This window comes from Podarcis muralis, chromosome 5, assembly GCF_964188315.1.
Source record: "Podarcis muralis chromosome 5, rPodMur119.hap1.1, whole genome shotgun sequence".
In the NCBI taxonomy this organism is placed as follows: domain Eukaryota; kingdom Metazoa; phylum Chordata; class Lepidosauria; order Squamata; family Lacertidae; genus Podarcis; species Podarcis muralis.
In genome coordinates, this window is record NC_135659.1 from 33,111,592 (window position 1) to 33,399,949 (window position 288,358).

General features: G+C 43.5%; 5 protein-coding genes across 16 annotated transcripts in view; 2 read left to right on the forward strand and 3 right to left on the reverse strand.

Annotated features, from left to right (window-relative positions):
- Positions 1-6,487, reverse strand: part of DNASE2B (deoxyribonuclease 2 beta) — a 21,297-nt gene extending 14,810 nt beyond the window's left edge. Inside the window, exons 1-2 of one of the 2 annotated variants that reach the window (XM_028732952.2) lie at positions 6,317-6,487; positions 2,302-2,479 (exon numbers count right to left, since the gene is read on the reverse strand). In XM_028732952.2, coding sequence (XP_028588785.2) covers positions 2,302-2,479; positions 6,317-6,426 — 288 coding nt within the window. In that variant the 5' untranslated portion in view covers positions 6,427-6,487. Of the gene's footprint in view, positions 1-2,301; positions 2,480-6,303 lie in introns of both variants that reach the window. The other variant, XM_077928529.1, reaches the window with a different exon arrangement.
- A 3,780-nt stretch (positions 6,488-10,267) lies between these two features.
- Positions 10,268-22,198, forward strand: LOC114598436 (uricase-like). Its single transcript, XM_077928116.1, has 9 exons — positions 10,268-10,333; positions 12,595-12,789; positions 14,570-14,788; positions 15,801-15,917; positions 16,172-16,250; positions 16,589-16,778; positions 17,588-17,711; positions 18,991-19,074; positions 20,525-22,198. The coding sequence occupies exons 1-9, from the start codon at positions 10,268-10,270 to the stop codon at positions 20,669-20,671; spliced, it is 1,221 nt and encodes a 406-aa protein (XP_077784242.1). The 3' UTR covers positions 20,672-22,198.
- Positions 22,199-27,357: 5,159 nt separating this feature from the next.
- Positions 27,358-56,502, reverse strand: SAMD13 (sterile alpha motif domain containing 13). 5 transcript variants are annotated; one of them, XR_013392879.1, is made up of 5 exons: positions 55,357-55,465; positions 38,653-38,764; positions 33,026-34,632; positions 31,914-32,014; positions 28,957-29,054 (listed from the first exon to the last, which is right to left on the reverse strand). XR_013392879.1 is itself a non-coding variant. In XM_028732959.2 (4 exons), the coding sequence occupies exons 1-4, from the start codon at positions 56,296-56,298 to the stop codon at positions 28,911-28,913; spliced, it is 351 nt and encodes a 116-aa protein (XP_028588792.1). In that variant the 5' UTR covers positions 56,299-56,397; the 3' UTR covers positions 27,358-28,910. The 5 variants fall into 5 exon arrangements, 4 of the variants coding, with proteins under 4 accessions (XP_028588792.1, XP_028588793.1, XP_028588789.2 ...); XM_028732959.2 differs by lacking the exons at positions 31,914-32,014; positions 33,026-34,632; positions 55,357-55,465 and adding exons at positions 47,429-47,513; positions 56,289-56,397 and having other exon boundaries at positions 27,358-29,054; XM_028732960.2 differs by lacking the exons at positions 31,914-32,014; positions 33,026-34,632 and adding an exon at positions 47,429-47,513 and having other exon boundaries at positions 27,358-29,054; positions 55,357-55,475.
- A 10,035-nt stretch (positions 56,503-66,537) lies between these two features.
- Positions 66,538-123,361, reverse strand: PRKACB (protein kinase cAMP-activated catalytic subunit beta). Of its 3 annotated transcripts, none has more exons than XM_028732970.2 (10): positions 123,047-123,361; positions 82,764-82,825; positions 81,184-81,312; positions 77,293-77,391; positions 76,630-76,712; positions 75,907-76,033; positions 75,326-75,421; positions 74,271-74,393; positions 71,971-72,135; positions 66,538-69,480 (listed from the first exon to the last, which is right to left on the reverse strand). In XM_028732970.2, exons 1-10 carry the CDS (start codon positions 123,090-123,092, stop codon positions 69,355-69,357), a joined length of 1,056 nt encoding a protein of 351 aa, XP_028588803.1. In that variant the 5' UTR covers positions 123,093-123,361; the 3' UTR covers positions 66,538-69,354. The 3 variants fall into 3 exon arrangements, with proteins under 3 accessions (XP_028588803.1, XP_028588801.1, XP_028588805.1); XM_028732968.2 differs by lacking the exon at positions 123,047-123,361 and adding an exon at positions 101,919-102,222; XM_028732972.2 differs by lacking the exon at positions 123,047-123,361 and adding an exon at positions 93,365-93,637.
- A 214-nt stretch (positions 123,362-123,575) lies between these two features.
- On the forward strand, positions 123,576-213,420 carry TTLL7 (tubulin tyrosine ligase like 7). 5 transcript variants are annotated; one of them, XM_077928530.1, is made up of 21 exons: positions 123,576-124,038; positions 157,356-157,533; positions 158,706-158,837; positions 160,703-160,824; positions 162,727-162,794; positions 168,273-168,431; positions 169,850-170,066; positions 171,812-171,976; positions 172,456-172,614; positions 176,174-176,268; positions 180,984-181,131; positions 181,232-181,305; positions 184,221-184,356; positions 185,420-185,506; positions 187,367-187,556; positions 188,806-189,080; positions 192,684-192,812; positions 195,796-195,876; positions 201,583-201,743; positions 203,546-203,719; positions 213,111-213,420. In XM_077928530.1, the coding sequence occupies exons 2-21, from the start codon at positions 157,509-157,511 to the stop codon at positions 213,223-213,225; spliced, it is 2,712 nt and encodes a 903-aa protein (XP_077784656.1). In that variant the 5' UTR covers positions 123,576-124,038; positions 157,356-157,508; the 3' UTR covers positions 213,226-213,420. The 5 variants fall into 5 exon arrangements, with proteins under 5 accessions (XP_077784656.1, XP_028588807.1, XP_028588806.1 ...); XM_028732974.2 differs by lacking the exon at positions 123,576-124,038 and adding an exon at positions 134,116-134,198; XM_028732973.2 differs by lacking the exon at positions 123,576-124,038 and adding an exon at positions 140,331-140,575.
- The last annotated feature ends 74,938 nt before the right edge of the window (positions 213,421-288,358 follow it).

Consider the following 288,358-nt stretch of genomic DNA (forward strand, 5'->3'; position numbering starts at 1 on the left):
GAGGGTGTTCCACAGGGTGGGTGCCACTACTGAGAAGGCCCTCTGCTTGGTTCCCTGTAACTTCACTTCTTGCAGTGAGGGAACCCCCAGAAGGCCCTCAGTGCTGGATCTCAGTGTCCGGGTTGAACGATGGGGGTGGAGACGCTCCTTCAGGTATACTGGGCCGAGGCCATTCTGGATTAGTTGTAGTTTCCAGGTCACCTTCAAAGGTAGCCCCATGTAGAGTGCATTGCAGTAGTCCAAGCAGGAGATAACTAGAGCATGCACCACTCTGGCGAGACAGTCTGCAGGCAGGTAGGGTCTCAGCCTGCGTACCAGATGGAGCTGGTGGACAGCTGCCCTGGACACAGAATTGATCTGTGCCTCCCTGGAGAGTTGTGAGTCCAAAATGACTCCCAGGCTGTGCACCTGGTCCTTCAGGTAAAGAGGTAAAGAGTTGATTGTAACTCCCTATGGGGGCCAAGCAGTAAAAAACAGTCTAGCCCAGGTGGATTGTGAATACAAAGATTTTAAAGGGTCCTTGCCAGTTTTAGTACATGAAAATGGTATGTTTACACCTTGCCTTATAGACAATGATCTCATTTTAGACAGCATTTAGCTCAGCAGGCTAGGAATCGTCTAGCCCAGTGGTTCTCAACTTGTGGGTCGCCAGATGTTGTTGGACTACAACTCCCATCATCTCTGAACTCTGGCCTTGCTAGCTAGGGGTGATGGGAGTTGTAGTTCAACAACATCTGGGGACCCACAGGTTTAGAAAGGCTGGCTAGCCAATCCGTTGAGGAGCCTGTCACTGGAAATGCAAATCAGTTTGATGAAGGTTGTGAGTCAACAGAAATTTCTTTGGCAAAGTCTGGTGAGAATACCATAACTTCCCCTTCACCCCTTCATGATCATGACTTTAAGAAAGAACTGCGTAAGGACCCAACTTTGGAAGTATGGAGAAGTGCGGGAGAAAAGAGTTGCTTTATAGACAGTTCTTGCCAAAGAAATACGCCCCAGAGTGTGAGCCGAGAAGACAGTTGATAGTGCCACAGACTACGGCAAGGATATTGGCAAATTAATATGGACCATGATACACCTATCCAATCAGCAGTTATTATACATATGGGCTTATATGAGTTCATTAATATGCCTTTTGGATTATGGAATGCTTCTGGGCCTTGATTAATTCTCTGCTCAATGGCATGTCTAACTTTGCTTGTGCCTATGGGTCATGAAGAGTCGGACACGACTAAACGACTAAACAACAACAACAACATTTAGATGATATTGCAGTCTTTAGTGACTTCTGGGGTGACCATTTGAAGCATGCACAGAGTGTTTTGGTCAAGATTCAACATGCCGGTCTAATTTCGAATGTTCTGAAGTGCCAATCTGCCCTAGGAGAGGTGGAATATCTTGGACACCTCGTGGGGAGAGGTCATATTAAGACTTTAGAGGCTAAAGCCCAAAGTATTCAGGATTAGCCAGTACCTAAGGCCAAACGTCAAATGCTGTCTTTCCTAGGCTTAATTGGGTTTTATAGGTGATTCATTCCTGACTTTGCAATACCACTTGCTGATTTGTGTTAAAAATATCAACCTGACAACTGTATGGAACGATATCTGTCAAAATGCTTTTAATGCCTTAAAGCAAGCTTTGCTGCAGTCTCAGTTGTTAATGGCACCAGATCACAAGAAGCCTTTCATAGTTCAGACTGACGCTTCAGAAGCTGGTCTTGGTGCCATCCTGCTTCAACAAGATGTTGAAGGTGAACTACGTCCTGTTGCATTTACCAGTAAGATGTTATTGCCCAGAGAACGCAATTACGCTGCGGTTGAGAAAGAGTGTTTGGCTGTAGTATGGGCCCTTGATAAATTATGCTCTTACCTCTGGGGTCAATGGTTTACGATCGAAACAGATCATTCCCCGTTATATTGGTTCGACAGAGTAAAAAATTCTAACCAAGAGCTTTTAAGGTGGAGTCTCACTCTTCAGGATTTTGATTTTGACATAATTCATATAAAAGGAAGTGCTAATAAAGTTACTGGCTGTTTATCTAGAATCTATGCGGATTATGAGGATTCAAGTTAATTTTAACTGGTGTATTTTAATGTTGCAGTATGTATTATGGATATTTTTTATGCGTGTTTCCTGTTTTGTAACTTATTTGCTCGGTTCTCGTTGGTTGTTGAATGGTTATAGTAAATATATTGCTTGTGGTCCACACCCCTGCCCTAAATACTCTTACTGAGATTTCCCTCAGTACTTTTTTTAAGGGCCTTTCTGTCTGCTTCATTTGCTTTTGTAGTTATCACTTGCCTCGGACTTGTACGTTTGGTAGAGCTGCTGCAACGTTTGCCCCAGAGCACTTTCTGTCATGTTGACGAAATATTTGCTTGGTTTCCAAATCGGAGCCAAAGAATCCATAAACATGTATTCCAGCCCAGTTCCAGCCACATCGTGATTCATGTGCTTAGGGAATTTGTAAAGAACATACCTAGGGAAAAAATGTGTAGGGTTAAATTGGGAGTGCTTTAAGAAAAGGTTTGTTATGCATCAAAATTATACCTTAAAAACAAATTGTAGCTAATGATGCAAACATGGTCAGCTTTGGAAATTGTCAGTAGCTAATTATGTAAACGCGCCAGCTTGAAATGAGTTTTTCAGATACACCTCGCTTGAACTTCAGGTATATCACTGCATTTGAAAGGGAATGGCTAAAATTCAGATGACAAGTTAATGGTCTGAATGCCTGTTGTACAGCCAGTTCTTACAATATTTCCTATTTTTCGATTAATTATATTTTCCCTGGAAGTTTTGACTTATATTTTGACATCCTGGTTTGCATGCTGTTACATTAAAATTGCATTGTGCTCTGGCCATTATAGCTATGTTGTGCCTTCATTACATGCTATTATATATAGTTGATTCCAATTATGACCTTGAAGGAACCACAGAGGGCTTGTGTGGGATGCTTTAACTGTGGCAGAAGTCTCAGACACTCCTGAATTACTCCAAGAAAGGTCAGAAGTGCCGGCTGCCACCAGAAAGCAAGGGAAATGCAGTTCCAAATGCCCCTCTGCTTAATTAAATGACCTGGGATCCACTGGGAATAACATTGCCCTGTGGGTGGAATTCGATGCAAATTCTACTCAAAGTAGACCCATTGAAATGAACCAACATGACTAATTTAGCCATGATGAATAAATTGCATTAGCTGAATACAACCCAAACACCTGAACATTCTTAGAAGAATCAGGGAACACTTGGTGCTGAAAAGGTGTGGTCTTTGTTAAACATCTCCCCACCATGTGCTGCTGTCTCTCCAGCTAAGTATGGGGGAAGTGGGGGGCGGTGGAGAGGGCTGGCAGCAAGCACCCTATCTTTCCAAACTTAATACTTGCCTAAATAAAAGTTGTCTTTGTTTCTATATAATATGAAGTACAGTGGTACCTCAGGTTAAGTACTTAATTCGTTCCGGAGGTCCGTACTTAACCTGAAACTGTTCTTAACCTGAAGCACCACTTTAGCTAATGGGGCCTCCTCCTGCTGCCGCGCCGCCGAAGCCTGATTTCTGTTCTCATCCTGAAGCAAAGTTCTTAACCTGAAGCACTATTTCTGGGTTAGCGGAATCTGTAACCTGAAGCGTATGTAACCTGAAGCGTATGTAATCTGAGTTACCACTGTACAAGCAAACTTTAATAAAATATTGGGGTGGGGCAGGTAAGCCCCACCCCACATAATCCATCACAAGACATGGCACACACCAATTGAATGGCAATGCCCATCAAGTTTGTGGGAGCCTGGTCCCCTTAAATATTTTTGGGGGGCGGGGCTGAAGAGACCTCAGCCCCTAGGAGTTGGCTCCTATGAGTACAAGTAAGCTCTGTCAGCTCCTTCATAATATTCACTAGACTGGTCACCTATGGAAAATGAGAAATTCATCCAAGCTACCAGGTTGCTTTTGTAAAGCAGAGATACCTTCTTTTAAAGGCTACATCAGAAATACCTAATGCAGATGCGTATGAGCAAATAGTCTAGTAAACCTTTTCTAGGCCAGAACTGGCCTATATATAGCGGCTTGTTTGTTCTGTGGCAAGTAAGTGTCATCTCCAGGTTGACCAGAGAGAAACTCTTTACAGTAGCTGTTAAAAAAAAATTATATACCACGGGCATTTAGGCATGTTAGGAGAGTTAAACGTTTGTGTAGGCTAGTATATAGTATACTTATTCGCAAGGCTGTTTTTGAACGCAAACTAAAAACCACCAAGATCACATTGTGCATTAAATATTTCTGAGATTTTTAAAGAACCCATTTCCTATACAGTATATAAAAATGAGCTCATGTCAATTCACCTTGTAATTTTCATGGGTCTCAGAGAAACATTTTTTTTTTTTTTAATCTACCGTACCAGATCACAACAATGCCCCATCACAATAGTTCGTGCTTTAAATGAGGATGCAAGCAGATGAATAATTAGTGCAGTTATGAAATGCACCTGCTGAAACTTATTTCACCTTTCTGCTAAGAGTTGTCATTAGAAATGAATGCACCCTTTGCTTTTCTGCAAGGAGCGGTAGTTTTGCATGCAACAGTTTCACTTCTGCTCTGCCCCTCGTTACTTCAAACCACACAAATGTGGAGGCCATAAATACTGTCAGTTTAAAACAGCTGGCTTAGGATTTTTAATTGCGTTTTGTTTTGCAAGGTGGTGGTGGTGGGTTGTTCTTGTTTTTACAAAACTTGAAAGTCACACTGAAAGAAAATTTGGCCGTTTCTTCCTCCTACTTTGCATAGATGTACACAAAGTCAATGGAGCTTAGCTGAGAACCTAACTACAATGCCTGACTAGCAATGAGATTGTGAGCTCTAAAATACTAAATATTAGGCCGGGGGTGGTGCAGGGAGCATAGTGTTAAGGCTTCCAGCCCCAGCAGCAGTCCTGGTACTCCCACCCCCTGCATATTTCAATTAGTGCAGTGGTACCTTGGTTCTCAAAATTAATCTGTTCCAGAAGTCAGTTCCAAAACCAAAGCGTTCCAAAGCCAAGGCGGCTTTCCCATAGAAAGTAATGCAAAATGGATTAATCCGTTCCAGACTTTTAAAAACAACCCCTATAACAGCCATTTAACATGAATTTTACTATCTAACGAGACCATTGATCCATAAAATGAAAGCAATAAACAATGTACTGCAGTCACACAATCAATCAATAAGTAGCTGAACTGGGTTCTACACAATCACAAAAACAAAACAAAAAGAGCCACAAAAGCAAAAACGCAAAATAAATAGCAAAAACAGACAGACCTCCGTGTAACACTCAAAACGGAAGTGTGGCACTCACATCAGAAGCATAACACTCAAAATGGAGCAAGTTTGGCTTCTGAAAAAGTTTGCAAACACTTCTGGGTTTGCAGTGTTTGGGTTCCAAGTTCTTTGAGTACCAAGGAGTTTGAGAACCAAGGTACCACTGTATTGGGGGGGGGGGAACCCCATTGACAGTTGGGCTCTGTATGGGTAACAACATGATGTCTTTTTTTTTTTTTAAAAAAGGCTCTGCAAATGTGGACTTAGAGTCAGCAGATTTAAATGAACGTTGGAGACTGAATTTCAATAGCACATGCAATCACCGCCAAAAGACTTTCTGCAACAGTTGACAGTCCCATCTCCACAGGTGTAAAACAAGCAACTCGTTTCTCCTATCTGTCAGCTTTCACATACTGATATGCCTAGCTGCAAAATGAGCCTTGATTAACAAAGCAGATGATGAGCTCCAGGGATCCAGATTGTGTCACCGTGCTAAGGCTGTCATACGAGGAGACAGCTCACTCCCCAAGATAGTTATGCGAGAGGTATTTCTGAAGAACAAGATTGCAATGGAGACATTATGAAATAGCTGCCTGCTGCCTCCTCCCTCGTCAGCCCTGCACTGCCGGATAAGAGAGGGAGGGAGAAGGAAGAGAAACACTTCCACGATGAGATGCAAGTTTGGCATACGTGCTATTCTTACTGCTCTTGTTTCCCTGAGGCTTGGAATTGTAATGCATAATCATTTTCTCTCTTGATCAAAAGGAACAAGCCCTCTGTGAATCAATGGCTGTTTTGCAATTAGTCATAATGCGATGATGTGCATAAATTGCGCAGAAAACTAATCAGATTTCAGTAGCTTACATTTCATTTTCTGGAGGTATAGTTCAAAGGCAACTTTAACAGCCTCTGATATTAATTTGCAAATTATTTTCTCTTAGAGTTGAGTGTTGGAGCTTCATGTTGGTCCATATATATATATATGGACTTGCCTCAGCTTCCTTCAAACCCACCTGTTTTACCTACCAGTCCACTGGCTTGCCGTCATCATTTATGCAGGAAATTTGAGATGCCCACAGGGGCAGGGCAGTGCCAAAGAACAGCAAAGATATGCTCCATAAAATTCTGACAGTCATCTTGGCTCCATCAGCAGATCGCAAAAGGGGAAGCTGGCAAGACGATTTAAGCTTATCTGAAGCTCGCTGGTCTCCTTCCATTCCATTCAGTTTCGTTTTACAGTCAGCCGCCAGAGCTGTGAAACTACCACAGCAAAAACTGGCACGCTGTCACTCGCTGTATAGTATACAGTATGAGTGGGCAGATGGCAGGCTTGTGAGAACGATCTACCTTTTCGTTTGTTTTTTAACTAGATCTCTAAGATCCACCCAATGGGACCAAGTGTTTGTATATAGAGATATACACTTAGAATTAAAGAAGGGTCATGCTTAGTCCAGGATTTTTCCCCCATTACCAGAAATGAGTGCTCTCAGCCTTTTCACACAAAACTCTAATCCTTGTTTTCCAATCCCTGAGTTTTTGTCTGAAAAAAATAAAGAGATGTAGGGCACAACTCAGACCATCCATTTAATGCATATCCAACACATGTTTAAAGTACATTATGTCCCCCATGTAATCCCAGGAACTGTTGCTTAAGGCTGCTGGGAATTATAGTTCTGCAACAGAAAACTGCAGTTCCCAGACTTCTTTGGGAGAAGTGTGCAGTTAATAGTAATAATGTTGTTGTTGTTTAGTCGTTCAGTCGTCTCTGACTCTTCGTGACCCCATGGACCAGAGCACGCCAGGCACTCCTGTCTTCCACTGCCTCCCGCAGTTTGGTCAAACTCATGCTGGTAGCTTCGAGAACACTATCCAACCATCTCATCCTCTGTCGTCCCCTTCTCCTTGTGCCCTCCATCTTTCCCAGCATCAGTGTCTTCTCCAGGGAGTCTTCTCTTCTCATGAGGTGGCCAAAGTATTGGAGCCTCAGCTTCAGGATCTGTCCTTCCAGTGAGCACTCAGGGCTGATTTCCTTCAGAATGGATAGCTTTGATCTTCTTGCAGTCCATGGGACTCTCAAGACTCTCCTCCAGCACTAACAACAACAACAACAACAACAACAACAACAACAACAACATAGTGAGACCCGTGACAAATTTAACATTCAACATTGGCCAAGCAGACCAAACTGAGTACAGTACTTTAAATAAACAAGCCAGTGCCATGCTACTTATAGCTGATTAACCAGTTATCTGAGTTGTAACTAATGTTAAAGAGTTGGAAGAGAGGTGGTCTTGTTGATCCACTGCAAGTCATTCTGAGATCAACTGGGCAAACCCGTTTCCCTATCCCTGATTTAGAGCATAGAAGCAGAAAGGGAAAAGCAAAAATGCATTGAAAATTATTTTATTTATTTCCATTAATAACCCGACTTTCACCCTAGGAGCTGGGAATCTTAGCCACATCTGTTTATCCTTGCACAAGCCCTGTGAGGAAGACTTGGCTGAGAGATAGTGACTAGCCTCCAAGGTCACTCAGTAAGCTTTGTACCTGACAGAGGGATGCGGGTGGCGCTGTGGTCTAACCCACTGAGTCTCCTGAGCTTGCTGATCATAAGGTCAGAAGTTTGAATCCCCGTGACGGAGTGAGCTCCCATTGCTCTGTCCCAGCTCCTGCTAACCTAGCAGTTTGAAAGCATACCAGCGTGAGTAGATAAATAGGTACCACTGCTGCGGGAAGGTAAATGGCATTTCTATGTGCTCTGGCTTTCGTCATGGTGTCCTGTTGCTCCAGAAGCTGTTTAGTCATGCTGGCCAGATGACCTGGAAAGCTGTCTGAAGACAAACGCTGGCTCCCTTGGCCTGAAAGCAGGGATGAGCACCGCACCCCATAGTCAGATTCGACTGGACCTAACTGTCCAGGGGTCCTTTACCTTTTTACCCTTTTTGTGCTCACAAAGTAGTCAATGTGACACGTTTTATTAAACCACCTTATTGTATTTTATTTTTAAAGGGCATGTTTGGTTTTGAAATTCCTAGAGCTCACCTTCCAGTAGAGTTAATTCTATGCTTGCATACAGAACAAAGCATGGCTGACTGTGCTAGGAAGTTGGCAATCTCTTCAGTCTGAGACTCCTGGAAAGAAAAACAAACATTAGCATATCAAGGCGTCATTGCTGACAATAGTGCACATAGCATGGGTGACAGGACCTCATGGTGTTGCTGGAGAGCCCAATCCATCCTTTGATATCTCATTATTTCGATATTCAACGCTCGATGACTCGTATTTGAATGTGCAAACTCATTCTACCAAAAGGCACTGTAGTTTTGGGGGTGTGAGGTAATATGTGACTTCTGTGTTGGATCACACGTAGTTGCTGCCACTTAGCATTGAGTGATAGATTTGGGTGCGTGAATCAGCCTAGAGATTTCAGCCGTGATTGCAAGCAACACTGAGCCAAAGATCTTGGATGAACAAGCCCAGATGCATAAGGGATGCAACCCCTTTTGCAGACGCTTCATTCTTCCCTTTTTGGGAGAACCAGGATGAAGCCCGTAACCTTAGCTTCCCATTACATGAAAAGCCAGAAACTATGGTTCCTGTCTTCCAAAAAGCCAGGATACAAAGCCATATGGTTTAGAGGCTGCTTAATGTCCTGGCTTGGTTGGAAGACATTGACCATACTTTCCAGTCGAGTGCAGCTTTCTCCCAACTGAAGTGTAGAGTGTTTGAGAACTGGGACATTTGCAGGAAAACCAAAATGCTTGTTTACAAAGCTATTGTTCTACCAACCTTACTCTATGCTTGTGAAACATGGACCACTTATAAACGCCAACTCCTCAAAAGAGTCCATCAACTGTGTCTCTGAAAAATTGTACATATCACTTGGGAAGACAGGCGAACTAATGCCAGTGTATAGGAAGAAGCAAAGATCACCAGTGTCAAAGCAATGATTCTTCAACATCAACTTCGTTGGACTGGTCACGTTGTTTGGATGCCTGATTATTGTCTTCCAAAGCAACTACTCTATTCCAAACTTAAGCACGGAAAGTGTAATGCTGGTGGACAACAAAAGAGGTTTAAATATGCTCTCAAGGCAAATCTTTAAAAATGTAGTATAAACACCAGCAACTGGGAATCACTGGCCTGTGAGTGCTCCAGTTGGAGAATAGCCGCTATAATAGGTGTCATGGACTTTGAAGAAGCACAAACTCAGGACAAAAGGGAGAAATGAGCTAAAAGAAAGGGATGCTTGGCAAACCCTCCCATGATCAACTCCTGCCCAGAAACCTATGTCCCCACTGTGGAAGGATGTGCGGATCCAGAATTGGCCTCCACAGTCATTTACGGACTCACTGTTAAGACCATATTCATGTAAGACAATCTTATTTGGCTATGAGTGATCTCTGAAGAAGACTTCTCAATCTGCATGTAATGAGAAGCTATGGGCTGAATCCTGGCTTGTTCAGCTGCTCAGACAAATCGAGAAGCAAAGTGGCTACAATGGAGCCCCAGCAAGGATTTTTGGCTGACCACTGTATGCAAATGTGTTTCTGTTTCACCTCCTACTTTTGCAGTGAAAAAGTTTTATATGGTTTTATATTTGAGATCTCAACCACATATTGTAATGGTATTGTACTAAGTCCCTTGTAGGACTTGCTGATGCACCAACAGACAAATGCTAGGAGATTCATCTTGAGAGAAGTGAGAGGTCATTCTGTTTCAGGCTATTTTTTCTTCACACCTGCTTTTAAGTCTTTGTTGTAATGCATTTGGAAGGCTTGATTATACGGTATGATGGCCACATGTCAGTTTCATGCATTTCAAATGGTTGCTATATGTGCATTTTAATAGTTATTATGGAGGTGATGTGTCGGCAGGTTTTGCACCTGCTATTCTGGGAAGATCCTATTCTGCAGAAGGCTACCGTGTGCTAGTTCTGAAAATAGCTCTGAGAAGCTTTGAGAAATAAGTGAATGAATGAATGAAGAATCTCAGGTGCATGAAAAGAAAGCTGAGAAGCAGCCCAGTGGATTTCTATTGCCAGTGAGTTCTATAGGTAGACCCAGCTGTGGAAAAGGCTCTTCACCCACACTTTACATACACCCTGATGGTAAATATGGCATTTCATGCTAAAGGATAATTAATCCAAATATGATTTTGAGCTTGAGCTTAGTGAAGGCTAGCAAGGAATCAAACCACCATTTTTGTTGGTTGTTATAAATACAGGATATTCCTTCCTTCCTTCCTTCCTTCCTTCCTTCCTTCCTTCCTTCCTTCCTTCCTTCCTTATATAAAAGCATTTATAAACTGCACAATCTGTAAGTGGTGCACAACATAAAAAGACAATATCATCATGTCGAATGTTGCTGACCTGTAGAAAAGGCTCTATGAATGGAAAGCAGAGATGTTGTAGGTGCCCTTGTTATCCATGAAATCTTTCACTAAAAATAAATGGAAAAAATGAAAACACAATATAAAGGCGGTAAAGTATAGGCACATATAAAAATTGGTTAAAACAGGAATTAGGGGGATTCAATTACATAAAGCGGGGACTGGAGAAGACATGGGCCAGGGATATGTCTTTACACGATGTCTGAAGCAATTGATGGTTGCAGCTTCGCAAAGGGGGAGGGAAGGGCATTCCATAGTAAACGGCCAAGAGACCATTGTTGGCCTTTGACATTGCGTAGGGTGTGGTGCTACAAGTAGAATTTCCCCAGCTGACTTCCATGAACCCTGCCTCCTTCAGTTTTAAGTGGTACAGCCCAATCATAGATTTCCAACAAGAACGGGGAACCTCAGACCCAGAGCCTAAATGTGACCCTCCAGGTTCCTGCAACTGGCCCTCAGAAGTCTTCCACAGGCCACACACCCTTCCATCACACCCCTCAAATGGCCATGCTTTGCACCCTCCTGGACTGTTTTTGTTCTGCTGGAACATGTCCTTGGACCCAGATGAACTGGAAAGTGTGGCATATATTTTGTATACCAATCATGTTTCTTGCTGACGTAGATGGGGGATAGAGAGGGATGGACAAGTGTGTGGAAACTAGATTACCGTACAAAAGTAACATTCACCTTAGTGGCTGTGCCTACTTTGACTGCCACTGGCATGTGGTCCTGGAAACCTACCCAGGAATGTGGCCCCCGGGATGAAAAAGGTTCCTTGTCCCTGAATTACAACCTCCATGAGAATTTGGCTGCTGTCACAGGAGAGAGTTGTAACATTTAATGTCACCTCAGAGGCTGCATCCCAAGAAATCCAGCTTACTTGAAGGTGAGGTGTTAGCCCCGTCCAGCCTCCTCGGGAGGTAAGTCGCCTTTGGGAAGCTGCTAAACCGGCAGGTGAGGCACAATGTAATTTTCAAAGAGAAACCTGTAGTACAAGAGATGATGATTCTTGCCTGGAGACCTTTATGCGCATCGTCAGCACTCTATAAGAAACTCAGCTGACATATATAGGACTTAACGACAAAGCTAAAGGAGCTCTCGTGTAACCTCTTCAAAGTGTGCCACCAACAAATGCAGCTACTCATGTAAACAAAACACACATTTACACATACAGTCATACCACGGGTTACAGATGCTTCAGGTTGCACATTTTCGGGTTGCGCACCACACTGAACCCGGAAGTACCGGAACTGGTTACTTCCAGGTTTCGGTGCTTGCGCATGCGCAGAAGCTCTAAATCGCGGTTTGTGCATGCGCAGAAGCACCGAATCGCGACCTGTGCATGTGCAGATGCGGCGCTGCAGGTTGCGAATACTGCAGGTTGTGAACATGCCTCCCGCACGGATCACGTTCGCAACCTGAGCATCCACTGTATTGTGTAAAACTTCACTAAGATGGGTAATTAAATTAAGTTGGGCAGAAGTGTTCAATACTGATGCACATGGTTTCTGATTTTATTGGAGTGTATACACAATGGGAAAGGAAGGCATCTATAAAACATAAAGCAGACTTTTATTTTATTTTTCCCTAGTTGGTTATCTTAGTAATAGCATCGCTTTATATTTCAGGTTATAAATAGGCACAAATTACACCCTGTTTCTCTCAGCAGAGGGAAGATCCAGCTTTCTTTTGCAAGGAGATCACTGGAGGCAAAGGTCACAACCCGCACATGGCTTCCCCTCAAGCACCCTGGGAACTGTACTTTAAGGGTTCTGGGAATTGTAGTTCTGTGAGGGTGTAAACTACAGTTTCCTCCCAACAATGTTTACAGAGCCCAAACACAAATCTCTACCTCTTCTTCTGCTTCCCACTCAAAAATGGTGGCCTGCCGGGTCTTTCATTTCCTTTTGCAGGTAGCCATAGAGTGCATAGCTGAGGGGCGGAGAGGAGGTTTGCGCCCTTCAGAAGACTTAAGGGAGGTCCAGCCAGAAATCTCCCTGACTAAAGATTTCCTGGCAGCTTTGCTACCAACCATTCAAGGGGTCTCCAATTGTAGTTCTGATGCCATCCACCCATCCTCTCCTGTCCAAATTACTCTAACAGTGGAGGTAGAATATACGGTAGCTATCGTGGCAAGTAGCCATTTATGGCCTTGTCGTCCATTAATTTGCCTCTAAAGTCACTCACTAAAGTAAGATAACTCCAGTGCTCATGAGGATGAAGCACCTTTTCAAGTGACAAAAATAAAATAAAATAGTTCTAATGAAGCAGAAGTGTTTTTAAAACGAGCCTAAATTCACATCAGTAAAGAATCTCCAAGTGGTCCATTGTTTATTCTTGGTAATCAGAAGATAATAACAATATATTTCCTCTAAACTTCTTGGGTTATTTAATTTGATCCATTCATTTGATTTTTAATCCTATCCTAGAGACTCAGGGTAATCTCTAATCGGTACACTTTAGTTGTTTGCTTGGGCTACAAACAAACTAAATCAAATATTTCCTCTGGGTGAAGGTAAATTCATTCAAGGCTTCAAGAGAAATTTTATATTATGGAGGTTTGTGGAAAAATAATTTTCCCTCAGGAATTTCTCATCAAGGAAAAAAAAAAAGATCCCCCAGAATCCCCATTGAACTTTCCCAGCATTCTCTTTGTCAATAGATGCAAAAAACGATGAGTAATGAAAATCTCCCTTTGAAATGCTCCTGTCAGACAAGATCTGGCATTTTCAAGAGTTGTTGAAAAGGAAGAAAGGGCTCCGTTTTTGCATGAGGTTGATGCTTCGTGTCACTCCTCAACATTTGATGCTGCGGGTTGTTGTTTTTTAAACTATGATTCTGCCTTGAGGCCAGGCAACATTCAATTGTGCAAAAATGTATTAGGAGGCAAGCTACCTTTGTGCATAGATCATTAATGCATTAACTGTGTTGTTGTTGTGTCTGATGCTTATCTCTTTGAGCACTGCAGCTGAAAAACAATTAACAACTGAAAGAAAAGCATTAATAGCGATGACGGACAGTGGAAAAATGACTTATGGAAATTTGATTCTTATCACTGATAGATGTTCCACTCCTTCCTGGGCATTTGATTTAGTAAAAGTTTCATCTGGATGTAGCTTTCGTGTGGTTTTTTTGGGGGGGTAGGTTGTCTCACCAAGAAACAAGTTCAGTGAGGTGCTATAAACACTGTGAGCCACTGTTTCCCAGGGAGCTGACCTACTAAGAATATTCAGGAAACCTGTATGCATTGAGTGGTTTTCCTGCAGTGCCACATGCCTAACTCAAGGTGCGAGACAGATGAGAGTAAATTCTGAATGTGTAGGTAAAGTGCACTCAAGGTGCTGACATACAGAACACTATGCTATAGATGTCTATAGATCTGGTGCATTTTGCATGCAAGGTAAAGGTAAAGGGACTCCTGATCGTTAGGTCCAGTTGTTACCGACTCTGGGGTTGCGGTGCTCATCTTGCTTTACTGGCCAAGGGAGCCGGCGGACAGCTTCTGGGTCATGTGGCCAGCATGGCTAAGCTGCTTCTAGCGAACGAGAGCAGCGCACAGAAACGCCATTTTCCTTCCTGCCAGAGTGGTACCTATTTATCTACTTGCACTTTGATGTGCTTTCGAACTGCTAGGTTGGCAGGAGCAGGGACCAAGCAACGGGAGCTCACCCTGTCGTGGGGATTTGAACCGCCGACCTTCTGATCGGCAAGTCCTAGGCTCTGTGGTTTAACCCACAGCGCCACCCGCATCCCATGCAAACATTAAAGCAATATGATAATTCTAACCAGGTTTGGATACACACGAAAGCATTTGTACCAACCAGCACATCCTCAGACTTCAAGCCATGACTTATTCTGTGCAAAATTGCTTTTCTCCTCCCGTTACAGAATAAGGATGTGGAATATGTGAATTCTGAATATGGGAAGAATGCCGTGAGACTGCTGTACATTAGACGAGAGGGCACGACTCACTGCATCAAAGAACTGGAAGTCTCTGTGCATATAAGGCTGAACACCGTCAATGAATTCTTGAATTCTGACAACAGTCAAGTGATCCCCACAGACACCATAAAGAATACAATCCAAGCTTTGGCCAAATGCCGAGGGGTATGTTTTGCAAAGCACTCTTGCAACCGTTTTTTATTTAATCTTTGTGTAGCTAGATATTGTCTTAATGAATTGCATTTTTATGAATTGCATTCCTATTGCAAAATCAGTCCTCGGGCAAAAATAATAATGAAAGTCCGTGACAATTCAAAGAGCAAGGAACAGAGAGAGAGAGAGATTTGGCCACAGATGGATCGTATCATGTGATACAACCCATCTGTGGCCAAATCTCTTTCTCTTTCCTTTCCTTTTTGGTATTATAACTCTTACAGAGAGCTAGGAGTGTCAGCCAGCAACGACTGGCAGATTTATCCGGATGCATAGGTAAATGTAGACACCTTTCCAAAGGAAAAGAACCAGAAAATTCTTAAGAAAAGCTTTCTCCAAAGAGGAAACACAAGATTGCTAGTTTTATTGTGGTAAGTGTGCAGTCTTACAAGCCTTTCAGTCAATGAAGCTTGGCACAGCTATTACTCATGTACAGCAGGGATAGCGAAGCTGTGGTCCTCCAGATTTGTTGGCTCCAAATCCCATCAGCCCCAGCCAGCATGGTCCATGGTCAGGGATGATGGGAACTGTAGTCCAGCAGATTCCACTAAGCTTCCACTGAGTGGAAGCATCTTGCACAAGCCAGAAGAGATCTATTTCACAGAATCATAGACTTACAGAATTGTAGAGATGGAAGGGAACATGAAGGTCATCAGTGCAGGAATCTTCTGCCGAATGTCATGAGCTAACCCAGGGATTTGTTTTGTCTTTAATTTTTGCTAGCAGTTGGAAGAATCACAGGTCTCCTTATTCCAGAGTATTACGGGCAATTGGCTCAATAAAGACATTTATTTTATAAACTATACATTTCATAATGCCTGCTCGACTGCTTCACCCATTTAATCAAGAGGTTTGCAATGACATGAACGTATTGCAAAAAATAAAATAAAATACAGTGTTGTGTCTCAATATTTATCTAAGGGCAGAAACTGATGGTGTCTGATGACCCTGTTTGTCTTACTAGATCAGAACAATAGAGGAGTTTGGCCTTGACATCTGTGAACACTTCCTTACATCGTTTTGCCACGTGATATACTGCAATGCCTTCATCCAAGAAGTACCATGGCAACGCCTAGAAAAGGTATACTGAGCTTATACACCCCACCCACCTGACTAGGTTGCTCCCTGCACACAGGTGGAAACAAGTGAAAAGTGGGGTTGTCAGAAGGAGGGAGGGAGGAGGGACCAAATGTGGGCGGGGTTCATAGGGCACTGAATCACCTTAACATTTATAAGACTTTGCCGCTGCCCCCCGAAACCAGCTCTGTTACTTCCCCAATTGTTTTAAAATCACCTACATTTATTTGCACATTTTCCATATTCTTCAATCTCTAGGATGGTGTCCCCCATGTCCATGCTTTTCTCTATAGCTCAGAAGGGGTTCGGTTTTGTGAAGTGGAACGGACTCTGGAAGGTAAGAAACAAAATTTCATTCTTTTGACAGAAATCCTCAGAAACGTAACACCTTTTATTATTCTCTGTTGGAGAGAAGTAGGAGCAGTCAAGGCCATTGAAGTGTTTGTGGGTGTTAGAAAGAGAGGTGGGATTTCTCGTGTTTCTGTTTACCCTGCCCGGGAAGGCAAGAGAAATACGGTATTCATACTGAGTCCCCACTCGATTGCCCTGTTAAAAAGTGCTTTTTAATTTATCCGCATATATCAATTTTCTCATTTTAAATTATTTCATTGTAAAAAGAACTGACTTTTTCTCTCTTCCATTCTCTCTCTCTCTCTCTCTCTCTCTCTCTTGCAGGTAGTCCGATTGTTTTTTCTGGCATTAAGGATCTGAAGCTTATGAAAACAACCCAGTCTGGATTTCAAGGCTTCTTCAAGGATAAATACACCACACTTCCAGAAAGAAGAGATCGAGTGCTGTCAATAGAAACACTCATCAAGTGGTGTTATGGAGAAGGCGCAGACTGTCTTGACTACGACTGCATATGGTACTGTAAAAAACAAAACAAACCAACCCCATTTTTGTCTAACGACGCATGTCCACAGTAGAAGAGATGGCTGATATTGAGTATGATTACAGCCCTGTGATGGATGAAAAAAAGGAAATATTTCGATGAGAAATATCCGAATTGGGGAAGGGCGTGTGCATTGTCAATTTACAGTGGAAACAAGCTCCTGTTTCCTCACAGTGAGAAGTGAAGTTACAGGGAACCAGGTAGGGGGCCTTATCAGTAGTGATGCCCTCCCACCAGATGTGAAGGAGATAACCTTTATAAGAAGTTTAGGGAAGTTTTTAATGTTCAAAGTTTTATTATGTTTCTGTATATGCTGGAAGCCGCCTACAGTCACTGGGGAAGCGCAGCCAGATGGATGGGGTATTATTATTATTTATTGGGGGGGGGGATATTTATTTTGCTTCTGTCTCACTCTTAATCCACTGATCCAAGGAATTGATCAGATGCACCCATGTGTCTCTTTAGCAGTGTCGCAGCATCACACAGTTCCAGACCATTCTCTGGGTACCACCTGTGCCAGGCTTAATGCGACCACATGGCAAGCCCTTCATTCCTAGACACACACCCCACATTGGAACTCTCTCTCTCTCTCTCTCTCTCTCTCTCTCTCTCTCTCTCTCTCTCCTTTTCCTGACTGCACTGTTAAAATTCATGACCTGACCCCTAACAAGGGACAGAGCTAAGCAAGCTGAACACAGGACGTTAGTCTTGCAAGTTCACACATGAGCTGAATTATGGAGAGAGTACAGATTTGATTCTAATGGCTACACGTTGCTTTGAAGGAGAACTGCCCACGAGTGTGCCCTCGATGCCTTTGCCGGCCCGCCTGAAACAGGCCACTACTCGCCATCTTACCAGAAGACGGTCAACTGCATCCAGACCTACATCTTGGATAGACTCCCCCAGGTCAGTCTTGTCGTCGTAGCTCTTTGTCCTCATGACATGCGATATGCTTCAAATAACCGTAGTCTTACAAAACCGAGGTTTACATCAAAAGCACAAATCCAATCCATTTCGGACGCCCGTGACTCACACTTGAGGGGCAATGTACGGATCATTGTGTAAGCTTAGATTTTGCTTTCTTTCGGGCTATTGTAAATAGAAGGTGGGTAGATAAAGAAATTAAAAGCATAGGAATCTGCCTTACACCAAGCCAGTATTGTCTACAAGGACTGGCAGGGTGGCTGTCTAGATTTCAGACAGCGTTCTCTCCTGGCTTTACCTGCAGTTGCTAAGGATGGAATCTGGAAATTCTGGCTTCAGGGAGATGTGTTTTCTAGCCCTGCTACTTCAGATCCGGTATGACTGGAGATGCCCTGGATGTAAACTCGTGTGTGTGTGTGTGTGTGTGTGTGTGCGCGCGCGTGTGTGTGTCTGTTCTATATGGAATGCACAGGGCTTTCTACCACTCAGCAATAACCCCTCTCCATATTCCCGCTGTTAGGGAATGACGAAACAAATGTATGGTTCTCCGTGTGAAAACAGTACCTTTTTTTGGTACTTGTAAACCCAACACGTGATGTGACATGACCATGCAGTGCCTTGCTCTGCTCTTGTAGCCAAGGGCCATGATGCATAGTAAAGCTAAAAGGTAAAGGACCCCGGGCAGTTAAGTCCAGTCACAGGCGACTATGGGGTTGCGGCACTCATCTCGCTTTCAGGCCGAGAGAGCCGGCGTTTGTCCACAGACAGCTTTCTGGGTCATGTGGCCAGCATGACTAAACCACTTCTGGTGCAATGGAACACCGTGATGGAAACCAGAGCGCACAGAAATGCCGTTTACCTTCCCGCCACAGCGGTACCTATTTATCTACTTGCACTGGCGTGCTTTCAAACTGCTAGGTTGGTAGGAGCTGGGACAGAGCAATGGGAGCTCATCCTGTCACGGGGATTCGAACTGCCGAACTTCTGATCGGCAAGTCAAAGAGGCTCAGTGGTTTAGACCACAGTGCCACCCGTGTCCCATGCAGATGCATAGTTTAGACAGGGAGACGTCGCTGTTATGCATTGTTTACAACACTATGAATGCCTGTGGCCCACAACCTCAATTCAAATCCCTTTTGTGTAATCAATCTGTTCAGATTTCCGGCACAGCCAAGAACAGGGGAAGGAGACTTGAGTGAATGCAGTTGTAGTGCACAGGGTCATCCTGTGGTCTAATATGCGTATGTTTTTATGCTTTCAGATTGAGGAAGTGGAAGTGATCATGTCCAACATCCACTATTCTGTGGCGGATCTAGAAAAATTGGGACTGTGCAATGACAAGGAGGTGAGGAAATGTGTTTTTCTTCTTTTCAGGATAAATTGCTGTGGAGCTGTATGGGAGTGAGGTGGGGCAAGGAAGGGTAATTTAACAGAGTCTTCGAGCATATCCGCCCTGGAGATTGAAGCCATTTACAAAGACATCCCCTCTCCACAAAGAGAGGAAAGGCTGGGCTTAGGGATCTCCAACGGAGGATTCTTAGAAACTTAGGAAGCTGCCTTATAAGAAGTCAGATCATTGGTCCAACGAGCTCAGTATTGTCCTCAGTGATTGGCAGCTGCTCTCCTGGGTTTTCAGAAGGGGAACATTCCCCATCCCACCTGGAGATGCTGAGAATTGAACCTGGGACCCTCTGTACATAAGGCAGATGCTCTACCCCTGAGCTATGGCATGATAGCTGTGACTTACTGGGAGAGGAAGGGGCAAGGTGGTGTACAAATGTACCTCCAGCAGTGGTCCCGCTTGTGTTTGCACCACACCAAGCTCCCCACCCCCACCCCCTCTTCCTCCTAGTCAGCAAAAGCAACACCAGTAGCTGGTCAGGTGAGCGCCTCCACCTGTCAGGCTTGAGGAATTCTCTCCCTCCCTTGAAAACTTCAAGGAGCAGGGAGGAAACATGAAAGGTTTTGGTTATGCTTTTATTTAGTCCTCGTGGTGAGAGACAAAGAATCCAGACATCCCTCAAGGATGGAGTTGCTCACTCTGGGCTCCTCCCCTCTCCTGGCAACAACATCCGACTCTACGGTGGTCCCCCGTGAACAAATGCCTCTGCGTCCCTGCGTTGAGAGCCAGTGTGGTGTAGTGGTTAAGAGCGGTAGATTCGTAATCTGGGGAACCGGGTTCGCGTCTCCGCTCCTCCACATGCAGCTGCTGGGTGACCTTGGGCTAGTCACACTTCTCTGAAGTCTCTCAGCTTCACTCACCTCACAGAGTGTTTGTTGTGGGGGAGGAAGGGAAAGGAGATTGTTAGCTGCTTTGAGACTCCTTCGGGTAGTGATAAAGCAGGATATCAAATCCAAACTCTTCTTCTTCTTCTTCTTCCCATTGCTCTTGCACTCTTAACGAATGTCGAATTTTAGGGGTGGTGGTGGTTCATCGATGCTGTCCAGAGATGTTTCAGCTGGCTGCTCTGCCTCCCCTCGTTCCTCTTCAAACACCTCATAACTCATCTGTTTGCCTGTCTCTGATCTGCTATCTCCTTCCAAGTTCGGCTGTAATTCAATACTGTATCCCCCTTCTCTGGAAGCTACAGGAGAAGGGGAGGTGATCTTCACCACTCCTGCTCCTCTTCAGTCCAGTCCCTGACACCACCCCACCAACCACTAATGGTTGTTATTAGTAGAAGCAATTTCTTTGCTGAAAACTCCTATGAACATGTGGTGTATAGACTCTCAAGCGAGTAGTAGGTACCCCTGCTGGAGGCAAACCCATTAACACAAGTGTCTTCCATGTACAGATCTTGACACCTCAGGATACACCCTTTGGGGCTTGTGCATCTACGCTGCGCAGGAAGAAGGACTGCCCAGGGACATACCAGCAACGCCCCGTCGCATGTAAACCTCGTTACTCCGTTGGATTTAAGTCCTGCATTGGGATGAACTAAGCAGCCGGCGGCTTCCTAGATCATCACATCCGCCAAAATTGATCTCCTATCAGCTTGCTTAATTTACTCCACACTTTCCATAGCTTTGTGTGTGTACACGCAATCAACATTTTCAAGGTGGCCTAAAGGAAATTGAATGCTGACACCACCATGATTTTCTTTTTTGCTTCTTTTGAAAATCAAATCAAAACAAAACAAAAAATTTCAAAGCAGCCCCCTAGAGTTCAAGGAATTTTCAGGCCTCCCATATGAATTAGACAATCTGGGCTTATTTCACAGGTGGGAAGCCTGCCGGTAGATACTTCAAAGCAGTAACTATTAAGATATTCTTTCTTTTCTTTATATTAACAAGACAAGTGCAAGCTTACATACCAGACCCCTTGACTTCCAATGGTGCCACATGACACTAAGTGGCACTAACAGAAGATTTGGACCTCTTTTCCCCAACTTAGCAAAGTTTGCATTCGCCATATAAATTTAGCCCATAAACGCGGCAAATAAAGCAAGAACACTGCATCCGACATATATCGCTTAGTTTGGCCACAGAAGTATCAATGTCAGCGTTGACTAATTGATGCAGTCATGTAACATGTTGTGTCCCCAACTGCTGTATTTTGCTCATCTGATACACAAAGCCTGGGACATGTGTGAGTAGGAAAATAACTATGTCTATTTATATAATCCTAAGACATGCTTGAGCTACCTTTATAGAGTTATGTAGATCTTTAATAATCCTCAGTCTTCGGGTTTCTTCTCCTAATAGTGCTTTGATTTCTGAGCAAGCAGATTGCACGCATGGGGAAAGGAGTGGTCAAAGAACGCTTACCCTGATCAGCGGCAGACTTTGGCAATGTGGTACCCAAAGAGAGGACCAAATTTGCTCCCCCCCCCCCCATATTTATTATTTCACAATAATTCCTTCTGGTTCAGTTTACCCATGTATTTGCCCTTATAAAAATTGGTTTTAAAACATTATTATTATTATTATTATTATTATTATTATTATTATTATTATTATTATTTTGTGCCCTCTTGGCTTGGCACCCTGTGGGGGGACGGGACCGGATGCACCAGCCTAAATCTAGCGCTGCCCTGATGTTACTACCTCAGCAGCCATTGTTGTGGTCCTTCAAGGAGGCAAGTTTCTCCTGATTTTGCTACGAGTCAAGCTTTATGAAAAACTTGATGGTTGCTTTGCAGCCTTGGACATTTCCGATGTGCGGGGAAATTTGACATACTGGTGGAAAAAGTTTGAAAACAGCCTTGGCTCCCACCCGCAAAAAAGTATAGTGGGACTCTACGCTTGTCCTGCCTTGGGAATACTATACCTAGAGATGGATTTCTTCACATCACCTGGTGTTACTTACCTTTATGTTAGCCAAAAGTTGACTAAGTAATTTGGACTTCAGCATTTTTTTATTCTTTGTCCCATCCTGTCTTCCATGCAGAAAGCTGCTTGCTAACACTTGAGGGAGTTGTAGATTTCCTGTTTCTTTAAGTATTATGCCTTCATGGGTTGTAAGGTTTCGATATGTATCTCTATTATGGGTGAATAAAGAGCAACAACAAAACAGTTTGAATCTGTTTATTGAACAAAACATGAAACCTTGTTGGTGTCAAAATATAAAAACTTATATTATTATACCTTACTTTGGACCTGTGTATTTCATTACGTGTGTTGTAAAGGTGAAAACAACAACCAATGGAGGTTGAGCTGATGCACTCAATTGGTTCTAAAAACGCAAAAGATACCACAGGGTAGTGCCCAATTGATCTGAGCTGCAAGCATTTAAGGTCAGCTCAAAGGTTTGAGGGATCCTCAGTCAAAAAGTAGTAAAAGTAAAGGGACCCCTGACCATTAGGTCCAGCCGTGACCGACTCTGGGGTTGCGGCGCTCATCTCGCTTTATTGGCCGAGGGAGCCAGCATACAGCTTCCGGGTCATGTGGCCAGCATGACTAAGCCGCTTCTGGCGAACCAGAACAGCGCACGGAAACGCCGTTTACCTTCCCGCCGGAGCGGTACCTATTTAGCTACTTGCACTTTGACGTGTTTTCGAACTGCTGGGTTGGCAGGAGCAGGGACTGAGCAACGGGAGCTCACCCTGTCACGGGGATTCAAACCGCCGACCTTCTGATCGGCAAGCCCTAGACTCTGTGGTTTAACCCACAGTGCCACCCATGTCCCAAAAAGTAGGGAGGGACAAATGAGAGGAGACATGGAGTACCCAGGGAAAGCTGCCATGCTGGGACACTTCTAGATGTTGTGGACTGCAACTCCCTTCAGCCACAGCCAGCATGGTCAATTGTTAGGGATTATGGGAGTTGTAGTGAGCATTTAGAGGGATGCAGTGGGACATCTGGGCCTGTACTGAAGTTCCAGCCATGGTCTAGAGAGATAAAAGGTAAAGGTCATCTGGACAGTTAAGTCCAGTGAAAGGCTGAGGGAGCCGGCATTTGTCCACAGCCAGCTTTCTGGGTCACGTGGCCAGCAGGACTAAATCGCTTCTAGCACAACAGAACACCATGATGGAAACCAGAGCGCGCAGAAATGCCGTTTACTTTCCCGCCGCCGCAGTACCTATTTACTCATACTGGTGTGCTTTTGAACTGCTAGGTTGGCAGGAGCAGGGACTGAGCAATGGGAGCTCACCCAGTCATGGGGATTCGAACTGCCGACCTTCTGATCAGCAAGCCCTGAGCTCTGTGGTTCAGCGCCACCCGCATCCCACTAACTCTGAAGGGCAAGACGGTGTTATTAGTACAAGTCACGACATCAATCCAATAATATGAGTTCAAGACCATTTACTTCAACGGAAGGAAGTGCACTTCATAGAATGCAGGGTGGCAGGCATTATATTTACCAGTGACAAAGTGAGGTGATGGGATTCAACTTAATACAAGTTAAGCTGGTGCCATTCATTCCTTTGAACTCTGCCCTTTTGAGAGGCACACACCCCAACTCCAGCCTCAAATGAAAGCCCTCTACGCACGTACTCTCTCACACAGATACTATTAATAATAACGAGGGCATTACTTAACCACTGTGTAGTGTTTTTAAATGATCAAAGAAGTTCACATGCCTTGTATTATTGTAATCCTTGCAACAACCCTGTAAGTCAGTATAATTATCCCCCATTTTACAGATTTCAGTGGGTGGGCAGGTGCTGAGGCTGATAGAAAGTAGCTTGCTTAAGGCCAGGGCTGAGGTGAGAATCAAGCCTGGGGCTCTCTGATCTTAGGCCCTGCGCTGCATCAGCTCCTGTCATCGTGTTGTGCATTTTACGAGTCATAATAGCATTCAGATTCCAAATTTGTCATCCGACTCTTCCATGACCAGCAAATGGAATCCAAGATAGGTGCAGGCTTGGTTCTCAGTGACACCCATTGAATTGTGTGGCCTTGAGTGAACTGAGCTGCAGTCTGGGTTACACGTCTCCGAGGGGCAAAAGCCTACAGCTTCTCACTTCAGTCTCCAGGGTTACCAAGAGCTTGAACCAGTCCAAGCCCCCCAACATCGTGTGCTGACCCAAGAACTGCACATGTGGTTTTCGAAGTCTGTGTGCACCTAAGAACACTTCCTGTTGAACTGAATCTGTGGCAGCCAAGACACAGCCCTGGTGCTCCTATCAACCTTACTCTGTATGCTAATAGCAAAGTCGTTATCCAAGCAAGGGTCCTTATGTACTCAAAGCAGTACTGTTGCAGGGCCAGGCTCAGGTGCGCTACCAATAAAGGAGACCAACACAGTGGAATGGGGTCAAATCAGGCCACAACTTTATTGGCTACAGATGAAGTGGTTTGGCGTAGGCATTGGGTAAGCATTTATATCCGGGCTGACCTGAGGGAAGCCTGATTGTTCCCTCAAGCCCAGCTCTCCGCGCCAGCCTGCCATTGGCCAATTCGGCAGGCTGACGCAGAGCAGGATTTCAAGCTGAAGCTCGCGCTCCAGCAAGGATCAGACCCTGACACCCAGCCCTGCATCGCCGGCAGGAGGAGAGGCGCTGGCCATCCCGCAAAGCTGCCGCGCCCCTAAAAGGGGCTAAGCGGACTTTGCACACAAGAGGAAGGCATCAGCAGGCTTAGGGAAACCCCAAGGTTTGCAGAACGACCCAAAATTAAGAGCCATAAAGGGAACTTCCTCCCCAAACATCCCAACGAAGACCAAATAGGCTCAGTGGGTACAAAACACTGCCTGATTTTTGCAGGTGGGGAGAAAAACAAGGTTAGGGTTACCAGAATCCTGGAACAAGGCCCGTGCTCCACGCTGCGGCATTTTGTTGCAGTCCCACTTATGTATCCTAACCCTTAGCTTATATACCGGTTAATCAAAAATAAATAAATCTCTAAGCGGTTTACACAAAATGGTAAATTCATTTTAAAAATAGCAATGAAAACCACCTTTAAAACAGTAAGCATATGGACGAAAATCAACAGGAAAAAACAGAAGAAGGTACATAATAAAATCACATGTCTAGGCAGGTTTGCCTGAAGTAGGCATCAAAAACTGTACAATGAAGGTATCTGTGGAATATATCAACACGAGTACCTGCTGCTATCTAAGGGGAAACGCCAGACACATGGTACTTTCTCTCTCTGTACTGGTGTTATGCAAACACAAATCTGTAATGGAGTAGGCTTGCCATATGTCCGGAAAATTTCAGACATGTATGGAAATCAGATGCCCAAAATGCTGTTGGAGTTGGGCAGTTGCCATCCAGATGTGCTTGGCAGCGATTGCCCTGCGGTGTCAGGGTCCTGCGACGGGAAAGCCAGTGGGTCTCCTCCACCAGGGGTGGTGGTTATTCATAAAACCCTCCGGCAGAAAAAAACTTCTGCATTTTCTGTCTTCCTCCTTGAAATCTACAGCCCCCTCCTGCAACGGAATGAGTGCAGCCGGAAGGGACACAGAGCTGGAGCTGAACATCAATAAAATTTAGGCTCTGTGCAGAGACTGGGTCCCTTTAAGAAATAACATGCCAAACCATTTGGTTGCCAAACATCCAGCTTTTCAGGAAGATGGTCTTGCAGCATTCCTCTGCAACATGGCTCCTCCACACAGACACCCTCAGCTTTGGTGGACAATCCTAGATTGACAGGGCCGGAAATGGATCTGCAGCCCATAAAGGCTGCTGCCTTCGGGTAACTACTGTGTTACTTCGAAGCCGGTTAATTGCCCATTTAAACATCACAACAAGCGTAGTTAAATCAGTATCTCTCTATTAAGGAAATTCAATCCCATTCTTGAAATGTGGTTTGCTCGTTCCAAAGGGAACCTTTTAAATTCTGGAAATGTGACGCAGTGCTGCTATGTAGCATGTGGCAACCGATTAATTTATAAAAGATGCAGCAACACCCTTAATCAATCAGCGAGGAACATGTCATATCTGAATTGCTCCATCTCAGCCAGGCACGTTTCTGCAATTCATCAAAGTACGGTAGACATCCAAATGTCAACCGCCCTCCTTCCTTTATGTTGTATGGACACTCCTGAAGAAACAGGAATAGATAAATTACTGATATGGTGCTGCAATTACAAATCTATTCACCTCCCTTGTGAGTGAACCTGAATACATTTCGGAATGATGCAATTTTGCTCAAAGTCTTAGGCTGAGTGGAATCTGATCTTCCAATCATTGCATCTGCGCATTTCAGCTTGCTAGATAGAATGGTACCCCTTTCCCCTACCCTACACACTGTTCTGGGAGTTTTCTCCCTGCCAATTTCCAGGGCGGGCATGGAAGGAGGGAGGAAGGCCCTGTTGGGCAAGGAGAAGTTCATCTATAGGGCTTCTGCTGGTGGGGCAGGCTGGATGAATCCCTTCAGTTACCTCAAGCAGCAGAGTTGTTTGAGAGCCATTGTCTCATAGGCAGAACCATAGACTAGAACCAATGGATAGATTCCGCCCCCCACTACACAAAAACAAAACCAGAAATCCATTGCCCTCCTCAGTTCATAAAAAAAGGTAAAGGGACCCCGACCATTAGGTCCAGTCGTGGCCGACTCTGGGGTTGTGGCGCTCATCTTGCTTTACTGGCTGAGAGAGCCGGCGTACAGCTTCCGGGTCATGTGGCCAGCATGACTAAGCCGCTTCTGGCAAACCAGAGCAGCACACGGAAGTGCCGTTTACCTTCCCGCCGGAGCGGTACCTATTTAGCTACTTGCACTTTGATGTGTTTTCGAACTGCTAGGTTGGCAGGAGCAGGGACCGAGCAACAGGAGCTCACCCCATCGCGGGGATTCGAACTGCCAACCTTCTGATCAGCAAGCCCTAGGCTCTGTGGTTTAACCCACAGTGCCACCCACAGTTCATAGCTCTGCGCAATTTGAATGCTGGCAACTGTAAGCAGTTGGGGCTTCAGGTAATACTCTGAAGGTCCTCAATGATTCATTGATCAAACTTTTTGGGAAATCTGCATGATGGATCAAGATGCAGCACTTTCACTTTTTTGTTGTTATCGGGAGTTCCTATGCTAAGTAGAAGAAATCCCAATATGGATTTCACAGAAGCGGAAGTTTCTCCCAGCATGGAAGAACAGCAGATAGAAAATCTTCATTTGCTGAAGTGAGGTTGGTTGCAGTTCTGAAAGTTGCAGTATTAAGGTTTCTTTCAATATGGAGCCAGGGATTGTGGTGGTTCACAATGAGAGATAAACACTTTGAAATAAAAGAAAGCTCAACACCAAACTGAATCAAAACACAAGCAACATCTTTGTTGACTTAACAAGTCTGCAGTTAAAATAAGGAACTGATCAAAACAGATTGAACTACAGTGTTGTCCTTCAACAGAAATTCACAATAATAAGACAGCATCCTTTTGCTTTTCGGAAATAGAGGTGTTCAGCTCATAAATCCAGTCATGTTGCCAAATTATTATTTTTTTACAGCACCATCAGAATACAATATTTAAAAATATGAAAGAGATGTCGCTTTTAACACTTTCCCAGCAGAACTGTTAATAAGTTATAAATTAGAACAAGAACGAAACAAAATATGTCTTACAGAGCAACACAAACTGTTGTTATTTCTTTTGAAAAAAAACAACCCTGCTTTTCACAAAACATCTTTTAAAATTCAAAGAACATTAGCACAAACGAGAAACAACAGAGGAAATTTTACAACCCAGTTTCACCTCTGTGCAGCTGCTTCTGCTCTCAAAAGGTGCTAGGCTACTGGTATGCACAGCGTTAAACATTACAATATGCTATGAACAAACCTTAATAAGGTCAAAAATAGGACCCCTCTGCAAAAAAAGGGTGATTTTGGCAAATTTGGAACCTCTTGCTAGTGTTACAAAGGAGCTGTGACTCTAAAAAGAAATGTCAACTTCCGCTGATCCACACCCTCCCGATCCACTTTCAAATCCGAGCACAATCCATTGTGAAATAATTTTGTGCAAGCACCACTCAAGCAAGAGGGAATTGTGCAACAGCACGACTGAGGTTCAGTGGCTATGTTTTGATGCCACAGCAAACTAGAGCTTAACAGGACCCCAAGCATCAAACTTTCTCCAACCCTCTCCTGTTCTGGTGCAGCCACAAGGCGTTGGAAAGCTTCTTCTTCCATTTTTTTCCACAGCAGCCTATTGCATACTCCTAACTGAGAAACTGTGGTTAATCTTAACTATGGTTGGATCAAGCTGGCACAAACCATAGTCAACATTAACCAAAGTTTGTCAGCTGGGAAAACAGAACAGGCTGTGGTTAAAGCAAAGGTAGAAGATTCCCAGCTTCTTCTTGTGGGTGCACTAGAGAAGAAGGAAGAGTAGAAGCTCGAGGTTCACCTAGGATTGCTCCATCCCTCTAAGCTATGCCCAATGAGTCACGTGCAAGAGATATTTATGGTGAATAGCATCCTTACCTTTCAAACAGTAATTCTAAGAATCAAGTGTTTTTTGTCTAGCTTTCACATTAACAAGTACCTTTCTGTTTTTACTTACCTTTTATCTCACTGAAGAAAAACTATTGAGCTGGTCGTATACTTGATGGAACAGTGAGAAACTCATCCCTCCCATCAGTTCAATAACCACCATACAGCATATTGCTAAAGCTATCCAATAGGATATATCTATAAATATATATTTATATATATTTATATCAGTGCCATTTTGGTTTAAACTCTTTATGTACACATACAGTCTTTTTTCTTTTCTTTTTTTACAAAGTTCCATCAACAAGAAACCAAAGTTGCTTATTTATTCTGAATACCAGAGACACAACATGGTCCCCATCTGACAGTCCACTATAGGGAAGTGTTCTTGAGATGCTGTGTCTGTAGAGGCTTTACGTGATATTCATAGATCTTCAGTGCAGGTCCCAGTTTTAATGAAAGTCCAGTTAGCACATCATTCCTCGTCATCAACAGTAAAGATTTCCCATCAATTTCCTAAGGGTGGAAATCAATAAATATGTCAGACAATTTATGAAAGCAAGAGGGTGTCAAAAACCTCAAGAAAGTAATGAACCCAGGAACTGGAACAGCTTGCAGAGTCATCACCAGGTGCCCAGGTCTGTACTGTGGCCAAAGGGGCCAGCATGGTCTTCAGATCCAGAAAATGCTACTTCCCTTTCCTCTGAACAGGCTAGGACAGGCTTCCTCAAACTCGGCCCTCTAGATGTTTTGAGACTACAATTCCCATCATCCCTGACCACTGGTCCTGCTAGCTAGGGATCATGGGAGTTGCAGGCCAAAAACACCTGGAGGGCCGAGTTTGAGGAAGCCTGGGCTAGGTCTAAACCAAGACTAAGGTTCCATGCCAGCCAGAGGAGTTATGTGAGAATGAGTGTGGTCCCTGAGAAACAGTTCCACTTCCTGTCCAAATACGTCCAGGTCATTCCTGGGCTTACGTCACACTGAGGAACCATCGTGGGTCTGGTGGTTCTCAGAGAGGACCAGAAAGTGTAAAGTAAGGGAGAAATCAAATAAAGGAAGAGCTTCCTGTGAGTGGGCAATTCATGTTTAACAGTAGCTTCTGGTCTTTCACCTGCCAGCTTCTTTCTTTTGGTATAGTCTGCCTTAGTGGATGGGAACTCCAAGAAAACACAAAACCTTCCACTGGTCTCCAACCACCATTCTCCCTCACATTCCACACAACTCCCCCAAAGTCCTCACCCCCCCCCCCCATTCTTATATGCCCATTTCCTGAAAGCTCCTTTCTGGTAGCTTTTTTAATAAAAAAAAAATCTTGTCTCTTGTGCACCTCCAGTTGGTGTAGAAGCAGCTCTAGTGAACCGGGAGCAGGTGATGCCACGTGCAGGAAACCTGGATTGACCCAAATTTACTCTTATGGTACAGCAGCTGTCAGAAAGCAGCCAAACACGTGACCGTTAAGAGCAGTTATTGGATCGGGTATAGTTTTCTTACCTGCCTCAAACCTCAAACTGCCACAGTGTCTTTACTTACAACACTTACCCCTGGTGAGCCTGTATAGTATATAAGTATAGGGGCAGTGTTATGAGCAAGAACCATATATAAGTGCTTTTTTAAAAAAAATGAGGTTGCAATACTCATATCTTGGTGAAAGTGTGGTCTCTGTGCAAGCACTGCCGTGGGCAGTCAAAAACCAGCAAGGGTACTGGATACCAGTGAGTACTGTCACACCAAAAGCTGTTGCACCAAAAAGCTGTGTGTATAGCTTGTTTGAGGAAGGCACACCACAGTATTCTGTGTGGAGTGGCAGTATACTGACTGGCCAATTTGTACCAATCTGAGATTCCTTAAACTTGTGATTTACATCTTATATTGGCCTGCTAATTAAAAGGCCGTGCTGTTATTTGTTCCCAATCCCCAACCCCTGCAACTGAAAGTGTGGCATCAGCTAATATTAAAATAAAACTTAATCTTGATAAGAGTTTAGCATTCAAAATGTAACTAATGACACATACCTGACTATATTTTCAATTAACTTTAATAGACTATGCTTTGCATAAATCACACATGGCAAAAATGATGTTGACAAGCTAAACTTGCATCTATGAATTCAGTATTTTATGAGTCTAACATGCCAATTAGGATCCCGCCCCTGCCTGTTCTGCTGCGGTCAGATTCTTGTGATTGAATAAAATTTATTGTTCAAGCTCTCAGGCCATTACAAACAAAATACATGAAGATGTAACAAGTATTAGTAAAGCCACAGGCATGTCCACATTTGTAATTACAATAACCCACAAAAATTCTATACGCAGAACCCTTTTCAATTATAAATATGTATGGCTTTTAGCTATAGAGGTCACAAACGCTGCCACTCAATGAGAATGAAAGATCTCTGGGTCCATTCAATCAATGCTTGTTGACTGGAGATGCAAAAACATTGTAGGAAGAATAAGGTAAAGGTAAAGGTACCCCTGCCTGTACGGGCCTGTCGTGTCCGACTCTAGGGTTGTGCGCCCATCTCACTTAAGAGGCCGGGGGCCAGCGCTGTCCGGAGACACTTCCGGGTCATGTGGTCAGCATGATGAAGCTGCTCTGGCGAGCCAGCACCAGCGCAGCACACGGAAACGCCGTTTACCTTCCCGCTATAAAGCGGTACCTATTTATCTACTTGCACTTAGGGGTGCTTTCGAACTGCTAGGTGGGCAGAAGAATAAAAGGTAAAGGTAAAGGTACCCCTGCCCGTACGGGCCAGTCTTGCCAGACTCTAGGGTTGTGCGCCCATCTCACTCTATAGGCCGGGGGCCAGCGCTGTCCGCAGACACTTCCGGGTCACGTGGCCAGCGTGACAAACTGCATCTGGCGAGCCAGCGCAGCACACGGAACGCCATTTACCTTCCCGCTAGTAAGCGGTCCCTATTTATCTACTTGCACCCGGAGGTGCTTTCGAACTGCTAGGTTGGCAGGCGCTGGGACCGAGCAACGGGAGCGCACCCCGCCGCAGGGATTCGAACCGCCGACCTTTCGATCGGCAAGTCCTAGGCGCTGAGGCTTTAACCCACAGCGCCACCCGCGTCCCTGGGCAGAAGAATAGGTATTCACAATTTGTTTCTGCGGAGAATGCAGGTTGAATAAGGTCCTTTAACAACTTACTGCCACAGAAGCTGCTGCCCAAATACTTATTCAGGGGAAAATGCTGACTGTACCAATAACATAATATGAGGTACCACTTTTGAGCTGGGAAGCAAGCACTTCATCTTCCCAGCACTTAGTGGACAGACACCTGCAACGTTTCTCTCCCTTCTGACCCTGCTGGCTAGTCCACAAGCAGCACACAGCTTTCAACTTTTAGCATAAGCTAATCCTCATACATACCCTTTTGGTTTGGGCAGAAGCGACACAACAGAGTGATGTGCCTCTTTATGATGCTGAGTCAACATCATATGCCTGATCTCGTGCAGGTGCCTGTGTTTGATCTCAGAAAAACAAAAGGATGCAGACTTAGGGAACCGAGTGGCGTATTCACCAGGAGACATCATTAATAATCCTTGGCGCTTTGTTGTTTTTCTCAGCCAGAGCGTGCCGGAGCGCAGTTCCAGCACCTCTCAGGTGGGCACCATTGCACTATATAGACACCTTCACTTCTCTACCTGGACACCTGAGCTTTCATTGGCTGAGATTCTCAGGCCTCAGATTGCATTCAGCAAAAAGGGGCTGTAGACATCCATTGTTGTGAGGCTGAGTGTCCAGACTGCATTTAAACACAGTGGTACCTCAGGTTACATATGCTTAGGTTACAGACTCTGCTAACCCAGAAATATTACCTTGGCTTAAGAACTTTGCTTCAGGATGAGAACAGAAATCGTGCAGCGGCGGCACAGCAGCAGCAGGAGGCCCCATTAGCTAAAGTGGTGCTTCAGGTTAAGAACAGTTTCAGGTTAAGAACAGACCTCCAGAACGAATTAAGTTCTTAACGCGAGGTACCACTGTATATACAAATGGGATCTACAACAAAATGTTGCAGCCCGGGTAGTACCGTTCAGGATTCCAGCCAACTCCATTCCACTTCCTCCTCCCTCCCCAGTTTTCAGTTCCCTGGCCAACAGTCAGTCAGCATTCTCTTGCCACTGAGAACGTTCAGTTCTCATTGCGTAGTAGGGATCCCCCAACCCTGAATTTTATTTTATTTTTGGTACTTCTGCAACCGTTGGGGTTCATATGATGTCATGAGCGGGGCCAATGTACATGGCTAGAGAAAAAGAGCTTTGCAGGCCAAGTGTGACTTGTGGGCTGAAGTCTCCTCACGCATGCTTAAATAAAGCTCATGATGAGACTGGAGGAAGTTTTTCTAATAAGCTATTGCCCGCCCAAAGGTTTGCCCGAACCGCCAAGCACCACAAAGCATTTCCACCAGCCCATTGCACAATGTGAAACACAGCACAAGTTCCTAATAGGCTCAGTACACAAGCGTAGCAGCCTCCCCTTACCAATTTACAGCCGGGAGCCCTTCAGTAACAGATGGGCTGCTCCTCAACTTCAACGCGTTCCTTGCCGTCCACCACAATTCTCTTGGTTACAACCTTTTTGCCGTCCACAACCTTGCTGGTGGTAATGATGGACTTGAACCTTCCTTTCCTGCCACTGTGGAGAGCAGTGCAGGAACAGCTGCCGGTGATCTCAGAGCCAAAGGAAGTGAAGCCGGTTCCTGCAATGGGGGACACCCCACTGATAGAGACGGAGAAGCTGCTGTCGCTTCTGGTTCTTCTTCTTCCGTGGTGGCCTCGCTGGTCGCCAGAAATGTCGTCAAGCAGGTCATCAAAGATATTCAGGGAAAAGGTGTCCACCCCCTTGCGCACATCCAGGGGGGTTCTGTGGAAACTCGGTTCGGTGTCGAGGTGCCCTTTGTCTCTCTCCTTGTCTCCAGACCCACCATGTCTGCATGTACCTCTGCCTCTTTCATGCCACCCTCTCTCACGTCCGTCTCCTTTGCGGGATCGGTCATAGGCATCCCTCTTTTTAGTATCAGACAAGACCTCGTACGCTTTAGAGAGCTCTATAAATTTCTTTTCTGCTGCTTCCCTGTTCCCTGGGTTTTTATCTGGGTGCACTTTTAAGGCCAACTGCCGGTAGGCTTTCTTAATGTTATCCGCAGACGCGGTTTTTTGCACTCCCAGAACCTCGTAATAATTCACCATCTTCTTCCAACAGTCTTAAGCATAAATATCTGCTTCCTCTGTTCCTGGCAAATATCCGAACAATATCCCGATTACGTCCTGGCACCTGGTCAGTCTCACAGTTGAAAGGTTATTAGTACATTTTCCAAAAGAAGGCAGGCCTGAAATAACGTGAGGCGCTACATGTCTTTGTGTGCACCACCGTTGCTTAGGGTTTTAACAGCGATATCTGGGGCACTGACAAACAGGTTGGGGGCAGGGGGAAAGCTGTTTCAACATCCAACGACTGATTTCAAAATGGTTCAAACAGTCCACTGTCGGGGAGAAATTGTGACATCGCTATGACATCAGCCAACTGCTAGGTTTCAGCCATTTTCATTTGCATACGGCAATTTCATTGGCTATGAGGGTGGGATGCTCGCCCTTCAGAATTCGATGACATCAGAGAATAAGAAGATAAGGATGAGCACAGATGTAAGGCACTTTGATTTTGGAAAGTTGCCAGGGGGATTATACTTTCTGCTAAAGTACAAGATATGAAAAGATCTGCATTTACTCATATACCCACGTAGCCAGCTGCATTGCCAAGATATATGTTTTTCATAGGCAGACATAATAGCAAAGCTGTAGACACAGCATGCTAGCAACTTGTTGGGATAATTTAAATGAAAGAACTATCTTCAGATAATGAAAATTAAAACTGTATAATTTCCTTTGAGGTTGTTGGGGTGTTTTTAGAAGCATGCAGAGCAGATGGTATCTGAAAGGATCGTTTCAAGTATGAATAGCTCCTGCATTTGTATCTGGCTGGCTTCTGCTCCTGATTAGTAAAGTTTTTGACATCTTCTGGTTTGCTGATTTTCACTTTGGTTATTAACAGGGAACTTTTCTTGCCTGCATATTCAGAATCCCAACAGCATCTTGAGATTAAGTGGACAGCTCAGGGTTAGAAGTGCTTACACTCATCCACAATAAACAAGCATCCTGAATTGCGTTCCTCTTTATTCTCCTCCCTACAGGACCTCCCTTTAGCAACATGGATTCCACTCCCACCGAATCTGTTCACCAACTACTAGTGGAAGGTGCAATCTTCCACCCACGGTTTTTCTACAGCTGTGGTGACTATACACTGCTTGCAAACCAGCCATATATAGGGAGAAGACTTCACACCCCACGAGCATTGTGGGAGAAGCCGATTTCTGTTTACTCCTTCAGACAGATGTTAAAAATCATTATTTATCACCAAGTGTTCCTTGATAGCCGGGCTCATTGCTTTTGCTCTTGGTGTTGCATATATCCCCTCTAGCCTTTAAAAAAAACAACCTTGTTGATATTTTGCCGTTTTGAAATTAATTCTCTATTAAACTGTGCTGTGTTGTTTCAGTTTTGTTTACTTATTAAGAATATTCTTGTACCGCTGTATCATAAAAATATCAGGGCGGTGGGATGAAGACAACTGAAAATGCAAGTAACCATTAAAGTGACTGGCTAATTGAACAGCTGCAAAGTTTTGTAGGACTAAGTTTTGTACGACTAAGAGTAGGGAGACTCAGGTTCAAACCCCTGGTTACGAGGTTTTCACCTCCATTTCATTTTCAGGAGTGAAGCAAGGCTAAGTTTGGCTAAAGCTAAGGATCATGGGAAATTGCTCTCCTGCCTCAACCTCATGTATAGTCTTGCAGCTGATTTCCCTATGTTTGACCTCCTTGCCAGCGAGGTCACGAGGATCCAGAAAGTTCATTGACTGACTCAGCAGGGTTGCTAGGTTGCAGTGATGGCAATAAGGCAAAGCGATTGGTAAACAAAAGGTCAGCAAATAAATGTAATAAAAGAACAGACCTTCCCATCTAATTAGTGCCCAGCCGGAAAGGGAGGGAAGCAACTGGGCGGAATGAGCCAACACCATCAACCCAGCCATGTTTGTGCCAGTCTTGTAAAGATATTACTGCAGCAAAGTAAGATGAAGCTGTAGAAAAGCAACTCTTACACTGTTGTGGTAATGAATGAAGGGCCCCTGAAGGAAAAGGCAGGAGTACAAGTATGCCCTGAGAGAGTCAGCAAAGGGTGTGTGGCTGGAATGGTGTGGGTTATGTTTTGTCTTTGTAAGGCTGCTGTTACAGGCTGGCAACCTCAACTGGGAGTTCTGGATTGCTAAAAGCTGCCTTCCTACCAGCAATTCCTGAAGATGCCATATTTTCCCCACCTCTGCACCAGAGGGAGGAATTTCTGGGCACCTTGCCAAAGCTCAAAATTCTGCTAGGGCCCTCCCGCCCCCAAGCCCCTCACCTCTTGGGCTCCTGCTCCTTCTGTGCTCCAATTGCCCGTTCCCCCTGTCCTCTTGGAACATGCAAGCAGCAAGGAGGCAAAGCACTGCCTTTCCCATTGCTTGCCCCCTCTCCCTCTAGGTAGCTGTGCACTTTTGGCGCAGAGGAAGTTAATGGGCTTCAGGGCAGAGGACATGGATCTAAACAGGGATGGGCCCCAACGCTCTCTCTGGCCTCATCACTGTGGCATCCTCAGGTCACCTGCATCATTGCTGCTGCCAAAACATCCTCCCTTGCCAAGGCAGTGCTCTCTCAAGGAACTGCACACACCACCAATCAAGCACTAGCTCCCTCCAGGGTCTCTGCGATTTCAAGGCTAGCAGTTGATGCCAGTCTAATTGCTGGTCCTGCTGTGCCTTCCCAGCCAAGCTTCCTTGGCAGAAGAACCTGGAAGATGCCTTACATAAGAGGTCCGGATGAGTAAATAAACCCTGCTGGGTAAGCAGGGTTTTCATCACCTGGCCATGGCAGCTAATCCATACACGGCAATTAACCAACTTACAACTGAAGTACTACGGTTACACAAAACCTATCAGCAGTGCCCGCCTCAAGTTATTACTTAATGTTAGCTGCATCACAGAGTCGGTCTGAAAGCAGGTCTGTGGATCGACCCCAGCCATCATGCTGGCAGCACGGTTTAGGTTGGCCCCAAACAATTTTTGGGTACCAGGACTTAAGCCCCAGGAGATTCCAAGTGCACTGCTGAGCGCGGGCAGAACACATTTCAGGTAACAACATCCTCATCCATCCAGCATCAGGGGTCGGAGGATGTGATTTCAAATCAACACCCCATCCCCTCTCTTTTTTTAGAAACTGAGGATAGGGGATAGAGCAGGGGTCTGCAACCCGCGGCTCCGGAGCCGCATGTGGCTCTTTTACACCTTTGCCGTGGCTCCGGGACGGATACTAGTGAGGGGAGGAGGCGCATTGTGCGCCCCGACACTCCCACTGTGGCGGTCGCTGTACTGGCTGTGATGTCGCATGGGGGCGGTGCGTGCGTTAGTCACGCACTGTCCCAACGTCACCTTCCCGCCCGCTGTCAGATCGGAGGGCAGCGTCGTGCATGCTTTAAATGTTGCAATGGTTTTGTGGCTCCCAGGTTTTTTTTTCTTCGGAAACGGGTCCAAGTGGCTCTTTTTGTCTTAAAGGTTGCAGACCCCTGGGATAGAGTTAGCCAGACTTTCTGATGTCCCCAGCTACAGCTTGAAGCAATCTCCTTTTGGGCCAGCGAACAGGAGGGAGGAGAGTGGTTGTCTTGACGCAGCTTCCCCTAACCAGGTATCCTCCACTTGTTTTCGAACAACCACAGTTCACATCAGCCCCGCCAGTTTGGCTTGGGGGTCAGTTTGGCTGGGAAAGGCTAGTCTCCTGCCTACGAGAAGATCTTCATTCCTTTCTAAATCTCCATTTCGGGTAAAAGGCTCAGCACTCTCACCTACCCACACCTGGGTGCTGGAGAAATCCAGCCACCCATCGTTTTCTTCCACACAGAAACAAACACATGCATAAATCCATACTACAACTGAGAGTGAAGACGAAAAGGATGTGCGGAGGTTGAACTGCTAACAGAGCGGCAGTGCAGCAAATGAAGCTTGCTGGGTTTCTTCCACAAACCAGAAGTCACACATGGGTTGGATTTGGCAAATGCAAGGACTGCACAAAATAAATAATAAAAAAAATAGTAATAATAATAATAATGTGATTCAGCTCACATTTAAAGGTAAGTCTACGTAATTTGTGCTTGCTTGACAAAACAGTACACGAACTGAAACACAGTCATCCTTGGGGAGGTACACCAGTGAAAGATTTGCTACCTGAGCCCTGAGCCCTGGCTAAGCCAGCACAGCTTCACCTCAGCCAGGATGAAGGACTTATGATAGCATATCCCTGGCTGAACCAGAAGGAGGGAACTAGACCAGCTCAGCTAGGACAGCTCACGACCCACTTATTACTAACTCGCTTAGTAATATCTGGGTGGATCTTGGGTTTGGATTATACTGTAAATGCATCCATTTCATTTTTGTTGGCATTCCGTTCCATCCCATTTGGTGTAATTTTTTCTTCTAAAAAAATAACGCCCAAAATATTTGCATTTATATTGTATGCATTTCCCTCAAAATATACATTTTCCCATGCTTTCCCATGCATTTTATGAGCATCCAGACGGTAAAACACATATTTTCCTGCACCCAATACTTTTGCGCACCTAAACTGCATTGCAAAATGAGTAATCAGATTGGGAGCTGTGTTTTGATCTGCCAGCAAGTTTGAGACTGTTAAATTGGGCGGAATTGCAGCCTTAAGCGTTATGCCCAAGTTCACAAATGTGGTAGAGCCAGGCAGTTTTGCCAATAAGCAATCCTAGACATGCCTGCTCAGAGGTTAAGTCCAGCTAAGTTTACTGGGCCTTACTCTTAGAAACAGTGTGCATAGCCTTGCAGGCGTAATCATACAAACACGCCCCTCCCCTCCAACTATGCCATGTTGGTCTTTTAGAACAGAAGCAAAGAATTCAACTATTTAATCCTTCTGTGACAACTGCCTACACTGCTTCTTAGGAGTGTCCCCAGGCGCATAGGCAAACAGTTACAAGGTGGATTGTCCAAACAGATTTACCTGCTCTTGAAAAGCATGAGCCTGTTCTTCAAAGCCCACTGTTCTGAAATAATTCACCACATCTGTAACCGCCCAGTCAGCAGGATCAGGTGGTCTTCCATTCTCTACCAAGCTATGAAATTTTAAAAAATGCAAGCAAATGTTAATATTTGTGCATCGCACGCATGTACCAGGTGCTGAGTAACTTATTGCTCCCTAAGAGAGAAGGGAAACTCACCATAAGGAAGGAAAGGCAAGCTCACCTGCGTTCTAACCCTCACAAATGCCTTGCTGAGTCAAGAGACCCAGTCTGATTTTAAGCCTGCGCTCTTCTTGGGTTAAACCAACAAACTGATTTCTTTCTTGTGCTTCCAAGGCCCAAAGTCAGGGGATTTTCCACCAAAGACCCAAAGTCAGCTGGGCTTACTTTACAAGTGGGGTAGAGAGTATTTCTCTTTGCGAAGGAGATCCATGTGAAAAAAATCAACTGCTTGCCCCTCCACAAACAAAAGCAAACACAATGTTGACCAGGCATAGGCAAACTCGGCCCTCCAGATGTTTTGGGACTACAACTCCCATCATCCCTGACCACTGGTCCTGTTAGCTAGGAATGATGGGGGTTGTAGTCCCAAAACAGCTGGAGGGCCAAGTTTGGCCATGCCCATCTTTGTAAGCCACATGAAATTTGGGCTGCATGAAATTAGGCCCAGGACCACATGGGCCGCAGGTTTCCCACTACAGAGCTGCCACACCCAGCACACGTAAATTGCATTCAGAAGTAGTATGGGAGACATGTGGTCAAATTTCCTGTGAATATTCGTTCTCGCTACGTAGCTGCCCCTACAGCCACTTTGCAGAATGCAAGCACAGCGTCTTGGTCTTCCTTCAAGAACGGTTTACAATAACAGTTAAAAGCTTGTGGAATTTGTGGAACTCTATTCCAGTTCAGGTCAGACAGGCGCTTTCATCCCGTTGAACTTCCAGCACCTAATGAAGACTTTTTAAAAAAGAAATTCCAGCAGCTATTTCAATTGATGCCTGATGTTATAGTTTTAAATGACACACACACACACACACACACACACACACACACACACACACACAGTATCTTTGTTAAACCACTTAGACTCATTGTAGTGAAGTGGTATATAAATTATTATTATTATTTCTTATTTATTGAATTTATATACCGCCCTATACCTGGAGATCTCAGGGTGCTTCACAGAATAAAATCAAAATATAAAACCACAAAATACGTAACCAAAATAAAAACAACAACCCAATAACCCCCTCCCCCCAAAAATCCACCTTTTAAAAGGGCATAGGATGTCAATCAAATCAATCAAAGGCCTAGTTAAAAATGAACGTTTTTGCCTGGCGCCTAAAGCTGTATAATGAATTATATAATTGTTTAAATAAACAATAAACAAGCTTGTGTACGTGGGGTCTTATCTTGGGGCAGGTGTCCCTGAACATGCATCAACCTTGGGCTTGTTTACATTATCCAGGAGCCATCTTGAGGTTCTAGGGAGAATATCAGCTGGGCAAAATATGGGGCTTCTTAGTGTTTTTCCCAAGTAAGCGGCTCAAGGGGCTTAACTAAGGCATTTCCTGCATAACTTCATGATGAAAATAGCCATTTTCTGTGCATGGTTCTTGCAATTGCAGAAACAGTGTCGCTTACAGTGGTGTTTTTTGTTTCTTTTTTTAAAGACAGATGTTTTACGCCAAGCTAACCCACCCAAACTGTGCACCTCAAAAAGCTGAATTATATACCCAACCAAATATTTGTGTGTGTGTTAATTTGCATGCTTTGTTGTGCAATGTTTATTATTCTGAATAATTTAATCTGCTTCACTAAGGAGATGTGTGGATCAATGAGCTCCTGCTCCTTGGAAATTTTAATCCATCATTCCTTTGCCCTCCAAGATTCACCACACCCTTTCAAGTATTGTCACAGTCATAAGGACTAGAAACCCATTTGTTTCTTTTAAGGCAAGACTCTAATCCAAGGGTCAGCAAACTTTTTCAACAGGGGGCCGGTCCACTGTCGCTCAGACCTTGTGGGGGGCCGGATTATATTTTGAAAAAAAAAAATGAATTAATTCCTATGCCCCACAAATAACCCAGAGATGCATTTTAAATAAAAGCACACATTTTACTCATGTAAAAACACCAGGCATGCCCCACAAATAACCCAGAGATGCATTTAAAATAAAAGGGCACATTCTACTCATGTAAAAACACGCTGGCCGGATTTAGAAGGTGATTGGGCGGGTTCGGTCCCCGGGCCTTAGTTTGCCTACCCATGCTCTAATCACTACGCCTCACTAGCTCTCCATGAAGTAATAGTACATTAGCATTTCTATAGTACTTTTCAGTATTTAAAACACTTGGCGTACATGACCTCAGTCGCAGGCACTGTTAAGGAAAGGCAATATTGCCAGCCTGCTCCCTTGACCTAGATGAACAGAAGGGCATGACAGAGTTCTGGAGGCTCTGGCTACGCAAGTGTAGCATGTTCAGTGCAATTTGGAAAAGCGTAACAAAGATTACTACACAAACCTGTTGACTCCACTGTTGTGTATATGCTTATATCTGAAATGCAGTCCTTTATGTACATGAGCCAGCTGCTACAGGAATGCAATAAGGCTGGTCTGCTGAGTTACCCATCCTCAGCCTTGTCATTTTGCACTGGGAATGGCATGCAACAGGAAACAAACAGAACCGGAACCATAAACTGGCAAGCTGTACAGTATCTTCTTTTCCTGCTGCAGGGACCTGGGGGGAAGAGCTCAGAAGCGCACTGCACACCCATGAAAGCAGAAATGTGTCAACCCCATGGAGCAGCTGCAATCCTAAATAGATGCCAGCCTACCATGGGATTGGTGGCTGCACCATTCCATGCTCCATATCCTATGGGCTGGTTGCACATTAAATACAGTAGACTATCAATACTGAACTGGTCCCTGTAGACGGAACGGGCAAGCTAACTATCAATTTCCTGACGTGCTAAACTGGCCCACACATTCATGCTTCTGTGGATGCAGGGCAGTTTATAAAGGTTTTTTTCATAAAATATCCTGCTTCTATACGGCCGTTTTACTGGTTTTATATTGCATTTTTTTGTTTTAATGGAATTATTTATTGTTTTTATGTTGTGCAGCACTTAGGGGGATTTTCTAAACCATTAAATGGTTTGCAGAGGCATTTAAATAAAATAAAACAAACCAAAGAAGGCGAGGCTTGAGGGAGACTGGAAACTTTTCACACATGCAGCAAATTGGACACTTGGGGACAGACACACACGTTGTTCACACCCCCAGTATAGGCTATACTTGCAGTAGATGTGAGAGTGCTCACAAAGCTGAGAATCAGCCCAGAGATCAAACTGCCCAGTCAAAACTGCCTGGGAAAACAGCAGCAGCAGCAGCCAAAGAGAGGGACTTTGTTCCAGCTCAGTGGTTCTTGTGCCTTGAATGATGGTCAGGGGTGCTATGGGCCAACATTGGCCTCTGTCCCTCTTTCCTTCCCTCCCTTCCCTCTGATACCCTCTCACGTCTCTGCCTCACAAAGCCTTGCACAGCTGTTTGTTGCAGCAGCCCTGCTACAAGCTCTGCAAGTGAATGGTGCCTCTGGGGCTGGCCAGGGGTGCTGGCTGCCAGGAGCTGAGGCAGCCTTGGAGTAAGCAAGCAAGCAAGCAAGCAAGCAAGGGAGCCCAGCAGGCCAGTCCACCAGCCCTTGCTGTTGGGAATGGACAGACAATTGGGAGGCCAGGCAAGCAGACACCAGTGCTCAGTGCAGAAGGGGAGCCTATCCTCGCCCGCTGCGGCCACCCAAGATGAGTAAGATGCTGGCCTCACATTTACCTTTGGCCAGTCTCCATTTGGCCATTCAAACTGGGGGCATCCTCTTTCCAGGCCCCTGTGGGGCAGTGTGAGGAAGCACCTCTCTGTGGGGCAGGTCAGAGACCAGGGGTGGCAGCAGCGGCTGCCTGCAGGACTCCCAAGGAGAGGGGAGAGGAGGCTGAGGGAACACTCCACAAAGGAGGGTGTTCGAAAAAGGGTGAGAAGCTGCCAGCTCTGCAGGCAAGGGGTGGCATACCTGGGCTCCTGAGCCCCACAGGGGTGCCGCAGAAAGAATGTAGTTGGTCATGGGAGCTGTGGACTCAAAAAGGTTGAAAACCTCTGTTCTAGCACAGTTGAAAGCCACAGCCCAATCTTTGCACTGAGCACCAGCCATGGGATTGAGAAGGGAACCCTGAACTGCTGACTTCTCCTCAGGGCTTTATGCCTGTTCTGTTGAATAGGTTTGCAATCACTGGTGGGATTCGTTCCTTCAGAAGCAGCAGAAGCCACCTCAGCAAAACCCTGGCAAGGAGGAGGTTCAAGTACATTAACTTTATGCAATGCTGCTGCTATGCTGGTTGGAACTGCAATCATTAGGTGGGGGGTAACCCTGCTAGTTTCTTCTCCCTCTGTCTCATCTATTGCCATCATGTTGCAGTAGTAAATAGTCTTGCTTAGGCTGCATTCACATGACAGTTTATTCAAGTTTCACATTATATTTGAGCTTTCACAGGATGTAAAAAGCCACTTCCGGAACTACAGTGGAATACAGTGGTACCTTGGGTTAAGTACCGGTACTTAATTCATTCTGGAGGTCTGTTCTTAACCTGAAACTGTTCTTAACCTGAAGCACCACTTTAGATAATGGGGCCTCCCGCTGCCGCCGGAGCACGATTTCTGTTCTCATCCTGAAGCAAAGTTCTTAACCCGAGGTACTATTTCTGGGTTAGCGGAGTCTGTAACCTAAAGCGTATGTAACCTGAAGCGTATGTAACCCGAGGTACCACTGTATAGCACAAGTTTAGCAGTTGATTCCACATGGATCCCCCCCCCCCGAAGCAAATAACACATAGATGAGCACTGAACTTGGCACTCTAGTTCCAGAAGTGGCTTCTATGTCGTGTGAAAGCTCAAATATAATGCAGAGCTTAACAAAGGGAGGGGGGGAGGGAAATGGAATAAGATGGGATGTGAATGCAGCGTTCAAACAACAACAGCCCAATCTGCCCCACCATGGACTGAAAACAGTTTAAAATCCTACTTGTAATCCATGCTGCAAAGTGACAAATACTTAATAGAGGAAGACATACATCACATGTAGACATCTAAAACTCAGTTTCTGCACTAGCTAATTATGCTTGCCCATAGTTTCTTTTTAAAAAATAAAAATAAAGAAATGACTCCATTAGCATCCAACTCCTAATCATAAGAGCCGAAGGGCAAAGGATTTAATCTAAGCTGGTCTGGTTTTGATTTCCTCTGCTGTGAACCTGATACAAGGCTACTAATTGAAAGGGATTTATAAGAGGGTGTTTAGAATTGTAATACATGGATACTTATTGCATATTAGCAGATTGCATTGGTTATCTCCAAGCAGGAGTTAAAAATTAATGGAAGATGCTTGCCAAGACTGGAGCCTACGAAACAACGTGGTGGAATGAGAACATGCTCTTTCACCATCTTGTGGTAACTACATGAAGTAAGTGGCTTCCCCCCACCCTTTTCATCTATGTAGATATGTACTTAGGTATTACAACATAGCTTCATCAACATAATGCCTAGAGAGCTAAGACAGAAAAATATGTGCATCTAAACTGGCACCCTAAGCGTCAGGATCACAGCCAACAAAGGTTATGTCCATACATTATGTTATGCATTTATCAACCTTAAGGGGTGGGTCCCAATCTTAGAATCATAGGATTGTAGAGTTGGAAGGGACCCTGAAGATCATCTTGTCCAGCCCCCTGCAATGCAGGAATATGCAGCTGTCCCATGCGGGGATCAGACCTGCAACCCTGGCATTATTTCAGCACTATGCTGTAACCAGCTGAGCTGTTGAACTACAATTCCCTTCAGCCCCACGGAGCATGGCCAGTGGTCAAGGATTATGGGAGTTGTAGTCCAAGAACATACGTAGGGCCACAGGTTCCCCTTCCCCAAGGTTGATGGATGCTTAAATTATGCAACATGTAATTTCCACCTCTGCTATCGTATTATAAACTAATATCTAAAAAAATTAGTCCAGCAAATAGAAATAATGTTGATGTGCAAATACGAGGTCTGTAGGGATATCTCGGAGTGGGGTCCGGAGGGAGCACACTTCCCTGCCAGCAGGCAGCCACAGTCTGCCTGCACATGTGACCTTGGGGTGCAGGGAACCCCCCCCCCCAGACAAGCCACAGCTGTCTGGTACATCGTTCCACCTATGTCTGACCTTTTGCGGTCTCAGAAGTCAGCGGTGTCCTGTCTGTAAGTTTCCCCCCCGAGACCTTTTGTCTCCTACATCATACACTGTGCAAGGGGAAAATGACGCTGTGGAACAGGTGCCAAAATAGTTTTGTATCACCCCACAATCGCGGGACGGAAGATGTGTAAAGGTCACAGCCCAAAATGTATTTGCCTAGCTTGCATGTTTGTCTCAATAAAAGGAGGCTCCACAGGAATGGTGGTAGCTCGCTTCAGACCACCTGTGTGCAGCTCACATGATGATCAACACCTGTCTTGGGCCTTCACTTCAAGGTGTGTTCAGATAGGAATAAGACCAGCTCCCCCAATGTGTGTATGCACCCCCCTTGTTTCTCCGATGTGGCTGTAAAGAGTTTGGAAGTTTGTCTTCTGTTTTTGATTAACCACAGCCTATCTAGGCACCTGGACCTCACAAACTGTTAATTGTAACTATAGTTGGTTTGATACAAAGCAACTTCGCAAGTTGCGGTTTAGGGAGCTAGCTTCTTTCAACAAACCATAGTTAAGATTAAGTTTGGATGCAACCTCAAACAGTGTTTAATTGAATTAAGCATTTTCACATGACCTTTCGTATGGCAGCAAAAGGCAGTGCAAAATACAAAGGGGGAAAACGTTAAAATATCAACAGCCTCTACAGCAATAGAGGACATAAGGCAGCAATGATCAAGACAATGCAAAACATTGACGTCGAATTCTGGAACTAATCACTGGCCAAAGTCTCGGTATGTCTTCAACAGGTGCTGAAATATTAATAATGTTGGCACCTATCTGAGCTCAAGGTGGAGATGTTTTGACTGAGAGGGTGCCACCACAGAGAAGGCTCTTTTTTCTGGTTGCCCCAAAATGCAGCACACTAGGGCAGCCTCCTCAGCTAATTACAATGGGTGAGTAGAGCAGTAAAGGAGAGGTGCTCTTTCAAGTAACCTGCTCCTAAGCTTTTCAGGGTTTTATAGGTCAGATCCAAAAAACCTGGTTTGACAGCTAATTAGTAGCCAGTGTAATTCTGTTGGGAGTGTGTGTGCAGCATGACTATCCAGTAAGCAGCTTGCAAACTCCTCCTCCTGGCTATGCCAGAGATTGTGAAAAGCTTCAGCTGCCACTTTCAAAGAACATTAGAACGCTTACGAAATATTATATATCAACCCTTTAGCACCAAGTGCAACCGACTGGATTATTTCAAGGTATGGACTCCACCACTGAACTACAGCTCAGTGGTCTTAATATCAGCAGGTTGTGGGAGTCGGCAAAGGAATACCATCTACTGTATCCTTGTTGACGAACTCTCAACTGTTTACTATAGGACAAAAATATTTTGTCTCTGTCTAGTATGAACCTATTGGTTCTAGGTCCACGATGCAAAAGAAACTTCTCATTTACCAACAGAAGTGGCATCCTGATAAACTACCAACAAGGATTACAAGATGCAATCTGATGTCCCTTTCAGGAATCTGCTCATGAAGCTGCAGATGGGACTTCCACCCTGAGACTGTTGCTACAGTGCCACCTACCGGCAGGCAGTTCCAAATGCACTCAAAGGAGCCAATTCCTTATTCGAAATTTCATCCTCCAATGGCTTCTCAAACCAAGGAGGATGGAGAAGAGAAGAGGAATAAATGAATCCCCACCATCCTCTTGATATATATGTCATGTCTTCCACAGTTAAGACTATGAGTTACTGTTGATCTGCACTGCAGAATGCCTTAAAATAACAACACTATTGCATTGAAGCATTTAAGACATCAAAGGAAAGAACAGGCAATCACTATGGCATGTGCTTTGCTAGTAAGATATGGATAAACGACACAACACACAAACCACAGAGGGCAAATACTGGCATTTTAATGCCAAGTGGGTTGCTAGGCGCAATTTTGGACCAGGTTCATGAACTGAGAAACTGTGTGTGTGTGTGTGTGTGTGTGTGTGTGTGTGTGTGACCCTATTAATTCTCCTCTGTGACTTTCAATAACCACAAACATGGTGTCCTTTCAGACACCTGATTGAGGTGGCTCTGCTCCTGCCAGGAGAGTTGATTCCTGCAGTCCCACAGCTGTGGGGCTATGCATTTCTGCAGGGGTCATATTTCCTACCCCATGCTATCTAAACATCTACATGAAGCCACTTAATGAGGTCATCCAGGTAATTTGGCATGAGATGCCGTCAGTTGAACAGATTACACCAAACTATACTTCTCATTTTCATCCAGTTCAGCTGGTGGTGGGTAGAAATACTGAATCAAGTGCCTGGAGATTACTGACAGACTACATGAGGGGCCAATACACTGACCTCAATCCCGACAAAACAGGGATGCTATATTGATGGATGTTTTCTCTAACTAGAGCACCTTTCAGGTGGGTTCTGGCACCTCTCAGATGGGCACCATTGCCACTCTTAAGAGAACGAGGAAGGTGTTTTCCGGCACCTCTTTTCTCGAAAGAAATGGCACTGACTGTTCTCAAAATGACTGTCCCAAGGAAACCACTTACTTTTCTGTGTCGAGAGATCCATTTTCCTTGTTCTCCATGTCAATGGACAGCATGGGGAGGCCGGGAGTGTCTTTTATGTCAGGAGCTAGATTAATAAAGATGAGAAAGAAGAAAGCTACACTGACTTGGAAGCTATAGCTAAAGAGTACCTCAACCAAGGAGATCAAACCTTGATTTTTCCCTTGAAAAAAAAATCAGATAAAATAAGATAAAAGTGGTGGGAAAGCATCACCCACCCATGAGTCTTCAAATTACATTATCTCTAAAAGAAAACTTGGTAAATTCTGTTTGGAGCTTCAACAAATGAGATTGCCATATTGTCAATCGGCATGAAGTGTGCTCCTCTGGCCATGGACTGTGCACTAAGACTTTTCAGTGTGGGTCCCCTTGCTCAGAAGGGCACTTGGCAGCCTTTGGGTAAGACGTTTCCCCTCAGACACAGTTCCCCATCTACAAAGACCCAGTACGGTATAGTGGTTAGAGCATCGGAATAGGACCTGGGAGACCAGAGTTCAAATTCCCATTTGGCTCATTGGGTGATCTTGGGCCAGTTGATGCCTCTCAGCCTAATGTACCTCATAGGGTCATTGGAATTAAATGAGGAGGGGAAGAATCACGTACACCACCTTGAGCTCCTGGGGGTGGGGGGAAGGTGGGATATTATTGCAGTAATAAATAATGTGGAAATACAAACAATATCATAGTTGTGCAGAGAGGAATGAAATGTGCGATACAATCTACCAAATTGCTAGAGGAAAAATGATACTCAGCTACACTATTTCTTCTCCCCTACACCAGTCAAGTTACTTGCCACCCTCACATTTTAAAAAAAGTGTAACATCAACATCCTCTGTATTTTTTTCATTCTACAGGTGAAGCACAAATAAACGGACTCCCAAACATCATAGAGTTCTTTATGCAACAAGTGAAGCATCAATATAGTGTACTGAGTCTAATTTCAATTGCCTCAACCCAGCTGGGTAACTCTTGTGAGAAGAGTACCACATTTTTCCGTCTCTAAGACGCCCCCATGTATAAGACGCCCCCTATTTTTGGGGAATCAGATTTAAGAAAATGGGGGGAGATATATTTGTGTATAAGATGCCCCCCTAATTTTTGACATTATTTTTTAGTCTTATAAATGGAAAAATACGGTAGGTTTCTCACAGTTGGCATCAGCAACACATATGACAATATACATCCCTATCAGTATGGCGATACTCATCCGCGCCCCACGAAATTGGCTGGGTTTGCATGGGAATATTCATCTCACCTCCACACAGTGATGTTATTACGTACAACTGAACCAGGACCAATACCTTTTCCATAAACACTCTTTGGGATCTCCCGGAGTTCTAGGGCAATTATTTTTTTTTAATCAGCAATGAATAGAATATCAATTAAGTTATTTCTCTTGGGCTCCAGTTAGTGAGGTAATTTTAATTTATTCATGTGTATATTTCTATCCACGTCAACATTTGTGGAAAAGAAATACACACACAAGCTGCAGCAACTGTCTTCAGGGCTATAGCTGACTTTTTAAAGATGTTCTCTCTGCCCATGCCTGCTGAAATGATTTTGGTAGCAATGATTGCAAGCTAGAAGACCTTTCGTGCCATTGAACACCATCCTTGCTAAATTTTTAAAAAGCAGGGGGTGGACTTAAGAACTGACTTAATTTATGGGCTCTGGTATAACTGCCTTTTACTTTTTTTTAAAAAAAAAAGTGGTTTGAATTTGGTATGTTTACATTAACAATACTTAAGGTTAACCCACAGTTTCTTGGGTTCAGACAGAACACTAAGCGGTGGTTAATGAAAAATATAAGCAATCACTTCCAGTTCCTCTTTGTGGCAATGCCAGAGGAGGAGACGGCTGGTAGGGAAGGACACTAAGTTGAAACAGACACAAAAATGGAGATTCACAGCTGACTTCTTCTTTGCCTCAAGGCAGCAGTAGTGAGGGGCTCATCTGAGGGGGAAGTGAAGCTGGGGCAATTTCATCAGGGAATCAATTCCCTCAACACTGGCTGCCTTCCCAGAAATTGCTATCCTTTATTCACTCAGGGCTCCTTCAAATGTCTTTTTTCATTGAGCTTTCACGATGATTTCTCCTCATGATGGTATCGGGGCAATTAGTTCTAAGGTGAGGGAGAAGCATGTACATGGACTGCTTCTTGGCGGCTCTGCAGAAACAAGACACTTTTTCCGCCATTTTAGCAAGCCTGGAGAAGTCAGGGTAAGGGGGACCTTCTAGCTTGCTCAGAGCTGTAGCAAAGCAAGGCTGATTTGCAAGTTTTGCAGCTGGGTTTTCTAGCCTTTCTAGGTGGAAGGTCAGCAAAAGGCAAGAGAAGGCAGCTGAGGAAAGAAGAAATAGCTACTCCACTCCTGTGATGTAAAAAAAAAAGGGGGGGGGGCAAAGGAAACTTTTTCCTGGCAAGTGGGGAGGTCAAGTAATGCTATCCATCGTTAACCTGACTGAAAAAAGCAGAGAGAGAAATTCAAACCTGCGAGTTTGTTTTGAGTTGCTAATTTTATGACAAAGGCAGAAATATTAGTTAGGGATATTGTTAACTTATTGTGAGTGTATGTTGGATTTTTCTTAAGGATTATTTGTTGTTTCTTGATTGCTTTTAAGTCTCTTTGAAGAGAGAGGTGGGGATGGATTTATCTTGAAAACAACATTTAAAAATATTTGCCGTGACCAAAACAAAACATACTACTACTACTACTACTACTACTACTACTACTACTACTACTACTACTACCACTCTTGTGAACAGAATAAAATGTTTTCATAGAAGTGAGAAAACTCAAGATACCATTTTTCATGGTTCTCTACATCTGTATTTTCAAAGTAGGCATGAAGCCCCAGGTATTTAAGATTTGCATATGTTTATGCAACTCAGGAGAGACGTCTAATCCCAAACCAGCTTATTTGGATAGATCTCTCATTTAAGGATATAACCAAACGTTTGCTGTTGTGGGCATGAAATAAAACCAAATGATTACTTTTCCCTCATGAAGGCAGTGCAGAATTCCATTAGTACTCCCATCCAGCCAGTCATGGCCAGATGCAAAATAATAAAAAAGGCAATTATGAATTGTTAGTTTATAAAGAGGTACGGGGTAATTGTCCCTCGGTACAGATTTGCCTCCCTGCCACAAGATTTGAAATCCAGTCATGTCCAGGCATCCCTATGGGCCGTTAGCCATGACTGTATACACATTCCTCATACGGTTTAACATCAAATGTTTCTTTTCTCTTATTCATTTATTGCACCAAAATTACATATTAAGAATGAGCGAGGTTACATATTAAGAAGTAGCAAGGTGTCCGGCAGGGGAAGCAGGTCACTACTGACCAAGCCAGGTCACACTCTGTAACATAAGCATGCCTAAATAACCAGGTTAGACAGTGCTTTGGGTACTTATGAGATGTTATTTGCCACCCACCCAACTCACCACAGCTGGTCAGGATATGTTTGTATTTACAGGATGCATGAGACTCTAGATGAGGTTCTACCCAGCTCTCTGTACGCTCAAACACATTGCTGGACATAGGGCCCCAAATTAGCAAGAATCCGGGCCAGCCCTTTTTATAGTTTTGCAGATTTATATACGTAGCTGTAGCCTAGGGAAAGGTAACATTTTTAGCTTGTTCAAAACATGGCTTAGCATGACCGACACCTGTTTAAATGCCACTTGCGACTTTATTGAAGCGCAGCCTGTTATGGCGGGTGTGTGAATTGGAAAGCAGAGGTTTCTTGGTGGCGATTCCAAAGCTTTGAAAGTGCTGTCTGCTCCTGCAGGGGAGTGTCGGTTTGTTAGGATCATTCATCAGAGGTCCTTCTTACAGGTAATCTCACCATTAGAGGTAACCAGATCTTTACCATGGTAACACCCAAACTCTGGAATGTTCTGCCCAGAGCTCCCTACCGGGCACCAAATTTAACACTGGTTTAAGGTGCAGGGTTAAAAATGGTTTTTAATTTGCCCAAGCCTTTTCGCCTTAGTAAATTTGATGCTGCTTGGAGTTTTCAAAGGTTTTTTTCTTCTTTTTTAAACTGCTTTCCTGCTGGTTATCAATGTGCAGTCATACCTCAGATTACACACGTGATCCGTGTGGGAGGCACGTTCGCAACCCGCAGCATTCGCAGCCTGAAGCACCGTGTCTGCGCACGTGCATGGTGTCATTTTGCACTTCTGCGCATGTGCCGAAACCCGGAAGTAACCTGGGACTTCCAGGTTCGGCGCAGTCCGCAGCCCGAAAATGCGCAACCCAAAATATTCGTAAGTTGAGATATGACTGTATTTTTTCAGTGTCTGCTTCTTGTTATTTGTTTTGATTAGCAGGAACCACCCTAAGAAATCTCTCAACCAGCTTTATAAATAAGCAGGTAGGTAACTCTGCCTTTGCCCAAACTGCTCACCTCCTGACACACACACACAGGCACATATAAACACACGCCACATTTCCCCTTGCTCCCGTGCACCAATAGTTGTGATTTGTTCTTGAGAGCAATCCCGGGGTCAATTCTGGCTGTACTATGTTAAATTTAGAGAAGTAAGCACTGGGTTTTTTGGGTTTCTTTTTAACAGAGTAATATGGAAAAGAGGGTTCAAAAGGCTGAGGAACGGAAAGGACTATGAATTTAGAAAATGGGAGACAAGGAACACAGAATTATATGGATATGCATATACTGATGAAATGGGAGAAGACCCCAAGTCTACTTCTGTCTGAGAAATTCATTTTGCCAGCATCTTGAAGCACAGATTTATTTGTATTTCATAAAATGTATATACCACTTGAATGAGGGAGAAAACAACCTTCAAGGCAGTTTACGAAATGATAAAACAAGAAAACCAAAATTACAACAGTACTTTAAAACATACAAAAGTGAAAATATTAAAACAGATTAAAATTACCTCGGCTTTCTCAGCATCTGGGCAGGCTTGTCTAAACATTAGCGTTTAAGAAGGTGCCAAAAAGAGTACGGTGAACGCACCTGCTCGATCTCAATAGGAAGGGGGTTCCTAAGTGTAAGTGCTACCAAACTAAAATGAACAAGTTCTCACAAATGTGGAATGGGTATTATGCAGCACCTGTAAGCAGCGCCAATTCCGTCAATTGGCACAGTCAAGTGGACACATGTGGGGCAAGGTGGTTAGGCAAAAGATTCCTGCACTGTAGAGGGCTGGACTAGATGACTCTTATGGTCCCCTTCCAATTCTGTGATTCTATGATCGCGTAGGTAAACTGGTCCTGACTTCTTAAGGGCTTTATATACTAATAGGTTTTATATCCTCAAGGGAACTGGCAAGATATCACAGCTTCCTCCGAGGAGTTCCAAGGTGGCACACATGGTTCTCCACACAAACACCTCCATCTCATCTTCACAACAACCCTGACTGTTGTGTTAGGATTGACAGGTGGTGACATGCCTAAGGTCACCTAGAGTTTGTGACTGAGTAGGGATTTGAACCTGTGTTTTCCCAAGTCCTGGTCTGAGATTCTAACCACTACACCATTCTGGCTCTCATCTTTGGGTGTGATCCCATGCATACATCTAAAAACCAGACAGTCCAGCAGCCTTAAGTCCCCTGGTCAATGGATGGGGCCAGTTTGCGCTTCCCTGCAGTCCAGAGTCTTGCTGGCTAGAGTGATGGGGAGAGGGGGAACTGTGATGCCCCAGAGAACAATCTGATTTAGCACACTTACGGTATCTTAAAAACCTCGGAACTGTCAAGTTTGCCCGATACTGTATTTGCAATTGGCACCCATTCATTCTTCCTAAACATTTTCCACACAAATAATAAATTAGCACTGGAAAACCTTTTACCCTGAGTGAGGAGCAAGCTGTGTGCAGCTGCTCCTTCTCTAGCTGGTGGATGGGGATAGGATCAGTGCTTCCCCCCCAGGGGGTATTCAAGGATACGCAGTACCAGCACCTCTTTTGTTGTTGTTAAAAGGTGTGGCACTTATAGTAATAAATTCATGGTGAATACCGGCACCTATTTTTCTAGGAAAAAAGCACTGGATAGGATGGTTTCCCCCTTGCCATGGCATTCTTCCTGAGAGGCATGAAGTGAAACCTTGGTGTCCTGGTCAAAGGCTTTCAGCTCTGGAGTCCCAGGGTTGGTTGGTTGGGGTGGGTGTGTGCCTGTGTGCATGTTATTACAATATGTTGTAAGCCACCTTGAGGTTCATTTAATCAAATAGTGGGCTATAACCCTTCTAAACACGTATCTAAAGAAACACGTATCTACTTAAGAGCAACGGAAGATACCTACAGGAAGAGAATGGTCAGTGAACACAACGATTGGCTTCAAGCTCTTAACCTAACTACACTTTCCTGGAATTCACAGGGAAGTTCCTAAAAAGTATTTTTTTAAAAATAAACTTTTTTAGTATAGAAAGAACACTGAAATACCATGACCCGTGTTCCAAAGTGGTCATAACCTCAAGCAAGCTTAACACAATCCTCATTCTTAACTGCCACAAAGAAGAGTTCAGAGTTTTAAAACAGGATCTCAGAAGTTTTCCATATTAGGTGCATCTAATGTGTTTGTTTTGGATATAAAGAGAACTCATCTTTTTTTACTCACACCCCCTCATTCTTTCCATTCTGAAGCTGCTCAATTATCCTCCGTGAATTTCCTTCCAGTAAGTTCCCTGACTGCCTGGGTGTTCTACCTTTAAAGCAACAACAACTGCTTAAAAGCAGCAATATGAATGTACATAGTAGGCACCAGTGGCGTAGCGTGGGTTGTCAGCACCTGGGGCAAGGCAAGTAATTTGCGCCCCCTAACCCGTGGATTTGCGCCCCCTAACCCTAATCCCCAGATGTTGCGCCCAGTGTGGCCGGCCCCCCCTGCACCCCCCATGCTACGCCACTGGTAGGCACAGGGAGAATTTAGTGTCAGTTTCCTTGTTTTATATTGTGCACCTGAACATAGGCTGTTTAATTTATACTTTTGAAAAACACAGCTGAGTGGGAAGGGAGTAAAGTTTGGGCATGATGCTTTTGTAGGTGTGTCATAACTTTTAGTGCCAAAAAAGCTTTCTGTCTCTAGTCTATCCTCAGAAATGTTGTGAGAATTGGAAGTGAAATCAAGCAAAACAATGTTTTTATTTTATTCTTTAAAAAAACAAACACCCCGCACAGATAGAGAAGTAAGCCTGCTAAGAAGTCGTTCATCTAATGTGTAGTCCTAAATCCCTAAACACCTTTTAACCAAGAAGCTACAAAGCTTTTAACATCCTTCAAAGTGCCAACACCATGTTATGATGAGAGGAAGAAAAGGAAGCTTCCCACACACCATGCAAAACAAACTTTAAAAATAATGCAGCAATGCAACTAGAATTCAAAAGGGATTTGGAATAAACCAAACGCTAACATTTCTTTCTTTCTCCCTGCAATGATTTTGGAGGGGATCAGTTGCCTGAAGGGAAACATTTAATGAAAGATTGAAATTAAATATATATATATATATATATATATCGCACATCAGGGCTCCTCCACTTCTCTGCTCGACTACATCAAAGCTTCTCAAGGAGGAACAGAAATAGCTGGTGTTTCCATAAAACGGGAGGGGGTAGAAATCACTACAGTACTTGTGTTTTCACAGCTCTCGAGTGTGTAGTAATCCTCCCTGAACATATTTTCTTTATCCCTTCGGGATCATACTCAGTGCATCCCCAAGTCTTGCTTTTCCAGTTTTCGATTGGCTAAATCTTCCTAAACACACATTCCAATATCAAACATGCCTTTTTGAAAAGCAGCTGCTTTTAGGGAAGCGCTCACCATTAACTGGGTCAGGAACAAAGAACTGGGGGTAGAGGGGGAGGCAATAATTAAAAGGAGTGGGCCAAACAACAACAACGACACCCCATTGCAAACGGAGCACACAGCAGAGCTCACTTACCTTTTTTCATTTATACATGCATACATAGCCAGCAAAAGGCTGCCTTCCTCCCAGCACAGCGGCAGCCACATGCAGAGTTCCAACTAGAACACGGGGCAGCCAATCAGAAAGAAGCTGTCATGGAGGGAGGCATGCTGGGAACCGTAGTTCAGAACTCCAGAAACCTGCCGCTTTGGGAGAATGAATCGTATTTATAGACCCGATGCGAAGGTTCTTGAGCTATATAAGGAGAGGGAGCCCTTGGAGCTGCTGAGCATGCTTCCTCGGGAGTAAGCTCCACTGAAATCAGTGGAAGCGGCTTCCAAATAAACGTGCTGAGAGCGAGGACGTTAAAAAGAAAAGAAAAAGTCTGCAAACCCGTTGCTTGTGATCCAACATATACAAACCACGCATTTATAAATACGCTAAACGCTGGAATGAGGCGGGTGGGTGGAAAAGGTGAAATGGGTGGGGTGGGGCGCTGAATGAAAGCAAGTTTGGGCTTGAGCGAGGAACTTAAAAAGTATTTATCCTGAAGCAACTTTTCCTACTCTTAACATTGCTGGCCTGCTTATCAGGACTTCTGAAAACATGATTTTAATGACCTACTTAATTGGAGGACAAAACATTGTAAATGTCTTAAAAAGAGGCTTTGCTTTTGCTGCAATGGGGGGCCGCTCAAAGCTCATTGAAGTAGGAGTGAGAAATAAAGCAGAGCTCTATCTAAACACTTGAAAGCAATTAAGTTAAGGAACCATTGCTTTTTTGGAACGTAAAAGGAAGGAAGAAAAATGCTGTGGTTATGCATTACTCGCCCTTTACCCCTAAGGTCCCCATGGAAGGCAAATCCCAGGGAAACCCGGGAGAAGTCGTGAGAAACCAAACCTAAACTGGAGAAGTCGTTTTCTCCTCGTCCACTTGCCTCCTAAGGCCAGCACAAGCCTGCTCCTTACCTGGCTCCATGGATTACACGAAGCTTCAGCTTCAAGCAGCTCAAGACATAAGGAATTTCGTCGCCCGGAATTACAATCAGCCACCTGCCTCTCTCAAACCAGGTAGGCCGCTGTCCTTCTGCCCCCAAATCAGAGCTGCTCTTCCTATAGTGGCCAAGAGGGGTCATAAGAATCGAAGGAGATGCCTGATGGTTGTGCCTCGCCTAGCATTGTGCCACAACAGTCGCCAGCCAATTAATTGCCTCCTGTCTGGGAGCCAAAAAGGAGAAATTACAGATCTTGCCCACTGGGTGCAGCCCCCACTACGATCTTTTATTAGGAGGGCGTGCTGGGCTACCCTGACTTAAAAAAACACTAACTTCACTACCTAATTTGGCCATTTTGAAAAGGTGCGTTAATAAAACCTGTATTTTATATGCCTTGATTAAATTGATTTGCCTTGAGCCAATCGATTTAACTGGGTGAGCTGGGTTTCTCGTATTATCAGAGAAAGAAATACTCATTTTTCTCCACCGTTAATAATCTTACAAACCTTTATTATGCCCACTACCCATCAGAGAAGAGTCACATATTTCCTCTTAGTTTGAAATGATTTTTTGAGCCACAAGAACACCTTTTGTGGGTTTTTTAATCAGATGTAAATATCCAACTTTGTTCCAACTCCAGGTTAACACATGACTTGAATGGTGGTACTGTATCAACCAATTCTAATAATTTATGGTAGGTTACTGAGCTGGCACAAGTCTTCATGAGTCTCCTCCCCCCATGTATGCTACCACTATATATCAGTGTTTATTACTGTTTTATAGAATCAAAGAGGCCTAAAATGCTGAGCTAGTGCGTTGGGTCCATATGAATTTGTACTTGAATCCCACTGAAATCAGTTCAGAATGTTTGTAGTGATGAACTTTAGCCCTATTGACTTCAATAGGAACGAAGTGTAACTAACCCGGCTAACATCCAACTCATGGATTCAAACAATAATGTTATCTTTACAATGGTACCTTGGTTCTCAAATTTAATCTGTTCCAGAAGTCCATTCCAAAACCAAGGTGTGCGTTTCCATAAGAAGTAATACAAAATAGAATAATCCGTTCCAGACTTTTAAAAACAAGCCCTAAAACAGCAATTTAACATGGATTTTACTATATAACAAGACTATTAATCCATAAAATGAAAGCAATAATCAATGTACTGTACTATAAAATAAATAAAACAGTATTGTAGATGATAAAAATTAAAATTATTATTTTTTCTTAACCTGCACTGATGATAGTCATTGTTTGGATGGGGGGCATTTATCCATTTCCGCAGTCACTCACTCACTCAATCAATCAGTAGCTGAACTGGGTTCCACACAGTCACAAAAACAAATTAAGCAAAAAAGCCTCAAAAACAAAAAATACAAAATAAATAGCAAAAACAAAAGCACCAAATATAAGCTCCAAATATCATCTCAGAGCACTGCAATCAGAAATGGAAGGCTTGAATTACAATGTGGGGACACAGATTAGCAGCACAACACTAAAAAATGGAAGCTCAGGACTCAAAATGGAGCATGTTCTGCTTTTGAAGCAAAGTTTGCAAACCGGAACACTGACTTCCAGGTTTGCAGCGTTCAAGTTCCAAGCTGTTCGGGAACTAAACTGTTTGAAAACCGAGGTACCATTGTATTGCTAAATGGGGATTTGGTCCAGGTATCTTTAGCTGAATCATAACACTATTATCCAAAGGAGACTGCTCCATTAGGGCAAATGGGACACTGCCTCACCAGCCTCAGCCTCCCCTGGCCCAGTTAATAATAATAATAATAATAATAATAATAATAATAATAATAATAATAATTAATAATAATTTTTATTTATATCCCACCCTCCCCAGCCGAAGCCGGGCTCAGGGCCGCTAACAATAAAACAGTACAAAAGTACAGCATAAACAACACTCTAAAATCATTCATTATAAGTTGCCTTTTTATTTAGAACCATTCCCCGGGGCTGTCAGAGTTCTCCTCCTTAGACAGTGTACACGTTTCTTCTTACTCCAGCTTCACTGCACTCCCACCACTGGCTTGCCACAATTCATCTGCATCCTGCAGTTTCTTGAGAAATACTGCTGTTTGGGGCGTTTTCTCCCAAACCAGTTTCTATCCCATTTGAAAATGTAAGCTGCTGCTAAGCTGAGGTTGTGTACGTATGAGACAGCCATTGCACATGTGCAGATGACAACTTCATTGGATCGTAGTTCAAGGGAGCAGCATAGGTGGGGGCAGAGAATCGGGTAATGTGCATTGAGTAAAGACATCCCCATTTCCTCTACTGTGTACACCGGAAACGTAAAAATGTGACTTGAAACACAGCAGGAGGAACCTCATGTGTTAGTTAGGGTTGCTATATTTCAATTCTGCCTTTGAAATCCGAGTAATGGGATCTGGATGTATGGCAGCCCTATGCTGCTAACTGTTGTTGTTGTTGTTGCTGCTGCAGCTGCTACTATTTAACATTGTATACTGCCCTAGACCTGCAGGTCTCAGGGTAGTACACAAGATAAAACCACAAGATACATAACAAAAATAAAAACAAGAACCACCCAATAATCCCCCAACACATTTTAAAAGGGCATTAGCTGCCAATCAGCCAAAGGCCTAGCTAAAGAAGAATGTTTTGGTCTGGTGCCTAAAGGTGCATAACGAAGGCACTAGCCCAGGCATGTACAAAGTCCCTTTTGGGGGCATAATTTTGCCTGCTGATCGATTTAATTCAGCCCCCGTGGCAGTACAGTAGTACCGCTGGATGCAAACAGGATCTGTTCCAGAGCCCCGTTCACATCCTGAAGTGAACACAACCCGCGTCTGCGCGTGCACAGGTCATGATTTGCCGTTTCCGCGCATGCGTGTGATGTCATTTTGAGCATCTGTGCATGTGTAAGCGGCGAAACCTGGAAGTAACGCATTCCGTTACTTCTGGATCGCCGTGGAGTGCAACCCGAAAACGCTCAACCCGAAAACGCTCAACCCGAAGCTACTTCAACCTGAGGTATGACTATATATGTCTTGGGGTAAAATCCTAAAAAAAGCTCAGCAACTCAGCAACTCCAAACCTGAAAAAAGCTCAACCACTTCGGTTGGCCCTCACGCATGTTCACTTCATCAAATCTGGCCCTCTTTGAAAAAAGTTTTGGCACCCCTGCACTAGCCGAACCTCCCTGGGGAGAGCTTTCCACAAAACTGTACATAGCTGAAGTCTCAGCGTTGCCTTTGTAGAACTCATCAAGGAAGGGCCCTAGGGCTGCCATACATCCAGATTTTTCTTTGGGATTTCAAAGGCAGAATTGACGTCTGGAGGGAATTTCTGAAAGGCGGTGCTTTGTCCTGGATCTTAGGCAAGTCAATAAAAAAATCGTGGGTGTTTTTTTTTTTTTTTTTTTTGCTTTTTTAAAAAAAGCAAAAACAAAAAATTCAACAACAATTTTGGGGTGTCCTGGTTTTTACTTTTTGAAATATGGTAACCCTAGCCTAGGGTGCCCAGGTAAGCCCTACATGATGCGGTGCACACACCCCATTTGAATGGCAATGCCCATCAACTTTGCCCCCCCTCAAATATTTTAGTGGGGGGAGGAGAAGACCCCTTGGCCCCTAGGAGTTGGCTCCTGTGGAAGCGGCAAAACTAGAATTAGACCGTCATTGGTTGTGGCGCCATTTACTGTTGGCCTCCCTGCTTTCTGCCCTACCAGTCCCAATGAGCACTAGACACCCTGCTGTCAACTGTATCACAGAGGTTTTCTTTGCCCAAAGGAAGGACTGCAATGCCCAGATATCTCTCTCCCGAGCTCCCTTCTCCCCCAACCTTATACTGTCTGTCTACAGCATTAATGTCTCATGTTGAATGTAACTGACCTGTTGAAATAACTTTATTATCTGAAAACAAAGTGTACTGTATGTATGTTTGTAACCCAAGAAAATATTTAATTAAAACAGTTTTTAAAAAAGATACACTTATGCACCTATGCATACACCTATGCAGTCTAGATCAGAATGAGTGTCATAATTGGAAAGCTGTTTGTATTTCAAAGAGTGAGTACAGGCAAGAAATCTTGCCCCATGTCAAGGTTTTCTATCCTGTGGTTCCTTGGTGGTCTTCATTATTGCAGTCATGGCATTATTTCCTTCTCCCTGCCACAGATTCTAATGTGCCGTGGCAAAAACAGGAGTCTTATCAAATAGTAATGCTTCCTAACACTTCCCCAGTGATAAAATTGGTCATTGGTATTCAGCCAGAGTCTCTGCAGATTAGTTCCAAATGTCTCACGGAAGTGAGAAAAAGCTGCTATGGAACCCCAGGCGCTACTGACTTCAGTAAAGATTCTTTCCAAAACCCAAATAGATGGCCAATCAGATTCAGACCCATGACACAGTACTAATAGCATCATGTTCATGTAATAAATGAGAAACCTCCAGTTGTTCTTTCTGTGTTGTCCAAGGGGGTTCAGTTTGGCTTATGAGATCATTTCCCCCAAACCACAACTACCTGTCAATCAGCTGGTGTCACTCTGTTGGGTTTCATCAGCTGATGGGCATGGGGTTCGATTTTGCAGGGAACTTGTGCATGCATCCAAAGCAACACAGTTTAACTCCTGGTTCAACTGATGAGCATGGGGTTTAAATCCTGGTCAGCCCTCTCTAGAGAGGATTAAATTCTCTGCTCATCAGCCGATGATTGGAGAGTTCAGTCCCCACTTGCCGTACCCCCACAGGTCAACTTTGACAGGGGAGTGGGACACAACATCATTTTGATGTTAGATCTGGACTGCCATGCCAGAAAAGGCCCCCCGGCCCTGTTGCAGTCCATGTTTAAAGGTAAAGGTACCCCTGCCCGTACGGGCCAGTCTTGACAGACTCTAGGGTTGTGAGCCCATCTCACTCTATAGGCCGGGGGCCAGCGCTGTCCGCAGACACTTCTGGGTCACGTGGCCAGCGTGACAAGCTGCATCTGGTGAGCCAGCGCAGCACACGGAACGCCGTTTACCTTCCCGCTAGTAAGCGGTCCCTATTTATCTATTTGCACCTGGGGGTGCTTTCGAACTGCTAGGTTGGCAGGCGCTGGGACCAAGCAGCGGGAGCGCACCCTGCCGCGGGGATTCGAACCGCCGACCTTTCGATCGGCAAGCCCTAGGCGCTGAGGCTTTTACCCACAGCGCCACCCGCGTCCCATACAGTCCATGTTTAGAAAGTGCTAATAGTATACTGTTCATGGGTTGGGAGAAGCAACCAATGGTTTTCTATGCAAGCTCTTTACCCTTTGAAAACTCCACCCTAAGCAAAAGTATTGGTGACTATCCCACGTCTTTTATATTCCTAATGATAGTAGGTAATTGTTATCCACTGCAGTGCCTTAACCCTAGGCAGAATCTAAAGAAATTGGAAATCACAGCCAACAGGAAATGGAACCGGAAGATACGGAACTGGGTTGTGAATGAAGGACTACATAATAAGCAAGTAACTACAGAATATTGTTTTATAATATATGACTGCAGTAGAGAGACTCTTGTCTGAACAAAGATTAAAGGATTTAATATTCTTCAACATGGAGGAATGGTTGTTGAAGTTATTGGAGGTAAAGTTGTTATGTTGGACTGGAGGAAGATTATTGCAGACATTTATTGATAATGATAATTGGAGAACTCCTTTTGGACTTTTTGTGTGGAAGAGAAAATGAATGAATTTGGAGACGTTTGGGTCTGAAGTTTGGGGAAAATATTGCTTAGCAGGAGGAGGAAAAGTTGGAGTGAATACTTGGAACAATCTTTTTTTAAGTGTAACTGATAGATGGAGAATCAGAAGTCCCTTTTATTTCTCTTGATCTTTTTTCACCTCTTTTTTAATTCTCTTATTATTTTTATCTTCTTTCTTTGCTTATGTGTGTGTCTCCTTTACTCTGGGTCACTCTTGGGATTATACAGACATGAAGGTGATGATGGCTCCATCCCTTTCTGTGCGAGACGAAGGGTTTAAGATCTACCTTTGAGAGAGGACTTTGCATTTTCTTTTTTTCCTTTCCTTTGTTATTGGTTTCCTTTGAATTAGTTTTTTTTTTATTGTACTGTTTTAGGGAAAAGCTTCAGTAGAATCTTCTTATGACAAAGAGATGCACTATGCACAGAAGTTCTGTGTGCCTGGCCAAAGCATGAGCTTCCTCTCTCCCTTCCATCCACTTCCAGGCTACTGTACCTGACAAACTGACCTGGAAGTCAGGGACCGTGCTGGAGTAACCTCTCATATAATTGTGGGAAAACCTCCCCTACCTCCTCAATCAGCACATTAGAAGGACTTTCATTGTAGTGTGTAGTTTTAATATAACAATCAGCGTCAAACGTGCTTCTGAAAAACAGCTTCGGATCAGAGCGCCAGAGGAAGACAGAAGCATCCTTGGTGTTTTTGCTCAATGCTGTACAACAGCCACAAGGTGGAACTACAAGCCTGGGTTCCTTCCATGCATCAGATGTTCAGACCATAATTACAAGTAATGTTAAACAACAGCATGGCAGACAAAGGTAAGAGTTGAAAGGCAGAGAAGCTTAAGGGCATAAAGTTCAAGCATAAAGCAAAAGCCAAACAGAATTCCATTCTGAATGTGGGGGAAAAAAGTTAGTGGAGCAATATTTTGGCTTGGATTCAGGGGTTACAGCTGCAGTTCTACTCAGTTTTACTAGGGAGTAAGCCCTAGTAAAACTCAGATATGCAGATGACACGACCTTGATGGCAGAAAGTGAGGAGGAATTAAAGAACCTTTTAATGAGGGTGAAAGAGGAAAGCGCAAAATATGGTCTGAAGCTCAACATCAAATAAACTAAGATCATGGCCACTGGTCCCATCACCTCCTGGGGAAAAGAAGGGGAAGAAATGGAGGCAGTGAGAGATTTTACTTTCTTGGGCTCCATGATCACTGCAGATGGTGACAGCAGTCACGAAATTAAAAGACACCTGCTTCTTGGGAGAAAAGCGATGATAACCCTAGACAGCATCTTAAAAAGCAGAGACATCACCTTGCCAACAAAGGCCCGTATAGTTAAAGCTATGGTTTTCCCAGTAGTGATGTATGGAAGCGAGAGCTGGACCATAAAGAAGGCTGATCGCCGAAGAATTGATGCTTTTGAATTATGGTGCTGGAGGAGACTCTTGAGAGTCCCATGGACTGCAAGATCAAACCTATCCATTCTTAAGGAAATCAGCCCTGAGTGCTCACTGGAAGGACAGATCCTGAAGCTGAGGCTCCAATGCTTTGGCCACATCATGAGAAGAGAAGACTCCCTGGAAAAGACCCTGATGTTGGGAAAGATGGAGGGCACAAGGAGAAGGAGACAACAGAGGACAAGATGGTTGGATAGTGTTCTCGAAGATACGAACATGAGTTTGACCAAACTGGGGGAGGCAGTGGAAGACAGGAGTGCCTGGCATGCTCTGGTCCATGAGGTCACGAAGAGTCGGACATGACTAAAAGACTAAACAACAACAAGAAGCCCTAGTGATGTCAGTGTAAGCTCCTTGCAAGCAAGTTTGCATAGGATTGAGGGACAAGGCCAGGATCGTGAACCCACTGATACTTCTAAGTAAAAAGGTAAAGGTACCCCTGCCCGTACGGGCCAGTCTTGACAGACTAGGGTTGTGCGCCCATCTCACTTAAGAGGCCGGGGGCCAGTGCTGTCCGGAGACACTTCCGGGTCACGTGGCCAGCGTGACAAAGCTGCATCTGGTGAGCCAGCGCAGCACACGGAAACGCCGTTTACCTTCCTGCCAGTAAGCGGTCCCTATTTATCTACTTGCACCCGGAGGTGCTTTTGAGCTGCTAGGTTGGCAGGCGCTGGGACCGAGCAACGGGAACGCACCCCGCCGCGGGGATTCGAACTGCCGACCTTTCGATCGGCAAGCCCTAGGCGCTGAGGCTTTTACCCACAGCACCACCCGCGTCCCCCGATACTTCTAAGTAGATGCACTTAAAATTGAAGCAGTCACACTCCAGTCTTGTGCATACTTACTTAGATGTAAATACCTGTGTTAAATAAGACCTATTAAGTGGTTATAACCCTCCAAGTTCAAACCCTCCAAGTGTCCCTATTTTCTAGGGAGAGTCCCAGATTTACAGAAGCCATCCCAGTTTCCGATTTGATCCTGGAATGTCCCACTTTTCCTTAAAAAGGTAAAGGGACCCCTGACCATTAGGTCGAGTCGTGGCCGACTCTGGGGTTGCGGCGCTCATCTCGCTTTACTGGCTGAGGGAGCCGGCATACAGCTTCCGGGTCATGTGGCCAGCATGACTAAGCCACTTTTGGTGAACCAGAGTAGCGCACGGAAACGCTGTTTACCTTTCCGCCGGAGCGGTTACCTATTTATCTACTTGCACTTTGACGTGCTTTCGAACTGCTAGGTTGGCAGGAGCAGGGACCGAGCAACGGGAGCTCATCCCGTTGCAGGGATTTGAACCGCCGACCTTCTGATTGGCAAGCCCTAGGCTCTGTGGTTTAGACCACAGCGCCACCCTTTTCCTTAGGACATCCCTATTTTCATTGGAGAAATGTTGAAATGATGTGTACCTAGGAGCTTGCAAGCTACAATGGCCTGAGGGGCAATATTGTCTGGCTTTCTATGGCCATAGTGGAGCAGGAGATGGAAGGTAGCTCAACAGCTCTCTCCTAGAGCTATGTTGATCCATAGGAATAGCTACAGGAGGAAAACCTGCTTCTGTCCTGTGGCAGGAAATCTCCTTAGGAATCCTATTTTCTTCGTGGCAAAAACATGTGGTGACAATGATTCAGCTTGTGATAGTTTAACCCACCTGGCAAAATCCAAGCTGAAGACTGTCCCCCTTTGTAGTATCTGGTGCACCTGCTTCTATTCCCTTTCTAAAGGAAGAATGCTTACTGCACCCTTTGTAGCAACACATTTCTGGAATGGCTGGGTGGCCACATGCTCTGTGATATGGTGATGTGAGCTTCGCTGTCCCCTAGTGCTAGGGAGAAGTGACAGAGGATGAGGGAGAAATACCTCTTCTCTACTCTCCGTCTTGAGAAAGGTCTTTGCTTGCTCTCTCTCTCTCTCTCTCTTGCCTACAAGAGCTCTGCTGGTGTCCACCTGTCCGCAATAAAGACAAGATGTCATCTGGGGCTGACAAGAAAGGGCCCTTCGCCATCTGCAAAAAGTATCAGCAAACTGCTTTTCCAGCTTCAGAGGAGGGGCCTACCCCCCATGCTAGCTGTATCTTCCACTTAGGAAGAAACTAAAAATGCAGTCCTGAACATGTCTACTTAAATAAATAAAAAAAATCTGTTGAATTCAATGGGGCTTAATCCCACAGTGGCTAGGATTGTAGCCTAAAGTGACCAACTTTATATATATCAAGGCTAATCTTTTGGAAGGTGCCAGTTTCTTTTACATAACTACACACCTACCCACTCTGTGTCTACATAGACCCAATTCTCACAAATATCAGAAGTGGTAAACCTTGGTCTGTACTATTATCACCTGAGGCTGCATGCTATTCCATGCAAGTAAACAACACGAATTCATTTTTAAAGGAAGATGCAAATAGAAACTTTATGGTCAGGAAGACGGGCACAATCTAGCCTAATTTACAGCCTGAAATGGCCCACTGCACAAATGTACTTTGCTATATAGTCTCTGGGACCACAGTTGTTGCCTATTAGTGGTCTCTCTCCATGTCAAATGCCCTCCCTTCCAAAAATGCACATGGCATTCCAAGGTTTAAGTGTGATGCAAATTTTGTTGTGTTTTGTTAGTGTAGAGGTTCTGTAACAAAACAGAATTGTGACTCTGGAGAATTTCAGAGTTCACAATTTGGGGTGCATTTTTTCATTCCAGTACAAGTTTGTTTGTTTTTTAGAGTGGTGATTGCACTGACTGAACTGAATTGGGAAGTTACTTAGACACCAAACACACCACACCACTGGATTTTCAAGCAGTTTACCATCACCAGTGATATAATGAAGAATCATGCCTAAACCAGCCTATTATAGCGCTTGTGTGGGTTGCTCTTCAAAACCTTCCTTCTACATAGAGCATGTATCTGGGTCCTGTGGCAAAGCAGAATTGCATGGGAACCTCCTGGGTCAGAAAAAAGCAGCACAGTCTTTATGCAGTGTTGTACATAATTTAATTTGCAGTTTTGTATATAAACTTTTACTGTATTGCACACTATTGTAGCAAACTATTTGCAAAGAAATCAATAAAATACTTACAGGATTTAAAAATAAGGGTTTTAATGCAGCTGACAAGAAAATAAAAGAAGCAATTTACTTAATGAGATACAATCCTTTATGTTGAAAATGAGAGTTACATACAACTAGAGTACAGTTAAAAGATACCATACAGTCCAACACTTAAATTCCTCAAATTGTGTAAAATTAACAAATCTCTACTGTCAAATATACAGCATTTGAGTGATGGAAAGGATTTTTGAAATTAAATACAGGCATCATGATCTTGTGGCTCTCATTTTGTGTTTTTTAAAATGACAGGGCCATGTAACATATTGCCAAGTTTGTACTCTTCGTAAAGGACCTCCTCCTTATCTTTTGTCCTAACCCCTTTTATTTCCAGTCTATTATTCTGCTTTAGGATTTATTTTTACTGTTTGTTTCTGACACATGTTAAATAGTTAAATAAGCTTAAATCAAAGAAATTAAGAGGGTACTTCAAAAATATGTCCACCTAGAGTTGATTTTTTGGACATGCTGGAATCGGTCCCTTGCATTCCTTAAGAGACAGCCAGAGTGAAGTCTCGCTACCTATGTTAGAGAAGACACGTGTCTCGTGTGTTATCCAATTATGCTACTGGCTAAAATCCACAACAGAATTGAAAAGGTGATCTCCAGCATTTATTAAAATTTTCAAAGTCCATAAACAACAAAGTCACTGTAGAATTTATCGCATACAGCTAGCATACAACAGCATGTCCTCAGCCTAGATGAAATACAAAAGATTGTTTTTTTCATACAAATAATTTCTTTTAATTTATTAATGTGACAATATAGTTATTACATAAAATTTGCTACCGCAAAGTATCGTATCCTTGTCTTGCACATACATAGACGGGGGGGTGGGGGGGGTGGGGTGGACAAAGATGGCAAACAGACTCCTAACGATGAATATGTGCAAAACTGCTTGACAACTTAAAGAGACGTACATAACGTTGCATGGTACATTTTATTTCCCAAAAATGTCTACGGAGACTTTTATTTTCTTAAAGGAGTGTCATAAAGATTAAAAGGAAGCAATGCCAATGGTCTCATCTGCCCTGGCATTCTACAGAACACCGTGACTACGTAAGCGATCTAGATCAGTTTAATAAAAACACTTCATCCTCGTATGCATGTAAATTGATCATAAAACATGAGCCTAAGTTTATTTTAAACATAACTGATGTGCCATCATCATCTTCGGACAGGCCACCGAGACATTGAGCGCCTGACTTAAAAAGTTGTATACGGACAAATTTAAAAGCACAAAGAAGATTGTGCTGAGCCACTGATTGTTAACAAACACTGAAACAAGTGCGTGTAAAAGTGCTGGGAGCTAGCACATGGCGGCAATACCCTTTTTTAAGTCAGTTGGTGAGATTATAAAAACTTAACGCAACTCAAACAATTCTCCGTGTGACCGTACATTCCATTTCACTGAAAGAAAAAAAGGATGTTAGAAATGAAGACACCACATCACAGATGGTGGCACTTTGAAAACTTTTTTGCCTCTTTTTCCATGCGAATGAAGAGCCGCTGGTAGGAACCATGATTGGAGCAGCACTCCACCCGTGATTTACTAATATAGTATACCAGAATAAAAACTTGGCATTTACTTCTTTTATTCTTCACAGCTAACAGAAATACCAGGTTTATCTAGCAACGCATCAATATTGTAACACTAATTTTTCAATTCGCTAAACCATTCATTCTCATAACCTAAAGAGGTTTTTTTTTCTTTTTCTTTAAAAAAAAAAAGATGCTTTCCCCCCCTTTGATAAAAAAGGGTTGAAATGTGAAATACTTCAGGAGCCCCAACCTTGACATTACTTAAAAAAAAAAAAAAATCAGTCTTAAGTCTCTGACAATACTGACCAAATCTTTTAAATGTTTTGGGTTTTAAGGTGTTAAAACAAAACCCCATTTAAATAGCTACTTAAGCATGGTTAAATATGGTCCAAAGCCCAGGCTGGATGGAACTGATCCTGCTTATTGAGACTGCTTCTCATGGCACAGGATGCTTATGGCATATTTACCTACTGCCTAGGAAAGGGGGGGGGGGGAATGAGGCAGGGAGAAGGACTGCCAGCATGTAGAAAACCAAGGCACGGGGTCTAGCTACTGAACCCTACACAAACTGTCCAATTTTGATACTAAATTTGGTCAGTCTCCAGGAAGATGTGTTTTAAGTCAATTAGCATACACTCGTATGGCGATAAATACTATCTTCAAAAATGCTAACGGTGTTGGCTAGATTTAGTCTGAGCTACTTGGGAGGGGGGGAATACAAACCTATGAACTGTAGCCTCAGACACAAAGACAGATACGGAAGGATTGGCTGGCACAGACTAGAAGCAACACTTATCTTTCACTTCGGTCTAAGTCACACTAGCCAGAAACACCTTCAGTTTCATTCGCACAAATGCATTATTCAAAATAAAACGGAGCATTGTTGGGTAAAAGGCTACTTCATTTTAAAAGGGGAGGGGAAGAGGGAGAAAGAGAAAGAGAAAGAGGAAGGGGAAATGAACAATACACAGAAACCAAAGGAAAACGACAGAAACCAAAAAGGTAATTAGGAAAAAGTGGTCTATATTCTGTGTTACAGCACAAACAGTGCTTTGCTTAATTGTGCCTAGTTATATGGGTTGGTGCAAACTGCACACATGGAAGATGGCAATAAAGACCTCAGTCAACTTTGTGGAATGAAGTAACTAGGTAATTGTTTTGACATATGATGGTCTCCGCTCCACCCTCATGAGTTAACAGAGTGCAAAGATCCCAATGTAAGCCCTGATGTCCTCTGATCATCCAGCAAGTACTAAAAATCAGCAAATTCCTTTGCACATTTCTCTGTTAGAGACACACGGATATCTTCTTCTTCATAGTCATCAAAGTTGCTGGTATCTCCAGGGCCTCTACATTTTGGTATGAATGGAGCTTCTACCTGCATGGGGAAATAAAAGCACAGATTATTGCATTTGCCAGTCTGAAAGAATTAACTAGTAAAAATAAGACAACAAAAGACAGAAAATAACAATGCTGATATTAATAACTACAACAATCATAATTCACTGATATATTCCAAGCATGAATGTAAAAAGCTTAAATATTCTCCATTATGGAATGGATGCATTCAGGAGAGATATAATATTGTTATTTTTCGGTGAAGTATCCCTTTAAGTTAGCTATAACAAATACAACCTCACGTGTGGCACTCCCTCAACACAAAACTTACTTATAGTGCCATTTTAAAGGCAAACAGATCTACATAAAATGCAATTCCTGAGGAGATGATTTTACAAAACAAGCCCTAAGCACAAGAGGCTGACCACATAAGTGTTGCTGCACATAGACCCTGTTCACATGTAATGCTGATGATGGTCTAGTGTTGTAAGGACAAGTGTCAGCGAGCCTTTGGCTCATGTATGCCTCCCCTCATGTATGCCGGCACAAGGAGTTCAGAAGCTTTTTCTTCCCTTTTAGATTAATTCCAGCTTGTCATGACAGCCAAACCTGCACGAGCTGAAGTTAATTTTAACTATGGTTTGTTGAAACCACGGTTTAGGCTTTCGACCTAATCTGTGGTGTGGTAACCTCCTATCTCCTCTGGAAGAGGAAGGGAGAAAGAAAGCGCAACCTCATAATGCTAATTTGTGTTTTAGTATTACGTCTGAACGCAGCCACACTGTGGTTCAAACGCTTCCTGTATCCTAAAAATCAGAAAGGTGGGAAAAACCAATAGCCTCTGCTTTGTGGGCTGCTGTAAAAGGGGCTTGGTGGGCCCTATCAGTCCTCCCCAAATACTGTACCAACATACATAAAATCAAACTGATCTTGAAGAAAATAAGCTATTATTCATTATCATCACGCCAAGAAATTTTAAATAAGAGCCTAGAGCAGAATAGTGAAGAATTAGAACACCTCCAATAAAAACTGAAATATTTATTTAGAAGTAAAGAATTACAAAAAGGCAGAAAATCTCACTTCACACAAACTGCATGCTAAATGGTATATTTTAGAGTGCAGATGAGAAGATTACCATTCTGCGGCGAACATTTGCTGAAGAGGTCTTGCTTCAAAATAAAAGACTATGCTGAGGTGTTAATCACGTCCTGTCTTGTGATAATTAATACTTTACTGATTATTAACTACTACTGTACTGTCACATCGTGTAGCTAAACAGCTAGTTTCTTTTTATAAACTATTGCTGGGTTTCAGATCTGGCTTTTTAAAATGTTTTTGTATGGGAATATGCCTCCGTTACTCCAAAACATACTTTTTTAAATAAGGAGAACACATCATAGTACCACAAAGGACTGACTTGAGTCCCAAACAGAAACGTATTGAAATATAAATGTTCAAATTTTTGAGGCAATTACACTTAAGTGTCATGGTAAAAGTTGAAAAAGTTAGGGATCATAATTTTTAGGCATCATTAATCACAGAAAATACAGATAGGTCTCTCACAAGGGCTCCAGTGGGAGTTAGCAACAGTTTAGGAAGATGCCTATACACATTTCTTGCTTGGTTGCCCTTCTTTGTGCACGGAAAATTACACCGTGGTCACTTACTTGGAACTGTATTTCAGAAATGGTGATGATAATAATTATAATAGTTAAAGGTAAGGTAAAGGACCCCTGGATGGTTAAGTCCAGTGAAATTGGACTGGCCACGTTGTTCAGATGTCTGATTATCGTTTTCCAAAGCAGATACTCTATTCTCAACTTAAGAATGGAAAGTGCAATACTGGTGGACAACAAAAGAGGTTAAAAGATGCTCTCAAATCTGAAAACAAATTATAAGCACTGACAATTGGGAAACCCTGGCTTGTGAGCGCTCCAATTGGAGAATAGCCTCTGGCATCATGGATTTTGAAGAAGTGCCAATTCATGACAAAAGGGAGAAATGAGTAAAGAGGAAGGCAGGACTGGCAAATCCTCATTGTGACCAACTCCTGCTTAGAAATCTATGTACCCACTGTGGAAGGATGTGCGGATCCAGAATTGGCCTGCACAGTCATTTATGGACACGCCACTAAGACATGGAAAACAATCTTACTCGGCCGCGAGTGATCACCAAGAGGGAGAGAGAATAGTTAAATACATCTGTGCTGAAAATCAAGTTTGTCTTCCAAAAATAGGCATCTAGAGAGTTCAAATGTTTAGACAGGAAGGGAAAGAAAAGGCAAAGGAGACACTCTGAAGACAAAAAAGGGGAACAATTCAGAAACCAGCACACAGGACAGTAAGGTTTCAAGAAAACGTTTTTCTTTGAGGAATACTTCCCATTACCCCAAGACTGTACATCCAAAAAGTCTTTCATTTAAAAAATATAAAGCCACCCCATGTGCTAGCCTCAAACAGTGGGAAAAGATCAGGAACTTTTTGTGTGCGTGCACTAATACATAACTTATCCTAAGAGAAAGAATGATTACCTTTCTTTGATAAATGGCAATCCAATCTGTAGTGGCAAACCATTTGTGGTTTTTAATATCATTCACCCCATTCTTGAGATTTCCGTATCGTTTGGTCAAATCTACCTGGAGTAAATTTCTTAGTAGATCCTTAAGGTCTGAACTGAAGTGTGATGGGAATCGTACCTACAAAACACACCAGATATATATTTAATATTGCTATATAGACACCTCTTTTCCCTTCTTCTTCTAGAAAGAAAAGGAGAAACAAGATTATGAATTATGTTTTGGTATTATAAAGAAGACCAAACCTAAATACAAAATTGCATTGGAGCTATACATTAATATATATGCCTGGCTGTTGCTTGAAGCACCAGATCATGCCTCATTCTCCTCTCTTCTGCAGCAGCAACTAACATACAGAACAACTGGCGTAATGTTAATTGTAGGGATGAGAAACTTGCAAAGCGAGTGGCAGCCAATGAGCAGAAGGGGGGTGGGATGGGAAAAGTTTAAACATGATCCCATCATATGATTTATAGGATGAGAGAGATGTGGGATTGCTGTCTTCAACAGCAGTCAGCCATGTGCTGCAACAGCCAGATCCTGCATCATGTATAAGCCACCATTAATATTATTATTATGATGGTTTTTTAAAAAAAATATAAAGTATTAGAAAATAATTGAACACCACAAATCCTCTGTTTTACTCAAAATAAAGAATCATGAGAAACCACAGACAATACTTGTTGCCACTCCTCTTCCCCTTCTATGGCTGTGAAAAGTTACAAGAACTGGCTGCAGTGGTGGACTTGGGTACCATGGTGCCCTGTGCAAGGCCAATGCCGCCCTGCCCTCACACTGCCTTCCCAAAGGCAGGTATGGAGGCACTCACCTTTGGGAAGAAGGCGCGAGGGCTCTGGCAGGGTCCTGGAGCTGCCCTACCTCCTTCCCAAAGCTGGAAGCGCACTCTCTAGGCTTTGGAAAGGAGGTGGGAAGGCTCTGGGACCTTGTCAGTACCCTTAATGCCTCCTTCCCAGAGCCTTGCTTACTGTGTTCTGAGATGGTGCCTCCTTCACTCAGCGCCCAGTGCATGCACACCGCTTGCACAACGACAAATCCGCTCCTGCTGGCTGCTCTCTCTCTCTCTCCTGCTTTAACTTTAGCTAAAACTCATTTCCTTCTCTCATTCCCTTGTTTCTGAAGCTCATTCTGCTATTTTGCCTTATGTTGACTAGTCAGGGGGGCTTGGCAGGCAGCACCTGAAAGTGTCTAAGACAACATTTCTGTTTTGACTTCATTTTTGGTGGGTTCAGAAGGAATCTAGACACCAGTGGTTGTGGAGAGGGGAATTCAATTGTGGGGTTGAATAACGGGGCACCCCAGCTGTAGATTACAAACCATTAGTGCTGTTAACTAACCACAACTGCACCTGGTGCAAACCATATATAATTGATCTAACTTTTCATTATCCAAAACTCTTTTTTCTTCTAATTAAAAGAACAAAATAATCCAACCACTAAATAATAATAATAATAATAATAATAATAATAATACTGAATTTGATCCAGGGCACATCAGAGCACAGCAGTACATATTTACAGTGCGTGACTCCATCCTGAAGTAATAATTTCAGCTCATGTGCAGAGTACATAAAACCAGAGCGACTATGATCAGCCTCTTATGTCTGAGATTAGGGATGAGATCTTCCAGGTTTAGGGAAGGATGGGGAGTCATATCCAGGTAGACAAAGAGCCCAAACTTTTCATTTTAGAAATTCACTCACATACTCACAAAAAAAGAAAGACTGCAATAAGAACAAAAAACATTTTCTTCTTTTCTGCATTCAAAGTATTCTAAACTTAGAACTTTGGTGGATCCAGAGATTTTTTTCTGGAAATATTCTGGAATTGCCTGTGGCTTAGACCAACATGCCCTGCTCCACCCAGTAGCTGCTGCAGATTTTAATAAGTGAGCACAGTTAATAGTTTGTTGCAAGCCATCCACTACTTTGCTTCCCAATTCAATTCACACGCACACAAAAATGCTAAATGATTAAGGAAAAAAATAAAGATAGGTTATTCACACAGTGTCCAGTGTTTCTTCCTTGACTGCTCTCCTCTCCTCCCTATCTCTTTGTTACAAAACAAATATTGAAGTAACCAAAACAAAGCAAAAGCTCCTTGAAGGAGGAAAAACGCCTTGTAAACAGAAACATGAGCAAACCTGTTCATGAAAATTAAAATAAGAACACACAAGTAACAGAAAAGTTAATGGACATAACACGGATCATTTGCAGGATCCCAGCAACTCTCGCTTACCTTTCCAGAAACAATTTTTTCATAAATCTGGATTGGTTGATCTGCAAAGAATGGAGGATATCCAGCTGCCATTTCATAAATTAAAACTCCTAAGGCCCACCAATCCACTGCTTTGTTGTAGCCCTGGCAAAACAAAGATATAGTAGTTAGTGATATCCAACCAAATATAATATACTAATATAAACACACTTAAGTTTTAGGTGATATTCTAAAACTTTTACCAGCTTCAGCTCATCCAACAGCTGCAGTGATTCCTGGACCAGGACAGCTTGATCACAGTAATACAGGCACTAATATCTTCAGGGTTGGATTACTGCAATGTATGATGTGGGGCTTTTAGGGATGCGGGTGGCACTGTGGGTTAAACCACAGAGCCTAGGGCTTGCCGATTAGGTCGGCGGTTCGAATCCCCGTGACGGGGTGAGCTCCCATTGCTCGGTCCCTGCTCCTGCCAACCTAGCAGTTCGAAAGCATGTCAAAGTGCAAGTAGATAAATAGGTACCGCTCCGGCGGGAAGGTAAACGGCGTTTCCGTGCGCTGCTCTGGTTCGCAAGAAGCGGCTTAGACATGCTGGCCACATGACCCGGAAGCTGTACGCCGGCTCCCTCGGCCAATAAAGCGAGATGAGCGCCGCAACCCCAGAGTCGGCCACGACTGGACCTAATGGTCAGGGGTCCCTTTACCTTTATGATGTGGGGCTTACCTTGCTTTTGGGTCTAAAAACTAGTTTGTGCAGAATGCTGCAGCACAATTGCTCACAGAGATAAGGCCCTGCCAATATATTAAACCTGTGCAGAGAGACCTGCACAGGCTGCCAATTTGTTAATAGGGTCAAATTCAATGTGTTAATCTTAGTAAATAATAGCCTTTAACAGCCTACTCAACTTACTAAGACAGATTCCACAAGAATCAATATCTCTGACAAATCCTATCGCCATACTGACTTGGAAGTTAAGCTCCATTCAAATTCAGTTAAAACTTCTTCCAAATGTGCCTGTTTAAGACTGTCGTCTTCCTCTTTTAACTAGTTAACACCGTGAAGCATTATGAAATACCTTGCTGAGAATTATTTCTGGCGCCAAGTATTCTGGAGTCCCACATAACGTCCAGGTTCTGCCTTTTACTCTTTTTGCAAACCCAAAATCTGTGACCTAGTAGCACAGAAAAAAGAGTTACCACATTATCCAAGCTTTAGTTTTTTCTTAGTAATAACCTGAACGTTACATATAGCTTTCAAAAGCATTCAACCACAGAAGTGGTTCCATGTCCTATGGTTGATTCAAAATTCAGATATTTTCAAATCAAGGCATGACATATGTTTTGCTTTTGATTCGAAGCTATACAAAATGCCAAAAGAAGAATCACCAGGAAGCACAAGCTTTAGACATGCTATATGTAACATTAGGCAATAAAAAGTTTTTCTCAATTAACATTAAGCATTTCGTTAGTATCACTTGCAGATATGATACATCTTGGATCAAGTTTCAGAATTCCCTTTGGTTGATAACCTGCAAAACCAACCAATCAAGGTATTTAATTTATCACCACCCGTTTCCTTACAATGCAAACATTTAAACGTTCTGTATTTCTTGCTATGGAATGAAGCTGAGCTTGAAAACGTTTGTCTTCATCATACCTGGATATATCCTTGCTGGTCAATTAAAAGATTTTCGGGTTTCAGATCTCTGTAGATGAGGTCTAGTGAATGGAGGTACTCAAATGTTAGCACTATCTGAGCTGCATAAAATCGTGCATGTGGTTCACTGTAAACAAATGAAAATTATTAGGCTATTAAACCATGGTCAACATTTGCAGACATAGCATACTCATATGTGATAACAGAAATGTTAAACTCTAAGGAAATAAAGAAAACTACAAACGGGTTGTATCCAACACTGCTGTTCCACTTAAGCAAGAGACTCCCGCTTGCCCAATGGAACTCTGCTCTCATCTCCAGGCCCCTGTGGGCCTTTAAAAGTTGCTCCACAGGGTTGGGGGACCCTTTGGAGCAAATTTTGGGTGTACGAAGGGAAAGGAGAAGAAAAGGATGTCCTGTTGTACAAGCAGAATTTTTTTAAAATAATTTTAAATAATGAAATGTCTATTTTTATCTTATAAAGGAACTGCACAACCTAATGTTATTGCTATGTTCTTATCTATCATTCTCTACTACCTATTTGAAGGCAAAACTGTTTTTCAAAGGTACTTCTGAAAGCCTTAATGGTCATAATGGATAAGAATAAAGTAAGGATCCCCTTGCAAATATTTCCTAAACATCTGAAAGCTAAGAGCTATCACCTCTTTCTCATTCCCTTCCTCACATCATTTTTCATAAATTATAATTCATTTATTATCTTACCTGAATCTTCCAATTCTTCTTAGATGTGAGAACATTTCACCCCCAGGAACATATTCCATAACCATGTATAAATTAGAATTGTCCTAAGGGAAAGTGAAGTATGTTCAGTTGTAAACCTGGGGTACTTAGGACAACACAAGTAAATTGCATTTTTTTCTGACAAGCAAACATAAAATAATACCAATAATACATTTTAAGTACTTTTATTATTGAAGGCTGAACATAAAATAAGACAGGAAACATTCAAGTGGCCCATGAATTCAAACTGACCATACTTTTTCTATTTTTCTCAGTGTTTAAGAGGCTCCCTAAAAGTCAGTACAGCAAGTTGCTGGGGGGGGGGGGAGGATTGGCAACTTAAACAAACCCAGGGTGATGAGGCGATTTGAAATTTTTGCTTTGGGCTTTTTGCTTTGTTGGGATCACTCCTTCAAGTCCTTAAAGCTTATCAAGTCCTTAAAGATATCATGCATATCTCCTTTTGATCAGACTGTGATCAGGATGACGGCCAAGCATTTAGCTTCATTTTTATTTTTTTTACAGTTGGAGAGTCTAAAATCACCTTTGTTTTGACCTGTGGGTCAGGAATCACTAGACTCTAAAAAGACAGAAAGCTGTGCAAGAAAAATGTAATAACAGTTTACCTTCTTGCTTGGTATTTACCTTAAAAGAATACTCCAGTCTTACAAGGAAAGGGAAGTTCACTGCTTGTAATATTCTCTTTTCATTAAGTGTGTGTTCTATTTGCTTCAGCTTAACCACCTAGGAACAAAGCATTTTTTATTAAACGCTTGAGTCTAAACATTAAGAGAATTCAAACAAGTCCACGTCTTCTTAGTGGAAAGAGGAAAAAATAATAACTTAAGAACAGCACTTCTAAAAGACGGTGGCGAGTGCTACATATAGCTCTCAAAGCACGGATTGCTACACCCACGTTAATACAGCAAAGTTAGGTAGCAAGGCAGTTATCCTCTTTTACCTTTTAGAAGATGCTACATCTGAAGAAGAATGGCATGGCACACTATACCTTTTTCAACTCTGGCCTTTCTGCTGACACTGTCAAAGGAGTATCGAGAGGAATTCTAACAAATATGGTCTGTGTGCACATGCAGTTCAAATACTACAAGAGTCTAGAAGCTCAGTTCACTTGGCGCACAAAGTGGGGTTTTCAGGGCATAAAGCTTATCTACACACAGATATCTGGGGGTCCATTTTTTTTACTTTCATATAGCCTATTAAAAACGTTTGCTGCTTAGAAGCGTTCTCATATACTCTGTAGCTTCCTTCCTGACTAGGCATGATTTCCTTCTGTGAAAACTGCTTAATCACTGCAAAACAAAAAAAGGAGCTCTCCTACTTTTGTCTGTTTGCATAGTAAGCTAGTTTTTTTAAAAAATTATAATAATGCTTGTGCTCAACAGAGCCTGTCAGAAGTCTGCTAATACCCAATATTCCACCTGTTCTTAACAGCCACAGACCACTATAATTTCCTTACTTCCCTATTCTGAATGCATTTTGAGAGCTACAGAAGGAGAGAGTGAAAGCAGCAAACTGGCAACTGGCGAGATGTCAGGAAGTTCAAACATTTCTCCAGGAACCAGGAAAAGGAGACTCACTCTCTTACACGTTACTATGGGTAGCAGAATAACCAACTGACGAAGAATACAACAGCTTAAAAACTTCAGAAGCCACAGCACCCTTTAGATGTTTTCCAGCTGAGTGAGCAGTTCCCATGCAGCTGGTTGAAATGGCTATGTGGCTAGCGCCTGATCAGTGTCTTTCCGAAGGAATGCCTTTTTTCCTCGCAGATGTACAAGATCTCCCCATGGATAAGCAGCTGCCACAGGCTCGGAGAACATCCACGCCAAGCCCTAACACAAACAGCCTTATGAAAGCTTTTATATAATCAGATGTCACCTCTCTGCACGTTACTGAAGAATGTCCAACGTCTATAAATTTTGGGAACCATTTTCTTGCACATGCATGGCTACAAATGATGGTCCTGGGGCAAAGTCTTATGTGTGCATAAGATAACTGATAGACATTCAAACTTGTGGCAAACTGGCGCATAGTAATTTTCATGACAGATCTGTAAACTGCAGCAAAGGACGGGCAGCAAGGACGTAGTGAGAAGTGTCACAACTGTGTGGAGAAAGGGCTCATAGGCCGCCTCATTCCTCCCCTTATGTAGCCTTCCTTCTCCAGCTGTTCAAAATCAATGTCAATATGCAAGGAGTAGGTGTGGGATAACAGCCTCTTGTCACCATTCGGAATGCCATCTGCAAGCTAGAGGGCAATCTTCCATAGGAAACCAGGTTTCTAAAATGCCCAGGCAGCTTCCACAAGAGCAGCAGTTTCCCTGCTTCACAAGGAGCATTTTACAGCTCCTTGGGGGCGAAAGGAAAAGTGACGGGTGGCGGCAATGGAGCTTAGTGCAGACCGTAAACACTGTGTGTTACTCGGCACTAATATTAACCACCGGCAAGGGGCTCAAGAGAACTGTGCCTGGAAAAGTAAGGACATGGCTTGCTTGCACATAAGATCGCTTTCCAATTAAAGATTAACTTGATCCATGGCAAGCAGGCAGCAATGGAAAAGAGGAGGGGCCATGGGGGAAAGGAGGAGAGGCAAGCATAGCACAGGAGATACCAGCAAGGCTCTACTGTTATCAGGCGCCTTAGCAGAAGAACATGGGACACACACAGTTGTGCATTCACTCTACACATGCCACTGTTAGAAGCGCAGAGGTGTGGGCATTGATCTGAAATCACTGTAAGCCAGAGGTTTTCGTGCTTTTTGAGTCCACGGCTCCCTTGACCAACTACATTCTTTCTGCGGCACCCCCTGAGGGGTTCTTGCCTGCAGAACCAGCAGCCTATCACCCTTTTTCAAACACCCTCCCTTGTGGAGTGTTCCCACAGCCTCCTCTCCCATCTCCCTGGGAGTCCTCTGGGCAGCTGCAGCTTCCACCCTTAGTCTCTGAGCTGCCCCACCCCCACATCCCCAAAGAGAGGTGCCTCCTTACATTGCCCCACGGGGGCCTGGGAAGCACCCCCTAGCCAGCTCCTGAGGCACCATTCACCTGGGGAGCTTGTAGCCAGGGCTGCTGCAACGAACAGCTGTGCAAGCCTTTGGGAGGCAGAGACCCAAAAAGACATCAGGGGGGAGGGAGGGAAGGAAAGAGGAACAGGAGCCATTGTTGCCTATGGCACCCCTGCCCATCATTCAAGGCACCCCAAGGTGCCATGGCATACTGGTTGAAAACCACTACTGTAAGCCCAAATGGGCACCCAAAATGTCTGAAAGGACCTGGATCTCCCCAAAGGCTGGGCAAGCTGCCTGCAACATGGATTACAAAAGTATAGCTCTGATGAATAATTATTCCACTGCATATGGAAATGTGAATGTTAGCTGAGGTTTTTAATTTTGAGAACCCAGTTCTTAACTTTGGGCAAAATGAAACTCAAAACAGATGGGTCTATTTTTGAATCATAAAAGTACAATAAAAATAACAATCTGGTACGGAAAACATGTACATTGCTTGAGATTCATGCTGGTATTCATAATTTGTGTATTAATGTCTGTCTATATTATTGAAACTAGCCTGTGGGGTGTTGATTTGCCACATGCCAACTCCCTTCCAAATTTGCAGCTGCTAGACTATATTAAAACACCAAACTAAAAATACTCCCTTCTTATCTAGTACTGCTCCCTGATACAAGATAACTGGAGAAATGCAAGATGCTTGTGAATAGAACGTAAGCTATCAATGTAGTCAAATGAGTAGCAATGGCTAGCTTAAAAAGTGGATCACGCTGTATCAGCCAGCTATTTTCCAATGCTCATTTAAGAGAATTGCTTACTTCTTTTAAAAGATTTTAGGTAGGCCCATGCAAATATTAAGCAGCAAAAAAGCAAGAATCCCCTTCATATTTAGTAAGTAGGAAGACGGCTTCACTGCCCAATATTACAGAAAGGTAGAAAATATATACATTTGCATAATCTTTATTCCTGGGAGAGAATGAAGGATCAAGCATTTTACTGTGAGAGTACAAAAGATAGTAGAATATATCCAGTTGAAATTGAGTAATCTGCATGAGCAAAAGATTCATATGCATAACAGGATATGCATGCTAAGATTAAGGACACTAAAATACTGCATTCTATTTTTGTATCACTTTTGTATCTATTTTGTATCACTTTGTATCACTTTGAGTGTAAAAATCTTAACTTAGAAATAATGTTCTTTAAAATTAATTGCCAATAAAAAACTTCACAGGCAATTTGCAATTATAGTATCCATTAAGTATTTCAAAACAAAACAAAAACGTAAAGTGCCCAAATTGGCTTCCACTGTCAGTAAATGACTATTACTTCCGTAAGGCAAACTTCAGGAAAACTCTTGAGCAGCAATCCAACTATTTTTTCACCAGGGTCATAACTAGCACACAACAGTATTAATAGATGTTGCAAGTACTCCACCCTAATGAAACAGAACACAAATATTAGTGTTCAACAAACACAGTAGATTATTATAATAAAAAATATACCAACTTTTTGTTTATCCAGTATCTTCATGGCATAATACTGCTCTGTGGATTTGTGTTTCACCAGCATGACTCTGCCAAATGATCCGGTTCCAAGTGTTTTTAGCCTCTCAAAGTCATCTAAACCAGCAGTATTCTACATGAACACAAAACAAGATACTGAGATATTCCAAGTATAAAAAGATAAACGTTTTTGTAACTTCAATTATAAATATAACAGCAGCCATAAAAGGTCATATGATCTTTCTGTTCTCCATCTCTCTCCTTTCTCCCTTCTTGAGAAATATTATCCAAAAAGTCAGGAAGCCCTGTAGCCCCCCCAGTGGAAGGAGGCTACAGGAGGAGAAAAGAAAGATCACTGTGCAAGCCACCTTCTGTTCATACTCCCTCTGGACACAAAGTGTGTTAATTCATCAAGAAGGATGTCAACCATCTTCTGTTGTAATCATAAATGAAAAATGTGAAATAGCTACTAGCTGGATTTCATGTAATTCACCATATATTTGTTAATAGTATTAGTACTAGAGGGGAAAAATACAATGTATTTTGTAAAGTGGAAAATACCCTTTACAAAATAGGAATATTAATTCTTACTAGGCAGCAGCAGAGGCTGGTTGCACACAATTAAGTATTTAACTATTTTTTAAAAATGCACCAACTTGGCCTTTTTCTAGGTCAAAACCATGTTTCTGAGGGCAAGCACCCTTATTTCCTGTTAGGGACAAGTACACACTACAGTTCCAGTATGACTGGGGAGGAATGGAGTGTACAGAGATGAGCTGGCTTCCCTCCACCTCAGTTCTGACCTGATATGTTTTCTCCTCGCACAGAATTAAATACCTCCCATTGACTTCAGACATTTAAGGGGCTAGAATCTGCAGCCTGTTACAGTTGAAAGACGTCTTGACACTTCCCCAATCACGGTTAAGATAACAGAGTTTTAATATATTAAACTTTTCTCAAAGAGCTGATGGATCTAGGAGACACAAAAACTCTCATGCAGCCTATAACAAGTGGTAGACAAGAGTCATGTTGGATTGAAGTCCAAGCAATACAGTTGAACAGAAGTTAAGAGCTATGGTGATAGAGGGTTTATTAGTATTAGGCCCCAATCTGAACAGGCCTCCTGTTCCACCTATGACAATGCAACAAACAGAGCTCCACAAGAAAGCTCAAATATCACCACTAGGTTACCTGTGGCCATGTTCTGACGTCATAAGCCATGTTTTGTTGTTGTTAGGAAATAACCAACCAGTGTTTAACATAAATTGTGATGAATCAGAAAGCCCAGCTTATTGTCACATGAAAACATAGCTAGTAAGGTCTCTGTGAGGAAACTAAGTAACCAATGAAGACCATTTATTTGGTTAAACAGTCACTCTCCACATTCACTACTGAACAACTGTTTGCCACTTTTAAGTACACCCAAAAACAGGTGCATGGGATGAAGACATCATTAAAAGTTTCCTGCACAGAACCTAATTATTTTTTTCCAGGAATTATCACAACTGTATCACATATAAGAGTGATTCCCAAACATGAAAGACTAAATTGCAAGAAAATGGTAGTTAAATTGGGTTTTGTTACCTGAGGGGGGCTTTCCCATTTTCTTAAAAAGTCTTCTTTGGCTTTGGCTAGGAACTCTTTCACTGTAAGCAAAAACGAAAATGTGATGTTTAGAACAATTCACTAAAGTATCGAAAGCGATCTGAAATTATTTTAAGGCTGCTTTACGAAGTGCCAGTGAAAACTCATAACTCTTCAACTCACACGCTAAATAAGAAGCAAGGTTTCTACAGTAGATCTAACAGCTCTCTAAAGCTTATGAATTACAATTTCAGCACAAGTCTGCTTAAACTAGTTTAAAATCTAACAGGCCACACCACTGGACACGCGAGCAGGCTTTAAGGTGATGCAGATCCCTCTTAGATGAACTGGCGGCAGATTGTAAAGTTAACAAAAGTCCCCTGTTGGTATTTGGAGAGCAAACAGTTCTCCTTAATAGAATGCATCACTTTTGCTTAAAGGCTGTTTGCAAGCTGAAGAATCAAGTGCACAGCATTACTGCAAGCAAAGGCAAAACATAGGGTTACAAAATTGCACATTAGAGCTGCCCACAGTCAGAGACTATCTTAAAGTACTAATTTTGCATTTCAGGTGATATTCGGTACACTCCATGTAAAATGTGCACAAAAATAAAAAGTCAATTACTTCTACATTTTAAGCATTTGAACATTATTATTAGCCAAACCACAGCAGGCTATTCTGTAAAAATTCTGCATTCCTAAGTGAGGGTTACTTATCTCAGGGCAGAACAGTTAGGGAATCCTGGTCTGAGGTGGCCAGAACAGGAGTAACCTTATCCTATGTTTTGGAAGATTATTGCCTGGTTAGATCCACCTGCAGTGGACACATTGTAGTGTGGCGCTGGTGGGGAAAGGAGATTAATGAACTAGTTGTGCAATGCATTAGATCCTGGCCTACATCACAATTTAAGTAAATTGCTTCCTTTGAAATTCCACTCCAAGTCAAGTGAAAGAAAGTTAAATGTTGCATAGTATTAGGGATCTAAATGAGTTTGAGTGTGTGAAAAGAAACAAATTGTGTAAAATATATGAAGACTTTTCAAATGTGAAGATGACCTTCCACCCCAAGTGCACATTTTAGTAATATCTTAGTTTTATAATTGGATTGTCCTCCTTTTCCTAATTGTATAGTATAGTCAATGACTTTGGGCTCTAATGAAAGAATGAGCATACCAAAGGTTTCTAAAGGTTTCACCAAGGATTTGTAGGAACATTCACCCGCATAGATGTGATGAAAAGAAAGAAAGAAAGAAAGAAAGAGAAAAAGGGTTTACGTATTTTCCATATGAGGCACACAGAAATCAAATTCATCCCAACCCAGCTCCCTTCCCACCCTTCTCTTCCCTAGGAAATGGCCATCAGTATACATCATACCTCCCACGTTGTCAAAGCAGACTACACCACAAATTTTAACTGTATAAAAAGCAACCAAATGATCACACACACATTTTCACTTAGAGAACCAACAGGTAAGAATTGTAAAGTATTGTACTGTACACTGGAAAAAAGGGTACATAAGTTATCTTGGGAAGAGGACTTCAGTAATAATTTAAAGCAACAGGTGCCCAGCGATACCAATACAGATATAAATATATTATATGCTAAAATCTTAGAAGAAACCAAGTATGCCATTTATATAGCAGTTATGCTGATTTAAAAGACTTACCACTTGCCCCCCAAACTGCATATTCAGTAATGCATATTAAGATGAAATTTCATCGGCTGCAAACCAACAAAGCTATATGTAATTGGGGGGGGGGGGAGAGAGACTGCATGTGCAGCCCAAGATTTGACATCTCCACAGCAACCAAGCACACTTTTGAGCTGGCATGCCATATTCTGAACAGAAAAGCAACTTGCTTGTTCAGCAACGTAAGTGGCAGAAGAGGAAATACACAAAAAAACTATATGTGCAGTTGTGTCCATGCGCCCCCCCCCATACACTTATAACCAGACTACATCATGGCCTTGAACTTCACACCCACATTCCATCACTTGGTTAGCACACCCACAAATGTTAAACCTATCCAAAAATCAGAGCCATCTTTACACAGAATCATTATGGAAAATAACACTAACTGCTCAAGATTCCAATTCCAATTGCAGTTTTCTGGAGTGTCTGAAACTGTAATATAGTCATCTTGGATGATTTTAAAGTAGCTACTTCCTTTTCCAACACTTCTATTTGTCCACACTGTCCATAACACACTTCAAAACATTCAACTGAATAAATTTAAAATACAACACACACAGCCAAAATATAATGAACCCATTGTTTTTGGTCTTGGTTCAGATGACCATCTAAACCACAATTTGATATCCTGGTTTGATAACTGTCTAGTAACTATAGCTCCTTCAGTTCATGTGAAATCGGAAATAGTGTTTCAATCAAAAGTGAAAGCAGAAGTATTCACTCTCCTCCTTTTGCATGAGAAGGAAGAGGATGCTTGCCACAGCTTGTTTGCTATACAGTAATCCAAATAATATGATGGTCTGAACTGGATCATAGTGGGATAGGATGGAAGATATAATTTGCTTTGCCACATTACTCAATTATGAGATCGCACTGTTTAGTAAAAAAATATCGCAAGATAGGAACAAATATTTTTGGGTGAATATCTCCTTCATCCTCTATGAATCACACACTTTTTCCCCCATGTAAAATTTGAGATAAAAAAAGAAGCTAGTTCATATACATATTTCTGGGAACTCTCATTGTAACCATATTGTTTGTTGTTTGTTTATTAATCATATCAGACAACTGTATATGTGGAAAAGGGCTAATTTAACATAGTTTCTATCCTCCAGCTACAAAGTCTAAGAGCAGATTGCAAGTCAAAGTGGCACAAGAAAGTAAGTACATGGGAAATGTGCAATATTCAAATAAATAATGAAAACAAGTTTTTTAGCAGGGTTCTAAATAATTCTCCTGTGAAAAGCTTTTTAAGAAAAATCTGTACAGTTAACTTATTTCAATTAGAATTTTTAAGAATGAAGCTAGTACTGTACTGGTGAATATTTGACATGTGAACTCATAACGTGGATGTAATTCCTAGATAGTAGATATGTCTTAAAGATTTCTGGAAAGAGCTTCTTAATGTTTCCTTACAAGTTATAGGTAAAATCATTCCACAGCTGCCCTCTTTATGCTTATTATGTATGGCGAATTTAGCCCAACTCAAATGAGTGAATAATTTGATCATAATGGAAATAAAACCTTTAGCTCTACAAATATTTAAAACTTAGAAGAGCATTTACTTTAAAAACAAAAACTAAGTTTAGACATATCTGGGACATATTTTCTAAATTCTGAAAGTATATGGCAATAATTTAGATTTCTGGAATTTTAAATATAGAAACATGCACCAGCTAATCATATACTGGCAGTGGTTTGACATACTCCCTTGTTACTGTGAAAATAATTTCATACTGAAGAGTCAACCCCAATAAGGCAATAAAGAAGTAAAAAAATCCATGAGAAAAAGACACACCCATATTTGCACAAGCCCGAGGTAAGAGCTATGAAGTAATTACCTGGACTCTTCCTCCTTTTGGCTCTCATGTACACACAGAATTCAGAGTTTTATGCAAAAGTCCTTAAGGACCATGTCAGCATGCCAGCTCCTGGAGTCCACACATGGTGGGCACCTCTGTCTCCACTAGAAGCAGAATACCCAACACAGACGACGTGAAAAACACAGCTGGACTCGAATTTAATAGCAATGAAAGCACCTGTATTGTTTTAGGTATTTATGTTACTGGCTTCCCTCACTCCTGCTACCTGGGCAGATGGTGAGGACAGAAACCTTGCTTCTTGTTCTCTTACTTGTTTTCCACACACCCACACCCACACACCCCTACCTGCCCTTGTATTTTCAAAGTCTAAGATAACTAAGTATGTGAGCTTAATGAAATTGTCCTCTCCCAGCTTCTCCTGTGGCAAACCAGCAATACGAAACCTTCATGGGTCTGAAAACATACTGTAATATGAAAGGACCCCTTTCCCTCCCCCCCTTCCTTCGCCCTGGGAATAAAGCTACTTCAACAATTGCAGGCTGCTGCATGTGTGAGAACACAGAGAGAACATGTGTTCTGGAGCTATGGACTTTGCTTTCCACCTTACGCATGACCCTAATGTGTGCTAGCAAAACATGCACCGTGGTGTATGAGAGTAATCCCCCAAAAGTCACAGAAGTAAAGGGCAGACATCTTGCAGTTTGTGAACGTGCCTTCATTCTATCTTTGGCTCAGATGCTATTTAGGCTCAGAAGTTATTTTGAGACTTGAGACTCCAAAAATTCCAGTGACCTCATGGGCAACAGACCCCAAGCCCTACAGGACTGCTGCAGGACAGGAAAGCCCAATAGTATCTGGCCTGGTCAGACTGGTTAGCAGCAAGTAGAATCGAGAGCAATAAAGACCTATGGGCTTAACACATTGCAGCTGCAGGATTAACAGCTACTGTCAAACATCCATGAGAAATGCTTATTCTCCAGCAGCTTTTACAACCCTCACACATTATTATTGGGGGGGGGGGGCGAGAAACCAACCTTTTATGTTATCACAAATATTCTATTTTTCCAAAGCAAGCGTTTCCACAGTAACCACATTACTGTAAAAGGGATAACAATCAGGAAGTCATTGAAACAAGCCTGGGCACAAAACAGACAGCAATCCTACCTAAACAGAGGTCATTTCTGAACAGAGAACACCCTGTCTACTTCAGTTTATTTATACACAAACACAATACAGCCATCAAAATTTTACTAAAGGTGTGGCAGTGTCCACGCCTAGAGCTACGTTTCCATAACACATTTTGGATCTTGCTATTTGCTTCTAACTAGGGCTGTGCGTCTTTTTATAGTAAGCCTTCATTTAACAGCAACCTCCCCCCACCCCACCTTTCATTTACAGCACATATATTTCACAGCTAGAATGCAGTCAACGGGGCTCAAGAGATTAAAAGGAAATTCGGGATCATCAAAACAAATGATACAGTTGAGTATAACTGAGACGCTAGCAGTTTACGGGTCAGATTAACAATACTTGCTCATGAGCATATTTCTCCAGCGTGCCAATTCTGGAACTTCTTTTCAAGAGGGATATTGTAGACAAAAGCATCTTATGTGAACATTAGAGTCTATATTTACAATGTACAAACTTTACTACCATGGAAATAAATGAGTCAGACTCGAGATGAGGGGCGGGAGGAGAAGCGGGCAGCTTCAGGTTAAAACCCGGCAGACATGTTTTCAGTTTCTGTATGTCAGAAGCGTGCTTTAAAACCGCCTTATGAAATACCTCAAAGTTATCAGCCTCCTAACAATTTGTTCACACTCCGGAAGAGCAGCTAAAGTTTAATGAAAACCCTTTAAGATTCCATCTACATACAGCTCTGGGCAGGCAAACTACCTTAATTTCCCCTTTGTTGCACCTTGTCCCTGCTCTTAATCTGAAGCTAGCCTTACAGTTTAGATTCTCTGTGGTGGTGAACAGCAATTCCTTCCCAGCAACCATGGGGCCCACTCACTACTCAGTGAGTGGGCCTAAGCAGAGACAGAGCTGCCCGTGATATTCTGCTGTGTTTTTGAGGCAGCTGTGGAGATTACCACTCCCTCCACCCACCTCCTCACCACCAGAGTGTGTTGCAGAATGCAAAGGAACTGGCAATCACACAGCTGGTCTCTATGAAACAGGAATGAGGAAAACAGTAGTGACAGGAAATTGGTCCTTGTGTTCCCCAGTCCACATAGTGATTGAGTGCTGCTGGTGCGTTACCTTGGCTCTGGGTGCCTCTGGGTTAAAGGCAAGAGAGCAGGGTGAAAAGTGACGGGGCAGAGGAGAGACAAATTATCCCCTCAATTCCAAGGATTGCATATCACATTCAAATATGCCTTGGTAGGGCTTATAAGCCCTTAGGAGGGAACTTTATAGTAAAAGTATATGAAAAAAACTAGTCTTGGCAGACTCTAGGGTTGTGCGCTCATCTCACTCTAGATGCCGGGAGCCAGCGCTGTCCGCAGGCACTTCCGGGTCACGTGGCCAGCGTGACAAAGCTGCTCTGGCGAGCCAGTGCTGAACACAGGGAAACGCCGTTTACCTTCCCGCTAGTAAGCTGTCCCTATTTATCTACTTGCACCCGGGGGGTGCTTTCGAACTGCTAGGTTGGCAGGCGCTGGGACCGAGCAGCGGGGGCGCATCCCGCCGCGGGGATTCGAACCGCCGACCATGCGATCGGCAAGTCCTAGGTGCTGAGGTTGTACCCACAGCGCCACCCGCGAGACTGCTCTGCTATTCCTTTAAGAGCTGAAAACACCTGTCTAGAGGGAAGTTCCACAGTAACTACATAGGACAGTCTTCACCAACCTGGTACTGTCCAGCTGTTTTCGACCATAACGGGAATGGCAAGAGTTGCAGAACAAAACAGCTGAAGGGTATCAGGTTGGAATCAAAGATCCAATGTAGTCATTTCTGAATAAATAAAGACCCACAGTGTGCAAATATGACTGTCAGTATAGATCCAGGTGACAGAAAGTCAAGTGATTAATTTGGTTGCCATGTATCAGGTATTAAGAAACATCAAAAGGATTTATTATGTAGATAGACTGCAATAAAATATTATAGTCTTCCCTTTTCCAGGAAAATGGTCCCCCCTCCCCCACTCTTGTTTATCACCATAGTTTAGCTTAGCTTCTGGGGAAACAGGAGAGGAGGAGATTTAGAAGCATGGGTTTTGAATTTGACACATCCATAAAGTGTTCAAATTAAAATTACGTTTTCAGGTATTTAAACAATTCTGGTGTGCACGCCTGCCTGAGAGCATGCAGAAGGAGAAGAGGTGAAGCATCATTCACCCGCCCCAAATCATCACCTTATAAAGTAGCATTTGTTCAGCTTTAAAACAATCAGGACTCTTGGAAGTACATCACTTAATTTGAAAATCTCAAACTAATAAGCCCAAGGTCTTTCATTAACAGAGTTGTTATCGCATTAGCTTTCAAATCAAGGGAAACTTCAATGTTTACATTTGTCAGGAGTTATTTTATTCATTGCAGTACTGAGGTCAATTAGCTGCTGTGACCAACCTTAGTTTCTAGGGTGGTTTTATCTAACCTGAAGAATTCTTTATATGAAAGATCTGTAATGAAAACAGATGCATTTAAGTAATTAACATATGTTAAACAAATAACATTAAGTCTAATATTGCATGTATAGACAGCTAGAGGCATAGTTTAAGAAAACCACATTTTTACTTTTGCATATCACTTGGATATGTCACTAAATTGCTAAACTACATGAAATGTGTGTTCATGTGTGTGTGTGCTTGGATCGAAAGGGTGTATTGTGAGAATGAAAAGGCACTTTAAGTTGTGTAAGACAGCCTCCCTCGGAATTTTGACAATTTCTCCAGTGAGAAGGAGCCAAGAGACCCTCTTGTGCAAGTGCGTACCACTCACACGTCTCAAGTTTTCATCTATTATATTATATCTATTATATATATCATCTATTATATTTCATCTATTATATATGTTATATTTTCATCTAACACACACACATGTATGAGCTCCTGCACATTCACTTCCACATTGTTTTCAGCTGATCACCAGTGTTTCCGCAGACTATACAGAGCTTCTTCATTTGAATGTTGTCATAAAATCTGGAGTAACTGCACAACTACAACAGCTCTAGTGATACTAATTCCAATGATGTGCTTCAACTTATGTAGGAGAAATTAAGAGCTATGTAAGTGTACCCCAAAGATGCACTCAGGTATTCCATTTCTGAACCCTCAAACCATTGTTTGCATATTGGAATATTGCCTGCTTGCAAGCTCCCGCCACTCCAATGCACCCAGGAGGTTGGCCATTACACCCAGCCCCAGCAGAATGTGGTTCAGAGAAAGCCCTCCAAACCAGAAATGCAAGCCTCCCTGAGTTCCTCATTTGGGGGACTTGCTCTAAACCACAGTGTGCAGAGTTTAGGCAGAATGGCAAACTATGGTTTGATCAAACTAAGCAGTTTAAGTGCATAGCATGAAAGGAAGAAGAGAACAGACTGGCATATGGCCTGTTCCCAGTTGATTGGAAACATGACATCTGAAGGCAGCCCACGAGGGGTGGGGGATGGGATTGAATAAGTACACAGCCTGTAAACACAGCCAGAGAACTTTAATAATAAAAAAATGTGCACATGCTCTTCAGTTTGTCTTAGATAAGAATGCACAGGAAGCTGCCTTGCAGCAAGAAAGACCACTGGCCCATCAGTATTGTCAACACTGTTAAACAGTGGCTCTCCCGGGTTGCAGGCAGGAGTTTCCCCACTTCTTGGAGATGTCTGGGATTGAACCTGGGTTCTTTTGTGTTCAAAGCATGTGCTCTGTTCACAATGAGCTACGGTCCTTTACTCAGAATGAAAGGAGCAAGTCCCCAGCACCTACTATGCTGAAGTTCTTTCTGTCCTGCAGGGAGATGCCATAAGTGCAAGTGGAAGCAAAGGAAGTTACGGTATGCTCTTCAAAGGAATATGCCAAAAGATTTCTTCTAAGCTAGATACACAGGGACTGGGTGAGGTGGGATGTCAGTCGGATGCTGGATATCTAAACCAGCTTACCTCTCCCAATCATGGCCCTGGTCAACAAATTTGGACATGCAAGCCCACCAAGGCATTTGTCTGTGTGGACTGCTGATCCGGTGGCAAGTCCACACCCTTCTAAAGATAGCATTGGATTCAGCATTCCTATCCTGCCCCTGATGTCCATGACGGGGCATCACATTTCCATAGAGCATACAGCAGGGCAGCTAACACAATAGCCTTCAGCAACCTCTGGAGGACACCATGTTGGTTAGCTTGACATACACATGTAACATAAAATATGCAAGTGTCCCTGGACTGTGATAATTTCCCGACTTTATCTGGGATATCAACCATGCAGTTTAAACCTAAACGTGCTGGGGTAAGCATGCATATGCAGAACAGGACATACTGTCTCTCCCACATGAGATAAGTTAATCATGCTATCTGATCTGGCTATCGATTAAAGCTGACTCCACCAAATAGCCATTAGGGGCTATACAAAAGATTGCATGTATATGTGTGGATGCAATTCCAAGTGCCAAATGCAGTTTTATACCCAGTAAGACACGCTTTATATGCAAATGATCTGAACCAGCATGGAGATCACTGTATAGAAATCTGATTCTGGATGTTATTTGCTTTGCTCATAATATGGAAAATTCTACTAAAGACTACATGTACACTGTGTCAGTATATAGTTCACAAACAGAAAAAGAACCAGACTTCTTCCATCTATTTTTTGCAATAAAAGCGGGGGGGGGGGGCGCGAATATCAAGGGAAGATAAATCTATTGGCCTACATTTCCTATGGGTCAGATTTTACTTATGCACCTGAATAAGTAGTTACCATGTCTGAAATAGGCCACTGCCTGAATCAGATTCTGTTTTTGCATATACACTAGCCTCCCCAAAAGTCAGGTCACACATCATGTTTCTTCCATGATTATGAGACTGGAGCATTAGAAAGGCAATTTATTTTTTGCTGTATTCTTAAAAAACCAAAACCAAAACCAAAAAAAACCCATGATTGCAGCCCTGCAGATAAGCATCCTTTTTTATTATCCTCTGTACTGATCTTGCCTTTTATTTAAGTTATTTCAACACATTAAAAGCAGCATTGCTATTTAAATTGCATTTTTCACACTAGTGAAATGCTTGCAATATTTATTTTGGAAAAAAATTTTTTTGGAAGCTCAGGAAGCATGATGCCATTCGACAAAACCTTTTTCTGAAAATAAGCTTAAATACAAAACTATATGCTTAAAACAAAATGGTATGTACAGTTATTTGGTCCTTTGCCTATTTCATTGAAGTTTGGGGCAGATAATCTATATTCTGCTTCTGCCTGCTATATAAGTGATCTCAAAATCAAATTTGTTTGACAGAAATGTTGACAAAAATCAATTTGGTAATCTGATCACAGCAACTGCCTTAATACCTCACCAGATCAGCTTCAATTTAAAATGCCAGCACCTTAATTTAAATGTATTCTCCACCACACACACAAAATTCTCTTTCTCCATAATTCCTTGAGATTAATAAATGTAGCAAAATCTACCACACACAGAAAGCTAAAAAAATTCCTCATCTGCAAATGATGAGACAAACATTTGACTCAGATATTTATGTAAATTTCTACAAATGGTGACATGAAAGATGCTAAAAGAAAACTAATTAAAATAAAAGCTAGGATGCTTCTAGCTTTTAGGATGCTTCTACAAGTCTTCACTTACAATTGTTAAACTTTAATTATACATAGCAAAAAATATAAACTTACAAAGAAAGCATTAGCTCTGTTATAATTTATATTCTATTAAATGCTGCATCCAGATACATTATAGAATACTAAACAATTTACTACTGGTCTTTTTTTCTTTTTAGAGCAACTCTATAATAACTAGATGAAAAAGAAAACAGCTCACAATAAATTAACGTAACACAGGGGATAATTCTGTATACTTCCTTTAAAAGCAGATAAATTTATCGTTCCAACGAAACTATAACATTAGAAACATGGAAGTGACTTACCATTCATGTTGAAAGGCTGGTTTTTGGAAACATATTGCTAGTAATGTTTGCCCAGTAAATGAGTTATTTAATCTCTAAAGTAAAAGCATTGATGCTCTCACATATGGCCACTAGAACTGGAAGACAAACAAATCCAGAGAGCTTGTATTCATCCAGCCAGCTTGAGATATGCAAACTATCCAATAAAAATACCAGCAGTTGATAGCAGATCCATATTCAAATAGCGATGCTCATTAATGACTTGTTTTTGAGCCAGGATTACCTATACACAGATAAAGCGACTCAAAATGGCAGAGGGGGGAAAAGCAAAAACGCCAGGATGTTTTAAGATGTTCTCAATTATATCAAGCACTGCTTGTTTCCATAGCAACCTTAGAGGAGAATTATCGGTCTGCTTGTACCCAGCCAGTAGTTTCTCCTAAAGCTTTAATTTATCCACATAAGCAACATATTTCTATGTTTTTTATTAATATGACTTTTTTTAAAAAAATAGTGTTTCTTCACAGGCACAAAACTCAAGATAGTCTAGCAGATGCTCTATAGGATATTAGGAAATACCTGGAAAGTGCTCAAAGCATAACTCCCCCCCCCCCCCGCCTATTATAATCTACTGTCATGCTACATCATGCAGCACAACCAACCAACTTCCTTGGAATTAACTCATTCCACACACAGTACAACCTATACGGTACCATCTAGATTGCTGGTCTACCATTATTACCATCACTACTGTATTGTGATTTATAGCAAACAGAGTATTACATAAATGTGCTTCAAACTAAAAGCAATCATACACCATTCCCAACAATAAATACATCAACAAGATCACCACTAAAACAGCTATTTAAAAAAATGTAAAACCATCAAGCCACAGAGAAATACAATTAACAACCATATGCCAGACGTAGAGGAAAGTCTGAACCTGGCACTGAAAAATGGTGGGTCTTGGTGCAAGATACGCTTCCATTGGAAAAGCATTCCAACCGAGGGTCTTTACAGTGAAGGGCCTCTCTCTTGTAACCACCCATCACATTTCTGTTGGAAGGACACTTGGACAAGGGCCCATGATCATGATTTAAGTGTCTGGGTAGGTTGATAATGAGAGAGATGTTCTGTAAGGCAACAGGTTCCCAACTATATAAGACTTCATAGTCAAAACCATCACTGTGATTGACCCCAGAAATTTATCAGAAGCCAGGGCAAAACAGGTGTTACATGTAAAGGTTAATTTGTACACTGTGCTTTATATTTTTATGCAGTTCTCTTTAATAATCCTATAATATATGGTGCTATGTCCATCCCATACACACAAAACCAGAGCAGAATGATTTCTCCAAAGTCGCCCACAATAAAATCACAGTTGATCCGGAACTCAAATTTGTAGCATTCAAGGTGTTAACTCCCTGGCCTGGTCAAACAAGAAAACCAGAGACACCTAATAATCTGTGACTGGACTCCAGCTCCCATCACCCCCAATCAGCATGTCCAATGGCTAGATATGATGGAACTTGTTGTCCAGCAAAATCTGGAGAGCTAAATGCTAAACTCACACAAGAAAAACCAGTGTTTCATGTATTGACTGTTTAGAATCCCAAACACAAAGCCATGGTATAAGCTTACCAAGTGTATATAGGTAGACACTTGAAAACCTAGTTCAACCATAATGATATTCAGAAATGCTTTACCACAATTAAGGAAAACAAACAATGGCTAAACATTATACATAATGTCTCCATGGTATTTAGAAGCTTAAATAAAGAATCAACGGGGGTCTTTGAAACTATGTAAAATACTGTATTTTCTAAAAATGGAGAACAAAAGTAACAATCCTTGTCAGTATTAAAAAGCCATTGGAAACAGATAAGTGCTTTTAAGCCAAAAAATGCAGCCAGAAGATCAGTGTGTAACTTAAAACACTTCATAGTATGCGCTTCACACACTAATGTCCATCTGATCCCCGAAAACCTGAATGGAGGCAATACAGCTTCCCAATAACCTGTCGCAGCAGTGAGCAGCTTAACTCAGGGTAGGGAGAGAGAGAACTATTCTGCTCACATTATTAAACCACAAGAAGCTAACAACCCACAGAGATACAGCTTCCTCTTTGAGGACTATAACTGCATAACAAGATGTTTTGCAAAGAGGATATGTCGAAGCAATAGACCAGGGCCCAGCAAACTTTTTCAGCAGGGGGCCGGTCCACTGTCCCTCAGACCTTGTGCGCGGCTGGACTATTTTTTTTTTTTGGGGGGGGGGGAATGAATGAATTCCTATGCCCCACAAATAACCCAGAGATGCATTTTAAATAAAAGCACACATTCTACTCATGTAAAAACACCAGGCAGGCCCCACAAATAACTCAGAGATGTAGTTTTAAAAAAGGACACATTCTGCTCATGTAAAAACACGCTGATTCCTGGACCGTTCGCTGGCCGGATTTAGAAGGCAATTGGGCTGGATCCGGCCCCTGGGCCTTAGTTTGCCTACCCATGCAATAGACCTATAGGGCTGCAATAGAATTTTTACCATTCTAGTTTTCATCCCTCCTTTCCAGTGCTACAATTACATGGTTTTAAATGAGATTTGCTCTCTTTTTTGAACATCTAAGTGCATCTATGCACCTTAAAGATTAAGGCACTGTGTTGCTCACATCCTCCTCTCCCCTTTATGTTTCCCTCCGATATTCCACACTGGGGTGTAGAGGGTGTTAGGGGAGGGGTAGTACCTCTGATGGGGGACACATTATAATCATTCTGGGATAGTTTGTCCACTTTTGGTTCCCACCCTGCACTCAACTCTTACCAACTCCTAGAAACTGTCACCCCAAGAAATGGCTTCCACTGGTTGGCTAAACCAGGTGAGGGTCTCAAACCTTTGGTGATTTAGGGTCTTCCCCTGCATGCAAAGACAGGCTCCGGCAGATTGAGCAGAGAAAAGAAATAGTGGGTCCGACAGTCAAGAAGACACGTGCTGTAGAGGGAAATGAGGGGCGGGAGGGGGGGAGCATCAACCTGGGAAGGTAGCCCATCTAGGAGAAAGAAAACTCTGATCCTAAACCACTGTTGCCTTATGGCTATACACTTTTGTGATAAAGGCTTTGGGAGTAATCTCTGAGGAAAAATCTGTACCTGCTGCCATGCAGAACATCTTCAGGAGAAGAAAAATGGCTGAGGAGTAAGTCCTATACAATCTGAAGTGGAATCCCTAAGATGTCCTGCAGCCAAGGGGAATCTTGTTGTCTGGGCACCCCAGGACCTCCACACATACTACCCAGGCACACATACTGCCCAAAGGTCACTTTGATGATGCTAATGCAGCAAAATCAATGTGGGAGTCAGCAGTTCTAAGTTACCATGGGATACCTTGGACTGGGAAAGTGACATAGATATACCATAAATCACATCAAATCAAAATATTAAAAGAATGGACAGCGCCTTGTTTCTAAAATAATGACCTGGCAGCTTTACATTTATTGTTGGGTTTGTTCACCAAAATAAAGAATATAACAAGAGCTCTACTGGATGAAACCAAGGCCTGTCTAGTCTAGCAATTATTTTCTCACTGTAGCCAACCAGATGCCTATGGGAAGTCCACACACAAGACAAATGCCCAACAGTATTACTGTTTCCAATCACAGTCCAAAGCCTTTTTAATATACTGTTTTGGTGCTTTTGTATTCATTTACACTATGTGGGTTTTTTCTATTTGATGTTTAAAATGACTATGAAATGGCAAAATAATTCTTTTTTTGATGCAGATGGCATATAAATGTTAAATTAACTAAGAAACCTGAACCGCAAGACAGTAGAAATATGGCTACATGTTCTGCCAGCAGTTTGCTATTTAAGCAACATTCTAGTCAAGGTTCAAGAAGAAATAGAAGATCACAGGCACAATGCATTTTATAGGCGGAAGATTTACAGTGCACCTATTAAGTTCTCACATAATATAATACAATCTTTTTTCCTAGAAAAAAAAATACAATTTTCCAGCAATACGTAGCATACATAATGAATTTGCCTTCTTTCAAAAATATGTTCAGATAGTTATAAAATTCAGTTGGCTAACTGGTTTCAGCTTCAACGCAGTGGGTTGGATCCAGACTTGGGAGTAAATCAATGGCTAACTTAAGTCCTATTTATTTCAGTGGTTCTACTCTCACCATGGCTGTCTGGATCTAATCCATTGCATTGTTCAAAAAGCCAGTTTAGAAGACACATTGCAAGTAATATAGATTGTTTATAAAAATGGTCTCCGGCTGCAAAAATGTAATGGAAAATGTATCTAGAGAAGAGTATTTGTTTATTTGTTTTATTCAGGAGATGTTTCAAATCAATAGTATCTAAAAAGAAATAAAGCACGCGTAACTTCTACATGTCTAGATAGGCTTGTCTGAACAAAAATGTTTCAAACAGATGCCCAAAAGAGAACCGTGAAGGTGCTTGCCTGGTGTCAAAAAACTGCCAAACTAAAAGAATGATTTTTTATGAGATCCTTGGAAGATAAAAGGTGGTAAAGGTAAAGGGACCCCTGACCATTAGGTCCAGTCGTAGACAACTCTGGGGTTGCGGCACTCATCTCACTTTACTGGCCAAGGGAGCCAGCATACAGCATGTGGCCAGCATGACTAAGCTGCTTCTGGTGAACCAGAGCAGCGCATGGAAACACCGTTTACCTTCCCGCCAGAGCGGTACCTACTTATCAACTTGCACTTCGTGCTTTTGAACTGCTAGGTTGGCAGAAGGGGCTGAGCAACCGGAGCTCACCCCATCACAGGGATTCGAACCATTGACCTTCTGATCGGCAAGCCCTAGGCTCTGTGGTTTAACCCACAGCACCACCCATAAAAGGTGGTGTGTGTGTGGGGGGGGTGTATATGTAATAAATGAATGTGGAATTAATGTATGTAACACTAGCACAGTGCTAGTTCTGCAGATCAGAGAAGTTGAGTGGGCACATGTGGGTTACGGTGATCGTGCAAGATAAACTGGTCTCAAGCTGTTAAGGGTTTTATATACTAATAGTAAAGAAATGAACATGGCCTGGTAGAAAATGAGCAACCAGTGTAGATTTGCAAGCTGAGGTGCTTTATGCTGACAGGAGTTGACTCCTGCCAGCAACCAGGCTGCAGCATTCTGCACTAACTACAGCTTCCGGATCGGTTGCAAGGGAAGTCAGACATAAAGAGTGGATTGCTTTAAAGCACTCTGATTCACCCAAACCTGAACTACTGTAATTGATCTCTCTCAGTCCAGGTACGGCTGCAGTTGTTTCACCAGTCACAGCTGCTAAAAGTATATACATCTGGCCACTGAGGCTACCTGAGCCTCCAGTGACACAGCTGGATCCAGAAGAACCCTCAAGCTGGGTACCAACATCTTCAGAGGGAGTGCAACCCCATTCAGGGCAGACCATTGACCCATTCAATAAATGGACACAGGAACCACTCATCCACAATGCCTCCATCTTCCCAGGATTCAAGCTCATGTTATTTTCTCTCATCCATCCCACCACTGCATCCAAGGACTGTTTGAGGGCCTGCATGGCTTCTCCTGATACATATATTATGGAGAAATACAGCTGATGGCACCTGACCACAAAACTCCTAATGACTGCTCCCAGTGGCTTCATAGCATTGAGTATGGAATAGTAGCCTGCAGCACTCCAGTGAACCAAGAAGCACCTCCCGATGCTTCTCTCTGGACACGGTCATGTAGGTGGGGGCTGAAACAGCTGTAACACAGTGACTCCAGCTCCCATTTCATGGATCTGGTCCGGGTGGTTACCATGGTGAATGGCATCAAAAGTCTCAAAGAGACTTGAGAAGCAGGAGCAAGGTTGCGCTCCCCTTGTCCCATTCTCTGCATAGGCCATCTATCAGGGAGACAATGCACTATTACATTAAGAGTTTCAACCCTGATTAAAATTATGGTATAGCATTTAGCTAATACTTGCTGTTTCCAATAAACTTAGGGATCAGTTTCCACAACATGAGATTAATGTAAATTAGTAAATAATCAAGACCATGATTTAAAACTGTGAGTTTCGATATACATATTTATCTATTATTCCCCTTAAAATAAGTATGAATGCTATTTTGAACACCAGACTCAATAGTCTCCACTCCAAGAGGCAAATAAAGAAAATATCCTGAATTTTCTATGCCTTTGCCCAGAGAAGTGGGAGCCCTATTGATTATACAAAATTAATGAAATGTATGAAAATGTACTAGAATACATATAGCTGCTTAGTAAATATGAAAGTATTTATACTCTCATATTTGAACTCCCAATAGGCTAACTGCATATTTGTCAGTATCTTGTTAAATAACTAGCATGGTCAGCTATGGCGCTCATTGGCAAACTCCCCACCCACTAGGCAACCTAAGCTACACCAACCACATGGTTACTACTGAAGTGAAAATGCTGCTTCGTTCGAACTATGAAGAAGAATGATTTACAACCACCATGATCTGATATACATGCAGTATTTTACCTTCTTCCAGGAAGCTTATACTACTTATATTTCCAACTTTGCTTGACAAGAGGGTGGTAGCCCCATCCATTTTAAAGTATCAGGGTCCCCCACTTAATGCTATATACAGTAACAGTTAAAAGAGTTCAGTCTATAGATTTTAATGTGCGACTACAGGTTGTGTACACAAGATCTTCTCATACAATAGAAGATTTCCCAGCTCTGATGCAGCTGGAGGCACTGCACATGCTGATGTGTCTGTCACTCTCTTCACCACACTGCACCAGTCCTGTGTCCATGGGGCCCAAACTGCAAGAGAGTCTCCATACTGCAGCCTGTTTTGGTGTGTAAATCACCTTTGCGGCACCCTTGCATGCCCTTCTCTTCAATCATTCAAGCTTAAGGACAGCCAATAATAATAATAATAATAATAATAATAATAATAATAATAATAATAAAATTTATTTATATCCCGCCCTCCCCAGCCAAAGCCGGGCTCAGGGCGGCTAACAACAATCAAATAATCCCACATTCTAAAAGCATTTCATTATAAAAATTAATTAAAATCAAATTGATGGCAACCGTTAAGCAAAATTCTGTGCAGATTGCCAGAGGAGGGAGTCAGGCTGCGCCCTGACCAAAGGCCTGGTGGAACAGCTCTGTCTTGCAGGCCCTGCGGAAGGATGTCAGGTCCCGCAGGGCCCTTGTCTCTTGTGACAGAGCGTTCCACCAGATTGGAGCCGCAGCCGAGAAAGCCCTGGCTCTAGTTGAGGCCAGCCTAACCTCTCTGTGGCCTGGGACCTTCAGGATGTTTTTATTTGCAGACCGTAGGTTCCTCTGTGGGACATACCAGGAGAGGCGGTCCTGTAGGTACGAGGGTCCTAGGCCGTATAGGGCTTTAAAGGTTAAAACCAGCACCTTAAACCTGATCCTGTACTCCACCGGGAGCCAGTGCAGCTGGTATAGTACCGGATGAATGTGATCTCGCAGCGAAGACCCCATAAGGAGTCTCGCTGCGGCATTCTGCACCCGCTGGAGTTTCTGGGTCAGTCTCAAGGGCAGCCCCACGTAGAGCGAGTTACAATAATCCAGTCTGGAGGTGACTGTCGCGTGGATCACAGTGGCTAGGTCAGGGCAAGAGAGATAAGGAGCCAACTGCTTAGCTTGGCGGAGATGAAAAAATGCTGTAATCTGCGCCTCCATAGAGAGGGAGGTATCGAAGATTACACCCAAACTCTTAACGGACGGTGCTGGCACTAATTGCACCCCCGCAAGAGATGGGAGTTGCTCCCTCAATCCCATATCGTCCCGTCCCAGCCAGAGGACCTGTCTTCGAAGGATTTAACTTCAACCGGCTCCCACGAAACCATCCAGCCACAGCTTCCAGACATCTGGTCAGTGTGTCTGGGGCCGAGTCAGGATGGCCATCCATCAACAGATAGAGTTGGGTGTCATCGGCATACTGATGGCAACCCAGCCCAAAACTCCGGACAAGCTGTGCGAGGGGGTGCATAAAGATGTTAAAAAGCATCGGGGAGAGTATCGCACCCTGAAGCACTCCACACACCAAGGAGTGGCGCGATGACAATTCCCCCCCAAGCGCCACCCTCTGTCCCCAACCAGAGAGAAACGAGCGCAGCCATTGAAGGACTGTGCCCTGGATCCCCACGTCGGCAAGGCGGTGGTCCAGGAGTTCGTGATCGACCATGTCAAAGGCTGCTGACAGGTCTAGAAGAATCAGCAGCCCCGGTCCGCCTCGATCCAGCTGCCTCGATCCAGCCAACAATTAATAGTCAGCCTTAGCGCTTCAAAAACACAACTTCAAATAATGAAGAAGTAGACATTTAACGCAGGCAGGAAAATATGCAAGGCAATGAAATGACTATAGTAAGCTGACTGATAATAATACTCTGTGACCTGATCACATATGCTTTAAGAAACAAAACTACAGATTTGAATCCACTTGCTGATCATTTAATTCACCAGTTTGGCTGTCAGCATTTTTCTATATTTAGTATGCAACATGCTACAGTTTGCCATTACATACCAAGTAATACCCCTCCCCAACACACACACTTACTTGATCTGTCCCACAGTGCAGCGGGTTCAGAGAAATGAGAAGACTCATTTTCCAGAGCCACTTTCAGTTCACTTGTAGAACCTTTGGAGTGCCTGTGAAAAAGTCTGTTGGCAAACCCTTCCAATCTCTGCAAAGCATTAGCAGTCCCCACGCTCTGGCTGCCCTGTAACTCCTTCTGGGCTGCCATCTATGTACATTTAAGGTGTAAGTTAGAGGCAAGAAACAATTCTCAACTTAAGAACTTAGCACAGAAGCCGAGGACTAAGAATGTGTCAGACTTCCTGTATGCAGTGTGCTAAAGCCGCAACTGCTGTTCTGCTTCCTGTTAATATAAAACCAAGCTTCAAGAGCTATTCTCAGCAAAAGGCTCTTGATATCAGCTCAGGGTGGTGACTAGAGGGGAAAAAAAACCCTGTACTGTTTGCATGTTAACTCTCCACTTTGGGGGGGGGGGGGAGAACCACCTCAGGGAGATGAGAACAAGCATGTGTTTTGTTATATTGAAAAGGGATAACAGAAGCCAGGATCCAGAAAGCATAATTTGCTTTTAGTTTATTAGCAGTGTTAGATATTATAGTTTACTACTGCAGATTAAGAGAAAATTTCAAAACATTTCCTGTTTAGAAAACTTGACGATATATCTGTATACTGCACATAGTCATTCAATTCCTATAACGTGCAAGTCATATCCATGCTAAAAAAGAAAATGAGTTTACATGCTGCAGGGCATGTACACACAGTAAATATGTGGTCAGGATCCAAAAACCTTGGCAGGAAGCCTCTTCCCAACTTCTAAAGAACTAATTAAATAGCTGTACTTGCTGCTGAGCTATGCTGTGCAGTGTTACAGGGGTCACCTAAGGTCCTACTCAGTGGCTACGTTCATCGAGGGGCTTTGCAATTACAAGAAAAATAATTGCAAAGAATCTAATAGTGAGAGTCCCCCCCCCCCCCGCAAGACATTTGATTACTTTTGGTTTCATACACCGAGGCAAATAAGTACGACTCCTAAGCCACAAGTGTAAAAATTACACACACACACAAAATAATTTGTGTTTGTATGTGTGGATCAAAACAATAATTTTAAAAAGAGCATCAGAAAAACGTTGGGAAGAGGAAAACCAACAACCCTACAAAAAAACTAGTTAGCAACTTTTACTCGTTTGAAGGAAAACAATTAACATTGGAGATGCCCCTGGAAAAAGTACCTTAGACAGAAGCTGTGCACTCATCCAGATTCAACCCCGCAAGGGCCTGGCTGTTGTCTTTCCCTCAACAAGAGGAAAAGGTCTTTACTGGAATAACCACGGAGGGTCAAGATATTCCACTCAGTTTCTGGGCATATGGTTGAAGAACATCCAGGGTTCTTACCTAGTAGATCTGGCAAGTCTCACAAGGTGTGAAAACCAGGGATAGTGGGGGCCTATTGGTGCTATTACAGTGATACCTCTGGTGATCCGTTCTGGAGGCCCGGCCGTATCCCGAAAATTTCGTAACTGGAGGACTGCTTCTGCGCACGCTGCCGCAGAGTGCTTCTGCGCATGCACAAAGCACTTCTGCACACGCGACAAACTCACTTCCAGGTTTGCCACGTTTGCAACCCGAAGATTACGTTACCCGAAGTTAACGTACTCGAGGGTCCACTGTATAATCACCTGTGCCTGATTACTTCCCATCTTCCTTATCAATGCTAGGGGGAGGCAAAAATGCATAGAGATTGCCTCTTAGGCAAGCAGACCTTAGGACATACACGATATGTTTCCCTTCCCTGACACCTTGCTGTGACCATTCTTAACTTTTTGCTTTCAGACAGGTTTAGGAATATGGCTTCTCTCTTGTGAAAACCTGTGGAGTTGACAAATCATTCTAAGTCTGGTGACTTAGCCAGTCCCTGAAATGTTCCATATCCCCTTGCCTCTCTCCCTGCACTTCTGCAGAGTGCACCTTCCTTCGCCATGCACAACTGGGCGCAGGCCTCCCCTCTCCCTCCCACCTGCACACAAGATGTTTTTGCCTGTTCACTCGCACTCACCCCACCCCATTACAAGGTACTGGCCTAATTATTGTCCATTGCCTTTATTCTTCTCCATTGCCTATCTCAGAAAGACCAGAACAGATGGGAGAAGGCAATGTAGCTAACAGCAAAGGCTACCCCATCTTGCAAAAATATTACTTGCTGTTCATTTTTATTATCTCATTAATCATGAAAACCTTACCTAAAGGACAATACAACAACAACCCTACCACAAATTTCTGAACTTCTACAGTATTGTTGAAGAGTCATTTACAATACTGCCTTGGGCATGAGCATATGCATCCCTTCACAGGATTGCTGCTTATGACACTACAAGCTTGCATAAAACGAACGAAAAGAAAAGCATTTATTTACACTGAAATCTGTTTAAGTGACTGTTAGGTTGCTCTCCTAGTAAATGATAAAAGATGTTGTAAAGGTAATATTAATATTGATTTCCGTATAATTTTAAGAAGAAATTTGTAGAAAGAGGTTGTTGCGGCGCTCATCTCACATTATTGGCCGAGGGAGCCGGCGTACAGTTTCTGGGTCATGTGGCCAGCATGACTAAACCGCTTCTGGTGAACCAGAGCAGCACACGGAAACGCCGTTTACCTTCCCGTCGGAGCAGTACCTATTTATCTACTTGCACTTTGACGTGCTTTCGAACTGCTAGGTTGGCAGGAGCAGGGACTGAGCAACGGGAGCTCACCCCGTCGTGGGGAATTGAACCGCCAACCTTCTGATCGGCAAGTCCTAGACTCTGTGGTTTAACCCACAGCACCACCCGCGTCCCTACATTGTGACATATATGCACCCCTTTAATCAGTACCAACATATTTAAGCATCTCCCAACATAAAACTCCCATTAGTTACTTTCAAAAACTTAAGCAAGAGCCTAATCCATGTATGATAATCTTTTCTGAAAAGGATCACCAGTGTTCAGGGAAGGTGGACTTTCAGGGAAGGGAATCAGACATGGATTGAAAGGGTTATGACTGTTAATTTTACACTGCAAGAACAAACAACTGTCAGGAAAGCACCATTTTTTAGTTTGGCCTGTAAAGGTAAAGGTACCCCTGCCCGTACGGGCCAGTCTTGACAGACTCTGGGGTTGTGCGCCCATCTCACTCAAAAGGCCGGGGGCCAGCGCTGTCCAGAGACACTTCTGGGTCACGTGGCCAGCGTGACATCGCTGCTCTGGCGAGCCAGAGCCGCACACAGAAACGCCGTTTACCTTCCCGCTAGTAAGCGGTCCCTATTTATCTACTTGCACCCGGGGGTGCTTTCGAACTGCTAGGTTGGCAACGGGAGTGCACCCCGCCGCGGGGATTCGAACCGCCGACCTTTCGATCGACAAGCCCTAGGCGCTGAGGCTTTTACCCACAGCGCCACCCGCGTCCCAAGTTTGGCCTGTATAGGGGGTAAAATGTACTCTGCAGCTACGCACACTTACCTGAGAGTAAATCCCACTGAATTCAATGGTACTTACTTATGGAGAAAAATATATTGAACTGCCCTGTAATGTGAATTTCTCCTTGAATTCTGTATCCTAGTATGTATACATACCTAATTAGCTAATATGTTAATCTGTAGTGAGCACTGCCAGAGTCATCCATCAAGCTAAATGAACAAACCTGACTATACCTAGATTCCAAAGAACTGCTCAACTAGTTACATGTGCCCAGAGGGATTTGAATTCATGTTCTGGAAATGCCAGCGCCAGCCTCCACCCCCACTCATGCCAAACACTTTTACAACTGAGGGGTCTCTCAAATCAGTTTGTGATATAGCATAGGGAGGCTTAAAGGCAGAAAAGGGGTGGGGGTGGGGAATCTCACCAAATGTGTCCAAGTCCCTAGGGTGCTTAAAGTAGGTATCTGCTGTATAATGAATATAGCCATTTAAACAGAACAGTTAATATATGGGAGATACAGTATAGATATATATAATCAGTCTAGAACAAACAGATATCCTACATCTTGCCAGCAGAGCTTTTTAAAGCATCTCAGAAAGTCTCTCTTTAGCATGAGAGCAATGTAAAGATGAGGCAGTAGCATTTCTATAAATAACATCGCCAAGAGGAAGTTGTTGCTATGGCAGCTCTCACCACATTTCTATTTTAATTCAAAAGCTATCTACTGGCATCTACTGTCTGAAAGTTAAAAATGCAGCCACTAGTGATACAACGTAAACACATTTATGCCAGAGGAGACAAATGCTGCCCCAAGACATTGTGTCTAGGCATGAATCCAGAAAGTGTTGCACTTCCTTTCATGCAAAGGGGAGGAAAGGCCACCCCAGATTTGGGGGGATTCCTGCTGCAGCTTCCTGGGTTATATGTGCTAGCTCCTGTCCCCAAACTTGCAAACAGAAGCTCTTACTTTTAAGTAAGAACAAGATCTTTATTCTGGCAAGTAACAATATAGGCTCTAACAAACACAGGGCTTGGGACCAGGGTAACACATTCACCACTTGAAGGAAACAATGAAGATGTCCCAACAAGTTTCACCCACCAAGCTTTTAAAGACAAGGTGTGGTGCACTCACTCATGAGACTCACTTGCCTTGCATGAATGTTGGGGTTGCAAAAGCACAATCTATTGGATGGGTGGGTCTCCTCCCATCCACAAAGGCAGCGACTGATTCTAGGCAACAAGACTGCACCCCTCCTTGTCAGACTCCTGTTCAGTCACTGCCACCTTCTGTTCCACCTCCTCCCTCGGCTGCTCAAAGCCCTCTTCGGCCTCCGCCAAGGCCCTGTCCTCTGCAGAAAGGGGGGGGGGGAGGGGAGAGCAAGCATCCTGCTCCTTCTTTTGAAGCAGCTGGAGTCAGGGCAGAAAGGAGAGGTCTCCACTCCTCCAGCCAACATTCAGCTTCCTCCCATTTCTTTCCACTCCTGTACCAAAGCAAGGACTCCAGGACCCAACCAGAACTTAATGCCTCTTTCCCAAAGCCCATGCCTCGCTCACCCAGCTTTGGGAAGCCGGCATGAGGGCTGGGGTCTGGGGGAGAGCGTCATATTTTGGCCTTGCTCTGCACCCTGTTGTGTGAATGGAACACTGCTGGATACAACTGCATACATCTGAACTAAACAATTTTTTAAACTGCCATAACTTCTCAAAATGCACGTGGGGAAGGTTTACTGTTACACAAATTTTAGCAAGTGCAGAAATACCCTAAATTTACTTTGTGTTTACAACAGAGGGTCACAGAGATACTTCAGGTTGTCACTGTTTCACACATTGGAAAACTATGGTTTATAGCTATGAAAATGATGTGCTGAGTCATGGATTTTCACACACATCCCCTTTTATCTTTTGTGGATGCAGCTTTCCATTAGGTCTGTACTGGAACTACGGTTAATCACTTTTCTTTAAAAAGCCACCGTACAAAGCCAAGATTTAAAGTGGATTCAAAGACCATGCCTTATTTCAAAGCCATTACCCCAAGTTCCTAGTTCTGGTGTAACATAAAACTATGGCTAGCTGCTGTTTCCTAGCTTGTTTCATCGCTTACCCAAAGAGAGGAGTGAAGTGGCTGTATGAAGGTGCAGAAGGCACGTGAAAATACTGATTTGATCAGGTGGACATAATCATGGTTCTAAACCTGGCTTGTTCTTAAGCCATGGTCTCCCAACTCTAGAAATATGGCTAGCTTAAAATCAAAAGTGGAAGCTTTCCCTCTCCCTCCTGTAGACAGCTAATTTGAATAGCTCCTTCCTTCCCATATGTTAATTTGTCCTGAGTTTTAACTACAGTTCATGTGCACTGGAATTAATCCTGGTTAACACTAACAAGAGTTCGCAAGGATTGCTAACTAGTTTCAGATCTTGGTATGAAATCCAAGTTTTGTACAAACTCTGGTTAGTACTAACCATGGTTAAGAGCAGTAGTAAGAAGGTGATATAATTTACATAAAAGAGTGCTATAGGAAAGAATGCACAATCTTGCAGTCTGATCTGGCTCTGTTAGCCATGGTTAAAATGTTAGGAATATTACAGCTTCACTGGCCTATATAGTTTTCACAGTCCCCCAGCCAAACAATATTTGAATTATGATGCACACAGTGTTCAGCCATGGTGAAATGGACAAGCCCTAAAACTGACACCTCTACAGCTACAGTGCAAGGCAAGTCGCTACCTTGGAATAAGTAACATTTATGGTTCCAGTATTTAATCTAGTAAAATCAGTCACCTAAGGCTTTCGTCATAAATTAAAAAGTGCTCTGGAAGTCTCTGATGCTATTCTCTGCACCTTACTAGATGAAAGAGAAACAGCCGCTACTTCTACTCTGTATCCACAGCTAGAACACTATTTGCCTTTCGTGGTAAAACTACAATAGGTGTTCGTCTAACAATTAGAATCAAAGGAAATGAAAGCAGACAGTGCGTATGTAAAATCAGTCTGGATCTTCCACAGTACTGACAGATCCTGAAGTTGTTTAATTCTGGTGAACGATTATAATTAGGAGTGTTCTGGTTTTTCAAATTGAGTGACTTTTTTTTTCTTTTTGGAAAACTTCATAGGGACTAGCCCTTTCCTTCAAGAACCTCTTGAGTCCAACTTTTGCTTTGTTTATTTGAGATGACCTCAGGGTCATGAGCAGCATAGTGGTTTCGAGATATTACCTGCAGCACACTTAAGAAAACCTGTATTTCTGCATATTGGAGAGTTATGGGCAAAAAAAACCCCTATGGAAACAACTGAGTATCACATTATGGTTACTCACTAGACATCCAGCACCCTAGTAACAGTTTTAAATCTTTTTTATCAAAGCACAATAAAATGCAAAGCATGTTGTCAATCAGAAGATGATCTGGGGGAAAAAAGATGTAGCTAGACAAAATATATTTTATTAGCCTAGAAGCTCTTCAAAACAGTTGCAAGCATAAAAACATAAGATGATTTTTTTTTTAGGTTAGAGTACCCAGATATTTTTTTAAAAAAACAACCAACCAACCAACCAACCATAAGCAATGTTTGATTTGGACAGATTTTAAGATTGTTTGAATAATATTCAACTATGATGCCGTGAGATGGAAATATAATACTTCTTATGTTCATTAAGTGTTTTCCTTTATCTTGGGCTTCAGAAATTTCTCTTCTTTTGTAGCTAGCTACAGTTGGATTGCACCTGGAACTTTAGACTGTACTATGGCCATGTGTGCCATGGGACGCGGGTGGCGCTGTGGTCTAAACCACTGAGCCTTGGGCTTGCCGAATGGAAGGTCAGCGGATCGAATCCCTGTGACGGGGTGAGCTCACATTGCTCGGTCCCAGCTCCTGCCCATCTAGCAGTTCGAAAGCAGGCAGTGCAAGTAGATAAATAGGTACTGCTCTGGCGGGAAGGTAAATGGCGTTTCCGTGCGCTGCTCTGGTTCACCAGAAGCAGCTTAGTCATGCTGGCCACATGACCCGGAAGCTGTCTGTGGACAAACGCCGGCTCCCTCGGCCTGTAGAACAATATGGGCGCCGCAACCGCAGAGTCGTTTGTGACTGGACTTAAATGTTAGGGGTCCTTTACGTTTTTTACGGTTGGATTGCACCTGGAACTTTAGACTGTACTATGGCCATGTGTGCTTCCCACTATTTTCATCTGGAGAGATACATTTAGACCCTGACAAGACAGCTATCATTCATACCCACCCGCTTAGAAACTGAAAGGTAGAAGTAGCAAAAGATACTTTTTGTATTGCCCTTGAAGGATGCAGCGTGACAGTTACAACATACATCGGTTGGAATCCCCAAAGCCCCCAATAACAATAACTTGAGCTCAACGTTAACCAGAAGGCCATCTCTTAATCATATTAAGATCCAAGAGCAATTATTCCAACTATGTAGCAAGTTTTCAAGTTGAGGGCATGGAGATGCCCTCAAATGTTGCTTAAATACCACAGATTTCTCACACACCCATGAGATTCACCAGGCTCAAGCTGAGCATCTTCTAGAACAGGAGTTCCCAAACTGTGGTCTGCAGACCACCTTCTTGGTCCACAACGTGCCTGTAAAAATACATTTAAAAATCAAACAACAACTAGCACAGCACATTACAATTCTACAACAGGCAGATTAAGTGGGCTGCAAAGACCTCCAGTGCTTTTTAAGTGGTCCGTGGGAAAAAGTTGGGGAACCACTGCTCTAGAAAACACTGAGCTAACATTAACAATACTCCTTCTGAGCAGATGAGCAAAACTATCAGTTGTGAGGTTGCTCATCTCTCTTTGCTTTTCTGTTAAAAGCAGTAAAACTGACCAGATCAGAAGCTGTTTGCAATATGATCTAGTCAGTTCACTACTATTTATTCGTATGAAATATGCAGAAGCATCTGCAGCTAGGATAACAGAGTATGCATAGGATTAGGCTTGTACAATAAGGTACCAATAAGGCACCAATGTTAGAATAGGATAGGGTCATGTTAGCAGTAATGAAATTTTGAAATATGCACACTTATTTTAATTTAACAGCTTACTTTGCTGTTAAAATAAGTGTGCATATTTCACACTCATGCAATAAGCACACTTATATTTTAGTTTAAAACACTGAAGATATGGGGAAGGGAGAAATATGAATGTAAGGAGAAATTTGAATATGCAGTCTTAATAGATAAATGAAACCTGGAAAGGGAGGGGGGAGAAGGAAAGTCAATGTACGGTTATATTTAATGAAATGTGAATCAGTGCAATGGAAAATTATAAATAGAACAAAATAATTAATTTAACAGTTTAAGCAAACAATCAATGATGAGACATATAAATAAAAATTATGTTAAACTAGTTGGCAACCCTGGTAAAAATGAAAATGTAGACAATTCTCACAGCTGTACCTAATGTGTTTGCAATTATTCTGATTATATTAAACCTCTCAGATCTTCCTATTCAAGTTACAGAATGTCTGCTTTCTTGCTTTCAAATACAGATTTGATACAAATCACTTTTAAGATGGGTGCATATCACAGCGGGTGGTGCTGTGGGTAAAACCTCAGCGCCTAGGACTTGCCGATCGTATGGTCGGCGGTTCGAATCCCCGCGGCGGGGTGAGCTCCCGTCATTCGGTCCCAGCTCCTGCCCACCTAGCAGTTCGAAAGCACTCTTAAGTGCAAGTAGATAAATAGGTACTGCTTTATAGCGGGAAGGTAAACGGCGTTTCTGTGTGCTGCGCTGGTGCAGGCTCGCCAGAGCAGCTTCGTCATGCTGGCCACGTGACCCGGAAGTGTCTCCGGACAACGCTGGCCCCCGGCCTCTTAAGCGAGATGGGCGCGCAACCTCAGAATCGGTCACAACTGGCCCGTACGGGCAGGGGTACCTTTACCTTTACCTTTATATCATAGCACAGAAACTCACCCAAGTACAGTAGATTTGTACTCAAGACCAATGGATAATTAATGACCTTTTTCAAACTACTCTAACTTGAAATTTAAAAAGAAAAGCTATTCAACAAGAGAAGCCAATAATTTAGAGAGCACTTCCCACTGTTTCCAGAGTCTATATAATTTAAAAATAGACACTATCATTAGAAAATGGCAATCACATACAGGCAGTTCTATCTATATTGAAAATCAGTAAGCAGTAAAGACAAATAAGAAGTGAACTGGCATACTGTGCAGGCTTTTACAAAGCTACTTTGCCTGATCAGACAGCTAGGAAACTATTTTTGTATAAACAGAAAGCAAGCTGCTTCTTTTTTCTTTCAGGTTGTCAGTGTTCAAAATGCCCAACTCAGGTATCTGAACTTTTCTTTGCCTTATCTGAAAAGTTGATATTGATGTACAAAACAGCATCTTAGAAGAAAGGGTGTAAGTCGCTGGGTACAATATGGCTGACCACTGCACCACGTTAACTGGTAGCCATGTTCATGCAGAACTGAGTTGGTGTGGCCATACCACGCTCTTACATGAACACAGACCCATGTTGTGCATGTAACTAGCTGAGGATAGAGGAATATCACCCCTCTACAAATCATTAAATGATCAACCTGATGACTGGGGTGGGGGAAAATTTAATTTTCACTTCGATCAGGTGCTGCAGTGTGCACAGTGGCTAAACCTCTGCACCCACCCCAAAATATACACACACTCCTAGCTGCTGTTGGGCGTTTTGAGTGGCCAGAAAAATGTGCTTGGAGAGCCAAGGGCTAACAATTCCTGATCTTGATAAATCATTAGCACATGCTTCTTACAAGAGCAACTCACACAGCCAGTTCTAACTATATGATGATTGTTCCTATAGTTAAGCTCACCATATATTGAAATAGTATGGAGTAGGCAAAGCACAAGGACATAAACAGTAGAAGGAAGGCACAAGAACAAACCAAATACCATAAATTCCGGCGTATAAGACGACTTTTTAACCCCGGAAAAGAGGTTAAAAAGTTGGGGGTCGTCTTATATGCTGGGTATCTGCCCCCCTCCCCCCGCTGCCGCGGCGGGCTCCGCTCTGCAGTGGGAGAGAGCTGCCAGGCGTGGAGCCCGCCCACTGCTGCTTCGGAAGCAGCAGCAGGGGCAGCGGGCTCCGCTCCGGGTGGGTTTCTCCCAGCACTGAGTTGCCCAGCGTATTAGGCAACTGGGCTTATAAGATGAACCCCCAAATTGCAGCTGCCAATTTGGGGGGTCGTCTAATATGCCCAGTCGCCGAATACACCAGAATCTATAGTAGCTATCAAGGCAGACTCTCTAGATTTACTGAGGGACTTCTGATCCGTCAGTGGTGTGGGCAGAAAAAATTCTAGAAGATTTTCCACCGCTTTATTTCTTCATTAATTTTTTTATATTTCATAAATTCATTAGTAACAAGGAAAGTATGCCTAGTGCATTTAATTAATTGATTACATACATACATACATACATACATATAGGGAAGCTTGGCAGTTTCCAAATTATTGACTTTGTTTGCTAAATACAAATAAAAGAAACATGCTAAATTAGATTGCTCTCAAGGGAACCAGACACTTTTCTGCTACAAATTGAAAATCTTCTGCTGCAAATTGCCATAATGTGCATAAGAGATTTTTCCAATTCAGAATTTCCTGGAAAAACCACTCCTCTGGTTTTGTAACCTGTCACTCTATTGGACACTAAAGTGAAACAGAACTGCTTAGAACTTTAAAAATCCAGATCACTTTTCTGAGTTTTGTAACTCAGGGGCTACATGATTCCTATCTGCCTTAGACAGAGACCACAGGGGGGCCAAGTATTAAAATCACATGAACTCAAATTCAGCAATAATGCAGCAGGGCATATAACCTCAAGAGATTTGTTCCATTTTAAATTGTCTTTTTGAATCTACAAACCATCTATGATATACAGAATTGTTCAACGTGCCAGAGTTTGAACATGATGGTATTATATTACTTCCAAAGTGAAAGGTACTTGGTTGCACCAGCACACACATGTGCAAAGTATACATCTTTAGAGTAAAGTAAACTAATCAATTACAGTAGTACCATCAGATATCCTAGTTGTTGCTTTCATTCTTTAGTATGCAATGATGAGGTTACTTCAGGACTCATAACAGCTGCAATTTTGTACATTTGCTATAAGGGACGCGGGTGGCGCTGTGGGTTAAACCACAGAGTTTAGGGCTTGCTGATCAGAAGGTTGGCGGTTCGAATGCCCGCGACAGGATGAGCTCCCGTTGCTCAGTCCCTGCTCCTGCCAACCTAGCAGTTCAAAAGTATGTTAAAGTGCAAGTAGATAAATGGGTAGGTACTCCGGCGGGAAGGTACACGGCGTTTCCGTGTGCTGCTCTGGTTCGCCAGAAGGGGCATAGTCATGCTGGCAACATGACCTGGAAGCTGTACGCCGGCTCCCTCGGCCAATAAAGCGAGATGAGTGCCGCAACCCCAGAGTTGGCCACAACTGGACCTAATAGTCAGGGGTCCCTTTACCTTTACCTTATGTAGACTACAGTATAGTTCTCAACACATAATGTCTTGTGCTCAGACAGATTGATTATATTAGTGTGCAAGTTCATATACTATTTCTGATTTCTCAGTATGAATTTTGTGACTGACCATACTGTACATATATCCCAAGGCAAATGTTTGTGCGTAGCTTCTTCCAGAGGCACAAGTTGCTTTCTGCACCCACTGGCTTTATGTTAGACTGACACTGCAATCAAATCTCTGGCCTGTGGCAAAACGGAAAGGTTGTTTTGTTTTTTACAAAATCTTACACCCTAATCTTAAACACTTATGCTTAGAAGACCCGTCCATTTCAAGAAAAGCTCAATGTAAATTTTGTGAATGGAAAATGATAAAATGCTTTCATAATGCTGTGTTTTAATGTTTTAACTATGCTGAAAGCCACCTCGAGTCTGAAAGGTATATGATAACTGTGGAGGTGAAGTTCAAGCAGTCCTAACTAACAGCATTATGTTAGCAGGATGACCATCAAGAGATTTGGGTATGTCAGTCATTAAAATTCTCATGCAATAACATGTTTCACACATTTGCCTTTAGGACACACTTATTCCTATGATATTCACACACAATCACCAGTTATTACAGGATACACACACATACACAGAATGGAAAGCAAACAGATCTTTGTCAGAATTGAGAGGTCCCAGTATAGCAGTCCACTGTGGTTCAGTGGTAGGGTACAGCTTTCATTCCATGCACCCAGTGTTGAACTGCAACTAAAAGTAATGCTTCAACAAAACACTAAAAGAAAGCCTGAAAAACTTCCAGTAGCCTGCACACCAAGTCAATTGCTACCGCAGCTTAGGAATTTGAATCTTATGGACAGTCCAAGGCCTGCACATGGTAACATTTAGGAATCAGCATGTTCCACAGAAGTGGAACAACAGAAGCACGAGCAATATTTCAATCCAAGACACCATTACAAAAGAAGCTTGGAATACATTCAGTGAATACATTCGAAAGCTCACCTAGTATCTGTGGATGCCATCCTTAGGCACTTGGTCCCTGTGTTTTTAGAAAGTTCATAGCTGTTCAGAGTTCACAGATGCACAGAAAAGTTACCAGTGACCACAATTCCAACACAGAAATTCCCTAATCTAGCAGGATGCATGAGCATGGAACCTGGATGTGTCTAACTTCAGTATTGGGTACTATGGTTACTTCCTCTCAGAATTATACACTTAACTTTTAAGGCATTATTTTATAACCCAGCAACTGTCTGCATGGTGAACTGTATCTTTTTATTACTGAAATGTATAGGATACATGCTTAATCTAATGCTCTGATGAACTGAAGTTTTAGATGCATTTCCCGTTTCAAAAATCTGCTGCTGTGTACTGAATACAGTGCAAAGGTTTTCATGTTTTAGAATATTTGTTCTTGCTTACACTACACATGCTTTTTTGTTATTTGTATTCCAAGGGCAGCCTTGGCAATAAGTCTGCCAAAGTTACTATCCCACAGAAGTTGTTGTTATTATTATTTTTAAATTAAAGCCCCACTTTTCCCCACAAAGGAGTTGCTCAGTGACTTGCACATGAAGAGTAAGCAGAAAAGCAACAATGACACAACCAATAAAAACACATATTTTAAACAGAGAAGCAAAACAAAAACACAAAAAGCAGCAACAGCAGCACCAATCAATGCATTAAGTAGCAACAGAATCAAGAGCATGTTTAAAAATAAAAGCTTTCTTAGTGCCAAGATAATATAAAGAGCAAGGGGGCAGAGAGTTCCACACTACCACAGATAAAGCAGTCTCTCTCATCTGTTACCACACACCTAGCCTTAGCCGGCAACACCAAATGCAGGAGCGGTTCAACATCCAATCTTAAAGGATAGGTACATTTACATAAGGGAAGGTGATGCTAATTAACTTGGTACTAAGTTGTCTTGGACTGTACAGTAAGAAGCACTAGCTCCTTTACTCACACATACCATGTTACTTATTTGTGGAACCATCAACAGCTGGAGCAAAAGCAATTTTCCATTTTAAAGCAGTTTCTCTGACTGGTCATCTGAAGGAGATTCTTACCACAGACAAGTGAATATTCACATGCTTATTAACATTTAAAAAACACTATTATTTTTGCAGAGTTGTATACAACATTAGTCATACTCAGAGAAGACCCTTTGAAATTAATGGTCCTGACTAATTTAGGTCCATTAATTTCAATGGGTCAACTGTGAGTATAATTTAGTTGACTACATGCCACAGCATCTTAGGTTATAGCAGCCTGAAAATACAAGCCAGAACTTTCTTTTACTATAGTGTTTAAGTTACATCGTTGTTGTTTTTAAAAAAGTAATGTAATTTTTTGTACAACTTCACAATTTGGTCTAGCCTAATCATGTACTAGCCTACTTTGAAGAAAAAGAAAAAAGGAAACACAGAGGCCTGGTTCAGATATAATGATCCTGGTCTAATAAGCCAGAGTTTGTTAGATGAAGTTGTGTCTGCACATTCTCCCCTCTCACACCATAATACAACACTTCCAGGGTTTGCTAAGCCAGTTTCCCATTACATTCAGCTGGAAAACTTGGTTTAATCTCTGCCTACTGACCATAAGATGAAACCAAGATCTAGTAAAGCCTGGCTTGCAAACAGATCAAACCACAGTTTTAGTGGTTCAGTTGTAACAGAAATAAACCACAGAAGATGTGCCAAAGCTGGGTCATGGCAGAATAGGTCAAAGCCAGAATGTGGGGACTAGATTTGTTCTTTAATAAAACATCATTTATTAGACCAAGGTTATTTCCTCTCTGCCAGGTCATGCACTCACAGATCCTTGTCCCCAAATAAATTATAATCTATATTTTGAGAGTAGGGAGAGTACAGAGGAAGAAACAAGAGTAACAAGGGGCGAAATGTGAGCAAGAGCACAGTTGAGGGATGGAGACGAATGGGTTAAGCAAGGACTTCCCTGAGCTGGTGAGCCCTGGAGAATTACTTGAAAATATTTGTTCTGGAAAGAAATTCCAGGCACAGCAATGGAAAAAATGCAGAGATGTTTAAGGGTTTGGGCTACTGGTGGTGGCAGTGTTGGAGGAAGAACTAGATGTATCAGCAAATAAGGATAGAGAGGTAGGTTAGAACAAGGCAGAAGGTGATATTCAATGTTAGTCATACTCAGAGCAGAGCCACTGAATTAAGACAATTTATTTCAGCGAGTATGGCTTAGCTGGATATCACCCAGTGGTTTTGAAGATAACTATGCTTAAGGCTATCTGTGAGGATATGTATAAAGCTGCTTTCCAGGCTCATTCTTAAAGAACAACAACAAAAATAAAATTTGCTTTAAGCATTTCCCAAATCGTTAGAAGGCTAACAACTAGAATAAGTAAAGTGCAAGCTTTTCCAAATCTATGCAATATTCTAGTTGAGAAATATGGTCCCTGGGTCTGTTTGTGTAGTTCAGGAACATGTGCAACCATTCCTGCCAGAGGTCCTGTATACTGGGGTGGGGAGGTTACAAAAGCAAGTCAATGATTTCTTCCTTTGTGCATGGAGCAATCAGAAAACATTCACTAACCTAAACAGATGAAAATGGTCAAAAACAGGTGAACTTTCTGCCCCACAAAAAAGAGAAAAGGTTACTTGAAAATAGATAACTACTGAGCCAATTCCAAATCAAACCATGAAGAGATCACCACTACGGGTAGTTATGTCCTATTTGCACAAACTTTAGAGTTGTGCCAAAACATGTGATGAGAATAAACTTCCCCACTTTATCCTTCCTCGAAGAGGCCAAAGTTAGCATGCATGTGATGATGAATACACAACAGCTCTAGAGCTATCCCAGCAGCACTAGAAGAATGAGAGAGCAAATAAGAACATAGGCTAGAGAGAAAGCATAATCGGCTACCCACACTTTCCTAGTCCTTCTCTAGTGCCAACACCTTTATTAGGTCCCTTCTCCCCTCCTCTCAAGGTGCATAATAGAATCACAGAATTGGAAGTGACCCTGAGGATCATCTACCCCAACCTTCTGCAATGCAGGAATATGTAGCTGCTCCATACAGGGATCAAGTCTGCAACCTTGGCATTATCAGCACCATGAGCTATCCAGGAGTCTGGCTACTTCCTTTGATGGCACAAGGAAAAATACCTTCTGGATAGTGCAGGATAGGCTTCCTGGAGTAAGTAAAGGTAAAGGTAAAGGTACCCCTGCCCATACGGGCCAGTCTTGACAGACTCTAGGGTTGTGCGCCCATCTCACTTAAGAGGCCGGGGGCCAGCACTGTCCGGAGACACTTTCCGGGTCACGTGGCCAGCGTGACAAAGCTGCATCTGGTGAGCCAGCGCAGCACACGGAAACGCCGTTTACCTTCCCGCCAGTAAGCGGTCCCTATTTATCTACTTGCACCCGGGGGTGCTTTCGAACTGCTAGGTTAGCAGGCGCTGGGACCGAACAACGGAAGCGCACCCTGCCGCGGGGATTCGAACCGCCGACCTTTCAATCGGCAAGCCCTAGGCGCTGAGGCTTTTACCCACAGCACCACCCGCGTCCCCATAGGCTTCCTGGAGTAGTAGGATACAATTCACTCTAGCAATACTGGTTTGTTTTGCAGCACTTTCAATATACTTCCTACTCTGCTCCTAGTTTTCAGAAGGCCAGTGTGGGGTGGGGAAAAGAAAAGTACTGGGAGTGATGAATTCTTCTGGTATTTGATTCACTCCCTTCACCCATCAAGTTTTCTTGCTGTCCTATATAATTTTTATTTTGCGTGAAAAGGTTTGTGACCCAAACTCCATGATATAACAAAATATGTAAGCACTGTGTGCATCAAGAAAGCAATTCTAGAACAGGAAAGGTGCCTTCTGGAATAAGATCTAGTTCATTATCTCAAAACGATAACTCTATATATTCCAATTCATCTATCAATTAAACACTGCAAAGGGTTGGACTAGATTACCCTAAGGGTCCCTTCCAACTCTACAATTCAATTACTCTATGATTCTATCTCATTTTCTTTTAAGAAGCATCCAGTATTTTTAAACAACAGTCTTCTGGTATCTTAAAGACCAACAAAATTATGTTGGTATAAGCTTCTATGGACTACTGTCTACTTCATCAATTGCATGGAGTGGAGTGTAATTCAGAAAAGCTTGTGCTATAATAAATGTGTTACTTTCAAAAGTACCATGTAACCAGCATTTGAAATTCACCAGGTGCTTTCTGCACCTGACTACTGGCCACTTGCGACCAAGAGAGGATGCCCAGGTGCCAGGATGGCCCCTGACGTCTCCACCATCTGGAGGTGCGTGCGTTGGGTCTTGACTGTTTTCACACACTAGCAACACATCCAGTAGAATTCTACCTGCTAGATTTTATCTGCAAAATCAGAATGAATTTCAAGAACTAAAAAGTTGTATTGAAAAATACAAATTTCAAGCTGTCTGGCTCAAAAATGACAACTAGGCATTGTTTTGAAAACTGTACTCCTAGTTTAAGGAGCCATTTGGTATCTAGCTTATATATCTGAGTTTCTAACAATGCATAACTGTGCTTTTTGATGCCACAGACTAATACTGCTACTTATCTGGACAGTATTTTAAAGGCAATGACATTTCTAATTCCAGTTAGGATCCCTTTTTTTAAAAAGTATTCACTGAGTTGCAGAAAGTTTTCCTTTAAATAGTACTTGTAAATGTAGTTTCTGCTCAGACCCAACATCCTAGACCTCAAAGGCAAAGCCCCCTTTTTAGAAGTGCTGAAGCAGGTCCCACCAATATCAATTGAACTTAATTGGAACTTTGTTCAGATGCATAATGGCAATATTGCTTTAAGACTGTTTAGCAAAGAAATACATTGAAATTATTTTTCTATGTTCAAGTACAATATGTAATAGACATTACCTTACACAACATAGAACATGCATCCATATCCAGAACTAAAGTAAAAAAAGGACTGCATTCTTCTACTAATGCTATAAAGTTTGAATAAATAAATAACCACCACTACTAAAAATATTCCAGAGCCATATTAAATGCACCATCGGTGATAAAAGTTCAGCAACACACAATAAGATACCATTATATGAAGCTTTACTACTAAGTGCTACAATTATATTGTTTCCGTTTACATTGACCACAGTTGCGGTAAGAGCTCTCAAATACTTTATGTGCAAATATAAAGTAGACTACAAATCAAGTCACTGTTCATTGTCTTTCGGATACTGTAGCATAGCCTTGATCTTTACAATCACAGCTTTCAGTAGATGTTAATATATAAAGGACATGGATTAAAAGTAATCACTGCCCTCCCCCGCTTCCACTGTCAGTTTACAGAACTTATTCAAAACTTGTAGCTTTTCTAACATGTTGTGTAAACTTATAACAAAAATTTGTAAGATTTGTTTCCTTAGGCAGCTATTTTGACAAGGATGAGTAGTTCTATAACAATGCAAACTGCAACAGTCACTGTATCAGGTAGCAGAAAAACCTCTGTTTCAACGCTTGCAAAGCATTCACAAATCTTCATACTCTGAGAATCCCTCAACCCCTCTCGCTGCAGTGGTACTTCCTTTTGTTCTCAACCCTCTACAAATTCACAATTCTAGAAAGCGTCTTTGAGACAGCACAATATTGCTACCACTGCCTTATTTTGCATTCCTGACAGTTGGTTCGGATCTGACAAGTTAACAAATCTGACATGTGCATTTTTACTACAATTTGACACCGTTAATATGAAAGGGGTGTGTTGTGATGCAGAACAAGTGAAATCCATGCTAGATTTGGGCATGTGTTAGAAAATGTTCCGGAAATCACAGACCTGCACACCACATGCATGGATAGAGTGAGGAGAGAATCCTCATAGGGACCAAGGGTATTTAAAAGGATGCCTAACTCCCTATAGAGTACACATGCAACAGCCTAGAGCTGTCCCAAACATACTGCAATGCTGCAGGTCATTCACTTGAAGGCAAAGTGAATGTCACCCATCCCAGGCACACAGAATACCCTCAGCAGAAGCAGAACTGTGCCCAGAGGGTTGAGCAAGAATATGCTGCTTGATTCACAGATGCAAGGATAGCAAAGATGGTACCCACCAAAGGTATTTGGACTATAATTCCCATCAGCCTCAACCAGCATGATCAATTGTCAGGGAAGTCATAGTCCAACAAAATGACACCACTTTGGCTACCCCTGCTGCCAAAGTAAAATTATGAGCCTGTGGCACCACAGTTCACCAGGACCATCACTGATGCCACATGAAGAGGCAGCATGGCAGGGAAGGTAGGTTAGACTAAAGCCCCAAAGGGAGTCTCTCCTCCCAGGAAACAGGTTTGAAGCCAGAGGCTTTTTCAAATGTCAGGCATGCATTGATTCGGCATACCAGAAACCACCAATCGACAAGAAAACTATTCCTATGCATACTAACAGTTTACACTGCATCAACATGACAGCCCATTCTGAACACAGCCATTACAGTGTGGCATTCTCAGACCATTAGTACACAACAAGCTACTTTTCTCCCACCCCACTTTTGCACAGTATTACAGCTGAACAAGCACCTTCTGGAGATGCTATTAACTGGTGGAGGCAACTTAAATCCCACTGAAATCAAACACAATGAAGGCCTCAAGGCCTCAAAGTTAGGAGGAAAGCTTCAGCACTGTACACACTTAACCAGAAGCTAGTTCAACTGAATTTAATGGTGCATGCACAGGATTCTACTTTTAAAGCATGCATCTGTCTCTCTAGATTTACTTATTTTTAAAATTGGTTTAAGCTTTTGATTATTCAACGGAAAGGATTTTATTTTATTTGACTACATCAGGGTGGGCAACAGTGGCCCTGCAGGTGTTATCCACTACAACTACCATTATCCCTGGCCATTGGTCATGTTGACTGGGGCTGATAGGAGTTTTAGTTCAACACCTGGAGGGTCATAGGTTCCCCATCTCTGGACTAAGTAACCTTTAGGGCTTTATTCTGAGGAACCGTATTTTATGAAACCAAAACAATCTTTATGTAAAATTACTTGTCTAACTACAAAAGGAGACAGATGCTAACGAATAAAAGTTGCCCATCTCAAAAATTGCTGAGGATCAAAAACACTCCAAATCATTTCTACTGCAGACAAGCAAATAGAAATAAACACTCAAAACCTCAAGAGTTCATATTAGTAACCCACCTCATAATCTTAAACACGTGTACTCAAAAGCCTGATTGAATTCAATGGGACTTACTCCCAAGTAAGTGTGTTAGCAAGGCCTTAATCTCCAATGAGAAGTGCCAGCAATTGCTTAAATGCTTTGCTTGTGTTCTTTTACGCTATGTTCTCAATCCCAAACAAAATGCAGCTTACCAAGATCCTGCACGACAAAATAATATTAATAATCGTTTACTAGCGTTAGGTCTCTTTCGCTTTGTGTAGAGAATGGTTTCACAACACATTAACATGCTGCAACAGAAGACTGCTTCTCCTAAGCAAGGAGGAGCTCGGAATAAACTGTTTCCACAACAGTAGAGAACAAAAACTATAAGAGGGAAAGGTTAGGGAGTTTTCTACAGCAGCCTTTTTTTCTGTTGGGGGGGGGGGAGAGGGTAAGGAAGGAAGAGGCGGAGAGAAAAGAGGAGAAAACACACAAGCGCCAAACAAATCACAGTTTGCACCCGAGCTTTGCCCCGACCCCCACCCCAAGGTTGCCGAGAGAAAAGCTTTTCTTCCAACTGCGAGGGCCAAGAGTTTTACCAAGAGCGACTGGGGCGGGAGAAATAGACCCCACCCGCTCCCATTCATTGGCCTCCTCCGGGTTGGGACTAGGCCGGCCTAAGCGGAGAGATGCACCTAGGTGGGGATGCCGGGGACACGCAGCAGCAGCGGCCTCCGGGTGGGGGGCATCCATGGAGCTCCTCTGCACCACCCCCCCGGGGAGGGGGCTCTGCATCTGCCCCTGAGCCTTGCGAGGGGACCGGTTAGCTCGCTTACTCCTAAGCCCCCGGAGCGGGACGTGGCTGCAGCAGTTCCCCCAGAACCCCCGCGCCAAAGGGGCACAGCGAGCGGGCCGGCCTGCCTGCCTGCCGCACGGGTTGCCGCCAGTGCCGCAGCCCGCCAGACTAGGCCGCAGGGCCTTGCTGCTGCCACGGCCCGTCCCGGTGCACCTTGGCGAGAGGAGGAGCGGCGGGGCGGCGGCAGAGAGCCGGCCTGCCTCCCCCCCGGTCTTTGTCGCCCGCTTCCAACTCACCGCTCTCGATCTCGTTGCCCTTCTTGGCGGTGGCGGCGTTCCCCATGGCCGGGAGGCCGGCGGGCTGCTCCGTCCGTCCAGCGGGGGGAAAGAAAGGGAGGGAGGGAGAAGGGCGGGAATCCCGAGCGGCTTCTGTGGAGCCGGCAAGAAGCGAAGGAGGAAGGAGTGTGGCGTCGCCGCTTCGGTCTTTTTTCCCCTCAGCGCTCGGCCTTCGGCTTCTCTCCCCCTCGCTCTAGTAAGGGGGCTCCGGGCGGCCTCTAAGTCGGAGGCGGCGAGGGCTCCTCCGGGTCCTGCCTCCTTTCTTTCCGCTTGTCCGCCTGCCCTCCCCGACTCCACACACACACATACACGGCGGAAATGACGGCCGCTGAAGCGCCTCCTCCTTCTCCTCAGCCGTTCCTCCTCACGCTCGCAAGGGCTCCGGCTTCGCCTGCCCGGCGGCCTGGCAGGGCTACGCTCTTGCAGGAGGAGGAGGAGGAGGAGGCCCCCTGCCGGCCTCGCTTTCCCCCTCAGACTCTTCCTCCTTTTGCCCTCGAGTAAATAATTCACCCGGAGGGACCAGCCTTTTTTTGCCTTCTTCACCCGCACTTGCAAGCAGTAGTCCCAAGTCCGCACTTATTTCAGCAGCGGATCTAACGCGCCCTTCGCGCGCTGCTGCGACTCCTCCTCCCGAGTAGATAAACCCATGGAAGTTTGTGGGAGTTTGGTTTATGGATCATATAAACGCGCCTTGGCTTGGGATGCCTCATCCTGTGCTTGAGTCTTATATCTATACTGTTAATGTGGAAGCCAGTGAGAGATAGGATATGGGGCAAAAGGGAGGTTGGGGAAAGGTATAATCCAGACAAGATACCGGTACTTTGGGACATATTTCTGTTGGACACACTGGGTGCAGTTGTTTTTTGGACTGCTCCTGGATTCAGCTTTGCTCCAGATTCCAAGAAGTGCACCAACTGGCCTTTTTCTCAAGATGGATCTTGCTGCAGTTACAGGTTTCTTGTTTGCCTTTCATATTTAGGTCATGGTATGTGCAGTATGTGGTGGAACGGTTCTGAAAAGTGCCCAGAAGCTTTTTAGTTGATGCAAAATGCAGCAGTCATGCCGTACCAATACTGTGCATTCTTCAACAGTTTTGAATTTCTTCCTGGGCTCTGTTCAAAGTGTGGTTGTTACCCCTTTTCCGGGCCTGAACAGTTTGGAAGTTGGAGGGCTACTGCTTCTGCCCATCTGAATCTGCCCACACACTTTGGTCTTCAGAGGAGGCCTTGCTATGGATGCTATTTTCATCTGGGGGTGCAACAAACAAGATCTTCTTTCTTTTAGTGTACAGGCTTGTGTACCTTGCCACAAAACAATCAGCTAGGGGTAGGGTCTTCCTTGTGGTGGCCCTCATTTGTGGAACTCCCTCCCTATGGAGATGCAGTTGTCTCCCTCACTAACAGTGTTCAAACAATGGCTTTAGACACGCATGTGTGCAGAAGCATTTGTGGGAAGTTGGCAAATTGAATTGTTTTGAATTGCTTGATTAAATGTGATTTTTAAATGAATTTTTACATTGATATATGGATTTTATTATATGTTCCCTGTTTTAGGATCCTATGGAACGAGGGATGGTTTATATAAATGTAAATAAAAAATAAAATAGGCAATTAAACCTTTCTTGTTTAGATATGGGTTGCAATGATGAAAGTCACGATTTACATCTGTGGCTATGAAGGTTGCTACAGTTTTAAAATAATGATTAATGATGCATTTGCTCCTTCTGTCTATTGAGTTTTCATGTTGTTTTATGATTGCTTGTTTTTGAGCTAGGGCCTGAAACCTGAAACACAAACACATGAATACTGTTATGATTATGATAATTATTTATTGCGGTAAAAAAAAGTGGCTTTGAACACATTCAGAGTACATTTTTTAAATTGCTGAGTAACTATACCCTTTTGCTCTCTAGTAATCTGATATTAGAGATCAAGGTTTTATTTTTATGAGGAATTCTATTTTGGTGTGTACATACCATAACTTTTAAGCACACTCTTTTCCTCAAAGAATTATGGGTACTGTAGTTTACCCCTCAGAGTTACTATTTCTAGCAACCCTTAATAAACTACAGTACCCAGAAACAAGTTCAATTAGGCTGCTATCCTAATCACATTTACCCGAGAGAAAACTCCATTCCATAAATAGGACTGACTTTTGAGGAGATATGATTGGAATTGCACTGTTAGTGTATTTGTGATTGGCGCCTCAAATTTGTAGATACACGTGTGAACTTGAGCAGATACACTTCGAATTTTGGAAATTAACAGTATGTGCAATTCTGTAGCTAGAATTAAGTTGCACTGTGTTGAGAGGCCCATGGGTACTGGACTGCAACATAAGTATGGTTTAGTAGCCTTGTAGTTGCACTCATAGCTAGGTGACTTTCATTGCAACTTTCCTCAGTATACTGCCTTTTCTACATCTTTCAAAAAATAATTTTGATGCACACTGCTATACCATCACCTTTAAATTAATAATTGGATGATTGTGAATTTTGTGAAATTATGATATAGTTGGTGAAATTTCAGTTTTTGCTGATCTAAACCACTCAGAAGGAAATGTATGATAGGAGGTAGGCTTTTAAATATTTAATCTGATGTGTTTTTTATTACATTTTCGCAGTTCCACTATAAAATATTGTACCATTATCATTATGCAATCCCTGGCAACCTTTATTGTGTCTCAGGGTTGCTTTTTTCCTCTTTCGCCCTCAAATTGAGAGAGGTTTTGCTTCTTGGGGTTGGGTGGTGCATTCTATTCCAATTTCAGAAGTGTGCTGTTTATCCATGAGCTGCCTGTCATCTATTCTAGAAGATGGTTAAAGACATAAGTGTCAAATTTGAATATGCTCTTTCCTCTATGTTAAGAGCAAACTCATTTTCCGAGTGTGGATCCTTTCAAAGCAAAAGCAGCAGTATCCATGCCCAAGAGGGAGTAAACTCTGATAAACTACAAAAGTTATAGAAGTATAAAAAATATATATTTGGGGGGGGGAATTAGGGGAGGGGAGCAAAAAGCACAATGAAAACTGAGCATGCTCAGTGGTCATGGAATGCTCTCTGTCTCTGTGTGTTTGATGAGAGGGACAGAAAACTAGAAGGGGACATTTGAATGGAGTGGCTTGGAAAAGCTGGCAGGCATTCTGAACAAGAGCACTGTACTCCACAACAGTTTATTGCAGGTCCGTGTTATACTTTCCAAATAGGCACATAGTCCACTCCTGTGTTCACTTGGATGTTAGACAATAGATGTTATAGTGCAGTAGTGGCACTGGAATATTTTAAAAGCAGTTCTCTACCACCTGACTTGTCACATTGTTCTACTCTGATGTTAAAATAGTACTGTATTTTATGATGAAGTCATGGAAAAGTGATTTCTGTATTACTGTCAAAGTATCTAAAGGATGCATTTCTTCCAAATTGGTTAGCCTGGGATTTAGGGATGGGGAGAAGTTTAATTCAATTCTCAGCTGAAGACAAACCTGCCTGATTTGCACTTTTCAAAACAATATGCAAGACAAAATACAGCTTTATAAATTGGTACTTCTCACAATTTTATAGTGCAGTTCTCCAGCCAAGTTATGTGTATAAAGGTCTGCATAAAATTGCATATATTCATGAAAATACAGTGGTACCTCAGGTTACAGACGCTTCAGGTTACTGACACTTCAGGTCACAGACTCCGCTAACCCAAAAGTAGTACCTCCGGTTAATAATAATAATAATAATAATAATTTATTATTTGTAGCCCGCCCATCTGGCTGGGCTTCCACAGTCACTCTGGGCACCTGTCAAAAAGATTAAAAATACATTTGCTTCAGGATGAGAACAGAAATCATGTGGTGGTGGCACGGCGGCAGTGAGAGGCCCCATTAGCTAAAGTGGTACCTCAGGTTAAGAACAGACCTCCAGAATGAATTAAGTTCTTAACCCGAGGTACCACTGTAACATACAAAAATCAATTACGGAAAGAAAAATGGCTTTGCAAAAATGTGCACATTAGGATATATTCAAAATAAAGTGCTGGTGAATTTTCATGAGAACCTTTAAAAGAAAATAGCAAACTTCCGTGGAGAACTGAAGACTGAAACATGAAAAATTGAAATGACAGGTGTGCCTTGCAGGACAATTGTACGAGACATGTTTCAGAAGTAAGTCCTTACTGTGTCTTCGTTCCTATAAAAAGTATAAAAGTAATGTAGTCTCTGTTCTATTGCATATTAAAAATAACAGAACAGGCTAGATTTCTCTGGGTCTCTTCAAGAAAGATGCTTTGTGAAAACACCAGGAGTACAGGTTCTTCTTATCCTATAACATTGGAAGGATAAGATATATATTCTTTTGGACCAATTATTGGTTTTCATATTTTATTAGAAAATTGACTGAGAAATCAGTTGAGGGAGACTAGATATGGGGAAGCAAAACTGAAGACTGTATGTGAACATTCTGTGTCCTTTGATAGCCAGATATGCTGGTTGGAGTTCTTTGGTTTAACTCTTGCAGAAGTATTTAAAATTCACTGACTTCTTAAATCTGGGACCTTTCAGAGGGAAAAGCAACCGGGGGCATTTTTTAAGCAGAAAAAAATCCTTTCTGTTCCACCAGTATTTAGAGGGCGTTTTACTGGTAATTACAGTACTGAAAGAAAATGAAAACTTGGGGCTTCATTATATGCATTTGCATGTAGCATAATTTGCTCCTAGGCCAGTCTAATTAGATAGTTTACAGTTCACTTCTACTTAAGCCAAGCAGTGTAAAGTACATTAAAACGTTCCTTTTTAAAAATATGTGTTTAAGGAAATTAATGGAATAGCCTTAAATGAGGTAGATTAGAGAGACAAGCAAGGGGCACTTGCACAGTCGAAAACTGATTGTTCTTAACACTTTGGCATCAAATCCTGTAACAAAGTGATCTTGGGAGCTCTCTTCCAAATAATGACTCACTCTAAGTAACCCCCCAGAGAAGTATCCAGCCATTCCCTACAGAGCTCGTAATTGTTGGCTTATTTCTTTGGAATTTCTTACAGTCTGATCTTAGACATGTTAATTCAGAAATGATTCCCACTGTGCTGAGTGTGATTTAATTTCAGGGTTGTGGGTTCAAGGCAGCTGCGTAGCTAGCCGCTTAGGTGCCTGGGATGAGATGGGGCAGGGCATGCTGGAATCCCAGTGCCCAAACCGCATTGCGCTCTGGTGGTCTGCAGGTCCACGTTGCTTTTTCGGGCAGCGTGGAGCCAGCCGGGGCCCGAGCCACCACGTCACTCCCAGGAGAGATGTGTGGCTTGGGAGCACTGCAGGCCCCATGGTAAGTGCCACCTCCGCAGTGTGGTGCCCAGTGTGCCTTGCCCCCTCCCCCATTTGAGCCCCATGTTGGGCAAAAAATTTCTGCATTGCAGGGGGTTGGACTAGATGACCCTCGTGGTCGCTTCCAGCTCTACAATTCTGTGGTTCTCAAAATGGTAGCATGATTTAAGCATGCTTAGATCTAAAGTAAGTGCTACTGACTACAATGGGGGTTGTTTCCCAAGTAAGTGTCCATTAGATTACAGCCTCATTTTCTTGGGGGAGGGGGTATTATTTATTTAATCTATTAATGGGATATTATGAGTCATATAAAGGTAAAGGTACCCCTGCCCGTACGGGCCAGTCTTGACAGACTCTAGGGTTGTGCGCCCATCTCACTTAAGAGGCCGGGAGCCAGCGCTGTCCGGAGACACTTCTGGGTCACGTGGCCAGCGTGACAAAGCCGCATCTGGCGAGCCAGCGCAGCACATGGAACGCCGTTTACCTTCCCGCCAGTAAGCGGTCCCTATTTATCTACTTGCACCCGGAGGTGCTTTCGAACTGCTAGGTTGGCAGGCGCTGGGGCCGAGCAACGGGAGCGCACCCCGCCGCGGGGATTCGAACCGCCAACCTTTTGATCGGCAAGCCCTAGGCGCTGAGGCTTTTACCCACAGCGCCACCCGCGTCCCTATGAGTCATATACTTTATTTTTATTTTTCCCCAATAATATTTATTAAGTTTCTTACACATATAGCACATACTATAAAACAAATGAGACAAAAATAAAAAAGAACAAGTAGGAAATGAAACAAATACAACAAATCACAACAAAAAATATAAACAATACAGATTAATTAATTAATTAAAATTCCAACCTCATAAACTTATTGCTTGACTTCCTCTAATCCTTCCCATCTGAATTTCCTTGTAACTGAATGTAGCAGTTTTCCAATATAATTCTACAAAAACAATATTCTAATTATAATCAAATCTATTAACTTTTCTTTATATTTTATAACTTAAACTGGAGACTGAGAATTGTATATGAATGGGCCGGGATTGCCCTTCCTGTTTCGCTGCATCTTCCCCAGAAAAATTCCTTTTGCCAATTCCACTTTCCTTGTACTTCATAATCATAGTCGAAGTAAATCTTCAGTGATTTAGGTACCTCTGAGAGGGTCATCTAGTTCATCCCCTGCAATGCAGGAATCTTTTGCCCATCTGGGGCTCGAACCTGCAACCCAAAGATTTAGCCCAACCCTCATGCTCTACTGATTGAGCTAACCCAGAGATAATAAATTAACGTGTTTTTTTCCTGTATGGCTTCTGTTACAGAGAAAGAGCTGATCTCACCGGATTTGCTCTCTGCTTTGTTTTATTTGCCATGTAGATTACCCTGAGTAATTATTTAAAAAACAAAAACAAAAAACTCACAATTTTCCTTTTAGAGAAACAATGCAGGAGACAAATTGCAGGCATGCCTGTACCTTAAGGGGCAAAGCTGATTCTTCCTGACACGCAATATGGGACAACCTGCTGGAGACGAGAGTCAAAATCGATGGGCTAAGTGTATAAATTATTAATGAATTCTGCCACTTAGTCTCATTTGCTAGGAAAATGGATGCCTGTTTTCGCTTCAAGCCATGGCCTGAGCAAGCGGCATTTAACAGGACTCGCACTGAGGCAATATTTCTTCCTCATTGCCTGGAGTTTCACATTACAAGAGCAGAACTGGGGGACGGTGGCTGTTTTTCAGGGTCATCGTAGTAAGATTTAGGCAACACCTTTAATGCAGATCCTCCAAGTGTCCCTATTTTTCAGGGACAGTCCTAGATTTACAGAAGCCGTCCCGGTTTCTGATTTGATCCCAGAATGTCCTGCTTTTCTTAAGGACATCCCTATTTTCATTGGATACATTTTGGAGGGTATGGAGTTATGTGACCCCTGAGCCAAGAAAATGAGATACAGTACAACCATCAGAACCATCTGCATAGGAATTTTTTTTAATGCTTTTTAAAAATGTTTAATGTTTTATTATGCTTTTATAAATGCTGGAAGCCCAGAGTGGCTGGGGCAACCCAGTCAGATGGGTGGGGTATTATTATTATTATTATTATTATTATTATTATTATTATTATTATTATTATTTGAATAGGACACCTCTATTTTCATCAGAGAAATGTTGGAGGGTGTGTTAATGCATTTAAACAGAAGAGCTGCTCTGAAAACCCAGAAGTAGGGAAACGAACAAATAAACCACAACAAGATCCCAGAAATAATACAAAAAAAATTCCTTCCAGTAGCACCTTAAAGACCAACTAAGTTAGTTCTTGGTATGAGCTTTCGTGTGCATGCACACTTCTTCAGATACACTATGACTATGACTATGGCAGACCAACACGGCTACCCATCTGTAACCAGAAATAATAGTTAGCTGATAAGATTTTTCAATGTTCCCTCAGTGCTCTAAGGGCTTGGCTTCTTTTGAAATACTCAGAAACCATCATCATCTTTAGCATATCATCATCTTTAGCATTTTGATATTAGGCATATCAATCAATCATTTCATCTTTCACATAAGAATGATGGCGAGAGAGAGAGAGAGAGAGAGAGAGAGAGAGAGAGGAATCAACAAATAAGTAGAGGGCTCCAAATGATGGGGGAAATGGAAGAGGGTAAATTATTTAGATTGGAATATGAGAAAGGTTAACCTCTGCTCAAAGCACACAGCAGCTCCCAGAAATCTCCTGGTCTCTGGGGACCGAGAACCAATTATTCAACCTTTATGCCTGTTTTTAGCCTGGGCTCGAGTGAAGCATTCTTACCCATGCATCAAGCCAGGATCAGAGATACGCCACTGCTGTGCTTTCAAATAAGGTGCTGTATCCAAAGCATGCTCAGCCCCAAAGAGGAAGGAAATTTCCCATGGGAAATTCAAAACTATAGTAAAAGTAACAGATGTTCCTCCACCTTCCATGGACACGGAGAGAGGAAATCTGCAGAGGACAGGCTAGGGTTCATTGGTCATTTTGCCATACCGTATACATGCAAGAAATGCAGAAGATTAGGCAGCAGCCACAAACACTTCTAAAGGAGCCTTGTGGTTGTTAATGGACTGAGGAACTCTGAAAGATAAATCTGTTTATGGTCAGAGTTTAGACAGTTCAGCACAACAGAGGGCATCCTTGTACACACATCTCCTCTTGCTTTCCCACTCACTCTTGGTGTTAAGAAGCAGTGCGGGCCATCACATCCTTTGCCTCTACATTGCTGCCTTTTGCTATAATTGAAACAGATATCCAGATATGATTGAAACAGATATCCAGATATCTCAAAAGCCAAACAACAAGCTACTTATTTGCAGATTTATAAACCACTTTGTAAAGAGAGCTGGACCATAAAGAAGGCTGATCGCCGAAGAATTGATGCTCTTGAATTATGGTGCTGGAGGAGACTCTTGAGAGTCCCATGGACTGCAAGAAGATCAAACCTATCCATTTTTAAGGAATTCAGCCCTGAGTGCTCACTAGAAGGACAGATCCTGAAGCTGAGGCTCCAAGACTTTGGCCACCTCATGAGAAGAGAAGACTCCCTGGAAAAGACCCTGATGTTGGGAAAGATGGAGGGCACAAGGAGAAGGGGACGACAGAGGATGAGATGGTTGGACAGTGTTCTCAAAGCTACCAGCATGAGTTTGACCAAACTGCGGGAGGCAGTGGAAGACAGGAGTGCCTGGCGTGCTTTAGTCTGTGGGGTCATGAAGAGTTGGACATGGCTAAACAACAACAAACCACTTTGCAAACAAAATTTATGGAAATGGCGTATATTAGAAGAAAATAAGATAGAATATAAAACAGAAAAAAGCTGCAAACTCCATAAACTGAAGGCAGGGAAACCATTCCTAGAACTGTTAAATTATTATTCCATAAAAAGACTGGATCACAAATCAGGGGACAGTTGCCCAATAGGAGACAATTGAAGGGATAATTGGAGTGGCAGTGCCACTGCTGCATTAGAACATCCAAAGGCTTACTTCCTTCTACAGATCAGAATGGTGGTGGGGAGACTGATCTTTTTGCAGTGGGGTGGGTGTGGGTGTGCTGTACCAGGACCAGGCTGGCGCAGCTTAGAAGCCTAGGTTGAATCACTCTCTGAGAGATGGACTGGTATAGGATCCAGTGGATCAGTGGCTGGCCCAGCTCTGCCCTGCTGAATTGTTGGTCCCTGTGTTGGATCCTTCCAGCAGGGGGGCTGATGTCAATATCGTCCTTCTTGCTTGAGTGAAGTTTGGGCTTCTGCTTGCCATTCTGTGGGGGAAATGAAGCTGATACCCCAGACACCATAGAAGGGGGCTTTCTTGGCTCCAAGCCAATGGCGAGCTGTTTTGTGTGCGCTTGTGTGCCATTTGGAGGGTTCAGCTTGGACACTGCCCTACAAGATAAACAAAACTTCTCTGATGAATCATGTGCCTGGGGATAGGTGCACACAGTTTATTATCATGGTGAAGAACTGGGTTGTCCACTCTTGATTGGAAAAACCCTGATCTTCTGGGTGGGGTTAAAATATATGTGCTTAGGGGCAGAGCCAGGGCAGGATCTGGTGGGGGGGGGGAAGGGTGGACCTAAGATGAAACCCATAGGGTCATAGTTGGAGATCTGCATGGTGGGGTTAACAGGAAACAATTGCTGCTGCTGCTGCTGTTGTTGTTGTTGTTGTTGTTGTTACTATTTAAATTATGCTTTGAAGTTTGTTGACTTTTCAGATCCCAGTACTTGTTACTTTCAAGGACTTGGCTTTAGCAGTACTGTATTTTATATGTAAAATATCAATTTCCACTAGACAATTTCAACTCCGATTAGAAGCAAATGCGTGCAAACTTTTGAGCCGTTGTTCTTATTATTTGCTACTTTTATGGTTTATGTTGGTTAGTTTTGATTAGTTTTTATGTATTTTGTGTTGTGGTTGTGTATTCTACCTCACCTGTAGATCCATTGTGAAATAAAGGGCAGGTTAGAAATAGCTTTGATAAATAAATGCATTAAATGTGTGAGCGTTTGTTTGTTTGCTGTTGCATTGCTTTGAGCCCAGTCGTTGTTTGAGGAGATCATAACGCTGCATTCTTAAGTACGTTTACTGAGAAGCAAGTCCCACGGAGTTTAACTGGGCTTACTTCCCTGTAAGTTGGTATAGGATTGCATTCAAGGAGCTGCAGCACTTTTGCTTTCAGTACCACCTGCCTCTTCTCTGGCAACCTGTTGTTGACATTAATAGTCCTTGGAGCAGGTGGAGGAGTCTGTTCACAAACAGCATACAACCTGTAATTGGTTATGTTATCCTGAAACGACCTCTGTATGGACAAATACATTATATGTTTGTCACTAGAGGGAGCTGATCTTGCTATCTAAATGCAGGTAAAGCATGAAATATATTGTGAAGTACAAAGAGGGAAGGGTGTGACTTTCTAATTATTTCTGAATGATTAAATACCGTCATCGTGCTAAGAAATTCCACATACTCGTTGAAAACGGGGCAACTTTTCTTCCCTTTAAAAGGGGAGGAGATACAGAAAAAATTGTAGTTTGTTTTGTTTCTCTTCACATCAACGGCTTCCCCATAACTCCTTTTTTTCAAGAACGGGACAAGCAGTAAAATAATATTTGGTGAAGATAGTATCTAGTCTGGAAGTTGTCCCTTTAAATCTCTGTGTTCCATTTGGTTGCCCAGGACAACTCTTGTAAACATCAGTGAACCTACATGTGGCCTTTGAAAAAAGCTGGGGCCTGAAGCTGATGGGAAAGTTTAGGTCATTTCAGAGCTGCTTGAATCAGACTGTGAGTACTCCCTTACTGTAGGAGGCAGCAGCTTTGCTTTGTGTGATGTAATTTGCTTTTTGTTTACGAATTTTACTTTCAAAGTACTCAGCAGAGAGAAAAAAAATACCTTTAGAGTACGCTGACTTTTTCTGTATAATATCTGCTAAACAGAGCGTTTAGAGAGCACTGGGAAGAAAGACATTCACCTCAAGAAATATTAGAAAACGTATTGCTGTAGGAAATTACAGCTCCCCAGTCCATTTGAAGTGTGTACACTTCTGAGAAGGATATACAGGGAGAAAAGAGCTTTAGGCGAGACTCTTCACATATTATTGTGGCTTCTGTAGTGACAGCCAAGACAATAAATAAATCACTCCTTTGCTAGGCATTTGTGAACTCATGATAGAATAGGCGTTTGCATTAGGGGATGTTCTGAAGTAGAGGACCTTATGCATTATATCTTGCACTGTCCGTTATATAATGATGCAAGAAAAAGATTTTTGGTACCTATAATGACAGGGTCCCCTGGCCAGAACCCCCTCGATATGATGTTATATCTCCTTGCAGACACAGATAAGTATGTGACCTGGCGGGTAGCACTTTTTGCAACTGCTGCCAGGAAAATTAGAGCAAATTATATAGCCAAGGTAGCCATTAACTGTAAAGGAGATGAATTTATTTGATCCTATCTATCTACCTCAGGCTATGCTCTATCTTTGTCACCAAACTCTGAGTATAAATTGCACACTGTATCAATTGATATTGTTTTTAACATTAGTGACCATGTGATGATTTTAGCTTATGAATTTTATTGTTTAATGTTTTTATTTGTACATTGGGGTACTTTTATAGCTTTGTTTAGAGTATGTAATGTTTTAATAATATAAATGTTTTAAGCCTTTTTTTACCAATTCAGTATATTTACTTTTAACTGTCAAATAATTCTGTGTACATTGCGGCAGCCTTTGGCTATGTGCAATAAAACTGACTGGGACTGAGATAGAATAGGCAGATCTGGTTAGCTGAAGAACAACGGATACTCACTGGGAAGAAGGGTTCAGATGTGATTTGTACTTGAGGAAAAAACCTTTGGGTTCCTCCTCCTGGGTTTATTTTATTTTACAGAGTTAGAAAATGTGACTGCTTCTTTTATTAAAGAGAAAAAGGAAACAAAGAAAACGTTGTGTATCCAAGTGGGTGTGTATTCCTTGAGGTTTCTTCCGCAAAGCAGAAACAAACGCCACCATATCCTTTTATAAGACTCTAGCTTGCCTCCCTTTTTGCATATCACTTCTCTGAGGATGCCATTACGCATCACTGATAACCAGGCATGAATCTTAACTAGTTTTTAGAACAGTTGTAGCAAGTGCTTTATAAATATTAAACAGCAGTCAATGTAGAAGTATCATTCAATAAGAAACATGACCAAATCTCATCTAAACTGTTTGGAGGTTTTGTTACAATCAGTTGGTATATAAATGTTGTTAAATGGATGAATAAATAAATAAATAAATAGAATACATTTATTTATGTAAAGATTTTTTTATCTCACTCTGCAGCCAAAATGGGCTGTCGTGGCAGTGTGCAGATAGTCCCTGCTGTCAGGCATACAATCTAAGGAGGCAAGACACAAACTCAGGAGTATAGGGGACCACCAAAATCCCCCCATCAGAAGATCTCAGTGTTCAAGGTGCTGCAATAAGGAATGAAAGTCTGTAAAGTACTCTGGGCCCATGTTGTTTAGGCTTTTTGTGAGTTAATACAAATTCTTCAGAATGCAAGACAAGTTGGAACCCTGCAGTGAACTGTTCTGCCATATTGCGTTAAAATTTGCAGCTTAAACAGAGTCCTAAAATAAATGAGAATCCTCTACTCTCTGTTTCCATAATCTATTCTGTTATTTTGCTGCTTTTTATTATTTATATCCTGCTCTTTTTACAAGTATTCAGAGCATCTTACAAGAAAGAATAAATAGAAACATTACTATGTAAATTCCTGAACATAACCAATAACTTTTTAAACCAAGCACTAACAAATTCTTGTAATAAGACTATCATAGCCAAATTTCAATTTTACATCAATATTTAGAGTGACGTATAAAAAAATTCCTCCCAGTAGCACCTTAGAGACCAACTAAGTCTGTTATTGGTATGAGCTTTCATGTGCATGCACACTTCTTCAGATATCTGGAGAAGTGTGCATGCACACAAAAGCTCATACCAGTAACAAACTTAGTTGGTCTCTAAGGTGCTACTGGAAGGAATTTTTTAAGTTTGTTTCGGCTAGGGCAGACCAACATGGTTACCTATCTGTAACTAGAGTGATGTATGTCTGTTTTGCAGTTCGCACATCATTCACAAATGTCCCATTTAAACTGCCTAAAACCTTCACCAAGTGTTGCATCAGTAGAGCAGTCATATTTATATTATGGCATACTTGGTGCTTGTTTGGTGCTCTCTAGGTGACTTAAGGTAAAGGTAAAGGGGACCCCTGACCATTAGGTCCAGTTGTGGCCGACTCTGGCGTTGCGGTGTTCATCTCGCTCTATAGGCCAAGGGAGCCGGCGTTTGTCCGCAGACAGCTTCCGGGTCATGTGGCCAGCATGACTCAGCTGCTTCTGGCGAACCAGAGCAGTGCACGGAAACGCCGTTTACCTTCCTGCTGGAGTGGTACCTATTTATCTACTTGCACATTGATGTGCTTTCGGACTGCTAGGTTGGCAGGAACAGGGACTGAGCAACGGGAGCTCACCCCGTTGCGGGGATTCGAACCGCCGACCTTCTGATTGGCAAGTCCTAGGCTCTGTGGTTTAACCCACAGCGCCACCCGCGTCCCCTTCTAGGTGACATATCTAATTTAAAGAAGAAAAACTACATAAAAGTCAAAACAATACAGTATACACAACAACTCTCCCTAACTTGAGGGCTGCTGCGTCCACATGCCTTGCATGCTTCTCATAAGCATCTGACTGGCAACTGTGAAAAAAGGGTTATGGGCTAGTTTACGTACTCTTTCAACAGTTGCCTGCTCAGCGTTTTCCTTCTGATTCAGATGGGTTTGGTGTTAAACTTTCTCATATGTGGTTTTACACTTGCACCATCCACTGTTCAAAATATAGATTAAATAGAAGAGCAGAATAAATATTATTCATGCTGGTGGCACCTGCTTGCCTAAACTATCCATTCCGTATCATTCTAAGCATAGCAGGATGACTGGCAAAGTTATATACTAATAGCTATTTGTGTGATTAGAAGGTTCTAACAGAAGGCCGGCCATAGCACTCAGGTTGCGCTTGGCATACTTTGATCATTGATGGGATCAGGAGCAGGGTTCATTTGGAACCATGGTGGGATGCATTGTGATGCCACAGGGAGCGTGGTGATAACCATAGGATGAAATACAAGGGATGTCCGCTGCCTAGTGCTAAGACGAGTGCTTTACTCTTGTTCCTTGCATGTAAAGGAGGTGGAAGCTGGTGGAGAAAACTCAGTCATCATATATTGCTAGGCATCCATGCAGCGGAAAGGGAAGACATGACAATTTGTCTGTACAAGTTGAGTCATGCATACATTGCTTGCATCACCTACAAAAGGTACTGGTATGAGTTTGTGGGTGCCAGACACCTATAATCCCTGGACCCAGTAAGTGTTTGAATTGAATCAAGGCTTTGGGTGCTAAACTGGGCGCTGGACCTCTTTAATCCCTGGATCCAGCAAGCATTAAAATCTAAATAAACCAGGCTAGCTTCCTGTGTTGCGGTAACTGCCTGGGGTGGTAGGTCGTTAAGAAAAGAAAGGAATGGTGGTGGGACATTAAGAGAGAAAAAGAAAGGGGTCTTTGTGCCGGATAGTAAATGAGTGGGGCCCCTACTCCAGCTCTTAGATAGTTAGACAGACAAAACCCAGAGTTTAGAGTTGAAAAGTGTGTGTATTATGTGATCTAGAAAAGAACAGCAGGTTGGAAAGGCAGAGAGAGAGAGAGCCAGCCAGCCAGCCATGGCTGATTTCTGCTTGAATCTAAAACTGTGGCTATAGGAGAAACACAACCTTTTTGGGATGTTGATGCTGTGAACCCCTCCATTGTAGGCTCATGTTTTACATATAAGTGTAAATAAACCATATATCATAAAGACACCACAGTCTCTGCTGTGCCTCATTTTCAAAAGGAAACATGGAACCTCCTAGAATCTTGCATTACTCGGAGATTGATGGTTGAGAAACACTGGTCTAGGGCTTTGTGAATTAATACAAGTACCTTGAACCTGGTGTGGTAGCAAATCGACAACCAGTGCAGCGCACCACTTACAGATAAAAAAACCCCCAGAACATTAAGTGGTTTTAATAAATAAATAGGGGTGTGCCATTTTAGTCTGGGTGGTGTAAGCCATGATTTCTCAGATGCAAATTAGAATCTTCTGTCTGTCAGGCCTTGGAAAAGAGACGAGCAAGGGATAACATTTTGCCCTCCTTATAATGGCCTGTTAACAATGCAATTCTATATGTGCCCACTCAGAATCCAGTCCCATTGAGTTCAATGGGATGTTCCTAAGTATGTAGAGCAGGGGTAGCCAGCTTCGTGGAAGCTTATTGAACTACAACTCCCATCAGCCCCCAGCCAGCACAGCTAACAGACAAGGTCAATGGGAATTGTAGTCCAAAACATCTGGAAGGAGCTAGGAAGGCTATAGGAAAGCCAGGGCGAGTATGGTGCTTGATTGGGTGCAGCTCTCCAGTGAGGAGGGAGAGAAGGGAATTGGAGAAGTAATATTAGCAAGAGAACAGCAAGGAAAAGCAGCCAATTTGTGCGTGTGAGGCTGCATGATTATAATCGGGAACAGGGCGGTGTTGCGATCCTTATTACATGCACTTACTTTATAAACTGGCAGGCTTTACTTCCAAATCAGGGTTTCCCAAGCTTGGATCTCCAGCTGTTTTTGGACGATAGTTACCTTCACCCCTGACCACTGGTCCTGCTAACTAGGTTATGATGGGAGTTGTAGTCCAAAAACAGCTGGAGACTCAAGCTTGGGAAACCCTGTTCCAAGTAAAGCTATCTCGCACAGGCATAGGCAAACTCCGGCCCTCCAGGTGTTTTGGACTACAATTCCCATCATCCCTAGCTAACAGGACTAGTGGTCAGGGATAATGGGAATTGTAGTCCCAAACATCTGGGGGGCCCGGAGTTTGCCTATGCCATCTGCTCACTGGAGCCCTGATGATGCGGTGCATGAAGCCCAGGAAAGAGCAACCTTTCCCCGATGCACCTCGTTGCTGTTGCTTGCAGGGAAACTGAGTCAGCCCTGCTGCTGCAGCAGCCGAAGAAGATGAGCAGCCGATGCACCGGCTGGAGAGACCAGAATCGCTGCTTCTCCGGTTGCTACATCCCATCTGTTTGCAATTCGGAGGCAGCCGAGGCGGGCCTTTACATTTTCACGGCAGGAGAGGGGTAGGTGGGTGGGATCTTCTGCCGCCTTGGTACCACATATACATATATACTGTATGTACAGTTGTTGTTTAGTCGTTCAGTTGTGTCCAACTCTTCGTGACCCCATGGACCAGAGCACGCCAGGCACTCCTGTCTTCCACTGCCTCCTGCAGTTTGGTCAGACTCATGCTGGTAGCTTTGAGAACACTATCCAACCATCTCGTCCTCTGTCGTCCCCTTCTCCTTGTGCCCTCCATCTTTCCCAACATCAGGGTCTTTTCCAGGGAGTCTTCTCTTCTCATGAGGTGGCCAAAGTATTGGAGCCTCAGCTTCACGATCTGTCCTTCTAGTGAGCACTCAGGGCTGATTTCCTTCAGAATGGAGAGGTTTGATCTTCTTGCAGTCCATGGGACTCTCAAGAGTCTCCTCCAGCACAATGATTCAAAAGCATCAATTCTTCGGCGACCAGCCTTCCTTATGGTCCAGCTCTCACTTCTATACATCACTACTGGGAAAACCATAGCTTTAACTATACGGACCTTTGTTGGCAAGGTGATGTCTCTGCTTTTTAAGATGCTGTCTAGGTATTTGATTTCTCCAGCAATCCGCCTCCCGTCCCCTTTTAGTGCACAGAAGCCCTGCAGTTCCCTGGTCGGGCAGCGGGTGTCGCATGGCTCTCTCCCTCTGCTCCATCTCCCCCGCGCTTGAGGAATGGTTCGCTCCGGCCTCCCCGCTCTGCAGCAACATCCCTCCTCGCGAGCGTGTCCAGCCCTGGCAGGCTCCGGAGCAGATGCTGCCGCCGCTGCTGCCGGGGGAGCGAGCTGGGACGGACGCGAGGCGCACCCGCCAGTCTCCTTGGCCGTTGGCACCGGGCAGCCCCGAGTGAGGAGGAGCCTGCCGGATCTCGGCGCTGCCCGGGACGACAACGGCCCGGGGGGCGGTAGGTTGAAGGGACCCGCCACCCATTGCAGGTAAATGACAGCGAGCCGTTGCATCATTTAGGGATCATAGCCTCCCCGGTCCCTCGCCGCCAGCCAGCCAGCCAACCTGGGCATATTCTAAGCACAATAGCTATATAGCTCCAACGCCCCTTCTCTCCCTATCTGTGCCCTGCAGAAAGGAAAGAAAGAAGAGCTTGGGGGGGGGGGGGAGGTTGCATGGGTGAAACTGATGCTGCAACAAATAGGGGCGGGTGCCAGGGAAGGGGAGAGACGGGGCTGAAACTGTTGATGATTCAGCATCATTTTCTGCAAAGAGGAGCTGAAGAAGGGAGCCCCATGGATAAGGACCCCATCAGAGCCCTTCTCCCCAGCTGCAGGAAAAGCCCCATTGGAAGTGATGCCTATAAGCCATCTGGAAGATCTGCAGTGGTCATTCACCTTGCTTTGTCATGTGCACCCAGAGCTCAGCTGTGCTTTGCTCTTTCCTATTATTACCATTATTATTTTCTTGTTCTCCTTTCCCCTGCTTTTGGGTGAGAGAGGAGTGCTGCTCTGATTTGCACTGGCTTAGCTGTGCCCAAGGGCTTTGTGGCACCGTTGCTGACAAAGATGTTTTGCTGGGGAAAAGACAGAAAGACAAAGAAAGAAAGAAAGAAAGAAAGAAAGGCATAATAATTCCGGAGAGGTTTTCTTTTCCCGTGTCAGGGAAATAGGAGGTTGCAGGGAGGAGAGCCTAAATCAAGAATGTGTTGGGCCTAAATGATGAAATGCATTTGGATAAATGTCGTCTGAATCATTCTGAACGTGTTAAGTCAGATCAGGACATTTCTTATTTTTTATTTTAAACCACAATGACCGGAAGTTTTCAGCTTTGGTACAATATGCTTGCATGTACGATGGTGTCTTCATTTTGATAAGACGGAGGCACCTGTGTGATAGAAACTAGAAAGGAACTGCTTGGCATATGCCTGCAGAAATGGGGTAGGGTAGAAAGAGGGGGCAATTTATTGGCTGTGGACTCCCCACCCCCCACAGTCTTCCGCTAGATAGAAAATGAATGTTTATGGCTTTTTGCTTTCTTTTCTAAAGTATAAGTATGCAAAAAAATTCCCCAGGATAATGTGGCTGTGCTAACTCAGGTTGTTGACAATAATAAACGAGAAGCACCATATATGGAAAAAGCTGCCCGTCATTCAGAAGAAAATATTTGTGATATGGGTGATGATAGCACTGACTGCGGTTGTGGGGATTACAATTAGGTATGCAAATGTTAAGTGTAATATTAGGTTAAGAGAAATACTAAGCTGTTGTACAGGAAAGAAAAAAGATGGTTCAAGTGACCTCCATCGTGCTGAAGCCAAATAATCCTTTAGAGGACAAATGGGTTTGTTACGACTTCCATGTTCTGAGCAAGGATGCTGTCACCCTGATTACACAGCAGAATGTGATGGGATTATTTTAGGAGGTGGAAACTTTAGGGCAATGATGTGCTATTTTAAAAGAGCTGAGAAATACAGTTATTTTGAGAAGATTCTATGGGGCTTTCAGATAAGGGAGAAAAGTGCTAATGGGCTCAATTTCTAGGGGAAGAAATCCATTTTCTTCCTTCCAGAGAAATTGTTGTTGCTGTAGTGCCAGGGCCCAATCTTGTAGGCAAAAAAGGAGCTTACATTGCAGTCCTAAGTCAGTTCTATTGAATTCAGTGGGAAGTGCAGCCCCAACCCTCCTTGCCCCCTGCTGCAGCCCTGCATACACTTACTACCTAGGAGAAAGCACCACTGGGACATAGTTCTGGTTGGACATGTATCCGATTGCACAGCCAGTCTTGGAAAATGCAGAATTCGAGTGCAGAACTGAGAAAGTGAATGTAAATAATGGGAGAGGGACAGAGGACACCCTGTTATCAATTTGTACAACTACGACACAATCCATGATTATTCTCACTTTCTCCATCCTATGCTAATATGCAAAAGTACTTTTTGGTTGACTTCATCCTTACAACAGCCATGTTGTAAGGTCTGTTTTACACTTTTAGGTCTGTTGAATAGTTGAAGATCTAAAGGAGAGAGATGGTATCTTTGTAAAACCCCTGGTGTTGTAGACTGGGTAGAATTTAAAGCATTCTCTCATTGGGCTGCAGGGCTCCCCATCAGCTTTTGTCTAGAACCATTTCCAGTGGCAGAACCCTTCACTTTAAACAGAACTTTGGCAGAACACTTGCCCGAGTAAATTTCTTTTAACATGATTAAAAATAAAATAAAAGCAGGGGAGGGTGTTGGTTATTGGGAGAGCCAGTCAGAGTGGCAACTTTTAAAAGCAGCGACCTTAGTGGTCAGGGGAGCATTGTTTACCCGACTTCCCAGCATTGTACAGCAGTGAGCAGCGGATCGGCTCCACTTCTGCACCTGCACCCCACCAAGCTCCCCACTGCTTGCCTCTCTTCTCTTGGAAACGGGCCACGATGCTCCCTCTGGCTGCCCTGCTGGCCACTACTGAAATTTAAACCCTGGAAAGTGCAATGAGGGGAAAGGATAGGAAGGGATTCCTTCCTAGCACAATTGCTTGAGTAGTTGTATTTAATCCCCACAGCTGCAGCTCAGTAGAAATCATACAAAAATCTGCCTTTGCAGTTTTTTCTTAGCAGAGCTCCTTGAATTGCTTTGCAGAACCCCAGGGTTTTCTGTAGAATACAGTTTGAGAAGCTTATGCTTGGTACCACATCATATGTGATTATAGAGGTTAGCTTCTCCGGATGCAAGATCTTCTAGATACTGATTTCTGTAGTTTTGTTACATCGCTCTGGCCAGGTCCTGATGTTTCTGTTGCACATGCCTCCTTCTTGTCCTACTGTGCTATTCCTTGTGCTGATCTCTTATTTTTGATGCTTCAGGTGTAAGGCTGTCTACCTGCCAAAGAACAGTGCCTTTGTGCAAGAGAAAAGTGTCCTGTCTCCCCTGGTCTCAGCAGCCTATTGCAGCTGCCCCTAACCTAATGTGTCCTCCATATGTTGTTGGGTTCCAACTCCAGCCTGAGTCAAGGATGTTGGGAGTTGTAGTCCATCAGCATCTGATTGGGGAACACTGGCTTGTTGTAACTAAGCCAAAGCCTGCATCATCAAAACAACTGCATAGCCTCCCCTGTTTACTCCTGTCTCTCTTTCCCTTCTTTTCGATTGTAAGCAGTGTTAGAAACTCAGATATATAAGCTAGGTGCCAAAAGGCTCCTTAAACAAAGGTTACAGTAGCCAAAATGGAATGTCTAGTCTGTAAAATACTGTAAAATTAATGAATGTTAGAAGAATGTTGGGATGAAGTTACATGGCTTTAGTGGAAATGCTATAAGGAATTAAGTAAAAATAGATTAATAGAATATTAAAGGGAAAAATAAGGGTAGAATGTGTTAAGATAATTATAGGATAGAAAACAGAGGAAGATGGAAAGGAATTGCTGAAACAATTAACAGAAGTGGAATACAAAAAGGGAGGTGTGAGGAGGTCGTGGAAATAAGTGAATGAAAGATAAGATATTGAAATTGTTTGATGTGTTTTAAATTGTTTTTGTTTGGTTATGTTAGTTTAATGTGTCAGTGTTATGGTAGTGTTTTTATGTAGTGTTTTTGTATTGTATTGTATTGTTTGGTTCTTTTTGTTTTTTGTTTCCCCCCCTCTTTGTAGTGTTGTGTTTAAATTGTTGGAAAAGTAATAAATATCATTTAAAAAAAAAAGGAATGTCTAGTTGCCATTTTGGGGCAAGACGGCTCTAAAGTCTTTTTTTCAATGATGGACTGACTGTGATTCATTCTCAATTAAACATCTGGCAAGTTCAGATGACAACCTCCGGCTAGGTTAAGAGCTTTGTGAACTTAAAGAAGAAAAGTCACTTTATCCAGGGACAGTCCTACCTCTTTTTCTTAATGGTGACACAGACCAGTCATAATGTAAGAATATTCTTCACAACTGTGAGCAGGGCAGTAGGTTGGGGGAAGTGAAGATGAGCGGCAGCAGTTAGCTATAACGTTGTTTATTGCTCTTGCTCAGGCTGCACAGAAAAGGCACTTTGGTTCCTGAAATTCATTCTGATGGTGCAGATGAAACATAAAAGGTAGAATTCTACAGGATGTGGTATTAGCGTGCGAAAAGAGTCAGGAGCCAATGACCCCCCAGGTATGCACCTCCAGGTGATGGAGATGTCAGGCACCACGGTTGCAAGTGGCCGATTGCCAAGTGCAAAATGCGCCTGGCTAATTTCAAACACTGGTTGTACGCCTCTTCTGGGCAAAGACCTAAGAAACCTGTTGTTTGGGTGGCATCATGTCCATTGATGACTTTATAGCTGTCAGGGAACTGCCATCAGCTCAGAGGCGAGAGGTGGAAGGGCAGCTGGGTTACAGGGAGCCTCCAAAGATCGTGAGAAGCAGCACTTCCTCCGTGGAGGAGGGAAGCCCCGCCTCTAGTGGGGAAGAGATGCAGGGCTTGGAGGATGCAAGAGAGAGCCAAGACACCATGCATGAGCAAAGCGGGGGGGGGGGAGGCAGGTTCCCCTTTACCCACGCCCTCTCTGCGCAGTAGGTTTACGCGCAGAGAGGGGAGGCGTCGGATGGGGGTCAAGCGACTACTCTGCTGGGGAAAGTTTAAGGACCTCCCGCTCCCAGATTCTGCTAGTGACTGAGCAAGACATGGAATCGAGACGTTCTGCACTGTAAATGTTTTTGCACCGATAATAAAGCCTTTTGAAAAGACCAGTGGGGATCTTGCCTGTTCGCTCTCGAGCAACCACGCCAGTAGGCATAACAATAGCGATACTAAATGATATCAGCAATAGAAAGCTCCCCCAGTTGTGAAACGGTTCAAGCCACTTGGGGAAGAGGAAGGAAAGGCACTTGTACCAAATTGATAGTAGTAGTAGTAGTAGTAGTAGTAGTAGTAGTAGTAGTAGTAGAAGAAGAAGAAGAAGAAGAAGAAGAAACCTCCAAGGTGAACTAGACATTTGTAGATTCAGGAGATCCAGTGTTTTCTGAGTGAACCCTCTTCATCAAGGTCTTCTGTGCTCTTGGTTGCACAGTAATTTCGAAACAGAAGGTTTCCACTACTGTTGCTTTCAAGCCACTTGGCCTGAGCTCCCCTTGCCTTGCACCAGCCTTCCCCAACCGGGTGCCCTCCAGATGTTGCACTACAGCTCTCCTCACACCTGACCACTGGCCATGCTAGCTGGGGCTAATGGGAGTTGAATTCCAGCAGCATCTGGAGGGCACCAGCCAGTTTGAGAGGAAGGCTGTACGGTGGCAGCAGTACAGATGGCATTTGGTGGAGAAAGAGCTTCATATGCACAGCAGTGTAGGATGCAAACTTATACAGTGGTACCTCGGGTTAAGAACTTAATTCGTTCCTGAGGTCCGTTCTTAACCTGAAACTGTTCTTAACCTGAAGCACCACTTTAGCTAATGGGCCTCCTGCTGCCGCTGCACTGCCGCTGCCACCCGATTTCTGTTCTCATCCTGAAGCAAAAGTTCTTAACCCGAGGTACTATTTCTGGGTTAGCGGAGTCTGTAACCTGAAGCGTCTGTAACCCGAAGCGTATGTAACCCGAGGTACCACTGTACAGGGTCAGTAGTTTCCTGGATAGGAGTGCTAGACTGAAAAAAGGGAGCATGCTTTCCTGTTTTGTCAATTGCCAATTGATTTCTGAATGAATGTCCAAATACATTTCTTTTATCTGCAGAAAAGCCTGCTGCTGTCTAGATCCATGTATTATATACTTGGCAGTCTCTGGCCATGCGTAAAATGATCTCGACAAATTCAGCAGTGTAAATTCAAAAACCAAAACAAACAAACAAAACCAAGCACCACTGCACTGGCATACAATGCATACTTCTTAAAGTTTTGAAATATATGGTATTTCATATGGTTGATGTTTGATTTCTGGATATCCAGGTCATGGTGACCGCCTCTACTTTAACGCTTAAGCATTGCCATCGGAACTGAGAATGTTGGCAAGAAAATGAATTGGCACCGAGAGTTGATCCATTTGTTTCTTTGACACCCATAGCTTTAACTTCGTCAAGAGGCATCTCTTTGTTTCCCCCACTGTACATCCCTGACATCTTTCTGAAGTTCAGCAGCATGAGCAAAACAGCAACCATATTTCTGCAGTTTGCCCAAGGCTAGGGAAACTGGCGTCAGGATAGTCAGCATATGTCCTGCCATTTCTCTTTAATCTACTTTTGGCTGTGCAGTTTCTGCCTTATGTTGTGTCTTTCAACGCGGATTGTCATCAGAATGGGCTGGCGGCACATTAACATGTTGCCCCCCCCCCGAAAAGCCACCTCCTGAATCCAGCAGTACATAATGGGAAAGAAGAGTTCCTTTTGCTTTCTGCAGATATGTTGATGTACGCTTCATAAGAAGTTGGCTACTTGAGCAGCATATTTTTATCACCAGAGTATTGATTTCCATGCAGCGTTTGTACTTGGGTGTGAATACTTGCAGAATGCGAGTTTGAGGTATCAAATGTAACTCACACCTGCCTTCTTGTAACACAGGTGCATGAGATAAAGGTTGATTGCATCCTTTTTAAGGCGGAACAGGCGTAGTAATGCACACATACATTTACACTTGCCGCACCATTTCAGCATGCACAACGGAGTGCAAAAATGCTTTGTATGAACTGACCGTAGGATTCTGGCTAAAAAATAAATCTGGTGGGCCAGTGTAGACCTTATTAGTGCTGAGTTTTCTCCACTTCCAGATCCCCCAGCAGCTCTGTTTGCTGCTTGCAGCATCATCTGGAACAATGGGCATATGAGATGCTGTTCAATTTATAATTCTCCTTTAGTGTTCCTTCTGTTGCTGTGTCTGCATTTCCCAGTACATTTCTCGTTTCTCTACTGTTGGCTATAGTTTGTTTTAACCAGGGTTTGTTTTGTTTTCCAGTTGCGCCAGTTTCAAAGGCCTTTGCAGGCTGGTGAGCGTCTTGGTGTTGGGTGGTCAAAGAAATCATGGGATGAAGAAAGGCTTTAGGCTCGGACATAATAGCTAGTGTATAGATATGGAACAACAAACATTTGTGGCTTGTTGGCAGAAAACAAACCATGGTTATTTTGCTGGACTGCATACACACATTCAAACAAACCATTAGTGGGCTAAACAAGCCATGGCTTATCATTTTGCGTGAACCAGGCCATAGGCATTCAGTCGTGTCAAACAAGGGAGAACTGTACAGGCGACCATTGGGTTATGCATCTCCATCGCCATCTGCAAGAAGCTTTTCTAGGGGAAAGATTTTGGTGGGCTGAGTGCAGCTTATGTGCCCACCCTACCCAATAACCACGGTCTTAGTGATGAACTAAGCACAATTTTTTTAGTTTTGAAAGCATGGAGAACGAATCTGTCTTCATTTCAGACTTTCAATCTGCAGTCATTACGATTAGACTGTTTTGAGGGCGGAGATTTTCGCAATTCGCTAAAATACCCAGAGCTGTGAACAATAATACAGTTGACAACTTTAATACAATGTTTTCAGCCTGCCTCACATCATAGTTGCTTCTGGCTTTTCCTTGCGTATGTATCAGAAGGGGAAATGATTTAAAACAAAAAACAAAAAAAACCCAACAATGTATTTTGAATCATTGTGACCCTTTCTGGGACATTATGGTGAAGGGAAGGCAATAAACCTAATAAATTTAAAGCAACGCCCCACCCCAAATGAAAAACAACCCTTTCTATAAGCATTGGCCTGAGACATCCTTCAGCGCTTCAGCTGCTTACAGCCCAACCTATATGCATGCTTGTTTGAAAACAAATCCGACTGAGTTCAGCGAGAGTTCAGTGGTGCGTAGGATTGCAGCCTTAGGCTTCGATGACATTTTATGTTTTAATGGGTACACACTATAGATCTACTTTGCATATGTTCTAAAACTAGTGTTTGAAGTGGAAGCATACATTTATTTCACCTGCAGATATATGCTGCCGAGAGCTGTGATTGTCAGTCTTTTTTCCTCACAGATGCTCTAAATGTAATTTCCAAGCTTATTTCTCCGTGCAGGGAAGTCTCAACCCCCCCCCCCCCAAATTGGCTCTCATTTCCTGCTTCTTACATTGCTGCCGGTGCTGAGCTTGCTTGGGAGGTGGTACTAAGACAAGGGCAGGATTGTGACCCAGTGGAAACTGCCTCCCCGCGAGAGAGTTCTTAATTGTTTTGGTTTTTTGGGTTGTGTTCTGAGACAATTTGGAATAGACACTTTGGAAAATGAACCAGTCCGGAAGGAAGACATATGTAACACAAATTTAGCCATGTGTCAACAAAGTTACCGTATTTTTACATTTGCTGTGTGTGTGGAGGATACTAGCTATATTTTTCTATGGTCATATTAGTCTGTGTTTACTTCCAAATTTGTCCTTGAACTGACATTTGCTTCTATTTTTAGCTGCTAAGAAGCATAGCTACATGCTTTATTGTGAAGGTTTTCATTTTGTTTTGAAAAGCACCTATGGCCTAGTTTGCTGGTACATGCGCTTATTTTGATCGCAGGGATGGAAAAGGTTTCCCTTTCTCCATGGCCTACAGCTTTTAAATGAGTATGAACCATCAGAGTACAGAGGGGACTTAAAATATGCAAATAGAGCTTATAAAATGGTCTTCAATGGTTATTAGTGACTCGGAGGCCCAACTTTTAATCCCACCTGGAAATACGGGATCCACTTCTAATTTTCCACCTGATGTGTGGCTGATACCAGAAGTATCCACACAAGGATATTGCCTGTCTTGGATGCATTTTGTGAACGTCCCCAAAGGCAGGGGGAAGATGGCAAGTTTCGGTATTAATAGTGGCTTCTCCCACACACGGGAAAACTTGTCAGTTTTCAGACGCCCACAAGATGCATTAGGAACCTGTCAACACTCGTCTGAGTTTCCAACAGTAGCATCATTTCTGTGTGTTCAGAAATCACTTTCTCTCTCTTCCATCTTTCCCCCTCTTTCTCTTTCCACATTTCTGGAGCAATGTTGAAACATGAAAATAGAGAGGGAGGAGGAGGAGGAGGGAGGTAGCAGGGCTGCAGGTGTTGCTGGTGGTTGCAGCACACAATTAGAGCAGACCCTCCAAGTTTCCCTATTTTCCAGGGACAGTCCTGGATTTACATAAGCCGGAATGTCCCGCTCTTCCTTAAAGGTAAAGGGACCCCTGATCATCAGGTCCAGTCGTGCCCGACTCTGGGGTTGCGGCGCTCATCTCGCTTTATTGGTCGAGGGAGCCGGCGTAGAGCTTCTGGGTCATGTGGCCAGCATGACTAAGCCGCTTCTGGCGAACCAGAGCATCACACAGAAACACTGTTTACCTTCCCGCCAGAGCCGTACCTATTTATCTACTTGCACTTTGATGTGCTTTCGAACTGCTAGGTTGGCAGGAGCAGGGACCGAGCAACGGGAGCTCACCCCGTTGCGGGGATTTGAACCGCCAACCTTCTGATCGGCAAGTCCTCGGCTCTGTGGTTTAACCCACAGCGCCACCCGCGTCCCAACTCACTCTTCCTTAGGATGTCCCTATTTTCATCAGAGAAATGTTGGAGGGTATGTTAGAGAAGTGTGCTCTAGTAGCTCATACAATGCCACATGGTGCCCCCCCCTCTTCATCTACCCCGAGGAAGAGTTCTGTGCAACACAAAAGCTGATGTGCTTCATCGTGAGCCTTCTAATAAAAAGGTTTCCTTTTACTGACCCTGCGAACACGGTGCACTACTTCCTTCCAAAGTTGAAAGCAGAATACGACAAAAGCGCAAAACTGGTAGAGGGGTGTGTGTGTGTGTGTGTTAAAGTGACCTAGTTTAAAAGAGAGGGAGGGAGGGGGAGGGAGGGAGAGAAAGAGAGAAGTTATTGCTGATGCTCTTTCTCCTTGATGTATCTGCAGCGCTCTCTTAAGTGCTTGTACCAGTGAGAAGAAGAAATTCTGTTCTTAGAAAAATTGATCCGCTAGACTCTGAAGTAAATGCTGGGGCAGCAGTACAGCCAACACCAGTGAGCACATTTTGAAGATAAAGCACATAAGATGTGCTCACCTTCAGATCTTTCATCCTTTGCCAGTAGAGAGCAAGGCTGTTTGAATAACTCTGTTTTTGACAGCTAAATCCTTCTCAGAGATCTTCTTTATGAATACAGGGATTTTTAAACATGTGACCAAGATTCCTAGGCAGCAGTGATGCGTTACTTCTTCTTCTTCTTCTTCTTCTTCTTCTTCTTCTTCTTCCTCTTCCTCTTCCTCTTCCTCTTCCTCTTCCTCTTCCTCTTCCTCTTCGAAATGCATTTCACTCCCATGGCCTGATTTTGACTATGCCTACATGGTGTGCGATTTACAGATTATAATTTCCAAGGATCCCACATTGGGCTGCCATTATGGCTTTCATTCTGTACAGCGGCCAGTGCTAATCATCATAACTAAGGCTTGATGGAGGGGAGAAGAGGACGTTTCATCTAAAATGTCAATCCAGCCTCCTTGGTTCATGAAAAAGGAGACTTTGGGCACCCATTTATTGTCTTACCAGCACTGCATCTGTTTTACACTGCAGGAAGGCTGCCTTGTGCAGAGTTCAGGCTGAATACTAACAGGGGGCAGAGCTCTGATGTTGCTTCAGCGGCAGTCAAACTTGGACTGAGCAGTTGTGTCCCAATCGCAAGCTGTGCCTTCCCCGAAAGGTGCCTTTTCAGTTAAAAGGGACCAGTCCACACCAGCAGTCTTTTTACTTTGTTGGAGCTGGGGAGAATCTGATCTTCCTGGGGCTTCTGGGCTGGAATCGTCTGAGTTGGAGCATGGTTGAACCCTCACCCTAAATGATTCAATAGTGCCTTTTGACCATGCAGAGTGTTTCACAAAAACTGTGTCAGTAATCCTTGTGACAACCATGTGTTGTTGTTGCCACATTGCCATGCAGATGCCTGTGGCTGATTAGGAGAGGCTTGCCTGAAGGGACCTACCTTCTGTGTAAACATGGTCCAGCTGCGAGTTGAGGCAGGCATTTATGCATTTCCCAGATTGTAATGCTGTGCCAGCCATAGCAAAGCATATGCAAGTTTTTATTTGGAGAATTGTAGAGTTGGAAGGGACCACAAAGGTCATCTAGTCCAACCCTCCACAGTGCAGGAATATTTTGCCCAACGTGGGGCTCGAACTCACGAGCCTGAGATTAAGCGTCTCGTGCCGTACCAACTGAGCCACTCTCACCTTCAGAGAATACATTAGCAATATGGTAAATTCATATTTCTCCTGCCAACCTAGCAGTTCAAAAGCACGTCAAAGTGCAAGTAGATAAATAGGTACCACTCCGACGGGAAGGTAAATGGCATTTCCGTGCGCTGCTCTGGTTTGCCAGAAGCGGCTTAGTCATGCTGGCCTCATGACCCGGAAGCTGTACGCCGGCTCCCTCGGCCAATAAAGTGAGATGAGCGCCGCAACCTCAGAGTCAGTCACGACTGGGACTAACGGTCAGGGGTCCCTTTACCTTTTTAAATGCATATTTAGAAATATATTGTGTTTCTGTGGTGACGTTTTGATTCTAGATTGGATGGAAAGGAGAAGAAAGAAGGGACCCCAAGCCTGGGGTGGGGTTTGGGTGAGAAAGGCACAAAAGTTCCTGAAAGGTTTAGAGAGTATATAAGTGCCATTTTCTGGGTGGTTCCCCCCTCCATCCTGCTTTTTTTCTTTCCTGCAAGTGATAAACAGCAGAGCTCTTTGTGGCAGAGCAAGTCAGGCTACAATACAATTGCTAAATGCTAAGCACCCCTCTAAACTTTGGGGAACTCTTGCAGGTGCTCACACTTTGAAATGGCTTCTCTGAATTTGCCTCCTAATCAGCAGTGGGGAAATTGTGTTGGTGGAAGAGGCATGTTTGGCTCAGCTCTAAATCTTCTGTTGTACAGTGGTACCTCTGGTTAAGTACTTAATTCGTTCTGGAGGTCCATTCTTAACCTGAAACTGTTCTTAACCTGAAGCACCACTTTAGCTAATGGGGCCTCCCGCTGCCGCTGTGCTGCGGAAGCACGATTTTTGTTCTCATCCTGAAGCAAAGTTCTTAACCCGAGGTACTATTTCTGGGTTAGCGGAGTCTGTAACCTAAAGCGTATGTAACCTGAAGCGCATGTAATCCAAGGTACCACTGTACTGCAGTTTCCCATCTATTTAAAATAAAAGTTGTCTGGCAGAGCAGACTTCTCTGAAATGGAAGACGTTTGCGGCATATTGCGAGATACTTCTCTCTCTTCCAAGCATCTGAGAATTCCTCGTGCATAAAAATACACGGTCACCAGATCACATTTGTTCTTAAATGCTGGTTTTAGCACAAAGCTTTCCTGCTAACTTTGCGAGTGGCTCTTCCTGCATGGGGCTGAGCTCTGGCGCCTGCATTTCAAGGCATGACGGAGACTGGGCACCCTGAGGTCAGGGTTTGCAGTGACTTGGAATTACAGATCCAGTGGACCTTGCAATGTCGTCATGCTTGTCGCTTGGAGGCAGCAGAAAGTTAGCTTGTAAATTGAGCTGGGTTTTTCATGGCTTTGCTTCGGGGTAATTGAGGTCGAGAAACACGTGTTTCTGAATGCACAGACCCTCCATTTCCATTAATGCAGGGAAGGGAGTTAATTCCTTGCTTGACCCTCCCATTTGTTTTGCAGTTAAGATGCCATATTATATTTGGAGTCTGGTTTGACAATGTGGGCTTCCAGGTGTGGCCTGTCTGTTTTCAGGTGATTCCAGGTTCAGGGTCTATTATCTCTAGGGAGGGCTAAGAAAGACCACTGTGATCCAGCACAGAACAGGAACCTCCTTAGCTTCATAAATTGAAGCTGACTCCTGAAAAGACAGAGGTGTTATGCTTTCTGAGTTCTCAAATCTGTGAAGTGATGAGATGCCCTGCTCTGGGTGGGGTTGCAGTCCTCTGAAAGGAGCAGGTCCATAGCTTGGGGACTGGATCCAACCTTATCCCCGGAGGCTCAGGTAGCCTTGGTGACTAGGAGTTCCTTTTTCCAGCTCTGGACAGCTACAGCCCTTTTGGACATAGATGATTTGGCTATGGTACTCTATGCTCTGGTTGCTTCCAAATTGGACTATTGTAAAGGTAAGGTAAAGGTACCCCTGCCCGTACAGGCCAGTCTTGCCAGACTCTAGGGTTGTGCGCACATCTCACTCTATAGGCCGGGGGCCAGCGCTGTCCGCAGACACTTCCGGGTCACGTGGCTAGCGTGACAAGCTGCATCTGGCGAGCCAGCACAGCACACGGAACGCCGTTTACCTTCCCGCTAGTAAGCGGTCCCTATTTATCTACTTGCACCCGGAGGTGCTTTCGAACTGCTAGGTTGGCAGGCGCTGGGACTGAGCAACGGGAGCGCACCCCGCCACGGGGATTCGAACCGCCGACCATTCGATCGGCAAGTCCTAGGCGCTGAGGCTTTAACCCACAGCGCCACCCGCGTCCCACACTATTGTAGTGTGCTCTAAATGGGCCTATCATTGAAGACAACTCAGGAGCTTCAACTGATCCATTTTTTTTACATTGGTGTGACGCACCCTAGTACCTTATGGTGAAGGGTGGGTGGTGGTAGTAGTAGTAGTAGTAATAATAATAATAATAATAATAATAATAATAATAATAATATGATGTGTGTGTTCCTGTGTCTCTAAAGTTTACCTCTGATTCTGGACTTGTAAAAGAGTATTGGGAAATGATCCATAATGACTTGAAAAAATGTTTAAAAGCCTGCATTCGCCCCATAGGATGCACACACATTTCCCCTTCATTTTTGGAGGGGAAAAAGTGCGTCCTATGGGGCGAAAAATACGGTACATTTAAAGAAGACTGGAAAATGTTTGTTGAATATTTGGGAAATATTTTTGTACAGCTGAAAACACTGTAAACAAGTTTTGATAGATGCAATAATGGAATAATGAGTGGTATAGTTTTTGTAAAATATGCAGGGATTTATGATATGTAAAATGAACCATGGAAAGAGAAGAAGGGAAGATTGATATCTTAAAGATGCTGGTCTTCAAAGTCCTAGTCCAGCCCTACAACTACTGCACTTTAGGAAAACAATATAAGGGGAAATTATAACCCCACCCCTCCTAGTCCTGCTGTCCCAATCCAATTCACTTGGCTGCATGGGGGGGGGGGGGCTGGGTGGAATTAAAGGAATGGGCCATCTGAAAATGGCTCACCAATATTTTTTCTAGTTAGGACCTTATTGCAGTTGGGTGTGGGAACTATGTCTCCAAGGACAAGGGAAGACTGCTTGTTAGCAGCTGTTCTGATTTTTTTCTTTTGTTACATAATCAACACTTTTTGAACTAATGAGTTGAATCGCAGCGATTATGTTGTTCCTGCTATCTTCTGGCAGCAACTGAAAACATGAAACCCTTTGCAAAAATAGCCAAGGTGATGTTCTAAGAATGGCTAGCTGATTTGCAGTGTGTTCCATTAAAACTAATCAGTTGAAAGGCCAGTGGTTATTGGATTTCCTTCCAAATATGCATTGCTGAAATCCTTTCTCAGATTAGCCTGATATTCCATATGCCGTGTTATTATATTTTGGATGGGCTTGGCCCTGGAAGTGGACAAGTCCAGATCTCAACAATCAAATAATTTGGCCCAGCCCAAGACCTTATCAGAGATGCTCTGGAGAGACATTCTGTGGCCTTTACCTGGTTCTAGCAACTTGTAAAGGGAGGGAAGATAATGTATTGGCCCAAAGTCAGGTTGTCATACCTTTTCTCTCACTCTGTATAAGCCATGGTTTGTTTAACTGGGTTAGTTCATTTGTTTTACTTCTGACTCTGACCCAGCTAACCATGGTTTGTTTGAAGCTGGCCCAGCTTGGAGATCTATCTTTGCCTAGTAAGCCAAGATATCCACCAGCCCTGTGCTTGCATACTCCCTTTTCACGTCACTGCTTTCACCCTCTCTTTTTGGTACTCCGTGGTCGAAGAGTTCCTGGGTTAATTAACCTTGGTTGCCCATTATGTCCAAACTGTTTTGGAGCAAATTGTGCTCTGAAATGATGGTTTCAAATCCTGCTTTCCTTCAGTTCTGGTAACCATAGTGTTCTGGTTTGGACATAATGGGAAGATACGGTAATTTATTCCAGGAAGTATTCAACCATGGCATACTATGGTGGTGGTAAGGAGTGGTACAAGGCTTCTGCACATCTCAGCTTAATAATCAAACATGAATGTCCAGAGACCAAGCCAACATTTCCTACCTTGGCACTGTTGCATTCTGATTAAGACTGGAGGCAGGCGCTATTTTTAAAAGAGAGTTGGAAGTGGCAAGAGAGCAGCATCATGGGTTTCTATGGCAAACAGCACACATGTTACTTATGTCCCTCTATTGTCTGTGGGCTTCTGAAACAATGCAAAAGCCTTTTACCAGAGGCAAAAGTGAGTCAAGTACATGTATCATGAGTGGAAATCTTAAAAGACTCAGTTCTCTTTCTGGAGGGACCCCGGTGGTGCTGTGGGTTAAACCACAGAGCCTAGGACTTGCCAATCAGAAGGTCGGCGGTTCGAATTCCCGCGACGGGGTGAGCTCCCGTTGCTCGGTCCCAGCTCCTGCCAACCTAGCAGTTTGAAAGCACGTCAAAGTGCAAGTAGATAAATAGGTACCGCTCCAGCGGGAAGGTAAACAGCGTTTTCGTGCGCTGCTCTGGTTCGCCAGAAGCGGCTTAGTCATGCTGGCCACATGACCCGGAAGCTGTATGCCGGCTCCCTTGGCCAATAAAGCGAGATCAGCTTCAACCCCAGAGTCACTTACGACTGGACCAAATGGTCAGGGGTCCCTTTACCTTTACTTATACCTTCTCTTTCTGGAAGCTTTTTCAGAGAGCTGAAGATTTAATAGAGAATGGAGCTTTCTGCCCCAGTGCTGATGAGCATTATGTTCATCTATCCGTTGTATATTTTTAATCCTCCTGAATGAACAAAATAGGCTGTGTCGATGGCGTCCCCTGCACTTCAGTGCAAGAGGCCAAGTTTTTCCTGCTCAACATTTACATTAATGCCATTCCGTAGCTGTTCTTCGAGTGCCTGTACTTTGTCATCTGCAAGCTTTTTTGTTTATAGTCCAGATAAGCCATTGGGAGTACAGTATGTGCAGTCAAGTCCATAACTGGCCAGAAAAGCACTGTGGCTTGTAATGCACTCAAGACATGGCATTCCTCCTACCCTTTTAAAACTGTAATATATTATGCATCAGTCGGGAGCATAGTAGAGCTTCTGTCATCAGTATTAATCTGTCATGTTAGCAAAAAAGTGGTTTCTTTCCTGATAGCTATGGGGTTTCCCCTCCCTTCCTGTGACCACGTAGCAAGTTTAAATTGCCCGTGGCCTGAATTTGACAGGTTTGGTACTTTTACATCATAGCTACATTTTGCACAATGCTCCTTGATGTAACTGTGGGATAAAGAGAATGCCCATGGGTGGCAGTCAGCTAAGTTTTACTCAAGAGTAGGACAATGGTCTTCAGCTGGTTCAGACCCACCTCAGACACCCAACCTTCAACTATGCTGGGCAACATCCGGGGAATTTAGTGGCTGTAATGATTATTCTGTATGTCTTTTCTAAAACAGTATGTGAGATCAAATTTAAAGCAATAAACACCGGAACACGTTTTGGAAACTTCCACCTTAAAGTTTATGGGTTGGATCTGAAGGTTCTCTTCCTAGCGATCTGATTCTTAATCTGTACCTTTAAAAAAAAACCCCAAACCACTGCCTTTTAACCTCACATTTTACTTTGTCCATAGTTATTTGTAATGGGTTCATGTCTTTATTAAATGCAGGCACCTGTTTCTTTTTCGGAACTGAGTTTCGCCACAGTCTTGAACTGACATGGTATGACAAGAGCTTTCAGAGAACTGGCTTGGAGGGCCTTTGAAGTTTCCTGAGTGCGTGCAGCAGGATTTGGGCTCGGCTATTGCACCCTACCTGTGACCATGCCATCCTTGCCCAATGAAGGAGGTAGGCTTCCATCTTGCAAAAAGCCTCGTATCTTGGTTATATTTGGTCAAAGACGGACGGTGCAAAATTCCAAGGCCTGCCAATGCCATGTACGGGATTGGGCAGCGCACATGCACCTCCTCTACTGCATATGCCATAATGCATGGCATGAACCAAATTTCTGATCCCTGCCATTCTTTCATATTAAAAGGGGGGGTGGGAGTGGCTAGTTCCAGGGTTACCTGAATTATGTGCTTCCTGATGTACATGCATATACAGTGGTGCCTCACAAGACAAAAAGAATCCGTTCCGCGATTCTCTTCGTCCAGCGGTTTTTTCGTCTTGCGAAGCAACCCTATTAGCGGCTAAGCGGATTAGCGCTATTAGCGGCTTAGCGGCTATTAAAGGCTTAGCGGCTAAGCTGCTAAAAGGCTATTAGCGGCTTAGCGGCTTAGAAAAAGGGGGGGAAGCGGGGGGGGGGGAATCGCAAGACACGCAAGACGTTTTCGTCCTGCGAAGCAAGCCCATAGGGAAAATCGTCTTGCGAAGCAACTCAGAAACGGAAAACCCTTTCGTCTAGCGGGTTTTCCGTCTTGCGAGGCATTCGTCTTGCGGGGCACCACTGTACACCGCGTTCCCATGCTTATGCTGTGTATACAAAGTGGGAGAACCACACACGGTCTCACTGTTCCTTCATATGACCAAGGTGTATTCTAATTTGTATTTTCAGAGATTTTATAAAACGCTCACATTATATTAATTCAGAGAGGTGTGTAGAAAAACGACAGTGCAATATGTTTACCCGAAAGAATAAAATAAAATTAATGGTACAAGACTGGAAGGTGAGCTGCGGACAGTAATTTAAAAATGCCATTCAGAAAAGGCCTGGGCACCTGAAATAGTCTTGGTCATGCACCTAAAAATATAAAATAGCCCTGCGCCTGCATCTCGTTGGAGCAGGACTGAGACTGAGTGAGCTATAAATTGCTCCAAGATGTTAGCAATACCTTCTCGACCTAAACCAAAGGGAAGTCCTCCCTTTTTAATTTGGTTTTTGTACTTTTGTTATGCCTCCTAAGACCAGGCGACAAAGAAACTTACCTGTGTGTTCAGTTCATCTTTTGTAACTACCTGCGAGAACTTTGTGACGGTGATATAACATTTTATCCCCCCCTCTCCTTATTTTTAAACAGATAACCAAGGGACCTCTTCTCTGACTTTGAGCTCGGAGCTGCCTTATCAAAGCACAATAAGGAGGAAAGTCAGAGAGAAGAAAAAACACGGAGCAATCACTGCGAATGTCGCCGGCACCAAATATGAGATCGGTAGCAAGCTACATATTCTGCTTACCTTACAATTAAATTATGTGATAAGAATAAAGAAAAGTGGATGGAGCAAGGACAGTTACATAGCTAAAAAAGCTTCCAGGTCAAAGTATGATAGAGCGTGATACTATTGCTGTTGTGGCTTGTGGGTTGCCATGGGCATCTGGTTGGCTACTGCGAGAAATAAGCGGGCTCCTCGAATTTCTGGTCTGATCTTATTATGTTCTTAGGGAATTGATGAACCACCCTGGGATCTTCAGATGAAATATACAAATTTAAGATAAAAAAACTATTATAATTAGCCACCGAGAGAATAGCTCAGTTGGTTAGACTGAGCATGGTGTTGATAATGCCAAGGTTGTAGGTTTGATCCCCATATGGGGCACTTGAGTATTAACTGAATTGCAGGGGGTTGGACTAGATGATCTCCAGAGTCTCCTTCTAACTCTATGATTCTATAAACCCAGACTGCCTTTATGAAACTCCAAATATTTCCCCACCCAGGCACTGATCAGGCCTACAGCCTGCATCAACCTTTGCTGTACGAGTCGCACTTCCAGATGTTTTGGATGCAGAGTCAGCAGCCAGTCTTAGCGCCCTAAAACTCTGGTTTATTTATGCTTGGTTGAAATGTCACCTGAGAGAGAATAGCTGCTTAAAGGCTTAGTCCCGGTTCTGTAAGAGCTCGCACATTTGCTGGAATGTGTGCGTTTAAGTGCCTTCTATTAAACCATCCCAGCGTCTAACGTTTAGCAGGGCTACTCACAGTGCATTAAGCTCAACGCCTCACCCATTTCCCATTAATTTTACACATGGCTTGCAAAAGAGCAGAGAGCGCATTTCTTGCTGGGCCGGAGGTTGGCTTTTTACCTTCTGAGTTTAGTCACAGGAAATTAGGTCTTGGGGGCTTATGACGAGGGCGCTGTCATTTGAATAGTCTTCCTGTAATTACCATTCAGAACGTCATTCTCTGGAGGGGGTGAATGGCAGGTTTCCAGCTGCCCTTTCCGTAAAAAGATTTCCATACCCGTACAAATGCAACTGGGTCTTCTGATATCCCCTCTGTTTCATAAGACTCAAGCATCGCTCTGTTGCCTTTAGATACATAGGAAGAAAAAACAGGAAGCAGCCAAAGCAGACCTCAGTATTGTCTACCCTGACTTGCAGTGGCCCTCCAGGAGTTCAGGCTTGGCTCTCTCCCAGATCTACCTGGCGATGCTGGGGATTGGATCTGCATGCCACACAGATGTTCTGACCTTGAGCTATGGCTCTTCCAGGTTTGATCCCCATATGGGACTGTTGCATATTCCTGCATTGCAGGGGGGTACATGGCCCTTCCAACTCTACAGTTCTGTGAGTCCCCTTTGCTCGTTTTACAGCTGTGACCTCTCCCCCTGCTTTGGTATGTCAGGCACGAGCAATCGCTCTACCAACCTCTTGTGTGCACACCAACAGATTTCTGTTTGATTATTTATGCCTAGATAAGAAACCACCCTTGCTTGTGAGGTCAACCTTCTCATCCCGTTTCACAGCCAACATATTGCTGCTGATCTCGTGTCAGAGATGCAGCTGAGAACTAAATAGGTTATTCCTCCATCATTTTTGGTTGAGCGACAAGCTCTTGTCGGTTCCTTTAGCAAGCTAATGTTTGCTCCCAGCCCCAGCAGCGCAATGATTAAAACTATGCAATCGGCAGGATTAGATTTGCAAAATTAAATATCGCAAGGTGAGCAGCACAAGTTTTTTTTTTAAAAAAAACCCCAATAATAGCCTGTGTGCTAGTACTGCTGTATGACTAAATTATGTGTACTTTCCCTGGGAGTCTAGTTTGATTTCCCCCCCATGTACCTATTCCTCTCTTGCAGTACGCGTAGTAATTGAAGAAATGGGCTATGTAAAGACTCGGGACGACGATGAGACTGCAAATCTCATCTGGAGTGATTGCGCCGTGCAGCAGGAAAAGATTGCCGAGCTCCGAAACTACCAGGTACAAAGAAGAAATAACCAGGTAGCCTTGGGCACCTTGATCAGGACAGTAGAAGAAATAATAACATTTCTGTATTGCTCAACCTTTGGTGTGTGTGCGCAGAGAAATCTGTATATTTGATTGTTCATTCATGATTATGTACCCATTACCTTCTACTGACATAATGGGAAGCAAGAGCTGACTTTCCTGTTGGCAGAGGTCTGCTGGATTCCATTGGGGGGGGGCGGTGATGTGCAAACTGATTCTGCATTTGGTGGTTGCACATTTCTCTCCACACACACACAAAAATACCTTTTTGCTACTGCTGCACCACCTGAAGCTGATGGACAGCTTTTCTTGTTCCCAAACCAAAAGCTGGTAACATCAGAAAAGCCCTCTCAGCCTTCTGTGCATCGGTTAAATACAGTAAGCAAGCGAAAGTGTTGGCATGCTGATTATATGTCTTCATTCAAATGGGCCCTCGCCCGATCTGCGTGCCTATAAGTCAGTCACTACTTCTCTGTAGATGAGTTTACCCAGATATGCCCACCTGAAGAGCAGCCCACTGATTCACCCTTTCCTCTGTGCTTATCAACGAGCCTTTTCTCTTCTGTTTTTGCTTCATTTTTCCTAAGAGGAAATCTGATTGCCCAGAACTTAGTTAATGGAGTTCCACAAAGAGGTCCCAGTAACTAGTGTGCTTGGATGTAAGTCTGGGAGATCAGGGGTAGTCACCGTGGTTATCCCCAGAAGTTAAGGACTCCAGTTCCCATCCTCCCTGGTCGTTGCCCCCTGGAACTGATGAGAATTGTTTCCCACACCTTGTGGCCCATGTTGGCTACCCCAAGTCTAGATCCTGGCACGGCCGTCAACCCAACATGGTGCCCCTTTGCTTCTCATGCTGCTTCATTTAAAGGGAAAATGTTGATAATCCTCCACGTGTGATTGCTGTAAGATTAAAGGGGGTAGGAACGCTAAGGCCCCATACATTGCTATAAGTAGGAGGGGGGTCACATCACTGCACACTTCAAAAGTTCGTGTGAGGGTGGTTGGGAGCCGTGAAGGCTAGCTGCATCTCCACTACACGCCTAATCTTATTCTTCCTTTTGACACAGCAGTGGAAGGTGGGGATATGGCTCTTGCATGCAGCAGAAGTTAGGAGCAGCTCATGCTGCCCCATAGCTCTCTTATATGGTCTTTCAGTGCTTGGCGGGGGGGGTGGAGACCGAGCACCTGAAACCCAGTATAGTGGTACCTTGGTTCTCAAATGCCTTTGTACTCAAACAACTTGGAACCCAAACACTGCAAACCCGGAAGTGTTCCAGTTTGTGAACTTTTTCCGGATGCCAGAAGTGCTCCGTTTTGAGTGTTACGCTTCCGATTTGAGTGCCACACTTCCGATTTGAGTGTCACGCTGAGGTCAGTCTGTTTTTGCTTTTTATCTTGTGTTGGATTTTTATGCGGCTTTTTTGTTTTGTTTTTGTGAGTGTGTGGAACCCAGTTCAGCTACTGATTGATTGATTGATTGTGTGACTGCAGTACATTATTTATTGCTTTCATTTTATGGATCAGTGGTCTCATTAGATAGTAAAATTCATGTTAAATGGCTGTTTTAGGAGTTGTTTTTAAAAGTCTGGAACAGATTGATCCATTTTGCATTACTTTCTATGGGAAAGCATGCCTTGGTTTTGAAACGCTTTGGTTTTGGAACAGACTTCCGGAACAGATTAAGTTTGAGAACCAAGGTACCACTGTAATAATTAAACAGGTCCATGCTGTCTAACAGATTTCCAGCATCTACCTAGCATAATTAATAGCGGTCTCTTGTAGGTACTGAGTTTGTTACAAGTCTAAAATAAATTCTGGTAAATTCAATTGCTGACCCTTCCCTAACGTACGTCTTTCCCTCTTTTCTCCCACCAGAGAATCAACCACTTTCCAGGAATGGGCGAGATCTGTAGGAAGGATTTCTTAGCAAGAAACATGACCAAGTAATTTCCTTTTTAATTTTTGTGTGTAAAGGAGCGCAGTTTAATAAACTCTCTTTTTTATTTTTGGTAATGTAGCATTGTTTTCTGCCATCTAGGGACCTTGTGGGTCAGTTTTAGCCCCCGAGTTTTATCAAGACCCTGTTGTGAGTGACAGATGGCTGTGTAGTCACAATAGTTATGGGGAACGCTCTGATTCAGAATCAGCAGTTCACTAGAATATCATTTGAATGGGAGATACAGAAAGGGAGGACTGTTTCTTCCATGCCCTACTTGTGAACGTCTCAGAAGTATCTGGTTGCCCACAGTAGGAAACACAATGTTGGAGTAGATGGGCCTTCTTATGGGCTCTTCTTTTGATGAACTTCCCTTATGTTGTTATTAGTGTGGCCCGGTCCTCTGGCTTGACTGGTTAGGAAACTGCTCTGCACACTCTTATTAGGGTGGTAAAAAGCTTCCAATAGCTGGTTAGCCCAAAAATGGAAAACTAGCGAGGTCCCAACTAAAGAAGAATGGCAACTTAAGCTGATGGAATATGTGCAGCTAGCAGACTTAACATATAGAATAAGAGAACTAGAAGAGCATACGTTTAAAGAAGATTGGAAAATGTTTATTGAATATATGGGGGGAAATTGTGTACACATGGAAACGTTGGCAGCATTAAGATAAATTCAACAGTGCAAATAGGTTTTGATGGATGTAATAATGGAATATTGGATATATATATCTTCCAATAGCTTCACCCCAAAGAAGTAGGGAAATCTTTCCAAGCAGCAGACAAGAAATAAAAAGATGGGTTTTGTATGTAACCATTTCCCCAGGTATGTCTTAGTGCATGTGTTCCTCAACTAGGGCAAAATGCCTGTTTGGTTCTTGAACCAATGTCTGGAGCTTTGAGCAGCCCTGGTCCCTGCTGTTGTTGGGATATTGCCAAAAGGCAATTTTCTGCACAGAGTCCTTTGTATGGTCTTGATGAGAGCTCCCTGCATAAAGTGAAGGTTATGAGATCAGGTCCCTTATTGATATCATGTTATTTCTGTGTGTGTGTGTGAAGAATTAGGATCTTGAACAAAGATATAGACCAATGCAGCACCTGCTATCTAGCTCCTTCATGCAGGGATGGTCACCTAAATTGTTTTGTGTGAACTATACGCTTTGGTTAGATTCCCAAGAATCTGAGCTTTTCAAATTAAAGACCATGTAGCTTAATGCAGATCTGCAGAAAGAAAGAAAATTCTTGGGGGGAGAGAGGAAAACAGGCTAGGGGTGTGGAATTATGGCTCCATCCAGTAACCAGATCATTTCTGGTTCTGGAGCCCAACTCAGAGAAAAAGTACTATTGGGGAAAAGAATTGTGAGGAGGGGATATGGCATAGGTTGCTTGCAGGTGGTTAGCATTCCTCAACTGCGTGTTCCTTTTTCTCTTAAAATTGGATCACTCACCCTCATTTCTATGAGGGTGGGGCAGACCTGCGTTTAAAACATGGGTCTGCCACCTTGGCATTTAGCTTAGCCCTAGAACAAATGGAAAAAAAGACTTGGGCAGATTGAACAATTTTGAATCATGGGCTTTCAATCACTCAACAGAGCTCGCCCCCCTTTCCTTGCCTTGTGCCCCTCAAAATAGGGTCAGGCTGGTTGGGCGATCCCCCCCCCCCCAGAACAGCATGCAGCGAGAGGTGGGTGATTGTTCTGTCTGGCAGGCTGAAATGCTCATGCAGCTCCGACGTTTGTGCGACATTGAATCATACCCATTAATTATAGCGTAGCTGGGAGTTCATTTTAAGAAAGCATGCTGTAGAAGTGGCAAAACAAATCTCCTCTCTTTTGTTCTAAAGAGGATGTCTAGAGGCAACTGTGTGAATGGGGGGGGGGGGGGAGGAACAGTGACAGGCATGACAATGTATCTGAGGACACCAGCTGAGAAAATTGGATTCGGCAACAAGCCCCGTTGCCCCATATTTTCATCTCTTATCTTCTCATCCCCGCCTTGGCTTCAAAAAGTTAATACATTTTGATGTGCAATTCAGAGCTATTATAAAATAAGGAAGTAGATGTGCTTAGACTGTTGTCGTCTGTTGCAGTCGGCGTTTGGGTTTATGGTACCTGCTTCCATTTTGCCTTTTGCAGGGATGGAGAGAGACACACAGAGAGAAAGAATGAATGCCTTCTATTGCTATATAGGGCATCCCGTCTAATCTACAAGGCCTTAGAGCAGCTCTCGATAAAGAGTCACTTGCTTTTCCATATCTCTATTATATTAGAAAGGGCTGCCAAGACTCACAAGGCCAGTAATATGGAAGTGTAAGAAGAGAGGACCAGAAGGAGCACCAGAATGGATATAGGAAGTGGCCTTATACTGAGACAAACTATTGGTCTATCTGGTTCCATATCAACTACCTTGGAAGTAGCTTTCCGAAGGATACAGTAGGGATCTTTCCTAACCCTAGATGCTTTAGTTGAGATTCCTGCATTGCAGGGGGTTGGACTAATTCAGTGGTGGCCAATCTCGGCTCTCCAACTGTTTGGGGACTACATTTCCCACCATCCCTGACCACTGGTTCTGTTAGCTAGGGATGATGGGAGTTGTAGTCCCAAAACAGCTGGAGGGCCAGGTTTAGCCACCACTGGACTAGACAAATCATCAGGGTTTCTTCCGACTCTATGATTCTATTAACTCCTTGACGTTCTTTGTTCAAAACATGTGGTCTGCCACAGAGCCCTGGCCTGGTAGGAAATCTGGGCCTAAATTGAACAAAGACCCCCTTCTGAGCACATCTTTATATTTTACACGTGTGCAGCAGCCATCCTCTTGGTGCAAATGGGAATAAGAACAGGATCACATCTTTCCATTTTAGGTGCTCGTAGTTGCTCACCTTGATTTTGAAAGGTATAAGTCCTCTTCTGATGAGTTTTGTCATTCTGTGCAGAGAGGTATCCTGAGTTTAAACTTTGTCCAGAATAGGAGAGGGAAATGTTCACATTCTTGGCAAGAAAGAAAGGTGGAATAGAGGAAAGTTCTCTGGCATGAGCTCCATTAGCTTTCATTCAAAAGGGGCTTACATAAGTGGCCTGAGGCCCAGGCAAAGATTGAAAGCGTCAGTATTTCAGCTCACTAGTGGAAGGAGTTGTTCCTAGGAAAAAGAAAGCTCCCATATGTGGGTTTCTTTCTTTCTGTGGATTATTGTCACTTTTGCTGCTAATGAGATTTCCCCATCTTTTGTCTTGTGGATTAGTAAGTGGGAAAGAGGATCAGCTGTGTGCATCAGCATCCCTGAGCTCTGAATTACTGAAACAACCACCAAGTGTATGTGAGTCTAATCTGTTAGATAGCATACTTTGGAGAATACAATACTGAGCCATTGGCCCCGTTCCTACAACCATGTTTATCACCTGATGACCAGCTTGCACAAAAGACATCACAAATCACGCTCAATCACAAAGAGGGTTCATATCGCCTCATGTGGAATGCCTTTCAATGGATGGAGACCCCAGATTGAGTGAGATGAATTGGCATTTCGTTTGAATGAAAGAATAAGTCCCTTTGTTACTTTTGTAGAAGTACAAACATCAAAAAACCTAGCTGAGCTGCTAAACGAGACTGTAATACAATTTTGTGTGTGGTACCTCGGTTGTAATCTGAGTTACTGCAGTGCCAGTATTTGGATCTATAATGATCCTGAGCACAGCAATAAAAAAAACTACAGTTGCAATTGTGTTTTGTTGCGCCGTTAGCGAGTAGTTTTTGTGACAGGCTATCTATTGTACTGAGGCCTTGATGTTCTTGGCTGCAGTCCTGGTTTTGCAGATGTGCTTGTTAGTTTTTTCAACTTTCGTAACGAGGCAAGAAATCTAAAGCACAGACCTCTTCTTGCCATCAATTTGATTTTAATTAATTTTTATAATGAAATGTTTTTAGAATGTTGGATTATTTGATTGTTGTTAGCCGCCCTGAGCCCGGCTTCGGCTGGGGAGGGCGGGATATAAATAAAATTTCTTCTTCTTCTTCTTCTTCTTCTTCTTCTTCTTCTTCTTCTTCTTCTTCTTCTTCTTCTTCTTTCCAATGGCAGTCCTGCACAATCTCCTTGCGGAATCAATACATTGCATCCAAAGCTCTTAGGTTTTTGTTTGCTGTCTACATGTCGCACAGGGTGGCATAGTGCACATGTTTCTTCTAATGTTTCCCTGCACAAACAACTCTTTAAATACCTCAAACTTTAGGCATATCAAGGTTCCCCTTTACGTCAGAAGTATCAGTGAATAGAATGAGCAATAATTCCCATGAATGTGTCCCTGCCTTACCCCCCTGTAAATGAAGGAATAAACTGCAAATAGTGTAAATGGTACAAATGAAAATTCTATCCCTTAGGGTTTCCCTGTGAGTTGTTGGAGGAAGTTTCAGACTGTGCAGTACATAATTGAACTCGGGAAAAGAGAGAAATCCATGCATCCAAATATTAAATAGCAAATCCCCTTTTGACTGTTCTGTAATCCTGCTGTTAAGTTAATAATGTTCTCTGTTACGTCGGCAAACCTTTGTGGTGATACTACACGTTACAGGTTGTTTTTGTGTCGTTTTGGTACATATCGATGACCTTGAGTGGAATATGATGTTGTGTAAGCGATCCTCCTCTCATACAATGGGACTTCCTCTTCCTCTTCTTTCCCCTGCAGCCTGTGCACCTCCCAGAATCTGCTCTGGAAGGTTCCTAATTCTCTAGAGCAGATTTTGAGGGCGCTGCAGGGAGGAGAGGTAAGTCAAGGCTATTGTGCAAGCAGAAGTCCATTTCACTCTCACGCAGACTGTGTTAAATACAACCCATTTGCTCCAGTGGAACAGTTGGAGGCCCAGTCTGTTAGTATCTGATACTGAAACATAGCAGGCTTAAGCCACAAAATATGAAAACTCTCCTTCCTTCCTTCCTTCCTTCCTTCTTCTTCTTCTTCTTCTTCTTCTTCTTCTTCTTCTTCTTCTATTTAAAAGTTTTACAGACATACAGATCTGATAATTTCCCAACAAACACATATGTTTTGACTTTCTTCCACCCCTTTTGCAGTTTCTTATAGTTTTAATTTTTCAACACTGCATTTCCTACATTGTTCTGTTTATTACCTACTCCCCGATTTATCTTTAGCATTACATTTAACCAGTGCTTTTTTTCTGGGGGGGGGGGGGGACGCAGGGGTATGCATACCCCTAAACATTTTGTGAATCTAAGTTTGGCCTCATTGAGGGGCAGTATTTCAATATGAGTAGGGAAATTAGAGGACCCCTAAACATTTTTTAAATAGAAAAAAAGCACCGCATTTAACTGCTTGTTTTTACATTAATCCTCTAACGAACTTGCATGTTTACAAAAACTTGTCCAGTGTTCCACAGATTCCCCCCCCCATTCTTTAATAAAATTTCTTTCTTTCTTGGTTTCTTATTGTTCCGGTAAGTTTTGCCATTTTGGCAATTCTTCTTCTTCTTTTCCCCAGAATGATCAAATCTCAGCCTCAGGAGTACAGCTTTATTCCTCGAACGTGGATCTTCCCAGCAGAGTACACACAATTCCAGAATTATGTAAAAGAACTCAAGAGAAAACGAAGACAGAAAACATTCATCGTCAAACCAGCTAACGGTGCAATGGGGCATGGGTATGTGCAGGGTTTAAAGAAGCTTCTTTAAGTCAGCCTCCTCCAGCTTGATGCCTACCGGATGTTGCTGGACTACAACTCCCATCGTCCATGATCATTGGATGCCTTGGCTGGGGCTGATGGGAGGTGGAGGCTGGGGCTCATGGGAAGGCTGCTTACAGGTTCTTCAATCTCGTGTCTCGTCTGCTGTTACTATTACTGTGAATTGAACTGAATATAGATTATATTGTTCTTTGTAAATATGACCCATGAATTTAGAAATAACAACAATGATGTCAATCGGATTTTTCATACAATAGTAAAAACGGTGACACACATTCGTTTTTATTTCCCTTTTTCTTTTCTTTCCCCCCCTCTCTTTTCAAATATGACAAATACGCAGCTCAGGTCAATTCTTTATCTTACAAGAGTACCAACATAGTTAAAGTTGTTTGCCCAGGCTTAGCAGCAATAAATGATTTTTAGTCATTTTTTAGTATGAAATGGTGTAATAGGGCGAAATAATTCATGCTCGTTTACAGCATGGTTTCTTTTAAATAAAGCTTCAACCATTTTCCAGGGCAGGATTTTTTTAAAGGTAAATATGTGAGAGGCCATTGAAACGTAATTGATGGCACTCATAACAAAGCAGCTGGATAGACTCTCTGGAGAACCTTATGACTTAAAAAGCTGATTTAATTCCTTAACTTGTTGGTTTTACTTCAGTCAACGAGCACAATCTCCAGTGGTGACAATGAAGCCACACGAAGGGATCACCATAGCACCCTTGGTCCTAAATGTGTTGGAGATCATTTTGCATTGCTTTAGTGTAAAACCAGGCTTCAAAAGCAAGGGGACTTATCTGAGCTCTTGGGAACACCAGAACATATGGCCGACAATTCAAAGTGTTAGTGCTGACCTTTAAATCCCTAAATGGCTTTGGCCCTGTATACCTGAAGAGCGTCTCTCACTGAGAGAAGTGAGGTTACAGGGAACCAAGTTGAGGGCCTTTTCAGTAATGGCACCTGCCCTGTTGAACTCCCTCCCATCAGATGTCAATGAGATAAAGAACTATCTGACTTTTAGAAGACACCTGAAGGCAGCCCTGTATAGGGAAGTTTTGTGTTTGTCGTGTTGTGTTTTAATTTGTTGGAAGCAGCCCAGAGTGGCTGGGGTAGCCCAGTCAGATGGGCAGCATATAAATAAGCTGTTGTTGTTAGTTGTGTATGGCCTTAGACACCCTTTGCTAGCTTAGTGCCCTCTAGACGTTACCGGACTGCAGCATCTGGAGAGCACCAAGTTGATGTCTTGTTAAAGCAAGTTACAAACCTCAGTTTCTGAACTGTTCGGGTCAAATGATCTGTCAGAGCTGTAATTGTATTTCTGAGGGTTTACTTAACTTTCTGTGTTTAAAACCTATCTTTGTGCCTTTTAACCAGGATCTCCCTCACAAGAAATGCAGAGAAGCTTCATTCTCAGGAACACCTCATAGTCCAGGAATATCTTGACAAGCCCTTTCTTATTGAAGGCTACAAATTTGATCTAAGAGTGTACATTCTGGTGACTTCCTGTGATCCCTTAAAAATATTTTTATATCATGACGGGCTAGTGAGGATGGGCACAGAGCTGTATCATCCTCCCAATGATTCAAATCTGGTAAGTGGTTGTTAGGATCAAACGGAACACTTCTGAGTGCAGCACAAAATAGTTTAGGTGCCAGAAGAGGAAAAGGAAATGACATTTTGAGCAAAAAAAAAAAAAACAGTGCACAATTTAGTTAGGCAAATTCTAGTCCTTGTTCACCCGGGCCACCTTGTGTTGGAGCCTGTGATTCACATCAGCTAGCTAATAAGAGACTCAGAAAACACTGTTCACGTGTTCCTTCAGGATCACACGTTTAACATTTTGTTGTGTGTGGAAACAAGGCTGTGCCTGCTGACTCCACCCCCTAACCATCCCTGCTTGCCCCCCAGCTATGTACTGGGAAGGTCTGAAATGGGAGGTGGGGAGCTTTCTCTGAATGTGTAATCTCTACTGTGACTTGGAACCATGCAAGTAGAACAGACTCCCCTCTTCATGCCTTTTTCCAATCCGTGGACAACATGAGTGTGTCGTGACCTTCAGTTCTAACTTTTCACCCTCGTGGCTGTAAATTCAGAGAGAGAATATCAAACTAGAAGAGACACTTGTCCTTGGAAGAAGTTCCAGATGTTCCCGCTGCCCTGGAAACTCCAGCACAAGAGAATCTGATGTTGTTGACATCTCCCTGGCCTTGGGATAATTGCAACGATACAGAAAATACAAATTGTGCCTTGAAAAGGACAGTTAAGCTACATACTTGCATCTTGCAGTGGAAAGGCCTTGCCTCATTTTCTTGTTGCTATCCCAATAGCAATGTTTTCTGAGCGGCTTTCATTATCAGTAAATGTTGAAGTGCAGCTGCTAAGCTTAAAATGATGATGTAGCAGATGTCTACCCAGGATTTCACAGATTAGGGCTGCAGTCCTAATGTGTGTTGGGGGTGAAGGAGAACCAAATGCTCACCTGAGCTGCCTCATCCAGTACACTTCTGGGCTGGAAGTGAGGATGCAGCAGCCATCTTGTATTTAATCATTTTCTGCTTTTTAAAAAACCAGCAACCCAATTTTCCTTTCACCTGGAACAGACATTGAGTGTCCCTCTTTGTGGTCGGAGCTCTCACTCCACCCTCTTAGAGGGAAATCTTCCTATGGAAAGCAAGTATGGTATAGTGATCAGGACAATGGACTTGGACCTGGGCGACCAGAATTCAAATTCCCAGCCGACCATGAAATTCACCAAGTGACTTTGTTCCAGTCATGAACTCTGATTCTCACCTAAGAGGCAGTGCTATTGTTCTAGAGAAAGAGGTGCCAGAACTCGCAACGAACACCTCCCTCATACTCTTTGAATGGCAATGGCGCCTACATATGAGCTACCGGAACTGAGTTTCCGGAGAGTTCCATCTAGAAAATAGCCCTGCTAACAGGTCCAATGTGAGGATAATATTGGGGGGGCGGGGGCGGGATTAATTACACAGTCTTGGGATCCTGTGGGATATAACTGGCATTAATAAGTAAGTACGGTCCTTGGGACACCCTCCTAAGGACCATCATATGACTGTAGAAATGATCTTAAAAGGCCTGGAATAAAAATAAAACGGTGTTTTCCTGTCACCAGATGGAACCCAAAGGAGACAAGCAACTTTGGAGAGAGCTGGGGGGGGGGGGCTAACAGTGAGAAGGATCTTTTCCCAGTAGCCACCTGTGGCATGTCAATTGGTGGCAGCATCCGGAGAAAGGCTTACCTCAGATTAATGTCCATGAACTGTCTTTGTACCTGTAGCTCAGTAGCGACCCTTTCCTATCTTCCCTTCCTTTCAGAGCCAGCTGTTTATGCACCTGACCAACTACTCTGTGAATAAGCATAATGAGCGTTTTGAGCGGGACGAAACAGAAGATAAAGGCAGTAAGCGCTCTATAAAGTGGTTTACTGAGTTTCTGCAAACAAATCACCTTGACGTTTCCAAATTCTGGAATGATATTTCAGTAAGAGAAAACTAATAATGCAATAGCTGTTTTCAATGTTTATGTTGGCCTATTACGAGTGCTCCTCACTTCTTGGCTTGGACTGGGACGCAATCTGGTTTTTGACTCATTGCAGGTTCTTCTTTGGATGCACATTTTTATATCGCTAAATTATTTGGCAGAGTGCAAACTCGATGATGTTTCATACAAAGCCTTCTTTCAAGGCTTGAGGCTGGGAAATTGACACAAGAATCAGATTGTTTCAGCCGAGTGACAAACGCATTAAACAAAATTCAGTTTGTTTATGTGCCCCTGTGATTTAGAGTGAAACCAGCTGTTGATTAGATTCCTTAATTTTGCACAGTCAGTCTTGTCTCTTGTATTTGAATGTGTGTTGCTTAATGCCTTTTGGTGATCTGAAATGAAACAAAACAAAATAACACCTAGATAAATAACGATGCTGCTTCCCCCATCTCTCTCTTCTCTGCACAATCCCCCAGGAACTAGTGGTGAAGACTCTCATAGTAGCAGAGCCCCATGTCCTTCACGCTTACCGTATGTGTAGGCCAGGACAGTCTCCAGGAAGTGACAGTGTTTGCTTTGAAGTTCTGGGGTTTGATATCCTGCTGGACAGAAAACTCAAGCCATGGCTCCTAGAGGTAAGCTGCTTTAAAATAGTAACAATAATAAGACAAGATCAGAAGGTCGGCGGTTCGAATCCCCGCGATGGGGTGAGCTCCCGTTGCTCGGTCCCTCCTCCTGCCAACCTAGCAGTTCGAAAGCACCTCAAAGTGCAAGTAGATAAATAGGTACCACTCCGGCGGGAAGGTAAACGACGTTTCCGTGCACTGCTCTGGTTTGCCAGAAGCAGCTTAGTCATGCTGGCCACATGACCTGGAAGCTGTACGCTGGCTCCCTCGGCCAATAAAGCGAGATGAGCGCCGCAACCCCAGAGTCGGCCACAACTGGACCTTATGGTCAGGGGTCCCTTTACCCTTTACCTTAGACATGTAGGAGAAGACTATCATCAGCCCTAGCCATGATGGCTATGTTCTACCTCCACTGTAGAACACCAGTTGCTAGGAATCACATTTGGAGAAAGCTCTGCTGCACTCAGGTCTTGCTTTGGTTGGCCACAGTGAGATCATTGCGCTGGACTAGATGGACCATTGGTCTGGAGATGCATTGAGGTTGAGGGAACGTTCTTTCATATGTGGTGGACCTGTAAAATGGTAAAGAGTATTGGGAAATAATCCATAATGAATTGGGGGAAAATGTTTAAAAGTATACATTTCCAAAAAAAACCAGAGTCCTTTTTGTTGGGTGATAATTCAGATGGAAATTCCCAGGTGTCAAAAAAGGTTATTTATGTATGCCACTACTGTGGCCCATGTTTTGTTAGCCCAAAAATGGAAAACCGAGCAAGGTCCCGACTAAAGAAGAATGGCAACTTCAGCTGATGGAAAATACGCTGCTTGCAGACTTAACATATAGAATAAGAGAACTAAGAGAACACACGTTTAGAGAAGATTGGAAAACGCTTATTGAATATATGGGGGAAATTGTGTGCACTTGAAAACGTTGGCGGCATTAGGATCAATTCAGCTGTGTAAATAAGTTTTGATGGAATGCCAAATGGTTTAGTTTACGTAAAATCTGCAGGGATTTATGATATGCAAAATGAACCATGGAAAGAGAGGAAGGGAAGTCATTGACATTTTAACAGAATAATATAATAAGAATTACCAAAAATAAAATAAAATAGATAGGCCGTTGGTCTGCTCCATTAGATACCAGACCTTCTTAACAGTTTCCAAGTGTTACAAAAAGGATGCAATGCAAAATCTCTGAACCATGTACGAAAACAGCCAGGTCATTGAGCAAAGCTAACCCAGATCATAATTGATGGATTTTGGCAGCCCTGCATTTTATTTGCTGGGAGCAGGAGAAGAGTGCAGAGGGCTGTTCCTCCAGGCTCTCCATCATTCTCATCTGTTTGGATGCTGGACTAGGTGGATCTTCTTACCTTCTGAAAAGGCTGGCCGTGTCTCAAAGCCAGCATATACCCAGTAGAACTAATCATAGAAGGCCTTTCCTGGACGAGAGCTTTTTCACAGTGCATAAAAGAGCTCAAAAGAGATGGTGATTTAAAATATGAATGGGTTTTATCAATGCTCGGGAAGTCCCTTTTCATGATACACCCCCCACTTTCAGAGAGAGCAAGTGTAGACAAGTCAAATATTTGCTCCCCCTTTGTCCTGGCCTTGTGTCTTGTTTTAAAGATGGAAGTGCTTGCACCATCTAGTGGAAGAAACATGGAAGATTATCCTGCAAGCAGAGCAATAGTGTCTCATCTGGAACATTCATTTTATTAACTAGTTTATTTCTATTAACTAATTTTATTAACCACTGGCTTGGGAAGAAGTTTTCACACATTAGCCACCATCCGTGTCTATCCTGTAGTTTCTTATGAAATACTGTGTTTTGATGCATTTACCCCCAAACCACCTTTGATCCGAAATGAGAAAACCTAGTTTAAAGCTGGTAATATATACAGAGCCTAATACATCAATAGCTGCATTTCTTCAGAGACAGAGTCCTCTTGTTTCCGTGTTGAATGCATCTCAACATGCCTCTTCAGACTCCCTGTTGTTTCTGAACTGAACTTTGGTTCAAGCGTTGATTTATTTTTATTTTTGTGTTTTTGATCGGCCGCAATGTTTTATGCGAACACTGTGTAGTACATAAGAGTGGGACAGAAATGTCCTACATGAAATCAATGAACCGGTCCTCCAGTTTACGCTGTCTAGAGCTTCCTCGCGAGAGCAGTGGTTGCATGATGTCTTCCGCTTGTAAGTGGGAGAGAGAACGCCCTTGTCAACACAAGAAATTGTCCTAGCTGGCTCACACAGGACTAGATTGAAGAGAATGATATGGTGTGCCGTCAAAGGAGGATATGCAAAAGTCGAGGATTTGCAAAATGGCGAGTCCAGAGAGGAAGAAGACAGAGGAGGATAAGGGCAAGAGAAGGAAGAGTGTGCAGCTGAAAACTGGATGATGAACATGGCAGGTTGGAAGCAGATTCTAGATACAGCCTTGATCCTAGATACACAGGTGGAAGTAGTGGCTAGGAGTGCTCATCTATGTCCACCATTCACACATCCTTTCTTCAAGGAGCTTATAATGTATAGTCAAGTCCCAGTGGGACTGTTAACATGCCCTACATAGGTTTGAAAGCTTCTGTTGCTCTGGAATGCAGCTGCCACACTGTTAACTGAAGCTGGAAAAGTTGAACCTACAGTCCTAATATTACATCATATGCACTGGTTTCCACATGGGTGGCGCTGTGGTCTAAACTACTGAGCCTCCTGGACTTGCCGATCAGAAGGTCAGCAGTTTGAATCCCCGTGACAGGGTGAGCTCCCGTTGCTCTGTCCCAGCTAACTTAGCAGTTCAAAAGCACACCAGTGCAAGTAGATAAATAGATGCTGCTGCGGCGGGAAGGTAAATGGCATTTCCGTGCTCTCTGGTTGCTGTCAAGGTGTTCTGTTGCACCAGAAGTGGTTTAGTCATGCTGGCCACATGACCCGGAAAGCTGTCTGTGGACAAACGCCGGCGCCCTTGGCCTGAAAGCGAGATGAGCGCAACCCGCAACCGTCCAGGGGTCCTTTACCTTTTTTTTTTTTACTGGTTTCCACACAAAAAAACCAAAAAACTGAAGGCGTCCCTTTTGACTTCAATGTTCCAGACAGTTTGAATGACACAGTTCAGATCTATCCAAACCTACCCAGATAATCTTCAGATGCCCTTGTGTCCCTGAGTGGACAGACACAAGAGACAGGGCCCTCTTCACAGTGATGCCAAGACAGTGAACTTCCCAAGTTGAGCAGGAAGGCATTATCCATGGGCTAAGAACCTTCAATAATCAAGAAATCTGGTTCCTCAGTGTTTGCACTCATGGGGATGATTCAAAGTGTGTTTTTGGTGAACACATGAAGAATCCCCATTCAGACCTGGGGGCGGGGGCGGGGATGTTGGGGCCTGCATGCATGCACCCCCCCCAATTATTACCAAATAGTTTGAAATAATGCTTGAGAGTGGGGGTGTTTGGCATTTGAAAACTGGGCCCCAGTGTTATGTCTGTGGGAGCGTACCTCACGGTTATTTTGTGAATTAAGACATTCCTGGAGATGTTCTGTCCTCTATAATTTTTTTCAGATTAACCGAGCCCCGAGCTTTGGTACTGACCAAAAAATAGACTATGATGTGAAAAAAGGTGTCCTGCTGAATGCATTAAAGCTGCTCAATATAAGGTAAAATTACATTTCCCCTGTTGTTCTTTTCGTTAGTTGTTGTTTGGTTTTTTTTGGAGGGGGGAGGGAATAGAGATACATTTACATCATGATATACCAAAGTCATTGTAAATGATTCATAGGAAACTTGTGGTTTATGTTAAATTCTTCTGAGCCAAATTTAACATCGTTCCCTCATCAGAAGATATGTTAGTTAAATCTTTTGTTTGATGCGGGAGCTGTAGAAGGCCCAGGCAGCTTCTTCAGGCAGCACTCTGATTTAAATTTGCTACCCACAGTAGGAAGATCTCATGTTGGGGCTAAGGTAAATCATGAGAGGGAATCAAGATGGGTATATAGTGACCATAAAGATGGTAAAGGAAATGCCTTGCTCTTTTCCTGTCATCAAAAGGAGCACACCCTTATCTCCCAAATTCTGCTTCCTTGGCGCACAATACTACAGACTTTTGATGAATTGCGTTCCCCCCTTTTTTCTTTTTAGCTATAGTAATATGAATTTGTCTTCTTTCTTTTCTTTTATTCATTTCAATTTTGTGCTCTTTGGCTGTTTATTGAGACCTCTAAACAACTTCATTTAACAGAAGCTTTCTGGTGCTGTTTGAAATCCAAATTCCTTCAGACGTGCACATTCTGTTGGGTTAGCTCAGTGCAATGGCAGTCTGAGGGGGAGTAATTAATAAATGAGGGAAAACTGCAAACGAGAGGAAAGTTTTTGCAGTTTTCCATCCTACTTTTTAGAATGCTTTCAGCTGTAAATGTTTTATGGGCGCCTCCTCCCATGTGATGCATTTCCCTCGTGTCCTCATTGGTGTGGATTATTTATTTGGTTCTTTAAAAAGAATAATTATATGATTGGCAGCTAGAATCGGAGCGGAAATGTAGTTAGCTTTATTTTCCTTCTGGCATGAATCAATTTTTTGTGTGGTTATTATTTTTTAAGTTGTTGTAATAAAGATGCAATAAAATCCCACAACTTGATAAAATGCCACCACAAAATAGAAAAAGGTAAACACATTCCCGTTCCAAGATCCTTTCTGCTGACTCCATCTTTTACATTCCCCAAACGAAGCTTTCCAGTCCCATGCCTTTAAATTCTCCTCTTCCAGTCAAGCTCCTTTCCCTGTACCCGGCCCTGAATACCTTCCTCCATCTTTTCCTGAACTGCTGCTCACAGAGGAGACGGGCTGAAGAGGCAGCTTCTATTCCTGCCGCTGCTGCTGGCTGCTTGCCTGTTCGTCCCCAAGGGCAGATAGATAAACGCCATTGCTCCCCCCACACCATGCATTCTCCTGGCCTGCAGCTGCTTCTCAGTGTCCTTCCCACTTTCTTGGATGGCGGCCTGCCTTTTCTGGCTGTCCCAGCAATCCGTTGACAGTGGAAAGAGCTGTGCTTCAGGAAAGCAAGGCTGGTCTCCTGCTGATGTATTTCCAGTATGTATCTGAGCTCTCGGGAACACCAGAACATGTGGCCGACAATTCAAAGTGTTGGTGCTGACCTTTAAAGCCCTAAACAGCCTTGACCCTGTATACTTGAAGGAGCGTCTCCACCCTCCACTGTTCGGCCCAGGCACGGATGTCCAGCACATAGAGCCTTCTGGCGGTTCCCTCATTGCAAGAAGTGAAGTTACAGGGAACTAGGCAGAGGGCCTTCTCGGTAGTGGAACCCACCCTGTGGAGCGCCCTTCTATCAGATGTTAAGGAGATAAATAACTGTGCACCTTTTAGAAGACATCTGAAGGCAGCTCAGCATAGGGAGGTTTTTAAGGTTTGATGTTTTATTATGCTTTTATATTTCTTTGGAAGCCGCCCAGAGTGGCTGGGGCAACCCAGCCAGATGGGTGGGGTACAAATTGAAGTGTAGGTGGGTTCCCACAAGACATGACATAGTGATAACAGCAAGGACCTTTATTGAACTACATAACTGAACAACAGGGACAAAGCAACTGCTTATATACATTTCTGAAGGCCTGGGCCACTCCCACTCCCAACGTGATTGGCAGTCTAAACTTCCAAGTTGCGAATCATCACTTGGAGTTTAAGGGCCAATGGCAGAGGCCCAAATCTTGAAATGTTCTGTGATTGGATATCATGTATCGAATCAGAACACAGGAGCTCAGAATCCTTAGTCCAGACTCAAGGTCAGGCAAACACAGACCACTGAATACATAACACAAATAATAGAATTATTATTATTACTATTATTATTTATTAGAGTGTGCAGGCAAGCAGCGAAGAGCGGCTGCTATTGAAAGGGAGGGCAGGCAGCTTCTGCTCACACTGCCAGTCAGTTCCTTGGTACAGCTGCCAGTGCTTCTACTCTTCATTTCTCAGGCAATGGGAGTTGAGGAAAGGAGCTTTCCCTGCTCTGAGGGAGCTCATGGAGGACACCTTTCTCAGAGGCCTCTGAAACCTTGAACCATCCCTGACGGTGATGGTGATGGTGACTTTGGATGTCGGGTGGGGGGGGAGGGGGGAGGGGAAGACACTTCCCTCGCCTCCCAGCAGGTGAGTTGCCACTGCAAACTCACTGACAGGCCCCTATGCCATGAATTTTTTTGCCCAGCGGCTCCTATGCACCAATGTTTTAAAGGCCTAGGAGAAGGTAAGACCAGATGGCACCCCTCTTTGATGGAAGAAGAAGAAGAGTTTGGACTTGATATCCCGCTTTATCCCGCTCAAGATGGCGGCGCGCATAGACGCTGCGGCTTAGTCACAAGACAGATGTGGCAGGGGATTCAGCATATTACCAACTACAAACCTAACCTTGGTGCTGTCGACGGTGACCCTTTGCTGGCGGAGGAGCTTAACCTCTTCTTTGCTCGCTTCGAGAAGGAGCCACCTGAGACGCCGGTATTACAGCCACCAGCCCATAGGGGCCCCTCATTCACGGTAGAGGAGCATGAGGTGAGACAGGTATTGAGGATGGCGAATCCGAGGAAGGCGGCTGGACCTGATGGCATCACTGGAAAGGTGTTGAAGGGCTGTGCGGATCAGCTGGCGAGGGTCTTTACTAAGATCTTCAACAAGTCCTTACACCAGTCTATTGTCCCACCCTGCCTGAAGTCGTCAACTATTGTCCCTCTGCCTAAAAAATCCACAATCAGTAGTTTGAATGACTACAGACCAGTTGCACTGACTCCAATCATCATGAAGTGTTTTGAGAAACTGGTGCGCCGTCACATTATTTCCTGTCTTCCATCAACTTTTGACAACTACCAGTTTGCATACAGGGCAAATAGATCCACAGAAGACGCTATCACCACCACTCTCCATGCTGCTCTGTCCCATCTGGAGCAGCCGGGGAGTTATGTGAGGCTGCTGTTTGTGGATTTTAGCTCTGCTTTTAACACTATCCTCCCCCATAGACTGGTGTCCAAGCTAGAGGCGATTGGAATCTCCAACTCCACCTGTCTCTGGGTTTTGGATTTTTTGTCAGAACGTTCTCAGAGGGTTAGAGTAGGGTCACATATGTCCACAGCCCTTAGCCTTAACACCGGCTCACCACAGGGTTGTGTGTTGAGTCCCCTGCTCTATGCTCTCTATACGTATGACTGTACAGCCATCTATTCCAGCAACAAAATCATCAAGTTTGCTGATGACACTACGGTGGTAGGGCTCATTTCAGGAGGGGACGAGTCCGCCTATCGGGACGAGGTGGAGCGGCTTTGTGTTTGGTGTGGAGAGAACAATCTGGCTCTTAATACGGCTAAGACCAAGGAATTGGTGGTGGATTACAGGAAAAAAAAGGCGGACATTCAGCCCTTGTATATCAACGGGGAACGGGTGGAGAGGGTGGCGGAATTCAGGTTTTTGGGAGTAACTATCGAACAGGGCATGACTTGGAGCGCAAATACCACTGCTCTGGTGAAGAAGGCCCAGCAGAGAATTTATTTCCTCAGACTTTTAAAGAAGAACAATCTGAGTGAGAGACTGCTGGTGTCCTTCTACCGAGGCTCCATAGAGAGCATTCTTACATACTGTATTTGTGCTTGGTTCTCCAGTTGTACAGCTAGGGAGAGGAAGGTGCTCCAGAAGGTCATAACCACAGCCCAAAGGATTATTGGTCATCCTCTCCCATCTTTGGAAGAACTGTACGGTTCCCGTTGTCTTAGGAAAGCAAACAACAGCCTGCAGGATTCATCTCACCCGGGACACAGTCTGTTTGCACTACTGCCTTCTGGCAGGAGATATAGAAACATCAAGTCAAGGACAAATAGACTGAAAAACAGTTTCTATCCAAGAGCTGTGGCCTTTTTGAATGCTGTAACTCGATAGTGTGACCTGGGAGTTTGATGGGTGTGGGTGTGGGTGTGGCTGGAATGTGGTTTGTTTGGTTGTTGTTGTTGTTTTGCTTTTGTTGTTTTTAAGGGATGGCATCCAATTTCGTTGCACTTGTGCAATGTTGCACTTGTGTAATGACAATAAAGAATCTAAATCTAAATCTAAATCTAAATTTATCACTACCCTAAGGAGTCTCAAAGTGGCTAACAATCTCCTTTCCCTTCCTCCCCCACAACAAACACTCTGTGAGGTGAGGGAGGCTGAGAGACTTCAGAGAAATATGACTAGCCCAAGGTCACCCAGCAGCTGCATGTGGAGGAGCGGGGATGCGAACCCAGTTCACCAGATTATGAGTCCACCACTCTTAACCACTACACCACACTGGATACATTTCTTCTCTGGGTTTCCTTTCATCGCTGTGCTTTTCTGTTTCAGGACAAGCGATAAAAGAAAAAACCTAGCCAAGCAGAAAGCAGAAGCTCAGAAGAGGCTTTACGGCCAAGGCTCCATGAAAAGGCTGTCACCGGTGTCTTCCGACTGGGAGAAACAGCGCCGTTCCCTAGAAAGGAGGAGAGAGGAACTGGTAGATTGCTTTTCTCAAATAAACGAATAAGCAAGCCTCTGTTTTCTGTCCTTCCTCAAGGAACATGTTTGATCATTTCTTAAATGTTCTTGATTTTCAGAAGGAGAGACTGGCACAAGTGCGCAAGCAGATCTCCAAAGAAGAGCACGAAAACAGGCACATGGGGAATTACAGGTAGCTATGTCATCTGGGCTTCCTATCAGGAATAAATCTTGGGTACCGTTGCTTTGTAGCAGGTGAGCGTGGTGCCTCAATCCCATTTGTGCAAAGGTGCTTTTCTGTCAATGGCTGAAAGGGATGGCATGGATATGACTAGGAAGTGCTGCCAGTTATTGAGTTTAAAAATATTTGCCAGCAGCAGCAAGATTTACATCTGGTGCAGAGGGCAGGTGCAGCGCTGTTTCATCGCAAATTGTGATTTGGCAGAATCGGGAGGTGTCCTTGGAGACAGACATTCCTTGTCCTTCCTTTGTCCAGAGTGAATTTCTTTCTCTCCCAGCCTACCCCGGTTTTAAATCTTGGTCAAGATGAGAGGTTATCGACCATAATTATTGACAGTGTATGTATTATTCTAAAGCTATGATCAAAAGTAATAAGAAGCATGGGGGAATTTGCTGCGGGTTAGAGAGGAAGGTGAAGAAGGAACCATGAGCTGCCATGGCTGGTTCCATATTTGCAAACTATTGAATTCAGGAAGCCTGCACCCCGCTTTAGAGATGAAAAGGTTATTGTTTTAGTGAACTGTTATAATACTCAGCAAATAATGTCAGTCAGGTTTGCTTTTGTTTTGGCATTTACATTATGATTCTTTTAAATTGTCTTTTCATAAACTTTCATAAACTTGAAAGGTGGACAGAAAAATACTTGCAATAACTAACGAACCAACCAACTAACCAACTAACTAACTAACTAACTAACACACACACACACACACACACACACACACACACACACAAACATAAGACCCCGGATTACCACTCTAATTAACTGTGAAATATAAAATTACTTATTTCCAGACACTACAGTGAAAACATCCATTGGGTGCTCTGGTGATTTCTGTCCCTGAATGTATTTCTTTCTTTTCTTTTCTTTTCTTTTCTTTTCTTTTCTTTTCTTTTCTTTTCTTTTCTTTTCTTTACCTCAGAACAATAGGGTTGAATTATGAAAGCAAAATATTACTGATTTTTTTTAAATGAGACAGATCATGTTATGCTTTGCTATTAATTGATAGTGCACCTGATGAAGTAAGGTGTGTTTTAATGGAGCTTATTCCCAATCGTGCTTAGGATTAGATCCGTAAATCACAGAAGAGGCAGTAACCTTTCCCAGTCCAGTTTCAAACTGTATTCCAGAGAACCCTAGGTTGCCTGGAAAGCTTATCAGGAGCTTTTTACAGTCAGAAGATCGGTATTAGTGGACAACCGTCTTTGAAAGGCAGCTTTCCAGTCATAGGTACATAGGAAGTTGACTTGCGCCAAGACAGAATATTTATCCATCTAGCCCATTATTTTTTTACTCCAACTGGCCTGCCACTCTCAAGGGTTTCTTCCAAAGAATCTTCTTTATCATCTAAGGGTTTTACCCAAATAATCTTCTTTATCATCTTACCTGGATCTTTTAAGTAAAGTTGGCAGGGATTGAACCTGCAGCCTTCTGTTTGCAAAGGATGGGCTCCGCCCCAAAGCTGAAACTTGCCCTGTAGTCAGTCTTGCCTTGAAACGCACAGCCGCAGGGAGGTGTTGAGCATCCTTGGGTGCTTCCTCTGCTCATTTAGGACAATGAAATGTCCAGTAGACATGGGCACTTCAATGGTGGGTCCACAGGATTCCTGTAGTCCTTTGTCCGCTGGGACCACATAACACCGGTTCTGAGAGATCTGCATTGGCTTCCAGTACGTTTCCGAGCACAATTCAAAGTGTTGGTGCTGACCTTTAAAGCCCTAAACGGCCTCAGTCCTGTATACCTGAAGGAGCGTCTCCACCCCCATCGTTCAGCCCGGACACTGAGATCCAGCGCCGAGGGCCTTCTGGCAGTTCCCTCATTGCGAGAAGTAAGGTTACAGGGAACCAGGCAGAGGGCCTTCTCGGTGGTGGCGCCTGCCCTGTGGAACGCCCTCCCAGCAGATGTCAAGGCAATAAACAACTATTTTACTTTTAAAAGACAACTGAAGGCAGCCCTAGGGAAGTTTTTAATGCTGTATTGTTTTTAATATTCAGTTGGAAGCCGCCCAGAGTGGCTGGGGAAACCCAGCCAGATGGGCGGGGTATAAATAATAAATATTATTATTATTATTATTATTATTATTATTATTATTATTATTATTATTTGTACATTTATTTATATGGGGGCCATTGCTCTTTCAAGAGTTTTGTGAACAACAACAAGCCCCTGCCCCCAAATAAAGAGAGTCTGGATGAATTCTGCTCCTCTAACCTCCCCAGCTGTCTATGGCAGTCTTAGGCTGTTGGATGGTGTAGTGCAGCTGCTAGACAAGGCGAGGGGTGGCTGGCGCTCCCTTCTCCCAGCCTTATAGAAAGCAAGAGATGGCTCAGGACGGATTATTGTTTTTCAAGGATAGCAATGGGATCTCCCACTCCTTTTTGCAGCACCCCTGCCCCTTGAACTCAGCCTTGACACTTCTGAACTATGAATGCAATATTTTGTTAATGTTTCATGCCTCGCGCATACCTGACGTTGACATTTCAGTGAGTATTCAGCGTTTCAAACCTTCCTCTCCATCCATAGAAGAACTAGCACTGCCCCGTTTTTTTCCTTTGCTTTTTATAGCTCGTAACACCTACCCACACCCCTGTTAAACCACACATAGAGTAATTGGACTAGAATTAGTGCCCCGTCCCCACCAGTGTATGCTTCACGTTGCTGGTGAACACTGAACAAATCGTACCTCCGGAGGTTTTGCGCATAAGCCTCTGGGATCAAACTAATACGCACATCTCCGTGGTATGAATGGAAGCTCACTTCCTCACTCTAACATGACTCCTGTTCATTTCAGTGCAGTGTGTGGTGACCTTGTTGGATTGTGGCTACACTACATAATTTTTCTCCTCCTCCTTCTGTTTAAACCGTAGGCGCATTTACCCTCCTGACGATAAGCTGCTACTTGAAAAATATGAGGGCTTGTTAGCCGCTGCCTTTCAGACGTTCCTTGCCGGTAGAGCAGTTTCACTTCAGCGAGAGATGAACAACCCCCTCAAAAGAATGAAGGTGACCACTGATTCACCCAACTTGCATTTCTGTTCCAGGGATGGGTAATGTTATCGGACCTCAACTCCCATCGGTTTCAGGCAGAATGGCCAATAGTCAGGGATGGCAAGAGCTGTCATGTGACAAACAGTGGTGTGGCAATAAAACCGCTAGCCCATTTGCAAAGTTAAGCAGGGCCTGGTATGGTTTCAAATTGGATGGGGGGCTGTGTGTTGAGATTTCTGCATTGCAGTGGGTTGGACCAGGTGACCCAACTCTGCAGTTCTATGATTCTGCGAATACCTGGATGGCCAGAGGTTCTTCACCCCTCTTTTGTTCCATGAGGTTGTGTGGTGCCGAGTCTTCCCATAAGCACGGTGGAGTTTTTCAGTAGGGTTTCCTCCAGCATACAATTCCTCCAGCTTATGGCAATGAACTGACAGCGTTCAAGGCCGGTGTGTGAGAGGAAGTGTCTCCGAGATAGTTTCCATTCATCCAGATGTTCCAACACATCTGCCAAAACTGGACATTCCATTGGCTAAGCATTATCTCCAATAATGTGCCTTCTCTGTGAGTGTCTGTCCATTTTCAAATGGCTCCTAGTAGAGAGGGGTTGTGTAATGATGTGTCTTTGAAAGCTTCAGGGAGACGTTTTGGGAGATGGAAGAAACATCTCCCGACATCCTGGTCTCCAAACTTGGCAGCGGTCCTTTGAAGCAACCGCAAATCTGCAGTTTCCCCTCATCCCATGTAGAACTTTTTGATAGCATTCAGATGAAAAGCTGTGCGAGAATCCATGTGCCATCATCCCTGCTCCTAGTGTACATCCACTGGCATAATTTTCTGCTTACCACCTTGAAAGGCATGTGTGTGGGAAGATACTTTGGGCATCAATTGGGCATCTGTGTTAGCTGTACCAACTTAATTAGGCTCCAGCAAGTCTACAGTAATACATAATGCCTTCCTTTTGGAATCTAGCCTCTGCTTGATGAGAAGCAAGAAGCCATGTTCATAATTTTGTGTGCATTCTGGCTTTTTATACTAATCCAGAGATTTAACCCCCACCCACCCCCCCTTTTTTTAGGAAGAAGACATATTGGATCTTTTGGAACAATGTGAACTGGACGATGAGAAGCTAATGGGCAAATCTGTCCGGCCACGTGGCCCAAAGGTATGTCACTGCATTCTAAACACCTCTGAAGTTTAGGACTGGTAAAATCAGGATGGCACTGCCATGCTACAGACAAGAAGGTTAATGCCACAGACTGAAAGGAGGGTGCCCTGGCCTCGGGGAACAATTTCAATAAGGCTCTAATACTTTCCTTTCCCTTTCGCTAAAACAAAAGACACCCCAAAACTACATGGATTGCAAGCGGGATGTTTCTTCCATCTTCCCTTCCTCCCTATTTTGGTTTTTGCACTGAACAGGCCGTTTATGTCCTCTAGATGGCACATTTTCACTTTCTTTCAGGAAGTACTTTTATGCTAAGCCAGCTGTATCTGTTTATATACTCCCTTGCATTGCATCTCTTTTAGAAACTGCATGTTAACGTGATGTCAAATAATGCACATGCACATTATATATAACAGACACACAAACTCCCAGGCTGACAGTGTTGTGGCTCGTTTACCCTCAGTGCATTCTCTTCCGAATTCTATATAGTTCTGTTAATTCAGTAGGTGGTGGCAGCTACTAGTAATAACGAGGACATTTTAGGGCAGGTTTTGTCCCAGTACTAAAGCTGGGGCTCTTAGTCAGCCTTTAATTTTGCCTCCCCCAGTGACCCCCTTTGGGGCACCCAGTTAAGGCCCGAGGCTTAAGGATTCTCTGAAGGACAGCTGGGTACATCACCACCCTCAGCTGAATGTGCAGCACAGCTCTGCAAAGATAAATTGCTCGCTTTTATCTCGAGTGACCTACTTTTCACTTAGAAATCATCCGAAAACAGGCAAATAAAAACCCAACAGCTCAGCTGGTAAAGAGATTAACCGTCATGGCTGCGAAGGCCAGTGGGGCAGTCTTCTTGCAACAAATGATACATTTCCAGAGGATTGTTTGTGCTGATGTTCTGTTTTGCATCTGCTTTATGGAGGGAGGGAGGACAATTATCCAACCTTGTCAATTGTTCCTGTGGCTGTTTTGTCTCTCTCTCTCTCTCTCATATTTTGAAAGATAAATGACCCTGACTGGATATAGCGTCCCGTGTGCATATGGGATTACAGTGAGGCTTACCGGGCCAAGTCTTGTTTTCATTGCTTAGGGTTTTATCCCCCAGTGCTGGCTGGCTGGTTTGTTTTATTTTATTTCCAAACCTGCTTTATAAAACCTTGTTTTACCTACATTGGAAACATTATGTGAATGAGTGTGGCTTAAAGAACTAAGCATGTGAAACCCCTTTTCCTAAAAGAGGTCTAGTGGACATGTATTACCTTTCTCTCACCAATATTACACCGGCATTTTGAAAGGGGAAACTTTAGGGCAGTTTTGGGGGACCTGCAGCCCTCTTGGTATTGTTTGGGTCTATTTATTGAATCTTTCAATTGTTACCAAACTTTAAAATCAAATCAGTGTGTGTGTGTGTGTGTGTGTGTGTGTGTGTGTGTGTGTGTGTAAAAGTGTGTGTGTATATGAGAACAATACAGAGATTCAGTTCCCACATATAGGAGATTATTTACTTTTCCATGCTACAATCCCATTGGGGCTGGCCCTATTGTTAGCCAGAGAAAGGTTGTGGTCTCAGGCAGCTGAATTTGTGTGTCATTATTTGTTACCAAAGTATTTTTACTGGCAGGGAAGCCACACGTGAGATTTTCTGCCTCAGGTGCCAAAATTATGCACCTTCGCTTGGGTGGGGGAGGTGGCACCATTTGCTTCTGTAGTGCAGAAAGCAAAATGTATTGGGCCTGACCCGGTCCCTTGCAGTGTCGCAGAGGCTCCCAACCCTCCAGAATGAAGTAGGTTATTATGAAGGGGGAGGGAGAGAAATGTTAATACATATTTTTTCTCCCCCCCCTCCAACTTTCTCTCCAGCCCTTGTATTCCATGCCAGAGAGTGCGCAGTTCTTGAAAAAGACCAAGAACAACAGCAGCGGCAGTAGCTGTGAAAGCAGCAGTGATCTATCTGAATGGGAGGAGGAACCCGAAAAAGAATATGAAAATGCAAAGAAAGAGAGGAATGTCTCATTTGATGTTGAAGACAGGAAATTAATAGAACGATCCAGTAAGTTACATAAATACAAAGCTAATGAAGTTTTGCAGAAAGCATGCATCATCATCATCATCATCATCATCATCATCATCATCATTATTATTATTTAAAATGTGTGCACATGGTTGCTAAATCTGAAAAAGCCACTGGGGACCATTTATGGATCTGAGCTACTGAGAATGTGAGGTCCTCTGAACTACCCCCTTACTCAACTATCTCTTCAGTGTCCCCACCTCTTTCCACGTGTATAACACAAAAATGCATCCTGAATCATTTTAGAGCTTCTCAAAATATCCATGGATATAATTTGAGAGTCTCACAGTTTCTGCTCTGCCTGCTTTCAGTGTCACGGAAAGTCACGTCTTTCTCTTTCCTGCCTGTATGTGTCTTTTCGTTACAAAACCTATTTTGCTTTTTTTCCATTTCTAAGGAAACGCTTGGGGTGACTCATATCAGTAAAAACCAATCTAACAGTCAATGATGAAACAGCCAAAAGGCAGCGGGGGGGGGGGGGGAGAAAGAAACAGAACGATAAAGAGGCAGTAAACAAAGAAATTCAAGCTCTAGTCACACCAAAAGCTTTCTCAAGTAACAACGTTTTGAGTCTACAGTGGCACACTGGTAAATAGAGGGCCAAGTGAACCTCCTAGGGTAGGAAGTTTCCATGTTGTGGGGGCCTCAGCAGAAAAGGCTCTGTTGGACAACCCTGCCAACTGTATCTCACAAGCTGGTGGGATGCAGAGAAGGACCTCACCAATATATTATCATTATATTGTTGGGGATTGATTGGGAGGTTGGAAGAGGCAGTCTTCTGGTCCTAAGCCATTTCGGACTTTAGAGGCGATAACCAATTCTTTGTGTAAGGACCAGAAACTTTGGCTTCTTGATTTTCCTTCACCCATCCCTGCTGCTCAGTGCTTACTTCTGAGGCAAAGAACTGGGGCATTAGACGAAGGGGGAAGGATGTCAGGAAGGGAGCGAATGTGCCTCTGATTGGCTGTTCCTCAGCAGTGTAGCGCATCTTGGCTCTTGCCTGGCGCATGTCAGCAGGAGAAGTGTTCGTTGCATGGAGTTTGGTAGACAAGGCACCCAAGCAGAACTGGAACTCTGTAAGGGAAAAGAGGGATCCCAGAAATGTCCTGGACAGGTGAAGAGGTTGGGAATCCCTGCTTAAAAACACACACACACAAAAACACGTTGGTTTGAGAAAGGGAAAAAGGGGTGTTTCACTTTTCATTTACTGAGTTGTATCTCTTTGCAGGCAGAATGCACTGGAAGCGGCCTCTTAAGAAAGTCCCTTCTTACGTATCGCCCACGCCGTTGTCAGGTCCTATGAGGCGTTCTGTGAGCTGCCCTCGCTCCATTTCAGTCTTGTCTATGCAAATGCAAGGCGCCGAAAACCGCCCTTTCTCAGCCAAGAATTTGGTGCAGCTTTCTCGCCCGTCTTCTGTGAGTAGGTCACACTCTTTAAACAGAGGTTCATCTGCGGGCAAAATGTCTCACACTGCCAACCTGGGTACTGTACATTCTCCTGTGGTAAGTTAGCAAATCACACCTGGAGGTGAATTGTTTGGGATCTGGTGTGGTGTCCTCTTATTATCCAAGCCTAAAATTTCTAGTTCTGCAACCAGCAATTCACAGGTAACTTAACCCAAATGAGTTTAAGATCGATAAAAGTTAACTAAAGATTATTTAAGCATCTTTATTATACACACCAAATGAGATATATCCAATCCATTTTGGAAACTCAGAAGGTGTAATTCAGATATGCTGAATTTGGTTAATTCACACAGCCACGGTTTGGATAATGGGTGTGGGATTTTATTGTGTCTGAACGTTATTTTGGTGATGTTTTCCCAAATATTTTTCAAGTGATGTTGGTTGCGGTTTATTTTGAAAAATATGTTGAACTGATTCCAAATCAGCATAGATTTGTTCTGTAGCACTGGTGATTACAACTAACCTTGCTTCTCAATTGCTACTTTTATATACAGCATTAGAACATTGAAAAATGATGTTGTTGTTTCGGCTACTACAGTAAATTACAGAATTTAATCAAAGGAAGCCAGAAATTCATGCACAGCCAAATGACCAAATACAGATCATGATGATTATAGAGATGTTGATGTTGATGTTGTTGTTGTTGCTGCTGCTGCTGAAATGAGAAGACACATTTATCCGTTCAAATCTTTCCAACAACCATTATATGTGTTTTACAGCCCAGTGTTTTATAGATTTCCTAATAATATATGTGGTAGAATATTTTCTTGCGGTTTCTTACACCAGTACATATAAACATACCATATTTTTCGCCCCATAGGACGCACCTAGTTTTTTGGGGGGAGGAAATAAAGAAAAAAAAAATTATCCCCCCCCCAGGCGCGGGGCTGGTGCGGGGGAAGCCGGAGCTTCCCCCGACCCCAGCCCCAAGAACAGCCTGCTATCCGCAAGCCTAGGGAGCCCGGCAGGAAGTCGCGCCGGTCTCCCCAGGCTTGCGGAAAGCTGCGCGAAGCCCAGGCGCGCTCATCAGCGCGCCCCAGGCATCTGAATGCAGGCAGCTCTGTGCAGCCCTAGGGAGCCCGGCGCGACTTCGCGCTAGGCTCCCTAGGGCTGCGCAGAGCTGCGCGAAGCCTGGGACTGCAGGCAGCTCTGCGCAACCGGCGAAGTCGCGCTGGTCTCCCGAGGGTTGCGCAGAGCTTCCTGAAGCCTGGAGAGCAAGAGGGGGCGGTGCACACCGACCCCTCTCGCTCTCCAGGCTTCAGCGAAAGCCTGCATTCGCCTCATAGGACGCACACACATTTCCCCTTCATTTTTGGAGGGGGAAAAGTGCGTCCTATAGGGAGAAAAATACGGTACTCAATTGTTCAATGGCTGCACAGCCACACTGGGGTGGAGGTTGGATGAGGCAAGATGAATGATATTTGCATGCAAAGAAATGTTCTTACCTCCCTCACCTACAAGCTTCCTTCAAGCCATCTTTTACCAGAGTGGTCCGTGAAGAAGCTACAGGGAATGTTCAGGATCCAGAGCCCAGCAGTAACCATGACACTGGTAATCAGGGGGCCACTGAACCTGAAGCTGGCAGGCAGGAGCCCACTGAACCAGCTGCCAGAGCACTGGAACCTTTTGAGCCAGAGCCCCATGGGTACCTTCCAGTGGGCCTGAGGAACCACGTGTCTCCCACACTCCCACAAGGAGTGCACCAGTTTAGAGGCCATGGAATGTAGGAGACATCTTCAGACCAGAGGGTTGGCCCTTGGAGAGACTATCTTTTCCACAAGGGGACAGAGGCTAGGAGAGGTGGATTGGAGACAGAAGGTCAAAGGGGATCAGTTTTCTGCCAAACTTAGCTGGAGCAAGTTGCTCACTAGTAGCTCTCCGTGGTGCTGCAACGAACAGCCTGCCTTCCTCCGTAGGCCTTCTCTCCAGGGACATGACATTGTGGAGCTGGAGGCCAGCGAGTGTGGAGCTTTGGTACTCAACCCAGGTTTGGGACTGCAGAGGGGATGGGAATCATCACTTAAAGCCGAATGCTTTAGCTGAGATCCTTGCCTTGCAGAGGGTTGGACTAGATGACCCTTGGGTCCCTTCTAGCTCTAAGATTCTGTGATTCTATCTGTAGCTCCAGGTTTTGTAGGCTGTTCTCACTCTCCAGAGGCTGGCTTCCTGCTTGCTGTGGTGAGGGAGCAAATGTGTGAGGTGACTGAATCATTCCGTGTGGCCGTGTATGTATGTTGACATTTTTATTATGACCTCATGGTTCTATGGGACCCCAATGGAGGCTTATAGGATAGGATAAAAACAGAAATTGGTTCCTGAGATAATCAGAGGACTGCAACTGCAGCAAATAAACGCAACCAACAATAAAATAGAACAACCTTCTGTTATGGAAAATTGAAAGTTAAAAGTAAGCCAAAGCGATCTTTAAGCCGGCTGAGGTTTTTCACATGAGTTAATGTGGTTCTAGGTGAGAGTATAACAAAGCTTTAAAATGAAGTCTGTCACCTATATGGAACCCTTCTGTCATTGTAACGATGTACTGAAAATGTGATACCCATTTAAATGAATATTTAGTGACTCTTCTTTTTTTAAAAAATGGAGTGCTACATCTTCTGGTAGAGAGATCCCACTTAAGGCCCGTGTTATTTATCTGACAGAGCAAGAGACGTATTTCTTTTAATAATGTGAACAAAATCACTTGCAGAGTAGGAGGGCTAAATACTGACAGCGAGCTTATAGTTTTACGTTACTGTTGTGTAATTAAGAATAATGTACTGCAGCTGGCCAACAGTGTGAAAAAAAATATCGATTTTTTAATTTATTTTTTAGATTGCTGGAAAACTAATCATTTGGTAAAGATAAAATGTTTGTTGTGAATTGTGAGATAAAATAGATTTAGTGAGTCGTTGCTGTTAGATTAAATACCGCTTCCACAGATCAGCAGAAACTGAGGTGATGATCCCAAACACACTTAGTTGGAAACACGTGTCAGTTAAATCAATTGGATTTACCTCCCAAGAAAAGTGGTTAGGGCACTGCTATAAATATTGAGGAATATATAAATGCCAGCAAAGCAGACGCTAATGTCAAAGCAATACATTCTGCATCATTTTCAGAGCCGTTTTACTGTACACACATCCTACAAAACATGTTGTTAAGTCCAGCATTATATATTGCTTCGTTACGATCTCTTGCTTCAGCATTAGATATCTTGCAGATGCATCATATACTTTCGATTCTATATGTTTCATTTACGGTATCAAAGGTCCCTTTTAAGATCCATAAAAACAGCACACACAGAGAGAGATCTTCCAAGTTATTAGTCATTTTATGCACTATAATGTACTGCTCAATACAAACATGCCCTTGCCTGAAGTCTCCTCCTCCTCCTGGAATGTGTCTGTGTTTTGGTTCTTTTCCACAAAAGGCAGTGAAATCCAAGATCCATTGAATTCAGTAGCATACCCCCCCACCCCCCGCAATCCCAACATTTTGTTTGTGTATTTTGGTTTTGAATTTCCCCGCTCGGTTCTTCATACCAGAAAATCAGCAAGAAAAGTGTTCCTCACCTCTGCTTCTCATGTGACTCTGAAATCCCACCCCGCCACGCAGCCAGCTAACCCTTTTCTCTCTTGGCAGACGGAAAGACAACAGAGAGCCAAAGAGCAAGAAGAGGCCCTCACAAAGGAGGCGCTGGTCATTTTCACGAGTATGAAGATCCGATACCCAGGGAAAAATAATGAAGACGCAGAATTAATACTCGAAGACGTGAGTATCGGAGAAGGGAAAATGATAAGAAACTGGATGTTTATTTGATGACGAGGCTACAAAGGTGACACTCTTCAATGAGGGCATGTTCCCTACCCACACCCCGGGTTCCCATTCAGTAGCAGAATCCTCTGTCTCTGCACCACACTGTCTCCATAGCCATCACTGCGTATGTGTAATGTAACAGTGAAAAACATTCATGCAGTAAACATGGTCAGAGAAACAAGGGGCTTTATCATCCCCAAGCAAACTTTGTTCCAGCCCTTACCTATCCTGCTTGATGAGTTTTGCTGAAATCACGATTTTCTCCAGGACAATTTTTTTGTTACAGTTTATATCCTGCCCTTTATCCAAAGACCCCCAGGGTATTAAGAACATAATTCACACAGCATAATAACAAAAACATAGCACATAGCACAAGCATACGCACAGCAAAACAATAAAATAATCCTAATAAACTTCTTCTTGGGCCACGCGGCTTGGCTTACTTGCCTGAGTCATATGGAACTCTGTAGCTTCGAAGCTAGGCACATCTCTTGTGGTGGTGGTGGTGGGGGGAAGGATCAGTGGGTGGGAAAGACTTTTCTTTGCTTGAGAGGCTGCCCATCAGAGTAAACAACATTGAGCCAGATTTATTTTAACCAATGTGGTCCTCTCCAGATAATTACTGGACTACAGCTGGATCTACACTGATTTGAAAAAAACACTTTAAAAAACCTGTATCTCTCAATGCAATTTCCCATTGATGGCAGATCACTGCTCCACAGTGCCCCCTGGTGTCACATTTTTATAACACATTTTTAACATTTGAACTGAGTTTGCGTCCAACAACATCAGGAGAACAAAATGTTGGCTTCCCATAGATGGACAGATAGCCTGACCTGGTATAAAGCAGCTTCCCATGTTTCGTGGTTGGTTCTTCAAGCACCTTTGGAGATCTGGATCATGTAAGGTTTTTCCTCTTGAGATTCTGGCAGAAGAAGATCCTGACTTTGGGCCAGTGGTTAGACAATGACTCGTAGATGCACCCGCCCCTCCAAAAGCCAGTTCAACATAGTTTCCTCCATGTGGAAGCGGCAGCTGCGCCATTTCCTTAGCCGTGCCGGTTATCAAACCATGCATGCTTGCTGCACGCACACATGCAGCTGTTTCCACACTCACAACTGACGGCCAGAACTTTTCTCCTGATGCCACCCTTAACGGCAACCGCTATGGCCGTACCCATGGGCACCCTATGTTACCCATAAGATTGTACGGAAGGCAGGGTTCGGGCAGCTGACGTGCTGGAGAAATTGCAGTGAGAGCTAACAGGATGGTACAAAGTTGATCAGATCTGCCACCCTTCCCAGACTTCTTAATACCTTTGACAAAACAGGCTCCAGGCTATTGATTTGACCTTCTGCAAAATGCCAAATGTACTCCACTGCGGTTCACTTCTTCTGATGTTGGCATCATTTTGAACGTTTAGTTCCTTTTTTCTTTTTTTTTGTATATAATTTTTATTGAATTTTCCGTTTTACACTTTAAAGTACTCATTTTTACATCTTTAAAATATCTCTGGCTTCCCTTCTTCTCTTTCCATGGTTCATTTTACATATCATAAAGCCCTGCATATTTTACAAAAACTATACCATTCAGTATTCCATTATTGCATCCGTCAAAACTTATTTACACTGTTGAATTTATCTTAACGCTGCCTGCATTTTCAGCTGTACACAATTCTATCCCATAGATTCAATAAACATTTTCCAGTCTTCTCTAAAGATATGTTCTTCTTGTTCCCTTATTCTATATGTTAAGTCTGCAAGCTGCGCATATTCCGTCAACTTAAGTTACCATTCTTCTTTGCTTGGGACCTTGCTCGTTTTCCATTTTTCTGCTAGTGAAACACGGGCTGCAGTAGTGGCATACATAAATAACCTTTTTTGACACCTGGGGGAAAAAGTTTAGTTTTCAACCTTGCTAGGCTGTTCTCACCCAGTGGTTTTTTACTCCTCCTGTTGTTGTTTAGCAGCAGAAAAGATCCATAAGTGTAACGGTATTGTTTTCCTTTTCCTTTTGCTCTTCCTTCCCTTTGACCTGTAAACTGGGACATTTCAAATGATCCCTCTCCCTTCTTCACCCACCATCCGTACGGCTAGTTTTTAAACCACTCCCCACCATCTTTCTCAGTTGCTCTTTGCACCATCTGGTGGCACTGCTTGAAATACTACTCAGTAGAACTACAGATCCTTAACAGGCTTCTATATTGCGAAGTACAGGGTGAGTCCTTTAAAAGAGGCTCCAGGGATACAGAATACATCTGTTCCATGGGGCCTCTTTCAAAAGACTAACCCTGTATTTTTAATATACATTAAAAAACCCCACCTTGCAGTCCACAAATGTGTGCTACAAAGCAACAGTTTTAAAAGTGGGACGCATTAGGAGGTACGCAGCTTGGCCCTAACCATATGGGCTTATTTTCAGACTATTTTCACATGTAAAGGTAAAGGTTAAGGTACCCCTGCCCGTACGGGCCAGTCTTGACAGACTCTAGGGTTGTGCGCCCATCTCACTTAAGAGGCCGACGGCCAGCGCTGTCCGGAGACACTTCCGGGTCACGTGGCCAGCGTGACAAGCTGCATCTGGCGAGCCAGCGCAGCACACGGAAACGCCGTTTACCTTCCCACCAGTAAGCGGTCCCCATTTATCTACTTGCACCCAAGGGCGCTGGGACCGAGCAACGGGAGCGCACCCCACCGCGGGGATTCGAACCGACGACCTTTCGATCGGCAAGCCCTAGGCACTGAGGCTTTTACCCACAGCGCCACCCGCATCCCATTTCACATGTGCATGGCTGTAATTTCCCTTGCTTTATGGTGGCTGGCATTTGTCCCCATTAGAGCAGTTGCACCGCTGGAGAAACATCTCATTGTACCTATGGCAGTAGTTTGATTTCAGAAATAACATCATTCTAATTGATTTTTTTTGGTCTTTTATACAGATTATGGATAATTGGAAATTCCATAAATCAAAAGTGGCTTCATATTGGTTAATTAAACTAGACTCTGCAAAACAGAGAAAGGTGAGTGGTGCATACTCCTCTCACTGTGTGTTAGCCATTAGAAATAACACTTTTAATGAATTCTTAACTGCACTAGTCATTTATCTGGTAATGTCTTCTCTCAGTTGAACTTTTAAAAATTTGGTATTCTTGAAGGTCAGTAAGAAGCAGTAAGTATTATGCCCATTTTAAAAGGTCATTTAGGTTGCCAAATCCATAGGTCAGTTCAGATGTAGCAAGAAACCAGGGTGCCTTACTAGAAGACTTTTTGGACTTTTCAAGTCTGGCAATGGGCCGTGAGATGTTTGGGGTTGTGGGGGCTCCTAATTTTGGAGGAATTTTGAAACATGCTCTTGAATACCACATGGCGTTTAGTGTGGATTATAGAAAAGGGGTCGATCAGTCGAGAAGGGTTAAAAATATTGTTAAGTTGGAGTCCCCACAAATGAAACGAGCAGGAGACAAGGGAAAATACGGTTATAAATATGATGAGAAGTTGCGGAAGGGACATGGAAGAGACTTAAGGGCCTCGGATTCAAGGCTACCAGGTTAATGCGCTAGATCGATGGGACAATAAGGACTGACAAAACCCGGAACCAGGAGGAAGGGACGCTGGATGAAGATGGGATTGTTTCTACTATTAGGATTGTTTTATAAAATCGATGAATGTTAGAAAAATGTTGGAATGAAATTACTTGGCTCTAATAAAAATGTGTAAAGAATTATGTAAGAATATAATGGCTAGGAGAAGTTGGTAAAAATAAGACTCAAGTTTCAAGTTTTGGTTTTTTAAATGTTGCAAAATTGATTGAACTAAAGTGGTTTTATGCTGTAATGTTATAAAGGAATATGAAAAATGGATAATTAATAGGTAAAAATTTAATGTCATAATATATGAAAGGATTTGCTGAACCAATGAATTGAATTGGAATACAAAAAAGGGGGCGTGAGGAGGTCCGGAAAATAAGCAAATGAAAAATAAGTAATGGAAAGATTGAATTGTTTTTTAACTGTTTTTATTTGGTGTTTTTTCATTTTCATTTTTTCATTTTTTCTTCTTCTCATTTTGTAATATTGTGAAAATCTTAATAAATATCTTTTTTAAAAAATAAAAAAATACTAGAAGAATGATCCGCAATAAGCATCCTGTTCACAGGTCTTTCCCTTTCCTTCCTCTGACACACCTACAACGAGGTGACTGTTTTTATTTTGAACAAAATCACATTTCTACAACACTGTTCCTTGTGGCACCTGAACTCTGGAAACTGTGGTTTGCTTCAGCTCTAGCTGGTGAGCAAATTAGATCCTGAAACCACTGTGTAATCTTGACTTGTTCTTATTAACAAGAGTTTAAACAAACCACGGTTTATAGTAATGGAAGCCAAAAGTAGTTCTCTGGTCCAAGGAACTGGAGTGTCACCATCAGCAGGGTTTTTTGGGGGGGCGGGGGCTCAGTCTGGATGGCTCAGTTGGTTAGATAGTGGTGCTGATAACACCAAGCTTGCAGGTTTGATCCCCTGATGGGACAGCTGCATATTCCTGCATTGCAGGGGGTTGAACTAGATGATCCTCAGGGTCCCTTCCAACTCTACAATTCTATGAACTACTAGGTTAGAAGTATTTCACTGATTGCACTGATTCCTGTGCAGTCTGTAGTTCTGCTTCCTCTTGCATAGCTCTTTAGAATTGCACTTTCAACCATCCAGTTTTCTCCAGTGCAAGGCTGTTCTTAAAAGCACTGTAGACTGTGTTTTCTGTGTAGGATGAACACACACACACAAACACACACACCCTCCCCCCAAACAGTAAGTGTATCTGCTTTCTTCCACTGACAAGTATAAGTGGTACCCCAGGCACACAGTCTGGGTCAAGATGATATACTAGGTCATTACGAAGAAAAACGGCACTTCTGCAAATGGCGGATGTCTTTGTTCAGCTTGCAAAGACATGCCTGATGACTCAGGGGGCTAATATTACCTGAAGCGCTGATGAGCTCTCGACGTCTTTTGGCAGCAGTGCCTTGCCGTAGGCTTCTCCGTGTGTTTAATCCTAACCTCTTTGAGCAATCAGAGTCATTTTTAAGGATGCAGTTAAACAGATTGCTTAAGGTTTCGCATTGACCTTGAGGCCCAAGGTTTTCCGAGCGTGACGCAAAAGTACAGAAGCTCGGCCTCTCCATATGCCAGCATTTGGGAAGGGAACTGATAGGGAGAAGGGCAGGCGACAGTAACAAATATAGTCGAAGGCTTTTTTTTTAAAGATTTCAATTAAGGGGCATGGCTAGTAGTGGCATAGCATATAAAATGGAGGCAGACACTCTGGCTGCAGAGTGACCTGGCAGATACACTAAATGGTCCATCACCTGCTGGTTTATGTGTTAGGGGTAAGGTGAGCTGAATGACTAATATGCACATATTATCGAGGAGAATATGCACATTGTTTGTCTATGGACAGGTCATTATGCACATTTCCTGATTCAACGCATGCATTCTCCAGCAGGCTTTTGCACATCTTCTGGGCAACGCGGATAATCTGAGAATGTGCCTGTGCGCATTTTCCCAAGGATGCAATGCTGGAGACGATGTATTATTGCCCAGAAGATGTACAAAGGTGCAGTACATTGGAAAGTATCAATAGTTGGACAAATGGCGGCATTACTTGAGCAGGTCACCTTAGCAAGAAAACTATGTGCAGGTTATCTTGCAAGCTTGGGTAGTTAGGCGAGAGTTTTCTCCTGGTCCTTGCGCACAGGAGGTACATGTGATCGTTGTGAGAGCGAATCTCAGGACTTTCATATCCCTTCCACTCACAAGCAGAGCTGTTAATATCAGCCACGGTTTAGTCCTGTAGAAATGGCTGTGCAAAGCAGGCCTCACAATCTGCCTGCCATGAAAAAATAGAGATGGATCAAAGGGGCAAGGTTTCCTTGTGTAGGCGCTTAAATGTGGAGAGATTGTTGTTATGAAGGTTCTGCATGAGCAGGGTTCACAGTGCGGTCTGTGGGCCAGCCTTGGGGGTTTTGTATTCCGATTTTGGCACCTTCCATCTTGACTGTAATCTGCAATTTGCAGGGAAGTAAAAAAATAAATAAAAATAAGGACTACTTCTTTCTTTTTCTTTTATAAATGACATCATATTGTAGTTATAAAGCACATATGCGTGCTGTTCTACAATCTCTCATGTTTGGGGGGCAAAATATCCTTTCTTTTCGCAGAGGGTGGAGATCACAATAGAAAACACAACTGCAAAAATTGTGCAGTGGCCTTTCCCCTTGTGAATCTTAATTCCTATACATTGTATATAAACTTACCTGTGGATGTTCAGGCTTCTGTGCATCCTGACATCCGTCTATATTGGTCTATTTAAGAAGTGCTAATTTACCTTCCCCACCCTGCCAGCTTCCCTCCCCCTGCTTTTTTGGCTGAATGCCTTCCTAAATAAGTTCCTCTTGAAATCAGAATCTTTAGTTAAATTCATATGCAATTAGCCTTAGAGGCACAGAACGGTCCCTGCAATCATCTTATGCTTATGGTTTCACATTTTGATGTTGAGTGGAAGCTGTTGGTCCAGCGTTTAGCCTATGAACCTCTAACCCTCATTTACAGAAGATTGGAATTGATAAGTTAATTGTGCCAAGAACTGAGTCAGTGACTTGTAGTCAACACACTGAAATGAATTGAAATGAGGAAGCTAGTGTCCTAAGGCAAAGTGAGTTGATTTCATGTGAAGGGAGTTTCAATTTATCTTCCCAAGCTCTGCATGCATCCCCGGGGTAGATTCCTGTGGCAAAAGTTCACACGCCGTTTAAAGCCCCTTGCTATGCCACTCACAGAACAATCCCATAGATGTTTACTCAGAAGCAAGTCCCACTGAGTTCTTTAGTGCTTGTTCCCAAGTAAGCGGGTTTGGCATTGCAACCTTAGCCCAAGAAACCAGCCCTATGGCCCACAGTTACATTATTAGCTGGGTTGTGAAAAAGAGGTAGAACTACGCTGAATGGCTAAAAAGATTGTCTTGAGCTTGATGACCGTGTGGTACATGTTGAAACACACACAAAAAAAGGAAAGGCAAATTAGAGTTTATACGAGAACCTAGCAGCTCTTTTCTCCCCGGCTTCTCTTATAAGCCGAACACAGTGATAAGAAATTCCCAGTTCAGTTTGTTTGTTTTTTAAAAAAAATAGTATACAGTGGTACCTCGGGTTACATACGCTTCAGGTTACAGACGCTTCAGGTCACAGACTCTGCTAACCCAGAAATAGTGCTTCAGGTTAAGAACTTTGTTTCAGGATGAGAACAGAAATCGTGCTCCGGCGGCATGGCGGCAGCAGGAGGCCCCATTAGCTAAAGTGGTGCTTCAGGTTAACAATAGTTTCAGTTTAAGAACGGACCTCCGGAACAAATTAAGTACTTAACCCGAGGTACCACTGTATAGGATTTGGCTACATTAGACCATCGTTTCTTTCTGTTAAACTGGATGTGGGCACTATTTTAGATGGAAAGACAGCACTGAAACTTTGAAAACAAGCACTGTAGTGCTAGTCTGTAAAATGCAATTAAGGGTAGGTGCAGAAGAGGAGTGGTTCTCCCAGAGGGGCGAGCCACAGCAATAGATTCCTGACAGCAGCATCGTCTGCCACCTACCAGGGGAAAATGGGGTTAGGTAGGGGCTGTGTGAATGCCTTGGCAGAGCCAATCAGTGGTGCATTCATTCAAGCAGCCCTGACGTCCCCCCTTCCTCTCGTCCCTCCCTCTCCCTTCTCTTACTAGTAAGCAACAGTGCTGCTGTAGTTTGGGGGCTATTGCTGTGGTTCTGTCCCACCAGGAGACCTCCTCCCGGTACTCGAGTAACAGAAAACAGGAACCGGAAGTATATATTTTCGCAACGGGGCGAGCCCATGTTTTACCTGTGCTTAAAATGCCGGCAATATAATGATCAACAAATGAAATGCTAATTAATTGCTTGGTCATCTCGTTCCTTCCTCTGTGTGTCAAGCTCAGGCTGTTTGCCTTTTTTAAAAAAACAGCAACAAAGTGCAGCACAAAATTAATTCAACTGAATGTTCATTCCTTGCTTTATTTAAAAACAAAGAATGCCTGCAAATGCAGCCAACAGAAGCATTTCAGGTTTTGTAAAAGTTGAAAACCTGCTCTGGAGACAGAGGGGGAATTGGCCTCATGACATTGCAGGATTCTTAGTGCTGCTTTAGGCTGAAAAACAGGAAGAATGGGGTTCCTTTGAAGTCGATCCTTTAAGAAAAAAACCAAACACATCTCAGCAAAACATGGTAAATGGGCTCACCACTCAAATTATGTAAGTCTGGAAGCACCCCTGTGGGAGTGATTAGTTGTGATTAGCAGAAAGTTTTGATACACAATTCAGAGAAATCAAAGTCTATGCAGAGAAACCTGTTCATCCTCCTTATGAATATCCCTTTCTTATCCACAAAAAGTACTTTTGTTATTCTCCTTGCAAATGGGTGAGATAAAATGTTCTTTACACGCCTAATAAAATTTTGATCTGATCTCATTTGTTTCGATTGCAGGCACTTGCCATAACCATGTGTCAAATTTTAAAACCTAGCTTTTCATCGTCGTCTTTTTGGCTTTGGTATTTTAAGTATTTATTCCTAGAGGCTTGCCTGCACAACATTGGTCTTTGAGTTTTTGTTTTTGAAGTATTCCTTAATTTATTTATTTATCTGCTTACTATAATTCTTTTTTCCAGGTTTTAGATATTGTGAAAGCGAGCACCCGCTCAGTTCTGCAGCGTGTCTGGGGAGTTTCAGATGTTGAATGTTTACATTTGTACCGACTCCTTAATCGTGTCTTTAATCGCCTGCTATGGAGCCATGGTCAAGGTCTGTGGAACTGTTTCTGCAATTCAGGGTAAGAAGCAATATATTACCTTGTAACTGTCATGGCTTTCCTTAACTTAAAAGCACCATTCTTTTTGTCTTGTTTCTGCTGCGGCTTTATTATTATTATTATTATTATTATTATTATTATTATTATTATTATTATTAATTTTCTCATAGTGAGTTCCTTACTAAATATTAACTGTTCTCAGAATTTTCTTGCGGTCCTAGAATGGTGATGGTTTAGAACTTTTGATAAGGATGGATGAGACCTCCTTGGACTCCTCAGCATCTGTGTCCTGTTCGATGTAATGGTCTGAGCTGAGACCGCACAGATTAGGGTGTTTTACTGCTTTGCTGCCTTAACTTTTGCAACCAGAATCCCTGCTGCTCTGTCCCTATGGCAGGCAGAGTGGATGTTGGCTAGGGCAAGAGAGGCATGTGTATGTGTGGCTGGATGGGAAAGAAGTGTGGCAGCTCCAGGGCCTGGCATATTTATTTCCCCTCCCTTCTTAGGGATGTGTTGAGGGAATATGCAGGATCCAAATCTTCCTTCAATCCACTTTTGTGTTGCTTCTCTCCCCCACCCCCCACCAGCCATTAGAACACCAGTGGCGAAGGAAAGGCAACTGTGGAGTACATTATCTTTTGGCAGAGACCGGCCGTGAAACCCTAAGCATGTTTGCACAAATACTCTTTGGTAAACATCAGTTCATGCACATATTTATTAAACAGCGCTTAAAAAATGCAGTCTCAGCTTCAGGATCTGTCCTTCCAGTGAACACTCAGGGCTGATTACCTATCCATTCTTAAGGAAATCAGCCCTGAGTGCTCGCTGGAAGGACAGATCCTGAAGCTGAGACTCCAATACTTTGGCCACCTCATGAGAAGAGAAGACCCCCTGGAAAAGACCCTGATGTTGGGAAAGATTGAGGGCACAAGGAGAAGGGGACGACAGAGGACGAGATGGTTGGACAGTGTTCTTGAAGCTACCAATATGAGTCTGACCAAACTGCGGGAGGCAGTGGAAGACAGGAGTGCCTGGCATGCTCTGGTCCATGGGGTCACGAAGAGTCGGACACGACTAAACGACAATGCCAAAATAGGCTTCCAAGCAGCCAGAATTGGGATCTATTGGTCCATGTATCAGACCAATATATTGGGAAATCGACTGGTAAGAATAGAAGGGCAAGCTTTGTGACTTCGATGAGCAAAAACTGGGCCATCCGCTCTTATGTCTGCCATGTACCAACCAAAGCTTATCCAGTTGGATGCTTCTCCTGAGGATCCAACTCAGCAGCAAGGATCCTTTACAGACACATCGCATTTAGGGTTGTTTTTTTTTTATTCCAGTAAAACATTGCTTTTGTTGTTCCCTTTATAAGCTAATATAATGGCTGTCCAACATGAAGGTCTATATTCCAGTCATGCTTTTGTTTAGCAACTGTTATGATGCTCCGTCGGAGACTTCAGGTGGTTGCACAAACCCTTAATCCATGCGCCCTGCATTGATGAAAGCAACGTCAATGTGGCGTATCTTCTGCCGACACGAAAGGGTTCTGCCATTGAAGCTTCGAGACGCTCGCCGAACAACTGGCTTGTGGGCTTCTCCCTCCCCCTCCCCGAAAGCCGAAGGTTAACTTACTCATTTGTGTTTTATATTTTCTACCGTCTGCTGGTGAAATAGGGTAGGCTCTTTACTGTAAACGGGCAAGGTCGTGCATTATTCCTCTTCCTTCTTCCATGGCTAAATCTCTCCTGTAGAGCAGTAAAGCTTTTAGATTGCCATTTGTGACAGAAAACATGAGGTCATGTCTGTTTCCATGCCAACAGGAGCTCCTGGGAGACGATATTCAGTAGAAGCACAGAAGCGGTGACTGACGATCAGATCCAGTGTTGCCAACGAATAGTAGATCTTTGTAAACAGTGCCTGCTAGTGGTTTACAAATACTCTGCCGATTCCAGAGGGTCCCTCACTGGAGTTTACCCAGACTGGGATGACACAAGGTATGCACACCTCCTTTATTTTGGCTTTGTATAATCTAACATTCATTGTAATGCAGGGTGGCAAGGATTTGATTAGGTTGCTCTATGTATTTTAATTTTTTTCCCTTCAATCTCAGGTTGGAAAGCACACAAATAACACATCAACAGATGTTTCAGCCTAACAGTTGTTTACAGGGCATACTTTTGGGGTTTCCCGAACTTGGGTCTCTGGCTGTTTTTTGGACTACAAATCCCATCATCCCTGACCACTGGCCCTGCTAGCTAGGGGTGATGGGAGTTGTAGTCCATAAACAGCTGGAGACCCAAGTTTGGGAAACCCTGGTTTAGCGTATGGCAATCCACTGCAAGGGAGCTTGCTCATTTCTTCCCTCACGAAAACAGACTGTGGAACAACAGGCCCATATAAATGGGGTGAGGGATATGCGGCCCTCCCTCAGATGTTGGATTCCCGACTTCCATCACACCCAGCCAGTGGTCAGGGAGGATGGGGCTTGAAGTCTATAGAGGGCCACAGGTTCCCCACCCCTGATTTTAAATGAATATGTTCTTCTGCGCACTCAACAAATCAGCCCTGAAGCACACATAGTGATGGCATAGAAGCACTAGTATCTGTCTTGCGTGGTCAGAAAGGACCATGAGTCCCAGAGAGCCATTCTAGAACTGCTAGGAACAAGTGTGGGACTCTGCCAGTCTCCTGTCTAGACTTTCTCACAAGTCATGGAGTGCTTCCACCACATGAGGGAGCCTTTCGATGCAAAACCACTCCAGGCTATGTGAAGTGTGAGTTTGTTTTTCTTTAGCTGGTGCTTCATTTGTGTGTGAGATTGAGGGCCCCTCCAGACATCTTAAAAAAACAACAACACCCATTATTATGCATTCAGCATGGTATTCATGAAGGTGTTGGGTTTGCGCCTGCGGTCCTACTGCTTTGTTTCCGCTTGGTGCATGTCCCTTGGCTTCCTGACGAAACGCTGTAACTTGTGGTTCTTTTGGATGCGGCCTAAGTTTAAAACCGGCAGAAGATTCAAAGCAGGGATAAAGTAGCAACATCATGCATTTCGAAATGACCATGCCATATCACACGTTGGCTTAAAAAAAATAAAAATCCCCCAAACAAACTGAGGAGGAGAGGAAGAGCAGCTCCACTAGTAATTCACAGAAAAACTTACCTTAAAAAGAAACACTCTAAGTTTGCCTTAAGAAAGATAACAGGGATGAGCAGTGGTCTCTTGGGATCAGAATTCCACCATCTTATAGATGACCTACAAGAGCTGTATGCAACAGCCTTGTAGCTTCTCTTGCACAACAGACTTCCATGAATGCAACACAGCTTCCTCTTTCGTCCTTTTCAGCTCCCCAAATGCCCTCAAAATAGGCTCCAGAGTGCTAAGGGACCCTATATTGCAGGGGTCGGCAACCCGCTGCTCTGGAGCCGCATGTGGTTCTTTTACACCTTTGCCGCGGCTCCGGGGCGGATACTAGCGAGGGGAGGAGGCGCATTGTGCGCCCCGACACTCCCCACTGTGGCGGGCGCTGTACTGGCTGTGATGTCACATGGGGGCGGTGCGTGCGTTAGTCACGCACCGTCCCGACGTCACCTTCCCACCCGCCCGCTACATTGTAAGGGGCATGTACGCTGGTCACTGCATTGAAAGGGGGCATGTATGCTGGTCACTGTTTTGAAGGGGAGTGAAGAACACACACACACACAAAGGTAACTTGTTAATTTAACGTTTATTTCTATGAGGAGGAGTAATTCTGAGGGGTCAAACAAAGAAATAATAAAAAAGTGACAAAAAAGTTATTTTTATAATGACGAGTTTTGCGGCTCCCAGTTTTTTTTTCTTCAGAAACGGGTCCAAGTGGCTCTTTTTGTCTTAAAGGTTGCAGACCCCTGCTCTATTGCATGGTTGTTTTTTGGGAGGGGGTACAGGAGGAGAGGAAATGGAATTCCTGTTTCTCCAATCCTGCTTATCTTGTGATAAGACCCAAAGCATTTTAAGACCTGCTCATTGGATTCATCTCTTTAACTTCCTATCTGCAAAATGCCCACTCCCACCCTTAAGTACTCAGAAATTTTAGTGTTATATGCCCCTTTTCCATTTCTTCCTGGCAGTTAACCAACCATGCATTTAGTCGCCAGCATTTCCATTGGAAATGAGTTTTAATCGTCGCTTGTCGACTCTCATATCTCAAGACTGGATTCTAGCGTGGCTGCCTCTGCTCTTATTGAAGGGAAAACAGATAGTCTTCTAGGTGCATTCGCCAAACTGCTTTTCAAGTGGGCATAGGAAAGTATGCGTCTACTTTCTCTCCCCACCTCCTTTTTTCCAACGCACAACAAAACTACACAAAAAGACAAATTTAGGTCTCGCGGATCGTAAACTTGAAATGGCCAAAATCAGATTTGGGTGTGGAAGAGCCTGTCTCATGAACAAATGAGCCTGTCTAATTTTTTGACATTAGGCATTTTTTTGCATAATAAGGTCCTGACATCGTCAGTGAAAAGAGCGTGTTGGATTGCTACTGGTTGTTGAAAGAGACAGGATTAGGCTATATGGCTCGGTGGTTTGTCTCTGGATAAGGTACCTTCTTTTTGTTCATCTAAGGCAAGCATGGCCAAACTTGGCCCTCCAGATGCTTTGGGACTACAACTCCCATCATCCCTAGCTAACAGGACCGGTGGTCAGGGATGGTGGGAATTGTAGTCCCAAAACATCTGCAGGGCCAAGTTTGGCCATGCCTGATCCAAGGGTTTCGAAATGCAGGGTTCTCCACATGTAATTCAGGAAGGTTTTTTTGTTTTGTTTTTGCTGAACTTCATACTGCTCTACCACTTTGCATAAGTTTGACTCCAGTTTAATTTCTACCCAACCATCTGTGCTGGTTCAAATGACACATCTGTGTGCAGGCACAGGGTGAACGTTCTTCTCTGTCCTCGAGTGGCCTCCCCTAAAACTGGTTTGAGGTTTTATTACAGTCTAAGCGGTATATAAATCTTGTGAAAAAAATTGCAGAGAAAACATTACTGCAGTGCCTGAAGAGCTGCCTTTTAAAAATGGCACAGGCTCCCTCCTGCACCGAGTTACGCTTTGCACTGTCGTATTAATCCATTTCTGTTATTTCAGCTCGTTTATTCTGCACGGCATCTCCATTCTTGTCCTTATTTATGCATCTTGATCCCTCTCTTCAAAGATGCTTCCTAACCTGGTGCTCTTTGTGGATTACATGAGCCACCCTTGGCCTACAAGGACTAATGAAAATCTTGAATGGAGCAGAGTTTAGGCTTGCTCCTGAGGAACTCCCCTTTGTCTTTCTTACGCCAAGTGTGGCGCCTTTTTTCATTTTTATTTTTAGAATCCCTTTTCTCCAACCCGTTCAGTTCAGCTGAGGGCCATGTTACAAGACACTGCACATAAAGTCAGGAGGCAGTTGTAACCACAGCTGCCTGTAGGGATGCCTATAATGTAGTGTGCATTTGATGAGTGTACACTTTCAGGTGTAAAGGTAAAGGGACCCCTGACCATTAGGTCCAGTCGTGATCGACTCTGGGGTTGCGGCGCTCATCTCGCTTTATTGGCCGAGGGAGCCGGCGTACAGCTTCCGGGTCATGTGGCCAGCATGACTAAACCGCTTCTGGCAAACCAGATCAGTACACGGAAACGCCGTATATCTTCCTGCTGGAGCGGTACCTATTTATCTACTTGCACTTTGATGTGCTTTCGAACTGCTAGGTTGGCAGGACCTTTCAGGTGTATATGCTTTAAATCTGTTCCAGGGTTTCCCCAACCCTCTGAAGCTGATGAGGGGAAGTGCAGAGTGTGCACGTGTGGGGTGGGGTGGGGTGGGGATGAGACAAGGGGAGGAAAGTTTTGTTGCACAAGCATAAATCCTTGAGTTGGATACCACCCATTATGTGTGGTGGCTCTTAAGTCAGCTGTTTTTGAGCATGGGTGGAGTGAATCAACATGGAGCGATAAAAGTGCTTCTGCTTTGAAGGGAAGTTCAGCCTTTTGACATCTGGAACACTGGTTAACCAGTGGTAGTGACCTAAAGGCATTGACATGGAGTGTTATGGCTTATGCTGCTTAATACCTTTGCCCAGGCTATTTGGGAGCATTCAGGGCAGCCATTTTAATTCCTGTAGGTAACTGATACCTGCAATTCCTACAGATTGCATCTATTTGCAGAGTTATAAATCCAAAAACCTTCTTAAGGCTGAGCTGGCTGCTGTAGCATTATTCGAGACAATAGGTGTCAGACCTGTTCCTCGGGTATCCGAAGTTTGCTTGCTGTTTTATCGTGTAATTCTTTCCACCAGCGTGGAAGTAAATTAATTCCAGCTGGAAAAAAGAGAGAGAAGTATTTGGTAGGGCAGAGAGAACTCTGCTGCGGCAAAACAAAACATGTGTGGTATTAATATGCTATCACAGTAGAGAAGTAATCTAATTTTGATCAGCTGTGACCAAAGATTGTTCTTGCTTTTCATCATTAATGTAAAAGGGAATTATTTTAATGGAAATTATGTGCTCGGATCAAACAGATCAGCCTTACGCACTGTAGCTAACCGTCATCTATTCGCAAAAAGCATGAAGATACCTCTTGTATTGAACTCCGCCTGCTGAAACCCCACGGAGAGGGTTGTTTCACTCGTAAGGACAGTGTGATTTCTTAAAAACACCCTCCCTTTTATTTTTCAACTTTTTACAGAGCTCCCCCCACTCTCACACACACTTTGGTGTAACTCAGAATTCCTCCCTAACCTAGTGACATTAGAAAGAATAGGGTCTTTCCATTGGCTATTTAATGGTCTTTGAATGCACCCTGAGGCAGTAATGCTGCCATTTTACACACTTTGTTGGATTTGGTCTTGTAGGAAGGAAACCCTGAACATTCACAATGTCCCACTAGAACGGGGTCTTTGTTTGCATTAAATTCGCAAGAGGTCTTGGGAAGCAATGGCTTGACTTCATCATACAGTCTCATGATGCTGCCCAGTAATTTTGTAGGATTAATCATCGCGACTGTTTCAGAGTGTGCTCAGTATTCATTCATCAATAGGGCTCCCATTCCATGATGTAACCCTTTTCTAACAGTGGGCTCTATTTATGTGCGGTGGTGGCAATCAATTCTAGCATAATGCATTGCTCGTCACGCAGCTTCCACTTAGTGTAGGTGTTATTTTTATGTACTTTTGCCGCATTTATCTAATAACTGCCCGTAATTATAGTACATCCGTAATGGGAAATAGATTAAAGGGTGATCATTAGACAATGTGTGATAAATTATTGTTTGTATGATTTTATTCCAGTTCCCCTTCTGCTTATTGCCTGCTTTTTAAGCAAATAAATCAGAGTAGTCATTGATGAATGGCAAATTAGCAATTTGCTAAAATCATGATAATGAGGTGGTGGTTATGTCACAACTTCATTAAATAAGAGTCCGGTTTAGTCTAATGTACCTAAATGTGTTAATGGCGTTTCTGGCTTGTAGGGCTTTGTGCGGGCATTTGTTTATTTTCGTAACGGGAACTGCTTGATCCTTAGTTCTTTGCCCTTGCTCTACCTGATCCTGTTGCTGCTGCAGCAAGATAAAGGGAGACAGAAGCCCGGTTGCCCCTTTATGTAAAAATAGAGAAGAGAGTTAAGCATTCCAGTGTGTCACAAAACTGGAGGAATGGTTCTTGAATTGGAAGAGGGATGGATGGATGATCAATATAGATATGGCTGATGTGGCAGAGGGTGGCTGTTTTTTAATCTTCAGAAAGCAGTACAAAAATTGCGCAGGCATTTGGTACAGATGGAAGTCTTGTGTCTCTTGTCCTAAGAGATGCTGGACACTACACAAGGACAGCCACACTGAGTGCAGTAGCTGGAGATAAAGATGGTCTTTTCGTAGAAACCACAATTTGTGGTTTGAGCGCAGGGTGGAAAGGTGAATTCCACGTGAGAGATATGTGACCTGGAGGGGAGTATATTTTCAGCATTCCCTGTTAAAAAAAAAAGGGGGGGGGGGGAGGTTGTAAGTGCCGGGTGGATTCCTAGAAGCTGCTCCTGTCTTCAAGGTGTTGAAACTGGCAAGTGTGATGGGCCCCCATGTGCCTAAGTGAAATCACGAAAAGTGGGGAGCACCCTCTAAACGTCCTCTCTGTCGCTCTCTCTTCAATCCATGCCCAAAAGACTGTATCCAAAAATATCCACAACTAGAACTGAAGCTCTGGGGCCGACAGGGGGCTGGAGGATGTTTGGGAATTGCATCGGCAACTTCGGCTGCTGCGCTGCCTCGCCATCTGTTAGGCGGGGAGGCTGAGCAGTAGGGGCGGGGAAGCCCCGCTGTGCCTCAGGTCTCTTTGGGGCTTCCTCCCCCTTCATAGATGTCCTCTTCAGGCTCTGGGGAAGGTCTCCTTGTCAGGCACAAAGACTCTCTAGGTCTCCTTCCCCATTTCCAGGTTTGGATTGAATTATTTAATCATTTCCTGGTTCCGTCCATATACACGGTTGCATGCCAGTCTATCACACTTAAGTGTGGAGGATGCCCCTGGATGACAGGTGTGGAATGACTTGGTTCTGCAGGCAACAAATACATTGCACTACAATGTTGTTGTTTTAAAAAATCTCCCCTTTGATCTCAACTCATCAATGTCCCATCTCCCAACTCTCCCTTCTCCAAAGTGATTAACACTTTGAAGCCTTCACCCGTCTCCCAAATTTCTTGACTTATCTCCACTCGGATTTTCTTCTCCATCCTCCTCGACTGATAAAAGACCTACCTGTTGGGCATGTGGTGGTACATCCCATTTGGGATTGTACAACTTCAAAGCAGGTGGGAGGAATGTCCACTTGAATGCTCAGCCATATTTGAAATTCCTTATACTTAGGAAATTAGCATAGCAGGGAGAGATTTAACAGCTGAATTCTATATACCGTATTTTTCGCACCATAGGACGCACTTTTCCCCCTCCAAAAATGAAGGGGAAATGTGTGTGCGTCCTATGGTGCGAATGCAGGCTTTCGCTGAAGCCTGGAGAGCGAGAGGGGTCGGTGTGCACCGACCCCTCACACTCTCCAGGCTTCGCTCACCTCTCCGCAAGCAGCGGGAGCTCAGCACTGGGCTCCCGCTGCTTGCGGAGAGTTGCCTGCATGCTGAAGCCTGCGCGCACGCTCAGCTCAGCGCGTCCAGGCTTCGCGGACCTCTCCGCAAGCAGCGGGAGCGCTCCCACTGCTTGCGGAGAGTTGCCTGCATGCTGAAGCCTGCGCGCGCTCAGCTCAGCGCGTCCAGGCTTCGCGCACCTCTCAGCAAGCAGTGGGAGCGCTCCCATGGCTTGCAGAGAGCTGCCTGTTTGGGGGCTGGGGTCGGGGGAATCTCGAGCTTCCCCCGCCCCAGCCCCGCGCCTGGGGGGGAAAATAATTTTTTCCCCTTTATTTCCCCCCCAAAAATCTGGGTGCGCCCTATGGTCCGGTGCGCCCTATGGTGCGAAAAATACGGTATGTCTTTCCAGAAGTTAGCCTCATTGACTTATTCCCCAATAAGTGGGTATAGGATTGCAGCAGAAGTAAACATCCTTCTAGTCCTCTGTGTTGAGGGAGGTTTGTGAAACGTCAAAAAATCCTCCCCTCTTTCCCCAGATTAGTATAATAGTTTTTAGGTATGATAGTTATTTATAATAGTTACATACACATTGCCCTGTGTTGCTATGTCGGCATGGAGACAAAATTTAATTGAATGCAAGTTAGATCAACAATGTTCATAACCTTGCAATTGCAAATCATAAAAAATTGGCTAGGACTTCTTTGAGTTTCAAATGCCCAGTTTTTCAAATGTAAAGCAAACTTTACATTAAAATGAATGCAAATAATAATAATAATAATAATAATAAAAATCCAGCAGCCCAGACATTTCACGCCAGTCCCTTTATCCCCCGTTGACTAACTGGCCTGCTTCACTCCCCCAAGACCAAAGAAATAGAGCTGTTAAATGTAAGTGTATAGTTATATCAGCCTTCCCCAGCCTCCAAATTTTATTAGACTCCAGTTCCCAACATCTTTCATCGTTGGATGGGGCTGATGGGAATTGTAGTCCAAAGGTTTTGGAGGGCCACCACATTATATGAACATATGTGCTACTCTGGCATGCAAACGCCTCTTGGAGGAGTGTTTTGCACGAGGCAAAACTTGTTTCAGTTTCTTATTTTGGGGATATTTTGGTCCATTGTTTCAAATGCAGCCAGGGGGGCGGAGCAGAGAGTAGTGGCAAGAGTAACCTGTGACCCCCCCCAGTTGCTGTTGGACTCCAACTGCTTTAAGCCCCAGCCACAACGGGCAATGATTAGGGAGTTGTACTCCTGCAACATCTGGAAGCTTAGAGGTTCCCCATCCTAGAGTTGAACATTACTGACCAACATACGCATATCCTGCAAGAAAACCCTCCCCAAAGAGATGAATCTCCTAAATGGGCAGGCATACCTCTCACAGATAGGGATTTATTACTGATCAGCTCCTCAATAAGACATGTCTGTTTGGGGCAGAAGAAGCATCCTGATCCTGCATTTGATGTCCTGGCGATGTCTACAAAGACCGTAGATCAGCTTTTCTCAACCTGTGGGTCCCCAGATGTTGTTGAACTCCAACTCCCATCACCCCAAGCTAGCAAGGCCAGAGCTCAGGGATGATGGGAGTTATAGTCCAACATCATCTGGGGACCCACAGGTTGAGAACCGCTGCTGTAGATGGAGTACCACTTCACACTTGAAGACAAGGTGCTCATGTTGCAGAGGCTTCCAAATCAGGGTCACACTAGGGTGGGAAACAGGAAATCAACTTCTGTGTTTTGTTTTGTTTTTTTTTTAAAAAATAGATGGTTGGATTCTACCTAGCGTGTGCCCACCACACCTCTTCATATCCACGTGCTTGGATGTGGTAGCGTTCTGCCCTTAGATGTGCCTAAAAATCACAGTGCCAGTAACTTAACACCTTTATTTTAGCCAGCCAATTAAGAAGAAGAGGAGTTTGGATTTGATATCCCACCTTTCACTCCCCTTCAGGAGTCTCAAAGCGGCTAACAATCTCCTTTCCCTTCCTCCCCCACAACAAACACTCTGTGAGGTGAGTGGGGCTGAGAGACTTCAAAGAAGTGTGACTGGCCCAAGGTCACCCAGCAGCTGCATGTGGAGGAGCGGAGACGTGAACCCGGTTACCCAGATTACGTGACTACCGCTCTTAACCACTACACCACACTTCATTCTAAATGAAGGTATTATTTTACCGATGCTGCATGGGTTCTTATAAGGAACCAGTACACATCCCTCTACTAGGTTGTGCCCTTGTTCAGCGATTTCATGTTACTGAAATGAATATATTTGTTGAATTCTCATGCTTTCCTTCCTTTCTTTCAGGTACTCACTGCCAGGACCTTTGCAGTTCATCATGAAACCCTCCACCGGTTTTGGATGTAGCTCATCTGGAATGACTCGCTCCGTTTTGTTTACACCTAGATACGACCAGTCATGAAGCGAAAGGGAATGTTGTTATATATAATGGGCAATTTATTTTATTTTTTTCTTCTCAATTTCAAATGTGCGATGGAACTGAACCCAGGCACTGTTATATATTTATTACAGTATATAAAAATGTAGCGCAAAAACCTGCTGTAAACACCTAACCTTTCTGGAAATGTAATAAACCTTCTCAAAATGTTTACAGAGAGATACGGATGCCCAGATCTTGGTAGGTTTCTTAGCAATTCCTTCCCTACTGTGGAGTCACTGTAAGGACGCAATCCTATATGAAAGATCCACCGGCTTAAGGAGCTTTAGGATCTGGAAGACGTCCCCAAATGCTGGTGGAACGCCAAATACACCCTTGGCCAGGCGGATACACCAGCCGAACTCCCCTCATATGTTGGCAGAACTGATGGAGTAATTTCACTGGTGAAGAAGATGTGGCCAGGGCATGGGCAGCTCAGGGGGGCGAGCACACTTAGCATTATATCATATACTCCTTTAATCCACTGCCACACTCCTTTCGACAGTGCAACACACGTCAGCCACACGTCAGCAGAGGGAGTTTTTCTCTCATTGGCTTTAATGGAAGGCGGACAATGGAAAACTATCTGCTCCCCTATCGAGAACCATGGCAAAGTATAGCAAGGGGAGCCAATGCGTTACCCTCCAGATTGATGTTGGACTCCCATTTCCTAGAAGTCCCTGCCAGTACAGCCCAAAATGGTCAAAGGATGCTGAGGGTTGTTGACGACAACACCTGTATTACTTTGGAGTGGAATGCTCAGCAGACGTTGAGCTGAATTCGGAATCCCTGTGAGAGGAGCACATTCTACCCTGCATACAGTCACAGAGAGACTCTGGGTCTAGGAGCATAGGAAAGCTAATGTTTATTTTAGGGGATTAATGTTGGTAGGAAAGCTCTAACTAAGGTGGAGATGCACTGAGCCAACAGGAAAGCGAGAGAGCGAGCTCCAAGTACACCTGCTCGTAAGAGGAGGCATGGAGACAAAGAAGGAAGGTAGGATGTGACATCAGCAAACCTAAGATTATCCGCCTAACACTGAAGGAAGATTAACAAGGTGGACAGTCTAGGAAGCTTTCCTCTCTATCTACCCTTTCTCATGTAGGTACATCAGCCTACAGTGGAAGCTGAGCTGCACCCTGACACTTCCCACAGTCCAGAGAGTGGCATGTTGACAAACTCTGGAGTCCTAGATTGGGTGTAACTTGGCGTCCATTTCACAGCACAGCACCGCCAGCCTATCGACCGGACCTAGGAAGCCCACAATTCAAACGATAGGCCTCTGGCCTCAAGTCACATATAGTTAACATCCCAAAACGGGGGGTTTTGTTGAGGGGAAACAGTTCACCTGCAAAGGGAACACTTGGCAAGCAGCCTGTCCCCAGAGCACTCGTAGGGTGCTGAGCGCCTTGCTAGCTCTTCTCTGCTTCAAACCCTGTTAGGTCACTCGCCTTGGGGCACCGGACACAAACACCAAACTCCACTCTGCTCCTTGGGACTCACGTAAGCAAGCCAGGAAAGGGGGAGCACATGATGCAAAATGTAACTGCTGTGACTGCCCCCCATAACTTTTCTCACCTTCACACACTCCCCTTAGCATGGGGATGGGAAACCTCTGGAGGCCCAACACACTCCTGCCTTAGCTATAGGTGAAAAACATGCCTGTAATGTTCCCAGACTCACCACTACCCCATCCAAGGTGTTTTGCAAGGAACCCCGTTATCACATAGCAGGGCTAAGGGGAAACAGACCATGGATAGTGTTCCCTTGCTGCCTCAGTATGAGACAGGAAAAGGGGTGCTGGACCTCTTTTCAGGTGGTGTGAGCTAGAGCAGTATGGCCAATCCAGGTTGGGCCAGCAGAGGGCTGTTAGCAGCTCACAAAGGGGCACAAAAGCCACAGGAAGAACTGCACCCAAGGGGCCCATTGCCTACCCTGCCTCACCTGTATGGGAAGCTGGTTGTAGAGCATCCCATGGGTTTGGGATAGGTACTCGGTGTGTGAGGAAACCTTGCGATGGACCAGGATGCAGAAGGGGTTGGGAGAACTTCAATAGTTGCATTTATTCGCAAACAGCAACTCATTATAGCAGAGGAGACTTGCTACACAGGAGAGATGAAGGTTCCAAATCGTCCTCACCTGGCTCTGTAGGGAAGCAGGCCGTAAAAAAAGGGGATGCTTCTTTTATTGACTAGGCAGGCCACACATCCTGGGGAATGGGAGCACAGACAAGTCATTGGCCCAAAGAACCAGACACAGACTGCTAGGGAAAGAGCTTTCGGAGGGAATAACTGGGTGGAGGGAAGGGAGGAGCAGAAGATGGGTGTTGGGGCGGGAAGGAGAATAGCCATATATAAAGGGAGTGGCAAGGACTTGGGATGGTCATCTGCGGGGCGGCAGAGGGAGGTGAGAGGGGGATGGCTCAGAGCAATGGTTCCTCCATGCCTGGAGCAGCCAGGGTGACCATCTCTGGCATTCGAGAACAGTCCCTCTGATCCAGGGTACTCTGGATGCCAGCCAATTGATCTGAGACCTCACAAATAGCCTGTAAGGATTGGCTCCCTCCCCGGGTCCCATTGCCAGCACCGTACCTGAGTGGTGGGTTCAGCAGTGTTTCCAGGGATGCTTATGGGCCTTATTTTGTCTGCCTTTTTGTATTTCTCTTCTCCCACCTCTCCTGGGCTGATCATGCATTGGATATGGCGGCTGCTCTGCCGGCATGGCAGAGGGGTATCTCTTTCGTCTTGGTGTACGGCTGAGTATAGGATTGCTCTTCCCAGTTGAATTGATTTGGGGGGGTCCTCTTACGGTAACGTTATTTTATAGTCATGATGCTTTTGGACTGGAAACATTTATGTAAAGCCTCTTGTTTGTCTTCACATGTTTTGTCAGGATAAACTAAAAGGACTGGGAGAGAGGGAAGTGGTTAATTACTAAATATGGCACTTCCCATTGCTTACTTGATTCCTGATTCTTTGATTCCAGAGGGTTGGACTAGATGATCCACGGGGTCCCTTCCAGTTCTACAGTTCTATGAGTCTACTTAAAGAGAAACCGGTACAAGCCAAAATCTGGTGTACTTTCTGGCATATTTTGTAATGTTAAGAGAATGATGAGAAATGTGTAATTTTATTTTCCCCCAGTAAGGGCATGCTGAGATCTCTTAGCTTAAGTGAAGACAATCCACTGGGTAAATTATTTAAAACCATGAGGTCTGACATACAGTTTCTAACTGGAGCCTTGTAATAAAAACAGCCAACAGTGGTTAATGTCTTACTGTCTTTTTTTTCTTTCCTTGAGCTTTCTAGTTTCTCCCTGGGGCAGGTAGATATTTGCAATGTCGTTGGAGTCATGCAAAATATCTACTGACTAATTGAGAAAGCAGACATCTTCCAGAATGACGCTGTCGCCAACAACATCCTCTTTAAATCTTATAAAGCTGTGTATTTGTGCAAAGAGGTGCACTGCATTGTGTTGTGGAAGAAATCCTCTGACGTGGCATTTTCTTGCAGAAACTATGAAGAATGGTTTTGGAAATGTAATTGTCTAGTGGATTATTTTTCCCCCTCTTAGAAAGAATTGGTTTTCCAGATGAGAAAACGGGTTAAGGAATGTGACACACAAGGTATAGGTGACAACGTGCAGAAATGACAGGAGGTAGTTTGCAAATCATCCACAGGAGTTCTGCCAAATCTCTTGAACGTTTTGCCTCTGTCAGCATAGCCAAATATTAAATCGTAGCTGTTTAAAAGAAGCATGCTTTATATTAATACCTACATTTCTTTCTCTCTGCCACCCTTTCCCTCATCCCCTCCCCCCGACTTGCTGCCCACATGTCATTTGGTTGGGGACGGCCTCATGAAATTAGGCCAAGAAGCTTAGACTGCTCACCTCTGTTTTATAATACAGACAGAGTCAGGTCACGTGTTAATGCTGGCCAATGAAATAGCTTCATGAGCAGAAGATGGTGGTCATCATGAGGAAAGAACACAGAGCTGGTTTGTGGAGACATAAAACATGACATCACCAGCCACAAGGACAGCAAACCATTCCAATGTGATAATGGGAGAAGGACCTGAGGGAAAACTGCCACATGGCACCTCTCTGTCTAAAGCAACTTGCATTTCATCTCTGTCTTTCCAGTGCGAGGTCAAGAAAATGGCCATGTTACTTGCCCTTGCCTAAAAGATGGCATGTTAGAGGGCTTGATAAACGAATACAGCGGTTTCCAGTTGGTGAATCATTTCCAGAAACTAGGGCGGATTCAGAGGAACATGGCCTTGCTTGATATTAGGGAATATAGCACTGTGAAAGAGTCAGGAACATTCTCTCAGATCTGCCCGTGACAGGAGTAGGGACAAAAAGGTGAACAAAGTCAAATTATCACATCAGATTTTACTTTCTTTTTTTAAAAAAAGTGTGTGCCTAGAAATACTCATTCTACAGAGAAAGTAAAGTGTTGGTGTGAGGGTTTGGAACAGTGGGAAGCAAAACAGTACTGTCCTCAACCCTTGGCTGCAAAAAAGTTGTCTAAGTCTAAGTCCAGGGGCCAAGTCACACAAGCAAAGTCCAGGAAACAACAGTTCAGGGTGAATCTAAGTAGCCAAGTCTGAAGGTCCAGCAGTCAGGATACAGACCAGAGTCAAACCCAAAGCACAGTCCTGTAAAGGTCCATGAGCATCCAAGCCAAGGTCCATCAACATGACCAGTTGAGCAGACACAGCACCTCATCTCTGCTTCCCCTTTGTACTTTGCCTGCTGATTGCAGCATCTGGGCTTGACGAGGCAGGTGACCCTCACCTGTGCTGAGCCTGCTCCAGCTGAAGAATCACACACTTCCTCCCAGAGCTAGCGAGCCCCACCTGGCCTGAGCTGGGGGCCCTTGCCTGCCTCAGCCTCCTAGAGTGCCACTCCTGCTGCTCCCTACACCTCAGAGCCCACCATGTTCATGGAGACAAGGCCTCCTCTCTGGCTCTGCTGATGGTTCCTGCTGCTGTGCGCTGGAACCTCCATCATGTGCGCTGACCTCCATCCCCTCGCCATCCTCTGTCAGCTTGTGAGTACTTCTCCATCCCCAGCTTGCTCCAGTGTGTCCCAGTCCTGGCTATGCCCCTCGCTGGGATCCTCTTCCACCTCCCTGTCGTCCTGCCAGTTTGTGACAGATATTGAAAATAGGGGAACTGAGGCAACAGTAGAAGGGAGATTGACCAGTATTGCAGATTGAAAGTGAGGTCCTGTGAAAAGTGCGCTCAGGGAGTCAAAGGAACACACGGAAATCTGCCTGTGGTCAGCAACTAATGGCTGTGATGGTGAAGGAAGCATACAAATACGATGTTCCATTTTTATGCATATTTCCGATCCTCTCTTCTCAGTAAGTGTTGCATTCTGCCCACCCCCACCCTCGAATGTGTGCTGTACTTTTATGAATGACCTTTTCCTAAGGTTTATAGCTGTAGGGGGGAGAGGAGGCAATTGTTTTCATGATGCCTGCTCACCTTTTAGGCCTGGCCAGTTGCAGGATAATGCGACAATCAACCCTTGAGGTGGTAGAACGAACTGTTATCGTTTCAAAATGCAGATGCGATTGTTCATTTTTGAATGTTTCCCTTTGTAAAAACTCGTAATCAGAAAGAACTTGGCTAGAAACTCCCTGATGGTATTCATTATTGTTCCTTTTAACTTTCTGGGTGGGTTTTTTTTTCTGAGGGAACTTTTTTTTTAAATGGCGCCTCCTACCTACAGCTGTTCTTCTGACTCATTTTGCTGCCTCTACTATTGTAGAACTCTGCATTTCTAACTAATTACTATTTTTCTGCAAGGCAAGGGGTCAATACGATTAGCAGTGACTCTGGCCTGCCTTTCCCTTCCCCTCCTCAGTCGTACATATACACACTAACCAAACTTGGAAGCAGCATGGTATTGAAACTTGGGCTACGTACACACATTTTGTTCCAGAATCAAGGGGGACTAGAACACTTGTTTTTAATGCATAGTCTATACACAGGCTATAGGGACGCGAGTGGCGCTGCGGGTTAAACCACAGAGCCTAGGACTTGCTGATCAGAAGGTCAGCAGTTCGAATCCCCGTGACAGGGTGAGCTCCCATTGCTCAGTCCCTGCTCCTGCCAACCTAGCAGTTCGAAAGCACGTTAAGTGCAAGTAGATAAATAGGTACCACTCTGGTGGGAAGGTAAACGGCGTTTCCATGCGTTGCTCTGGTTCGCCAAAAGTCGCTTAGTCATGCTGGCAACATGACCCGGAAGCTGTACCCCGGCTCCCTCGGCCAATAAAGCGAGATGAGCGCCACAACCCCAGAGTTGGTCATGACTGGACCTAATGGTCCGGGGTCTCTCTACCTTACCTATACCCCCGCCCCTGAAGAATGCTTATTGAGAAATGGCTCCATTCTAAAATAAATAAATTAATAAAAGCTCCTTGAAGATGGAGCCTGCCTTACACTGCAGTGTGTCTATTTGAAAACAGATTTAGGCATGTCTGGCAATGGAGCAGATGTAGCCATACCTTCCCAATGGTGTTGTGGGTGGAAATATACCAAGATCACTATCTCCACTTCCTTCATTCACCTGAGGCATGTACAGAGAGGAAAAGTGATAACCTAACTAAGAGGGAGTTCAAATACCTTTCAAGTAACTGCACCCATGCTTGTGTTAAGCAGGATCTAGAATCAATCTATATTGAAACCAGCATGCTGAGGATGAGCATCAATGATTCCAAACTGAGAAAAAGGTACATGTTTTTTTTGCTACAAAGATGTCACTCCTTGGACTTTGCTATCAAGGACACAGCTGTGGTTTATGAAACTAGCCTGTTTTCACTAACCATAGTTGTGCAATACAGTAAGTTTCCCTTGCTTTCCATCAGTGGCCATTGCAATTTTCTAAGAAATTAAAGATAAATTCCAGAGATACAAGCTCGCATAGTTACAATCAGTGCTATTTTTCTAGGGGGAAAAAAGAGGTGCCCAAGCTCACCACCAACTTCTCCCTTGTTCTCTTAGAATGGCAATGGCGCCCACCTGAGAGGTGCGGGAGCTGAGCTCTGGCTGATAAAAAGCCCTAGTTACAATAAACCATAGTTTAGGGTTCAGAAGGTACAGCAAACTGGTTGAGCAAAACAGAAGTGGAAGCTTCCCATCTCCTTGTATCTGCACTGGGAGGGGGCAGGGAGTGTGTGAGCCTGTGGCTCGCTATGCATCATCCTTGTAACGATAATGAAAAAGGAAGATAAAAACCATGTTTCCGTATGATGTGTGAACACAGCCAATTTAGATGATAGACAATCATTCTGTCACTGCAGCATTCCTCAGTGGGGTTTTTAAACGATCTATTTGGTACCGTTACACTGCTGGCTCAAGCTTATTTTCCGACTTTCGACAAGCAGTGCCAATTTATTACTTGTCAAGAAAAATATTGGCATTTGTCCTGTTGGTAAGATGTTATTCCTGCTTGAATTGGCACTTCACAACTTAAAAAGTTTGACTGACATGTCTTTGTTTTATGGGGAACAGAAGTAATGCCAGAACCAAGGAGTCTAAAATCCATGGGTAGTGCAAATGGCAAAGAGGATGAGCCGTTCAAGTATTGTTTGTGCCTTTGGAAAACATTCCCCAAGGTCTCCGAAACAGCTTCAAGCCCACTTTAGAACACACACACGCTAGGCTCACTTTTGTGCTGATCCTTTGCAGAGAGGTGGAATTTCACTGCAGGCAAAAAGCAAGGGTTCCCACGATAAAGAGGATGGGGAACAGCTACATTTCTCATTCATGGCAAACTAAAGTGCCCGGAACAACTAGATTTGTAAGAGATCGCTTATTGCTGCAATCAGGGGAAGAAGAATTGGGTTGGGTGCTTTTTGTGGCTGGCACATTGACCAGTTACTGTCTTTTACAATCAGCTTTGCTTTGTGAAGCCGTTTAGAAATGTTTTTTATTCACAGCAATTGTGTCTGTTTATATCATGCCCTTTCCCACACCACACCGTAGTTACCTATGCTCCCTAGTTATTAATCTGGACGTTCTGCCTCCTGAGTAGGCCCAGGACAGTGTTAGATCCATGCAAAGCTCCCGAAATGTTTTTTTTTGTGTTCTCTCTAGCTGGTTGTATAAAATTGGTTTTGCTGCAGTAGCAGGGCCTTGTTGCCACCGTCTGCTTGGTATATCTCTTTATGGAACTAAGCGTGCTGTTTCATTTATTAATTACATATATTTATTACTCGCCCTTCACTAAAAGGTCCCAGGGTGGATTAAAAAACGGGAAAAACAATATCGTATTTCATAATAATGGAAAAACAATTTAAATCACTGAAACCATAGACAGTATAAAATTACAAAACAGAAGGATAAATCATCATTCAGCGTTCCCAAAAGCTTGAGTAAAAAAAGTACGGCTTTACGTGCCTTCTAAATATATACAGAGTTGGTGCCAGACACTATGTCCCTATGCAGAAGACCTTAATGTGGCAACGGTACATGCTATTGAGCAATACCATCTACAGCCAAGGCCCTCTAATGAAATTTGTGACACTGAAATCTGCACTTACAATGCCTGATGTGTAGCATATTGTGTATTTGTGCTGCCCAACTGGTTTTATCTCCCTCCCCCATGGGCATGTTCTTGTGCTATTGGCTTTGTTATTCCATTTTAATATTGTGTGATACCCTTTTTTTTATTTCTTGCCCAGAGAAAATACATTACAGTGGTACCTCAGGTTACATACGCTTCAGGTTACATACGCTTCAGATTACAGACTCTGCTAACCCAGAAATAGTGCTTCAGGTTAAGAACTTTGCTTCAGGATGAGAACAGAAATTGTGCTCTGGCGGTGTGGCGGCAGCAGGAGGCCCCATTAGCTAAAGTGGTGCTTCAGGTTAAGAACAGTTTCAGGCTAAGTACGGACCTCCAGAACGAATTAAGTACTTAACCTGAGGTACCACTGTATTGAAATACTGCTCCTCAATGAGTCCAAACTTAGATTCACAAAATGTTTAGGGGTATGCGTACCCCTGCGTATCCCCAGAAAAAAAAAGCACTGGACTTTGATAGTATATTGCAGTGGTCTGAATGCCCATTATGATTTGAGATTCTTAGTCTAAGATGCTCTTTTAAAAGAATTGAAAGGATTGAAGAGGGAAGATTGGAGAAGGGTGTTTTAGGTTGGAAAAGAAGCTGACAGAGGGTAGGGGGAAGGAGTAAAAAACAGTTCTTTGAAGAGAGGATGAAAGCTAACCACCAGTTATTCACTAAGAAATAAACAACTTGGAAGGCTTGGGTAAACCTGACCAGATAATCTTCAAGGCCTGGTCAACTGACTCCCTGAAGGCATTCCAAGCTATAAGCTATATAGATAAGAGAGAGTAAACACTGTCCCATAAGTTTGAAATTGCTTCTCAACTAAGAAGACCATTTTTGGAGTGAAATCAGTGTGTATCTTAAAATGAATGCCTCTAGGTTTGTGGTCATTTTGCCCCCAAAATGTTTTATTTTATCTGATGGGCTGGAATTTCTTCTTGCGCTGAGCTATACATCTCCTCCGCCATTTACCAGTCCAGCAATATCAGAAATCTGAGGTCATATAAGAGGAGTCTTTATAATGGCTGCTACCCACGATTAGGGCAATATTGGCGTGAAAAAAAACTAACCTCTTAATATATAGTGTGGGACTTTTGACATATAGGAGAAGTGTGGAATGGGGAAGTGGTTGTAGTGGCTTCCATACCTCTGAGGTAATGTTGGAAAGAGACCTGAATATGATTTCATTTTCTTCTTGGCAAGCAAACATTAGAATCCCCTCCCTGTGGCAAACTGGGGCATAAGAGGATAACTATAATATATTAAAGGAGCAACCAGTGGGATGTTCAGGAAGGGTTTGTATCTCTGGTGGGGGACATGTCATGCTCCTTCTGGGGTAGTTTGTCCACCTTTGGTCCCCATGCTGTACTCAGCTCTTACCTGTGGTTCCTAGAAGCTGTCAGCATGCTGCGACAGCAACCACATCCCAGTAACAGCTTCCATTGGGCGGCCAAACCAGGTGAGGGTAGTTGATGGCTTTCCAACCCTCTGTGAGCTAGGGACTTCCTCTGCATGCAAGGACAGGCACCTGTGGATTGAGTGGAAGAGACCAAAAGTGGGTCCAACGGTCAAGAAGGCAGTTTCTGCATGTGCTGTAGAGGGAATGAGGAACAGATGGGGGTCACCAACCTGGGAAGGTAGCCCATCCTGGAGAAGGGCAACTCTGATCCTGAGCTTCTGGATGCCTTGTGGGATATCTTTGGGAGAAGAAAAGGCTAGGGAGTAAACCCTACACAAATCCAGAATGGAGTTCTTAAGATGCTTGGATGGCGTCTTGTATGCCTCCTTCTTGCAACTCCAGCAGCCAAGCTGGTGCCAAATGCTCTGCCTTCCTTTGGACCACAACAGCAGAGCCAAGGGGAGTGGGGTCTCTTTGTCTGGGCAGCCCAGGACCTCCATACACACTGCCCAGGCTTGCGCCCTGTGGAAGTCACTTCGGTGCTGGTAACGCAGCAGTTTGACTTCACCCCTGGAGTCGCACTCCATTGTCTCTCAAAGATAGACGATGCCTACAACAACAACCCACATGGATTCCAAATAGGACTCCATTGGCCTGGCTAGCTGGAGCTGATGGGAGTTGAGAGTCCAGCAACAGCTGAATGGTGCCATGCTGGCCACCCCTGGTATTCTTCTCAAGAAATAACCTATTGCATAGTCTGGATTTGAGCATACAGTTGATAGCAATTTGTTTTTTAATTCCCTTGGGCATCCTTTCTGGTGTTGGAATACGAATATTCAGAATGCGCTTGAAATGTCAGCCTCCTATGTAATTAACACAGTTCTGACAGGCTCTTGCATATGATAGATTGAAAAAGAGGGCTTATTTCAATTATTCAATTACACACAAAGTAGTGAAATACAGTTACAGGAAGGAAATCCGCCCCCACTCCCCAAGCAGCCTTATGTTATACAAACCCTTGCCATTGCTCTTGGTGGCAAAAACGTTTGCCTTCCAATTAAACATTCAGACAGATGTGATATATTTCATAGTAATGCTCATCTTCTCATAAGGCCCTGAAACAGCATTATGGGGACAGTTCTGAATGCTATTATAAAGCCAATATAATTGGATGGGTTTCTGAACACGTTGGCTACAATGGGGTCTGTTTCAAAAGGCCACTTGCTTATTTTTCATTTTGCATTCTGCATAATGTCAACACCCTGAAGTATTAATTTAAGCCAAAGATTGTGTTGTGCTATCAGCATTTCTGTTATTTAAGAGTTAAGAGCTTTAATTTGGCACATGCCAAGTATCAGCTGGAAATACGTTTATATCCTATCATGCAATTGCATAGTGAATAAGCCATCCAAAAACACAACTTAATTGTAGATTTAAGGTCGGCTTGCTTTGCCCATGGTCTAAAGGCTGAGGTACACTGACGATTATAAAGTCACTGGTGTCTCTTGGTTACCACCAAGGTTAGAATCAGGAAGCTTCAGTTCTGTGTGCAGCTGCCCAATGGGGTGAGCCATCAGCTATTCCCAGAATGGGATAACTCCCTGACACTGAAGTATCCCTAATTTTTGACATTTTTTTTTTAAGGAAAAAAACCTTGTCTTATACATGGGAAAATATGGTAATTCCCATTAGGCTTTAGGCTAGAACTGGATATTATGGCAAATTAGCTTAGTGTTTCCTTTCATTCTGTAAAGTTTAGGATATTCACCACTAGCTTCCCACCCTCACTTCACTTCTTTGATGACTGTTTGAGTAGGGTTGCCATATTTCAAAGACTGAGCAACTGAAGTTTTGGAGCTATTTTTAAGGGAAATCGGCAAAAATGACACTGCCAACACGGGTTGCCATACATCCAGATTTTCCAAGATGTTCCAGCGATTTCTGCCTGGACACTGTTTCCGGCACCCGATTGCTGGCTATGTCCAGGGAATTCCGGACATATGGCACCCCTGTGTGTGAGGTGTTAGGGGGAAAGTGTAGTGTGATGGCATCATATAATATGGTGAGTATGCTTAGAAATTGTCAGGGAGATGGGAGATTAGATATGAAACTGTTATTGGTGGCAGCCAAAATATCTCCTGCCAGCATGAGATGTACCTGGCCCAAACTACTGGAGAACAGGATTGGTTCTAACAGGAGACAAAGTGAGGCAGCAATCTCAGGTGACAGTTGCTGGCTGCAGAGAGCAATGGTGAGGTGTTGGTAGCACTAGTGGCGTAGCGTGGGGGGTGCAGGGGGGGCCGGCCGCACCGGGCGCAACATCTGGGGTTAGGGCAAATTCACGGGTTAGGGGGCGCAAATCCACAGGTTAGGGGGCGCAAATCCATGGGTTAGGGGGCGCAAATTACTTGCCTTGCCCCGGGTGCTGACAACCCATGCTACGCCGCTGGGTAGCACAGAGCTGCGTGTGTCTTGCAGCCTGTCTTGCACCCCCTAAGCTAGTATTCTCCCCTCATGCATGATGGAGGATGGTGTCTTGACACCAGTGCAGAAGCTGCCGGTCAGGTGGGCTTCTGTACATGGAGGGAGGGTGCCATATTGTCCTTTGCCTCTGTCTGGAAAATATATTGGATCACTCCTCCTGGAGAAAAGCAAGAATTAGCATGTTGTCTGAGAACATTGCCTAAGAATTGTTGAGTCTTCTGGATTTGGCTGCTTTTAGTTTGTGATAAAGGCCTTCGCTGCACCAGGCACCCATCTGCTGTGTTTCTGTTCATATTTTTTTTAACTCAAAAGAGCCACGGTATCTCTTTATAACACATCAGGGTTTGTTTTCTGTGTGCGTGCTTGTTTTCACTCACCACAAACCACAAACTCTGACAACCCAAGTTTGGCACTGGGTTGAACATTGATATGGCATTCCTCTCTCGGGACATCACTCTGGAAGTTAGCATGAGGCAGCTGAAGCCAAGCAGATCCACTTCCAAATCCACCTGGAAACAGTGCTTTGTTGCAGATGCCACTCTGGGAAGATGGACCAGAGACAAATGTTTCTCTTCCTGTCAAGATGTAGTCTGGGCTGCTGTTTGCAGAGATTTGTTGGGAAGGAAGAGGGACAGTCCAGAAAACCTACGCAGCTGACTTAACTGCTGCGATGGTGAACTTGTGGCCGTCCACATGTTGTTGGGCTCCAGTTTCCATCAACCCCTAGCACTATGGCCAATAGTTAGGGAGCTGAATTCCAGAAACATCTGGAAGGCTGCAGGTCCCCCACTCCTGAATAGCTGCCGCTGAGATTATTCTAAGGGAAAAAGTGGCCTCATTCCCTGCCCCCTTCCCCGCTATCAATTGAATCGTGGTGTGATTCACTACACAGTAGAATCATACCCTTTGTTCCATCCAAGACTACTGTATCTTCCAATGGTACACAACCATTGCAGGAGACATAATTTAGCTTGCTTGTGCAATGCATGCTAAGGTCAGGAAATAAGTCTGGGCTCTGAAGACAAAGGAACACAGAAAATTGCCTTACGCAGAGACCACACTCACACCATACATTTAAAGCACTGTGATACCACTTTAAACAGGCATGGCTTCCCCCCAAAGAATTCTGGGAGCTGTAGTTTGTTAAGGGTTCTGAGAGTTGTTAGGAGCCCCCCCCCCGCATTCCTCTCACAGAGCTACTATTCTCAGAGTACCCTGTGAAGAAATGTTGACTATTAAACCACTGTGGGAATTGTAGCTCCAGGGAGGAAATAGGGGTCTCCTAACAACTCTCAGCACCCTTAACAAACTATACACCCTGTAGTTATTAGGGGGAAGCCATAGCTGGTGTAAAATTATTTAAAATTATGGTGTTGCTGTGACCACTGGTCTCTCCAGCTCAGTACTGTCAACCCTGACTCTCATGATCCAGCGCCTTTGTGGACAAATCTGTGGTGGAAATAGTTTTAGAAATCCCTGCCACCCTACGAGGCGTTGTCTATCAAAGCCTGCTCTTAAGGGGATAAATGTCTGTCTGCCTCCTAAACCTGGCAGCAGCACAATCACCTGTTAAGCTGTCACCGTGTGATGTCACTCTCTGAACAGCTTTGGTGAGGCTGTGAAAGCTATAGGTAGCTAAGCTGTTGAAAAGGACCCCATTTGTGCAGAAGGTGTGAATGGGTTTAAGGCTTCAGTCTAAAGCTAGCAGGTTGCGCTGAAAGCTGTCATGATGGATCGCCAGCAGAAATTTAGTTAGGCTCTACTGACTCTTAATAACGCGAAGGCCGAGAGATTGGTAACGTTTAGGGTAAGATGGCTTTAAAAGGGTCACAGCAAAGGCTGGGAGGAAATGCATTTCACATGCGCACTGGGTGCAGAGAATATGCAGCTCGTGAGCTCTGAGGAGAGTAACAGTGATCCCATCTGGTGTTCTGACGAGGCCCAAGGCGCAATCCCGTCCCTTCTCCCCTTTATTATAGCCGCCCAATAAAGCCTGGCGCTTGAAGCAGGAGATGAAACAAAAGCAGTTGTCCAAAGGCCCTCCCCCTGGCCAACTGATGTGGACATCTGGCTTCATAATAGTTTGATCTGTAACTCGTAAATGTGCTAACGTTGATTGCAAAGCCAGATGGTGCTCCAGGGAATTTAAATACAGCCGCATCCTTCACAGGGGACTGTCTGTGACGTGTGCTTTTGCATCAACAGTGGGTAGAAAGGTTGCAACGTTGTGAGAAAGGGTGGATTGGATATTGCAGGTCCAGGCGCAGTGATGCCGTGAGTGGCGGGGCCGAGGCATGGTAAAGTTGCAACAAACACAGGACAAACTTTTTGGGGGATTGAAACAGGCCACAGCTTTGTTGATTACCGATGCCAGCATGTTTTGGCACAGACATTGGGTTTGTGGCAAACCCTGTGGAACACCCTCCCACCAAATCTCAAGGAGATAAAGAACTACACAACTTTTAGAAGATATCTGAAGGTAGCCCTGTATTGGGAAGTTCTTCATGTTTGATGTTTTTATATGTGCTGGAAGCCACTCAGAGTGGCTGAGGAAACCCAGCCAGATGGGTGGGGTATAAATAATAAAATTATTATTGTTGTTGTTGTTAAATTAATTAACTAACCCATCTGCTGGTTGATTATTTGACAGTGTTAACAACAAGGGTTAAGGATCATTCTATGACATACATCATATTTGGGCGACTCATTCAAGACCACCATTGGTGGTGTGGCCTGTCAACCCCCATCTGTGCGTCCAGACAGTAGCACCTCCTCCTGAATCTCTTTAATGGGACACCCTGATTCCTTTGAGTGGGGTGGGATGGGGCTCCCAACAGCCCCCCATCCGCCTAGACTAAGGATCCAACCCAATGCCTTATCTGCTGCTTGAGTCAGCCTGCCTACTGTCCTAGGCGCAGCTGGCTATTATAGTCAAGGAGCAGACCAGAGGGAAGAAGTTTCCCCTTTGGTCTGCTCCCAAATGGAGCCACTAGCTCACACACATTTGGCTGCAACTGTGGGCGAGCTCCAGCAGCCAGTGTGTCTGGCGAAGGAGCCAGTGATGTGCTCCCCTTGAAAGACTGCCCCACCACTATCGCTGTGCCAGACTGCCACCTGTCACTTCCCTCTGGCTGGTGGTGAGTGGTCCTTAAGATCAGAAGAGCAGAGTTGCTGGATCAAGCCAAAGGTCCTTTTGATCTGGCATCCTGTTCTCACAGTGGCTCACTAAATCTCACACTGGTTAAAAAGGGGCAAAACATGACATGGAATGGGGTGGGTGGGTTAAGGCCATTTAAAATGTGAGATGCTTTGAAAATGGATTAGGGAGAGAGGGAGGGAGCTCCTTTGCTGTAAGACCGATAATCAAAGCTGTTTAACAAGTGATAGTAGGCTGCGAAGTTACGCTGACAGCACAACTCTCTCATTTATATGCTGGAAGCTTTGGGGCTCTTTGTTCCTAAAACTAGATGTTCCCCAATACAAAGTTTCTTTTTTCTGCTCACCTCTTTTATTAAACATTCTCTGGATGCTAAAAGGCAGATTTTGATTAACAGTATTTTCTCATTGTTCAATGACCTTTACGGTTGTCTGAAGGCACCATACTGTTGACATCATTCTTTTAAGAAACTTGAAATGTCCTGAAAATGAAGGACCTTTTGGAACTCATCTAGGCCTTTTGAACTCTTCAGATGATTAAGTTTTGCGTGAATTCCATTGCTCAGCGGGCAAAATGTACTTGTTGAAAGATGTTCTTTCTAAAGTGTTAGGATTGTGACATTCTGTGTAGAGGAGAAATGTGGAAATAAGATAGATATAATTGTGTGCCAAATCCCATGTATTTAATGTGTGTGTGTGTGTTTGAAAAAGATCACCGGCTTCCCACTTCATGTATCTATGGTGCAGATATGTTTGCAATACTGTGTATGACTCTTGTCACCACATACCCCAAAATATATTGTTATAGAGGAGGAGAATGTACAAGTAGGTGCATCAAAAATGATGTAGAATACCTTTCCTATTTGCAAAAGCTGAGGAGTTGTGGGACACTACTAGAGTGTGTAGTTTAGTGGGGGGAGACGTTTGGAGGAGCAGGGACAAATTTGATGGTAGTTTATAATATTCTGTGTGGTTAGGAGAAAGCGAGGATAGATAATTTTTGTCACTGTCCCCCATAATACTAGAATTTGGGGTTACTCAATGAAATTGATTGGCAGCAGGTTCAGGACAGGCAAAGAACTACTCCTTCAGTCAATACATAACTAACTTATGGAAGCTGCTGCCATACTACTTCCCTTTGTGTGTTCTTTTGGAGGAAAATCAAATCCCTGTGGCCCACATGTATGGGGTAAATAACAAAAGAATTGGCTGGGTGCCTGGATTCAAAACACAGTGCTAAACTCACTCTTCAGCAGGAGAGAGCCCTCAGTAGCAGAGTTTAAACTCACAAAAGGCAAGCAACGGTATAGCGTTAGGAATATAGGTTGTTAGATTCTTTTAGTCTGCTTGCAAACTGCACTGCTCTCTTTCTACCTCTCTTGCAATGAACAGACCACACACTGTTAAGTAAGTTTAAAAATACTTTACTTACAAAGCGTTGCAAAGGTCAGATTCATGTCTTTATCCAAGCAGCAGCAAGGAGAACACAGGCAGAACACTTGGGTAGGAAATACAGAAAGATAGCTTAAACACGTGCTCCAAGCTGGGAGCTTGCTTAGGCATGTCTTCCTTGGTCAGTTACATGGTGTGGAGAAGGAACAGGAAAAGAAGGCTTCCCTTCCTCCCGCAGCGGAAACAAGGGGATGTGACCTAGCTGAGTCTAGGAACATACCTCTCTCTGGTCTTAACCTCTTTCGTGCACAAACTAGCATCCATGCATATTTATGCTTGACTGCAATTTCCCACAGTTCTGATCCCCTGAGAGATTAGAACCGCCTGATGGAGAGATGGGATACAAACCCATGCATACCGGCTTCTGTCAGTAGTGCCTTCCATGTTGTTGTTGTTTAGTTGTTTAGTCATGTCCAACTCTTCGTGACCCCATGGACCAGAGCACGCCAGGCACTCCTGTCTTCCACTGCCTCCCGCAATTTGGTCAAACTCATGCTGGTAGCTTTGAGAACACTATCCAACCATCTCGTCCTCTGTCGTCCCCTTCTCCTTGTGCCCTCCATCTTTCCCAGCATCGGGGTCTTTTCCAGGGAGTCTTCTCTTTTCATGAGGTGGCCAAAGAATTGGAGCCTCAGCTTTAGGATCTGTCCTTCCAGTGAGCACTCAAGGCTGATTTCCTTAAGAATGGATAGGTTTGATCTTCTTGCAGTCCATGGGACTCTCAAGAGTCCAGCACCATAATTCAAAAGCATCAATTCTTCGGCAATTAGCCGCCTTTATGATCCAGCTCTCACTTCCATGTCTTCCATGAGTTTGAGGCAAATGTCTACAGTGGAGTAGCTGCTGTACTCATTTAGGCTCCCTGCATGCTTTAGAAAATAAAGATTTCTAAATCATGTGGAGAATCTACATAAATAGAAAAGACTTCTTGCTTCAGAAGTTATCCATCTGACTCATGGAAAGCAACACTGAAGGCAACGGGAAACTGGGGGCAGAGGGCTAGCATACCAATCAACACTTTCCCTTATTGTTTGAGGGATTATATAGCACCTCAATGGGGCCCATATGTGTGATGGCTTAGTTGACCTTAAAAAGGAAAGAGGGGAATAAATGACAGGTGTCTATCAATGTCTGTTAGCTTTCTCTCAGTTCAGAGGCGTTGGGCGGGGTATTGTGCAGCCCTATTTGAGCCACGCATTCCTGGCAAGCCTAGTGACAAAACTATTTGTAATTTTACAGAAGGGGTGGGGAGCAGGAAGGAAACAATCAGATGTATACAAAAGCTGGACTCTTCCTGATTCACTGTTACACTGGGTAGACGATACCTCTGCTTAACAATCCATTCGAGGAGTTCTGTCTTTACAGCTAGGAACTGCAATTAAAAACATCAAATACTCAGGAAGCTCAGCCAATTTTCTGTTTTTGTTTCTACAATCTGAGCTCAGATTTCTGTTGTTGTTAAAGCAGTCAGATAAGAAGGGGGGAAAAATCTTCCTGCTTTAATTGCCAGTAAACAGCATCTCTTATCAAGACCAGAAATGAGGAACACTCCAATCATAAACACATTAACTTGAAAGTAAGCTCCACTGATTCCAGTGGAACTTAACTTCCGTACAAGTGTGTTCAAGATCGAAGTCTCAAGGTCAACAGCAGTGGAGTTGTCTTCATATCAGATAGAGAACAAAAAAATCAAAGTAGCACAAAGACTGAATATTAATATCTACATTTAATTAAAACCTTAAACTGCATAGTTGAGTACTTCTGTTTCAGCTTCTGCACTTTGTGAAGTTTAGGGATTTATAAAGAACAAAATATTTACTGCTTCTTAGCCCTGCTCCTACTAGGGGTGGGGGAGAAATTCAGTTTTGTTTGCCTTTTAAGGAGGAACTACCCAATTAACAGTTTTTGAATCAATATGTGAATGAAGACCATCTATCTTGCGAAATGTGCTCTGCTCTGAATTTTGCAGCACAGTTTTCCAGTCAAGTAATGCGTACAAAGGAATGTGTATATTTGGGCATGTGGGTGGGTGTGTACTCCCTGGTCCTGAATGGGGTAACTGTGCCCCTGAAGGAGCAGGTGTGCAGCCTGGGAGTCATTTTGGACTCGCAGCTGTCCATGGAGGTGCAGGTCAATTCTGTGTCCAGGGCAGCTGTTTTTCAGCGCCATCTGGTATGCAGGCTGAGACCCTAACTGCCCGCAGACTGTCTCGCCAGAGTGGTGCATGCTCTGGTTATCTCCCGCTTGGACTACTGCAATGCACTCTATGTGGGGCTACCTTTGAAGGTGACCCGGAAACTACAAATAGTCCAGAATGCAGCAGCTAGACTGGTGACCGGGAGCGGCCGTCGAGAACACATAACACTGGTCTTGAAAGACCTACACGGGCTCCAAGTACGTTTCCGAGCACAATTCAAAGTTTGATGCTGACCTTTAAAGCCCTAAACGGCCTCGGTCCAGTATACCTGAAGGAGCGTCTCCACCCCCATCGTTCTGCCCGGACACTGAGGTCCAGTGCTGAGGGCCTTCTGGCGGTTTCCTCGCTGTGAGAAGCCAAGTTACAGGGAACCAGGCAGAGGGCCTTCTCGGTAGTGGCACCTGCCCTGTGGAATGCCCTCCCACCAGATGTCAAAGAGAAAAACAACTACCAGACTTTTAGAAGACATCTGAAGGCAGCCCTGTTTAGGGAAGCTTTTAATGTTTAATAGATTATTGTATTTTAATATTCTGTTGAAAGCCGCCCAGAGTGGAAGCCCAGCCAGATGGGCAGGGTATAAATAATAAATAATAATTATTATTATTATTATTATTATTATTATTATTATTATTATTATTATTATTATTATTATTATTATTATTCACCAATATCTGGAGGTTCCCCACACACACTGTATACAAACTTATTTTATTTATTTCATAAAAATTTATGCACTACTTGATTGTAAACAAAACCCAAAACAAAACCCTCAGAGGGGTTTTGCAAATGAGTGTTCATGTGTAGGTCTCAAGTCTGAAAAGCTTCAGCCTGTAGCTGGGACTGAGCATGGACGACACCACTAAGTGCTTGTATCATTGGATTGCTTTAGCAAATCTAGCTCAAAACTGCTTTTCACCTGTTTATCTAGGGAATATTAGGTCAACAGGTTTATAAAAGCCCCTGATCACTTGAAATAAGTTTGTTACTTCTTGGTACAATGTTGTTCTTTAGTAAGGAGCCTGGGTTTTGTTCTGTGGTGGGTTTTTTGTTTTTTTTGCGTTAAGTAACAGAAGTTCAGCAATTTCACATCTGAGTGCTTTAGGAATTCCCACTTGAATGTCATCTGACCCTGCAATGTGTTACTTTTTAATTTGTCAATTAGCCAATCTAGGATTGTTTTTCAGCCATCAAAGGAAAGGTAATCTGATGTAATTAAAGTCACCCCAAGGAATTGTGCAAACATTTTATGAAGATGGACGGTTGCCAGCTTGAGTTTGAAAACTTCCTTCTTTGCCATCTTTTAGAAGAGGTCGGACAGTTAAGAAAAGAAGAAGAAAGAAAAGAATGTACAAGCTGTTACAGAACAATCTAACACTACACAGTCTAGATTTTGAGAGGTGGAATCTAGGGACCCAAAAACTTATTCAGATCATTCTGTTTTGCTCCTTTTTTTTATTTAAAGAATGTCTTTATTCAACCCTATACATTACAGTGGTCCATTGGGAGCTTAAATGGGTTTCTCTAGAGAAAGTGTGCGTATGAGAGAGAAGTTGTAACAGACCCTCTCTTCAGAGTCCCTGTTGCCTCTATCTCAACCCAGTCAACCCTGATCTGAGTATTCGTGAATGCAAAGATTCAGCTCGGCTGTTTGAGCTATAAAGCACCCATGAATAGGGCAGCCACTAAAATTCATTCATGTTGCAGTTGAAGGGGGACGTACAGTGGTTCCATCCATATTTTTTTTCTGAAACTTCTAGCAGCCTTCTTGAAATCCACAATTTCCTTTCCTCAGCAGCCAATATGTGTATTACGCATTTCCCCTGAATATTCTAACCCTTTCCTGGCTTCCACTGCTCTGGGTTTTGGAGGTGATCATGATGAGTTAAGCAGGCTGTTCTCCTACTATTAGTAATAGTAAATAGTAGTAAATGTAAGGCAACAACTTGCTACAAATCCCTTGGCTCATTGCAACACAGAGTGAAAATTGCATATGAGAAAACGAATCAATGGACTACCAGGCTCATGCGCCAGTGCGTCATTGAGTGAAAAGGCTTGTCTGACAACATCTGGAGCCTACAGAAGATGAGAAAGCAGAGAGCGATGAGAGCATAGATAGAACGGGATGGATTTAGATTTAGGCATGGATTTTTAAAAAATATATTTTTAGAAAATGAAATTGGTATATGGGTAACTGAAAAGCAGCATTTGCAATAGGATTTCAGCTAACCCCTAACAATGGATGTTTACTCAAAAGTAAATCTCCCTAATTACAGTGAGGGTAGAATTGCAGCCTAAATTAAGAATCATGTCTTTTTTTATATTGAAATCTCAAATAATACCTGACGGTGCACATTGTGTCATTTCCAGTGAAGGGACAGAGGAATAAAAATAGATGTGCATGCATAAATTGGTTAGCCAGCTTTCACGTATAACTGCAAAAAGAAAGAAAGAAAGAAAGAAAGAAAGAAAGAAAGAAAGAAAGAAAGAAAAGAAAAAGAAACTCCAGTCTTATTGCATTTACAATTGCTGTTGATACAGAATGCAGACCATGGTTATTTTCTTTCCCACGCAGTAAAAAAACCCAATTTCTTTTTAGTGGAGGTCTCCGACAAATCTTTCACTGGGGTTTTTAGGATTTATAGGAAACAGTGACTTGACAGGGTGAAAGGGGAGCAAATGAAGAGCAATTATGTCAGGATACATTATAGTGTGCAGATGACACAAATGTCCAATACTGATTATGGATTATATCGCAGGGGTGGTATCTGATGTAATGGCTCCAGGGCATAATCACTTTGCTATTGTTTCTGTACAGCAATGGGATTAAAGGTGAACTGAAGATGTGCTAAAATTCCCTTGCTGTGGATGTATTTGATGCTCACCCTCCTTTGCCCACCATAAATAAAGTGGTTTCATATCCAGTGGTATTTCCTGGACAAGAATCTATTCACACAGCTATTTTCCATATTAATAGTGGGAACAATAGTGATGTTGATGAAGAAGATAGTAATAACCCTATAGTGCTTAAATACCAGGTGCTCTATAAAAGATTTTCCTTCCCTGAATTTCACCAGGGGATGACTATTCCGAAGCTATGTATGAAAGTGACAAACCTCACATCCACATTGTACATTCAAAGCACTCCTGTACCACTTTAACAGTCACGTGGAAATTGTCAGGTAATGAAACATCAGACAAATAGCATAAAGAGCTGTCCGAATGCAGCCCAGGTCTTTTCCTCTGATGTTGCAACTGTTTGCACAAGTAACACGGGCTGTGCTCACACCTAATACGAAGCAAATTTCCATAGGCTCTATGAGGCTGCTTGTTCTACATTATAGAAGCCTTGTGTTCATTCGTTCATTTATTTTATTTGCATGCTGTTTCCCCCCCCCCAAAAAAAATCATGCTCAAAGCCTCTTACAAGAAAAGCAAGAGTGCATTTATAACAAACACTGCAAAAAACATTTCATAACAACATAGCAAAACAATAACAACGCCCCCCCCCCGGCATTTCAATACTATAAAGATAACAAGATTACTTAAACAACATGCAGCAACCAATAGCAAAAACAAAAAGGCAGCTTCGCGGTTAAACCTTGGTCCTAGAAACACCTCCTCACATGCTGTTTCTCACGGTCCCTCTCCTGCAGCCACTTGCAGGACATCCAAGGCCAAGGGGTGAGGTAGCTGGAAACACTCACTGTAGCCCCACATTGAGCAAAAGATTCCAGCATTGCAGGGGGTTAGACTGGATAAGTGGTTCCCAACCTTTTATTGGCCATGCCCCACCTAAGCATCTCTAAAATCCTGATGCCCCTCCGATATATTATTCTTATTATTCAAAAAGTGAACTTCTATTCATGTGGAGGAAGCCTAGAAGGCCATTAACTGCTAATAACTCATTCTCGAATTGCCCCCCTTAAAAATCAAATTGCCCCCCTCTGGGGCATGTGCTGGGAACCCCGTGGTCCCTGCCAACTCTATATAATTCTGTGATTTCATTGAAACCCATGGGATTACTTGGCCATGGCGAGGGGGAATCCAGCTGGAAAGAATGAGTTGTAAGTGGGTCACAATTCTAAATAGGAATTTTGTTGTGTTTTAGTGAAAAGAGCGCTCTAAAACCCATATTTCAGCAATAACTTTATGGGGCCCAGCCACAAACAGTCTCATCCAACGGTGGATTTCAGGGGGGTTTCCCTCTTTATAGGCCAACACAGTTATCCCTTTTCTTTTTCTTGTGGTTTGTTATCAGAACTTATTTTTCTCTCAAGTCTGCACAATCTATGGCCCACCAAGCTGAAGCCCATGTTTTGGCGGCCCAGTGAATATTGAGCAGGGCCTTTTGACAATCCCGTCCGCCTGCCGTTTTGCAGTTTCAGTCAAGCAGCAGAGCAAGGAGGTTCACGAAGCCTCTGTTGGGTAATATGTGGCTGCTTGGCTTGGCAGAAGCATTTTATCTGAATGGTCTGTTGATTCACCCAGTGTGCGGCACAGCTCAACGAATGTGCTGGCTGCATAGAGCTGCGCTGATGTGAATGACCAAAGTAGGAACCAAGCAAATCCACACAACAAGGACTGACTTATATAAAGAGTTGCGTAGGTTCATGCCAAGTTTGCCACATGGCATTCAGTATGTGTTGCCCATTTGGGTGGTGGGCAGAGACCCTTAAGTTTGGAAGCCTGCATAGGCTTACAAAACCCCCTTTTATTTCTTGTTTGGTTCCATACCAAAACATTGATAGTACAGTGGTACCTTGGGTTAAGTACTTAATTCATTCTGGAGGTCCGTAGTTAACCTGAAACTGTTCTTAACCTGAAGCACCACTTTAGCTAATGCGGCCTCCTGCTGCCGCCATGCCGGAGCACAATTTCTGTTCTCAACCTGAAGCAAAGTTCTTAACCTGAAGCACTATTTCTGGGTTAGCGGAGTATGTAACCTGAAGCGTATGTAACCTGAGGTACCACTGTAATGAGCACCAAATTTCTCAGATTAGTTTATATATTTGGATTACTCTAGGAGTTCCTTAGACGTATTTATTGATTTTGTTTTCACTTTGCTACTTCTTGCATTTTTAAATATAAATGCAAGTTCGACTCCATATTGCGTGGTTTGTTTGTTTGTTTTTTTAAAAAATTGTTTCATATAAACTTATTTTGCAATGACTTATAGAGAAGATTATAATCTCATCGATTGTGCTTGGCATTCAAGTGATTTCCCCACTGTATTACTGATAGGAACATATTTCTCTTTCTCTGTCAATAACTTTACAATCTTAATCTTCTTACGTCACTTGTCGTCCGTCTCTCTCTCTCTCTCTCGTCCCATCCCGCTTTTCATTCTGACACTTGAACGAAGCAGCTCCAGCTGTTCTTATTATTACAGCATATCTAACATCCTTTGGTCCCCAAAATGCACCATTGTTTTGATTTCTTTTCACAGTCTGTCACAAAGAAATACATGGAGTAATTAATTAAAATGGCTGTATTCCTGCCCCAGAGGTCTGGCGCTGTTTATAAATTACCCCACGATGCTGTCAGCATTCATGGCTTCAGCGAGATCATTTGACTGAAATATGGCTCAATTAATCTCTCTCTCTCCCTCCCTCTCTCTCTCCCTCCCTCCCTCCCTCTCCAGCCCCCCTCCATAATTTATATGTAATAATTAATTCATTTTAAAATTTCGAGCACTGGGATCGTCACATTGAGGCATAACATCTTCAAGTGAGTCCTGGGGCACGAGGTGCTTCTGGAATACTAAGCAGCTGAACAATCATACATTGGTGTGGCGGATAATCTCAGCTACAGCCACTTAAAATGAGCCATAACAAGTGTTCGTGCAATGACTCCGGGGTAAGCCTATTAAACATGCACCGGCGATTTATTGAAGCATGCCAATGCCCAAGATCCCTATGCGTTTCGGGCTACACAGCCCTTCATCAGGGAGGTATTGCTTATTAAATGTACGACAAGAGAAACGCTCTGCTTGGCATCACCACCTTCAATCAGAGACCCCAGGAAGGAACATCAGAAGCTGTCTTCTACTAGGTTAGCCTACTGGTCCATCCAGCGTCATATTATCTCTGTAGATTGGCAGCAGCTTTCCAGGGTTTCAGGCAGGGAGTTTTCCCAGCCCTGCCTGGGTATGCCAAGGATGGAAGCTGAGGCTTAATAAATATTGTGCGATTTGAAGCAACCTGAAGCGTAAGAATTGACTCCTTTGGAAACAAAGCATTGTCCAGGCCTGTAGGAAATATTCCAACTTTTCCCAGCAGAACTTTCTTTAAAAGAGAATGAAAATATCCATACAATATCTTGTGCTGTCCAGCCCAGGCTTAGCATCTTACAAAATATGAAATAATCCACCTTGGAAGTTGATCGCTTTGTAAGTCGGACGTTTTGGCTCCGAAATGCCGCAAACTTGGAAGTGAGTGTGGCTGTTTGCGAACGTTCTTTGGAACCCGAATGTCTGATGTGGCTTCCGATTGGCTGCAGGAACTTCTGGAAGTTCCTTGGTTTCCCAACGTCTTGGAAGTCAAACGGACTTCTGGAATGGATTCCATTTGACTTCCGAGCTATGACTGTATAAGCAAAGGTCTCTCTCCAGCCTGCTTTCCAGCCTCCAGTCTGTTTGCTCTCCCTCCAGGAGAGCCATTTACATGCATTGTTCTCCCTGTGGCGTTCAGAGAGATGACTCCATTTGCATCTTCAAGGAGGAAAAAGACTCAAAACCAACTCCTTTCAAAATGGAGACTGTAGCCCAATACCTCTCACACGATCCCAGATTTACAGCTCTCACTTTTTAGCTACCGGAGAACGAAAATCAGTTAGTTTATCATTAACTCTGCAAGAGCTCAGAATCCTTTAGAAAAACTCTTGTGGAAAAGCCCCAGTGTTAGCAATACACATTTCGCCATTTTAAACCCACATTAATAAATACACATTTTTCATTTCTGTGTCAGTTAAATCATTATACTTAACAAAAACTTGCGCCCTCTACCGCTGAGCTATAGACCTTCCTCAATGGCAGAAGCTGGGCTCTGAAACAGTGGCTTGCGATTCAAGCTAACACTGTTTAAAAAAGGCTTCTCTAACACCTCCCCAAAACACACAGCGAGAGACAGCGATTCACCAGAGATCCACAAAACGAGCTGCAGTATATAGGGGCAGCTGGACTCTCCATGCAATGTGGAGAGTTGAGGCAAATGCTTGGGCTTCTCTTATCTACTGGATGCTTTTTCGGTGGACGATTCAAGGCAAGCAATAGCTGTGAGTTTGTCTCATGTGGCGTAACAGGACATGTCACCCCAACTCCTAAACTATCCTTGGTGAATGAGGCCTCACTGTGAAGAGAAATCACTCTGGAGCACAGTTCTGAAATAGCTGCCTGGGGTCAAGTGCAAGAACAAGGGGAGTTGTAGTAGTAGTAGTAGTAATAATAATAATAATAATAATAATAATAATAATATTTATACCCCGCCCATCTGGCTGGGTTTCCCTAGCCACTCTGGGCGGCTCCCAACAGAATATTAAAAACACGATAAAACATCAAACATTAATAACTTCCTTAAGCAGGGCTGCCTTCAGATGTCTTCTAAAAGTCAGATACAGTGGTACCTCAGGTTACATATGCTTCAGGTTACATATGCTTCAGGTTACATACGCTTCAGGTTACAGACTCTGCTAACCCAGAAATACTGCTTCAGGTTAAGAACTTTGCTTCAGGATGAGAACAGAAATCGTGCTCCGGTGGCGTGGCAGCAGCAGGAGGCCCCATTAGCTAAAGTGGTGCTTCAGGTTAAGAGCAGTTTCAGGTTAAGTACAGACCTCCGGAACGAATTAAGTACTTAACCTGAGGTACCACTGTAGTTGTTTATTTCCTTGACATCTGACGAGAGGGCGTTCCACAGGGCGGGCGCCACTACCAAGAAGGGGCAGCAAAAGTACGTGCAAACTGTCTAGCACAGAGCAGACAAAGCAGCTCAGGAAGAACACAGCTGACAGGTGCTTCATACGGAGAATTTATGGGGAGTGATAGGTTTGGGGAAAAGTGGGGTGTTAGCAAGAGCATGTAAGGGTGCTTCCAGATGGTCTGCATTTCAGAGTGGGATTCGATCACGTATCAGCATGTTCAGGTTGTGCAATTGTAGCTGTTTTTAGGTAAAGGTAAAGGTACCCCTGCCCGTACGGGTCAGTCTTGACAGACTCTAGGGTTGTGCGCCCATCTCACTCAAGAGGCCGGGGGCCAGCGCTGTCCGGAGACACTTCCGGGTCACGTGGCCAGCGTGACATCGCTGCTCTGGTGAGCCAGAGCAGCAAACGGAACGCCGTTTACCTTCCCGCTGGTAAGCGGTCCCTATTTATCTACTTGCACCCAGGGGTGCTTTCGAACTGCTAGGTTGGCAGGCGCTGGGACCGAGCAGCGGGAGCGCACCCCGCCGCGGGGATTTGAACCGCCAACCTTTCGATCGGCAAGCCCTAGGCGCTGAGGCTTTTACCCACAGCGCCACCCGCGTCCCTGTAGCTGTTTTTATTTATGCACAAAAGGATTTCCACACCGCCATCTCCTAAGACATCTGGGCGGTGTGCAATATGTATATAACAAAACATAAACTGTCATTCAAAAAACAGCAAAAAATAGTCATTAAAATGACTGGTTAATTGAGAAAGTTTTCAGCAACTGCCTAGCCCTGTTGGCATAAAATGGTCTTCCAGAAATGCCTGAAAGTCAAAAACGAAGATGCCTGTTCAAATCTTTGCTGGAAGAGTGTTCCAAAGCATGGGACCAGTGACACCAAATGCCCAACTTCTACTTGAAGCCAGTCAGGTCTCCGTAACATGGAGAACAGTTAGCAGCGCTCTTGCAGTGATCAAGTTGGGATATAAGAGCTTAGGTGGTCCTTAAGGTATTCTGGACTCAGGTTGTTCAGGGCTTTAGCAACACAAAAGCCTTGAACACTGAACTAGTAGCGTATGAGCTGCCTGTGCAGCTGTTTTAGTAGAGGCATTGGCCATCTGCCCCCATCAGCAGATTGGGAGGTCTTGCTCAACATACCCGCTTCTCTAAAAGATTGGATTTTCTGTGATAAGGAAAGTAGGAGGAAAATGCCCTGAACGGTGTGAGATAACACTTGCTTTGATGCAATGCCACCTCACTTTCCTGCAAACAATTCAAGACGAATGCTCCATAGATAGGTCATCTGGAAATGCCCTCTGTCTGTGCTAAAAAAGAAGAAGAGAGGGTCTTGTTTGGAAGGAAGTGCTCTAGTGCTGGGAATTACTCTATAATTTCGAGTGTGTGGCGTTTGGAACAGTTTGGTTTAAGTGGCACATCTCAGATGTGTCTGTCTCTACAAAATCATTGTTTACAGATTGTACTGCCTTGTTTCTTCTTGCCTCTACAGCAGCAAAGCTCTCTCACGCCACTCTCACATCAAAATCCTCAGCTGCCTCCCTTCTGCCCTCAAAAAGTGTACCTATGATTTTGCGGGGTGAAGAGAGAAATATGGAGGTGAAACATTACAATAGCATCTACAAGAGAGTTGAGGCGTCAGCTTGTCTGGGGTGTTTTGCCAATTTGTATGTGTGTCTGGCAATTTTGTGTGTGTGTGTGTGTGTGTGTGTGTGTGTGTGTGTGTGTTGGCTGTCTTCCTTAACGTCATTCATATATATGGCAGTCTAGCTTTTTAAAAGTTAGCAATGGAAAGAATTAGATGAAGCAAGGCTTACCTTTTGGAGTCTGAGCTTTCATTACTCTATTAATTTTTAAATGGTGTACAGGGTTAGCAGACAGTGGAATGAAATATGTAAGGAACAAAGGCCTGGAATGCCACCACTGAGAAACTCGATCAGTACTCCCTTTTCACCAAGAGAGAGCAATCTAAGCACATTTTTGCAAACTTACCAGTTTGCAGGCAGCCCTCCACGCTCCTACGCAGGGACATATACGGCTTGCTGTTTTTAGAGGTTATTATTTTACCCGCCTCTGAATTTGATGGATGTGCTGCAATTATTAGTTAGGGTTATAGCTGTTGATGATGTATGTTTTATGGATCATATTTTTTGTCTTTCAGCTTTTCTTTATACGTACAATGTTTCCTCGTTCATTATGATTTCATTTAAGATACGTGTTTATGTGTTTGTTGAAACACGGCGGCTGTTCTGGTCACACACAGACATATTCAAGGAACCTAAAAAAACACACACCCCTCCTAGCCTTGCAAATCTGTTAATGGATTTGCACTGTAATGTGCAAGAAAAGACAACCTGGATCAGATTAAAGGTCCCTATTGGCCTATTTCTCCGTGGTCAAAGGGTAGGTCCCATGGTTGCTCCTTAACAATGGATGGTCAATGGATACTCTACCCTCTCTCTAAACCCAGAGATTCCTATAACTGTCATGACCAATAGCTGTTGATAGACATGGGCTTTTAGGAATTTGTCAATTCCTCTTCTAAAGTCATCTAGGTTGATCATGACACATGTTCTGTAGGCCAGAGCATGGAAACTGACTGTTATGCCAACTCTAAGTGGAAAAGGGGAAAATGCATGATTATGACTTATAAGCAGGCATGGGAAGGAAGAAGTGATTTCATAGAGATTCCCCCTCCCCAAAACTGACATCTATTAGTGTAATTTTGGAATACTTATAGACTAACAGAAAATTTTGACAATTTGATGCTGAGTTAATGCATTTTCTGAACAAGCTAAATGTGTGGGTTTCTCCCCTCGGGCCATTCCCCCCCCCCCCCTGTTCTAGCAAATACGATGCAATAGCAGGGAATTTAAATTATTGCACAGCTCTGTTAATTTTGGACTCTTTGTTTCTGATGAAAGTAACCAGGTATGCTTTTCTCTCTTTTTTTTCTTATGGGGGGGAGAAGGGAAAGCCATCGAGCCTGCAGTCCTGTGCTGACATATTTGGGACTAAGCCACACTCAACTCAAGAGGAGTTAACTGTCGAGTAGATCAGTTGCACTGCTTAGCCGGCAGCCATCCCTATAAAGCGTGGCAGCAAATTCTGAACATTAGTTGTGTATTATGGGATGAAGTTGCTTTCTTTTGTTGATCCTGAATCTCCTTCCAGTTAATTTTGCTGGATGACCCAGAGTTCTATTATTATGAAATAGAAAAACATCTCTCTAGACATTTCCTCCACTCCACTGTTTTACAAGCCTCTCTCATGTTCTTGCTTAGTGGTATTCTCTCCCTCCCTCCCTCCCTCCCCTACCTCAAGCTAAAATGCCCCCAGTGCTTTAATTTTTCCTCGGACGGATGATGTTCTAACCAGTTGTTTTGGTTACCCTTCCCTTGTCACTGGTACCTACTGTTTTCATGCCATCAGTCCTTGCCACGTGATCTCCAGGGTTCCAAGAGTGCAGCAAGAGCACCAGGACACTTTGGTGATGCATGGTTTTCTTTTGCTTAGTGCTTGTGTGGGGAGGTGTGTCAGCATCACCTGGGTAGGTCCTTTATTTACTGTATGTATGTATTTATCTTTATTGGCATTGCAAGGGGTTGGAGGGACAGGAGTTTGGTTGGTTGCGTTCAGTTGGTTGCTGTGTGGTTTGTGTGTATGTGTGAGGGGTGGGGTGGGGTTGTTGGGTCAGGGTAGCCATATTGGTTTGTATACTGTGGAGTGGAGGTGAGGATAGGTCATTGTCTTGTGCTGTGAATGTGATGAAGGGGAACCATGCTGGGATGAAGGCGTCTTCCTTTGCTTGTCCCCGTGCTAGTCTAAGTTCATTGGTTAACTTCTCTAGTAGGGCAGTTTCCCATACATATCGGAAGTAGACATAGACTACTGGTACCAAAATGTATGGAAATTGTTCCTCTTATAGTCAAACACGGGATCAGGTACTAGTACAGTGGTGCCTTGCAAGACGAAATTAATCCGTTCCGCGAGTCTCTTCGTCTTGCGGTTTTTTCGTCTTGCGAAGCACGGCTATAAGCAGCTTAGCGGCTATTAGCGGCTTAGCGGCTATTAACGACTTAGCGGCTTAGCGGCTATTAACGGCTTAGCGGCTTTAAGAAAAAGGAAACAAACTCGCAAGAACTCGCAAGACGTTTCATCTTGCGAAGCAAGCCCATAGGGAAATTCGTCTTGCAGAACAACTCAAAAAACGGAAAACCCTTTCGTCTAGCGAGTTTTTCGTCTTGCGAGGCATTCGTCTTGCGGGGCACCACTGTAGCAGAACTAGGAAAGTCAGAGAAAACAGAAATGGAAGTAGAATTTGCTAAGTTCCATGTCTGGAACGAACGGAAATCATTCCAGCGAAAACAGTCAGTACCTATTGCTGTTGTTGCTTCCAGCCCATAAATGATATGTAACATTCCACCCCCTGCTGCATTCGTATCACGTTTCCTTTGCACGGAAATAAATGCAATAACATGATCTTGTGGTGCATACAATTTACATAATTTCCTTACAGTGGACAGCGGGACAGATAAGAAACTGCAGTGGAACGGAAACAGCGCTGAATAGGAAGAATGCAGGGCGTAATGGGAAAAATGCATTTTTGCATCTCTAATTTGGAACGAGGTTAACCCTCCTATGGGAAAGGCTTCCCTGACAAATGTGGGGGTTCCAGGCCTGCTTTTTGAGGTGCCTTGTGTTGGGGAAAGGGAACCAAACAAATCAATGGCAAAGTCTGGCAGGGGAAATGCATGTATTTGTAGCATGCTCTAAATGCTAAATGCATGCTCTTAAAATGCATGCTCTTAAATGCTAAATGCATGCTCTTAAAAAGGAGCATGCATGCTGTAGAGACCCTACTGCACTAATTCCAAATTTTACTCCCCCCCCCCCTTCACGTGGCTCAGAAAAACCTTTTCATGTCAAGGCACAATTATTACTCATGTCATAGCACTTGAATGCTGACAAATTTCAAAATCCAATTTTGGTACAGGCTGACCTGCCTAAAAATTCTCTGGGTGGTCCTACAGCATTGCAAGTGCCTAGCACATAATATTCTAGAGTTATATCTATTCACATGAGCTAGAAACAATACAGACTCTTTTTTTAAAGGTAGGAGCTGGTAGGTCATACTTGCTGTTCTGTATCTTACGTTAATAAAATGGAGTTTTTTATTTTATTTTATTCCAAGACTCTTTTTAGGAGGGCTGTCCTTTAAAAATCCTAATTAAATGGTAAGTATTCCTAGCAACTGGAGTTGGTTTGCAGATCTATCATTACACAAAGTGGGAAAGTATGGTTGATTGCCACTGTTTATTATGCTGATATGATAGCAGCCATCTAATTAACCTTTAAGCATAAAGCGTTGCCTGTGAGTTTTGATATATTTGTTATTACATCTTTGTTCCACCTTTCTTCAAAAGAGCAAAGGGTACTGTTCAAAGTTCTTGCCACCCTGTTTTATGCCCCAGAACAATCCCACGAGGCAGGCTAGGTTGAGGGAGAGTGACTGATTCAAGGTCACCCAATGAACTTGGGGGGCTTTGAGCCTGCGTTTTCCACAGTCCAAGTTTGACAACATCAATCACCACACCACACTGGCTTATTTTCATGAGGCAAATAAAATGTGTTGTTGTTGTTGTTGGCATCTGTCTGTCTCAAGAGACAATGGAGTGCACTTCCAGGGATGAAGTCAAACCGTTGCATTAGCAGCACCAAAGTGAGCTCCCTGGGGCAGAAGCCTGAGCAGTGTATATGGAGGTCCTGGTCTGCCCAGATGACAAGACTCTCCTCTCGGCCTTCCATATGTGGTCTAAAGGAAAACAAAGCAATATGTTGGGCACCATTGGCTGCAGGAGTTGCTGAAAGGAGACATACAACTGTGAAATCAGTAGACTAGCTACCACTGCAGCCAACCCAGGGGGCTGTGGGTGCTTTGGCACCCATAATAATATATTCATGGGGGCTGGGCCCCCCAAGTCAATGGGCAAAGTTGAAGCCCTTTGTTGCGGGCACCCACAATCTTCGGTGTGAGATGGCACCTATGCTAGCTACACTGTTTTAAGTTCTGTTTCCCTAGGTAGTGGCATACAGCATCTCTATGGGCATGCCATAGTTCTGCTCAATTGCAAATCCAAAGAGCATCATTTTTGTTCAAAACCAAGTTATTCGCCACTGTGATCATGATGCTGTGCTTGAAAAGTGTGTGGTGGTGCTTGGTTTAAAATCTTTGAAGGGAAAAGATCGCTGAAAGACATTTCCAGAGGTCAAAGGGCAGGTGTGAAGGGGTGACGGCGGGGGCAGGCTATTAGTGCCTCACATAGCTGCTCTGAGTGAGAAGAAATAAATTGCAGAATAAAGATGTAAAATAATATGCAATATTGCATGCTTTATACATGTTGCAGAATGTAACATTTCTCCAACTTGTCTAAATCAGAATTGTGATGCTTCTTCCCATCAACACCAAAGCACAGTGTACTTACACAGCTCTGCAGTAAAGTATATATGTATATACACATACACAAAATATACTCATTGATCTACCTGGCATGATGCTTGTCACTCATTGTTTTGCTCTGATCTGTGTGTGCATGTTTACACACACACACACACACACACACACACACACACACACACACACACACACAGCATAATCTGAGTCCTACGACTTAATCTAGTCAGAGTTACCCTTTCTGCAAGGGCGGCAGCAGGGGGTGGCCTTCCCTGGACACCTTCCAGGTTCCTTTCAATTTTAACAAGTGTATGATTCTGTGAAAATGATGAAGCTCAAGGAGTGGAATTATCTGCGCTGAAGGATAGCCTGTAGCCAGGCGCTGAAACATTCAAGATCCCAGGTGATGTATTAGGGCAGGTGCTTGCTTGCTTCCTTAGGAGTATTTTAATAAAGCCACAGCTTGTCGGCTGCGCCTGAAGTCGTTCCTGCCACCTGCCTTTGTTCTGGCAAGCCCTGAGCAGGCGGTCACGAAGAGTGCACCCAGCAGCACCTTGGCTGACACTGATGCCCTTTACCGCAAACACAGAGATGTTGCCGGGAAGGGCCCGATGCTTGTGCACTCCAAGTGGCAGGGTCCGGTGACATTATTTTGCTTGGCTCCGAAAGCTTTCAGAGGATTTACAGAGACATTAAACCTTTTAAGCACATTACTGCAATATAATGTGAATTACCATTTCATGTTTCATCTTAGCTCTTTATATTCCATCATGATCCTCCCCGATTTCTCTGTGCTAGAGCTGCAATGGCCCAACCCCCAAAGACTGCCAGGCAATCTGTTCCGTAGGTGGCGAGAGTGCACGTATGCCTTTAAATCCAGGCCCGTGGCTCCATGTACTTCCTAGCTGTCACAGCGCTCCTGTCCTCAGCTAAGGGAATTCGCCAGGCTTTACTTATTGAGGGAAGTAGGTATAAACCTCCAGAAAATGCCGTGCGGCCTGACTGTATCTCATTCAGAAGGCCCTCTGAGATGTCCCACACGATTAGGGGGCCACACATGTTGAGTTTGCTTACATAATAATCTGGCAGATGGGCCTTGATATCTAATCCCTGTTAAGCCCCCAAAGCCCTTTGATAGTGGGTGTCTTAAAAGGCCAGGCTGGAAGTCATGCTGCTCTTTTATTTAGGCTTTTGCTTCAGTGTCCGCAAACTTAGTGCGCCATTTAATGATCACTTAAAGAGGCACAGTCACAATGAAAGTGAAGGATTACACCAGCAAATAAACTGAGCGTGGGCAGGCCAAAGATTATTTTGTCCATAGAAGCAGTGGAGTCTGGAGGGTTGGTTGGATTGTGTCACAGTTGCCTACTTGGCCAGACGGAAGGCACCCAGTGCCACTCCACAGCCCATTCACTCCAAAGCTCTTCTGGATTTTGTGGCTTTTATATGGCCCATGAGATGCCACACAGGGAAAATGAAGGAAGTCTCTTCCTCAGACAGAAAGGTGCAAATGTTCCTGTGTGACATCATCCTGGGTTCATTCATACTACAACTGAAAATCCACATTTGATTCATCCTCTTTTGCCCTCAACGTTTTGTACATAAATCACACCAGTTTTCCAACCTGAAGTTTCAAGGAGCATATGGTGCACACCTGCTTATTTTGGTTTTTTGTCCTTCCTCCCACCCTTAGACCTGTCTCTCCTTCTACTTTCAACAGCTCATGCACATCCAAGGCCCTCCACTCACAGCACACCTGGAAGTGAACTCATTTCCTTGGAAACAGCAATGCCAACATCAGAACCACCACCCTCCCCTCTGCCCTCTTTGCAAACCTCCCTCCTCCTACCTGTCTTTCGTATTTAAAAAAAATCTTTATTTGTGGCAAATCTGTAAACATGTTACATATGCAAAAAAATTCAGTTGAATGCAAAACACACACACACACACACACACACACACACACACACACACACACAACAACAACAACATGTAAGCTGCTGGCCAGCCCTTTACCCTGGTTTCCTGGGAAACAATGTTCAAGGTATCAATCCCTGCAGTGATTTGTGACAATACTTGCCTCCTTACCAGATTATTGTCAGACAGTTAAAATCCAGTTGTATGATTCCTCCAGAAAGAGTAAAGCTGTATGGGCTGTTAAGAAAGGGGTAGTACCTCTGGTGGGGGGGGGCATTTCATACTCCTCCTGGGGTAGTTTGTCCACCTTTGGTCCCCACCCAGCACTCAGCTCTCACCTGTGGCTCCTAGAAGCATGTGACAGCAGCAACACCCTGGGAAACGGCTTTGACTGGCTGGCTAAACCAGGTGATGGTAGCAGATGGCTCTCACACCATCAGTGGGCTAGGAACTCCACTCTGGTGGGTTCAGCCGGTGAGACCAATAGTGGGTTCAAGAAGTTGGTTTCTGCTTGTTCTGTAGAGGGAAGTGAGGGGCAGATGGGAGGCATCAAACTGGGAAGGTAGCCCATCTTGGAGAAGGAAAACTCTGGCCCTAAACCTCCGCTGCCTTCTCTGGGAGAAGAAAAGGCTAAGGAGTAACCAGACACAAATCCTGAAGGGAGTCCCTAAGACTGTTGGCTAGCACCTTGTCCGACCCCTTCCGGCAACTCCTGTAGCCAAGCTGGTGCTTTCCTTTGGACCATATCAGTGAGGTCGAGGGTTGGTGGGTTCATGTTGTCTGGGCAGCCCAGGACCTCCATATACACTGCCCAGGCTTATGCCCCAGGGAGGTCCCTTCAGTGCTCCTAATGCAGTGTTGACTTCATCCCTGGAAGCACACTCAAGAGACAATAGTCTCTGAGATAGAAAGATGCTGACAGCAAGTAAGAAGCAATGGGCAATCAACATTAAATAAAGGTATTGATGGGCCCCCTATCTTACAGTGGACATCAAGTACCCTCTGGTGAAGCAGTTGGGTCCCAGCTCAAGGAGTGCATTTGTTTGAGTTAGAAAAAAGTTACAAAGGAGAACAGGGCTCCCATACCAATCAAATGTTGGTTCCCAGAGAGAATTTCACCAGCAATGAGCACTCCAGTGCATTTGTGGCATAAACAGTGCTTTACAGTAACTGTTTCATTCTCATAAAATTCCTAAAAGGTAGATCACTGATAATTTCAAAAGGAAATCTAAAGGAAAGATGTACTTCTGATAACCAAGTGAGTTTAGGGCAGCCTGAGCTAAATTAATATCTCCTGGCTACACATCCAGCAGGCTATCTGCTAGATTAAGCCACTTGGGGACTGCTAGATAAGAACATACATTTTTTGTGTGATGTGGTATTTTGATGTATTGACAAAGAACAAAACCACAATGGCTTAAAACACAGCAGCTGTCTCTTTCCCCCTTCTGGAATGATGAGGTTCTCCAGGTTTAACGTTTCTGAGTATTCCTGAATTTGCCGATCGCAGACCAAATGGCGGCTTTCTGCGTCCCTTTCTCCTCCCCCTCTTACTGTTGTTATTTAGAATGGCCGCTTACCCCTCTTCACTGTGAGTGGCGGTTGCGGCCCGTCATGGTGCCTCCATGAGCCCTTGGAGCCTCATCACATTGCCCTGACCGTTGGGTCCTCCCCAGCTGCCCCTCGGTTTGAATTCCACCAATCCACAGCGGCCTGGGGGGGGTGGAGCTTGGGGGAGCAGACATGAGTTTTGCAGGCTTCACTCAGGTTCGCTTTCTGGGACATCATTTAATGATATTAGAAAATATCTTAGTGAAGTGCCTCTCCTAGACTAAGAAACCAATTGTTGCCTCTTTGATGATATACAGAAAACCCACTTTCTTTCCCTGGCAGGAATGCAGCGGCTGACCTTGGTGCTACAGATGGCCTGTTGCTATGTTTCCTGTAGCATTTAGGGCTCGGCATTTTTTGAGCACGCTAATCCTATAATGCTGATTTCTTTTGCAGCCAGGATTTCTCAATGATCCTTAGTGCTGTTAAGAACTAAAGTTCTTTATATAAGCAGCAGCCACCTACACAGGAGTGTAAGATAAAAATAATCAAAGAAGAGCAAAACAGGAAACCAGGGAAGATTAAGATCTGGAGACTTCGGCCCATAATATTTCTCCCTAACAAAGTAAAGCACTTCAATTTGTAGGAAGCAAAACCAGGGGAAAGTTCCAAGCGAAGATGGTACTCAGTGCTCTCTCAACTATACCTCCTAAGAACTCTCAGCAATCTTAAGAAACTATAGTTCTCAGGTTTATTCGATCTTCTGCCTTTGGTAGGGGAATAGAACAATACCCTTTGCTATCTCCACCAGCACAGAGCATGGACCAAGGGAAGGACGTATGTTTGTTTGTGTGTGTGTAGTAGACCTGACAGGCTAAGCTTCAGGCATGGCTGTTTAAAGCCCTGGGTTTTTTGGGGGGGCCTAGCCTGCCCTGCCTAACCTAGCCATGAGACTTAGCACACCTCCAGACTGTCACTATTTTGTGGTGGGATTCAGTCACTTGCCAGGAAATTTAGACTGCACGATGAAAGGGGATTTGGGGCTCTTGTGCAACGAACCTGCTTCCAAAAACATCTGGAGTAAGGAAAGCTATGGGGACATGTGGGACCACAATTGCTTAATGCATAAGGCCTTCCTGCGAACAAGTTGGGATAAAAAAAATTGGTCACGTGGAAGTTACCTTATTGCCAGGTCTGTATGCCCAGGGCTGTAGGCCATAGCACTGCTCAACAAAGATCTGTAAAAGGCAGGCAGAAGTATGTATAAAGGACTGACACTTTGTTTTTTGCCTGTACAATTTTAGCTTTATGACTAATCAAGCTTTCTTTCAAGTGATGACTACTTTGATGTGGGGAAAAAAGTTGTGGTTTAATCTAATGCAGCCCGTGTGCCCTTAATTTGGTTCGTATGTTTCATTCCTACTATAATGTGGTTTTTTCTCTTTTCCCCAAATACATACGGCCCCTAAGCTTGTTGTCTCTTAGGTCAGGAGGACCAAGACTAAATCTTATCAATAGGCACCTTGAATTCGTGCCTAGCACAGCACTTTTGCTACTGCTGAGGCAGCAGCCGGCGCAAGAGTTTTCACTCTTGTAAGGTAGCTTTGGCAGCCATGGTACTGTGGTTTGGGAGCGGTGGCTGGCAAGTGGAACACCCTCATCTCTTGGGATCGCAAAACTGAAACAAATGCACAAATAGTAAAATTGCAGGTGCCCAGTAGGTACAATATCAAAACATGTTTGGGGACATTTTTAGAACAGAATCAATGGAGGAAAGGAAGTCAGGCTTGTGGGTAGAAAGGGTGAGGCCTTTTCCTACATGTCCTCACAGCCATGAAACTCCCTCCAACAAGATATACCATCAGTGTTCTCCTTGGGAGAGTTTAGATGGTCTCTAAAAAACATTTTGGTTCAGGTTTGCTTTTAATGAAAGTGGTTAAAAGTATTCTTATTCTGTGATATATCCATCTGTACATGTGTAGAAACACAAAGTTTCTCTACACATGTGCAATTATTTGCGTGGATTTGTACTGTTCAGATAATGCGTACACAGCTACACAAACTACAACCATGGAATGTTTTGTCTCAATGCCCAGAATAATATATGTTTATGTGTGATTGTGGACAACAAACTGTTCCTTTCTAATTACAAAGGCAAATTTAATTTTTGCTAAAGCTACATTATGCATTTAGGGTCAAATTCTGAGTATATGAAATAATATTTCCATGAGCTTCTTAATTTTTAACGCAAGACTTTAAGGTCAGTAGTCCAATGATGTAAATTATTTAAAAACATATGAATTTTTCATAGGTCTCTCCAGCCATCTAGTTTGGTCTTTACTTTCTTCATCGCTGACTTTGAAACTGCAGTACTTGGGGTGATGTCACACACCCAGCATTTATTTATCTCATGTCATGAGCTGCTAAACATGAACTTACTTTTTTGGGGGGGGGGGCATAAATTGTGATGTGTCCCTTCCCTCCCTTTCAATATCTTTTATTTAAACCCAATGCTTTACTCTTATTTCCAGTCTAGAAAGCAAGAACACAGCTGCGTCCTTTGATTTGAACCTTTGCACTAATAGGCTTTCAGATTTTGTGTTTCCGTTCCTTCATGTGTAGATGCTTAATTAATTTGGTGGAAATAATACTCTGGTTTGAGGTGGCTTCTTGGATGTATCTAAAGATTAAGCGGTGCTCACGAATACATCTACCAGGAATTATCCATGCAAGAAAGGACCATAAGCTCTGTTCAGGCATTTATTTGGGTACATGAGAAATGCATGGAGGCCAGAGAGTTGACCAGCAGAGTAGTGACTGCTGGCCTTTCCCCAGACACATTCGCAAGGAGCCTCTGTATGTATCACTAAATGTACAAACTCCAGTAGATACAATCCAGCACATTGGAAAATGGAATCTCCCATGCACCTTCAAGTATACATGTCTATCTTCCAGGTATATGGGCCCACTGAACGTGTGGCCTGGAGGTAAGATCCCAGGTTGCCCTTGTTTGGGAATGAAGGCTTTCAGACTCAGTGGGTCTTAGTTCTATGTATGCGCCTCTATGCATAAGATTGGTCTGTCAGTGCAGAACAAGTCCAATAAACACAGAAGCCATCAGCATTGAAGAGCAGAAGGAAACTGTCGTGAATTGGCACAATGCTATAGAAACACCTGAGTTTCCTTGTGGTGGTTGGTTGGCAAAGGCATGAGGTGAACAGGACATCTTAAAGCAGCCCCAAAGGATCAAAGGCTTAGATTAGAAGCATTTTTAGAGCTGGATTTAGGCTTGAATCTGCTTTATGTTGTTAGGTAGGCAACCGGTGAGAGTTTTGGATTTCAGCATGTGTGTGTGGTGGGAATGAATAATTCTCAGCAAGGTTTAAAAGTCCACTTTTAGATTCAAAATCAAATTGTGGACGAAAACCCCAGTGTATGAAGAATATTTGTTGTGGTTACTTTTCCATACCCCTTAGTAACCATAGCAATGTTATCAACACCGGTGAAACAATCACCTCCATTTTCTTTCCTTTTTTTGAAAAGCAGAGAGGGGTTGTGCCTTTGGCCTATATACCTGGTAGACAGACTCATTCGCTTGTTCTTAACAATAGCCGTTCAGCATATAGAACAAATGAACAGGCCCCAGGCAGGACCTCTGATTTTAAAAATCGCATGGAGCTTCAAATGCACATCGACAATGGCCTGTGGCCTTCAGTGCCTTCTCTAAGTAGTTGCCCATTCAGTTGCTAGTAAAAACAGAATAAAGTATGCTGGCATATAAATTTGTACATAATTGTATGCACGGCATAACTGAGACAGTGATGATACTAAGGATGGGATAGAAAATTGTTTCACGTCGAAAGGCAAACCTGTCTCATTTTTATTTTCTGGGGGGGGAAAGTGAATTGAAACATTGCGATCCTTCACAATTCGCCTTTTTCTGAATTTTGCAATACGGTTCTCTAGCCAAGTAATGTGTGTAAAAATGCATATGCTGGGGTATACTATATATAAACTTCATGTATTTGTGAAAATAACATACAAAATCCATTATGTTATGCAGCATTGCATTCAAACACATATCTTAGGAGAAATTCGCACTAAAATACAGGTGAATGTTTAGGAGTACTTAAGGGGTGAGGGGAGAATCACAAACTGAGGTGAAAAATATGAACAACCAATTGATCCACATATCTGTGCATTTGCCACACTGGGCTCTTTGGGGCGGGCGGGAGGGACATAAATTGAATGAATGAATAATAATAATAATAATATATTTTTTTAAAAGCAGAATATAAGCAGAATTGAATATAAGCCATTTTGGTTGGGCACCACGTCCCTTAAACATTCTGAACACTGTTTGTGCAGAAAGAGGCTAAACGGCAGGAATTTATAAACATCCAGATCCCATGTAATCCCTGTTTCAGCGTTCCATTTCAAGCGTTTTGGTAGGCATCTTAGTCCTCAGCGCAGCCAGGCTTCTAATACCCATAAATGAAATTGCCCTTTTTGTCGAGCTCATCTCCAGAGTCAGGCCCCACGCTTTCTGCAGCGGCGGCTGCTTGTAAGCTCCTCTGGACACTTGACTCCCGCACGTTCCCAACAGCGAGTGCTTGTCAACTGCGGCAGCCGCAGGTAAATCCCAGGAAGGAGGTTCATGCCTAGTGCAAATGGACCATGACTGTATGTTTTATGTGTGCGACTCTGCCGACGACTGAGGCCGTGGCAGCCACTCGGCAGGAGGGGATTAGAATCCTGCTGGTTCTTTGAGCTTAAACAAGGAACGGCCCTCATCAAACACTTGGCGGCTGGAAAAAGAGAGAGATTCCAGGGCAGGCGACGTCCCTATGAAGTAACAGGGGGAATGCAAACAAGACAGATGTATCTCTGACTGTGTATTGCTTGGAGAAAGCATCTCTCTCTCTCTCTCTGTCTCTCCCCGCTCTTCCCTTTTTCTAAAACCCATCATGGCTGTTAACAAATCACACCACATCCTCACAAGTGACACAGAGTGCGGCTGAACTGAGCTTTCCAGCTGGGACAAAGAATTTGCAGTCTATATTACTTTCCACCTCACTTTTCTTGAGGAGAGCAGATTAACAATGGTGGAATCTGGCAGGGTTTTTCTGTTTTATTTACTAGACGGAGAGAGCAAGCGGGCTTTTCTCTTTTCCCCCTCCCGTTTTTCTGCAAAGTGCAAATGGGCTTTGCCTGGCAACAGACTATAACTAGGAGTACCCGGGATGTTGATTGTCTGCAGGAAGTTACTATTCCGCAGTCAGTAGGAAGTTATGTGGGGTGCAAGCGGTGAAATGCGGCAGGTCCTAATGTGCCATAATTGCAGGAGCTAGAGTTTGAACTGGCTTGTCATGCTGCTGCTTGGGGGAATCTAGAGTTATACCTCTTGTTTCCTTCTTTCATGTCTGAGGCCTGTATGAGGTGAAATGGAAACTTTTGCCCTTGAAAGTAGTTGCCCGGCTTGATGAACTGGTATATAACTCTTTGCCAGAGCAGCTGGAAATTCCCAGGCCTGTTTCTACTTCCTAACAACAAGTAAATTCTCAAATAGCTCAAATAACTGCCAGCTGGAGCAAAACTCAGTTCAGAACTTGTATTTGCAACTAAGGGAATTCAGGCTTGGCATTTTGCTGCTCGTGCAAAAGACAAGATGGCTCCCCTCTCCTATACCTTGTGGAATCTGACCAAAATGACAGTTGAATCTTAGACACTAGCGAAGGGACAGCTTCTTCCAGCAGGCTAGTTTGGGGCAGGAAGACACAGCTCTGTTTTCCAACATCTCTCCCTTGCCCATATTTCCTGTCACCTGAGGCAGTTGCTTCAGTTCGCCTAATGGTAGGGCAGGCCCTGAGGGTGGGTTTTTTTGTTTTTGTTTTATTATAAAACACACAAGACTTAAAGTGACTCTTGTTTTTGAGTTTGAATGCAAGCCTATGCTGACTAGAATGCTCATTTGCATTTCTAACACTTTTTTGCTTTTTCTTCTACGTTAAAAACAGAGATGCTCAAAGTAAGTCTTCTTATTTAATGACTTAAAAGTTACAGTGTTTTAAGGAAGGAGGAAAAAGTAAAATACAAATTATACAACCCACATTAAGTCCTTGTGTCCCAAATAAGTCATAGAAGCCTGTACACTGATTAATCAGAGGATTGTTTACTTAAATGGAAGTAGATTTTTATGTTACCTGTTGGAAATTCTCCATATTGGTGCCTGTTTAAGCTAATGAAAGGAGTGTGACAGTAGAATAATATACCTATGCTCCAGCATAAGTGTGTAGAGGACTGTAACCTGAAGCTTGCAACCCTGCTAAAATCCCTCGTATTTTAGACCAGTCTAGACCAAACACTCCCCAAACACAATGGTAAAGCACACGCACTGCATTCCAAAATCCCAAGTTAAATTCCTGACTTTTTTTGGGTGGTGGTGGTGGTCTGCAAAAGACTCCTTTCTGAAGCTTTGAAGAGCTGCGGCAACTCATTGCAGACAGTTCTGACCCAGATGGGCCAATGGTCTGTTTCAGTATACAGCAGCTTCCTAATTTTATTACCTCAACTGCAGACCCTCCAAGTGTCCCTGTTTTCCAGGGACAGTCTCAGATTTACAAAAGCCATACCCATTTCTGATTTGATCCCAGAATGTCCCACTTTTCATTAGGACGTCCTTAGGCCAATCAAAGGAAAAATATTGGAGGGTATGGAGTTATGTGACCCCTGAACCAAGTAGCTATACAACCTCAGCCAGGCGGGCAGTGTATTATTATTATTATTATTATTATTATTATTATTATTATTATATAGGACATCCCTATTTTCATGGGAGAAATGTTGGAGGGTATGCAACTGGATCCCAAATGGAACCCGCCCCTGATAGGACCAAGATTTTTAAAAGCCTTGTCACACTGTTCAGACAAAAATTCCTGTCACAAATCCAAATTCTGCTCAACTATCCTCCCTGCAGCTGGATTCAGAGAAGAAGCTGGTACATTGCTATGTACCAGTGTAGAGCCTTTGTGGTGTAGTGGTTAAGAGTGGTAGTCTCATAATCTAGTGAACCGGGTTCCATTCCCCGCTCCTCCACATGCAGCTGCTGGGTGACCTTGGGCCAGTCACACTTCTTTGAAGTCTCTCAGCCCCACTCATCTCACAGAGTGTTTGTTGTGGGGGAAGAAGGGAAAGGAGATTGTTAGCCGCTTTGAGACTCCTTTGGATAGTGATAAAGTGGGATATCAAATCCAAACTCTTCTTCTTCTTCTCTTCTATGTGTGTGCTTCCACAGCAGGGTCACTCCTGAGTGTTTGCACATTCTCATCTTTGTCCCATGTCTTGTTTTTGTATTGGGAATACACAGCCAAGGAAAACAACTTCCTTTTTGTGTGCTTCGAGAATTCTCTGAAGCACAGAGGGAAATACCTTTTAATTATCATTTTATCAGGAAACGACTGCTCCCACCCAGTCTATTTTTTTTACTCCTCTTTTATATTTCTCTGGCAGTTTGCATTTGCAAAGGTTTCAAGTGGAACATGAATATGTGCTTAGCTTTGCAAAAGCAGAATTCTATACATAAGAAAGGTTTATAAGAAAGGAAATGGAAATTAGGGGGAATCTGGAGAACACACATCTGAGATAAATCTGTTTCATCGCTACTATGTGACCCAGCTCTTTTGCGTAAGCTTAACTCTACAACAGTGTCATGGCAACATATACTGTGATCTTGGAAACAGCAGTTCCAAAACATAACTTGGATTTATTCTTATTTTCCATGCCTGATAGCAAGGCGCTTCTACTTTAAAGGGATGTGACCATAGCGCCCCCCCCAACTGACATTTTTCTGCAATATGTCATTGATGCAATAATAGTGTTGGGTTTATAGTGGAAAGTCCACACACCATCCTACTGTAATTTTTGTTCCGTGGTGCTTCCCCAGTGTTACTGCAATCATTGCTGTGTGTAGGGGCACCATAGAGCAACAAAGGCAGGGCACAAAAATAAGCTGAAACATCTGTGGTATAAAATATTACATGATTTCTGCATGAAGCTATGGGACATGTGGTGGTTGGAAATCAAGCAGTGTGATCACCCCCAAAACTTTTGCAGCTGCAAACAGTATTGAAAATGGGATTCCATCTCAAATACTTGTAGGAAGTGTAAAGAACATGAAGAGACATTTTTTTAAAATAAAAAATATTAACTTTTTTTTTGTATTTTAACAAACATCTCATTATCAGTAACACACATGTTACAAATCTTCATCCCCTTTCCTCCCAGGCTTCCCCCAGCTCCCATTTCTGGTTTGTTACCCCCTTATCATATACTGCTGTTTCCACCAATTCCACCATACCGTTTCTTCTTCGTTTTAAATGCTCTATATCAAAAAAAGTGTGTATGTTTATTTAAACAATCACAAAATTAAAAGACGCCTGCTTTTAAAAGCAAAGACAAACCTAGACAGCATCTTAAAAAGCAGAGACATCACCTTGCCAACAAAGGTCCGTATAGTTAAAGCTATGGTTTTCCCAGTAGTGATGTATGGAAGTGAGAGCTGGACCATAAAGAAGGCTGATCGCTGAAGAATTGATGCTTTTGAATTATGGTGCTGGAGGAGACTCTTGATGGCGTGCTCTGGTCCATGGGGTTACGAAGAGTCAGACAAGACCAAATGACTAAACAACAACAATGTTTATTTAAATCCTGCCATCAAGTCAATGTTCTTTTTTTGTTTCTGCAAAAATAATATAAAAGGTCCCACTCTTTTTCAAAGTCACTGTTGTCCTTTTCTGAACATGAAGAGACATTTTATCATGTTTGGTGGACATGTAAACAAGCTTTAAAAAATGGGTACAAATGCATACACTGATACAGAGAATTCTGAAGACTAATTTTCAACTCAAAACCAGAACCCTGCCAGGAGCTATGGATATACAATTAGAAAAAGGCTATGTACCGTATTTTTCGCCCCATAGGACGCACCACCCTATAGGACGCACCTAGTTTTTTTGGGAGGGGGGGGGGAGAATAAAGAAAAAAAAATTCCCCCCAGGCATGGGGCAGTGCCTCTCTAGGGTTTCTGGCAGTGGGTGCAGACCTACCCACTCACCCCAACAGAGCATTTGTTTGCAACCCCGACATTCCCACAAGTGAACCTGCCGTACTTCATCTTTAAAAAGTTGGTGGGCAGGGTATGGAAACTTGTTAGGGCACCTTTGTCACTTCTGTCCAGTTCTGAGCTTCTTGCCCTCCTTTAAATCTCTTGAACTGTATGCCTGGGCCCTGTGTCTGCTGCTCAGCCTGTATCCTACCTAGCATAAAAATAAATAAATTTCTTTCTTACATACAAGTAAGAGTCTCTGGGACCTAGGACAAATGGACCCCTCAGCTAAATAGCTGCAGGCCAAACCTCTCACTCAGTCCCCTACTGCTCCCGTGTAGTATTTAGGATCATTATTAGGAAATAAATGTGGAGAAAGAGATGCTGGGGGTGGAGCGGAACAAGGCAGACTTTAATCACCTCACACCTTGCTATGTCAGCAGTTGCGGAGAAAACCCGGAAACTTCAGGAAGCTCCAGAACACGTACACGCCAACCACAGATACAGGAAAAATCACAGTTTTGTCTGTCATCTTGTGTGTCGTAATGAATATGAGACACTACACCCAGAGCCATGACTAAATATGGCTGGATTTGTCTAATAATTACCAGGCCTCCCAAATTGAAACAAGATGCCAGGACAGTTAAATTTATGATTATTATTTTTAAATACAAAGAACCCTGTTTTGTGTTTGGCATTTCTGAGCCTCACATTTTATTTTACATGTTCTCTGTACTCTCGGCTTGATTCTTTTTTTATTTCCCAGCAGCCATTTTTTAAAAAATCCCTATTCTTTTTTTCTAACAAATGTTTAGGGGTACTCTCATTTTCCTACTCATATTGAAATACTGCCCCTCAATGAGGCCAAACTTAGATTCACAAAATGTTTTGGGGTATGTGTACCTCTGCATACCCCCAGAAAAAAAGCACTGGATATAGATATAAATGAATGAAAACCCCAAGAAGATACTTAAAAAGTGTGGCTGCAGTTCTGAGTCCAGTCAAATTTGTTTCCATGTTCCGTTGAAATCAATCTCCCTGGAATAATGTGTTATGGGATGTCAAACTGCAACCCACAGCTGCCTTCTACCAGAGCACTGCTGCTGACATTGAATGGTGCTGCCCTGGGACCCGTAAATTTGCAGTTTCTACCTATGAGCACAGGATGGAGAGGACGTACACAGAAGAAATCCAGTCTTCATTTCCATGCAGCTGCTCATCATCTCAACACATACTTCATTGCATTTAGCTTCTGAAATGCCTCTGAATGTTGGCTGGAGACACTTTTTTGTGGTCAGGGCATTGAAAGTGGTAAGGCAGAGGTGCTGTTGATTTTATTTATTTCAAACTTGAATATACCTCTTTTTCATGCCCTCCAATTCTTTTTCTTTCCCCCCACTTATGTTTTATTTTAAAAAATCGCATAGACATTCCAATACATAGTATTTTTTCCCCTTTTGCTTTGTTGGTGTCCCATCCCATTTTCCATGGTGTTTTTAATTTCTCCCCGTTGCTGTACCCCATCTTCTCTCTCTTATACCATAATAATAATGCAGCAATCTCTCATTCATTCTGTTGCTCAAAGTTAAAATCCTACTCGTGAATTCATCATGCTATAATATTCCTTTAAATAGTCTGAAAAAGGCTTCCATTCTTCTACAAAACAATCATCATTTGGTTCTCTTACTTGAGCTGTTATCTTTGCTGATTCCACATAATATATCACTTTACTTATCCATTCTTCTTTGGTGGGAAGTTCTTCTTCCTTCCATTTTTGTGCATAAAGAATCCTACCTGCTGTCATTACATACACAAACAGCTTAATCATCTTTTTTTGAACTTCTGTCCCTATAATCCCTAAGAGAAAAGCTTCAGGGTTTTGGTTTTTTAAAAAAGTATAACCACTTTAAACATCTTTTTCATCTCATCATATATCATTTCCCAAAATGCCCTCATTTTCTTACAAGTCCACTACATAAGAAGAAGAAGAAAAATCCATCTACTTGTTTACACTTCCAGCAGCTCCCCCAATTCTGTTTCATCTGTTTCTTGATAGTACAACACACTCACACCACCATCTTTAGATGCCAAATTTTGCTGGGCTTCTGAACCAGCGAACTGGCAGCCCCAGTTGCGTGCGTCCGGGAGCAACAGAGAATGGAGTTGGGATATTACAAAGTGTTTGCTAATGCCATTTGGGGGAAGGGCTGCGGTCCAGGGGTAGAATGCATGCCTTGCATGAATGGGTCTGAAGTTCAGTCCTTGGCATATTCAGGTAAGGCAGGTAAAGTGTAGGGATGTGTATAGATGCCAGGAGAAGATATATTTATTATATATGATCCTTCCTTCCTTATGTTTGTGAGTTCAGCAGAGCACATCCCTTTGCAGCTTAAAAGGGAAGCTTAGACCGGCTACTTTTAGCCTTTTAGCTTAAGTAATCCAGGATGCTTTGAGGCAGACTGGATTCTCCTGGCATTTTCTCCCCCTTAAAACAATAATCACACAAACAATCTTGTAAAACAGAGCTTTCCAAATGTTTCATGTTGGCGACATACTTTTTAGACGTGCATCTTTCGCAACACAGTAATTCAGTTTTACTTGCAAACCAGAAGTTACACTAACTCCTTTTCCCGGGAGGAGCGCGAGGAGCATTCGTGCGACACATCTACACACTGCAGCCGACACACGGTTTGGAAAGCTCTGTTGTAAAAGGCAACAAGTAACATACACTCACTCGGAATACTTGTCAAAGAGTAACAGATACAGCAGCTTTGTTTAGGCAGACTTAAAATGGCGATCCAGTTACATACTTTGGCTTAGTTTAAGACTGAGTGTGAACTGTGGCTCAGACTTAGCATATGTTCTACATTGCTGGAATGAGGTGAAAGAGCAAAGAGAAAGTGCCCAGCCAGGTGAAGAGATGATATGTGGCTATGCTTTCCCCCTGTCAGGGCACAGTGGGAGTGTCTCTCAGAGTTCTCTCTAGCAAACTTACAGGAAAACTCTTTGAGCTTCAGCTCCCATCATGAGCCTATCTAGCAAACATGCATTGTTGGTTTGACTGCATTGTAAATATCACACAGCAAGATTCGTGCCCAAACCTTGGAGAGCCCCTGCCAGTCGAAGCAGACAGTATTGAGTGAGAGGGACCATGGCTCTGACTGACTGCAAGACATCTTCCTGTGTTCCTGTGCCATGGAAGCTTACAGATTTTCCATTTCGGTCTAATGGGAGGGCATTCCTGTGCTCCCTGCTGCAGGCCTCGCAGCCAGCTGTGCAACAGCCCAGTGACAGGCAGATGTTTTTGCAGTGATGAAAGCAAACTCAGATGTTTTGCCAGGAACGATGCAAGCTCCATGAAGTCACCTGGTTCATGCACAATTTACCACTGTAATAATGCTGCTTTGTTCGCACCAGTTATTTTAAGTGATTTATATGTCATGTTTTATCTGACTAGCTTTGCCATTCCAGCCAATGTGGAGAGTTCGCAGAAAACCACACGACCGACCCACTGCATGTAGCACTTGGCTCAGTAGATGTCGCAGCGAGGCTAGAAGCCTTGCACCTGACTTTCTGCCAGCAAAATTTCCATGTAGATATGGCTGCCACCCGCAGAGTAGAAAAGGGAAGCTGCCTATTGCCTTACCCTCTTAACATCTAGGATAGTGCTTTTAATATGTGAGACTTGGTTTTTTTTTAGTTCTGTGTGCACCACCAACACTCCAAGCCCAGTCTACGCCTTTATCCCACTATACTTTTAGTCACCAGGGGTGGATCTACTCTCCTGGTTTTTAATACTAAAAAAGAGTAAAGGAATGATTCTATCATATATGTTCTTTTTATACGTTATTAAAATGTGACACCAGCTACCAGAAACCAGGTAGATGGTATGGAAACAAAGCGAAAGAGAAACCAAAGAGGACTTTCCCGGTCCTGACGTTTTGGAACGCTATTTCTAATATCATCCCAATAACGTTTAAAAAGTAGGTGTAGATCCAGCCCAGGTTAAAAGACCCAGGTTATAAGACCATGTACTAGTAAACTGACAAGAGCTGGGAGGCTCTGGCTGAGCTCTAAGCTCTTGAAAATTATACTAATCCTCATAATCGGCAAAATGAGCGGGAAGACCGCAGCATGCAGCAAGCAAGGCTGTCTTATCAACATTTTTTGGAGTAAGTGAAGCAATATACCATCTAATACATCTGTTAAGCCCATGGCCGAAAATTACCTTTGTGTATGCCCCCTCTCCTCATTTAAATCTTATTTTATTTTATTTATTTGAAAATGTGTATTCAAATCTACATTTTCAAGATAGCTTTACCAAAGAGAACCGTAAAGCAAATATGCAACAGATCAAAAACATTAGGAATAAAAGCAATTATTGTAGCGACAGTAAAAAAACACACCAAAAAACCAAAAGCAGTAGATATAAAATCCTCACTTAAATCTGACCCCTCAGAAAATGTGTTTTTGCTGAACCAACATAGCCTCACCTTGCCTGCAAGTTCTGTGGGCACACACACACTTCCCTTGCTACATGGTCCAGCTCACATATTTTGTTCCCCAAGCCTTCTTTCTTTACAGATTCCTCTAAGAAGGTGGTGTTCTGAATGGCTGAGGGGAACAGAAAGGGAGCTTTGAAACAAGTATGAATCTAGGCGATCACACATCCAAACTAAGCACATTCAAGTACTGTTGGAGTGGTTACAGTTAGTGGCTGCTGTCACCGACTGCTGACGGAGCAGGAGAGAAGAGCAACTCATGAACACCGAGGCTCAGTGTTAGAGAACTTGCTTCGCTTGGGAAAATTCCTATGTTTGATCCCTGGTGTCAGGAACGTGGCCCCCCAGAGCGCAGGAGAAGAGTTAGACTCAGAAATAGAACTAAATGAATGAGGGACTGACTCTGCAGATGAGAGTTGGCTGCAGATGAGAGTCAAGAAAGTGCAGTTCAACCCCCCTTCCCGGGGAAGACTCTGTTAGCTCGCAAGAAGAAGAAGAGTTGGAAGACAGCCAGAGCATTGCTAGGCAATCAGCAGATAAGCAGAGATCTGAGTCTGTGTCGAGTAACAGTGTGGAGGGGACAGGCCATCCTCTCAATCCCTGTGCTGGGCATCTGGATAAGATCAGATGGCAACGGAAGGGCAAGAGGGGAAAGACAGGAGTTTGGTGTCCTTCCTGCTGTGGGAGGGGCAAAAATTCAGACTGACCAACTATCGTCAATGTGAGCAGGTGAGAAGCTGTGCTCTGGATGTGCCTTTTTGTAAATAAACATACATAAAACTGCTGGAGAGTCAATTCTGCTTGATTGCCTGCCAAAGATCATTACACCTGGGGTGTCAACCTAAAAGGCTTTCAAGTAGCAGGGGGGAAGCATGTTCTGTAGGCCTTAGGGAGCTAGATATCCATCTAGCTGGACCAATGATCTGCTGATGTACTGCATCTCTACCAGGCCGGTAGTTTAGGTCTTTGGCTGCAGGTCATGTAAGAGTTTGTTACAGTCTGTGTACATTTTCGAACAGAGTCAGCTGCAACCATGCAGATGAAGATGCATTCTGGTTGCCAGCTAGCACTTTGCTTCATTGTTCTAAGGAAATTGGCCCACCAATTTCCCGCCCCTATTTCTCCCTTGTTATCCACACAAAATTTATAATATCCAGGTACCAGATATGACAACCGAGTTGTATTTCCCCAAAGCCCCATTCCTTCCAGAGTCTTGCAAACTGAGCAGACATTGGGAACATATACACCTGTTGTGGCTTCTTTCTCCCCCTAACACAAACAGAACCTAAAACTTTGGGCAATAGAGAAGATGAAGGCGCCGTTTCTCCTGGACCCCCATTTCTGCCAGGCAGCGCAAGCCTGAATTTTGTGCTTCTTTAGAGCTGTACAAAATGTTTCTAAATACTCCATAGACGTTCAAGGTGGTAAATACTTTTGCAGGCTGTTGAACAGGCCATTTCCAGTGGCTGGCTCAGAGGTATCGGGACATGCATTTTTGATACGGAGGTAGGAAATGAGTCATAAAACAGGTAATGGAATCTTAAAACAACAGTCAGCAGTGCAATTGTGAGGAGCGCAGCATATAGACAACAGCCAGAGGGGCATTTTCTTTGGGGAGTGGGGAATTTCTGTTAAGTAGATACGGCGTCCTTTGCATTGCTTTGCTCGCACATTTCCTTTCACAAAGGGAGTGATTCTGTCTTTCAACGGGCTAACGGCGAGAGAAGAGTGCGAGTGCGAGAGTGTACAAATTCTCCCACACTTCACTGGTCTGGTGAATTTGTAATGTTAGGCAAGTCCTTGTGGAGAGATGCGTCGCTCTCTGGTATTTCCTGAGGAGGGTTACTGAAAAGTAATAACTGTCATCGCAAGCCGTCTCTTTTCACAGTAAATAATGCACCCTTCCCTTGCGCATTGCTGTACTTAATCACTCAGAAATACTTATGAGATTATAAACAGCAGGCTGCCTCTGTGGTAGAAGATTGAGCACCTCTGGTCACGGAGGTACCAGATGAGCAGGAGTCCAGCATTGTTCTCACCTTTCCAGAGGGATGAAACTCTGAATGATTTCCTGCTGCTTCCTCTTTTGCCCCGAGCCTGATGCATCTTATGGTTCCATGCATGAGACATAAATAGGGTGTTGGAATAATTTCTGTCTGGGTGGCAAATACACAGGCGAGGTTTTGAATCAGGGCCAAATCATGTTACGTTCGAGGGATGGTTGCCGTTGCAAAGCCACTCTGCCGTGGCTGTGTCGCACTAGTCTTCTTAAGATTCCCTTTGTTTCCCTTGAAATCACTTGGGTGTTTCTGCTCCAGCAGGAATCTCTGAATTTGCCAAGGATTTTTCTTTCTTTCTTTAGGTAGAATTTGTTGGCTAATTAGGGATGTGCAAACTGGGAACTTTCACTAGTCTTTGCATTACAAGATGCACCTGTTTCAATTCCCTCTTCTACACAACTATTAAAGGTGCTGGAGCCCTGTTTCCTATTGCATCTGGCCATACTAGTGGTAAACAGGTTGCCAACTTTTTGAACCAGGCCCTGATCTTGTGCCTTCAAGAATAGCATGGCTTGCAGACATTAGTAGGTACTTCCATTTAGTTATTTTAATTATTGCATTTATAGCCCACCTTCCCCCCAAGGAGCTTAAGGTGGCATGCATGGTTATCCCCTTCCTCATTTAATCCCCGCAACCAGTGCTTTTTTTCCAGCCAGAGTGTAGTTCTGGCACCTCTCAGGTGGGCGCCATTGCGAGCCAGCACTCCCGCCACACCTGCTTCTTGCCTTAACGTACTTACGAGAAGCCCAAAACAAACATTTCAAGTCAAAATGGAAACTGGGCAGTGTGTGAGAGTCTATATTTCTTTTTAGATCCATGACTCCACCTAGCTCCTTAGCCACTCAAAGTTGTGATTGGTTAAGCAAAGAGGCAGGGCCAATTTGTATTTCCTTTTCTTCAATCCATCTCCCGTGTAGTGGCAAGGGGCTTTACGCTTTCCAGCTAGGCCTCTACCGTTGCTTGTGTGTGTGTTTGCGTGAGGGCCCTTCTGAGCTGCCCTAGCCATTTGCCTGAAGAGAACAAGGAAGGCGGAGGCACATTTATTTGACATGCACCAAAATCAGAGGCAACCCCTCAAACAAGCTAGGGAGAAAGCATGCCATAGCTTTTAGCACCTCCACAGGCGGTGAACACAGCTGTTGTCAAACCGACATCTGCTCAGGGCTGCTCCGAGTTGCCTGGCAACCTACTGCCACAACTTCATGGTGAATTCTGGCACCTATTTTTCTTGGGGGGTGGGTGGGAGGAAAGTAGTGGCCACAACAACTCTGTGAGGTAGGTTAGTCTGAGAGGCAGTGACTGGCCCAAGGCTACCCAGTGAGCTTCATGGCTGAGTGGGAATTTGAACCCTGGTCTCCCCAGTCCTAGTCTGACACTGTAGCCACTCCATGCTTTGAAATGCTTCACCTCTCGGTTCTGTCTACCTTTTGGTCAACTGGCAGTCCTTGTGGAAGAAGATGGAGCTGTTTCGTCTCCCAATTCAGTAGCAAATTTAAAAGTATTGGGGGAATCTCTGGGTTGTGACCCAACAAAGCTTGATGACCACATAGTCAAAGCTCCCCATTTTACAATTCTCACTGCACTTGGCATACACTGAACATAGCTTAGCGGTTTTTGTTTTTGTTTTAATTTTTAAACAGTCAGCATTAAAATAATAATAAAACCCCCTCTGCCTGCCACTAATAAAGTTTTCCTTATTGTTAACTACTAGCAAACACAAATGTCTGGGGAATCTCCAGCTGGCTGAAGCGCTCTCATCATTAAGCGGCAAGAACATTTTTGATAGGTTTTCAACAGCTCCAGAGTTTCTGTCAACATCACTGTGTGCCTTTTAAAAAGTATCCCCCCCTCTTTAATAGGTCCCAGAACCCAAGAATACATTCAGGTCAGTTGTTTAGAATCTGAATCCTTCCAAGTAATTAGCAGGTAGAATTACCTGGTAGCAGTCAGTACTCTTGCCTGCAATCCGTCTGTAGGATCTGCAGCTGGGGTAATTGCCATCTCAGGCGAGCCTGCAAAACATGTCTAATTTAAAGTGTCAATTGGGATTTTCTCTCTGTTTCTTCAATCCCTCTGCCAGGTTGCGAGTTTTCCTCTCACAAACCAGGCTCAAAAGGCAAGATATATTGAACGTATGGGTTTCTGAGAAAATGAAAGATTTCTCTCCCTCTACTCAGCTGCCCCACCGTCCTGGTGACTGAAAATGTGCAAAAGCAGTCAGAGTGTCGTCTTTCTCTGGTGCCCGTGTGAGCAGAAAGCAGAAGTGAAGTTCCACATACCCACATGCAAAGCAAAGCAGATCAATGCCAAACGGTCCTCAATCTTCTTCATCAAACCTGCAAGGCATCACTTTCACTCATTCACAATTGTGTTTCTCAAAAGCCGAGCTTGGAAAAAGTATGCTACCATCAAGATGATGGCTGCTCCCCCCCCCCCCCCCGTTTTGCTATTCTCAAGTCATGAATCAACAGATGTGCCCAAACAGAGCGAGGGTGTATGCTGACATTTGCAGGAGACCATGGAACAGATTTTTCTCCCCACTCTCCATCACTAGGGCCTATACCTTGGCAGGCTGGGTTATTAGTTCTGCAACTACTTTTTGGAACCAGCTCTGGGTCAGCGGTGTTGCGGGGTCTGCCTGCTTGCCTTCTTTGATCTGTGTCTTTGACTGTGAAAAATTGCATTCAAGAACAAGGCCCAGTTCTTTCTATCATAAAATCCATATGCAGGGGTAGTTTCCTTTTATTTTCTTTTTTAATGATAAGGAGTAATTCCTGGTGGACTCATATATCCGCTGCACAATTCATACACGTCCCCTTAGAGAGCCTGTGGACTGACTTCTAACAAGGCATATTATATGAGCGTAATGTTCAGGAATCACTTGGGCATCAAAATTGTTTGGGGGCTCTCGCCTGAGCCAGAAAGCTGAAATTTGGTATACATGCACACACACAGAGTCCAAAACAATCTGACCACCAGAAAATCTGGACACTTGTGGAGCGCTCCCTCAAAATATTATGTACCCCCAAATCATTAGATTTTCACTAAATGCTAGAGAGTTGGGACTGCATAATAATTTAGTTCATAATAATGGTGCAGGGTGTTGACTAACTGAGATGGACTCAAGAAGTTCGGGAGAAAGGGAGAAAGGCTTGTAGTGACAGCCAAGAAAATACCCTCAACCCTACCATGCCTTTCAAGCTGATTTGAGTCTAGTGGGCAAGGCGCAGGCCTCCATTACGAGAAAGTCAAAATGGGATGGAATGTTGTGTCCGCCATTTTCTAAGGGTTCATCCAGACTTCCTGGAGAGCCAATGCCAGTCAGCATAGGGCATAGACAATATTGAGTTAGATGGGCCATTAACTGACCAATAAGGCAGCTTCCTATGTTCCTATGATCTCACAATCTGAAGGCTGAGCTTCACGACAAAAGAAAAAACTGAGCTGAAGATACTGACTCTGTTGCATATGTGCTAGCTCCTAGGGGGCAAGGCTGTTTTGCCCCCTCCCCCAATGCTTTTTATGAGGGGCCCCCCTCAATATTCAGAGGGTGTTTGGCTCCACACCCTGGCTCCTTGTTATGTTGCCCACACAACATCAGAATGCTGCATTAAGTCCCCTCAATCAGATTGAGAAGATGGTACCTCTGATCTGTTGACATTCACATTGGCCAACCCAACCTCTGCCAGTGATGGCTTGCAAGTGGATATGTAGTCGTGGTGACATGAGATATGCCTTCCTGCTAACCCTTGAACCTTGGAATTTTTGGGGTGGCTCATAGGATACATTTGTACAAGCTGTATAACGTCTAACTGGAATTGGGGAAAGAGGGTCATGGAATATTAGGCGACCTTCAGTTCAAACTAGTTGAATCCATCGAAAGCTTGGTTATATAGGTGTATTTTCTGAGCCATGAAATCTAAAATATGACTGTGGTGACATTGATATACCGCACACATAGAAAGCTAGCATACTATGGAGGAGTCCATCTAGAGCCCTGTAGTTTAGTTTTCTGCACCAAAGGCATGTTTTGTATGGAGAAACTGCCTGCCGTGTGACCCCCCCAATCCACTGTCTGAAGTGCAATAGCTCAGAAACAACTTTACTGCCTTGGTGAGAACTAGCTCTAAGAGGGACTAGAGACAAGTTGATGGAGAGCGTAAGAAAAAAGTGGAACATGTCATGTGTTAGCAATTCCTCTTACACTTGAATCCTGCTTGTGGGTTTCCCACAGGCATTTGATGGGCCACTGGACCAGCCATTGGCCCAATCCAACACACTGCTCTTATGGGTAACTTCCACTCCCCAAATCAACCCAATATTGGAGCAGAAGTTGGGAAAGAAAACCAGGAAAGAGAGTGTGGTAACATGTATGCAACGATACTGCAGAAGGTGAAAAGTTAGAAAGGACCAAGTGCCTTCCAGAGGTAGAACGGAGAGAAGATTTCCTCTTCATCATCTTTCCTAGTTAGAGGTTCTAGGCCTCACTTGTCTTATGCTAAAACAAACAATTAACTTCTGTTAATTGTTGACTGCAAGCCCAAGAACCCTCTCTAATTCAAGAGAGAGTGAATTCACTCATTGAGCCTCTTACAGCTTATACTGTTCTGGGGGAAGGCATTCCTGGCACTTTGAACAGGAAAACCAATAGGAATAGGGCCCTAGTAAAGATAAAGGTAAGGTATAGGACCCCTGAATGGTTACGTCCAGTCAAAGGCAACTATGGGGCTCATCTTGCTTTTCAGGCCAAGGGAGCAGGCGTTTGTCCACAGACAGCTTTCTGGGTCATGTGACCAGCATGACTAAACTGCTTCTGGTGCAATGGGACACGGTGATGGAAGCCAGAGTGCACGGAAACGCCATTTACCTTCCTGCCACAGCAATACCTATTTATCTACTTGCACTGGCGTGTTTTCGAACTGCTAGGTTGGCAGGAGCTGGGACAGAGCAATGGGAGCTCACCTTGTTGTGCGGATTTGAATTGCCGACCTTCTGATTGGCAAGCCCAAGAAGCTCAGTGGTTTAGACCACAGCGCCAATTGCGTCCTGGACTATAGAGGGAAGAGGTTCACCCTAGAACGAGATGCAGAACCTGTGGCCCTCCAGATCATCAGCCCCTGTTGGCATGGCCAACGATCAGGGATAATGATCAGGGATAGGGGAGTTTTAACCCAACAGCATATGAAGCACAACAGGTTTCTGATGCCTGTTTTAGAGGGTGAGGATATACTGCAACATTTGGTTGTGGGTCCTGCTTGCACAACCTTTTCAGGAAGAGGTTGTCCTTTCTCTCCAAGATAGATGATCATTACAGAGCAGAGAATGTAATTTGAAAAACAAAATGACGCTCTAATAGGCTTCCTTGCGTGATGATACCGTAAGCAAACATTAGGTTCATCTTGAGACTTGGCATTTTCTCATGTTCCCTGAAATCTGTATGACACGGTTACTATTCCAGACAAACCCCCCATTAACTCATTACATGTGATGTCTTAAAAAAAACCAACAACCACGCATGTGGAACTCACTTAAAGTGGTCCTTCTCTAAGGATAATCATCCTTCCTTTAAATAAAAACAGCCACCAAGCCAATCCTTTTCTTTGCTTTAAACAGCAGGTGGCAAATCCACAGGTAATCCCTACAACTAGTCATACAAAATAATATGATAAAGAATGGAAAATATGTTGCCGGCATATCAGCAATATAACTAAGCTTCATTGCATAACTTGAGCCATGATGGAGATTTTGACATAGTCAGTGGCAACCTGACAGATGTGTCATGGTGCCTAATCCCCTTAAGCTCGCAAAGCTCTTTGGAAATGGATGTTTAAAAATACTAGATTGGAAAATATGCTGTTCCTTTATTGGGCTCCCTGCCCGCCCCTTTCTACTCCACTGTTCCTGCCAATGTTTCTCCTTCTCCCACTCACCCACCCCAAGTTTGCTCTCGCCTACTATTGAGATTGTTGCCAGATGTATACAAAGCAAATTTGTGCAGAGGTGGGTGCCAGTACCAGTGGTAATGGAAACTGAAAGAGTTTTCTGTGGCACAAGGAAACGAAATTGACATCTTCTATGACTGCTCTGGGAGAGTAATTAAAATTCCACCTGATTGTAAGGGATTTTTTTTTTCTTGCGGTGGGCGGGGAGGAAGAGCCGAATTCAGATATCCTCAGCTGTACCTTTAAAGAAGATAGCATTTCTGGATCAAGTAAATCCCAGTGTAGAGTTGTGCCAGTTTGGGAGAGTCTGGAGGGAGGTATTTCTGCAACTCCGTGTCACATCTTCTGAATCATGCTTAACGCCTTCTTGGTGATTTGGACCCCATCCACCATCAGTAAAAGCAAGAAATGGGGCCAGTTTGCGTTCTGTTACAGACCAGTCTCCTGGATGACAGGATTATTTCCAATGAAAGTGTCATGGATTACTCCCTGCTGTGAGCTAATAGGGTGCTAATTAGCATATTTAATTTATTTACTTAACGGGCATAAAAACCATTCGGCGCAGGTCCCGCTTACAATGGTTTCCTGGGGAAGCCTCAAACTGCTCTAAGTGTTTACAGTGCTATGTTAAAACAGATACAGGCTCACATAAACACAGCCCAGAGACTGAAAACAAATTACCGCTGCTGTCTAATTGTATTGCACCTTGTCGATAGCTTAAAACATTAACTAACATTATTTCCCTCTGTCCGTGCGTTAGAGCGGTGTTTCCCAAACTCTAGCTTTTTTGGACTACATTTCCCATCATTCCTGACCACTGGTCCTGCCAGCTAGGGATGATGGGAGTTGTAGTCCAAAAACAGCTGGAGACCCAAGTTTGGGAAACAGTGCATTAGAGTTAATGGTCTTAGTCTTTGGAAGAAGCAGCCATGCCACCTCAGGAACTGACACATTAAAATGCACATGGGGTGGATTTAGACATGAGGGATCTCATTGGTGAACAGTAGCTTCCTTAGAGTGGTATCTAGCTATAAGATTCAGAAAGCCTTGAAGTGACGCTACCGGAGTGTTGTAATGTAACTAAGTGACCAGTTTGCAAAGCCTTCAGGTGAAGTTTAGTGAATCCTTTCATCAATTCCACTCCCTGACAACTATAGTTTATATTTTGCCTTGAGACTCCAGCTAGAGTTATACCTCTCAGCAAGCACCACTGCTACCAACAACACCGTAATACTGTATTCAACTACTGCAACCCATTAGAGCAAGGATAGCTCAGTTGGTAGAACATGAGACTCTTAATTTCAGGGCTGTGGGTTTGAGCCCCATGTTGGGCGAAAGATTCCTGCATTGCAAGGGATTGGATGAGATGATCCTTGTGGTTCCTTCTATGATTCCATTTGCACAATGAGACTCCCCAGCTCCCATGTGTTGGGAGAACCCCTAGATTTAGGGGGCATGGCGGGGGAGGAGAAGGGGAACATGTTCAGATGCCCAAGCAGAAAACCTTGTGCTGATGGAACAAGAAACCAAGTGTGGATTCCACCCTATGAGCCAAGGTGGCTTTTGAGGATGAGAGATGCTGCCCACTTCCCTCTAGTAGCCTTTTAAAAGACTGAGTTAGACTGTTAGCTCATTTGGTACGGAACTAGCCACTCTTAACTGGCACTGGCACTCCAAGATCCTGGGTAGAGAGTTGTCAGTGGTTCAGAACATACTTTGCACGCAAAAGGTTTCAGGTTCAGTTCCTGCCATCTCCAGCTATGGCTGGAAATCGCCCCTTTCTGAAAACCCAGAGAGCCTTTGCCAGTTAGTGTCACATGATACTGCTGAAGATGGATTAATAATCTGGCTTGATATAAGACCAAGGCATTAGGGCCTCAAACTAAGAGAAATCGGCTTTTCAAACAGCTTTACTCCCCCAAGTTTACACATGGTTACTGGCTTCACAATGTCTCCATATCCTATCAATACATTCATCATTGCAATACACCTTCCTGCCCTTGTACTATTCACCTTTTTTGCCACTGAGTAAAAATTAAGGCAGTTGTCTTTTCTAAAAGATGGCTGTTTTCTTTTGTGTGTGTGTGTATGCATGTGCGTGCAAACTTTAAATAAAAAACCCCCTATTATTCTAGGGGAAAATGTTCTCCCTCTCTCTCTTCTCTCTCTCCGAACATTCTTGTAAATCAAAAGATTCAGGGTGTAATGCTGCCTGTATTTTACAGAAGAAGTTACAGTTATAGGGCAATATTGGTCCCTCTGCATATTCTGTGGGTGTGAAGCAGATTTAATGCAATCCGAGGATAACAATTTATAAACCAATTAAAGTAAATAGAGATCTGAGCATTGAGAGACACTGCACCTTATTTCAGCCTAATAAGACTTGCTCCCCAGGAGACACATTTTTTTTGGTGTGTTCTTTGTGTTAAAGTAATCACACATCTAAGAAAAGCTGCTTTTCCTCTAGAATAAACTCTATTTAATACTGGTGCTTTCCTTGGTTCACTGGGGAGAGAAAAAAAATCCAGCCATATGAAAGTCATATAAGCTTTTTTATTTTTTTCAGAAAGAAAGAAATGGAACAGATTTTGAGGATCTGTTACCCCGCAATAGAAAGAAATATATTTTGCTGATGCTACCTAGGAGCTTTGCCTACTCCCCATGTATTCGTGTGCATTGCCTCTCTCTCCTTCCCTGCGCTCCTGGTGCCTCCTTCTCCTAGGGCCAAAGTGCATATTGCATACAACTGCATGTAGCCCAATTCTCCGCTGTTTTTTAGTTTACAAATTCACTGCAAGAGGGGGCCATTGACAGAACACTGAAGCAGAGGGAGGAGAGCTTAACTTCCCTCTCAATCTGCAGTTCCCCTGCAATGACAGGTGGTCTAAACCACCGAGCCTCTTGGGCTTGCCGATCAGAAAGTTGGCGGTTCAAATCCCCACGACGGGGTGAGCTCCCGTTGCTCTGCCCCAGCTTCTGCCAACCTAGCATTTCGAAAGCATACCAGTGCAAGTAGATAAATAGGTACCGCTGTGGCAGAAAGGTAAACGGCGTTTCCGTGCACTCTGGCACTCATCACGGTGTTCCGTTGCACCCTCGGCCTGAAAGCGAGATGAGCGCCGCAACCCAATAGACGCTTTTGACTGGACTTAACTGTCCAGGAGTCCTTTCCCTTTCCCCCTTTTTTATGTCCCCATAGGGTTTCAATCAAAGGCATGTTTCTTACAAGCATGGATTTGATGCACAGCCAAGGGCAAGGTAGTGGCTCGGGCCCCTCTGTCTAGGCCCATTGTTACTTCCTCCATCGCCTCCTTCCTCCGAAGCACCTTTTCACGCTAAAAAAAAAAAAAAAAGACGAACGGAAAAAGCCATTGTGCTACAATTACACCCATTTGCATGCAATGTGTAATTTGGCTTGATACCACCATACCTCCCCCCCCCCCCAATGATTGCTTCAGCAATAGCACACATGGGTGCTCCTTGTATCGAAAACGACTCCTGCGCAGCTATTATGCCTGGGGCAGCGCCACATTACAGTGCTGCGGCTGCTTGGAATATATGGTGCATGGACGCTAATTCTTTTCAAAATAGTGGAAGAGGGAGATGATGTTTGTAGCACATCAGAGCTGGTGACCTTAAGAAGGGGTGGTGGTGGTGAAGTTTGGTGAAAGGTGTCTGTGGTGCTCTGCCACTGAGTTATGGGTTTAGTGATCCAGACACTTAGTAGCCTCATGCCTAGACCACGGTAATGCACACTTTCTCTCTTTTTTAATTATATTTTATGAAGTTTCAACATTTCTAACATATGCAATCCAATACACATTAAACCCCCCCTCTTATTTTTTTCAACTTCCCACCCCTTTTCCCATGGAGTTGTAGCTTCTCCCCTTCCGCTGCAGCCTATCTTCTATCTGTTAAATCGTATCCGCAATACTATAATCTATTCTGTTTGTCATAACTCAAATACCGCTCGCGAGTTTGTCATACCATAATATTTCTTTTAAATAGTCTGAAAAATGCATCCGTTCTTCCACAAAACACTTGCCATTAGATTGACTCAATCATGCTGTTAATATTGCCAGTTCTGCATAGTCCATTGTCTTGCTTTTCCTTTCATCTTTGGTGGGAACGTCTTCCTTCCACATCCGTGCAATAATAATAATAATAATAATAACAATAATAACAACAACAATAATAATAATATATTTATATCCTGCCCTCCCCAGCTGAAGCTGGGCTCAGAGCGGCTAACAACAGTAAAATAATACAGCATTCTAAAATCAATTCATTATAAAATCATTTCAAATCAAATTGATGGCAACCATTGGGCTAGAGTTCTGTGAAGAAATTATCAAAAGAATCCTAGCAGTTGTTGTTACACACATAAGCAACTTTTTTTTTTTGGGGGGGGGGACTTCTTTCCCTATAATCCCTAAGAGAAACACTTCAGGATTTTTTATTATAAAAACAACAATCTTGTCGTGCATCATTCCCCAAAATACATTTGAAGATTGTCTGGAAACACCAGCCAGTGCAGAACACAACCACCAGTGTGCCCACAGGCGCATCTGTGCAGAGACCTAAGTGGGATCTGTCGCTGGCTGCCAATACAGAACCATTCATGCCTTGGCTTAATGTGGTTTGTGAGCGCCTTGTGCCTCCATTTATTCCTCCTTGTCTGTGCAGCATTCTCCTTTGACAATCCGAATAGGAGAGCCACATTGAGTGCATTGGAAATCTCTGGATTTTGGGACAGCAGTAGTTGGAGGAGAATACCAGCAGTCCTTGCTTGTTTGAAAGGGGCGGTGGCTAGAGAATAAGATGCAGTGGCTGCTGCAGTGGCAGCCATGGGGAAATGGTGGCGCCCAGATCTGCCACCCTTTGTGGATCCTGCCACCTGAGGCAGTCACTTCACCTCGCCTCATGGGTGGGCCAGCTCTGGTCTTAGTGCTGCTGCTATATCTGTAGCGTGTGATGATATTTAATATTTAGAAAACTTTTGATTGCTGCGTTATTGCTTTCCTTTATAAGTTTTTAACCGGTGTTTTATTGTTGTGATACAGTAATCTTATTTTATTCATTGCATTGTAAACCACCCTGGGATCTATCTTATTTGGGGACGGATCGATTAAAAATGGTTAAATAAATAAATGAGAAGGGGGATAGAGGTATGCAAGGTCATTCCTCAACTCAATTTCCATTCTCAGATCAAAATCCTATGACGCCTGAATTGGCTGCTATGCAATACCAGTCCAAGTTAAGATATAAGCCATTGGGAAGGAAGTCTTGGTCTAGACAAGCTCTCCAACCCTGATCTGATTTGCTTCAGATCCTGGCAATCTACACTTCAGTTAATAAACAAAGCTATCCTGATTGCTATCCATAGATATCCAATTGTCAAGGGTGCGGCATATTGTATTGTTGCCTGTTGCAAACTTTCAAATATGCTATGGTTTTGCTTTTTAGTTTGGCTTCTTGTTGTATTGTCCATTTATATTGTGGTTTGTTTGTTTTTAAAATGTTGAGCATTGTCAGTATTTTGTTGTAATTATCATTTCCATACTGCCCTGGGATTCAGAATGAAGTATAACGTAAAGTGTTGTCATAAATAAGCAAACAAATATCCTATATTGCACCAATCAAAGTTCAGAAAGCACAGGAATGTAAAAAGCTGCCTCCTACCAAGTCATAGCATTGGTCAATTTAGTTCATCACTGCATCCAATGATCTCTCCAGGGGTTCAGATGGGATTCTGTCCTCTCCTCTCAAATCAGAGCTGAGATCCACAACCATGAATCTCTGTCAACTGTTGATATCTGTCAATCATTGATATGTTTGGGATTCTTATATACAGCTGTGAATATGTGACTTTCACTCTTGGAAATGAAAACCACTTATATTTACCATATCTGTATTTTTTTAAATTTTTAAATGAACAACCCCCCTTTTTTACCATTTGTGGAAGCCTCTGAGCTTGCTGAAGGAATCATCTCCCTCTGTTTGAAGCAGAAATATTCTACACTTCTCAGACCATTACACAATTAACATCTTGTAAGCCTCCTTGAAAGGAAAAAAAAGTAAGTAAATCAACTTACACCCAAGAATTACTTCATTGAAAGAACTCCCCATTCAATTTCCGAAAGCTATTTTGATTCCATCAGGCATCAGAAATCATGCCCATGGTCCTTTGTAATTTTAGCATGTACCATATAAGAGAACTCATCATCAGTGAATGAACCAATCTTTCAGTAATCTTTGTCACAGCAGGTAAAACAGAAATCGGCATGTAATTTGTAATCGCCATGTCTTTGCTTGAGATTAATCCTCGGTCGCCCATGGAGAAAAAGAGATATCTTTTGACCCAGGAAAGGGCGATTCATCATTCAGCAGGGCAGTGGGGCTTTTGCTTCCCAATGCACGCTTTGTCTGACCATCCTCCCCTTTTTAGCGATGGATCAGTTTTTGTCTTCTTGCTACCTTTTTTTGCATCAAAAAGTGCAAGCCTGCATACCCTAAGCCTTTTTTGCACACATAATTTCCTTTCATTTGCCTGTGTTGCTTGACCTAAAAGGAAACAGAGAGGGAGAACTTTATATGGAGAAAATGCTTGAGACTTTCCCTCCGATTCGTTTTTCAAACATCATATGCAGGAGAGGGAAAGCAGAGGCCTGGAGATACTTCAGAATGGCCTCAATTACATATAAATTTGACTTCTAATTATTACGCATCTATGCAAGGCAATCGTATTTGGTAACATGATTACTTTGTGCAAGCTAATAAATGAAGATTTGCAAAGCATGAAATGCAAAGCATTCAGGGCAGGACTAAACACCGAAAGGAACTGCTATGTACTGAGTTTGGATCCTAGAACAATAGGCAGGTAGGATCCTAGAAGGCAGCAACCTGATTGGTCTGCAGGAGCCGCCCAATCCAGCTCCAGGAGGAAGTGAATCAGCAACTTGATTGGCCTGCAGGAATAGTCCAATCAGGCTCCAGGTGGGGAGTTGAATTAGCCAATCACACGGGACCCATTGTGTAAATAATGTATATATAGCCAGGGGTTTTGGGGGAAAGCACTCACTCACTGTTTACCATGAGCTGAAATAAAGAGCATGAAATCAACACTCAACTACGAGTGTATTTCAGGAACATAGGGAGAAAAGAGCCAGAAAGGATTCTCCTCTCTAGTTGCATGCCTTGACGCCCATTTGCGAATTGTCCCATGTCATGGTGCCACTATGTAGCATCTTTTCCCATCATTACCTGTTACTGGTAGAAGTGGGAGAGGCCATAGGGATGGACACATTTCAGTTTCTCATTTTTCCAGACCTGATTTCAGTTCTCCACATCAGTTTGCCTTAAAAAGAAAAGTCCCATTGAAAATTCACCAGCATTTTAACACACATTTCTCCTAATAGACATGCTCCCATGCAATTTCCCTAATACAGTGGTACCTCGGTTTACAAACTTAATCCGTTCTGGAAGTCCGTTCTTAAATCGAAGGGTTCTTAAACCAAGGTGTGCTTTCCCATAGCAGCGGGGGACTCAATTTTCAAATGGAACACACTCAACAGGAAGCAAAACATGCTCTGCTTCCAAGGCAAAGTCCACAAACCAAAACATCTACTTTCAGGTTTGCAGCATTCTTAATCCAAGTTGTTCATAAACTAAGCTGTTCTTAAACCAAGGTACCACTGTATACATGTTTTGCAACACAACTTTCCCTAATATAACATGTTTTGCATGTTATTTTTACAAATATATTCATTTTTAATGAAAATTTAATTAGTACATGCATTGTCGTACACCTTACTTGGCTGTAGAACTGCGTTGCAAAATTTTTGGGACATGCAAATTTTGAAGAATGGCTGTGCTTCTGTTCATGTATTATTTTGCAAAGTGTGAAATAGGTAACTCCACCTTTAAATGCAAACTGAATTCAGTTTCTCCCTGTCCCTATTACGGAGAAATGATATCCAAACATGGGCTAAGTTGTACGAGGTGCTACAGAGAGGGAGGATGGAATGGGATACAGCGGGTGCCATTTTGGGTGGCAGTCCTGTCCACACCGACGTATTTCCAGTTACTGCCTGATGTCTGATGGCCATATGTTTACATCAAAGTAGAAAACACCATTACAGTGGTACCTCGGGTTAAGAACCTATGGCCTGTTTTTTAGGAAATGCCTGTACATCAAATGCCTGAATTGGGCTTTTGTATGTTTGTGTGTGAAGCAAATGAGTTGCTTGGGGGTAGAACCACCTAACAGCCAGTGCATCTGAGGAAAAATCCCATGGTCCCTCAAATGCTCTTTAAATATGTTCCTGGGAAGCAGGGAGATTATAGGAACAGGGAAGCAAAACATTTATTCAAGGTTCAAAGTTAGTTGATATTCTACTATCCACAGAGGTGCAGCTGAATGGTCTGCTTTAGGTCTCCCCTCCAGACATTCTTTTGATTGTGCAGTTATTTGCTCATGATGTAAAGGTAAAAGTAAAGGACCCCTGGACGGTTCAGTCCAGTCAAAGGTGACTATGGGGTTGTGGTGCACAGAAATACCGTTTTACCTTCCTGCCACAGTGGTACCTATTTATCTACTTGTGTAAGGTATTTCTTCTGAAAGCTCCTTAGAACAGAATCTCCAGATAGATAGATACGTAGATAGGAGTGATCATTTAATTGGAACAGCAGAATGACTCGAATCTGTGTATCTGAAGAAGTGTGCATGCACACGAAAACTTATACCCAGAACAAATTTATTTGGTCTCTAAGGTGTTACTGGACAATTTCTTAATTTCTTAATTTATTTTGACTACGTCTTGGCTACCTCCCTGAATCTCGAATCTGACTTCTTACTTCTAGGAACTATCAATAAAATTGTGAAATGGGCTTGGGGCAGGTGAGAGGGCAAGGATTATTGTTTTGGAACTGTTTCATTTTTTTCCATTCAGAATTTAATTAAAAACATTTTTTTAAAAAAACCCCACATGGACAATATAGTTTGGAAAAGAATTTGGGGTGTTAGGGGAGAAGAACTGCCGGAGTTAATTTAATGATGCTTTAGTGACAATACTGAAATGTGATTTTGTTCCTATTGACAGCAGCATCCTGGCTGCAGCCTTGACTGTAGCTGCAGGTACTTCACATGACAGAAACCTTTCTGGCACTCCAAATCCTCATTCAGTTTCCCCCCCTGTTGTTTGCTCAAGAGCTAAATGCTTTCCATGGCCCTGTTAATGGGGATTGAAGTTCTTGTTCTTGTTCTACATTAATTCAATAAATGACCCTGACTTTCATGGTACTGCGAGCTGACATTACCATGATTTTGAAATGCAGCGATTTCTATTGCTTCAGGGTGTTGGATTTTTTTTTTTATATAAATCCCCCCTTCATAATAGTCTTTTCTTCATATACTGATAGACATAAAGATCTCTAAAACAAGACCCCTGTTGCCCCATACTCTGAATCAAAAACACCACCTCCTCACTCATCGTCTTCTGTGTAAATAGGTGAATTTAGGAGGTAATCAGAGCCATGAGGAAAATAAGAGACTCAAACTTGAATATTTGGCTTGGGAAAGGAGAAGTTCAAACTGTATTAGAGCTGCGTGCTGATGAAAATCATTTGCACCAATAAATGCTTGACCATGGCTTACTAAATAGCCTTCCAGCTCCAGAGCTTCTCTAAGAAACGTGGCAAAATGCAGTTTCTGGACGATGTGCTTCCTTTCCCTGCTATTCACATGGAAGTTGTATCAGTATAGAAAAATAGCACAAGAAGTGTCCTTAACTGTAATGCAGAAATAAATATAGCGTGTTGTTGTTGGTCTTGCCACTTGCACCCAATCTTACATGATGTTTAAAACTTGCTGAAATGTTCTTCTGCTGTTTATTGCTTCTCTTCCTCAGGTCTTGCTTTTAATTTCTTTTTTTACATTAGCTGCTCCAACAACCTATTTTAACTAAAAAACGAAACTGCGTCCTTTTAATAGATGCGAGAATGAAATCTGCTTCTCCCCCACCAACGTTAGTTTTCTCTCTTTTTAAACATAAAAGATAGTCAGCTCTGTGAGCAAATACTATCTGGGGGCACAGCAACACCGTTTGCAACTAACATTCTGCAACAAACACACTCATTGTGTAGAAGCTAAGATGCAAAGATTGTACCGAAAGGGAAAGGAAGCAAATCTTGAAGAAGCATATCTCTTCGCTGGCACTGTTGCAGAAGCTCCCTTAAAATGTTCACCAGGATAGTCCCGATCGCTGAGTAAATGACATAGAGGATTCTGGTATGCTTTTGTATTTTTCAAATTTTCCATAAATCAAATTGTGCAAGATGATAATCCCACTCTCTAAGGAATGTACAGTTAATGGCAGCTGACGATGCTCTTGATTGATGAGCGTTTAGCTCTATAACACACACCCGACCATAACACGCACATAGTTTTTAGAGGAGGAAAATCCGTAGGCATGCCACCCGTAGGCATTCCCTCCATAACACGCACAGACATTTCCCCTTACTTTCTAGGAGGAAAAAAGTGAGTGTTATGGTGCAAAAAATACGGTATATATATATATATATATATGCTTTCGTAGATTTTCACGGGTACAGGAATGCAGGTTTTGGTGTCCTCGGGTGTCTTCCCGTGTAAAAGTTGGGGTGTCTAGGCGACGTTTCGACGAGGTCTCACTCGTCATCTTCAGGCTGGTGCTTTCGGCTTCTTGTTACTGGAACAGAGCAGGATCTCAGTGTTTGAGTTCCTATAAATACTGTTGAGGAGGTGTGGTGTATAGCCTCCAATGTTCTGGGCAGAGAGGAAGTTCCCAGGCTAGTGTGCCTTTTCTTCTTTTGTTCCTTAATTGCTTGAGGGATATCATGAGTGATTTCTTGAGTGATATCCTGAGTACCACTTAGGTGGGTCATTAGGTGTGGATTAGTTGCTAAAGCCTTTGTGTCTTGACCTCTTGAACTTTGTGAAGAGTTTAGTTGTGCTCTGGCTTGGCTTCGTGTATAGGGGCGAGCTGTGCTGCCTACACCCCAAAATACAATTCACTATGGAAATAGAAGCCAACAACCAACTTCCCTTCCTTGACGTCCTAATCTACAAAAAACCTGATGGCTCCCTAGGACACACTATCTACCGGAAAAAAACACACACCAACCGCTACTTACATGCACAATCACACCACCACCCTGCACAAATAAACTCCGTAGCCAAGACTCTCATCTCCAGAACCAAACGCCTGGCTGACAAAGACCACTTGACAACTGAGTTACAGAATCTCTCAAATGTGTTAATTGCCAATGGATACCAGCAAAACAGGGTTACGAAGCTAATCCAAAAAGAAACACCCCCCAAAAACCAAGACACAGAAGAAAACAATGGCATGGCCCTCCTTCCTTATATCAAGGGCACTACAGATAAAATTAGCAAAATCCTCCATAAACACAATATCAAAACAGCCTTTTGCGCCAACCAAAAAATAGCCAATATCCTCAGAAACCCCAAGGATAAAATCCAGTTGGAAAACCAAGGGGTCTATGAAATACCCTGCAAAGTCTGCCCAGCCACGTACATTGGACAAACAAACAGACGAATAAATGCACGTATCGCAGAACACAAGAATGCCGTCAAAAAAGAAGAAAAAACTTCCTCTCTTTTCCAACACATGAAAGAAACAGGACACGAAATTAATTTTGCAGATTCCAAATTGCTCTCTAACATGGAACATCACCACAAGAGAATAATCATGGAAGCCATCGAGATAGAGAAACACCCTCACAACATGAACAAGCGTGACGACACATCCCGCTTGCCAGACATCTGGAAATTAGCCCTCCCCACAAAAACAGACACCAAATCCAGAGGCACACAGAACGCCATCACCAATCAACCACACCAGACCCAAACCCAGACCCTCCCCACAGATAAATTACAGACACCATCCAGTAGCCAAACCATGGTGGCACCTCCGGATGCTGCACCCCCCTGCAATCCCTACACAGATCTGGCTGGCACAGGCCACAAAACCACAGCTCGCCCCTATACACGAAGCCAAGCCAGAGCACAACTAAACTCTTCACAAAGTTCAAGAGGTCAAGACACAAAGGCTTTAGCAACTAATCCACACCTAATGACCCACCTAAGTGGTACTCAGGATATCACTCAAGAAATCACTCATGATATCCCTCAAGCAATTAAGGAACAAAAGAAGAAAAGGCACACTAGCCTGGGAACTTCCTCTCTGCCCAGAACATTGGAGGCTATACACCACACCTCCTCAACAGTATTTATAGGAACTCAAACACTGAGATCCTGCTCTGTTCCAGTAACAAGAAGCCGAAAGCACCAGCCTGAAGATGACGAGTGAGACCTCGTCGAAACGTCGCCTAGACACCCCAACTTTTACACGGGAAGACACCCGAGGACACCAAAACCTGCATATATATATATATATATATATATATATATGAATTTTCCAACCTTCCTTGTCTGATTGAATGCTTAGCATTAGAGCAAAATTCCGTAGCTCAGACTGAAAGGAATCCAAACTAGAGGCAGGCTGCTGAGGCACATAGCTGCAGTTGCTGCTTCAGCATTGCAAACTTGGGTTTTTGAAAAAGAAAGCGTCTCCCTCCAACATCCATCTCCATGCTAGAGTGATTTATTTTGTTTTTTTTGTTTCAGTTGTTCAGAGTACTTTGTACGCTTAATGATTTATAATGTTTGAAAACACAGTTGGACTATATGTGCGTGACTGTCTCAATGTTACTGGCAGTTATTTCTGCTTAAGCCCCATTGATTTCAATGAGATTTACTCACATAACTATGGGTAAGACTGGAGTCTTAGATGTTAAAAAGCAACTCATTAGGCACTATATGTGGATTTGAAATGCACATATGTGCTTTGTAGGGTGGGGAAGAATCCATTTTAATAGCGGTTCCGAGAGAGCCTGATTTATAATTGGAGAATTGATAGCTAAGCCTCTCTTTAGATATTCTACTTCATTAATTTCCCAGGTTAATAAACATCTGTTTATATGAAGATATTTGAGGATACAGATATTTGGAGCCATTGGATTGCTTTTGACAACGGCACAAGGAATCTATTCAAAGCTGATTTCTCTCCTTTTTTTGTTCATTGAGACCTGCAGAATCTAAGATAAAAATTGGCAGTTGTCCTGGGGGCACCTCAAGGCATGTCATTAAAACTGGAATTTGATCCTCTTTTTCATGGTTCACTCGGACAATCAAGCACAGGAAACCTGAAAACTCATCAGTTTTTTGGTTTTTTTAAATAAAATAAAAATTGACATGCCCTTGACTTTGTCAGTTTGAATTCAGCATGCTAGGCTTGAAGATTTTAAAATCCCTTTAGATGTCACTGTGTCTTCAAGAATACAGGCATTAGGCCTTGTGTTGAGATGCAAGGAATCGGTTTCTTCTAAATATGTCTGCAAGATTTTATATTCTGCTTCTCTGCCCGCCTGCCTGCCACCTTTATAGGATAGGCAAGGAGGTAGAATACTTAAAAATTCAGACTGTCATTTTTGAAGGCATTTAGATGAGCTCATTGATAATTGTAATAAACATGAATCCGCAAAGTAATTCCAGCATAAAATTTGAAGTGATGGTTTATTTTATTGCAGCTTCATCTGTTTTAATGAAAACCAAATCTGGTTGTTTCAGATTTAATTCCAAATCTATCTGCGGTGTTTCAATCTTATGCTTATGTCCTGGGTGCTTAGCAGTTTCTACATATGCGGGGAAATTATATTATTATTAATAATACTCAATCTGATTTTTTTAAAGGCATCATCTACAACCCTCTTTCCACTCGCAAATGATATGATGACTAGGCAAACTGAACAAAAAACCCCCGTGTTTCTAAGTAACTGGCTGTGTGCAGACTGTCATTTTGAAATCAGCAGAGCTCTTTGAGTTCGGTAAGTAGATTTTCCTCTTGAAAGATCGGCTGGCCTCTGGCAATCACAGCAGTGGGAGGATGGCTATGGATTCGGAACACATCTGTGTGGAAAGCTTATTGCAAATTTAAAACAGCATCTTCTATTGTTCTCCCAAAGTATAATAAAACTAAAAACTGCAGTACAGAATTTGCAGGGTGTATGGATCTCCTGAGCACAGTTTCAGTAACCCTGCTAGGAACTGTGCATTGCCCTGGAACAGATCTTTGCCCTGACTTCTCCTTCCCCCTTGCTCCTTTTGGACGCTGTGGCATCCCACCCTTAACGGCAGGAAGGATAAAAATCCCTTGTAGTTACTGCTTCGGGCAGCCAGGGGATGTTGTGGGACTGTGCAAAGACACAGCTGTGCTCTGCTTTTCGTTTCACTGTTCTTCTCTCTTGAACCAAATAAAGGATTGGGGTAGTGGTGGTGGTAGAAGAAGGAGAGAGAGGTGGAAATGAGGGCAAAGAAAGCGGCAAATGATACTGGAAAGGGGTCCAAGATATTTCAAAGATACCCTGATGCAGCAAGCCCTAGACTTGGTTTGCTCCATTGCTCTTTGAACATCCCTCCAGATTGTAACGTAAAGGGTAAAGGGACCCCTGAACATTAGGTCCAGTCATGGCCGACTCTGGGGTTGCGGCGCTCATCTTGTTTTATTGGCTGAGGGAGCCGGCGTACAGCTTCCGGGTCATGTGGCCAGCATGACTAAGCCGCTTCTGGCGAACCAGAGCAGCGGATGGAAACGCTGTTTACCTTCCCAATGGAGCGGTACCTATTTATCTACTTGCACTTTGATGTGCTTTCAAACTGCTAGGTTAGCAGGAGCAGGGACCAAGCAATGGGAGCTCACCCCGTCGTGGGGATTCGAACCACTGACCTTCTGATCAGCAAGTCTTAGGCTCTGTGGTTTAACCCACAGTGCCACCCGCGTCCCCCCTCCAGATTGTAGGATCATGTAAATTTGTCTCATTCCAAGGAGAAAAAGCACAGGACTAGTATTGCTTGCTCTGACTGGCAGAAGCTCTGAAACCAGTGGCCTTTCACATATCCCTGCTAATGGATCCTTTTTGCTGGAGATGCTGTGGATTGAACCTGGGACCTTGTGCATGCAAAAATGTGTCACCGACCGCCACCCTGCGCTTTTGAATGTGAATGAGCCACAGGGATAATTATGATCAGAGCCAAGAGCACACTGGGGGCCTGCTGCTGTGCACACAGTTATTTGCTGTACAATTAAAAAGCACACTGCTTAGACATTATCATGTGCGTGCTCACATCTGTTTTGCCCAGAAACCTGGAAATATGAAACTGTGACTGTCCAAGTTTTTGCAGTGCACATGCAGTGGGACAGACACATGTGCACCTTTCATATACGTCAGCAGCACATTTTGGACAAAATGACTCTTGAGATTCCTTGTAACTCCACAGTTCTATGATAATGTCTGGGTCAGCTTTTTCCGCACTCTTTATTTATCTGATCTTTTATTTTTGTTCAGTCTCAGGGGTCTGCCTGGATGATATGTAGCTATCTAAAGGCTTATATATACAGTGGTACCTTGGGTTAAGAACTTATTTCGTTCTGGCGGTCCGTTCTTAACCAGAAACTGTTCTTAACCTGAGGTACCACTTTAGCTAATGGGGCCTCCGCTGCCACCATGCAATTCTGTTCTCATCATGAAGTAAAGTTCTTAACCCGAGGTACTATTTCTTAACCCGAGGTACATTAGTCACATTAAAAGTAGGCAGACATCTTCGTGATACTGTTTCCGACACCTGCTGGGGGAAAAAAAATCTGTTTCAGCAAGCCTATCCCAGACACAATATTTGATTACATTTGTTTTACAGTATATGTTTTCTTGGTTTTATCTTTGTTTTAGTGGTGGCTTTATGGTCTTAATCGGCTTTTGCATTTTAGTCATGTTTTATATGTAATTGGACTAGCACACTGGTTTCAGATTTTATTTCCAGCATTTTATAAATTTTCTAGGTAATCTGATCCACTTGGGGTTGCTTGCTGTCCTGGAGCTTAGGCAAGTCAAACAACTTTGGGCATTGTCCTCCCAAAAAAGCTGAGCAACTTTTGGGGTGTCCTGGTTTTTACTTTTTGAATATGGTCCCTATGGAATTTTTATGGTCCAAAGGTCTCCTAAGTGTGTACCCAGGGGCTGTCAGTTTCAGCAGATTTTAGCTATCGTGAAAAAAATTGACACTTTCCCCCTTATCAAACAAGTTGTGCAGACAAGATGCCAAAAGCAATCATGGATGGGATGACTTCTGCTTGTGCAATAGCACCTTCCCTTCCTCTCCTGGCCTTGTGCACTCACCACCCCACCAAATATGCTCCAGAGATTTGGAGATTTGAACCCCAAAACCCAGGAGATGAGAGGGATGGGTACATACAATCACTGGTACATACAATCCAGTGTAGG

Excerpts from the sequence above, each read along its gene's own strand:
- LOC114598436 (XM_077928116.1), top strand. The coding sequence starts at position 10,268 with ATGAATGAAGAATCTCAGGTGCATGAAAAGAAAGCTGAGAAGCAGCCC. Across the intron at positions 12,790-14,569 it reads AAATTACTCTAACAGTGGAG|AATAAGGATGTGGAATATGT; the intron begins GTAGAATATACG and ends CTCCCGTTACAG. Across the intron at positions 16,251-16,588 it reads AGTGGAACGGACTCTGGAAG|GTAGTCCGATTGTTTTTTCT; the intron begins GTAAGAAACAAA and ends TCTCTCTTGCAG.
- SAMD13 (XM_028732953.2), bottom strand. The coding sequence starts at position 33,733 with ATGGTGAATTATTACGAGGTTCTGGGAGTGCAAAAAACCGCGTCTGCG.
- PRKACB (XM_028732968.2), bottom strand. The coding sequence starts at position 102,105 with ATGGCAGCCCAGAAGGAGTTACAGGGCAGCCAGAGCGTGGGGACTGCT. Across the intron at positions 76,034-76,629 it reads AGAAGAATTGGAAGATTCAG|TGAACCACATGCACGATTTT; the intron begins GTAAGATAATAA and ends ATTTGTTTACAG. Across the intron at positions 75,422-75,906 it reads ACCAGCAAGGATATATCCAG|GTCACAGATTTTGGGTTTGC; the intron begins GTATGATGAAGA and ends CTGTGCTACTAG.
- TTLL7 (XM_077928530.1), top strand. The coding sequence starts at position 157,509 with ATGCCATCCTTGCCCAATGAAGGAG. Across the intron at positions 181,132-181,231 it reads AAAGGAGGAGAGAGGAACTG|AAGGAGAGACTGGCACAAGT; the intron begins GTAGATTGCTTT and ends CTTGATTTTCAG. Across the intron at positions 187,557-188,805 it reads GAAATTAATAGAACGATCCA|GCAGAATGCACTGGAAGCGG; the intron begins GTAAGTTACATA and ends ATCTCTTTGCAG.